Consider the following 284522-nt stretch of genomic DNA (forward strand, 5'->3'; position numbering starts at 1 on the left):
TTACTGAGAAACTTCTCCGCCCTACATCCAATGACATCTTTGAGGAAATCAGAAAGAGGAAGTGACTCAGAAGTGGAAAGTAAGAAAAAGAGAAGATGACATGGTGACAAGCATTCGCCAGCCACTGGTTTTCTGCTGCCCTCTCAATCCTGAGGAGGTAGCACAGCATTTCCTTGCCCTGCCCTTGACACGCCAGGCCTGTTTTCAACTAGACTCAGGGACTGTGAAAGAAAACCTAAGGAAGCCCCCTGCTAGAGCCTCGAGGAAAAGCTGACCGGATTCCCTCTTTACCCTCGGCCGAACCTTCCACAAGTATCCTTGTCTGCTCTGCTCTCCGGGGCCATCACAGAGGGCATGGCTGGCTGACAGCCTCAAACCCCAGGCAAGGCAGAACCGAGCAACTGTTCATAACCGATTTCCGCGCACAGCCAGTGACCTGAATGGGACCTGACCATGGGGAAAAATGATACAGAACTAGATCGCTTTTTTTTCCCCTCAATTTTATTTTTAGTTTATGTAGCCCTGTGAAAGTGAAATTTTATCTTTGCACTGGGAACATTAAAAAGCACTGACAGGGAGCCCCTTTGGCCTGGCCCATTTTTCTGAAAGCACGTTGCAGCTGTGGCTTGTGCCCAGCAGGCAGACTGATGTTCGATCCTGTACCCAGGTGCTGTTGACAGCGTTGACAGGACGCGGCCTTTCCAGAATGGTCTGCGCGAGGATCTGGGCTCCTCGAGGTGCTTTTAAAGGCAAAATCCTGGAAATAGGGTTGAACGCAAATGGTCAGCGGATTGTTTACTTCACGTTCCAACGGGAAAATGATCGTGGACAGAGGTCTGTGGCACACTCGGCCCCCCTGTCTCGATTATAGACCGGCTTGTGATTATGCTGTTTGATTCCAGTGGCCTGCTTTTGGAGGCTTGTTGGCCGAGAAGAGAGCATGTGGGGTGGGGACCTCTTTTTCTTTTATGTATCTCTTAAGCGGTGAGTGGCCATTCAAGCCAGCTCTGGAGATAGCTGGGAGGAGGAAGGGCCCAGCTTCCAGCATGGGGCATAGGGGGGGTGTTGTGTGGTCAGGAGGAATGTGAAACGCCAGAGCACAGCTAAGAACCGTCGGAGAAGACTGTGAATAGATCAGCATAAGTTGGCCTGGAATAGATGCCCATTCCCTTTGATTTAGGATTGCCAGATAAAATACAGGATGCCTGGTTAAATTTGAAGTTCAGATCAACAGTGAATCATTTTTTTATGTATTATATCTTATATATGGGAAATCCTGATATATTAAAAATTATTGGGGGGCACCTGGGTGGCTCAGTCGGTTGAGCATCTGACTTCAGCTCAGGTTCGTGGGTTCAAACCACACATCAGGCTCTGCGATGACAGCTTGAAGCCTGGAGCTTGCTTCAGGCTCTGTCTCTCTTTCTCTCTGCCCCTCCCCCTGCTTGTGCTCTCACTCTCTCTCTCTCAAAAATAAATAAACATTAAAAAAATCATTTGTTGCTTATCCCAAATTCAAATTTAACTGAGCATCCTGTATTTTTATTTGCTAAAACTAGTAATCCTACCTTGATTGGACTCAGATGTAGATTCTGAGGCCTCGTAACAGAGAGAAGATAGAAAAGGCTTTGGTCAACTATTAGAAAAACTATGAGCATAAACTATGTGCTGAGTCTGAGCCACTTCGTGCAGAAAGATAAGAAATCATGCTCCCGGTACGGAATGCGTTTTGGTCTTCCCTGTTTATAGCCACTCTCCTCTAATGCGAACCGTTTTTTGGTTCTATAATTTTATCCGTAGCAATTTAAATAGCCATGTCAACCCAAACTCAGGCCAGCAGCCAGCCTGCTTTTTTAAAAACTCATTCATCTATCAACCCCACTGCTGTGTCTATCCAAAAGAGTTGAAAGGAGAACCTCAAGGAGATGTTTACACACCCACGTTCATTTCATCATTGTTCACAATATCCAGGAGATGAAAACAGCTCACATGTCTATCGGCAGGTAAATGGATAAAGAAAATACGGTATGGGAGTGCCTGGGTGGCTCAGTCGGTTGGGTGTCTGACTTCGGCTCAGGTCATGATCTCGCGGTTTGTGGGTTCGGGCCCCGCATCGGGCTCTCTGCTGACAGCTCGGAGCCTGGAGCCTGCTTTGGATTCTGTGTCTCCCTCTCTCTCTGCCCCTCCCCCTCCCCTACTCACACTCTGTCTCTGTCTCTCTCTCTCAAAAATAAACCTGAATTTTTTTTTAATTAATAAATAAAAATAAACTACAAATACCATGAGGCACCTGAGTGGCTCACTCAGTTAAACATCCAACTTTGGCTCAGGTCACAGTCTCATGGTTCGTAAATTTGAACCCCCACATCAGGCTCCTCTCTGGGGGGGAGCCTGTTGAGATTCTCTCTCTTCCTCTCTCTCTGTACCCCCAACTCACGCCTTCTTTCTCAAAAATAAATAGGCTTTAAAAAAATAAATAAATACAAATACCATTGCCTGCTGGGTTTTTTTCTTCCTTTGCTTTGTTGGTTATTCTAGTTTAATGACATTTTTTTCTGGCTATAAAGGTCATTACATGCCGTTTATGAAAGACTTGGAAAATCCAGAAACAAAGAGAAAACAAAAGACATCAATAATTGCCCCATACCTAAAAAGTCATTCTTAACATTGTCTCTTGTTAAAAGCACACATGCATTTATTCACCTTCAAACACATAAAAGTGTGTGGGGCATAAAAATAGCCCACAACCTCCCTACTCAGATAGTCCTTGCTGACACTTAAAGGTGATATACACGCACATCTTTAAAAATTAAAATTACCACCCCTAGTGCCTCGGGCATGGAGTGGCCTTCCGCAGTCTCCCCTGTCCCCGGGGGGCCTAGCGTCCCCGTCCCCACCACCCGGAATCACGTGCTGTGACCCGTGAGTGGTCCCCGCCAAGGTTTCCACCAGCCCACAAGGGACAGCATGGCAGCCATGCTCCAGCTGCTCGCTCATGCTCACCCGCGACTATCACTGGCACCCCCGGGGTTCCGCCTCCAGTAACAGCTCCGAACAAGGGCAGAGCGTCCCTGGGAAGCCATCACTGGTGGGCAAGCTTCTCTTTTCGGGAAGTCCACCCTCCTGTCCGTGGCCACCGTGTTGGAGTCCCCAGAACGGCGGGCCCACCTTCCCGGGGGCCAGCGTGGGAGATGGGGGTGGGGAGGACAGCCTCTCCAGCTGCACGATCGCCTGTGACTTGGCTGTGGAAAGCCATGAGGAAGCAGCCCGGTGGCCAGCCTGGCCAAGCCAACAGCAGGCCCCAGACCTGCGTGGCCACCGCCAGCCAGCAAGCGAACTCTGGAGGTTGGGAGGGGAGGCTGGAAGGGGGAGCCACCACTCAGCGTCAATCACAGGAACAACCGTCGGTTACAGACCCAAGATTAGAACCCTCCACAGAGAGAACCACCAGGCACAGACCCCACCAGGGGAAGATGTGCCCTGCGGCCCCTACAGGAAACCTACCGCCCCTGCAGCTTGGCCATTGAGACACCTCCTCGCCCTGAACCCCTGCTTTCCTGCAGACTTTCCTTCAAAACCACCCTCCCAACTTCCTCTTCTCCAGGCTTCAGGAGGCTCTAGACGCATCAGAGCCCCTCCGCTTACCGCGGACTACAGGCTGCAGCAAGCAGAAGCCGCGGGGTTCTTTTCTACCAAAACTGCAGAACCTCAAAAAGGAAGTTGAGAGAACCCCACTCTTTACCGTCCAAACTGCGTGTGAGGCTTCCTGACACCCTGTAACCGTGTACCTGGCCCCAAGTGGCCAATAAACTCTAGGCAGCCAGTAAATTAAAATGACCAAAATGTAGTAAATGAATGAAAACTAAACATCCCTGTCCCAGCAGTGTTTGTCCCCACGGGTAACCACTGGTCCATTTTTGTGAATTCTCCCACAGTGTTTTCCTGGGCACATAGCAGCTGACATGTCAGGTGCCCGCCCACAGGCACTCCTGCATTGTGGTTTTCATTTACATCTGGGAGTGTTTCTCATGCACGCACTTGTAGACCTACCTCGCTGTTTAAAAAAAAAAAGAAAAAAAATTTTTAACGTTTATTTATTTTGGGGGGAGAGAGGGAGACACAGAATCCGAGGCAGGATCCAGACTCTGAGCTGTCAGCACAGAGCCCAATGCAGGGCTCGAACCAACAAACTGTGAGATCGTGACCTGAGCCGAAGTCAGACGCTTAACCAACTGAGTCACCCAGGAGCCCCTGTACCTCGCTGTTTAAATAACCACCGGGCTGGATGGCACAGCTGTGGATGCCTTCAGCTTCCGATTTCCAGCTACCAGTAACGTGGCGTCACCTGCCTCCATGTTGTCAAGAGAACAAAGAGCGATCACTTCACAGAAGTGAATTTGCAGCACTTACCAAAAGGAAAAGACCACACAGATCCTTAACCCTGGGTTCTCAGCAGTCTCTCCAAGCATAATTTCTACTGTCTACATGTAGTAAGTTCTTTGAACAAGGATTGACATGCAGTTTCTGGTACCTTCCTAAAAACTGAAAGCTCTGTTAGAGGCAGCTGGTTGGCTGAGTCAGTTAAGTGTCTGACTCTTGATTTGGGCTCAGGTCATGATCTCACAGTCTGTGGGATCGAGCCCCGTGTCGGGCTTTGTGCTGACAATGTGGAGCCTGCTTCAGATTCTTTCTCTTCCTCTCTCTCAAAAAGAAAAAAAATAAATAAATAAAAATAAATAAAAGCTATCTTACATTTAATTCAAAGAACTTTCTCAGGGGTGCCTGGCGGGCTCAATTGGTGAAGCCTGTGACTCTTGATCTTGGGGTTGTGAGTTTGAGCCCCACGCTGGGTGTAGAGATTTCTTAAAAATAAAATCCTAGGGGGACACCTGGCTGGCTCATTGGGCTAAGGGGCCGACTTTGGCTCAGGTCATGATCTGACAGTTTGTGAGTTTGAGCCCCAAATCAGGCTCTGTGCTGGTGGTACTGAACCTGCTTGGGATTCTCTCTCCCTCTCTCTCTGCCCCTCCTCCACTCACGCATGCATGCTCTCTCTCTCTCTCTCTCACTCTGTCTCAAAATAAATAAACTTTTAAAAAATCTTAAAAAATAGCAATAACCTTCTCACATTTCAAGTCTACAGATTTAGGCCAAATCCTGGTAAGATAAAGGCCAATAAACACACATTCCTGATGTGTCTGATCAAAGCACAGTTACTACTTGCACAGAAATAAGATTTCCTCATCAACGAAGGAGACAGACCCACGGCTCCAGCCCTTCTGGGCACACTGTGCAAGGTATTCTCTGTTTCTGGGCAGCACACTTAGGAGACACGAGGGCAGGTTGGGGGTGCCCAGAAGGCAGCGGTGGGACAGGGAGGACAGGGAGGAGCACTTGAATTCGAAGGATCTGGAGCCTGAGGAAGAGAAGACTTGCCTGGGGTCGCTCCCAAGGTGTTCATGTACTTAAAGGACTGTCCTAGGGAGAGGACACCAGTGCGGAGAGATTGGAGGGAGGCCGAACTTGGTTACAGCTTAAGTTTTCAGGTAAAGAATCTGTTGCTGGGGGCGCCTGGGTGGCTCAGTCGGTTAAGTGTCTGACTTTGGCTCAGGTCACGATCTCATGATTTGTGAGTTCGAGCCCCGCGTTGGACTCTCTGCTGACAGCTCAGAGCCTGGAGCCTGCTTCAGATTCTGTGTCTCCCTCCCTCTCTGCCCCTCGTCCACTTGCTCTCTCTCTCTCTCTCTCTCAAAAATAGATAAACATTTTTTAAAAAGAATCTGTTAGTTTTTGAAGTGTTCCATGTGAATTCCAGTTCAGGAATCTATACAGGCCAAATTGGGGGTCTGGCAGGAGGAGGCGGTTGGGACGTTGGACAGATACTTTCTTGGGTCCGTGGTCTCCAGATTCTGCAATTCTATCTGAATAAGCAGGATTTCGGTCTCCATCCCCTTTGCGATAACACTGGTTATTAGATTTTTTTTTTCCTCACATCTTTCTTCTTTCCCCTTAAGCTCCTGGAGATGCTGGGCAAGTATTTTAGCAAATAAGCACTATAAACCTTTGACATTTATGAAAGACTCGGAAAGGGGAAAAATGCAGAAAAGTCCTTCGAAGGGAGCGATTGGTCCTTGTGTCGGGCGGCAGACTTGTCCCTCAAGGCTCCGCTGCCCCCACTCTGGGCCGCAGGGATGGCACAGGGTGTCATTCGTCCTTACCAACAAGGACGTGTTGAGTGTTCCTGTGCAGAGGCTCTGGGGAAGACATGAGGAGAGTCCTGGGTGGCAGAAAAGAGGACCTTTCCATAAAAGCAACAGTGTCAGATGAATTTTCTAGAAACATAGTGAATTCAAGGGGGTGTGTCCGCTAAGGCTGGGTTTCCTTATCTGTGAAGTGGGGCTGGTGACGGCGCTGCCCTATTTGGTGAGTGACGGTCGCGGGAGATGCTGTGCCCATGGGGGGCCCTCGGCTGGGGCTCTGACTTCGAAGGTTCGTAGGAGGGCGGGGGGGGGGGGCCTGGTGCTGGAAGCAGGCTGTTTCTGACGATCCATCTAGAGAAACTAAGAGGGAAGCTGGGTGGGGACAGGAAGGATTTGCAAACAGACTCTTCTAATTCTCTTTTAAAAGCAGCAAGTCAGTTCTTCTTTCTATTGTGCATTGGGAAAGAAATTTCTGCCATGACCACATGCCATGGGGTATGTCTCAAGTGAAACCGTTTTGCTCCCACATCCCAAAGGTCGCTCAAATTCCAGCTTAAACTCCAGTTAAACAAGCACAGTGGTGAGCCAGCCTGGATTTTCAGGTCCAATTTTATGTTTCTCCTCTTTCTCCTAGCCCAACACACAACCAGCCAGCCTGCTGTGGTCTGTGGATGGTCCTCCTTTTTTTCATTCAACAAACATCTGTTGAGCGCCAGGAATGTTGCGTGTGACTGTGAAAGGCAGACCCGGCCCCCCCTTCATGGAGCTGATGTGGGGGACCACTCAGGCCAGCAGGCTGAATGTGGATTGAGGACGTAGACCTAGGGAGGGCTTGAGACCCTGCAGGGGAGACATGCAACCCAGGCTGGCCTTCTGGAACAAGCCACGTAAATTAAGAGCTAAAGGTTGAATAGGAATTAGCCAGATAGGGGCACCTGGCTGGTTCAGTCGGAAGAACATTCGACTATTGATCTCAGGGCTGTGAGTTTGAGCCCCATGTTGGGTGTAGAGATGACTTAAAAAAAATTTTTTTTTAATTAAAAAAAAAAAGGAATTAGATAAAGTGGGTGATGAAGTCGTAAATGGGGAAAAGGTCCAAGGGCAAAAATTTTCAAGCAACCAAAAGCCATTGGAGCCGAGAGGGGAAGGTGACCCTGAAATGAGCTGTAGAGGCAAGGAGGGGGCAAACGCATGATCCAGAGCTCCAGGGGTGAGGCAGAACTGGAGAGGGCAGGGCCGGAGAAGTGGAGGTGGCCGTTGCCGGGATCCAGATGTTGAGGTGGAGAAACAGATGCATTTGGAGTTGGCAACCTCCGCCGTTTGCTCGAAGATCTGGATGGACGGTGAGGAAGCAGGGCAGTGGGAGCAGGGGTTTCTATCAACAAGTGTGGTTGTGAAGATGTGAGGCCCGTGGCGGGGGCCGGTTTTGGTGGCCGTGGTTTTGTTTTTAAGGACAGAAAGTTGTTGGGTTATGGGAAGGAGGAGTAGAAGTTATCAGAAGAGAGGATTGGTGAATGGTGGAATGATGTCCTAAGAAGATTGGAGGGGAGGGGGCTCACAGAGGAGTTGATGCTTTCGGGGAAGGACCCAAGAACAACAGTAACAATGCGAGTGGCAGGCAGTGGGGAGGGGAGCGGCGCAGCTGGGTGGCTCAGGTGGTTGCCTCCAACTCTTGGTTTCAGCTCAGGTCATGATCTTGTAGTTTCGTGAGTTCAAGCCCCTCATCCGGCTCTGTGTGGACACTGCAGAGCCTGCTTGGGATTCTCTCTCCTCTCTCCGCCCCTCCCCAACTCACGCCGCCTCTCTCTCTAAATAAAAAAAGAACGCAAGGGGGGTGCTGGCAAGACCTTAAGAGTGGTGTTCAGATTAAGTGTGAAGTAGGAGGAGGATGCGGGGCAGGGGAGCATTTTGTGATGAGCAAAGGAGGAAAAATGGTGGGGAGAGGGAGAGGCAGCCACCAGGTGAGGGCAGGTGCACCTGCGCCATTGCCGTGAGCGCCCAGTTGAGGCTGGAGACCACGGTTTTGCACTGGTGCCAGTCTGAACAATCTGGGGGCTCGCTCTCCCCATAAGATCAGTCCTGCTCACAGCACCCCACACCTGTGCTTCAATCCTCAGTATGACCTTCAGACCGGAGAAGTGACAGGTGACAAAACGGAGTTTCCTAGGACGAGCTTTGTAGGGTCTGTCCTCAGCGGAAACGCTAGAGCGTGTTCCCTGAGGTGGTGAGGTGGTGGCCCCATATTTGCAGAGGCAGCCAGGATCAGGCTCAACCCAGAGGCAGCTCCTGGGTCAGGCAAGCAGACAGTGAGTTTATTTTTAAACCCAAGTGGGCACTACAGCTGCCAGGGAGAAGCAGACAGCTCTTGGGGAGAATAGAGATTGGCATCTGGTCAGACACTCGTCAGGACGCCTGCAGGCTGCCAAGCGGGCAGGGGTTCAAACTGTCTGAAGGCCGGGACTATGATGAGGGGCCAGGGTGGGGGTGAGGGGAGCAGCAGTTAATGCTTCGGAGCCCAACGAAGCATCGCCCAAGAAGGCAGAGGGGGCTCAAGGCCTGAGCCCCGAGGCCCGGGCTGCCCCGCAAGGCAGTTTGGGGCCAGTGAATATAGAGAATACAGCTGTCATCCCTGAACTTGGGGGCTGAGTCAGACTTGGTCTCAATTCTTAATTCATGGTCAGATGGACCACGTGAATGGGGAGAGCAGAGGGCAGGCGAGCATCAGGGGCATTGTGTCAGCCGTCTGGAGGACCAGGTGGTACCTTGTCCCCTTACAGCTGACCTGGAGGGCTGTGTGTGACCGAGTGGAAGGCTCTCGTGGGGCTCTGCGTGGACGATGTTATCTGTGGCTTCACAGCCTCGTCAATCTCGTAGAGCAGGGAGACACTTCTCTCCCGAAGGGTCAGGTGACGACGGGCCCCTGCTGACTCCCACGTCATTGCAAGGGCTTCCCGGGCGCGCTCTGGGACTTGTCACCAGGGATGGTCTTTAGGCTGTAAGACCTTAGACCTCTTACACAATAGCCATAGCTGAGGCCCAGCCCCGACAACGCTTGTTTCCTGCCTTTTCTTTCAACACCAGAAGGCCTGAAGGGCCCCCATGGAGGCTGGAGCCCGGCCAGCGGTGCAGAGGGTTTCAGGGGCTGGTGGGAGGGCCTCGGGGATCTGTGTGCGGGTGGGGTGCAGCTCTTACTCCCTTACTACCTCTGTGGGTTCTCAAGAAATGAGAATGGAACTCCAGCTTCAAAGCCCAGAAGTTGACGCTCAGCCGCTGCTGGACAGCCCTTTGCCTGAGAAGCGCTTTGGGCCAGAGGAAGCTTCCTGGGCATTGAGCCTCCGGGCCGGGGCTGCCCCTGACTTCCGCTGTGCTTCTGAAAGGGCGATAGAAATCCCACACTCCCTGCGGCACGTTCCCCAGGGCCGGAACCGCTTCCAGGGCCGGAAGCATCTAGCTCTCTCACTCTAGATGAAGTTAAAATTCCCCAAGCCTTCCAAGGTCATCCTGCCCTCGTTCATTTCCCCTCTTCTGGCCTTGCCTTCTTTCAGTTTCCTGGGTTTAGAGAGTGATACTTAGTAATTCTCGTCTAGACCTGTGCCATCCAGCATGGTAGCCGCCGGCCGCAGGTGGCTTTGGGGCACTTGCAGTGTGGCTAGTGTGGCCTTAGGTCCAAAATACACTCCTGATTTCAAAGACTTAGTACAAACAACAACAACAACAGAACAATGTAACATCTCAATGATCATTTTATGTCGATTACATGTTGAAATGAGAATATTTTGGACATACTTGATTTGCTTAGTAGTATTAATATTCATTTTACCTACTTCTTTTTTTAATGAGGTTACTAAAAAATTTAAAGACACATACATAGCTAGCCTTCCTGGGCCACCCATTTTATTCTATTGGACATCACTGGTCTAGACACTGGGATGAGCTATAATCAATTTATAGTCATTCCTTCGACTCAACGAACACACTCTGAGCACCTCCAAAGTGCAGGGTGGGCTTAGTGACCCCGGCTGTCCATCGTGGCCACCTTCAACTCAGGAGGGCACCAAGGAGGCCCACACACAGAACTGGGAACTGAAATCTGAACCCATGATCCATCCAGAAATTCTGAACAGGTGAGTGCCGGGTTCGGGAGGGTGACTCAGAGACAGTCCGGGGTGGTAATCCTATCAAAGGATTTTTGACTTTTGAAAAAACACATACCTGGGAATTCTCACAATAGTGGCCTTTACAGCAAAGTTTGAACTTCTGGTCCCCCTCCACAGTCTTTACGAAACACTCTGCCAGAACTGCCTGTGACATGTTCTGAAACCAAAGTAAGTACTTTTCCAGACTGTTTCCAGATCTGATATTCCATTCCAGCCCATGGAGCCTTCCACCACGGCAGATAGGAGGTATGCAGGCAGCAGAGGGCAGCAGAGGGCTGGGGCTCCCTCCCTAGAGTTCCCATGGCCAGCCATCCTCGTGCACCTCTGGGCACTCACACAGGTGACTTCTCAAGCTCCGGGGTTCGGCCTGAGGCTGAGAAGCAGATGTCAAGAGTGACTGAGTGCTGACCTTCACGAGTCACCAGTAACAAGCCTCACTCATGCCCTCTTCCAGAAGCCGCATCTTTCACTACCTGAAGGGTCAGCCGTGTGACGCCTCAGAGTCTGAAGGTCAGGACAGACCGAGAAACAAGAAGGGAGTGGACATGAGGAAGGAGAGTGGAGAGGCAGCAGCAGGAATGAAGAAAAGTTAAAATGAAGGTTTCGCACCCACAGCAGACAGGGCAAGTCTAGAGGCAGGCAGTGACTGGTGGGTTTGAGAGGGATTCCAGCTGGGCTGCCTGGTCAGCTAAGGTGAAGAGATGGGGGGTAGAGTGTTCCCGAAATCCTGGGGGGACTCAGATGTCACCACAGGGTGGGGACCAGGAACCGGGGCTGGTGCTGCCCTGAATCCTACTCTCTCTGCTTGTGAGCTGCCGTGGTCCTGGGACACCTGCCCTTTCGGCAGTGGGGGGCTAGGCTTCTGGGGCTGCTCATTGTCTCCAAGCCCATGACCGCTGCTGCTATTTCCTGCTCCCATGACCTCTACAGTATCTTGGTATCTTACGTTGCCTTCATTCCCTGCCCCCGCCTCGCATCTTATCTTTCCCCCGAATAAGCAGGACCTCCAGAGCCAGACACCTCCAGGCCCAAAGCCTCTAAAGGGGAAGATGGGAAGATAGTTCCTGTGGGGTGGGAGGGGCTCGAAGCCTTGGCCTTGCTCAGTCCCTCTCTGGCATGGTGGGAGAGTGGCAGGGGTGAGAGACCGCAAACTCTGCAGGCTGAAGAGCAGGTGCCCCAGGACCAGATTAGCGGTTTTATCCACCTTTCTGGAATCTCTTCGGAGGCAAGAGAGGCTTCTCTGACCTTAACCATAAAAGGGAAGCTGGGTCTCCTGCCTTTGGGTAAGAGGCTTCCTATTCACCTCCGCTTCTGCTTTGCCAAAGCCAGAGGAAGGCAGTTATCTTTGCTGGGAGAGCCGAGGAAGCGGAAGGGCTGGCCCTCCACCCAGTCTGCGCCTATTTCCTGGCCGGGAATGGAAAACTACACCCCCTCGCCCGGGTCTCCCAGCGCCTGGTCCTGGGTGCTCACTTCCTCCCCTCAGTGGCCCAGTCATCATGTTCCCTCTGGGGCCAGGGAAGGGTCCCGAGTCACAGTGAGGTCATTTACAGAAAAAGAGACACAGGTTGGTGTGAGCTCCATGGAAGCCCCAGGACATGATCTTTAATTGATGTTCCTGTCCCTGCCTCCCCACCCCGAGCCCCAGATGACATATTTACAGGATGCTGTATGGAGCCAGTTCCAGGCCCAGGCCAGGGCAGCCTCCACTCCTCCCTGGGTGCTGCCGGGGTGGGCCCGGCCCGGGTGGGGCGGGAGGATGCAGACGGCTGGGAGCCAGGTGGACTGGTCGCAGAAGGTCTTGAGTCCTCCACATCCCCACGCCCACTCCCGTGTGTGTGCACACACAGGCATGTCTGCGTGTGTAGAGGTATTCACACTTGTGCAGAGATGTGGATCCAAATGCTTGTGCCAGATGCATCGCCGGCTGTGTGCACACGCGTACCACCAGAGTGTCTTCCGGTACCGGCACGGCAGCAGCGGTGCAAACCCCAGCCCTTCCCCTCCTGCTTGTGGGGCTGGTGGAGCAGGACTGGCCAGAGGGTGCCCCGCCCCCCCTTCTCTTGGGCAGTGCCAGCTGGACCGCAGTATTGAGGACCCCACCGTAGCCACATCCGGCCACCCAAAAGGGTGTCAATGGGTCTCAGTCCCGTTTGCCCTGAGGGGTGGTGCAGATAAACAGGGAGCCACTTCCTCCTCACAGATGCCCCAGAAACAGAGGGACTATAACAGCTCAAAGGCCCTGGGGTGTTCAGAAACCCCTGCTGAGTCTGGGTGGGGTATTCCTGGGGAGAGGGGCTCTGCTCATTTGTGGCTTTCATCCCATAAGGTAGCTTGATCCCCATCTTGCCCTTGCCAGCTGGTTTTTAGCAGTCGAGCCAAGGCTTCACTGTCCCATGGGTCTTGAGGAAGGCCATGCATGGGCAGGACTGAGTTCATGGGAGGGCTGAGGAATCCCGCCCAGCCTCGGCCTATCTCTCAGGCTCGGCTGCAGTGGGAATCGGAGGACGTAATGGGGAGAACAACTGTAAACTTACTACTCAGCCCTGGAATGGGGGTAAGGAGCAGAATGAGTTTGACAGGGCCTTGAGGACTTTTCTAGAAGCTGAGGATCATATAGGAGACCTGCCTTTTCTTACCTCCTCTTGTACATTGCAGGCAAAAGCCCTCACCCTCCAGTCACAGGGCCACCCCTGGCTTTTCCTGCTTGGGAGAATCCTCCCTGGGAAGATGGCCCAGCCTGGGACCTCTAGGCCACAAGGGGGGGTGGGGGGGGGCACCTAAACCCTGAGTCAGCCCCGGAATCACCCTTCTTGAAAGGGGGAAGGTGCCTTTTTAGTTCAGGGACTGTATTTTCTAGACCCCCAAATACATGCGTCCTGGCAGGGACAGCAGGATGGTCACTTTGAAATTGTAGACAATCTGGGACATGTGGTCGTCGCACCCATGACTTAGGCCTTGGGCACAGAACAGGCAGCTTTGGTTTGAATCAGCGCTCATTCTGCTCTCCAAGCTCACAGGGCTGGGCCAAGGGGCAAGCAAGGACGCCCCACCCCTGCATGGCTTGGGGACAGCTATGTTCAATGAGAGGATTCCAGGTGTGATCATCCAGGGAAAGGGCCCCAGGGAAGGGCCAGGCCTCAGTTCCTCTGGTCCCTCCTGGAAATGTCAAAATATCCCAATTTCCCTCGCCCCAGCACCCCCAAAGTTACATTCATCAGTTAAGATTCAGTTAAAAAAAAGTGTAGATGTCAGCCCCCTCCCCCTAAGTCCCAGAGAGCTAAAACCCTGGTCCCAGCTGCCTGGTTTTGAGGAAGGGCCTTCCCAGGCCATGCCCACTGGGGGGAGGGCATCCCTCTAGCCCCCCCTCCCACCTTGAGCTGCGGCAGTCCGTGATGATGGAAGCTACATTCACACAGGGAGAGTTGGTGTACAAGGCCAAAGCCGCATGAGGTGGGGTGAGGGACCATGAGGGAAAGGCCCCAGGCCTGGTCCACCCTGGTGATGTGAAGGGCGAGGCCACACACCCCCCCCCCCCCCCCCCACCCAAACCCCCATGGGACCAGGAGTTGAAGGGCTTGGGCCCGGAAGACATTTGCATGGTGCCTCCCTCCATGGCTGGGCGGGGGCAGCCTCGTGGTTCAGGGCGGAGACGGTGGGCGCCAGGCTCGGAGGGAGGGGGTGGCACTTAGGCCCCTCCGGACCTGGAACGGAGAGGGGGCATCAGGGGAGGATGTGAGGCACGGCCCAGAGGGAGAGCCCCTGAGCCAGGCCCTAGGAGGTCAGTGCTGAGCCCTAGAGGCGGCAAGTCACAGGCTGGCCAGGGAGGGGATCTGGTGGGAAGTTCAGACAGCGGTGACATGGAAGACAAAACAGATGGGACGCAGAGGTAGCTCCTCTCCCCGGGGATGGGGACTACAGGGGACACAGCTCCAGGGCCCACCTGGGCAGGGGTGATGTGGCCATTGGAAGGGCAGGAGTAAATGGACCAAGGCCTGGGAGGGCAGGTGGGCAGGAGGAAGGGGCAAGGGCAGGCTGAGGGCTTTCTTTCCGGAGCGGGGCTCTCCCACCCCTGTAGTGACAGCAGTGACAGCAGGGGTGGGGAATCAGCCCCTGGCTCCCCCATCGACAGAATGTGAGGTGACGAATGAGATGGAGGAGACAGGCACAGCGGGAGGGATGACGTGACCGGCGTCACACTGCCCCCTGCTGGGTCGGGTCGTACCTTCCCCGGCGGATGTTTCTTCAGGAGCCAAGGAGAGGACAGGCAGAGAGGGAAAGAAAAGGAGCCATCTGTGACCTTGCCCTTCTCTCAGAGAGGGCCTTTCTGGCTCCCATGAGACCCCTTGCCCCAGAGATTAGCCAGGGTCCCTAGGACCTGGTCACTAAAGATAGGCCTAGAGAGAGATACCTGGGTTTGAGTCCTGATTCTGCAACTAACGCACCACATGACCCTGGGCCTCAGGTCCCTCCTCTGCACCTTGAAGAGGTGAGACCAGCTCGAGGGCCCCAGACTCAGATGCTCACAGAACACTGAAGGCTAGGTGGGGACTAGGGGCCTAGGGACAGAGGACACAGCCCTGTTTTAGGCAGCCCCTGCTCAGCTCCACTCCATGGCCGTGCTGAGACGTACTGAGGGCCAGTCTTCTTTTGCAAGAGAAGCTAGAAATCAGGATTGTTAATGTAAACCTCTTGGTTTTTTTTAAATGTGAGCAAAACAAGACCCTGTGGCTGGCTCAGACTCTGGCTTATTAGCTAACTTCTCAGAAAGGCCCCCTCAGCTCCAACACTCTGGGGTTCCAATACCCACCCTCCACACACAAAGAACACCTAGTGGTGTGGGGGGCGCATGTGTGTCTCTTACTTAAATCCCCAGCCCGTGCCGCCCAGGACGATGGCTGCAACCAGGACAGCCCCCGCGATGGAGCCGATGATGATGTTGGTACCGCTGGGACCTGGGGAGGAGGGCAGGGCTCGGTTGGCAGGGACAGGCATGGAGAAGGGGAGAGACAGAGCCCCATCCCGGCCAGCTGCAGTCTCACCCTTATATCTCTCCGTCTCCCCCGTGGGTGGAGACGTGGGCAGGGGGTTGTGAATGCTGCAGTCTTTTCCTGTCCAGTCGGGCTGACAGATGCACTTCCCTTCGTTGCTGCAGACCTAGAGGTGGGGTGGGGCCAGCAGACATGAGAGGGGCTCTGTCCCGCCCGTCGCGAGCTCCTCCCACCATCCCCAGCCCCCAGGCACGCACTCCGTGGTGGGAGCAGATCCGGCGTTCCCCGCTGCCGGGGCAAGTGCTGAAGTTGAAGGCAGAGGCAGGCAGGCAGCGATGATCCAGGCACAGCATGTTGGGCCCACAGGCTGTGCCATCCTCCACGTAACTCAGGTCGGAGCCGTCAGCCAGCTGGACGTGGCCACCCCTGGAGGAGCCGGCATGGCCAGCCTCAGCCCTTGTCCCCCACCCCCATCGCGGCTGCAGTCTGCCCCTCCCCAAACCGGGTCCCAGCCCAAACCTGCAGTCCAGCTCCTTGCCCTGGTGGTAGAAGGTGACACTGTTGATGTCCCCCCCTAGATCTCCCAGTCGAGGAGCTCCAGAGATGTTCACACAGAGGAGGAAGCCACAGAGCACGTCCCTGTTGGGGCAGCATGGAGACAGTGAGCCCCAAGTCTGACCTTCAACCCAACTACTAACTACTATTACTTCTGAACTCGAATCTGCCTTCTCCCCACCGCCTAATTTTTCACATATTCTCTGTTGGGACTCATAGGCTCATCCTAGAACCTTCTGTCCCAACTCTGACAAAAACCCTCCCCAGCCCCAGAGCTGGGGAGGCCAACCAGGAGCCTTGGCAACTCACTGTTTATTGCACTGGACCCAGCCTGACCCCTTGCGTCCACAGTTCCCACGCTCTGTCCCCTCCACGTTCAGCTTCTCATAGCAGAAGCGATCAGCAGCCGCTGTAAGGAGATGATGCCAAGCGTCACCCACTCACCCCAGCACCCACCCGGGGACCTCAGGCCTGCATCTCCAACACTCTGGCCTGATCCCCAGTCCAGCTGGGTTCCTGAGATCCTGGAGAGCCACGCACTCGTAAGAGGGTATTTTTAGCGAGAACTTGCCCCTCCTCAGCCTCTTGATTCTGGGTCCTCCAGAGACCCTCTCCCACTCCCAGCCAAAGACTCACCGTGGCCCCAAAGGGCTTGGCACTGCCGGTCCCGGGTTTTGCAGCGACCTCCATAGCAGCGGCCCTAAGGAAAAACAAGAGACAAGGGACTGAGACACGGAGTGGTCAGAATGGATACAAGACAAGAGACTGTACTGAGTCAGAGGCCCTGAGGAGGAGGAGCCCCCACCCCATCATACCTGTTCGTGATCGCAGTAGTAACCATCCAGCTTGTGCAGGTTAGGGGGACACTGTGGAGAGAGGTGCTGGACTGAGAGCCGAGGGATGAAGGGGTGCCAAATGCGCCCCTCGTGGGGCTCATAGTTCAGTGCTCTTTCATGTCAAGGACAAGAGGTCTGGCTCAGAACTCAGGCTACGACGACGCAGACTGGCAAATCCCATAGCCTCTCCCTGTATCCTGTACCTACTTCACAGAGCTGGGAGAACTAAATGGAACTAAGTACGTGGCACGTAATAAGGGCTTAAGAGATGTTAACTAATATTATTACACACTTTGATCCCGAGTACACACCAGGCACCGTGCCAGGCCCTGGGAACCCCAGCCAGACTATACTGAAATAATGACTGAAGAAACGAAACCAGGAGGCATGAAGAACCGGTTTCTCAGTCGAGGAAACTGAGGCTGACCAGCGGTGGCGACACCAGCAGCGGAGGGAAGGGCCTCAGAGACACGTAGCTCCGCGGAGCCAAAGCGATAGAGATAGGGGTTGCCTCGCCCAGGGTCCCTCAGGGCGGTTGGGCCGGACGGACCTGGCTCGAGTCCCCGGTGCAGGTCTCCGCGATGTCGCACTCGTTCACCGCCTCTCGACAGGAGACACCCCGCGGCTCGTACTGGGAAAGGGATCGTGGCTCAGTCCAGAACCGCCGACTCCCCGCCCGCCTTTCTCGAGGCCCCTCACTCATCTCGGCAACTCCTCGCCCGCCCCTCGATCCCTCCCGGCCCACTCAGCACCGCCCCCAGGCCCGCTCACGGTTCCGCCCCTCCCACCACCTCGGGATAGGTGCCTCGCCCCGCTCCTCGTAGCCCCGCCTTTAACAGGACCTTTGGGGGGGGGGGGGGGCGCACGCCCCGCCCCTCTCCCGCTCCATTGGCGCTTTCTTTGCGTCAAGTCCCGCCCCACATTTACTCCGCCTCCGGCGGCTCCTCCTCCCTAAGCACCACCCCTTATCGGGAAGCCCGCAGCCCCCATCCCTCCTAGGTGTGCTTCCGTCCCGCCCTGACAGTAGATGACCCTTACCTTGCAGCGGCGACAGCAGAGCCCGTCGCTGCACATGGCGTCGTGAGTCAGGGTGCATTTCTTGCAGCAATTTCCGCCCGCACGGCTGCACTCCTGAGGGACGCGGGGACAAGGGCAGGGAGGTGGGCAAGTCCTGAACCTCCCCACCCAGACGTTCAATGGCGCGCGCCCCTGTCACCCACCTGGAGCCCTCACTAGTCTCTCACCTGCACCGAGCCACAGTCGCACTCCTCTCCCGCCTCCACGAAGCCGTTTCCACACTCAGGCGGGTCCAGGAGCTGGACGGGGGAGGGGTGTCGGGAGTCTGGCCGGGACCCTGTCCAAACCTCGTTCCCACGTCCCCCCCCCCCCACACCCCCCCCAGGGGCTAGTACCTTGAGAGGCTTGTTGAAGAGACAGCTCCCGCCTCCTTCCTGCAGAAACTGGTTGTATTCGTCGATGCTGCAGCGCGAGAACTTGCGGGGCAGGTAGAATCTGGGCAGGGGTAAGGGACGGAGCCGCTGAGTCCAGGCCCACTCTCTCGCCCCTTCTCAAGATTGGGGATGGGGTGCATAGGGGTAGTAGGTCACCATCTCGAGGAGCCTGAGGATCTGTGTGTCCGGAGACTGCATAATAATCCTCCTGCCACCAAGCAGAAGTGGGCAGGGGACGTTGCTCCTGTCTCCCACCCCCCTCCAAACCTCAGGACTCAGCAGTTGGGAGGTTGGAGCGCTAAGGCGGAAAGGTGCCTCCAAACGAGGCTTTGGCGGCACCCAGTGGCGACAGCGCGCACTACAGCCTAGCAGTTTTTGTGTCCAGCTAGGGAATGTGGGTCTCCTGGTGCAGGGTCCTCAGAAAACTGAAAACTGAGCTTATTGAAATCCTAAGTGGTCCCAATAGATGGGCCTCCCGAGGCCACTGGGTCCAGACTACCACCCACTGGGTCCAGATTCTCCGTCGCCCAAGACCCTCCCCTAGTTTGTCCCTAAGAACTCACCCAGTGTCCTCCATGATGCAGCCCAGCCAGTTGTCCGGGCATTTGCAGTCCCCTGTGGAGTGAGCCAAGTGGATATAAGGGAGGGTGGAGGACTGCCCCCCTCCCATTGACACTCTCTTCACTTCTAGAGCTGCTGGGAGTGGGTCTAGGCTGGTTGTGGGGCCACATGGGTCTTCATTGATACCTGCTGAGCTCCGGTGTTTATTCCACATCATGCCCAGGTTCTGTCCCAGCGTTTGGGCCAGGGTCACTGCCATGGCCCCCATGTTGTCGTACTTGAGGTGAGGAAGATGGAACACAAAGATGTCTACATCCGTCCAAAGGCACAGGGCTCATGCCCTTCACAGTCCCTCTGTCTTCAACCCCCACCCCCAGCCATACCCCACACTGCTTACCTCATTCACACCCCCACCCCTGGATAGCGAGCAGATGCCCCCCACGTAGGCGGCCCCACTACTGGTGCTCTGGAAAGTTCTGCCCCTGGAAGGGAGAGGATTGTCAGGAGAACCCCCTGCCTTGCCTATGGTGCCTTCCCTAGGCTGTGAAGGGGAGGCTGGGGAGCCTCCTACACTAGAGCCCTTCTTTGGGGAGGTGAGCACTGCCTTTCCTGTCAGCCTGTGTGACCTCAGGCAAGCCCCTTCCTCTCTCTGTCTGTCCATAAGTCAAATGAGAGGCTCCTATAAGATCATCTCTAATCATAAGGAGTTTTATCAGATTTTTTTCTTCTTTCGGGCATTGGGTCCTTGAGGAAGGAATGCTGGGACAGTTTGAAAAGAGAAGAGGGGACAAAAGGAAGATGATAGGCAGAGGAAGATCACTGGGGTCAGGGAAAACGGGCATCAGCCTAAGATGTAAGGGACATTGTCCAGCCTGTGACAAGTGGCTGGGGGCTGGTGCAAGGCGAGCCCAGTGCCCGGGCCCTGCAAGGGCACCTGACGCAGAGCAGGTGTTCAGCAACCCCGTGCACTGCAGCAACCATGAGAGGCTGACAGGATGTGGGGGCTGCGGGACTCACGAGAAGAGATGGGTGGCATCACTGGGCTCAGGCAGGCCCTCCCGCCGATAGACCATGAGCCGAGCTAAGGTCTCCAGGAGGTCATCCTGCACCTGGATCTTGTCCCCATCGGCCCATGTTTCCATGGCAACCAGCACGATGCGGGTATTGAGCTGCTCCTTGTACATCTGGGCTCAGAGGGGAGTAGATGAGGGTGGGGCTGGAGGGCAGGAGAGTAGGGGGGGGACAGGGCTGGGGGAGGGCCTCAGTCTGTCTCTCTCTATCCGAGGCTGACAGGGCCCCCACCCCCCAAGCTCACCCGAAGCCTGTGTGTGGCGGGGCATTGGGGCAGGGGCGACAGAGGAGTGGGAAGGGAAGAGAGGCAGCTCACCACATCCGCCAGGTTCACAACGGACTTGGCAAAGTTGCTGGTGAGGACCACCGACTGGCGCATCTGCTCAAACTGGGAGGAAAGAGAGTGGGCGGAGGCCCAGGCTGCTTCGTGCCCCCCTCCCAGAGTTGCCCCCAGGCTGGGGATCTTACCAGCTGGTGGTCGTTGACCACGATCAGCTCCACGTACTTGGTCTCACTGTGCACAGTAGGGTGGCCCCGGCGGACCTGGGGGGTGGGTGGGCACTTGGAATCAGTCCCCTCCATGCCCAGCGTCAGGGCCAAGCCATGGACAGGCTCAAGGGTGCTGAACTCCAGTCAGGGACAATGCCAGTCCCCCACTGGTGGGGATCCCCTCTCTCCCCAGCCTTGGTATGAGGACAGGCAGTCTCAGTTTGTCCATAGTGTGGACAGGTGTAGACACGGGTGTTAGGAGATGGGGTGGGGGCTTCCTCCCGGGCATGGTTCCCTGGCCCCCAGCCACATCAGTCTGAGCCCTCCTTTGCCCCAGTCCTGGATGGGGTGTCCTGCTCTGGACCACAGCCTGAGGTCTCTGCAGCCCGAGGTCTGCGCGGGCCCCCGTACCTGCCTTTTCCTTCTCAGCCTCGGCCGGTTCACAGGAGCAGAATGAGCAGGGGCAGCAAATAGGCAGCCTGGGGGGAGGGGTCAGGTGAGGGGGGCACAGCCGGCCCCCTCCCCAGCCCCGCTTTCCCTCCCTTACCTGGTTCCCTGCATCCGAGGGGGGCTGGGAGGAGAGGGGTCCGGTAAATGAGGTGGGGAAGGGGTCCCTGCAATGAGGGGGAATTAGTTCTTGGGGGGCTGACCAGGTCTGCTCTGAGTCCAGATGGGGAGGGACAGCTCCAGCCCTTCCCCCCACCCCACCCCAGGGTGACCCAGAACTGGCCAGAGCTCCCATGTCGGATCTGATCTCCCAGATGCTCAGATTCCGGGGTCAAGACCTGGGGTCGCCCTGAGAGATAGGGGCAAAGGACACTGGAGCCCAAAGGGAGGTTACTTGAGGGACAGAGGGGACATTGGAGCTGAGGGCACAGGGGGATGGAACCAGAGCTGGGGTGACTGAGGAGGGCAGGAAGGCTGAGGTTACCAAGGGAGGAGGCAGCGACAGCCATTGGGACAAGCCATCGGGATGTGCGTAGGAGGGCTGTCAGAGGACTGTGAGGGGCTCACCTGGGGGGGTTCCTGAGGCCTGGCCATCTCGCGGGGCTCCACGATGTAGGTGAAGTTCCCGTCTGAGAAGACCCCACTGCGGAGAGAGAGGTGCAGCTCCCCACTATGCATCCCCAGGCCGGCGCTGGAGGCTCTTCCCGCCGCCCAGCCCCTCCCCATACTCACTGCAGGCCCTGGCAGGTGGAGAGGGCGGCAAAGGAGTGGGGGTTCCCGCGGAGCTTCCCCTGGTAGTAGCAGTGGTCTCCGGCCCCCTGGAGGAGCAGGAGGTGAGCAGACATGCCCCCTGCCCTGGCAGGAGAGGTCAGGGCCACCAAAGCTGCTCGGTGTGCAGGTGGCTGCGCTTCCTGGGGGTCCTGCTTCCCCTCCGGGCGTGCTCCTAATTGGCTGTTTCGCCTGGACAAGTTCCTAGCCCTCTCCTTTCCCAGTTCCTAGCCTCCTTCACCTCACCTACAAGATGAGGAAGCTGGACTACATCAGTGGCTCTCAACCATCTGGTGCACGGTTCACAGATTCCTCCAAGAAGAGCTAGTGCTCGTGTGCCAGGCACTGTTCGGAGCGCTTCCCACAGATGAGCTCGCTTAATCAGATGAAAGCTGTGGACCCCCCCACCCCGCCCCCCAGCGCACACACATGCAACTGCGCACACAGTGCGTTCACGGACACCACTGCCTCCGTGGACCCCCTCTGGACACGGTCTGTGGCTGAGGAACCGTGAGCAGCCTGTGTCCACTTGGCCGGGGCTCTCGGGTCAGAGGGGCCAGCACCCCCTCCCTGCTCCTGCAGAATTACTTGTGCTCCAGTTACTGAACTGGCTGGTTGAGGGGTGCGGGGGTGGGGGTGGGGAGGAAGGAGGCTATTTATAGACACTCATTCATCTTTGCTCAGGCCCCTGGGCTTCCGGGGCTGGGACCCTGGTGTCCCAGGCAGCCAGGAATTCCCAAGGCCTTGGTGCTGAGCAAGAAGGGCATTTCCCCAACTGTCCCCTCCTAGAAGAGTCTGGGGGGCATGGAGCAGGAAGGGTCCCTGAAAGCCTTGATGTCAGGTAGAGAGGCTGGCTGGGAGTCAGACCTTGGGAGCTGGGTGAAGGGAGTTCGGGCTCCACACCATTCGCCATGGTGACTCAGACTCTGGGAGCCTCCGTGGTGGGACAGATGGAGGACCCCAAAGGGGCTGGGCCCACCCGAGTATAGGTGTACCTCGGATCCCATCTCCAGGGACCACCCGTCTCTTCGTCCCACCTCCCTTGTCCCCTTCCCAAGGCACTCACGGTGCTGTGCTGGGTTGTCCCCTCCCGGCTAAAATGGCGCTCCACATACTGTGAGGAGAGGAGGTGACTGGAACAGACAGAAGGGGCGGGAGAAAGGAGGGGGATCACCGCTGGCGTTGGGTCAGGCTTGGGTCCTGCCCCAGCTCAGATTCAGGCCGCAGGACCCGGCCCTGCCCCCATCCCCCCCCCCCCCCCCACCCAAGCCGCATCTAGGCTGTGCTTTTGCCCACCCGCCTGCTGCCCTTTCTCCCAGGCTCCCGTCCACACTCACTGGTTCAGCTCCAGGTCCAGAGTGAAGTTTGAGTTGAAGGCTGGGATGACGAAACTCACCTGGGCCAGGTGGACAGGCTGGGGGTGGGGAGAGGGCAGAGGGGAGTCAACCTGAGGAATCCCAGAATAGGGAGTAGCACTGGGGAGGAAGGGATGGCCCAGCCCAGCAGCTGACGGGACCATTGATTTGGGTGGGAGATGCTTTGTACAAGCTCATCTTCCTCCAAGACCCTGTTCCTTTCCTGGGAGCAGGGACAGGAGAACGCACCCCTGGGTACAGCCCAACCCACCCTCTGGGCCCGGGGTACTGTGAGCAGCACGGGGGGCAGGGGTCAGCCCATCCACCTGGTGTAGGTGCCTCCTGGGGCCAGTCTACCCAAGCAGCGGGGATGGAAGGGAGCTCAGCCCGCCCACTGCTTCACACCACCCTCCCCCCGTTGGCAGCCCCCCCCCTCACGTGGACTAAAGGGAAGCCCCCAGAAGTACCATGGGAAAGGGGCAAGCCGGAGATGGGGTGCAGTGTGATCCTTGGGCCCTGTAAAGCAGGCCCCTCCCTTCCTGTATCCTGGCCCCAGCCTCAATTTACAGAGGAGGCCTCGGACTCTGCAGACAGGGTGGCGTGGGTGAGAATTGGAAGCTGGGGTGATGGGAAGATGCCATCCTGTCAGGAGGGAAGAACTTGGCTCCTCTACCCCCAAGTCCATTGCCCTCTGCCTTGCCCAAAGCAGCTCATCTTTAATATTTCAATCCCGTGGTTAATTTTTAAACACGGAAGTTTTCCTGATAAATTTTTCAGAGGGGCCTTTGCAGTGGGAGGCTCCAGGTTGTCATGGCAACATACCAGGCCTGAGCAAGATGGCTGCCCTTCCAGGTCTGGGCGCCCAGCTCCTGTGGGGAGTGGGGACTCCAGGCCTGAAGCTAGTGTGCCTGGAGGAACAGTGACCTCAAGAGAAGAGGGGGCACGAGAGTCTGGACTCAGGGGATGAGGGGGGGTGAAGGCGCAGAGCCTAGGTAGACAGCCCTCTGAGCACCAAGGACACTGACTTGCCCCATTCCAGGCCGACTGGAGCTCCAAGCTCCATCCCAAGCCCTTAGAGCGTCGATCAGAATTGAAATAGAAGTCAAGGACAAGGAGTCACTGTTTTCCGCTTCCTGCCCTAGCCTGGCCCAGCCCATCTCTGCTTCCTCCGTGCCCCTGGGCCTCTACCCTTCCCACCCACCCCCTCGGCCCTCCTTCTCCCTTCCTGGGCTAGGTCTATCTCTGCCTTTCCCACCTGTCCCTGCCTAGACTACCTCTGCCCTTCCCTGCCCTTAAGCCTGTACCTCCTTGTTCTTTCTGCCCCTGACAGAAAGCCCCTGTTGGCCACCCAGAGGTGCAGCCTGTTCAGGCTCCTTGCCCTGAGTTTACTCTCTCAGGCTGTGCAGCTTCAGGGATAATCCAGCAGCCTCTCTGAGCCTCAGATCTCCCCAATGAAAATGGTAAGATGAGCCCAGATGCAAGCTGTGAGGTTGGCTTTGGGTGGTGGAGGTCGTCCTGGGCCTGGAGAATTCTGGCAGGGTCGGCCCTGGTGCTAGCAGGATCTCCCCCATGCAGGAAGTCAGCAAGCTAACCATCTGGCCTCCCCCATCTCTGTGCAAACCAAGCTGACCCCCACTCTGGGGAAAGCCCAGACTGTTGGAAGAGCAGACACTAGGTCCCTTTTGTCCCCACCATTTCCTGCAGCCTCTTCTTTCCCCACCCGGTAAGGCCCAACCTGGGCTGGACTGCCCCTGCCCCAGCAGGGCACAGGGCACAGGGGCCAATGACAGCCAGAGCAGCTCTTGGGGCTGTGGGCTGGGCCCAGGAAGGGCTGGGGGAGACATCAAGGGTGGTAGAGGAAGAGGAGGGAAACCAGATAGCTGCGCAGGGGGTTCATGGGGACACTCCCTGTCTTCAGGAAGAGAAAGAACAGGCAAACCCACCTCGGTCCCCAGGACCCCTGTTCTCCAGTCACCTGGGGTGGGGGATGCTGTTGGCACCAGAGTCCTAACACCCCCTCTCCCCCAGCCAAGCTTTAGGCCCGAGTTCTATCAAAGCCAAACTGCTCCTTGCATGGTCTGCCTCCTGCCCCTGACCTGCCCCCGACCTCGCGCATCATCCCTCAGTCCCTCCTTCGGGAGCCCCTTCTGTCCCCCTCCACCCACCCCCACCTACCCGCCCTCCTCTGTGCCCAGCTCAGCGCTGCTGGTGACTGGCCGGCTGGGCCTCGACCCCGTGCCCTGCTCTTGCCTCCGGTTCTCACGTGCCCTGGCTCATTTGATCTCAACTCGCCCGGGTCGTCTGGTGCTCATTTTACAAATGGCAGGCCAAGGCTCAGGGAGAGACACTTGGAGGTGACTGGCCCAGGGCCATGCTGGGGAGGTGCGGGGTCAGATCTCACCCTGGGGCTGCAGTTCATGTCTGCCATGGCAGCTGGGGCCACCTGGTTTCAGTGACTGTGCCCTCCCTAAAGCTCCCTTGTCACCAGCCCGTTCACCCCCCTAGGCATTGTCTTATGCTCCGTGTCAGGCTCACCTAGATGTGGGGTGCAGAAAGAAGGAGGCAAAAATCCCCCTGAAGTCCCAGAATCACAAATACAGATGCCAGGCCCCCATCTTAGACCTACAGAATCACTGGCTCGGGAAGGGGGAGACTGAGGATCTGGAGGATTCTCGGATGCTCCAGAAAATTCGAGTGTCCAAGCACTGCCCCTCAGACTGTCACCCCAAATATCTCCTCCCAAACTTCCATCTCCTCCCATGACTTTCTCCTCCTCACTATGTCTACAAAGCCAGCACTGCCCAACCCACAGAGGGCTGTGGCCCCCACTACTCCTGGACCTTTAAGCACACAGTTCTGGACGTCTGTTTCTCTGATCACTGATTCAACTTCTTGCACGGTGACTTTTAGTCCCCAGAAGCACAGGCTGTGCCTACCTTTTTCCCTGCCCAGTGGGCTCAACAGTCACGTTGAATGGAAAGGCATCCGAAGGCCTGAGCCTCAGTTTCTCCATTGGTAAAATGAGTTTGTCATGGAGATCAGATGGAAGCCCTTTTTAATATGTTATTATCACAACGATTAGTAATAATAATGATAATAATTGAAGAATGGAGTGTACATGTTCCAGCTAAACAGGGCTTTGAGGACTAGATGAACCACATGGGCTGGGTGGTGGCAGATGGCAAGGAGCCAGAGAGGCAGGGAGAAATCCCCTCCCCACAATAGTACCCCCCCCCCCCCCCGCGATGTGCTGAGTCTCTATTGATCCACAGAACAGCGGGAATCCCAGACCGTGAGAACGGTTGAACATTTTCTGATAATGGGATTTGACCTAAATTTTTGATGACAGTCACTTCCTTAGAGGGTCATTAGTCCCTCTGGGGACAGACTCTGGGCAACTGGGTCCCTGTAGGCAGCCAGGAGGGGTAATCAGGCAAGGCCAAGCCCACAGGCCAGTCTGGCCGGGGAGAACTCAAGACTCCTGCCACATTGTCCCCACCCTCCACCAGCACCACCTGGAGCCTGACAGGTAACCCCCAAATGCCCTGGCTTCTGTCTCAGACACCAGCCTTCAAGCTGGTGCCAGCTGCCCAGCACCCTGCCCCTGACACGCAGGAGCGAGGGCAGGCCTTACAGATGTTAAACACCTGCTCTCGCCAAATCCCAGGCAGGACATCTGACAAACATCACCTCCTTGAATCCTCCACGCAGCCTGGCAAAGCAGAGACGACTATTAGCCTCATCTTATGGATGAGGAGGGTGGGATTCAGAAGGCAGCAGTGGCTGACCCCGGTCACTCAGTCAAAAGCAGTGGAGCCAGGAGCCACCAAGGCTGTCCTCCCCAGAGCCTTTCAGACCCAAGCTTAACCTCCTGCGTGAATGATCTCTCTTCGCAGCCCTCACCCTTCCAGAGCAAGCTGGGCTCAGCTCAAGTCCCAGAGGCAGCTTCCGGCCACCAGCCCCCTCCCAGGAACCGTCTCCTGCCTCCAATCCCAGGACAGAGCTGTGACCTTGGCTGCGTGGCCATAACCCCAGTGGGGTACTAGGGCTCCAGGCACAGACCCGGTGGCTCCCTGCAATGACTGCCATCTAGCAAGGGCAGGGGACTGAGCCTTGCTGAATTGACCCCCTCCAGCAAGAAAACACAAACACTGAAACACACACCCTCAGCAGAGGGCTTCCGGGGTAGCATTTCCAGTAAATGCTGGTCTGGACAGCTTTCACAGGAGCTCAGCCCAGTGACTAGGATCCCCCCTCCTCCAGCTGGCTCTGATAAGTCTATCTCCTAGGCCTGGAGGCTGGAACTTCTCCACCCCCATCCTGTTTGCTTCCCCCACATCCTGCCCTTTTCTTGGTTCTGAAGGAGTCTGGGTTTCCCCAGGGGGCAGGCATGACCCACACAGCAGCTCTGTGTGGTTTAGAAGAAGAGTCCCTTTGGAACACATGTAGCCTCATGAGCCCACAGATTTCATTCAGTCTACTTGTTGGGGCACCCTTGTGCAGTGAACAACCAGCCCAACTGTACACGGTGGCCCTGCTTATTCTTTTGCCTCATCCTTCAGCTTCAGGCTCCCTGTGACCACAGGTTTCTGCACTTCCAGAAGCTCCCCCACCTCTCTGGGCCTCAGGCCCAGCTTTCTTCCAAACTGGACAGAAGTGAGGTGTTGAGATCAGTGGCAAAGAGGGCAAAGGGACCCCTGTGGCCCTCTTCACTATACCCCTGAGAGAGAGGCAGGCCGGCCCAAGTGTATCAATCTTGACTCTGCTACTTAAGTGCTGTGTGACTTGGGCTTGTTATTTCACCTCTCTGTGCCTGTCTCCCCCCACCTGTAAAATGGGAAGAGCGACAGCCCCATCTCCTAGGGCAGTGATGAGCATTACATAAAATCAATATATGTAAAGGCATAACAGTGTCTGCCCCAGTAAGGGCCCAGCAATTGTAATTTCTCTAGCTTCTAAATTCCTTCCTGGCTACCTTCTCTCTCCCCCACAATCCCCCACAAAACCAGGAGCCCTCAGCACACAAAACCCTTTCCTATCGCCACCTTCTGGAGGTGAGTGATGCTGAGATTGATGTTATCATAAATCATCCCGGTTTTAGGGCTCAGGAAGCTCGGCCTCAGACAGGTGATATGACCGGCCCGAGGCCAGAGCAGGTGAGCACACAAAGCCCCATCATCCTCACCCCGCTGGCCAGCGTGTGCCCCCAGACTCGCCACATGACCTGCAGCAAATAGAGATCTTGCTGCTGGCTCAACACCTTGCTCAGCCTGAGTTTCCAAACCAACGCAATAATTTCGGACTCAGCCCAGCAGCGCCAGGGTGTGGCACTTCCTGCTGGGACATGGGCTCAGTACTACACGGGCTCCATCATCAGCCCCGTACGTGCTGAGGCCAGAAGTGCTTCAGGGAGAAATGTCAGGTGGGAGGTAGAGGGCTGCAAAGTGTCCTTCCCGTCAGGGGGAAATATTTTGGACACGTGGGATTGCCCCTGTGCTGAACTTGAGAGTCCTTGTGGCGGGAAGTACCGGGTCTGGGAGAGAATTACTCCACTGCTTAGAGATCTGGTTGATTTTGAGGGGCGCCTGGGTGGCTCAGTCGGTTAAGTGTCCAACTCTTTTTTTTTTTTTTTTTTAACTTTTTAAATGTTTATTTATTTTTGAAGGAGACAGACAGAGCATGAGCGGGGAAGGGGCAGAGAGAGAGGGAGACACAGAATCCAAAGCGGGCTCCAGGCTCTGGGCCGTCAGCACAGAGCCCGACGTGGGGCTCGAACCCACGAGCTGTGACATCATGACCTGAGCTGAAGTCGGACGCCCAACCGACTGAGCCACCCAGGCGCCCCAAGTGTCCAACTCTTAATTTTAGCTCAGGTCATGACCCCAGCATCATGGGATCAAGTCCTGCATCATGCTCTGTGCTGAACACGGAGCCTGCTTGGGATTCTTTCCCTCTCCATCTCTCTCTGCCCATTCTCCGCTTGTGCTACCTTGCTCTCTCTCTCTCTCTCTCTCTCTCTCTCTCTCTCTCTTTCAAAATAAATAAATAAACATAAAAAAAAAAAAAAAAGATCTGGGGTACCCGGGTGGCTCAGTCTGTTGGGCATCCGACTTCGGCTCAGGTCATGATCTCACAGCTTGTGAGTTCGAGCCCCGCATCGGGCTCTGTGCTGATGGCTCAGAGCCTGGAGCCCGCTTCGGATTCTGTGTCTCCCTCTCTCTCTGCCCCTCCCCCGCTCGTGCTCTGTCTCTCTCTCTCTCTCTCAAAAATAAACAAACATTAAAAGAATTAAAAAAAAAAGATCTGATTGACTTTGAGCAAGTTACTCAACTTCTCTGAGCCTCACTTTGCTCATCTGTAAAATGGGCAGGCAAAAGTTACCTGCCTTATAAGAGTTGTGAGAATTCCACCCCAGGAGAGACTGAGGTACAGATAAGGCAGGGCTATGACTACATCCCCTGGGGAGGCTGCAGGGAGGTCCCTGGGAAGGCTCAATGCTAGAGAGACCCCCACTGGAGGTGACCACTGCCCCATAGATCCACAGAACCCTCCACTCCTAACCTCACCCCCTCAGACACCCTGTTGGGCATATTCACACTTGGTCACTCACACACATATCACAAATGCACACATGCCACCCACTCAGCCAGCAGAACGACACCCAAAGAGACCCCCCTGTCACCTGCATACCCAGTAGTCAGGCTGAGCAGTCAACTTCTAGCCAACACAGGCTTGGGTGCACAGTTCTCAGATGGGGGTGACATCAAGGATGAAAGCTGGACCAGGGACAAAACCCAGCCAGGATACCCCATCCCTGGCCTTGGAACCATCCCTGCGGCCCACCCCCAGGGAGCCTGGGCAGACACTGAAGGCAGCCTCCAACTCCTTCTCTTTCACCCCTGCTCCACCCCCAATCCACCCCACCCCCACCCAAGCCTGCCTGCTCAGGACCATTAACCACACTCTTCCTCACTGCCTTGAGTGATGGTCCATCTATTATGCATGCTGCCTTCCTGCTCTATTCCATTTCCCGAGTATCCCCCCACCCCCCCACAAACCCCTCCACCTCCCCTAAGGGCTTTTAACCAAGTACATTAGGCAGGGCCAGATGCCAGTCTGACAGATGTCTGTAATGCTAGCCTCCGTTTCCCTCCTTCCTCCCTCTGCCCAGCCCAGTTTACCTCCCACCACTCCCAGCTGCCAAACTTCCCAGACTGCGGTTGTACCCCTCCTCCGAATCTCTCCTCTACACCTCCTGATTCCGCCAGGCCTTTGCCATCCTGCCCTCCGCCGCCCCCAGTTGGCCTGGCTAACTTTCCGCTTCCAGCTCCTGGAGAGCCAAGCCGTGCTGAATGAATATTCCATCTGGGTAATTATTATTCACATGATATTAATTAATTATTAATTGCAATTAATCTCCTTCATTCCTAACTTTCCTCTGGGAGGCAGGAGGGGCCTGGCAGCTGAAAGGGACAGAGGGCGGGTGGAGCTGGCATTTGTGGGTGAGCTTGGGACCTCCAAGCCTTTTCCTAAGGCCCCACCCTCGGGCGAGGACAGGAAGGAGAATGACAAGCCTATCAGTGCACAGAGGGGAAACTGAGGCAGGATCAAGCACTCAGCTGTTCCAAGAAAGCCCACTGAGGGTGGCTGTGATGAGAAACAGGAGCCCTAATCCTTGATGGAGCTCTTAGCTGCTTCTCCCTGCCCCCTACTGCCTTGCCCAAGCCCAATTTGGTGTAGAACCACTTGCTTTGGCAGGAGAGGAGTGGGGGCTGGTGGAACCCTGACCCAAGGCTGGACTGTACCCTGGGCATTCCAGGGTCCACGGAGGACAGGGGATCCCCATGATGATTGGAGGGGGCCTGGAGTGAGGCAGGTGGGTGCTCCCCACTAGTGGGCTCCAGCACCCATTATACAGAAGGAGAAGCTGCAGGAGCCGGCTTCTTGGGGAGGCGCCCAAACCCTGGCTGCCTGGTGGCCTTCCTTGGGTTCCAGGCCTGCTCCAGACCCCTGGCCTCACACCCAGGGCCACTCACCGGGCCCCCTGGTGGCTCCTGGCGGACCCTGGTGTCCAACTGCTGCTTTCGGACCTCTCCTCCGGAGCTCTCCCCCACCAGACGACTGGGCTCTGTGACCTCAGGGGCTTCCGGACTCCCCAACTGGGGTGAGACCCGCCAGTGCAGAGCTCCGACAGGACCCCGGGTCCCAAGACCTGAGGAGACAAGGCCATAGCTGCAGGAGGATGCCCACTGAGGGGCAGGAGACTTGGGATTGGGGTGAGCACACTTCATCCCCCACTCTGGTGTGCCCCTTGGAGCTGGGCGGATCTGGTCCCCTGCAGAGGAAGAGCCCGATGGGGAGGGGGCCAGGAGCTTTCCTCCCGCCCGCCTGTCACGACTGCCCCCCCCCTCACCCGCAGAGACCTGCAGAGTCCGCTGGCCGGCGGCAGGGGGCTGGCCGCGGTGGGGCGGGCCAGATGGGGACAGGTGGGTGCACGCGCCCTCCGTCCCCCCCTCCCGTCCCCCCCGCTCTTCCCCCCCCCCCCCCCCCCCCCCCGCTATCGGACAGGCTGTCACCCCGAGCACTGCAGGAAAATGTGGCTGCAGCAGAAAGCGCCGCAAAACCCGGGGCGGGGGCAGGGAGGGCGCGGGGGCCGGGGCCGGGGGCACTCACCGGGCGGGGGGAGCAGCGGCAGCAGCAGCAGCAGCGCCGCGAACGCCCAGCGCCGCAGCCGCCTCATGGCTCGCTCATAATCCTCCGGCTCCGGGGGCTGCGGCTGCGAGCGGCGCGGCGAGGGCGGGAGGAGGCGCGGGCGGGAGGCGCGGCTGCGGGAGCCGCGGGCGGGGGGGCCGGCCGGGCGGGGGGCGAGGCTGGCGGCGGCGGCGGCGGCGGCGGCGGCGGCGGCGGCTGCGGGGCGGGCGCCCGGCTCAGCTCGCTCCGGCCGCGGCCATCCCGGCTGGGCGGCGGGCCGGGTTAAGAGCCGAGCGGCGAGCACGTGAGCCCAGGGCCCGCCCCCGCCCCCCCCCTCACCCCAGCCGGCCAGGGCCGGGGCCGCCGCGACGGGAGGACAAAAGAGGCGCCGCCCGGAGACCGGCCCTCCCGCGGCTCCTCGGGGCCCTCGGCAGGTGCACGGCGGGGCGCGCCCGTCCCGAATCTCGCGGCCCCTGCCTTGGCCATCCCTCGCTCCGCGGACCTCTGGGTTTGTAGGGGGGAAGGAGGGAAACAGAGGGACGCCGGGCTCTGACCCCGAGGCGGCCAGTCTGGGGGACCGCACGGTCGGGGGTCGGGGGCGTGTCTTTCCGGCTCAGGTTCGCGCCTCCGGCGTGGTACCCAGGAAGGGGTTTCCCTGGACCCAGACACGAGGTCCCCGGTCGAAGGCTGTTAGAGCTGGGAAGTTTAGAGGACCAGCGACGGGACCGAAGGGATCTCTCACCCACCCACAGGAGAGCAGGTCACTGCAGAGTCGTCCCACACCCTGGGTCCAGACCCCTTTCCATCCTGCTGACTCCTTTTCCAGGCCAAAGATGCTCCTGCCTCCAGGAGGGCTTTGGGGATTGCAGTCACCAGAGCCACCAGCAAGGGCTGGTCTACTAACTCTGGGCTCCTGAATCCCTCACACAGGATACCCCAATTCTATCCCCTAAATATATACAATAGCCAGGTCATTTACATGCTGTTAGCATACCTCATTCCTGCCCCTCCCTTGCCAACCCAAATCTTTGAGGAAAAGACACCTCTGGAAACACCCACCCTCTGTCTTCCACTCTTTGGCCAGACAAGGTTACCCTGTCTGCAAACCTACCTGACCTTCCAACCTTTTCTCCCACTGAGCCCCCTAGTGCTCCTGGGCTGCTGGGTAAGATGGACCCCCACCCATACTGGGGGGCTGGGATCTCTGATTTCAGCTAGGGATCTCAAGAGCCTGAGACCTGAGATGGATGGGGGTGTGGTAGGGCTTGGGCACTGCTGGTGAGGTCCCACCATGACCTTGTGCTCAAGACCAGAGCATCCTCAAACCTACACTGGGAGGCCACAGGTAACTGCAGAGTGGAGTGAAAGCAAGGAATCCCTTCCTGGGTCCTCTGCTTCCCTAGGGACCCAGGGCCTCCGCCTGGGATGGGGGAGCTGTTTCTGGCTCGTGACTGCACACCCCCCCCCCCCCCCCCAGCTCTATTTTAGGCCCAGGAGAGGTGAGAAGGCAATTTCCTGGGAGGTGCTGACATCAATGCTGGGAACGGGGTGACTACCCCCAACAACCACCTGCCACTCCAGACCCAGATACTTGGCAAGGCTGAGCTGATTGGTCCTTCACTCTGGAGACATCTTGGAAACCTCTTTCAGGGTGTAGGGGCTCCCAGGAATGAGGACCTACTATGTGATATTCCTTAGGAACTCAGTCAGGAAGGAGAGAGTGTTTTCATTTCACAGATGGGGAACCCGAGACTCCAAGAAAGAGGTACCCATGTGAGCTTCCAAGAGCTGGCAGTGAGTGGCCATTTATCCCACCTTCCACTCTCTGACTCCTCCAGACACCAGTGTTTGTCTTGTCCCACCAGTTCCAGGGCCACAGCAGTGAGCCCCAATCTTGTGTGCCTCCCAGAAGAATAGGTGGGGTTTGTCATTGCACAGTGGAGGGCACTGGGCCTGGGGGAGTCTGGATCCCCTCCCCCAGCATGACCAAGACCACACAGCATGCTCAGTCTGTGGCCTGGGCCTGGTCGAGGCACATTGCTACCATTTTCTGTGGCTCTGGTTCCTTGAGGTTCCTGTTGAGAGTTCTTCCTGGCCCCCAAACTGGCTCTTCTCTGGTGGCATTCTGAGCCAGCTCCCATGGTAGCTCAATTATATGGCCCCATGACCCCCAACAGCCCCCTTTTCTCCCTTGGGTGGGCCGCTTCAAGCAGGCTCAGCTGGTATCTTGACCGTCCCTTGAGCGCACCTCACTCTCGAGGCTGAGGTCCCGCCTTCCCACTCCTGTGACTCCTGTGTCGCTTCTGCTACAAGCTTCACACCTCTCCCACACAGGAGCCTGCCTGTTTCTCTCACCCACCTTCTCTCCTGAGGTCAAGAGCTGTGGAGGTAGCATCTCTTCACACCAGGGGCTCCCTGGGAGAATCCTTACCCCAGTACACAGCTATGGAGGGCTACTTTGGTCCCTTCTGCCCATTGCTTGTTTGCTCCAGGAGGAGGACGGGACTCTGGAAATCAGAGACTGGTGGCCACTATTCTGTCTTGATGGCCACCCTCTGGTTCACTCTTGCTGAGGGAGCTGTTAGGCTCTGGTCCCCACCCCCAGCCCTCCTTCAGGAGCCCTTACCACCGAGAGGCCTGGGGCCTCCTTCCCTGAAGTCCTGCCCTCCAGCCAGTTCTTCCCTCAAATTTTCCTGCACAGGGGCCAAGCTGGGCTGATGTGGGGCCAAGATGTAGTCCCAGCAGCTGCAGGTAAGGGAGGGGTGTCTGCTGCCCTTGGCCCCTCTCCTTCCCTCTGCCCAAAAACTCTATCCTGGAAGACATGGTGGGTGGGAATTCCTGCCAACGGAGTCTATCCAGGCCCCATGCCCAGGCTTCAAGGCCTGCCGCAGAGGCCACGCCAGGCGAGGGCAGGGTGGGGGCACGTGAAGAGCAGGACTTAGGGCTTCAGGCAACCAGCTGATGTCCCAGTCCTGGTTAAGGGCTGTGTGACCTTGAGCAGGTCTCCCGGCCTCCCCAAGCCGGTTTCCTCATCTGTGAAATGGGGGTTAGAATGCCCCTTCGCGACAGGGTTGCAGGGGGTAAATGAGTGGCTGGCTTCAAATCCTCAGAGCAGCACCTGGTGTACAGAAATGCTCCCTCGATCTGGGCTCACACCATCCATGTGGCCCTGAAGGTGCCATGGAGAAAAACAGCTTCCTGGCCCTTGTCCTAGACCCAAGGGACTCCTTTGTGGCTTGGGGTCTTGGGGCCCTCTACCCTGCACATGGAGAGACTGCCTGTTGACAGGATGCTGAGGGGTGGGGAGCAGAGAAAACGCCCAGACCATCAGGACCAGAAAGTCCTTCTGCTTCCTCCCAGATCCCAGCCCAGTGCCCTGTCCTTCCCACTGGGAAAGAACCACTCTCCTCACCTGATGAGATCTTTCCCGAGGGAAGTCTAGTGCTCCTTCCCCCCTCTCAGTTGTCCTTGAGAACCCTTCCTGCAATCTCAAGCTCAGGGAGGAATTGGAGGAGCCTGGGGTCCCAGGGGCATCCATCCTTTGAGAGGTTTGTAGTGCGCAAATGTTGTCATGCTCCCGAGGGCCCAAATGCCGGGGTTGGGGCATGCGGCATACACCCCACTCCCCTTTCTCCCCCTCACATGCGATTTCTCGGGTTGTAGAGAACCAGTTGTTGGAAAAGTGGGGGCCTGGGGACAGGGCATCTCATAGAACCCCTTAGCAGCTTCACCCACAAGTACACACAGGAGATAGGGCCATAGGTCATGAGGTGGGAGATTAGTGAAAATGAGCTCTGTTGAAAGGTCCAAAAGAGAGGCCTCACAGGTACACGTTGCAGAGGGGAGGGGAGGATAAAAAGTTAGTTTGTTGAATGTTTATAACATCCTAACCAGATTTAATTCTTGTGACTTCCTAGTAAGGCAGAAACTACCATTATCTCTTTTTCAGCTTAAGAAAACAGCATCTCAGAAGCCTTGCCCCAGGTCAGAGTTAAGGGAAGGACTGGGAAGTGAACTCAGGCCTGTGTGACTCACACTATAGGATTCTCAGAGTATGGAATCTGGACCTCGAATCATAGGGCATCCTTGCTGTTGTCGAGGGGGATTCCAGGTCAGTGTCAGAGAGCAGCCTCAGGGCCAGAGTGCCCACGGTGGCCAGACAAGGGACCAGCCTGGCTGGACAGGGTCTGGGGACAGGAGGTGTCAGAGACCAGGGAGATAGGGTGGCTGTAAGGAGAGGATGGGCATCAGGGAGAGTGGCCAGGAGGACCTCAGCCTGATGGGAGAAGCTGAGGTAGAGGGCGCCAGGAGAGGCGCAGGACAAAGTGGGAAGGGGAGCCGGTCTCGGAAGGAGGAACAAGTTTTTGGGTAAGTAGGTCTGTGGTGGTGGCAAGGACAGAGGGATCTAAGGGAGCCGGTGGCCATCAGGGCATTTTATTATTGGAAAGGACTTTTGAAGGTCATGTCATCTAAGCCCCTCACTGAAAGATGAGGAAACGGAGGCCCAGATTAGTAAAGGGACCCCCCAAAGACACAGCGAGTCAGGGTGTGGCTAGATTCCCTGCCTTCCCACCTTGCACAGGTGGAGAGTAGAATTCAGAAAAGGAGCCTGGGTGGAGCTTTCTCCACCCAGGTCACATCTGTGAAGGTGTGCAGAGGTGAGGACAAAGGTCCCCCAGGCCCAGGTTGGGGAAGCAGGGGTGTTAGAGGGCTAGTTAGGGCTCTAGGAACTGACTCGGCAGACATTTGAGGTCTGTGCTGAATGAGGCTGGTACAAGAGGGCAGAGGCTGGGGGAGGGGAGCACCAGGCTAGAGTGGGGTCAAGCAGGGGAGCCAGGTTTCAAGGTGGAAAAGGAGAAAGTGAATCTGCCTTTGAGAACTATCAGGTTATGCGGTGACCTTGGAAGGGACAAGCCCAGTGGAGCGCTTCAGGCAGAGCCTCCGCGGGTTTGGAAGGGCAAGAAGGTGCAGACATGGAGGCAGTGGCTGTAGACCGCAGGAAGGAGCTGGAGAACAGTGGGGGGAGCCTGCTGAATCAATGCAAGTGTTTTCCAGGATGGAGTTTTAGGGCAGAGGGAAGAGATGGCAAACCCAAGAAAAGGAATTTGACGAGGCTGGCTGGGTGGACTGGAGAGCAGGGACAGTGACAGGAAGGAAGGACACCGCTTCCTTTGTAGGAGTTGGATGTGGAAAGGGGATCAGGAGCAAGGAGAAGCAATGCCTGTGGAGTCTGAGTCAAGGTCGTCTGCGGAGGAGTGGAAGGGGTTTGAATAGTCCCCGTGCCAAGGAGCCACTGAGGGCAGCACCCATCTGTCCGGCCTCAGGTCTCCTGAGGCCCCCTTTAGCAGCAGAGCCAAATGAGTGACCAGAGACTGGACAGATGCCGCCTGACCTCCCCTCGGCCCTCAGGGGCTGTGACATACACTCTCCCACTTGCAGGGGGCTCCTATCTGGCCATCCACTTACTCTGTCCATATCTGCTGGGCTTGAGTCCTGCTTTGGGTCACTGGAGGGCACATCAAGGCCTGACACACTGCATTCCAGCCCTATCCCTTTGCTATTTGTTATTAACAAATTTATTTACAGTTCCTGAACCAAGATTAATTGTGAAATTTAACAGGAATGGCATAAAAAGGCCAAACATGACCTCTATGAGGGTTGTACACACAGTTGCTCTATTTCCAAACTAACAACTCAGGTCCTCACCCACAGCGAGGCCCCCCTTTCTTCCTCCAAAATGAGACACAGAATAGCACCAGGCTTCTTGTAGCTTCAACATTTAAAGAAACAAACACACAGACGCAGAGAAGGGTGAGAAGAACCACAGCACAAAATGTAAAAAAAAAAAAAAAAAAAAAAAAAAAAGTGGCCAAAGAATCAATAGCAAACCCATCTCGTCTCCAGATTAATGGCTTGGCTGAAAGAAATGGGGGGAGGTCCTTGGGGAAGGAGGGAGAGAAGAGGGTGATGCAGAAGTTGGCAGGTGAATCCCGACCCTGGAAGAGCAGAAATGGCAGAGGGCAGCCAGGGAAGAGCAGAGGGGTCCCCAGAGGGGGCTCTGGCCATATCCTGGGCTCAGGAGAAAGGTCATTTCAGCACCAGGCTCCCACCAAATGCAGGGGGGCGAGGGAGCTCTGGAGGTGCTGCAGCCCAGCCCCTCCTCTGCTTCGTATGTTCCTGAGGATCCGTGTGCACGAGCGTGGGGGGCTGGGGGAGGGGACAAACAGGCATTTCAGAAAGCAGGAGAGCCACATGCTCCTGGGAAAGGAGGCTGGGATGGGGGTGGGGAACACCAAAACTCGGCTCTGCAAGAGGCAAGTGCCTTCAGAGGGACAGGAAGCCAGGCCAGGGCTCCTGCCGTTCTAGATCCTTTGTGGTCCCTCCCTATGCCAACCTTGCCTCTGCCTCCTGGTGTGGGCAGCTGGCAGGGATGATGAGCAAGACCATCAGATTGCTGCCTGGTCAGGGAGCTGGCTGGAGGAAGGGGTAGAGGGCAGCCCCCAGCCCAGACTCTCTTGGTCCTAACCTAAGACCCAGTGAGTGGGAGGACTGGCTCTGTCGAGCCTACAGAGCTTGGCCATGACAACTGCTGTTCTCTTGGACTTCAAAGGCCAGGCCAGCGGCTCTTCTGGCTCTGGTGGGGAGGCCCTGAGGTGCTGTCCTCCCTGTGCTTGGTCTGGCCCCTGCTGGCTGTGCAGCACTCAGCAGAGTATAACTTCTGTGTATCTGGCCCTCAAGTAGAGAGCTACTGCGTGCCCCAGGAGACTCATGGTATCAGTTCTCTGCTGGCACTGGGCTAGGGCTGAGACAGGGAGGCTGGGAGGCCCAGAACCATTGGGAGCAGCTGGCTCCCCCACTGGCTGAGAGCAGGGGACAGAGGTAGACAGACTCTCTGCGGGTCTTCCTGCAGGCTGCACGTCAGCTGCTGAGTGCAGGTGGGCTGACAGCTGGCCTGGAGCCACAGGGCAGCTAGGGAGCTGATCAGCCAGGGCCAGGGGCGGCACACTCAGAATCCTCAGATCCCAGCGGGCTGTCCTCCCCTGGCCAAGGGGGCTGTGTGGCCCAGCACTCTGCTGGCCCATCTGTGGGGAGGGGGAGGCAGGTCTGTGGGTGGCACCAGGGGAGGAGAGGGGCCAGAGGCCTGTGCTCACAATCAGGAGGGGGAAGGAAGAGGGGGTGCCCGCCACTGGCTGTCCTGGCGCCACAAGGGCTGGTGGTTCTTGGAACAAAGAATGAGGCCTGTGGCCGGGAGACCCCTGACCTCTTTTCAGGATTGCCACTGGGGAGCCGAATCTTCCGCTTGTGGCCGAAAAGCGCGACATCCGAGCCAGAGAGTTCTGTAGAACCAGAGCTTGTCAAGAGGCTCTGGTGTGCAGGGCTCTTGGACACTGGTGTCTCTGGGGGGTCTGCAATGACATGAACTGACCCTCCCAGCTCCTGGCAGCTTGCTACTAGTCCCAGCATCTCACCAGCCCCCACAGGTTCATCGGTTGCCTTCATGCTGCCCACCGTCCCATCCTGCTCTGGAGTGCCTGGGGCCTGATGCTCGTCTTCCTCTTTCATCCTGGGAGATGCTGCCCTGGGATGGCAGGGCTGGGTAGGAGGCGGAGTCTCAGGACACAGCAGGTCACGATCTGAACACGGGGAGCCTGGCTGCCTGCGGGACAGAAACATTGGGCCTCAGGGCTCAACTCCAGAGCAGGTGGCAAGTCGGGATCTTTCTGGGTCAGGGCTGAGGGCAGGGTGTGGGTGGGGCATGCATGGCACTACCCTTCTCAGTTTTGGCATGAAGAGAGCGGCCCGCTCTGGGGCTCTGTGAGAGGCTTGCTCTCGGGCTGCCCCTGCAATAGCGGCCAGTGCTGTCTGCGTCTCTTTTGGCTCTGTGGCCTGTGGTCAGGGCTGGCCAGAGGAACAGGTTAGAGGCTGTTCCATTTAATAATTCCACAGCAGAGGCTGTGCCCTTTGGCGGCTGGAGAATGCAGCACTGAGCCTGGCTCTCCAAGCTGAGCCCAGGGAGGTGAAGACTTGGGTCAAGAGGAAAGAAGCCACAGCGAGCTGGTGGCAGCAGAGAAAGCCGGGCTGGAGATCCCCCTGCAATCCTTTCTGGGGGTAACTTACAGAGAGGCTGAAAGATACTGCATCTTACCTGTCTGGGAGGAACTCAGGAATCCCCCTCGCTACTTTTAGAAGGCCACACAGGGACATCAGCAGGCACATGCCAGGAGCAGCCACTGCTGAGCTGCCCTCCCTACCCACACAACCATGGCGATGGCTATGCATCAGGATGGGAGCCATGTGCTGATCTGGCCCAGTCCCCATCAGCTGAAGCCACAAATGGAGGGCTTCCAACCGCCACCAATCCCTGGTCCTGTTTGGCTCCTTCCCCTCTGGAGTGGGCAGCAGCAGGACGGTGAGGACACGGCGGCGCCCACCATGCCAGCAGGGCCGCTCAGGGTGCTCACCTGGGGAGGCTGGCCTGCGAGGGGGTGTCAGCAAAGCTGTGGCCGAGCTGGGCAATGACCCGATCGACTTCTGCATACGGGTGGGCTTCTAGGGCAAAGCCCCGGTGCTGGGCGCTCTGGAGATGCTGCCCGGGGTGAGAGGGGCACAGGGCATTAGTCAAGGCCAGGGTGAGGTGCGAGTGGGGTGGAGGCGGGTAGGAAAAGCGCGGTCAGAGCAGCCTGGGAGCAGCTGCTTGGCAGGGAAGGCTCACCGCGTGGAGCTCTTCAAAGGCCTCTTGACAGCACTCACAGAAGCCCTTCCTTCTCCTGGGTGGGGTGCGGGTGGCCAATCGCCGGCTTGGCTCTCGGTCCTTGGGTTCTCTGGGGGAAAGCATTGGGTGGGGGTGGGGGAAAGCAGTCACTGTTGGGGCCCTCGGAGGGAAGGACCAGAACAGTCAGGCAGACCTGCCTACACTTTGCACCTCCCATCCAGGCAACGAGGAAGGCGAGACCTCTCAGAGGGGACCCTGTCCGGTCCCTGCCCACGCATCTCAAACCATAGGTGAGGGCATGTGCCAGGGGCAGCAAAAAGGCCTCCTAGGGCAGTTCCAGCCTGACACTCAAACCCAGGCTCATCTGACCTGTAGAATCAAAGGGCCTCAGTGGTAGTGAGGGCACCATACTGCCCCCAACCTCCTCTACCCCGAATGTCCCCTTCCCCTGCTTCAGGTGGCTTCCTCCCTCACGCTGGCTTGTTCCTTGCATGGATGCCACCTTCGTTGAGGACTTTCCAATCTCTTTCTCAAACGTGTCTTCTCGTCTGAATTTCAGGCCCATCTTTCTAGTGGCTGCTTGGCTGTATGAGCAAGCTCAACCAAGTCCAAAACAGCCCTCTCTGAGGACTTTCTAAGCATGATGCAAAATGTAGAAAACATGGGAAAAAGCTGATAAATTCAACTACATGCAATCTAAAAAAATGTATGCATGGCAGAAAATGTAAATAAAAGATAAATCACAAACTGGGGGAGGGGGAGGTGTATTTATAACTAATAGGGCTCATTTCCCTAATACATGAAGGGCTCTTTACAAATCAATAAGAAAAGTGATCAATAACCGAAAAGAAAAATGGGCAAAAGATATAAAGAAGGTTCATATGAAAAGAGTCAAACGATCAAACATATGAACCTACTTAACCTCATTCATAATGAGAAAAACGAAAATGAAAATTACACTAAGATACAGTTTTTAAACTATCAGACTGGCAGAGGTCAGGACATCGGACAGCTCACTGTACCAGCCAAGGCAAGAGGGGAGATGGGCTCAGGGCCAGGGCGTGAGAGCACACACTGGCATCACCCCCACGAAGAGCAATTTGGCTGCATTTATCAACATTATAAATGCAGGTACCCTTTGACCCAGCACCTCCGCTTTTAGGAATTTATTCTACAAATTTACTCTGCGTAAGACTATTCACTATAGCATTATTTATAATAGCAAAAGCCTGGAAATAATCTAAGCATCCATCAGTAAGAGACTGGTTAAATAAAATACTGTAAGACCACACAATGGAAGACACTGAAGCCACAGAAGAGAATGAGGATGCTTTCTAGGGACCAATAGGAAATTAATCTAGAGTACATCTGTGGGGGGGGCGCCTGGGTGGCTCAGTTGGTTGAGCCTCCGATTTCAGCTCAGGTCATGATCTCACGGTTCTTGAAGTTCAAGTCCCACATTGGGCTCACTGCTATCAGCGCAGCAGAGTTGGTTTCAGATCCTCTGTCCCCCCGACTCTCTCAAAAATAAATAAATCAGTGGGGTGCCTGGGTGGTTCAGTCGGTTAAGCGTCAGACTTCAGGTTAGGTCATGATCTTGTGCTCCGTGAGTTCGAGCCCTGCATCGGGCTCCGTGCTGACAGCTCAGGGCCTGAGGCCTGCTACAGATTGTCTCCCTCTCTCTCTGTCCCTCCCCCACTCATGCTCTGTCTCTGTCTTGAAAATGAATAAATGTTACAAAATATATATTAAAAAAAATAAATCATTAAAAAATGAGGATGCTTTCTAGGGACCGATAGGAAATCAATCTAGAGTACATCAGTGGGGGGCGCCTGGGTGGCTCAGTTGGTTAAGCATCCGACTTTGGCTCAGGTCATGATCTCATGGTTTGTGAGTTCGAGCTCCATGTCGGGCTCTGTGCTGACAACTCAGAGCATGGAGACTGTTTCAGATTCTGTGTCTCCCTCTCTCTCTGCCCTTTCCCCACTCACGATCTGTCTCTGTCTCAAAAATAAATAAACATTAAAAAAAAAAAAAAAAGAATACATCAAGTGGAAAAAGCTAGAAACAGCCCATTGTTATGCTACTCTTTATATAAGAGAAAAGGATACATAAACTACGTCTGGACACAGACCCACACTCTGGAGATTAGAGGGCAGGTGTGGAATACAGACTTTTCATTTTAAACCCTCTGTAACTTCTGAATTTGGAACTAAAATACAGTAATTTAAAAATGAAAAATATTAAACATTTCCTCCCACAGATTTTCTCCAGCTCGCCCCTTCTGCCCCCGCCCCTGGGCCACTCTCTCCCTGTAGTCCTCCCTGCTGCACTCTGCTCAGTGAAGGTTCACATTCTCACACATCTGCGGAGGAAGAACACCCACAGCCTATGAACCACTCTGGGCCACACAATGCGGTAGGTCCCCAGATTCCTTGCCCCTTAGTTATTCCTGATGTTTAGCCCCAAAGGCCTCCAGCTCTGATGTGCATAAAAATCACCTGGGAGCTCACAGGAATGCAGTTTTGGGGGATTCATCATCAGAGACTGTGATTCTGTAGGTGTGGAGTATGAGAACCTGCCTTTTTAATGGGACCCCAGGGGACTCTGATAAAGATGGTCTGTAGACCTTTTAGAAGCCAGTCTACTGCTCTCTGGACACAAGTCAAATTCTTCAGTAGGGACGGAAAGCACCAAGTAAAACGGATGAAGACTCCTAGGGTCTGGGCTAAGTTCCCAGAATAGACTTTGCCTAAGGAGCGAACACATGGCCATTCCCAAATCAGACCAGCAGGCTCTGGAGGGGAAGGACCTTGCCTGCAACCAGCCCTTGGTACTCAGACCAGAAAGACCCACCTGGTATGATGCGAGCTGCCCAGGGTCATCGGGGCCTCAAAAGGGCTTGCATCTTTGGGTCCCAGAAAAGAAATTTCAGGAAAGGATTTAAACTGATGGTGGAAAGGACGAAACTTCCTGAAACACAGAAAACTTCCATTTTGACTACAGTGGGGCAAGGATAGGATGAGGAAAGGGGCCAGTCCCAACCCCCTAGAATTCCAATCCTGATAAAACGGCCACTCCCCTGCACATCTTTTCGGTTCTAGAACCAAACCCTCACCAGCCTTCCTGGTTAGATGAATATTTATGCTCTCCCGGTCTACTCATCAAAGCCCAGTTTACCTCGCTGCCTCATCTGAGCTGATGGGAACAAGTGGTTCTTAGCCCATTTTTACAGAAGAGGAAATGGAGCCCAAAAGGTTCTGTGACTTGCCCAAGGGCTCACGACTGGTGAGTGGTCAAGACTAGGCAACAGGGCATGTCTCCCAACTAGTGATCTATCTCTCTACTTTGCTTCCTGACCCTGAACCACCTTTAAGGGGGTGCCTGGCTCAGTCAGTGGCGCATGCGACTCTTGATCTTGGGGTTGGGAGTTTGAGCCCCACATTGGGTGTGGAGATTATTTAAAAATAAAGTATTTAAAAAATAAATAAAACAAACCATGTTTGAGGACTCTAGCCTGACAGACCTAAATGGAGGAAGGTTTAAACCAGAACAGTGATTTTCCTATTCCAAGAAGAGGAACGTTTTTGCTCTGGGCTGCTCCTTTGTACCACCTGAGTGGAGGTATTCTGAATGGGAAAGAGAAGCACAGTGAAGGTTCTGGGTAGTCAGATCTATACTGAGTTGTTTTGGTGGTTTGCCTAAAGTTGCTCATGTTCAAGAAACTTTCAGAACCAGATCTGGGGATCTGTGGATACTCAGCAAAGCCTGCTCATAGAACTGCCAGGCTTGGAAACCATGTTTGGTTGAAACAGTGGGCACTCCAGGAGAGAATGCAGGCCATGGGTTCCCCGGGCGGGGCATGGTGGGAGCCCTGTGGCCCACAGGGTCTTCTTGGATCCTTAAGAAGAAGGAGGTGCACTTCACCACCCCAGTACCCTTCTTTCTTCCTCCTCAATGTTTTGTTTCTGCTTAGAAGGTTGCAAAGTTGAGGTGGGTGAAGCTACAAGGCTTCAGAAGAGCGCATAAACAGAACCACAAGAAACCTCATCTCCACTCCTGCCTGTGATGCCAGGGGCACACAAACACGTGGACACCACTCCAGTAAGTGACGTCGCCTGTGCCACGTGCAGCGAGACGCTGAGGCACTGGTGGCGTCTCTTATGCTGCTGTGTATGAGTCATCGCTACTTGTATTTAACTGGTAGTGAAGGGGCTGAGTTTGGGAAGTACCCCCCCGCCACTGGAACTGAAGGAGAGAGCACCTCATTACCTTTCTGTGTTCCCTCCGCTAATTTTTGGGTCCCCAAAGCCAATTCTGTACTGTGGTCAGGTACTGAGAAGGAAATCTAGGTCCAGCTGGAGGGTAGGCAGGCATGCCAGGCTCCCAGCACCGGGTCTTTTAGCTGCCCTGCCTGAGGCTTAGGGACCCAGAAAGCTCTGGTCCTGGGAGTCTCTGCTAGGTTCACATGAGCTTTTTCTTTAAAAATCAAAAAACAAAAAATCTTTAGGGGCACCTGGGTGGCTCAGTTGGGTTAAGTGTCCGACTTCGACTCAGGTCATGATCCTATGGTTCGTGGGTTCGAGGCTCAAATTGGGTTTTGTGCTGACAGCTCAGAGCTTGGAGCTTGCTTTGGATTCTGTGTCTCCCTCTCCCTAAGAAAAACCTCTGAGATAATTAAAGATTCGCAGGTTTTTGATCTAGTGCTTATCAAAGAGTCAGTAATAACCAAGGTGACTAACAGCTCATAGATTATAACCAATGTGACCCTCCTGCTCTAGGTAAGAAGGGGTCATACTGGTGGACATTTAGGGCTGAGTGAAAAGGACACCAGGCAGGACATCTGGATTCTGGCCTTGGGCTAAGATTCATTGGCAAAATGGCCGTATACAAGTCCCTTAATTTCTCTGACCTTGATTTCCCCACTAGGAAAAGGGTAGAGTCTCCTCATGCCAGTCTTTCTCCTCATGAGAGAGCAGGTGTCAGAAAAGGGTTTTGCACAGCCAACCAGAAAGGCTTCCAGTACAGGGTGGTTTGACAAGGGAGTCTCCAACACCACCCCAAGAGCCCTGGCTTTGGCCACGAGGACCATACTGGCACTGTCCTGGGCCAGCAACAATTCGGTATTAAGCATCAGTGTATGCCCACAGGGAAACGAGGAGCAGTAATGAGCCTGGATGGGACATCATGTGCTCATAAAAGCAGAGCATTAGAAAGAGGTAATTCACACACAGGGTCACTAACCTCTGACTCATGACCAAGAGGAGTGCCACCTGTGCAATGCCACCTTCAGAGGCTCCTCCTGGTCTTTGGGAGACTTCTCCATGACAGGGGGAGAAAGCGGTTTCTGGGGAAGACGAAGGTGCAGGGCTGAGGGGCTCCATGACCCCCACGTCAGCTTGGGGCCCCTGAGCACCTCTCTTCTGTGCGGGCCTGGTGGGTCTGAGGGGAGGGAAAGGGGAGAGGCCCCCCCACCCCCCCGCCAACCACCACCACTTGCCTGCTCTCATCTTCAATTTTGAGGAATGGTGCCTTCAGTCTGGCCACTGGAAAGAAAAAGCGCACACGTCAGCCATCTGTGGGCTCCGATGCAGGGCCCACACCACACACACACAGGAAACGCCAGAGAGGTAAGGCTCTGCCAAGGTTTAAGAGTTGCTCAGAGCGGGAGCCTACGCCACCCCGAGGCACACCTTTCCATTTGGCTGAGGCAGGACACCCATTCCCATCTCCTCCGGCCTCTACCCTGGGAGAGAGAATTCCCCCACTAGGGAGAGGCCGCAGGGTGCCCCGAACCCCAAAGCAGGGTACGGGACCCTCCCGTGTGTGGATTCTGGAGGCTGTGAGCCGCAGGCCAGAAACCTGGCTGCGGGGCAGAACCCAGCCCCAGCTGGTTTCTGCTTAAAGTCCTGGGTCCTTCCCTGACCTTTCCTCTTGGGAGTCTCAGAATCCTGAGGGGCCCGAGAACACTCCCCCAGGCAGAACACTCCAGGAGGATCCTGGGTTTTCTGGGGGAAAGCAGGGAGGAAGAGAGCTAAAGAGTGTTTAGGGATCACAGCAGAGGGCAGTAAAAAAAAAAAATGTATCAAGGGTGAAATCTCGTTCCTGAATGAACAGGGCAAAGGGGTGCTGGGAAGACAAATTTGCTCAGTTAATCAGGAGATTCATCCTCTACTAGCTAATTATTCAGTTTCTAAAACCTCTTAGGTATTAAGAACCACCTCTACTTCCCACAGTGACCAAAGCCCTGTCAGAGATAACAGCCCCAGACCCCATCCAGAGGCTGGCGCCTCCCAGCTCGCAGACCCACTCCAGGCTCCACCAGCGCCCAAGCAAAAAGCAGCCTCACTCCTCACATGGCAGCAGCTCCCATTAATTACTTTTTGGGGGCGATTTCTTGTCTTTCTAATTAACTCAGACAGTGATTAAAATCAATTCCCCCACAGATTTCCTTGAATTTTGAACATGAGAGGTGCCAAGTGACTTTTCTTAGCTCCTGCTTGTGCACGAATAAATGCCACTTAAAGAGCATCTTTGGGAGAAACATCCAGGGGGAGAAACTCTCTTGCGGTCCAAGAGGGGCTGGGAGCCGGGCTGTCAATCTGCCTGTTTGTCAATTTCAGGGAGTTTGGCATTTGGGAAAGTGGTAGGCAGCTGTCAAACTGCCCACCCCAAACTGCTCTTGAATCAGAAGGAAAAGGAAGCCGAACTTCAGTTAATGCCCAGAGCAGGCAGGGGATGTAGGAGCCAGAGCGGCCGCGTGGGGTCTTGGCGCCAAGGAAAAGCCCCGGCTGGGCAGCCCTGGACTTGCTCATGGATACCCCTCTCTTGCCCTCCTGTCTGCAAAGCTCAGGCCCTGGAAACACAAAAGGGCAACACAACCTGGACTCGCTTCCTGCCGCAGAAAAGTGAGCAGATGCTGCCACAGAGGGAGCCGTGGGGAAGCGTTTAGGAGGGAGGGACTGCAATTAGATGAGGAAAGCTACCACACTGACCTTTCCGCGTTCTTGATTCTGCTGGACGCGTTCCCTAAATGGAAAGGGAAAATAGGTTAAGGATGCGAGGGAGCTAGAGGGTCGAGGAAGAGGGCCCGGTGAGCCGAGTCGCTGTGAGTCTGCCCCACTTTGCTTCCTGCTATGGGCTGGGCCCTGAGCGGAGCCAACTTTGACAGGACGGCTCCCTCTGCCTCCCCAGGGACATGAGGAGCGGTGAGTGCGGTGTGTGCATCTCAGTGGCAGCTGACTTTGTGGAGGAAATGCAGGACAGTGAAGAGCAAGAGCCACAGAAGCCCCAGGCCTGGGCACCAAGTGGAGCTGTGCCACCCGGGGTGTGACAAGCACCTCCCTACCTGGCCGATGTGGCACAAATGCAAAGAAAGTAGGTAATAGACTGATGCAGAGCAGGTGCTCACTAAATGGCAGCTTGCATTTCCTAGGCACTGCTGGCATCCCAGATCAGCTTACAGGACAAGTGTAAAGAGACTGCCTCTTGCCTTCCTGTGCCCTGTCTTGTGTATTAGGACTCTCTTGGTCAAGACCAACGTTTAGGCCAAGGTCAAACTAATATTACAAACTATATGGAAAAATGTAAGAAATCAGGTAGAATTGGGGTGGGGGCGGGCAGGAGAGATCTAGTGGGTCCATGACTGTCTGTGCCTCTGGGCCCAGTGAGATTAGGATTCTCTAGGCCACACCTCCGGGGCAAACATGACCCAAAGCAGCTTCCGTATTTCCTCAAACATCAGCAGACTGCACCCAGAACTCACTCTGGAAGATCCCTAAGTATCTACAAAATAGATTATTAACTGAACAAAGCAAAGTAAAAATACTGTGCATTTGCATAAAGGGTGGGGGGGACTTTGACATATCTGTTTGTACATGCACGGATCCTGGAAGGAAACCTGAAAAACTGTTTGCACTGTTTATCTCAGGGAGGGAGCTTGGTGGCTGGGGAAGAGAAGTCGCAGGGGAGAGAGACTCATTGCATAACCTTTTGAATTGTGAACAATGAAAATCTATTTAATAGCAGCAGCAAAACCCCAAAGACTCCCAGACCAGAGGGTGTGGAGCGAGGGGAGCTGAGGCAGAGGTTCCATCTGGTATGGCTGTGGTCTATTACCACTGTTGGTCCTATTCCTGGGTGCCAGGCCCTGGGTGAACCTGCAAGGCTTAATCCTTTCTCAGATTTAGGCTGGATGAAGACACCGTGACTTTAAAAATCAGCCTGGGTTTTGGTGTGTGGTACACACAGTTCCAACTCCAGCAAAGGAAGGAAAAGCCAAATAAGAATTTGGAAGGTGACAGCTATTTCAAACCACAACATCCCCTGCCCCCACCCATGCAATCTGCAGGCTCATCCCTGGCCAAGAGCTGTCCCCGGAACAGCAGCCTGGCCAGCAGGCCATGATCATTTATGTTTTATCTAGGCCAGGACTACCCACAGGCAGTCCCCGGCCTAGGCCACGGTGAATGCCTCAGTATACCACGGGAGATCTGCAGGTAACACAGGGAAGAGGGAACAGGGCAATGGGGGGCTGTGGACATCAGGGGTGTGCTGAGAGGCTGCACTTCTTGTACATGATCCGGGATGGCCAAGAACACACGGCTGCACGGGGCACTGATTTGCCAAAGTTGTCACAGACTCACTGTTTACAAACCATCTATTTCCTTTCAGTTCAGCAGGACGACTTACCTCTGGCTTCTTCTTTGGCCCCTGTTTCGTCACACGCAAGGCGTCAAGAGACAGCTGTTGCACGTGCATCATCATTTCTGTGGAAGAAACAGAGGGCTGTGGCCAGACTGCCACTCCTCATCTCCCCAGCGTGGCCCCTTCCTGGGGCCAGGGGCTATACTTTTCACTGGCCTGGCCCACTGGATCACACCAGCCTTGCCTGCCACCTTCTGGCGATGTGTCACCTCTGCACCTGCCGATAATAAAAGAAAGGGCTGGGTCCTCTATCCTGGGAAAAGTACCTAAGCTGGCCCCACTCTGTTTTGTAGTACTGAACACAACTCTTGAACAGGAGGTGCCTTATGGCTCACAAGGGCTTTAATGTACCACTGAAGAGCTGCTTCCATTGGGGGGAGACCAGTCATGTGACTTGCTCAGATGTAGCTGTATATGGCAGACCCAGCAGGAGCTTCCCTAACACACTGGAAGGCAGGAAATTAGACGTCAGAAATGGCTGATTTTCTAGTGACAGTGGAGCCCCCCACATCCCAGACCAGGACCTTCCTGAGCAGTTTTCTATTGCCCTGGCAGATCTTGGGCTGGATCAGGTTCAGCCCCCTACAACGGATTAGAGAAAACCCTAGACTCAAGGTGGAGCTGCGTGTGAGGGAGGGAGAGGGATAGAGAGGGTGAGAGAGAGAGAGAGAGAGAGAGAGTGAGTGAGAGAGAAGGAGAGAGAGGAAGAAACAGAGAGAGAGAGAGAGAGAGAGAGAGTGAGAGAGAGAGAGAGTGAGTGTGATATGATCCCAAGCAGGCTCTGTGCTGTCAGCACAGAGCCCAACGTGCAGTGCTCGATCTCAGGAACCATGAGATGATGACCTGGGACGAACTGCTTAACCAACTCAAGTTGCCCCTAGGATAGCTATTCTAATGTAAATTTATTACAGCCTACAAAAAGGTGGTTACAGCGAGGAAACCCTACATAAATACGAAAAAAGTTTCCTTTTTTTTTTTTTTTAATTTTTTTTTAATGTTTATTTATTTTTGAGACAGAGAGAGACAGAGCATGAACAGGGGAGGGTCAGAGAGAGGGAGACACAGAATCTGAAACAGGCTCCAGGCTCTGAGCTGTCAGCACAGAGCCCGACGCGGGGCTCGAACTCACGGACCGCGAAATCATGACCTGAGCCGAAGTCGGCCGCTTAACCGACTGAGCCACCCAGGCGCCCCACGAAAAAAGTTTAAGATTTTATTTAAAAAAAAATGTCTTTAGTTAAAATTTTGTATAAAAATAATTTTAAGAAATTAGAGGTTACACCAAATGTGGGCCTCGAACTCACACCCCCAAGATCAAAGAGTTGCATGCCCTACCCACCGAGCCAGAGAGGCTCCCCGAAAGCACATGAAATTTAGTCAGGTCAAACTAGGTTGGAATGTGGGCCACACCCCTCACTTCTTTTTATATAACTTTTTTTTTTTTTTAACGTTTATTTATTTTTTTGAAACAGAGAGAGACAGAGCATGAACGGGGGAGGGACAGAGAGAGAGGGAGACACAGAATCCGAAATAGGCTCCAGGCTCCGAGCTGTTGGCACAGAGCCTGACGCAGGGCTCGAACTCGCAGACCGTGAGATCATGACCTGAGCCGAAGTTGGACACTCAACCGACTGAGCCACCCAGGCGCCCCACACACCCCTCACTTCTGATGAAACTATGGGTAATTTACTTAACATCTAAGGCTCAATTACCTCATCTGTACAATGGACAAACGACTGCAGTGGGGACTGACTTGAGCTCATTCCTAGCACAGAGGTACAGCTGGTAAGTGGCTGTGGCTACCAGGAGGGTTTCCGGTTTGTGAAAAGGGTCATCACACCAGTTTGAGGAGAGCTGTAGGGCGTTCCACAAAGCAGCACCGTCCTAGGTGCTAGGACCGAGCACCTGCCAGGGCTACTGCTGGTCTCCACACCCCCCACCGCTGTGGGGCCACATGATGAGTGGGTACATTCGGCTTTCAGCTAGCTCATACTGGCTGACATCCCTCTAAAAGCGGATGTTCCCAGTCAGTCACCAACACCCCTCTCCAGAAGGCCTGGGCAGAAACGGTACCGTCCACATGCAGGATCCTCACTCCCCAGGAGCGGGCACTGGTCAGGAGACTGTTGCTGCTCCCGCCACCTCCTCCGCTGCTGCTCCCCTGGGAAGACAAAGCAGTCAGGCAGGAGCAAGAGACTCCCCAAGGCCTGAGCGGCTCTGAGGCACCCCGTGAAGAGACGTTATGGGAGAGTCTACCCCAGTCCCCTGAAAGACCCTCTCCTCCACAAGCGCTGGCCACAGCGGGAGGCGGGGGCTGCTGCTCCAGGCACTTGTGACCAGGAAGCAGCACAGGCTTCCCAGAGAGCTGTCAGGAGGGCCTCTGGGAGGAAAGCTCTCACAATAAATACCGGCGACCGACCGACCGTCACCATCATCAAGCAGGAAGCTGTGCTGGCCTCAGCCCGTTCCTGCCCTGCTGCCCCAGGACGGCACACGGCCTTCCCCCGCCACAGCCTGCGCCCCCTTCTCGATGCCACTTTACCCACTGTGCTCCCGAGATCACCTGAACTCCTCCCCCCGCTGCTTCACTTTCACGGCTCTGGGTCCCACAAAAGGGATAAACTGCTAAAAGATGCACAAAGTCCGGCTTATGTGCAGCGCGGCATCCCCTCCAAGGTGCTCGTGCTAGGCTCTGGTGTTGGAAGGATTAGGGAGTCAAATCTGGGCTCTACCACCGCCACCCTGGGCGACCCTGGACAAATCACTGAACTTCTCTGAGCTCTACTTCCTCATTTGGAAGAAGAAAAGAAGGACGGTACGTCTCACAGGTTGTGCGTTCTGTGTCAGTACTTCAGAAGCCCCTCCTAAGAAAGGTTAGATCCTCCCCTGTGCCAGAGACGGCCACCTGCAGCCCGCCCCCCTCCGCTCACCTGGTTTCTGATGGCTTTCTGCAGTAGCTCCTTCCCTCTGCTCAAAGGCACCTGACAGGAAGAGAAGGGCAATGAGGTACGCTGTGCAGCCCACCTGTGCACAAACAGATGTTCACACAGGTGCTGGTGAGGGCTTGGGAGTCATGTGTCTTGGAAAGCTGGGAGCATTGACAGCTGAGGAGCAGCAGAAACAGAAGCCTAGAGAACCTTTTGGAGGTAAAGGTAAAGCCACACACAGTCCCGGGTCACCCACAGGTAGCCGCAGCTTGGACCCAGGTGGAGAAGCGCATTCTGAATTTACCCAAGGCCAAAGTGTCACCAGTACTCTCAGACCTCTCTTTACGAGTCTCCATACCCCCAGCAGACAGGTCTGGGCCAATTTCAACACACCCTCTCTGGTTTACAGAGGACCTTCCTATTGTTTTTGACCCTCTGACTCTGAAGTCCCTTAAAAAGTGAAATGTATCACAGAAGGGACAGCGTGGGAATAACCAGTTGAGAAGGTTTTTCGATCTAGAGCTATGATAAAATATTTTCAGTCTCTGAATTCAAATGAGAGGTTAAATTAATCCAGATGGAACTAAAGCCAGAGACCGCCCACAACGGCTCACCGAGGCCTATTTCCGTTGCTCAGAAAACACACCTTTCCTACCTGACGAGGTTCTTACCGAGTCTGTGGGTTTCTGTGGAGGCCGGGGGTGGCCGCACTTCGGATGGGCCGTGGACGGTGTCTGCACCCTGACCTCGCTGGGACTGGGGCAGCCTCTGTGGCCTGTCGCACTGCTCTCTGCCTTCACTTCCCTGCGGCTGGACACGATGTAACTTACTTCTTTGCTCAGAAAACCCTCAATTACCTGAAACCAGATCACAGAGGTGGCTGAAAACCAGAAGGCAGATGTAGAATTATCGATTCTGAGAGGTTGGGGAAGGAAATCTTGGCTGCCAGAAGTTTCAGAATCAATGTCCTTAAATAGACCAAGTGCAGTTTTGTACCGAGCCCTCAAGAAGACATCATCCTGAAACATAATAGGGTTTATATATATAATACAGGTTTTGTCTCCAGAACTGCTGCTCCTGACCCAGCAGCAGAAGGCCACAGGCTCTGTGGTTTGACCAGATTGAGTCTGCACAGAGAAAGAGCACACTGGCGGGGCCCAACAGGATTAAAAGTAGCCGGTTAAGCCATGGCATTCCTGTGAAGATACTCGGGGGCATCCAGACACCGCGCCTGTGATCCTGACCACACTACCAAAAATAGGAACAAAAACATGAAACAAGACAAGAGTTTGGCTGCTACTGAGCTGCACAGGTATCTGCTCATCCTACCTGTAAGCTCCTCGTTGGCACTGAGAGGGTCTGACTCATCTTTGTATCCCAAGGGCCCAACACAGTGCCTGAAGCACAAGGACACTTAACTCATATTTGTGGGGAGAAGAAAAGATGGAAATAAGCAGTGGCGAGGTGGCTAATGCTTAGTGACCCACTCGCCAGGGAAAAAATCCCTGCAACGAAGCATGTGCTGATTTCTGGGGGGTAAGAACTCCCACTATGGCTGATTGCAAGCTACTGACATGATGTTACTGAACGTGGAACTGGAAAGAGATGCTAACAATTGGCTCCACCTCCAGCACACCACTAAAAGTCAGGATGAATGATGGCCCTCTCTGAAGGGTGGACTGGATGAGAAACTTAGCACTGAGCTTAAAACAAAACAAAACAAAACAAAACAAAAACAAAACAAAAAAACCAACAACTGTTTAAGTCCCTCAAAAAGCTAAACACGGTCTACCAACGTCTACCACAGCAATTCTGCTTCTAGGAACGCCCCCCAAAGAACTGGAAACAAGGACTTGAACAGATACTTGTACATCCTTGCTCACCGCAGCATTATTTACAATAGCTAAAAAATGCAAATAACTCAAGTGACCAACAGGTGATAGACAAAATGTGATGTGTACATACAACAAAATATTGCTCAGTCATGACATGAAGTGAAGATACACACTACAACATGGATGAGCCTGGAAAAGATTACGCTAAGTGAAAGGCGGCAGACACAAAAGAACGACTATCTGTGAGTCCACGGACAGGTCTCTAGAATAGGCAAATTCACAGAGACAGACGGTGGATTGGACAGGGGTTGCAGAAAAGGGAAGTGGGAAGTTCTTGCTTACTGGTTACAGAGTGTCTGTCTGGGGTGATAAAAGTTGTGGAAACAGTGGTTACGGTGGCCCAGCTGCGTGAATGTAATTAATGCTGAAAACTGTACATTTACAAAGGCTTAAAATGGCACATCTTATGTTGTGTACGTTTTATCACAAAAAGAATCTTTAAAGTTATGGCTTGAATGAGAGTACCTATATTCTGTAATATGGCAAAAACAAATGGTGGGTGGGGGGGAGGAGGACAATGACTGTCCTATATAAATGCGGCCGATGGTTCGATGGCTGCATGTGGCTCCCACTCCAGTCTGCCTACTCTTCTGCAATGTGATGGCTATTCCTATCAGGAGGCAGAGCCCCCCCTTCCATCTCCTTCAATAAGACTCCTCTGGAACAATACAATGTAGTGAAACGTGTTCCAGAGCCTATGTCTCAAGAGGTCGTGTAGCTTCTCCCTCCACCTTCTTAGAAAGCTACCATGAGACTGCCGTGTCAACAGGCTGGTCTAGCTTACTGTATACACGTATGATGTTACGCGTATATACAACGTATGTAAGAAGCCTCTCAAACGACACCTGAGAAGCCATAGAGAGGCAGCCAGCACCAACTCCCAGATGTGTGAGGTCAACTCCATCCTTCCAGCCAAGCTGACCCTCCACCCAAATGCAGCTGTAGGCGGGAGCCTTGATGAAACCAGCAGAGAAACCACCCAGCTGCTCCACAGAGTAGTAAGAAATAACTTGTTTTAAGCCCCAGTTCTGGGGTGGTTTTTTCACACAGCACAGGCTAAATGATAGAAGAGACTAAAAGTTCAAAAGGTAATTTGGGGCCAGTTTGGGTGTTTAATCAACACTTGGTATGTTCCCCATTGCCAAACCTCTATATTCCTGAGCTTCTGTTCATTTGACAGAAAAGAGCCTCTGCATTCCAAGCTTATTCAAGTCATTTCCCTAGTTGCCCGCCTCTTTGGAGCCGAGCACTATCATCCCATTTTCGAAATTCGAGAGTTCCCCATGTCAACCCCTTACTAAAAGTGCCACGCGGCACACACATGGCTTAAAAATATTTTAAAGGACTCAAATACGGCAAATGCTTCTTACGGGAAGTTTTTCACCAGTGTGATGTAAAAGAGTTAAAATTTAGAAATAATCTCAATGTCCACAGAGTAACCATGAGGTAAATTAATAATCCACTCAAAGAAATATATTCTCATTACAAATAACATGAGGGACAATAACGATAGCAAAGTGCTAATGCTTTAAGGTTATGGGCAAAACGTTGGTAATCAAAAATGTATTCATGATCATATAGCTACACAGAAAATAAACATAAAAAAAAAAAAGAATAGAGACAGAAGTAGAGGAGTGGTTACCCAGGTTGGGTGTACTGAGGAGAAATGGGGAGTGACCGACAATGGGTATGGGTTTCTTTTTTGGGGTGATGAAAAGGTTCTAAAATTGTGTATTCACACAGCTTGCATATCTCTGTGAATACACCAAAAACCATTGAGTTGTACATTTTAAATGGGTGAACTGTATGGTATATGGATTACATCTCAAGAAAGCGGTGAAAAAAGGGGCACCTGGGTGCTAAGCCTTCAACTCTTGATTTCAGCTCAAGACATGACCTCACAGTTTGTGAGTTCGAGCCCTGCATTGGGCTCCATGCTGACAGTGGGGAGCCTACTTGGGATTCTCTGTCTCCCTCTCTCTCCACCCTTCCACTGCTCGCTCTCTACCTCTCTCTCTCAAAATAAATAAATAGATAATAAGAAATAAAAATAATAATAAAATGAAGCTGTGAAAACTAAGAGTCCAGAAGCAAAGATATCAAATACCTAGAAGTCACAGATACAATCCCTCTCCAGCTCCTGCCCGATAACCCACAGAGGCACATGATATCACAAGTCACAAGCAGGTTACATACCCCACCCAGCTGCTGGATGGCCCCCGTCAAAAACTGGAGACTCTTGCCAGCAGGCAGATCCAGATAAAAGGACTTTCCAGAGAAGGGCTGCCTCCCAGCATCCGCAGAGCTCATCCGGCATTTTTCCAGACAACTGGAAACTTCCAGTTGAGCCCCTAGGAAAGAACAAAAGGGAACAAAGTGAGAAGCATGGGCTGAGAGTCACGCAAGCCGAACAACGCTCAACGACAGCCTCTGTGGTGTGCCCCCGCCAGACCCTGGGCACATAAAGATGAACCTGGGACTGGCGTTCGTTCCTACCTTCATGAAGCCCAGATGTGAAGGGATCAGAACCCTGGTACGTGGATGGCAGGAACCTAAAATGGTGCAGCCACTTGAGGAAATAGTTTGGCAGTTTCTCCAAATGCTAACCATAAAGTTAACATGCGACCCTGCAATCCCACTCTTGGGCATAAACCCAGGAGAAACAAAACTGTATGTCCAGATAAAAACATGTATAAGAATGTTCATAGTAGCATTATTCATTCAGCCAATAGGAAATAATTCAAGTGTAAATAAAATAATAAGCAAAATGTGGTGTATCCATTCAATGGAATATTATTGGGCCAATAAAGAAACAAACAAAAAAACAAACAAAAAAACCCGAGCCACTGACAAATGCTACAACCAGGATGAATCTCATACACATGCTAAGTCAGAAAAGCCAGATACAAAGACCACATATTATATGATTGCATTTATATGAAATGTTCAGAAAAGGAAAAGATACAGAAATAGAAATTGGACTAGTGGTTGCTTAAGACCGAGGGTGGGAATAAGAAGTGACTGAAAATGGGCATGAGGTTCTTTTTGGGGTAATGAAAATATTCTAAAATTAAATTGTATTAGATGTACAACTCTGTAAAGTAACTAAAAATCACTGAAAGCATACAACAAATGAATTTTATAGTGGGTAAGTTACACCTCAATAAAGCTAAAAAAAAAAAAAAAAAAATCCAAAAAACAAAAAACCCAACCCTTCGGTGAATATAATCTTGAGATTTGTGCATCTCTTTGCATATAAAAGAGAAAAAACTATAAATACATATGGAATTCTGATCAATGAAATGCATGCTATATTATTTAGAGAGAAAGGTACTGTCTACAAATCACTTGAAATGTATCAAAAATATAATGGATAGAAATCCATCATGATAGGGGCGCCTGGGTGGCTCAGTCGGTTGAGCATCGGGTTCAGCTCAGGTCATGATCCCATGATCTCATGATCTTGAGACCCACAACAGGTTCGATGCTGTCAGTGCAGAGCCTGCTTTGGATCATCTGTTCCCCTCTCTCTCAAAAATAAACATTAAAAGAAATCCATCATGATAAAATAAATATATTAAAATGTCAATGATAAAATCTAAATGGTGTGTATATGAATGCTCAACGTAAAAGTCTTTAGACTTTGTTGCAGGATTGAAAACTTTCATAAAAAAACCTTAACGCTTGAAGAGATAGGGGTGCCTGGGTGGCTCAGTCAGTTAAGCATCTGACTCTTGATCTCTGCTCAGGTCAAGATTTCATAGTTTGTGAGTTTGAGCCCCCATTGGGCTCTATGCTGATAGTGTGGAGCCTGCCTGGGATTCTCTCTCTCCCTCTCTCTCAAGGTATATAAATAAACTTTGAAAAAACTGGGTCATTGACTTGGCCGTTTAGAAAGTAAAAAATAGGGGCGCCTGGGCGGCTCAGTCGGTTAAGCATCTGACTTCAGCTCAGGTCATGATCTCGCGGTTTGCGATTTCGAGCCCGCATTGGGGTCTGTGCTGAGAGCTTGGAGCCTGGAGCCTACTTCTGATTCTGTGTCTCCCTCTCTCTCTGCCCCTCCCCTGCTTATGCTTTGTCTCTCAAAAATGAACAAATGTAAAAAAAAAAAAAAAAAAAAAAAAAAAAAATTAGAAAGTAAAAAATAAATAAATGAGGGGTTTGGAACAGATATTTTTATAAATCTCCTAAAACTCCTTGATTCCATAAATTCCTGCATCGCTCCTTGCTACTGCCCAGTCAGACTCATTTGCACCTCCTCAGTGTCTTTCTTCTTCTGAGTTCCACATTACTTATTATCTTTCCTCTTAGTATTTTTCAGCTTCATATTCTTGTTTACTCCTTCAGGATGAACCCCTGGACTCCCCATCAGACTGGGAACTATTTAGGGAAGAGATGTTGACTTACATTATCAGCCTTATTCCCCCAAAACCAGAGCCTGCTCTCCCATCCTCAGCGGGCACCTGACCTTCAGGCACTTACCTTCTGGCCCCCTAAATCCCTCTCTTCCTGAAAGCCCTAGTTCAGAGACAGAAAATACTGGAAAGTCACCTTGACATTTCACAGAAGAGACCTTGTTGTGAGTCCCTGTTCTGCTTCTTACTAGCTGTGTAACTCTAGGCAAATCACAATCTCACTTAGTGTCTCTGAATCTCTATTTCTTCACTTCTGAAAGAGTGATAATAATTAGTACCCACCCCCTTTGGACAGTCCATATGCAGTAAATCAAATATTGTAAATTGTGTCACATAATCGTATTGAGGGGATATTTAAATACTTAACAACATGGATGAATTATATAGAATATGAATCATACCTCAATAAAAAACTATCGTTAAACAATTTTTAGGGGTGCCTGGGTGTCTCAGTCAGTTAAGTGTCTGACTTCGGCTCTGGTCATGATTTTGCGATCTGTGGGTTCGAGCCCCTGTGTCAGGCTCTATGCTGACAGCTTAGAGCCTGGAGCCTGCTTCGGATTCTGTGTCTCCCTCTGTCTCTCCCCCTTCCTTGCTCACTCTCTATCTTTCAAAAATAAATAAATGTTAAAAAAAATTTTTTTTTTTAATTTGATATTTGTGGGGCACCTGTGTGGCTTTGTTGGTTAAGTGTCCAACTTTGGCTCAGGTCATGATCTCACGGCTCGGGAGTTTGGAGCCCCACCTCAAGCTCTCTGTTGTCATCTTAGAGCCCACTTCGGATCCTCTGCCTCCTTCTCTCTCTGCACCCCTCCTAAACTAGCACACACTCTCTCTCTGTAAAATAAACATTAAAAAAAATAATAGAGGGGTGCCTGGGTGGCTCAGTCTGTTAAGCATCCGGCTTTGCCTCGGGTCATGATCTCACAGTTCGTGGGTTCAAGCCCAATGTCAGACTCTGTGCTGACAGTGAGGAGCTTGGAGCCTGTTTCAGACTCTGTGTCTCCCTCTCTCTTTGCCCTTTCCCAGCTCGCACTCACTCGCTCGCTCTCAAAAATAAATACTAAAAAAAAAAAAAAAAAAAGTCTTCCAGACTAATTTATTGCATTCAGTTGATCATACACAGTGTAAACACAACACTGCATTTTACAGATCACCTTGACTGCTTTGCGTAGATGCCCTTTTTTTCTGAAGTTAATGTGAACTTTCTATTGTTAATTCAATAGTTCATGATTTTTTGGTAAAAGAATCAGAAAGGCTTTTACTTATTCAACTTTTGTGCTATAATCTGTTGGTCAATATTTACTATTAAACATTTCTGTGATACGCAATTTTAATTCTGACAGTGAGTTTGGAAAGTTAAATTCTTACTGCCTGTGTTTTCTAAAATGACAAATATCTTCTAAATGTCTACTTGTTAATATAATTTTATTTATGAAAAAAATTTGTAATGTTTTTTAATTTATTTTCGTGACAGAGAGAGACAGGGAAGGGGCAGAGAGAGACAGAAGCACAGAATCTGAAGCAGGCTCCAGGCTCTGAGCCTGACACGGGGCTGGAACGCGTGAACTGCGAGATCATGACCTGAGCCAAAGTCGGCTGCTGAACCTACTGAGCCACCCAGGTGCCCCTATAATAATTTTATTTTATTTTTTTATTATTTTTTTCCCAAAAATAATTTTAAATAAAACACTCATGTCAATTTTTATTAGGTATATCATTCTTTTAAAATATTTGTTTTGAGCTACAAGAATAGGCATGCTTCAGTAAAGATCATTTATGATCAGAGTAAAAAAATAAATACATAAATAAACCTCAGTACTTGTATAGTTTCAAGATACTTACTATTATAAAGGTAAAATGGTAACTTATGTTTGAAGAAACCTTCCAGACACCACTTTAATCAAATGATCAAGTTAACGTGACCAGTGATGAGCCTTAGCCACTCATGTGCCTTCTGACACCACATCCTACAAAGGGCACAACATCACTTCTTTGTCAAAAATGCACAACCTAGATCCAACCACAGGGACATAGTGAACAAACTCAAATTGAGGGGTATTCTGTCCTTCTGAAGTACCAAGGTCATGAACAACAAATAAAGAAGACCTCCTCCCAAATAGAAGGGAGGCTAAGAAGATATGACAACTAAAAGCAGGGCGTGATTCTGGATTGGATCATAAACCAGAAAAAAAGATGCCGGGAAACAACTAGTAGAATCTGAATAAGATTTGTAGATTAACTAATATTTTATCAATATTATAATTTCCTGAGTTTTCAAATTGTACTATGGTTACATAAGATGTAAGTATTTGGGAGAAGCTGAGCTAGGAGTATACAGGAACCCCCTGTTTTTGAAATTTCTGTCTAAGTCTGAACTTTCTTCAAAGTGACGAATGAACAGGGAAAAAACCAAACTCTAAATAGATGGGAGTTAATTCTTGTAACACAGTGTGACCTACTAGCTCAGGTGGAGGGACCCTTCCAGAAAGTATCGAGAGGAGATAAAGAAATGGACAACTGAAAAATTAAGAAATGGAGAGGACAGAAATAGAAGTGTAAGCCACATCACAGAGGGGCTGCAAAGGGAAAGAAAAAAAGAATGGAGAGAAGAAAATATTTGAAGAAGCAACGGTCTAGGCTTTTGAATAAATATGGAGGAGGAATATGAGAACTTTTGTTCTCTCCCTAAATCCTACTAAAAATGACAAAAAAAAAAAAGGAATAAAAATGGACAAAGACACTGGCAAGAAGATGACAAGAGACAAGAGATGCCATTAAACTGTGGAAGCTGGAAAGCAGATGGATGAGTGGAAAACAGGCAGGAGACCAGAGAAAGTGGCATCTAAGGCCAACGAGAAGCAAGCTGGAGCTGAAAGGCCCTGAAACTGGAGGGACCAGAAGAGAATGCTGGAGTGAAATGGGGGGCTGAAAAGAGGTTATCTGGAAGCTTTTCAAAGGAACAGCTAGATACCCAGAACCTTCCCCTACCCTGGCAGAAGACTACAGCAATGGTGGGGCGCCTAGATGGCTGTCAGTAGAGCTTGTGACTCTTGATCTCAGAGTCGTGAGTTCAAGCCTCACGTTGAACAAGGAATCCACTTATAAATAAATAAATAAATAGATAGATAAATAAATAAATAAATCTACAGCAGTGGTTCTTCACTGAAGGAGATTTTGCCCCCAGGGGAAATTTGACAATGTCTGGAAATATTTTTGGTTGTTAGGGGGTATGCTTCTAGCGGATAGAAGCCAGGAATGCTGCTTAACATTGTATAAGGCACAGGACAACCCCCTGCAAACAGAATTATCTCATCCTAAACGTCAATAATGCTGAGAATGAAAAATCCCTGGACTAGAGGCAACTGAGCACAGGTGAGAGCAGGGATAAAGTCCCAGTGAAAACACAGAAGATTAAGAGGATGTCCACATAATGAACGGTGAGACCTGTAGACCTCATCCCCTAATGAACTCCCAGAATGCGGACAACCACACTTATAACCCGCAGTGTGATAGTAGTAGGAAGTGACCCCCTTGGAAGGTAGTTAGGTTTAGGTGAGATCGTGAGGTGTAGCTCCCCTAAGGGGACTGGTGTCCTTACAAGAAGAGAGACCAGAGCACGCGCTCTCTCTCTCCATCCATGAGGGCACAAAGAAGAGGTCATGTGAACCACATAGTGAGATGGTAGTCATGTGCAAGGCTAGAAGCAAGCCCTTACCAAGAACACAAATCTACTGGTATCTTGATCTTGGGACTACCAGCCTCTGGCAATATGAGAAATAAATGTGTTGAAGCCACTCAGTCTACCATGTTTTGTTATAGCAGCCTGAAATACAGGGTATCCCCCAAGGGGTGTCTGGGTGGCTCAGTCGGTTAAGCATCTGGGCTCAGGTCATGATCTCATGGTTTGTGAGACTGAGCCCTGAAGTTGGGTTCTCCGCTGACAGTGCGGAGCTTGCTTGGGATCCTCTCTCTGCCCCTCCCCATGCTGGCACACTCTCTCTCTCTCAAAATAAATAAGTAAACATTTAAAAAAAAAAAAAAAAAAGGACAGGGGCACGTGGCTGGCTCAGTTAGTTACATGTCTGACTTCGCTCAGGTCATGATCTCATGGTTTGTGAGTTTGAGCTCCCCCCACATGGGGCTCTGTGCTGACAGCTCAGAGCCTGGAGCCTACTTCGGATTCTGTGTCCCCCCTCTTTCTCTCTGCGTCTCCTCTGCTTGTGTACTCTCTCACGCTCTCAAAAATAAACTTAAAAAAAAAAAAAAAAAAAGACACCACCCCCCCCCTCCTAAAATTGCCAGGTTCCAGCATGATTACCTACAATGAAATCAACCAACTGATAACCCCCTTCCAATTGGCATTTCATTGCCTCACTTTTAAATATGAATGGGTAATCAAAGATCAGATATTTAAAGAAAGCTTCTAACAAGAAATCTAACTACCAAACAGAAAAAAGGCTTAGAGGAAATAGAGACAATACAGGAAAGCAGAAGAAACCTAAAAACAATACCCTATATATCCTCAGAGAGATAAAGGAATACATTGCGTTCCATAAACACATAGACAAGTATAAAAAAGGAAACACAAGAAAAACTTTTGGGGCGCCTGGGTGGCTCAGTTGGTTGAGCATCCAACTCCGGCTCAGGTCATGATCTCGTGGTCTGTGAGTTCGAGTCCCGCATCGGGGCTCTGTGATGACAGCTCAGAGCCTGGAGCCTGCTTCAGATTCTGTGTCTCCCTCTCTCTCTGCCCCTCCCCCACTCATGCTCTGTCTCTCTCTCTGTCAAAAATAAATAAACGTTTAAAAAAAAGAAAAGAGGGGCGCCTGGGTGGCGCAGTCGGTTAAGCGTCCGACTTCAGCCAGGTCATGATCTCGCGGTCCGTGAGTTCGAGCCCCGCGTCAGGCTCTGGGCTGATGGCTCGGAGCCTGGAGCCTGTTTCCGATTCTGTGTCTCCCTCTCTCTCTGCCCCTCCCCCGTTCATGCTCTGTCTCTCTCTGTCCCAAAAATAAAAAAAAAAAAAAAAAAAAAAAAAATGTTGAAAAAAAAAAAAAGAAAAGAAAAACTTTTTAGAAATGTATAATATGAAAAAAAAAAAAAAAAAAGAAAGAAATGTTGCAGAACGAAAAGGAGTTTCCAGAATGAAAGTTTCCACCGAGTACCAGCTCCACGAATGAAAAAAGTCTCCCATCAGGGCACACTGTCAAGAAATTTCAGGACATTAAGGAGAAAGAGGAAAAAAACAAAACAAAACAAAACAAAACCCCACAAAACACAGGATTTTGGCTTCATTTCAGGTAATACTGGAGACCAGTAATTTAAAAGCCTTCCTAATACAGGGGTTCAGTGGGTTAAGTGTGACTTGATTTCCACTTAGGTTATGATCTCACAGTTCCTGAGATTGAGCCCCGAGTTTGGCTCTGTATTGACAGTGAGTGTGCAGCCTGCTTGGGATTTTCTTTCTGCCCCTCCTCGCCACATGCTCTCTTTCTCTCTGTTAAAATAGATAAACATTAAAAACAAAACAAAAAAAGCCTTTCTAATACAAAATATCTAAAAATACCAGTTAAAATATAAATACAAATCCCACCTAACTGCTAAGTTCACAAAATCAATAAGTAAGATTCCACAAATGCCCCCAAATAATGAGAAAACTGAAAACCACAGTGGGGAAAGCCAATGCTGACTGCCCTGAGGGAGTTTGTGGGCTTAAAAGCAAAGGGTTTGGGACTGATGAGCCTGACACGCCCAGGAGATCAGGAGATAAGGTCTTGCACCTGCCTAGAGTGAGGAGTTAGAATTGAGAAATTCCACATGAATCTAGGAGAAAAGGTAAATCAGAAAATAATCCATCCACCAAGAGACCTTTTAAAAGGAATACTTTCTTAGCCTGGCTCTGCAAGAAAAATGTCTTCTCTGAGAATTCATAACCATAGGCCTCCCAAGAATTTGGAATTCAAATTCACATTACTTAGGTGGTCTAAGAATCCACTACCATCACCATCAAACAGAGAAATTAACATAAAAAGTAATCCCAGCTCCTAACACCTTTGGCATACTTTCAAGTAACTAAATGCAAATCAATTCTAGAGGCACAGCTTAGCTCAGGGTTCCCAAAATTTCCTCATATAAAGCATCATCAAACATTAACTCACCCTCCAACATTATAAAACACATGAAGGAAACAAACCACTGTGGGTAAGAATCAGCAGAAATAAAGAGCAAAATTAGATCCCCAACAGCTTCGAATAGAAGCTTTTAGGGTCACTGTAGACCATAAAATAATTAAATTATTAAATGTTTTATTTCACTAAAATAAGTATTTAAAATGCTGGGAGAAAATAAATGTCAACTTAGAATTTATATCTGACTGGGCAATTATTCAAGAATGAGGGTGAAATAAAGACATTTTTCAAACAAAGAAAATCCATTTATTCCCCAACCACTTCTTACTGAAGGATTTCGCAGAGGTGTACTTTGGGATGAAGGAAGCTAGACCCACAAGGAAGGACTGAAATGCCAAAAATTTGCCAAAAATATGTATAACTCTAAACAATCACTGTATAAAACAATAATGATAATAATGACTACTTTGGAAGTAAAAAAGACACACAATAATCATATTGCTGCTAGATGGCAATAATGCTATTGATGGGGACAGGGATGGTTCAGAGACAGACCAGTCTAGGCCTTTGTTGTGTCAGGAGGAAGGTAGAAATATTCACAGAATCAGACTTCGCCCCACACTACAAACTACAAGTGGAACGTGGCTGAATCACTATATTGTACATATGAAACAGAATACTGCATGTAAATTATATTGGAATTAAAAATTACAACAGGGCACCTGGGTGGCTCAGTCAGTGAAGCGTCTGACTCTGATTTTGGATGAGGTCATGATCTCATGGTCATGAGACTGAGCCTCGAGTTGGGCTCCAAGCTGGGTGTGGAGCCTGCTTAAGATTCCCTCCACGGGGCGCCTAGGTGGCTCAGTCAGTTAAACGTCCACATCCGACATCGGCTCAGGTCATGATCTCACAGTTTGTGAGTTCAAACCCCACTTGGGCTCTGTGCTGACAGCTCAGAGCCTGGAGCTGCTCCCGATTCTGTGTCTCCTTCTCTCTGCCCATCCCCTGCTCACACTCTGTCTCTCTCTCTCTCAAAAATAAATAAAAAACGTTAAAAAAAAAAAAAAAAAAAAAAAAGATTCTCTCTCTCCCTCTTCCTCTGCCCCTCCCCCTCCAAAATAAAAAATTAAACAAAACAAAAAGATTGTACACTTAAAAGAAAAAAGTGGAATATGTCTTCAAAATTCTGGGGCGCCTGGGTGGCGCAGTCGGTTAAGCGTCCGACTTCAGCCAGGTCACGATCTCGCGGTCCGTGAGTTCGAGCCCCGCGTCAGGCTCTGGGCTGATGGCTCGGAGCCTGGAGCCTGTTTCCGATTCTGCGTCTCCCTCTCTCTCTGCCCCTCCCCCGTTCATGCTCTGTCTCTCTCTGTCCCAAAAATAAAAATTAAAAAAAAAAAAAAAACGTTGGGAAAAAACAAAATTCTGGGGAAAAAATTATTTGCAGCCTAGAACTATTTAACCAGCTGAACTATCATTCAAATATAAGTTAACATAAAGAACTGTAAGACTTGCAGGTCTTGAAAAATTTGTCTAGTACCCTTTCTCAGGAAGCTATACTAGAAGGGGTACTCTATCAAGATGAGGAAGTAAATGTAGAGAGAAAAACATAGGAATTTATGATAGAGGGGATCCTACACAGGAAAAACAAAGGGAAATCCCCAGAACAATGAAGGGAGTTTCTAGAATGAAATCAGTGCAACAAGCCTAGCGCTCAGCTGGACCAGACTAGAGTACTAAGATAAATGGTTTCAGAAGGTATGTTCTCCAGACAAAGAAGAAACTGATGGATTCTCAGATGAGCGTGAAAATACTGAGGGAAGGCTTATACTTCTGGTAAGAGTCTGAACATGAATTAGGGATCATACATAGAAAATGAAGCATATTGGGGTGCCTGGGTGGCTCAGTCGGTTAAGCGTCCGACTTCAGCTCAGGTCACAATCTCGCGGTCCGTGAGTTCGAGCCCCTCGTCGGGCCCTGGGCTGATGGCTCAGAGCCTGGAGCATGTTTCCGATTCTGTGTCTCCCTCTCTCTCTGCCCCGCCCCCGTTCATGCTCTGTCTCTCTCTGTCTCAAAAATAAATAAACGTTAAAAAAATTAAAAAAAAAAAAAAAGAAAATGAAGCATATTGGGGCTCAGTCAGTTAAGCGTCCAACTTTGGCTCAGGTCATAATCTCACGGTTCGTGGGTTCGAGGCCCCACGTCAGGCTCTGTGCTGACTGCTCAGAGCCTGGAACCAGCCTGCTCTGGATTCTGTGTCTCTCTCCTCTCTCTGTCTCTCTCTCAAAAATAAACATACATTAAAAAAAAACAAACAAACAAACAGAAAATGAAGCATATTTCCTAGTTTACTACATGGGTCATCTGTGAACAACCATAATCACGATACTGCAAATAAATAAATGACCAATCAAAGATGACTACATATGCACTAGGAGGAGGAAAGGAGGAAAATGTGTGTGTTTGTGTGTGCTAAGTGGGGAGACAGAAAAAAAATCTTTATTTTCCATACTAGGAAGTCAACAGATATAATTTAAGTTAAAAACAACAAAAGCAGGGGCACCTGGCTGGTTGGGTTGGAAGAGCATTCAACTCTTGATTTTGGGGTTGTGAGTTCAAGCCCCATGTTGTGTGTAGAGATTACTTAAAATCTTAAAGGGCGCGTGGATGGCGTCGGTTAAGCGTCTGACTTCGGCTCAGGTCATGCTCTTACAGTTCGTGGGTTCGAGCCCCGCATCAGGCTCTGTGCTGACAGCTTGGAGCCTGGAGCCTGCTTTGGATTCCGTGTCTCCCTCTCTCTCTGTTTCTCCCCTGCTCACGTTCTGTCTCTCTCTCAAAAATAAATAAAGATTAAGAAAAAAAAATTTTTAAATATTAAAAAAGAAAACAAAGGCAGTATGGGCATGCTATTTAGAAATAAGTAGGTAAATATTAGAAGAAATAGCTGTAAGAGCTGTAAACAATGGCACTCTAGAGAGTAGGAAACAGGAGGCGGGGGCGGGTGTGTGAGAGGCAGAGACATAGACATAGACCTAGCCTCTTAAAATTATGAAACCATAAAACTATAATAAAAATTTTTTAAAACCCTTCAAATTTCATAGTCATATTACAGTGAATTTTAAGAACAAATATGAAGATAATCATCTAAAATCTTCTAATGAAAAAAAGTAGGCCAAGGGGGCACCTGGGTGGCTCAGCTGGTTAAGCATCTGACTCTTGATTTTGGCTTAGGTCATGATCTCGGGTTCATGAGTTCAAGCCCCACGTTGGGCTCTGTGCTGACAATGCAGAGCCTGCTTGGGATTCTCTCTCTCAAAAATAAAAAATAAACATTAAAAAGAAAAAGAAAAAAGCAGATCACTTACAAAGAAACAAGAATCAGACCTACATCAATTATCGACAACACCTTTTTTTTTTGAGAGAGAGAGAGAGAGAATGCGTGCAAGTGGGGCAGAGAGAGAGAGAGAGAGAGAGAGAGAGAGAGAGAGAAAAGATCTGAAAGAGGCTGTGCGCTGACAGCAGACAGCCCCATGTGGGGCTGGAACTCACAAACGGTGAGATCATGACATGAGCTGAAGTAGGGTGCTTAACCTGCTGAGCCACCCGGGCACCCCAACAACATCTACTTTTTGCAGGAAGAAAATACTGAAGGAAAAAAACTTTGACTCAAGAATTTAACACAAAGAAGAAATCAAGATATTCTCAGGCATACAAGCTTCAGAAAGTTTATCACATAAAGCCCCCTTTTGAAAACACTCTTGGAGAAAGTCCTCCAGCAAACAAAGAGTAAATAACTTAGTAAAGTGTATTGCTGTTTCAAAGGCAACCAAAGCTTGTATCTCTAACAATCCAGAACTAAAACTAGAAGAAACTAGGGGAGGGGAGGGAAGTGACGGAAGTGAGTATGGCTGCAATACTTGTCTATTTCGGTGGGTTTATGGTAAAAATAACCATGAATATGAGCTTAATAAGGTACTCTATCCTGACTCTCCATCTGCTAATCTTGTTAGTAATATCAGACTGAAAGCTCTTATTTGACCTTTACCATGAATTCCTAAGTGATTCATGCCATCCCTCCAAATACACACACTCAAAGCCACTAAGTAATCAGGAAACCTCAATAGCGCTAACAATTCTCGACCATGATTTTCATCCCAAAAGACTTGGTGCAGGAGTACCAACTTCGACCTCGCATCCCTAGTTCTGACCTGTTACCTACCTACGATAGGAGCCCGGAGCCTACTCTCAGCCATAGAGCTCTGCAGCTCTGAGAATTTGCCGTCACCTGAGAAAGGACAAAACAGCATCAGAACCACCTTCATTAGCCTTCGACCTTCTACTACCCTCTCCCCCAACCCCCACCCCCGGCCTCCCAATTCCTGCAAACCCCCCAGCGCGGCTCCCGGGGTGGGGGTGGGGGGTGGGGGGGAGGAAGACTGAACTCCATCACAATCCATATCTCATCTCACCTCCCGTGCCTCTTGTCCTTCAATCCCGCCGCCCCCTCTAGAACTCTGCGCCTTCACTCCCATGGCCTCTTGGCCACCCCTTTTGTATTTCAATCCCCGTGCTTCCCTCCAGGCTCTTGTCCCCTCAGTCCCTTGCCACCTTTAGACCTCTACCTCCTCAACGCCAGTAAGCCCTTCTTCTCGGCCCCTCTACGCTCCTCAGCTTCTGCCCCTATCAGCTCCCCAATTCCTGTGCACCTTCCCGATCTCTTATCCTCTCTACACTCGTTTAACCCCTTCCTTCCACCTTCCTTCTTACCCCATCTTCCCCTTCCCGGCATCCGTACCCTTTCCTGGCTCCCTCCTCAAGGTCTCCGTAGTGTATTCGCGGGCTCCATGAGCTTTTTCAAACGACCGAGTGGCCGTGGCCTCTCCGCAAGTACGCGACCAGTCTCCAGGCGCCCTGGGCCGCGGCTCGGGTTTAAATTTCCTGTCGGCCCCGCCCCTAATACAGCGTAATAGCTGCGAGGGTCTGCCCTACGGTGGCCCTGCGAGGTCAACGTTAACCTCAGCAAAACCTCCCTTCTCCCTTCCTATTCCGGCCGGCGTTCTCCATCCGTCCCTTCATTTCTTGGCTTTTCATTGGCTGGAGATACTCTGCGCCTTAACAGACAGGAAGTTGAGGACTAGTGGTAGCCTAGTTTTCATGATTCTTCACACTGAGCTGGTTTGAAATTCCTAGGAGTTCGATAATAACAAAATAGGCCTATCACGGAGCATGTACAAAAAAATTTCACATACACATCATTTCATCTTCACATCTTTCTTTCCCTCCCTTTTCTCCACTTACCCACCCAACAAAAAAAATTCTCAAAAGAGGTGTCTCCTCATTTGTTCAACTCATGTAATTAGTGTGATCCTCACCTCTCCACTAAAACTGTACTTGTCTAGGGGCGCCTGGATGGCGCAGTCGGTTAAGCGTCCGACTTCAGCCAGGTCACGATCTCGCAGTCCGTGAGTTCGAGCCCCGCGTCAGGCTCTGGGCTGATGGCTCGGAGCCTGGAGCCTGTTTCCGATTCTGTGTCTCCCTCTCTCTCTGCCCCTCCCCCGTTCATGCTCTGTCTCTCTCTGTCCCAAAAATAAATAAAAAACGTTGAAAACTGTACTTGTCTAGGGGCGCCTGGGTGGCTCAGTCGGTTGGGCGTCCGACTTCGGCTCAGGTCACGATCTCGCGGTCCGTGAGTTCGAGCCCCGCGTCGGGCTCTGGGCTGATGGCTCAGAGCCTGGAGCCTGCTTCCAATTTTGTGCCTCCCTCTCTCTCTGCCCCTCCCCCGTTCATGCTGTGTCTCTGTCTCAAAAATAAACAAAACGTTAAAAAAAAAAATTAAAACTGTACTTGTCTAGGTCAACTGTAACTTCCACGTTCCCAAATCCTATGCTCACTTTGCTGTACTCAACTGATCCAACTTCTAGAACATTAAAGGAGACTATTCCCTCCTTCCTGAGCCAGTTTCTTCATTTTGCTCCTATTTCTACCAGCCTGCACCTTCCCTTAATGGCTCCACAATCTCCTTTGCTGAATCTGAAGCCATTGTTCCACCTACAATGTTGCAGCATGCCAAGGCTTTAGCTCTTAGTCCTGTTCTCTTCCATATTAGCACTTTCTTCCCAGGAGACCTCATTCAACTCCGTGGCTTTACAATCAGTTCTGTGCTAATGCCTGCAGAACTTCTACATCTAGTTCGGATCTCTCCCTTGATCTCCAGACTTCTATATTCAAGTGGATACTGGACATTTCTGCTTGTATGTCTCATGGACACCTCCGGCTCAACACATTCAAAACAGAACATTTCTTTCACTGTCCCACCCTTCAAAAAACCCCAGGTACTCTTCTCCGTCTCAGTAAATGTCACATAATCCACTCAGTTGTTCAAGACAAAAACCTGGAGGTTATCCTACTTCAGCTTATCCCCACTCCCACTCTAGAAACAAATTCTACCAACTCCAAAGTACATCTTGCACCAGACCACCTCTACCATTTTAGTTCAAGCCACCATACCTTCTTGCCCAAAGCACGGTGTCAATTTTTAACACAACTTCTACTTCTTCTTTTTTTTTTTTTTAAGTAAACTCTATCCCCAATGTGGGGCTCAAACTCATGATTCTGGATCAAGAGTTGCATGCTCTACTAAGCCAGCCAGGCACCCCAACACTACTTTTACTCGAGTAGCTTCCAACATCCACCCCAAATTATCCATTCTCTAAGCACTATATTATTTATATATACGTGTGTATATACATATATACACATATATATATATATACATATATATATACATATATATATATATATACATATATATATACATATATATACACACTTTTATCCCTTCCAGTGGGGCCCCTCCCTACACTAGACTATACATAACAGCTCTGATGAACTAAAGCTTGGCCATGTGACTCGCTTTGGCTGATGAAAAAAGAAAAAAAATGACATCACTTTCAAGCATAAGTTTTACAATTTTTTTTTAAATGTTTTTATTTATTTTTGAGACAGGGAGAGACAGAGCATGAACAGGGGAGGGTCAGAGAGAGGGAGACACAGAATCTGAAACGGGCTCCAGGCTCTGAGCTGTCAGCACAGGGCCCGACGCGGGGCTTGAACTCACGGACCGTGAGATCATGACCTGAGCCGAAGTCGGCCGCTTAACCGACTGAGCCACCCAGGCGCCCCTCAAGCACAAGTTTTAAGAGACAGGATCATTTACCAAGTTCTTTTATCCCATCACAATGTCAGGCAATGTCCTAGCTAGAAGCTGACCTGTCAGCTTGAGTTCTTGAGTAAAGATGACAGGGAACAGAAGCAGGGGCAACCCCAAATAGATTTGTAGCATAAGCAAGAAATAAACCTTTATTATTTTAAGCTACTGAGATTTTGGTATCATTTGTTGCTATATCATAATCAAGTCCAAGGTTCCCAAAGTGTAGCACAGTCCTTTCAGAAGTTCCATGAAGTCAAAACTATTTTGGTAATAACACAGAAACATTATTTTCCATTTTCATTCTCTCATGAATGTTTAGTGGAGTATGCAGAAGCAAAAGTAAGAATCTAACACTCTTCTGTTTAAACTATTAGAAACAATGCCATTCTTCTAATTATTTTTGTTTTGGAAAATATTTTTTCATTAAGAGTGCATTATTTAAGTTAACACATAATGGACTTATTCTTAAATGAACAATATATTTTTAAAGTTTTTCCTTACTGAGAGAAAGAGAGAGAACGTGAGGAGTGGAGAGGAGGAGACAGGGAGGGAGGGAGGCAGAGACAGAGAGAGAGAGAATGAATTCCAAGCAGGCTCCACACTGCCAGCATAAGCCCAACGCAGAGCTCGAACTCCCAAACCATGAGATCATGACCTGAGCTGAAACCTAGAGTTGGACACTTAACTGACTGAGCCACCCAGATGCCCCTAAATGAACAGTATTTTTATTTTCTTAATTTTAATTTTTTAAATTTTTTTTGAGAGAGAACTAGAGCGTGAGTGGGGGAGGGTCAGAGATAAGGTCAGATCCACACAATCTGAAACAGAATCCAGGCCCTGAGCTGTTAGCACAGAGCCCAACGCGGAGCTTGAACTGGGGAACCGTGAGATCATGACCTGAGCTGAAGTTGAACCCGCTGAGCCACCCAGGTGCCCCAATCAACGATATTTTTAAACTTTAATTTCTAATGTGGTAAATATCACAGATTTTATTTTCTAAATATATATTCAAACATATAAAATCTATGTATAAATTAAAATTTTTAATGTTTATTTATTTATTTATTTATTTTTATTTAAAAAAAAAATTTTTTTTTTTTAATTTTTTTATTTTTGGGACAGAGAGAGGCAGAGCATGAACGGGAGAGGGGCAGAGAGAGAGGGAGACACAGAATCGGAAACAGGCTCCAGGCTCCGAGCCATCAGCCCAGAGCCTGACGCGGGGCTCGAACTCACGGACCGCGAGATCGTGACCTGGCTGAAGTCGGACGCTTAACCGACTGCGCCACCCAGGCGCCCCAATGTTTATTTATTTTTGAGAGAGAGAGACAGAGACAGAGACAGAGAGACAGTGAGAGAGCACAGGCTGGGAAGGGCAAAGAGTGAGGGAGACAGGGATCCAAAGCGGGCTCTGAGCTGATAGTGGAGAGGCTGACAGGACACGGGGCTCGCAACTGACAAACTACGAGATCATGAACTGAGTTGAAGTGGGACACTTAGCTGACTGAACTACCCCAATTTATAAATTTAAATTGAAAAATACCCCCATTTGTGGTGTCTCTCTCAATTGGATAGGGGCCCCCAAATGTGGGGCATTCTGATAGGGTGAGGGCCAGGGGCACAGGCAGTGGAAGGATTCACCCTAGGCAGAACAAAGGAGACAATTTATTAAATACACTACAAGGGAGCGGTGGGCAAGACAGCAGAGGAGAGGCTGTTGGTAACGAGGCAGTGGCTGGAGGCGGTTTTTAAAGAGAGAAGGCGAAGAGGTATGAAGACCTGTGGAATTTTCCCTTTTTTGGTAACTGTGCCTGCTTGTAAATAGCCCATTGGTTAGTTAGGGCCTATGGATATTTTGAGGTGGGTAGCCTGCTGGGCCTCTCTGTATTCAGCCAGAGCGCTGGGGTCACCCTGGGCTCTTCTACCTTACTCAGGTTTCCATCCTTCAAGCCTGTTGCCTAAAAACGGCCTCTACAACATTGTGGTGGCCAGTCTCCCCAGATGGCCTGTAAGGATATTCAATTCCTGGTAGTCGTGACCACATCAAACAGGGTGAGTTACCATTAGAGGAAATAATGATGTGCAACTTCTGAGACGGGGTCATAAAAAGTATTTCAGCATCCACATTGCTGTTTCTTAGATCACCTGCTGTGAGGGAAGCCAGCAATCATGGCTTGAGAACACTCAAGTATGCTGTGGAGAGGCTCTTGTGGAGACAGAGGAATGGAGGCTTCCTGCGAACAGCAGCACCCCCTACTGTGATGGAGCCATCTCGCAAGATGGATTCTTCAGCCTTAGCTAAGCTTTCGATGACTGCAACCCCACAAGAGATCCCAAGTCAGAAAAGCCCAACCAAGCTGCTCCCAGGTTCCAGGCCCACAGACAACCCAGAGAAAATCAGTGCCTGGTGTTGTTTTAAGTCATATTTTGGGGTGACACAGCAACAGACAACTGATAAATGCATAAAAAAAGCTATTTGGAATCCTCAATTTTTAAAAAAGAAAATAGGGGGCTGAAACCAAATCGAACCAATTTCAGAATTGCGAACCTAGCTTATCCTGACTGACAAATAACACCAGTCAAACTACCCTCCCTTTCAAACCCACCCAGCGGCTTTCCCTCTTTGCTCCCCTGACCAGACTTACCCGTGTCTTTTAAAAAAATTTTTTCTTAATGTTTATTTTTGTGAGAGACAGAGAGAGACTAAGCGTGAGCAGGGGAGGGGCAGAGAGAGAGGGAGACACAGAATTCCCAGCAGGCTCCAGGCTCCGAGCTGTCAGCACAGAGCCCGACGCAGGGCTCGAACCTGTGAATCGGGAGATCGTGACCTGAGCCAAGGTCAGCTGCTTAACCCACTGAGCCACCCAGGCCCCCCCAAACTTCCCAGTGTCTTGAATGAGCCAAACTTGTTGCTGCCTTAGGGCCTTTGCACTAACAGCTCCATTTCCCATTTCTTCTTTTTCCTTCTAGGCATCAGATTGAATCTCACTTTTTCATATGGGACTGCGGAGACCATCCAACGTAACAGCAGCTCCCCCATTCCTTGCCGGGTGTGCCACTTTGGCTTATTTTGTTCACAGCACTTAACACTCTCAGAAAGTATCTTCTCTGTTTACCGGTTTGTTGTCTATATTTCCCCAGCCAGAATGCAAGACAATAAAGTGAAGGGCCTTTCCTGTTTCCCTCACTGCTCTTTGCCCAAAATGAAGAACCTGGTGGGTGCTTACTAAATATTTGTTGCACGAATTGAATGACTGAATCTCTCTGATCTTTAGCTTTTTCATTTCTAAAAGGAAGATAACATTATCTAACAGAAAATGAGGTTTTAATTTTTTTTAAGTTTATTATTTTGAGACAGAGAGAGAGAGAAAGTGTACACACGTGAGCAGAGGAGGGACAGAGAGAGGGAGATTGAAAATCCCAAGCAGGCTCCATGCTGTCAGCACAGAGCCTGACATGGGGCTCAATCTCCCAAATTGTGGGATCATGACCTGAGCCCAAATCAAGAGTCCCACTGAGCCACCCAGCCACCCCCGGAGTGAGGTTTTGAATATTAAACATGCATTTAGTGCAAACTCAGTGACCAGAAAAAGGTACCTTTTACTATCTGGCAGAAAATATTTTGAGATGGTACTTCAAAATCTTCTTTCTCAGCATTTTTCTTGATTCCTGAAGGAAAGTGCTTAAAGTGAAAAAAAAAATTCAGCTCATCATAGAACAAGGACCTCCCAATATCTAAAACACTTGCATAAATAGATCTAGAAAAGAACAACCACCCAATTGAAAATGGGGAAGGGAACATTCATAGGAAAATAAATACAAAGAGCATTCCAATATGCTCAATCTCACTTCAAATAAGGGAAATGCAAATGAAATCTACACTGAAATGCCATTTTTCATTTAACAGACTGGCAAAGATCAATTTTGCTAGATAGTGCCAAACTTCCTTGCATTGGGGCTGTACCAGCCTCCCATGTAAGGCAATTTGGCCCTCCCTAGCACAATTACAGATGTACATCTTTCCACCTGGCAATCTCATTTTTAGGAGTTACTCTACAGACACACATACTCACACATATGTACTAGGACTTACGTAATATCTACTGCAGCACTGCAGTATCTACCAGTTATATATGGTGTTTATCAGAGGAATGCCTATAAAATGATGACACAGAAAAGGAATGCAGATATATTTAATTACTCTATTTTATAAATACATAGGTAGCTCTTCTACCATGATATTCGAGTGCTTTAAAATTTATTTATTTATTTTGAGAGAGAGAGAGAGAGAGAGAGAGTGCACAAGCACGGGCAGGGGAGAGGCAGAGAGAGAAGGGGAGAGACAGAATCTCAAGCAGGCTCATACTGTCTGCGCAGAGCCTGACTGTGTGATGGGGCCACTCCTGTGAACTGTGAGATCGTGAACTAAGCGGAAGCCAAGAGTCTGACCCTCAACCCAGGGGCCCCCAAAGTGCCTTAAAAATAGTAATTACTTTAATCCTCCTAAATTAAGGTGAGGTGAGTAGTTAACAATGCCCGTTTTGTACATGGGAACACTGAGGTTATAACTTGCTTGAGGTCACACAGCCAGAAAGTGTTAGGGCTGGGATTTGAACCCAGGCAGTTTGACTAGAGAGGCCATGCTCTTTTTTTGTTTTTTTTTTTTAATTTTTTTTAACGTTTATTTATTTTTGAGACAGAGAGAGACAGAGCATGAACAGGGGAGGGTCAGAGAGAGAGGGAGACACAGAATTGGAAGCAGGCTCCAGGCTCTGAGCCATCAGCCCAGAGCCCGACTCTGGGCTCGAACTCATGGAGGGCGAGATCGTGACCTGAGCTGAAGTCGGACGCTTAACCAACTGAGCCACCCAGGCGCCCCAGAGGCCATGCTCTTAACACGGCTCTGTGCTGCCTCTCAATGTCCGGCAACATGAAGAAAGAAAACTGACACAGCAATATTAAAATCTGTTAACACACACACACACACACACACACACACACACACACACACACACATTTAATGTTTATTTTTGTGAGAGACAGAGAGAGACAGAGAGAGAGAGAGAGAGAGTGGGGTACGGGGTAGGGTTAGAGAGACAAGGAGACACAGAATCTAAAGCAGGTTCCAGGTTCTGAGCTGTTTAGCACAGAGCTCCATGTGGGGCTCCAATCGATAAATTCCAAGATCATGACCTGAGCCGAAGTTGGACGCTTAACTGACTGAGCCACCCAGGCACACAAAACAGATCTTAAGAGATAAAAGAATTATTAGGAATATAGGTATCATTGCTTGATGATAAACAATTCACTAGGAACTAGGTAAAACCTAGCATTCACATGAATCTAACAAACAGAGCCTCAAAATACTTAAGGCAGAAATACAAGGGAAGACTGAAATCTACATATATCGTAGGGCATTTTAACAGATTTTTACCCCGAAAAGACAGATGAAACAAAAATAAAATAAAATTTGTAACATATAAAAGATTAAATGATATGACAAACTTTCATATACAAATATTAGAAAATAAATATGATTTTCAAGTACACATGGAGGAGTATAAGAATAGACTTACATTATGCCACTAATGTATCAACGAATACCAAAAAAATCAACATCATATAGAACATCTCCTATGACCATATTATAATTAAGTTAGAAATCAATAAAAAGGGGCACCTGGGTGGCTGAGACAGGTAAGCAGTCAACTTCAGCTCAGGTCATGGTCTCATGGTTCCTGAGTTTGAGCCCCACTCTGGCTGCCCTCACAGAGCCCCCTTCAGATCCTCTGTCCCCTTTTCTCTCTACCCCTCCCCCACTCATGCTCCGTCTCTCTGTCTCTCAAAAATAAACAGTAAAAAAAATCAATAAAGAAAAAAATTTTAAGGGAGTAAAACCAAATGCATACCCCTGGAAATTAAAACCATACTTCCAAATAATTCATGATAGGAGACTAAAACAATGAGGAAATGCAATATATTGAGAACTGCCAACAGTGAAAAACTATGTATCAGGAAAACTTGTTTCAGTCAGTAGAGTGTGAGGCTCCTGATCTCAGCCCCATGTTGGGTGTAGAGCTTACCTAAAAACAAAACAAAAACCAAAGGAACGAACAAAAACAAAAACACTACATATCAAAAGCTGTTTAAGAAGCTGTAAAATTCAGCTAAAGTAACTAGAGGAAAATGTATGACCGTAAATGGATATGCTGTTAGAAAATAAGACAGAATGAAAATGAATCAGCTAACTGTTCACCTTGAGAAGTCAGAACATGAAGAACGAGCACACTCAAAATTTGCAGGTGGTCAGAAAGAATAAAGAATAGAAAATGATGAAATAGAAAAAAAAAAAAGAAAAATAGACTCTTACAAATCAGTATGGAAAAGACAATCCAACAGAAAAGCCTACAAGAGATATAAATAGGCAATTCAAAAATGAGGAAAATTTAATGGATAATAAACATATAAAAAATGCTCAAACTCACTAGTAATTAGGAAAATGCAAATTGAACAGATGCCATTTCACACCCTTTTGACTGGAAAAATTATGACAAAACCAAGTTTTAACAAAAATATGAGGAGGAGGGGGGCATGGGCACTCAGTTGGTTAAGCATCTGGCTCTTGATTTTGGCTCAGGTGGTGATCTTGTGGTTTGGGAGTTCAAGCCCCGCGTCGGGCTCTGTGCTGACAGCTCAGAGCCTGCTTGGGATTCTGTCTCTCTTTCTGCCCCATCCCCTGTACTTTCTCTGTCCCTCTCAAAAATAAATAAATACACATTAAAAAAAAATTTTTTTTTAAAACCTACTGTGTCAAACACTATACTAAATTCTTTTTTTAAAAAAGTGAGGAAAAGAGTGGGAATATAACCTGGAACAAAACCTTAGGAGAGCAATTTCAAGACACCCAGTATGGTATGTGCCGTTCGACCCAGCAATTGTTTCTAGGTATATCCTAGTCTCCAGAGAGAGGTGTGTACTCCCCCAGCACAAGATAATCACAGAGCTGCTGGAAGGAAACATTAGAATTAAATTTACTTAAAAAGTTTTTGTAATGTTTGTTTTTAAGAGAGAGAGAGAGAGAGAGAGAGAGAGAGAGAGCGCATGAGTGGGGAGAAGCAGAGACAAAGACACAGAATCCATAGCAGGCTCCAGGCTCCGAGCGTTCAGCACAGAGCCCGATGCGGGGCTCGACCCCACAAACAGCGAGATCATGACCTGAGCCGAAGTCAGACGCTTAACCGAATGAGCCACCCAGGTGCCCCTAAATTTATTTTTTAGCTAAAAGAATAAACATAAGTAAGCTTTGCTAATCTGTCGTAAATCGATTGACACTGGTGCCCTCCCTGGGGCCTCTCTTGTCACACACTTTGGTTATGTAGTAAGTCAGGTGAGTTACCTGGGGAAGGGGAAGTGGAAGCTTCATATCTGGAGGGGTATTGTGTGTTTTCTTTCAGCTCTGTGGTGTGTTTGTATGTTCATATTCTATGTAGTTTACATATGACCAGATAGATGGATTAAACATTAAAACATAATCCAGATTATGCTATCTGGATTTGATTTTCCTAACCCTCCAAAGTGGACACAGGATTTAATAAAATTGGTTCAAAGAAGCAAGATTTAGGTTACTCATAAGTGAATGCTCCAAGTACAAACACTCAGGTTCAATGAAAATCCAACCAGCATTGAGAGGGAGGCAGCTGGCCAACAAGTGAAAAAAATCACTGAAGTTCAAGAGAAATTCTTGCCAGTAATGAATCCTTAGCACTACTGAACTGTACACTTAAAAACGGTTAAGGTGGTGGGGCACCTGGGCGTCCGACTTCAGCTCAGGTCATGATCTCATGGTTCGTGGGTTCAAGCCCCACGTCAGGCTCTGTGCTGACAGCTCAAGCCTGGAGCCTGCTTCCGATTCTGTGTCTCCCTCTCTCTCTGCCCCTGCCCTGCTCGCACTCTCTCTCTATCTCTCTCTCTCAAAAATAAATAAACATTAAAAAAAAAAGAAAAGAAAAGAAAAAAAGAAGTGGGCAAAGTAATGAAGCATATGCAACCTTATTTTGACTACAGATTTTTGCAATATGTAGGATATTTGTAATATGTTATTTAGTTCACTTTTTTTTTTTTTAAGTAATCTCTATTCCCAATGTGGGGCTCAAACTCACGACTCTGAGATCAAGAGTGGCATGCTCTATGGACTGAGCCAGTCAGGAGCCCCTTCCTTCACTTTTCAATCCCCCCTTTTATATGTTTTATGTCTTATCATGGACACACTAATTTGTTATAGTGGTTCACATACATAATTCATAAATAAATACACATTCATACATTAGAAATGCATGGTGAATTATTTTTACTTCTAAGAGTATGTGGCAAAATATGTTTGATGCTTACTGGCCTACTGAAACTTTCCCACAAACATACAAAGAGACATTTATAAGATGTGAATTGGAGCACTATTTGGAAAACTGGGAAATAATCTAAATGCCTGTCAACAAAGGAATGGATCAACTAGATATATTCAAGCAGCGGAATACTATACAGTGGCTTAAATGAATGGATAAGAGTTGTATGTATCAACATGGGTAAATATTTTAAAGATTTTAGTTTTAAGTAATCTCTACACCCTGAGACCAAGAGTCACATGTTCCACCGACTGAGCCAGCCAGGCACCCAACATGCATAAATATTTTAAACAGTTTTATGTGAAAAAAAGCACACTGTAGAATGAAAAGTCCAACATGCAAAACAATGCAAAACAATGTGACATTCTGTTTATGGATACATATATATGTATGGATACATACATACACACACATACACATACATACATACACAGTATATCATACTGTGTAAGATATACTATGTTTCAAAACATTCAAGAGGAAGATAAACACCAAATTCAGGAATAGTGGTTACCTCTGGGGAGGAAGGGAAGAAAATGAGATTGGAGGAAGTATTCAAGTAGGGTTTCTTTTTTTTTTTTCTTTGTTAAATGTTTGTTTATTTTGAGAGAGAGAGGGCACTGGCATGCCCAGTTGGGGGGGGGGGGGAGAGAGAGAGAGAGAGAGAGAGAGAGAGAGAGAGAGAGAGAGAGAGAGAGAGAATCCCAAGAGAAAGAGGGAGAGAATCCCAAACAGGTTCCAAGCTCAGTCTGGAGCCGACAGTGTGGAACCTGATGCAGGGCTGGATCCCACAACAGTGAGACCATGACCCGAGGCGACATCAAGAGTGGGACACTCAACCGACTGAGCCACCCAGGCACCCCTATTTCTTTAAAAACAAATGCAAGGTAAATAAATATAACAAAGAGCTCATAATTTTAAAACAAGATGTTTTGAAACTAGTCTCCCAGTGTTCTCTTCCTCAGTGACAACCACCCTCCCACCCCTTGTGTATATTTCCAGAGCTATTTTATGCACGTGCACGGATACGTATGTGTATGTATTCTCTGTACCCCACCTTCTTTCAAACACAAATGGAAGCAAACATCACATACTGTTCTGAGCCTCACTTTTGTCTTTAACAATCTATCTTGAGTTTTGTTACCTGTCAGGACACAAAGAGCTTCCTCCATTTTTACAACTGTCCAGTACTCCTTTCTGTAGCTTGAGCCAGTCTCCTGGTAACAGAATGGAGACTATTTCTGTCCTTTCACTGCAGTAAGTATCACTGTAATGAATATCCCTGAAAATATGTCATTGTGCACACATGTACATATTATAATAAGTTCCCAGAAGGAGGATGCTGGATCTTTTCAAATTGCCCTCCAACAAGATTGTACTGATTTACTTCCAGCTTCAACGTTTTCCAGTGCCTGCTACCCAATCACGGATCAACACAGCGTATTATCAGACTTTCTGTAAAGATTTTTTTTTTTAACGTTTATTCATTTTTGAGACAGAGAGAGATAGAGCATGAACGGGGGAGGGGCAGAGAGAGAGGGAGACACAGAATTGGAAGCAGGCTCCAGGCTCTGAGCCGTCAGCCCAGAGCCCGATGCGGGGCTCGAACTCACGGACCGCGAGATCGTGACCTGAGCTGAAGTCGGACGCTTAACCGACTGAGCCACCCAGGCGCCCTTTTTTTTTTTTTTTTTTTTTTGACAGCGAGGGCCAGAGGGGGAAGGGTGGAGGGAGAGAGAATCTCAGGCAGGCTCCACACTCACAGAGAACAACGTGGGATGGTCCCACCACCTTGGGATTGTAACCTGAGTAGAAATCAAGAGTCAGACACTTCACAGAGGACTGAGCCACCCAGGCGCCCGGCCCCAAGACTTTTTGATCTGAGAGGCAAACATGGTAACTCATCGCCAAATTTAATTTGCATATTTTAAAAATTATGCATCAGCATCTTTTTATAGTGAAAAACGTTGTATTGATTTTTCCTATAAATTGTCATTTGTCCTTTTGTAAATTTTTTTTTAACTATGAGCAAGAACTTTTGTAATAACATGGCCAATAAGGATTTTTTAAAAATTTTATTTTAATGTCTATTTACTTTTAAGAGAGAGAGAGATAGAGACAAAGGCGTTAGTGGGGGAGGGGCAGAGAGGGAGGGAGACACAGAATCCGAAGCAGGCTTCAGGCTCTGAGCTGTCAGCACAGGGCCCGACATGGGGCTGGAACTCACGGACTGTGAGATCATGACCTGAGCCGAAAGTCGGATGCTCAACCGACTGAGACACCCAGGCACCCCAGGATTTTTTTTAGAATGGAGGGTCTGAGCAGCCTTCACTCAGTTTTGTGATAAGCTCGTGATGCCTTCAAAAACTTTTGTGCGTAGTACCGATATCAATTTCCTGATTTCGATACTGTACTATAATTATATAGTACTACCGGGGGAAAGCGGAAGAAGGGGCACAGGTCTCTTTGTACTATTTTTGCAACTTCTCATGATGTCTGTAAGTATTTTGAAATAAAAAGTTAAAAAAAAAAAAAAGCTAACAAAACCTCATGGTACTTTTCTGGTTGGGGGCTCTGTACTGACCTCACGCTATGATCCTTGAGTCACGATGGCTCCCAAGTTGGCCAACTGACAAGCACTACCTGCAAGTTAGCCACTGGGTTAGAAGGTGTATGAGGGGACACGTGACTGGCTTGATTGGTGGAGCATGCGACTCTTGATCTTGGGGTTGTAAGTTTGAGCCCCATGTTGGATATAGAGAGTACTTAAAAATAAAATCTTTAAAAAAAAAGGTGTATTTGAGGACTGAAACAGGGGCAAGTCTTTGGGGGAGGACTTTGGCTTTTGACTGCATTACCGTCACATTCTAAGCACACAGCAGTCATGGAGATAATATTCACACTATCTTATATTTCCTAGCTTTACAGTGTTCCATGCCCATCCATTTACATTATCTCAATAATATGGGGAACTCTCTCAAGAGATCCTTTGCAAAGTATAGAAGCTCACCTTTGTGCTGTCACTCCCTGAGAATCTTCTATCTGAACTGTGTTGCTCAAGCTATACATAAATCTCTGGAGGTCCCTAACAAACTTTTGCACACAGTTCCCTTCATCGGGGTCTGCTCTCTTTCTCTTCTAGTCTTTTTGCCTAAAGAACGTTTATTCATGGGATATCTGGATGGCTCAGGCGGTTAAGCATCCGACTTCGGCTCAGGTCATGATCTCATGATCCATGGGTTTGAGCCCCGCGTGGGGCTCTGTGCTGACAGCTCAGAGCCTGGAGCCTGCTTCAGATTCTGTGTCTCCCTCTCTATCTGCCCCTCCCCTGCTCGCGTGCTGTCTCCCTCTGTCTCTCAAAAATAAGTAAAATGTTAAAAAAAAAATCTATAAAAAATAAAAATTAAAAAATTATAAAAAAGAACTTTGATTCATTCTCTAAAAAAGTACAAGTACCATCTCCACTAGGCAGCCCCCATCTCCACAGCTCTAACCCCACTGCAACAGGACTTAATCTTCTGTGCACCTTACTACAACCTCCATTGGACAAGGCTCCATTAAAACGTTTATCTTGCTATATTGTCATTAAACATGCCTGTTCCCACCAGACTGAAGATCCTTTGAGAGCAGAGATTTTGTGATGTTTATCTTTGCATTTTCGGTGCTAGCAGCAATGCATGCTGTAGATAATAAATATTTAGTGAATGCAGGAGTCAGGCCAGTGACCTACCAGCCTCTCTGCAGTTTAGGAAAAGCCAACCCGGGTTCTTGGGTAATTCCTTTCAGCCCAGAGCCAGGTGTTTTGCAGAGTCAGCTGAAGCTCTGGTTGCTATGTATGAGCCCTTGCCTCTAGTTAGGCTTCCCGTAGTTGTGGGCCTCTCTGCCTCCGTTTCCTTACCTTTAATACAGGGACATTAAAACCACCTCTTCACAGATACTTAGCTCTTAGCACAGTGCCTGGAAAAGAGTAAAGAAGTCTCTTCAAAGATATGCATTTAAGTGTTGAATGAACGAGTAAAAAATGACTTGAGGTTGCCCGGTCATTTATTGAGCACCTACTGCATCCGGTACTACGTTAAGTGCAGCATGCTAAGTACAGAGAAGCAACTGCAGCACACTACAGTGGTCTTAACACAGACTGCAGGGAACCACGGAAGGTTTCCCGGAGCTTGAGTTTTGATACCGGAGGCGCCTGGAAAGGCAAAGGTGGTGCCAGTCGATGGTGACGACAGGTATTGTTGTTACAGAACCAGGCTGGAATGATGGCGGAAAAACCAAGCAGCACTCAGGAGATCTTGGCAGATTGGAGATTTATTTAACACCGGCAGGCTCAGAGGAGACCGTTTCTCCAAAGGTCTGAGCCCTGAATGCAGATGGGAAGGGTAATTTATAGCGTCATCTTCTGCACTGGTGGCGGCTTTCGCATGCGTGGCAAACAGGGCAGAAGTACCCAGAAGAGAAGTTTCTAAGCTAGGAACTAGAGCTTGTTTTAGTCCCGTTGGCCATCTTATGGTGCAGAACTTTACTTATTTTCCCAACATTCCCCCCTTTGATGCCTTAAAAAAAAATTTTTTTTTCAACGTTTTTTATTTATTTTTGGGACAGAGAGAGACAGAGCATGAACGGGGGAGGGGCAGAGAGAGAGGGAGACACAGAATCGGAAACAGGCTCCAGGCTCCGAGCCATCAGCCCAGAGCCTGACGCGGGGCTCGAACTCACGGAGCGCGAGATCGTGACCTGGCTGAAGTCGGATGCTTAACCGACTGCGCCACCCAGGCGCCCCCAAAATTTTTTTTTTTAAAACGTTCATTCATTATTAAGAGACAGAGTCAGACAGAGCATGAGCAGGGGAGGGGCAGAGAGGAGGAGACACAGAATCCGAAGCAGGCTCCAGGCTCGGAGCTGTTAGCATAGAGCCCGACGTGGGGCTCGAACTCACAAACCGCGAGATCATGACCTAAGCCAAAGTCAGATGCGTAACCAACGGAGCCACCCAGGCGCCCCCCTCCCCCCTCCTTTGATTCCTTTTTAAAAATCTTTCATTAAGCATCACCTTTTAGCTCTAGGGGTTGGTACCCTGGAGGGCTAAGATACGTGCTGCAGTTTGGCAACAGTGTTTTCAATAAAACTACCAAGGTACTTAGTATACAGGAGCTGTTAGTCACAAGTAAAATTATGGAAAGGCGGGGCCCTGCCACGGCAGGGAGCCAGGATGCCCAGTCTGTGAGATCCCATCCTCTCCAGTGACTGATATTGTCCTGTTGTCTACGTTGAATTCTTTCCTTGAGTTCCTTAATCTTAGTCGTGACTATTCCTGACTGGTTTATAAAATAGCAACATTCCTCCCCCAGAAAGATACAAGTCCCTCCTTTTTCCGAAATGAGGAGGTCGAGGGCTCACCTATTTCGGAGGGACACTGCTGCCAGTGAGTTTATTTGGCTTTGTAAGGTTACCAGGGAGTCTGCCACCCGTTCCGTGTCTTCATTTAGTTCTCAATAGTTTGTGGTATAGCCTTACGGATGAACCTATGCCTCCTATTCCAGTTCCTATTCCCTTGCAATTCCTGCTCCTATCAGGACGGGTAGGAGGACTGCCCGTTTAGCCCGGGACTTGGGGCTAAAGGCTGTTAGGAACTGATCTTCAGTGTATACAGTTATCTCCGGAATTAGGAAGATGGAATAGCACATCTGAGTCCAGTTGGCCTTCAAGCATCAGTAGGCCAAATTGCAGCACAGATAGAATACCCCAGGGGTTGACCATAGGACTGTACACTTTTTTAAGGTTATATTTCTCCCACATAGGGAAGTGCCGTTCATAGCTTCAGGGACCGTACAAGTTAGATTATCAGCATTCGTGAGAAGGACCCCAGTGGCCAAGGGTCCAATCAAGACAAGTGGTGTTGGTTGTGAGATTGTCAGGAGCTTCCCAGGCCAAGGGGATAGGAGTGGCTAAGTAAGTCCTCCGGCTGAGAGGCAAGCACATCCAGCAGGCTTGGGTGTGGTTATTCACTTTGTGAAGGACTTATAGTGTTGGCCCAGCGTTGGGAGCTGGGAATTGGTAAGCACTTAATTAAGGGCTTAAAGGTTTAAACCCTGGTAGGATGCTGGGGAGTGGTTGCCTTTACAGCTTGTATTAGCCTGGTCCAGGTATCCTTTATGACCTTTTGAAGGGCCCTATCTTGCACTCCTCCCCCGTCCGATGTCCCTAGTTGGGGAAGATATGTACAGCAGACTCGCTTTCCTTTCTGGAGACTCTGTTTGTTACATGGGCTTCTGCTATTTTGGGTTATTTCTACGGTCCAAAACTTACGTGCTTGGGCATCCGGCGACTGGCAGAGGGTGGGTGTCTTTCCCTTATAACAATCTTTGTGGAGGGAGGTGAGGGAGCTGAATGCCCTTGCATTCCTGATACCATGGAATACTGTCCTTATTGTCTTATAACAATCCTGGGGGCAAGGTGGGTATGTGGCAGTCGTGAGGGTGAGAGAGGTTAACATAATATACAGGCAATACTTAACAGTCCTCCCATTCAAAGGAGGTATGTGAGACCCAACATTCATCTTTTGTCCAGTTTGCTGATGCAGTCTCTATTAGCCCAACAGCAAGAAGCAAGATCAGGGCTATGACACCAGTAAGGGGTAAGGGCTGGGAGAGTTGCATCCAAACCCCTAGGCTCGGTCCACACGTTGATTCCTCAAGCTTCTGCCGTGCGCAGGCCAGCCAGCTTCCGGGTGTGGCTGGAGCAGGGCTGGAGACCTCAGGGGACAGTGTCTTTTTGAGGGTCAGTTTAAGCAGGTTGATTTGATCTGGATCACTGTACCAGGTTGAGGGCTCCTCTGAGTTGGCCTTCTTAGCCCTGGAGTGATGGACCCATGGGGTGATACCTGAAATTTAAGGGCTGTAGGAGTTGTTAGAATAACTGTATGAGGCCCAGTCCACGGTGGTTTAAGAGGTTCCCTCTTCCAATCTGTGACCCGTACAGAGTCCCCTGGCAGAAAGGGATGAACGGGGGTCCCTAAAGAAATTGGAGCCCTCTCTATGGTGTATCTTTGTAACTTATTTAGGACTGCCCCCAAGGCCTGAAGCTGTTCCCTTATTTCCTTATCTCCAATCTGGTGTTGGTCTCCTGGGAGTTTTCCTAAATGTGGGGGAGGCCGCCCATATAGTAACTTGAAGGGGGGAGAATTCCAGTGCCCCAGACATGCATCGGGCACGCAAGAGGGCCAGTGGCAGTAAATATGGCCATGGGAGATTAGTTTCCTGGTGGAACTTCGCCAGGGTTTCCTTGAGGGTGCGACTCATCCCCTCTACCTTTCCTGAGCACTGGGGTTGGTAAGCAGTGTATAGTTTCCAGGTAATGTTGAGGGACCTGATCAAGGTTTGTATAATGTCTGCCACAAATGCAGGTCCGTTGTCACCACTGCCCTGTGGTGAAGGGCAGACCAAACCGAGGCACAACTTCCCATAGGAGAGCTTTGGCCACCTCACGACTTCGTTCCGTCCTGGTCAGGAAGGCTTTGACCCATCCTGAATATGTGCAGATTATTACAAGATACCTGAATCCTCTATTTGGTTGTCTATCTGTGAAGTCCACCTCCAAGTCTTCGAAAGGGGCGGCCCCCATCCTTTGTATGCCAGGTGGGGGCCATGGGGCAGACCAGGCATTGTTTTTGGCACACGTTACACATCATTCACTGATAGCTCGGCATAATGCCAGCAGCTGGCTGACACAGTAGTTCTTTTTGAGGAGGGCCTCTAGTGCAGTTTTTCCCAGGTGAGTGAGTTGGTGATATTCCTTGACTAGGTGTTTTCCCACAGATGACAGGACAAAGATGCGCCCGTTTGGCATGACCCACCATCCCTTTTTGCTTAGTGTGCCCCCTTCTGTCGAGGCCCAACTTCTTTCCTCTTGTGTAAAGGAGCAGGAAGGCCTCCCTTGGGAGTACGAGAGTCATAGTGTAGATGGGAGCTTCGCCTGGGTCATCACAGGCAACCACTATGGGTGCTTTGTCGGCCAGGCAATTTCCTTGAGTTATGGCGTTGTTTTCTTTCTGGTGTCCCTTGCAGTGCAGGATAGCTACCTTGTCTGGCAGCCATACAGCCTTGAGAAGGTTAGTATTTCTTCCTCATTTTTTATAGTTCTTCCTGCAGCAGTAAGGAGGCCTCTTTCCTTACATATGGCCCTGTGTACATGCACAGGAGCAAAGGCATACCGAGAGTCAGTATAGATGTTGACTCGTTTGTCTTCGCTAAAGATGAGGGTTCAGGTCAGGGCGTACATTTCAGCTTGTTGTGCCCACCATCCTTCTGGCGATGCCTTGGCTTCTGAAACTACGGTAGTTGTGGTTACTGCATATCCTGCTTTTTGCGTGCCCTCTTGTAAATAGCTGCTCCCGTCGCTAAACAGTGTGATATATGGGCTTGTTATAGCCTGGTCTCAGAGGTCCAGGTGGCTGGCATAGACATCATCTATTAGTTCGGAACAGTCATCGTCAGGTTCCCCTTCTTCCATGGGGAGGAAAGTGGCTGGATTCAGTGTCCTCACTATTTCGAGAGTGACCCTTGGGTTTTCAGAGAGATGCCCTTGATATTGTGTCAGCCGAGAGTTGGAGAGGAAACGATATCCTTGGTGTTCATGAGGGACGTGACCACGTGCAGGACCTTAACATTAAGTGTTTGTCCCAGGGTGAGTTTGTCCGCTTCCTTGATGAGCAGGACTGTGGCTGCTAGTGCCCTAAGACACGGTGGCCATCCTGTGGCCACAGAATCAAGCTTTTTCGACAAGTAGGCTACTGGCCGTTGCCAGGGCCCTATGTTCTGAGTGAGAACTCCAAGGGCTATTTTGTCTTTTTCACATACAAAGAGGTTAAAAGGTCTTCCTGGGGCGCCTGGGTGGCTCAGTCGGTTAAGCGGCCGGCTTCACCCAGGTCATGATCTCGCGGTCCGTGAGTTCGAGCCCCGCGTCGGGCTCTGTGCTGACAGCTCAGAGCCTGGAGCCTGTTTCAGATTCTGTGTCTCCCTCTCTCTGACCCTCCCCCGTTCATGCTTTGTCTCTCTCTGTCTCAAAAATAAATAAATGCTAAAAAAAAAAAAAAAAAAAAAAAAAAAAAGGTCTTCCTATGTCAGGTAAACCCAGGGCTGGAGCTCGTCCCAGAGCCGACTTTACTTCTGCAAAAGCGGCCCTTGCTTCCTCAGTCCAGGTGGGGAGCTCCCGCTATGGCTCTCCCAATTGGTCAAAGGGGCCTCACTATGGCTGAGAATTCGGGAATCCAAATGCGACAGAACCCTGCAGCTCCTAAGAATTCACACAAGCCTCATTTTGTTTGCGGCTGTGGTAACGTAATGATAACCTTTTTCCTTTCCTGTTCTAGTTCTCTTTTTCCTTTTGTGAGGAGGAAGCCTAAGTATCGGAACTGCTGTTGACAAATCTGTGCCTTTTTCCAAGAGGCCCAGTGCCCCGAGTTGGACAGGAGCTGCAGGAGAGCCTTTGTGCCTCTTGCACGGTTCTCTTGGGTGTCATTGGCAAGAAGGAGATCATCTACATATTAGAGGAGGACACATCCTGTGGTTTCCCTCGGAAAGCTGGCGAGGTCTGCAGTCAGTGCGTCTCCAAAAAGAGTGGGCGAGTTCTTGAAGCCTTGGGGAAGTTGTTTCCAGGTCAGCTGCAGGTCAGCTGGTGGCCTGTAACGGGTTCAGTCCATTCAAAGGCAAACAGTGGTTGACTTTGAGGAGCCAGGCGGAGGCAGAAGAAAGCATCCTTTAGGTCGAGGCATGTAAACCATCTGGCTGACCCTGGAACTTGGCTGAGGCTGTACGGGTTCAGGGCCACTGGGTGTAAGGAAAGTCACTTCGTTAATGGCCCTCAAATCCTGTACTGGCTGGTATCCTTCTCCTGGCTTCTTGACTGGCAAGAGTGGGGTATTCCAAGCCAATTGGTGTTCAATTAGAATACCTGTTTCTTTGAGCTTGATCAGGTGCTCCTGTATGCCCATTCTAGCCTCAAGTGGAAGGGGATATTGCCTTTGTCTTTGGGGTTGGGCTCCAGGGATCAGATCAACGATGGGGGCCCAATTCCGGGCTAGTCCAGGCGGGTTATCTTTGGCCCATACAGAGGGGAATGCAAGCCTGAATTCTGATGGACTACAGGGTTGGGCCTGGGCACAGACGTCTCCACTCCTCCTCCCTTGGCATGGTAATTGCCAGGACCAGGGTTTCCCTCTGCCTCAGGTTTAATTGGAGGCTTAGTGTGTCCAGTGGGTTCAAAAGTTATTTGGGCCCCAAGTGTGGAGAGCAGATCTCGGCCCAGGAGGGGAATCAGGAAGTCAGGCAAGTAGAGGAACTCGTGCCAGACCTTGTGGCCCACGTTCACATTGTCGAGTCTGACAGAAAGTTGTATTGCCCGCATCCCAGTAGCCCCAAGTATGGTTGCTGTCTTTTGGCTGAAAGGGGCTACCGGGCAAGTGATAACCGAATGTTCAGCCCCAGTGTCAGCCATGAAAGTTATTGTTTGGCCCCCTACTTTCATTTTGACCATGGGCTCATGGGGGCCAAGACAGAAAGAGCCTGGTCTCCTTCAGTCTGATTCTATCTCAGCCAGACCAATGAGGTTCCCATCTCGGGGTTGCTCTCGATATTGGCTGGGTTTTGGGAGCCCCTTCTGATTCGGGCATTCATTCTTCCAGTGTCCCTTTTCCTTGCACATTGGTCTCTTGCTAAGGGGGCTCTGGCCTTTCCCCCTTTTGGTGGTTTCCGTTTCTTTCAGTGCTGCTGCGAGAAGGGTGGCCCTCTTCTTTAGTCTTTTTTCAGCTTCTCTCTCAGCTGTGACTTCCCTGTTCATGAAACTTTATTGGCGACCTCAAGTGAGTGATATTCATACTGGCAAAGCCCTCTAACTTTTGGAATTTTCTCTTGATGTCTAGGGCAGCCTGTGCCACAAAGGAGGTATTTACCATTTGTTGACTTTCTGGTGCCTCGGGATCAAACGGGGTGTATACACGGTATGCCTCACACAGTCTTTCATGGTAGTCTCCGGGAGACTCCCCAGGCTGTTGTGTGACCGATGTTATTTTAGTCATGTTCATGGGCTTTTTGGCTCCAGCTCAAATTCCCTGAAGGAGAGCCTCTTGGTACCAATGGATGTGAGCCTGTCCTTCTTCTGTGGTGAAGTCCCATGTCAGGCACAGCAGCTCAAGCCCAGGCAGCAGGGTCATTGATCCCTGGCAGTGCATGGTCTTCTAGGTACTGTCGTGTTTCCCTCATCCTCCTCCTTCTTTCTTCTGTATTAAACAGGGTACGGAGTAACTGTTGGCAATTTTCCCAAGTCGGTCGGTGGGTCTGGAAGAGGGACTCCATCAAGTCGACCACTGCTTGTGGCTTTTCAGAGTATGATGCAGTGCTGTGCTTCCAATTAAGAAAGTCGGTTATAGAGAAGGACTGATAATACACCATGGAACGGCTGGGCTGGACTGTTCCGTCCTCATTCTGTCTTTCAGGTTCTCTCATCTCCCTTACTGGCATTTGGAGGGTGTCAGGTCTGGTCTGGGTTGCAATCTGGCTGCTGGCCCTGGTGAGAGAGGGTTCTCCAGGTCTGGGGGTAAGGACAGATGGATGGCAGATCTGGGCTGGAGGAGAGATAGACGGAGGAGGAGTTTTAAGCCCCCGGGCAAGGTGGGGGGCAGGGGGCGGAGAGTCATAAGGTGGCAGAAAGACAAGGCCTTTCTCTGGGTCCCCCGCAAATACCGGGGGAGCGGTGGGCTGCTTCTTTGGTTCTCCAGGTGAGTCTCCGGGTGAGGCAGCTAAAACCCTTTGCCTGACTCTGCTTGTTATAGATGAATCGCACCCAAGGTGGGGGATTTCAGGCAATTTCAAGCCAGGAGTTGATATATGGAAATTGGTCAGGGTGACCTGGGTTCCCAGTGACTATTAGCCAAACCCGCTGCACCTGGGCATCTAATGTCCCTTCTGGGGGCCATCCTACATTGAACGTGGGCCATTCTAGTTCACCAAAGGTTCTTAGCTTCCTGGGTATCATTTTCATCCCATAGTCGCCTGAGAATCCCTTTTAAAGAATCCCTTAAAGTTTTTAAGCAGGACCTCAAGAATCTTGGGCTTACTGTTTTGACCCCATTACTAATCCCTTTCTTGTGTTCGGTGTCGCAGAGACAGACAAAAAAAGGGTTATCCCCTCAGATGAGAGGACCAAACAGATGCTCCACTGGTTACGGTCTGGAGGGAAACTTTAGGTAAGGCTTGGCCGCGGTGGGCTCAGCTTTGTGACTTACAATGGGAGTCTAATTCGATGCTGCCCTGGACTGATGCCTTTCACCAAGACACCACTCAGTCTCCGTAGACTTTTGGGGACCTTAAGGGTGCCCATCTGTGGAGCCACAAATTCGAACCGACTGGCAAGCCTGGCTGAGCTGCACATTCACACACACATATACCAGAGGCTATTACATTCTCTCCCACAGAATTTTTTTACCTGTGAGACCACTGAGGTCTCCGGGGAGTGATCAGGTCCCCCTTCCAGCCTTTTGGATGGCCCTGACTGGGTTGGGGCCCCAGCCTTACTGGTTCCGACATCGGGTCCAGGTCCTCACCTACCAGGTCTCTCTGAGTACCGCAGGAACGACGGAACAGGGCCAGCCTGGGCGACTGAGGGTACTGTCGAAAATCAGGCAGGGCTCCCCTTCTCCTCTGCGATTCCTCGCTCCGTCACCGCCTCGCCCATCTCCCAAACCAGTGGCAACAGTGGGCCAGCGCAGTTGGGTTTCCTGGTCAGGGAACCAACCAAATATGTTACGGAACCAGGCTGGAACGCTGGCGGAAAAACCAAGCGGCACTCGGCGATCCTGGTGGATTGGAGATTTATTTAACACCTGCAGGCTCAAAGGAGACAGTTTCTCCAAAGATCTGAGCCCCAAATGCAGGTGGGAAGGGTAATTTATAGCGTCATTTTTCCACGTTGGTGGTGGCTTTCCCGCGCTGCAAACAGGGCAGGAAGAGCCTAGGAAAAGGAGTCTCCAAGCTAGGAACTAGAGCTTGTTTTAGTCCCGTCGCCATCTTATGGTGCAGAACTTATTTTCCCAACACTCTGTACAGAGTCAGCAGTTTCCCTATTGAAAGCTGTGTGGGAATGCGCGGCGTAGTATCTACCAAGGCGCGCGGAAGGGCAGCTCGGTGAGATGCACCGAAGCGCTGGAATCGAAATTGAATCCCAGCCCTCTTCCTAGCCGCGTGACTTTAGCCAAGTTACCGAACCTCTCAGAACTTCCCCAACTGTAAAAAAAATCTGTTAAGAATACTCACCTGCCAGGGTTTCCGAGCGATGACGTAACCATGCGGTCGCCAACTGGCGCTGTATTTAGAAGGTGCAAAATGCCCAAGCCGGTCACTACTGGTCGATTGGCTCTACGCCAGACGGGCCGGGGAGTGTGTTACCTCTAGGAGCATGCGCAGTACGCCCGCGGCGCGGCCCGTCAGGCACTGCGGTAGGCGCCCTGGAGGCTGGCAGGACCCTGACCCCAAGATGGCGGCGCCCAGCGAAGTGGCCGCGGCTGCCTCCGGCGAGAATGATGGCGGGGGCAGCGGCTTTGGGTCGTGGCTGGACGGACGGCTGGAGGCGCTGGGAGTGGACCGAGCCGTTTACGGCGCCTACATCCTGGGTGTCCTGCAGGAGGAGGAGGAAGAGGAGAGGCTGGATGCTCTGCAGGGGATCCTCTCTGCTTTCTTGGTGAGAAGCCGGGACACGTTCCTTTAGCTTCCTGGCGGCCCCTGTCAGTACTTCGTACCCCCTTTCCCATACCTTGTGTCCCAGAGGATTAGTGGTATCCCATGGGAGAGGAATATTCTGAGCTCTGGGACGCGGGGGAAGGGGGTTGCTCACCAACCAGGGTTTTGGGAAGCCAGAAGGTTGCAGGTGCATAGAGAAGTGTGGCTTTCCGTTTTTCCTGGGGACACGGCCCTCTTGGATCCCTGTGGGTGAGCTGAGTGAGTCTTCTTCCGAAGGCACTGAAATGCCTAAATGAGAATTTTATCATAGACGCCTAACGACCAATTTCATTCCCATGCGTTGACAGTGTTCAGAGAGAGGAGTAAAGTGCTCTGGGATGTCTGTGGTCTTTAAGAGACAGTGCCCAGTGCCATCCCATGACAAAAGCCTGCAGGAAGTACCTTCTCGGTTCCTATTTTGGAGGTAGGAGTTCAAAAAAGATAAGCTGGAGGTGGAAGTCTGGGTATAGGTGTAGGCCTAGGCCAAACTGAAGCAAATATTGTGCTTGATCTTTTACAGTATTTAGAAATGCAGTGACCATCCATGTTTGCTGGGGGAGGTGGGAAATAAGGTCAGAGTTTTATCATTCCAGCTTTTAGTATATGTGTTGCCAAAGCGACCATTAAGGTCAGAGTTTTAAGGGAGAGAGAGAAGCTTGGTATTCTTCTTTTTCTGCTGCTTCTGCTTTTTTTTTTTTTTTTGTTTGTTTGTTTTTGGTACCCAGCTTCTTAAAAGCATATTGAGAAATGTGTACTTTAATCTGTGTTTAAGTAGTAAATCACCAGATTGTCCACTTTTCCAACCTGACCATTCTGCTGCCTTCATCTCCATTTACACTTACTTGGTGGAAACACAGTTTGATGATTGGGCATAGGGTTGAAATATAACACTAGTGCAGCTGTCTCAGGTTCTCCTGGCAAGGTGCCCCATTTAGTCCCGAAGTCTGCTCTGGTGAGATTGACCTATGAATGGGAAAGCTTTAACACAGCTTGTGATGCATCTTACAAGTTTGGTGGGGATAGAGCGCCGTAGTAAATTCTTTTCCTGGACCCTGACGACGTAGCAGGTTGGTGGGAGGAAGAGTGTAAGGCAAGCAATTTAAGTTAGTTTTTATTTCCAGTTGGGAAGTTTCTAAAGACTCCGTGAAAAAGAGGTTGAAGTAACTTGGATACTCATTGGTACTAGCTCCTTGACCTCTTCTTTTCATGGTGTCATTATTTGGAACTGCACATCTGCTGATGAAGGCAAGCATGAGTTTGCCTTAGACTATTAGCAGTCTCTTGGTAGAAGTGAGAAGAGTTATCTAGAACCATATTTTCTCTATATTTGCTTCTTGTTTACATGAACTACAGAAGACAGACATCTTTAAGGGTGGCTTCTCGCTCTCTCTGCCTGATTCACACACCATTCTTAATTTTCTCTTGATTTTCGCAAGCCCTTCTATATAGGAAATTGCTTTGGGAAGAACTGGCCAGGAAGTATATGGTGAGGCAGGGGTCCTGTACACGAAACACCTGAGAAGGAACTTGAAAGAGCAGCAAGGCCAATGAACATGGTATACATCAAATGTATAATTCACGGTGTTGCTTGCTTTTTGTCAGGCTGTATCTAAAAGACCCTGACTGTTGTACCAAATCCCTTTCTAGGAAAAACAAAAGGCATAGCTAAATCAGCTACCAGATTGGGCTCGGATTCAATATTAGGAATTAAGAAGTTTGTCAGCAGCAACTTGAGTTAAGATTCAAGGACAGTGTATATTGTCAGGAACAAATAGCAGTTAATAATAAAAGCTTTCTATTATCATTTTTAAAATTCCTTCCAGTAGCATTTATATTGATTGATTGATTGATTCATCAAGTTTTTATTGATGGATTACTGTCTACCAGGCATTGCCCTAAGTGCTTGGGGTACCTTAGGGAACAAAAGAGAAATCCCTGTCACCCCTTATGGGGTGACATTCTAGCAGGGAAAAAAAAAAATCAGTAAATTATATAGTATGCTAGAAAATAGTAAGTACTGGGAAAAAAGGAACATTATAAGAGAATCAGAAGTGGAATGGAGGGGTGAGTTGTAATTTTAAGTAGGATTATTACGTTAATGGGGGTAGTGACACTTTAGGGCAGCTATTTATATACTAGCCTTCTAAATTGTCAGTGTCTTGAGACCAGGGACTGTTTCTCACTCATTTCTTATCACTTATCTTAGTGCCTTCAACATGGCAGGCAGTATCTGGATAAATAAATGAACAAATGGATGAATGAACTACTTTGGTCTGGGTGAACCCTGGGAGAGTGAACCACCTCATCCTCCAAAAGCATCTTTTCTCTTATGCTTCGCCACTCCTTTTCCTTCTTTTTCTTCTTCTTCCTTTACTTTTCCTGCTGGGGTTCCTTGAATTAAAGAAAGAAACTGTGGACCAAAGAAGTTTTGTATGTTTGGCATGAGTGCCAAAAAGGACACAGGGTAGAGGATGTAATCCTTTGTTGGGTGGAAAGTAAGGAAATCCAAAATAGGGTTGTTATTCGGTAGAGCGTGTGTCTCATGATCTCAGGGTTGTGAGTTCGAGCCCCACGTTGGGTATAGAGATTACTTTTATTTTATTATTTTTTTTTAATTTTTTTTTAACGTTTATTTATTTTTGAGACAGAGAGAGACAGAGCACGAACAGGGGAGGGGCAGAGAGAGAGGGAGACACAGAATCTGAAACAGGCTGCAGGCTCTGAGCTGTCAGCACAGAGCCCGACGCGGGGCTCGAACTCACGGACCGTGAGATCATGACCTGAGCCGAAGTCGGACACTTAACCGACCAAGCCACCCAGGCGCCCCTAGAGATTACTTTTAAAAAACCAGTAAAATCTTAAAAAAAGTCTGTGTTCTGTCTCTCCTCGCTTTCTTTGAGAGATGGTATAATATAATGGTTGAGAACATGGGCTCAGAGCTAGACTGCTGGGTTCAAATCCTTTTTAATCCACTTATTACTTAATGACCTTGGGCAAGTTACTTAACCTCTAGGCCTTGGTTTCCACATCCATAAACTGAGAATGGTACTTATATCTTGGGATTGTTTTAAGAATTAAGGGTTCTTATGTGAAGTATTTAGAACAGTGCCTGGCACATGCTAAGCACTTAGTAAATGTGAACTCTGACAGCTCATTTTGAAGAGTGGAGCATGAAGATTGTGAAGCAGCCATAATGAAAATGGAAGGAAATACCTATATCTGTTGAAATGCCTATTCTTTGCCAAGCAGGGTAGGGACTTCGTACACATTCTCTTTCATCTTTCCTAAAATCCTGGGAAGACGTGAAGCTCAGAAAGTTAAGAATCTTGTTCATAGATCTGGGTTTGAATTTAAGTATGTCTGACAGCAAAGCCAACATCCTTTTTCTTATATCATGGTAAGGAAGATTGATCGGCATGTGTGTGGACGATATGTGTGCTTGTGTACAGTGAACAAAAGGATGGTTGGATAGGAGACCATCTACTCATTTATCACCTAAAGAGGTGGGGTCAGCTCAGCAAGGTCACAGATACGTTCCAGCTCGAAAGTGGATGAACCTTGGAGAATGTACTGAGTTGAGTGTAGCAGCCAAGAAAGATTTCACGGCTTTGATTCAGGCAACAGGTTTTTGCTCCAAAAGTATGAGGAAGACTGTCCTGAATTATTGAGAATCCTTTCCCCTGGTGCTTGGCAGGATGGAGTGGGTGCTTTTGACCTAGCAGGTGTGGATTCTGGGCCTCAGACACAGGATTACTTCTGTTTCCAGAGCCTCAAAACAGAAACATGTTTTTTGTTCTGTGGCCCCCAGATCCTCCCCGTGACTTCTCATCACCAGCAGGCAAGCTGTACCCTGTGCATGGGCTTTGTTCAGGCTGAGGGCCTCGGGACATTAATTGGTCTATTTCTCCAACTAGGAGGAAGATTCTCTTCTTCACATCTGCAAGGAGATTGTGGAACGATGGTCGGAAAGTCAGAATGTTGTCACCAAAGTGAAAAAAGAAGGTAGAGTTGGGAGTTTGTCTAAACTGCAGTGCCTTTTCCAACGACCTTTACTGTGCAGCTGTTAGAGAATTTTGAGTTTTCGCTATTTTCTACGCATTTTGCCTAAGATAATTTAAGCTGGCAAACACCCAGCAGCTTACTGGAACTTTTTAGCTGGATGTTGGTTTCCTTTTCTTTTTTTACAGTTTTCCATTCCACCTGACCATAGTCCCCTCCATTGTGGCTTTTGCTTTCTTCCTTTTCATCCTCTTTCTACTGTCCCTTGTAGATTTTCATGGCAGGTATGGGGCCAACTATATTTTCCCACCTCCTACCTTTTCCGTATTCTCATTTCATAACAGTTGTGGCTGATGTTTTGCTTTATTCAGCTAAATTTGTCACCCCTGGAAATGAAAGAGAAGTGGGTTAATATACTCACCATTAGTATGACAGATTAACTGCAGAAAACTGAAATCCTAGAAGCCAAACTTGAATCTATTCTAAACTACACATTGGTTCCCAGTCTTGGCTGTACATTAGAATCAGTTGATATACTTTAAAACGTGCCAGTGCTAGGGCCATACCATGGACTAGTTGTAGAAACGTCTTTGGGGTTGGGGCTCAGGTATTGGCATTTTTTAAAAAGCTGCACCAGATGATTCTAGTGTGAGTCCAGGCATAAAAACCACTTCTGCACACCACTGCCCCCTTTCTTTGAGAATGGATAACTTAGTTGACTTTATTTTAAAATAATCTATGGCGTTGCCTGGGTGGCTCAGTCGGTTGAGTGTCCAACTTCAGCTCAGGTCATGATCTCGTGGTTCGAGAGTTCCAGCCCTGCCTTGGGCTCGCTGCTGTTAGCGCAGAGCCTGCTTCATATCCTCTGTCCCTCTTTCTGCCCCTGCCCTGCTCATGCATGCTGTCTCTCTCAAAAATAAACATTAAAAAAAATTACATATTTCACCTGGCATCATCATCATTATGAAAGGGACCGGCATAAGTTGATTCTAGATTCCTTCTTATGTTTCTGGTTTGAGAGGAGAGAAAGTTGCATGCTTGAAGCCAAATTTTCTATGGTTCTAATGCAGTGCTTTTCAACTTTTTTTTTTTTTTTAATGTGTATTTATTTTTGAGAGAGAGAGCTCGCAAGCAAGGGGAGGGGCAGAGAGAGACAGAGGATCCAAAGCAGGCTCTGCACAGTCAGCGCAGAGTCCGATGTGGGGCTTGAACTCCCCAACCATGAGATCATGACCTGAGCCAAAGTCAGATGCTTAACCGACTGAGCCACCCAGGCGCCCTTTTTTTTCTTTTCTTTTTTTTTTTTTGGGGGGGTAAAGCAGCAAAACTTCAATTTATAAAACAGGTTAAAGCAGGGCTGCTCTGATTGAAGATAGATACGAGACCTAAAGCCTAGCCTGCAGGGCCTTTTCTTTCCTTTCTCATTGGCCCCTGAGGCACCTCCTTTGAACCCCAGGGCCCTAAGGAATCAGCAGATGCCATTGCCTTGCCTGCAGGCACTGCCTGGGTGGACTGGTGGTTCGGTGAGCTTGTTTTCTCTTACATACAACCTTGTTGTCTCTCCCTTCCCTTCCCCTCCCAGATGAGGTACAGGCCATTGCCACCCTAATTGAGAAGCAGGCACAGATTGTGGTGAAGCCCAGGATGGTGTCAGAAGAAGAGAAACAGAGAAAAGCTGCCCTCCTGGCCCAGTATGCTGATGTGACAGATGAAGAAGAATATCCTTTTTGGAATCTTGGGTCCATCCCCTGAGGCTCAAGTCAGACATGTTTGCTGGTTTGCAGTGAGCTTTGGGAAGTTGCCAATCTCTCCGTGTAGTTTAATTTTTCTCTCTGAAATGGCATTGATCTCTGGCCCTTCGTGGGTGTGAGAATTGATATTCGGATAGTTGGAAACTTCAGTGTGAAAGAAATAATGCCTTAATAATGGACTGTTTATATTGTATTTCCAGAAACTAAGATGCAGCTGTATGTTTATATTTGTATAATACCTTTCTGCCTAGTACAGTGTCATACGTATAACCAGTCTTTATATTCGTTTCCCAGTTGATGAGGGAACGGAGACAGTGAGAGTGGAATGTGTAATCAGAGATATGCATAGATTTAGTGGCAAAACCAGGACTAGAATACAGATCATTTTGGATGAAGGATTCCCAAATTTGGGGCGGTTTCATTTGAATCTCATTATTTTTTTTAATACTCCAGCGACCACATAATTGAAAGATCACATCCCCAAATCTGGAATATGGGCACCGTGCCAAAGGCAGTTGCCCTTGACCAGAGACAGGCTTGGTTCCCTTTGAGTTTGAAATTGTTTAGGAGATGCTTAGCTTCCAGAGCCTGCTTGACTGGAGTATGTGGTGCCTTATGTGGTGGACATGATGCCAGAAATGTTAGTTGTCTCGTCACGAGCTTAGGAAATAATTGTTAGGCGCTTTTGGGCCAACTTGTTCTTCTCCTGATGTTTTTATTGCCAGGGTCAGCAGAGCTAGGGTCCCAATGACACAGTCTCATTTCCTGGCCTAGAAAAGAACAATGTTTTAAGCAGTGGTTCCCCTGGAGAACTTGTTAAAATCCAGATTGCTGGGCCCCACTCCCCAGTTTCTGATTTAGTAGGTCCAGTGTGGGGCCCAAGAATGTGCTTTCCTAACAAGTTGCCAGGAAGATCTGGGAACCATGCTTTGAGAAGCACTGTTTTGTTTTGTTTTTTTTTAAGTTTATTTTTTTTATTTTGAGAGAGAGAGGGAGAGGAAAAGAGAGAATCCCAAGCAGGCTCTGTGTGTGTGGACAGCCCAATGAGGGGGCTCAAACCCACAAACCATGAGTTCATGACCTGAGCCAAAATTAAGAGTTGGACGCCTGACTGAGCCACCCAGGTGCCCCTGAGAAGCACTGTTTTAGAAGTCATCTCGCCATCCCCTGGCTTCCAAGTCCTGGGCCAGTCTACCCAGACCAGGCTAAGTTTCTTTTCAGCTGCCAGGAGATAAGGATCTTACAGTAGCTCTGAATAATTTTCCCCACGTTGAGATTTTTAAAGATGACTCTCCTGGGGTTACCACCACATCCCTGACAGTTTTTCTTCAGCATGCTTTTCCTACCCATCACTTCGTCGAATGTTTTCTGATGTTGGGTTGGGATGTGCTAGCCTTTGTTTTCTATCGGACTTTCCTTGACATCACTCACCGAAGCAGATGAGAAGGATGATTCAGGCGCCACCACAATGAACATTGGTTCTGATAAATGTATCCTTCTCTGTGTCCATCCCCAAGTGTTTCTCCATCAAATACTCTTGAGGAACAGTTTTTATTTTGCTGTCATTGCTGGGGCCTCCCTTTTACCAATAGGAACTCATGTCAGGCCAGCATGTGAGCCCCATTCCTAGGACAACCATAAATGGTCACTCTTAACAAGAACTTTTCCCGAAGAAAACATGTTCACCTGTATTGTGAAGGGAGGAAGGATTTCTTAAGAATTTCTAAGGGAAAATAAGAATCAATACACCCTGTGTATAGCACTGGGATCCCCAGTGATGGAAGCAAACTAAAATAAGATTAAAATGTGACTTTGTCCTCAAAGACTTTATAATTTTTCAGAAAGAGAGCACAAACACAATACTTTTGAGCTAAAATTACGGACAGGTGGAAACATGTGCTGAGGAACGTCCCAAAAGAATCACTTATGAGAAGTTTCTACATTTAGAATCCACTGTTTTTTGTTTGTTTGTTTGTTTTTTTAAGAACCCACCTTCTTAAAGACAAGTATGGTGGATTATCACAGAAGAGGAAGACTGACTTATTTTAAAGCACTAAAGCAATAAAAGTTATGTTTTAAGAGTAGGAAGGAGCTTGTTTGGTAGTAACGGGTTTTGTTCTTTTTTTAAGGTTTTTGTTTTTTGTTTGTTTGTTTTAGCAATCTCTACACTCAGCATGGGTTTTGAACCCACAATCCTGAGATCGAGAGTCAAATGCTCTTCCGACTGAGCCAGCCAGCCACCCCAGGTTGTATTTTTAAAGTCTTAAGAAATGAGGGGTAAAGTTTTTGGCTAGGTATTTTCTAACTGGTTAAACTTATTTTGTATCTTCTATAAATTCAGAGTTTGTGGTTATTAGGACATAGTTTTTGCTTAAGCTTCAGTGGTGTAGGGAAAAAAGCAAATTGATAAAGTTTAGTAAGGTTAAACAACTTATTTACCTCTTTTCAAGCACTTTTTTTCAATGTTTATTAATTTTAGAAAGAGAGAGAGACAGAGACAGAGCATGAGTGGGGGAGGGGGAGAGAGAGAGGGAGACACAGAATCCGAAGCAGGCTCCCGGCTCCGAGCTGTCAGCACAGAGCCTGATGTGGGGCTCAAACCACAAACCACGAGATCATGACCTGAGCCGAAGTCAGATGCTTAACTGACTGAGCCAGCCATTTTTAATAGTGCCAAGTACATAAAAATTTTGCCAGTTGCATTGATATTCTTGTTGACTGAAAGTAGCCTACATACTTCAACAATAGTCTGCCATGATCTAAGTGCTTATTCTGGAATGAAATTTCATTTTCATAAAATATTTTAACATTTAAATTTAGATAAGTCTGAGGTTTTTATTCTGAGGATTAATTTTAAACGTTTGTAATGGTAGTTTCAGGATTTCCCATTAGACCAAAGAGAAATTATCCTAAGGAATTTTCTTGTAGAGATTAGGAACATGTAGAGGGAGGACAGCAAGAATAAGGAAAGAGCAGTCGTTGAGACCTGTGTGACCTGTACCCTAATCCCTTAACTCATCTGTAGCTCTGTTCCGAAACACCAATGTGGAAGATGTCCTCAATGCCCGAAAACTGGAACGAGACTCACTTCGGGATGAGTCCCAAAGGAAGAAGGAACAGGACAAGCTGCAGAGGGAGAGGGACAAACTAGCCAAGCAGGAGCGCAAGGAAAAAGAAAAGAAAAGGACACAAAGAGGGGAGCGGAAGCGATAACCTTGGTCCACTCTGTTCTTTCTCCTCATGGACTTGATCAAAGGGAGAGCTGATTGTGCACATGTGTATTTAAGAGAAATGAGAGAACATTGCAGAGTGGTTTCCCAAGGCATGTCCCTTTTGTTTACATGGTCAAAAGGAAAATCACAAACACTTCTAATTACAAAATGTGCCATGTCTGTGTGGTATGGGTAATCAGATTATTGTAGTTGATGTCTGTACCAAAGATCTGGAATGGCGGCAACTTTTATATTTTAATCTTGAAGTTCTGGCTCCTTTTGGCTACTTAAAAAGTCTTCCCTTACCTAGGATCGATAACAGAAATATTCAGAAAGCTGACAGTTACAGTTTTCATCCTAAAGGAGCAGAATCATGACCACTCCTTTCCCGAGATGAAATGTGGGAGCATAAAGTACTTTGAAAGTACTATTTACCCCTAAATGTATTGTTTTATGGATGAAATAGAAAACTAATGAAGAGCCCTACCTGGGTCTAGATATTATGTTAACATGGCAATGACCTATGAAAATGGAAGAAATTATGTGGTGGATGTTCTAGATTTGAGGGGAAAACAATTATTTTTAAGTTTCAGCTTATGGGAGGAAAAGAAGTATCTTTTTAAGTGTAGATAGTCACATATTTTTTTCCTCATCAAGGCTGCAGTTTTGAAGAAGGATGTGTATTGGGTGGAAGGAGATCATTGTTAGCTAGATTCATTTTTTATAATCATGTGTCCTCTTGAGCACTAGTAGAGATTTTAATCCTGATGTGCCCTAAAACATGAGTATAAAGACCTGATAATTACAGGTTGAGAGAAACTGCAGGAACCATGCGTTTAAGGAACAAACACTGGAAATCTCTGCGAACACAAAGATATTTAGGAGTGCACGTTGTGGGTGCTCAACAAATTTATTGAATGAATGGAGAAACCAGGAGAGTCAAAAGTGAGCGGGAACTCTGTTTCTACTTTGGTCACAAGCCACATTCAGTTGTAAATACGGCCTTTCTCTACTTCAGGCAGTGGACTGTCAAGAAGCCTGAAGGGAGGCATCTCCCTGACAAGACAGAAAGTAGGTATTTTATACCTGAGGTTGGCAAACTACTGCAGACAAGCAAATTTGGCCCAGTCTGTTTTTATATAATGCGGGTCAACAGTGAATATTGCATTCTTAAAGTGTTGTAAAAGAAGAAACATGTGATAAAACTTTAGGCCTGTGAAGCCTAAAATATTTACTGTCTGGTCCTTCAGAGAAAATGTTTGCTGACCTCTGTTTTGTACTATTAACTATGAGGTTAACAAAAATTTTTACCTTTGTGCAGCAGGTAAAAAGAAGCATGGTTAAGGAAAAGATATGTCACCTCTATACACTCCTCTAAGCGTGGCATTGCATTTTAAAAAAGTAACCACCTTTTAAAAAAATAAACTATTTAAATCACTGTTTTCTGATTTATCCTGATTCCTTCCAGCTATCCATGGAAATGAATTGTGTGAATAGTCACTTAGGAATGTGGTGAATTTTGCTCTGTATTTTATTTTGTTTAGTCCAGTATGCTCTTTTAATAGTAGAACCTTTTCCTAGAATCAAATTCTCTGCCTCCGTTTTCTTTTCTGTGAGGCTAGGTATTAGGAGATCAGAAAGATTACTGTGTTTTTTTGTAAGTCAGTAAATTGACTTTGAAAGCCTTGGAAGTACTTTGGGAGTCTTAGTCCTCTGTGGCAGCAGCAATAGGCTGTGGCTACAGATAGGGCATGAGGGAGCCACCTTTATTAACCCTTATTTTGGATTTTTGGTTTATTCTCACTTTGATCTTGGTCTCTGCAGCAGAGTCAGGTTATATCCATGAATCCCTGAAGAGTACTTGCAATTATGTAGTTTCTATTACGTATTCTACAGTTAGGTATATCCTGAGCTAATGTTTAAGTAAGAAAAAAGGATCAGCTCCTTAGACTTGGAGTAAGGTTATCCACTTAATTCAGGTGCTGAGAAATCCTTTATGTCTAAAATGTTCAATATTGCAAAGGGCAAATTTTAAACAACTGTATCTTTTATAGTGTGATTGACATTTTAAGCCAAAATCAGAATTTCAGTCATAACATTAATTCCCAACCCTGTAAAACTTTATAAAGTAGGGGATGGTTCAAGTGGAAGGACACTGATACAATTCAAGGTAATTTTCAACCACTTTTATATAAATTGCTTTGTCTATTAAAAGAAATGGAGTACATCAAATTCTTTTGGATGAGAAATAATGGGAACATCAGTTTCATTACAGATTATGTGTGATGTTAATTTTTTGTTCTTATAGATTGTTATTCAGAAGTACAGTATATAAGAACCATCCATTAGAGAGTATACCTATAGAAGGGGATAACCAACTAATTTGAGAATTATCTGCAGGGTGATGTGATTAACAAAATTTCAAATAATTTTTGTTTGGTTTTTATGAATAGACTAGTGTTTCATTTCTGACAACGGTCGGTCATGTAAAAACTTATCCAGAATTTTTATTTTGGTTTGCCTGGATTAGTATAAAGGCAAAGCAAAAATTTCATCTTTGAAGGAGGGGAGGTTCAATGCAAGGGTATCTGAATGGCATTGCTTTGTCTACCAATATTCTTGTTGATGAAATATAAAACTCGGCTCCAGTTCTTATCAGTGAAATGAAATTTGACTGGTTTTATGACCTTTGTGATACTTAAGGTTAGAAACTAATACAGAGATGTAAAAAAATGAAACCAAATATTTTCAACAAAGTAATTTATTAGTTTTTTCCTGAGAGACTAAATTCAGTACAGTATTTGTTTTCATAACATCCAACATGTCTTATGTCAAACTTAACCACTTTCCATGCAGTGACTGTGGTGGGGTGATCTATTTTATTTGACTACCCTCAATGTAATTCATTTGGGTAGTTCTAAAGCATATCAGTGATCAAAATGTTTCTCCCTACAGTTACTCCTGCATTCTCAATCAGTTTCTTCCGCACATCATCTAAAGAAAATTTATGTGGTGTGATTACACTCTTTAATACCAGGATTTCTAAAACTAGGAAAAACACCATTTAAAACATCAGTGTTTCCAGTCAAGGATATTTCAATTAAATTTCATCAGTACATTATATTATAGTTTAACTCATGCTAGAAATGTTAAAACCCAAGATCTTCTGAGTCACATAATACCAACATTTCATATTAATGAATAAATTACTTGGGTTTCATACAAAGATATTAAGTGATGAGAAACAGAAAAAGTCAAGCTTTCAAGAGCTCTTTTAAAAAAATACAGAAGCTAACTAATGAACACAACTACACAAAATATACACTAACCAATTGCAAACTAAAGATTAACCTTAAAAAAGTATATTTTAGAACTTCGTGATACCCTCATAAAATGCTCATAAGGGTATTATTACCTCATAGGGGTATTAAAACAATAGTCATTATTTTAGTTACTGTGCATCAAGTCTAAAAGATCCAGATAAAGGAAATGTTTTGTTTTTGATTCAATTTAAATACTTTAAAACTGGAAATATTTAATAATTGATAGTATAATTAAATTTTAAAGAATATACACAAATGATTTGAACAGGTTTTATATTCAGTAACTTGCATGGTTTTTACACTGGCACTTTTATCACTAATTTAGGAGAATCAGATGCATTTCCCTCCATATACGCAGGCACTAAGATTTCAAATTTATAAATATGGTAGTATTTTTAAATACTAAATTTTTACATGAATATTGGGTTCATCCTTGTTTTCCTTGGTTTCCTAGGTATTATCCAGTTTTGTAAGGAAAACACAGTTATATCACAATCAAAACTTGTCTTGGTTACTAGACTGTAGCCATAATTGGGTTACAGTCACTTAGATTCATTATTTGGAATTATACTTACTAAGGCAGACCTAAATGAAACTTATCTTCTAGAACAATTTCACATTTGCATTTACCTGCACTGCAAATGGGCTTAAGCAATAGTTTAGCTGTTAGGAAATATTTAATTAACTTAAACTTGTTATCTGTGACTACTCAGAACTCCCTAGAGTAGTCAACTTTCTGAGTTCACCTTAAACTATGGTATCTGATCCATTCCAAATAGAAGATTTTTGAATAGAAGTTAAACTTCATTAAGGTACTAACTTTAAATCTGGAAGAAAATTAATGTACTGAAGTTTTCAAGTGTGACAAGTTCATTAAAATTTTTTAGCATGTCTTGATACATTTACTTATCAGCTTTTTACTCTTCTGCTGGCATTTCCTTAATGTTTGTTTGCTTCACCTCTCTGGTTCATTGGATTGCTATTATTTATGTTTTCATGGACTTTATCTTCACAGTTTACTGTATCTTGTAAAGCCTTTTCCACATCTGTTTGGCCAGCTGTACTGGCTGTTTTTGGCAAGGTCATCTGAAGTGCACACCACAGGGTAGTGCGTGCTTTCCGAGTAGCCACACACATCTCTTTAATTGCTGAAGCAAGGGCAAAAACATCTGTAAAGAAAACACTCAGTGTCAGTTCATATTAGATACCTTTTATGTATCCTTTAACTCTTAAAAAGCCCAATGCTGTGCTATTAAATGATCAAACATTATTATTTTCATAAGAGATAGGTGGCTATTGACTGAGTTAACTATTTGACTTAATATCAAAAAGTGTTGATACTGTTTCTGACTTGTGTGACAATGACTATGCTTTGGGGAGAACACAGACTTTGAGAGTTGTAATTAAATGGGTAAAATTAACAAAACTGACCGAAGTACTTATGGAGTAAATTATGTGGGCATGATTTACCAATTTACCTTTAGCTAAGTGTAAATTTTGGAAATCCAACCTTTAAACTCAGAATCTGATTTTAACAACATTCAAATTATCTCACTGCCTTATCAACAGAATATGCATTAACACTTATACCTCTGTCATCTTGGCATCTAGGAACTCCTTGCCTTTGCCGATTTGAAGCATTAACAATTTCATCCTTTCTACGTGACTGTACAATGTGAATGGACTCCAAGTGTCTATCAAGAGCAGTAGAGATATTGGCATGAAGGGGAGAGCTTCGAAGACGTTCCATTTTGCCTAGTAGAGTCACAACCTAAGGGAAACATTTTAAATTTTGATAAGGCATGTAACCACATTGCTCTGTCTTTAAGAACAAATTTTCAATGAAGTAGAATAGAGATGAGAGCAGTAATATTCGTCAAATAAATACTTGAATGCCTACTGTGTACTGACACCATGCTGGGGAAAATAAAGATGTTAAGGCAGTCTTTTGTACCTACTTGTTTCGGTAATCAGTTACTGGGAATAAACAGTTAAAAAATCAAACATTTAAACATTTCCATGTCACTGACAGGGTGTGTAAATTTAAGATCTAATATTGTTTTTGGCAAATAAGAGAACAGCCTGCAAATAAAACATTTTTAGGAGGTAGTGTAATCTAAAGGGAAAAACATTGAGCTAAAAAGGGAGAAGTCCTAGACTGATTAATCCTGACTTTGGCAAGTCCTTTCTGGGCTTTCAATATCCTCCTTTTGAAAATCAGAAATATTCAGATCATACTAGTGGTAGTTTTAAGGAATCCCTAATCCAGTAGGATCAGTAAGGGGAGTACAATTCATAGCTGCATATACCTATATCTCAAATTCTAAACTTGAAAGGTGTATGGAAAGAGAACTTTTTCAATAATTAGGATTTGAACATCAAATAAATATAGTCATTGCCTTTGGGAACTAAATGATTTAAAATTCACAGAAGACCTTCTGTGTTCAGTGACTGGTGTTCAGTGACTGGGGAGAGGAGAAAAATATCTCTCAATGAAGAAACTAATGGCACCTGAATGATTGCCTCTAACCTCACGCTCATTTCAAGTTTCTGTGGAGTAATGCCACTTTGGGTCTATGGAGAAAACATAAGTACACAGTTATTAAATATTTTCCTCCCAATTACAGAACCCACCAGGATCTTTGAGGAGGAAACAAAACAACAAAAGAAAAAAAAGGAAAAATCGCATAGAAAAACTCCAGTGAGCTACTAATTACACGTTTTTTTCTAACTATGTATTTTTAAAATAAGAATCATTTAAATAAATGGTAAGTGTAAAGAAATTTGCACAGGTGATTTTTAATAAAAAAGGTGGTTCTTTTCAGAATTGTATAAAACCTGCAAACCAGAAAATAGTACATGTAAAAATATTTTTGCCCTTTGTGATCATCGGTCTAATGTTGCTAAATATAAAAAAATTTTTTTTTAATGTTTACTTATTTTTGAGGGAGAGAGAGCATGAGCAGGGGAGGGGAGGGGCAGAGAAAGAGGAAGACCCAGGATCCAAAGCAGGTTCCAAGTTCTGAGCTTTCAGCACAGAGCCCGACACGGGGCTCGAACTCACGGACTATGAGATCATGACCTGAACCAAAGTCGGATGCTTAACCGAATGAGCCATGCAGGTGCCCCTAATGTTGCTAAATACAGATAAATTATTACAACAGCTATAAACATAACCTAAATTAATGTGAAGCATAAGCAAAGCTGAAAAAGTTTATTTAAAGTTTGCAATTCTTTGATTAATTGCCTAGAAATGCGTTGCTGAGAAAAAGGACTTTTAACTTGGAATGGTTTTTTTTTATTTAAAAAAATTTTTTTTTTTAACGTTTATCTATTTTTGAGACAGAGACAGAGCATGAAGAGGGGAGGGGCAGAGAGGGAGGGAGACACAGAATCTGAAACAGGCTCCAGGCTCTGAGCTGTCAGCACAGAGACCGACACAGGGCTCGAACTCACGGACCGTGAGATCATGACCTGAGCCAAAGTCAGAAGTTTAACCGACCAAGCCACCCAGGCACCCCTAACTTGGAATGGTTTTAAGAAAAAGTAATAAAAGATTGAAGTTTTTATTAACATCTGGCTGTAACCCATGTTGGTATCTGACTATAATACTGATAAATCCATTGTAAGAATTTACAAATTTGATAAAAGAATTTCAACCGACCAACTGAAAGCTAGGTAAAAATCACTCTTTTCCATGAAGTAATTCATATCTATATTTTAAAGACAGCAAAGTAGATGAAACTGATGTTCAATAAAACAGACTCTGCTATGTTGATTTTTCTGGTTCCTAAAATGGCTTTTATTCAATCATAGAAGCAAGCTGTCTTCACTGTGTGCTTTTTCCCAGGAATTTGTTTTTGTTTTTGTTTTTTTTTAAGTAATGTCTATGCTCAGTGTGGGGCTCAAACCTATGACTTTCAGATCAAGAGTCAAATGCTCCTCCAACTAAGCCAGCCAGGCGCCCCTCCCAGGAATCTTTTATCATATTTGAAAAACAGTGTAAGTTTTTAAAAGAGGAAGGTCAAAAAAGAAAAACTTTACCCTACTGTATTAAATTCTAGAAAATTCTGAAATTTCAAAGGAGGTAATAGAAATAATCATTTGTTAAATTAGAAAATGACCTAACGTCAGGATTCTTTACATTTGAAGTGATATACTACTTTTCTAAAACAAAGCTATTTTATAAATTTATGCATACCTACATTCTTCAGTATTTTTTCAGTTTATCAGTATTTAATACATTGTTGGATACACTTAATGTTTGTTGAATAACTCAAGTGTGCAGGGTTAAGAAAACAGTAATTCCCTGTTAATGTCCCATTTTGTATAATGCAAATACAGCTTGCTCATCTAGCTAGAAAACAAATGGGGTTTTTTTTTGGTTTTGTTTTGTTAGAGAAATGGGACTTTATAAATAATATTCAAAATTATTTTTGCTTTAAAATTCTGTTCAGAGTTAGCTGTATTGCTGATATAGATTTCTTAAAGAGAAACCATTTAAATTCCTAAACCTACTTTTTTTAATGTTCATTTTTTTATTTTGAGAGAGAGAGAGAGAGAGAGAGCAGAGAAAGGAGCAGAGAGAGAATCCCAAGCAGGCTCCATGCTGTCAGTGCAGAGCCTGATGCGTGGCTTGATCCCATGAACCGTGAGATCATGACCTAAGGGGAAATCAAGAGTTGAACCCTTAATCAACTGAGCCACCCAGGTGCACCTACTAAACCTACTTTTAAAAGGATTGAGGGGTGCCTGGGTGGCTCAGTTGATTAAGTGTCCAACTTCTGCTCAGGTCATGATCTCGCACTCCGTGAGTTCGAGCCCCGTGTGGGGCTCTGTGCTGACAGCTCAGAGCCTGGAGCCTGTTTCAGATTCTGTGTCTCCCTCTCTCTCTCTGACTTTCCCCCATTCATGCTATGTCTCTCTGTCTCAAAAATAAATAAACGTTAAAAAAAATTTTTAAAGGATTGAGGGGGTGCTATTTCTCCTTTCCTATTAATCATAGTTGTAGGACCAAGCATGGAAAAGATAATTATTTCAGAGAATTATGCATAAATGTGATTTAAAAATCATTCAGAACTCTGACTTGCTGAAATGTTTTAAAATTTTATCAAGCAATGAAATAATCCATCATTGGATGTTTTTACAGCTTACTCTGGCTTGTTCTCGAAGTTCGTCCACAATTAAGCGATCAACTCGAGATGGGTTGGAGGTCAGCCTTGGAATTGGAGTGTTGTTAGTACTGGATACTTTTTTTCCTGGGTAATTCTTGGCCAGGGCCAATTCAGTCTGTAAAAAATTATATAATTTTTAGATGCTGAGTTTTCTAAATATGATTCAGTTATGAGTGACATTTCTCATAGGTCTAATAAATAAATTGAAAATGACTACTTTAAAATTGTTTCAGTATCAAACAGAACAAATGCAAACCACAACACCACTGTATTTTCTATATTTAATGCATATAAAATACCTGCAAGTCTCCCTGCACCTCATGTGGGACTTGAACTTATAAAACTCTGATATCAAGAGTCACATGCTCTTCCAACAAAGCCAGCCAGGAGCCCCAAAAGTAGTAAACTTTTGGCTCATTAAGGAAAAAGTCTACTTCACAGGCAAAAAACCCCCAACTTTATATAAATAACAATTTTTTAAGCCTCACATTTTTTTAGTTATGTCAGCTAATTCCTTATAGTCATGGACTTAAATACTGTACATTATGGAAGAATTCAGCTTAGAAATAAGGCCAAGTACTCTTGAACTACACTAACAAAATGAAGATAGGCAGAGAGAACATCCCAAGTTACTCCTAAATGGATAGATTTGTATTACCTTTTTTCTCTCCTTTTCTAATGCTCTCCATTGTTCATAGCACTCTTCTAGTCGAATATGAAGTTCACTGGCTGGTCCACTACGGGTTTTAATTGGTCTTTGAAATCCAAAAGTTGGCACGAAACCAGAAAACGAATTATCACCATACATCGTATCATTAAAATAAGGGTACACATGGCTTAAGTCATCGTAAGAAAACATATAAGAATCCAACAGTGGAACAACTGAATGGCCAAATGGGTGAGTGGATCTTAGGGGAAACCCATTTGAACCAACTTGTTGAAAACTCTGATTATGCCTTAAATCTCCCATCATATAATTATTAGAAAAGCATGATGCCTGTGTGCGATTCACACGGCTATTAATATTGTTGTCTCCACTTCCCTGTCTGTGGCTATTAAAATGACCCTGTGACTCCAACAGATCTTGATACGTATTTTGAGATAAGCCATCTAAGTGCTTTGGACCTTCCTCAGCATCATAATGTCCACTCTGAGACTTAGCTTGAAAATTATGTTTGTTTACATTTTCAATGATCCCATACTGCTGAGTTGCATAGTTATCACAAAATCCATTTGGCTGCTTTATTTTTTTATCAGTAACTGATTCAAAGAGATTTTCTTCTCCAGTCTTTGTCAGTCCTTCCATGTGATTGACAGATTGAATTCTTTCTGCACCATTGTAACTGAAATCAAAACTAGAAAATGCTGAAGGATTTTCTTGGCAATACTTCTGAAATAAACTGCTATTTGGGGTTAAATTTGTGGATGATAGTTGGGGGAAATCTGAAGAATGGTTAGAACCTTTAGAAGCTACACTTAAGTGACTATTTAATTTCATCAAGTTACCTTGATTTCGATAAGGAATAGGAGTGTTATTTTTTGTTTGGACATTCATCCAGGTTGGTCTGTTTAAGCTGATACCTCCTGAAGGTGTTGCTGAGTTTGATAATAAATTCACAGATTTAAAATACTCAGAATTTGAGGGGTCAGGTTTAGTAAACTGTTGTTTTTCTGCGACATTAGCAAAATCATTATTAGCTGGACAACCCGCATGAGGTTTTAGTCCATATTCTGATTTTAAGCCAAAATCAGCAGTGAATGCTGCCTCATTTGCCAACTGTTTTTCTGTCAGATGTGGTGTGGTTTTTGGAAATGTGAAATTCTGCTGGTCAGCTATTGTCTCTTCCATTTTTTTCTGATTTGCTGGTTTAACCTGAAATAACTTTGTGTATGTGTCTGCTTCTACAGTTGGTATTTCAGGTGTGCCATTGGCTAATTTTTTACTATCCTGGACATTAAAATTTGAACACTTATTAAGCTTAACCTTATTAGGATGAACATATTCTGGGTATCTACAATAATCTGTGTTTTCGCTGTATCTATTAAATTGAGAAAGAAACATCTCTGCCCTTTTTTGCTGTAATGGTGCTTCAAGACCTTTAGCACATATTTTCTCTCTTCCATAAGAGTAAGTATCAATTCCTGATTCTTTCATGATGTCAGACAGACCAGTCTGTGATGTAAAACAGTTTTTGATAAATGGAAAATCTTGGAATGTTGTCTTAGCTGTATCATTTGTCTGGATATTGTAACAATTAGAATGATCACTTCGTGAGGGGTACATCCATTGTTCTTCAAGGTCTAACCCAGTAAATCCATGATAAAGTTCATCTATTTTTTGCTGTGGTGTTAGATTACTATTATGCAGGTATTGCTTTTCCACTGCTGACACAGATTCACCACTATAAAAAGCTTGCTGAGAGATGGCTGTATCTATTGGCCTTTTGGTTTCTGTTAAGAGGTCATGGTGATCTGCAAATCTGCTTGTGTTCACTGGCCAAACTGACTTTAAATTGGAGGAGCAGGTCCTAGAACAAGTAAATATATTTAATTACAACTCAGATTTTAAATGACTTTATTTTCTCAGTGGAGAAGGTAGAACAGGTTCTCAAAACATTTATATTGCCTCACTTCCCCATTATCTAATCCTTTCTAACCTTGCCTTATAAATTACCATTACATCCAAATAATTTTCTATCACTTGAAATGTGCCACATACTACATTAATATGCATTTTTATCTTGATATGTCTTCAGTATACTTTCCCCCAAGAGGCATCAACTGAGGCCTGAGGCTGGGGACTACATGGTCTTGCATGAATTGTTTATCTACAGTAAGCAGAAAACAAAATAAGTTTTTCCTTTAATTAGGTTATTATAGAATACAAAAATGTTGTTGACCACATTTTTTTAAATGAAAAAGATGTACTTTGATAAAACTATTACTAAAATTAAAATATTTTAATTGGTTACATGTGTGCTGCATATTTCCCTATTTATGAAGTACCACATTTGGGTAATATGGCCTCCATCCCCGAAAAATCAATCAAAGTGTATTTAAAAAATTTTTACCATAAGAACAAAGTCCATACGTATTTCTGCATACCAGCAATGATAGTTTTATTCTTTAGGATAGATGTATAAAAGCTCTTTGGAATTTGTACTCTTTAAGCCAAACTTTAGAACTCAAAGGAAATAGCTCTGAATTATGCAAGAATAACTTTCCATAGGAAAGTTCTTAATAGCAAATTAAAGTCTGAAACTTCCAATTGTATGGCAAGTACCTCAGCAAAGTCAAGGCTGCTAGAAACAAATATTTGAATTAAGATGTCTATTGTCAGATGATCCCCTATTAAGTAAAAATAAAAGCTAATAAATACAGTAATCTAGTATGTGTGAATTTAAAAGCTTACTATATACCATGTAGCTTATATAATATACTAACCCCTCAGCAAAATATGGCTGTGACTTGTCTTGTTCTTCCAAAATGTTAGACACAAGTCCATGTAAGTCTGTTTCACTGCCATAGTCATTTCTTTCCGTTTGAATCCTAAAAATAAATGAATATCACATGTAAATTATTTTCCTCATACTGAAATTCAATATATTGATTTCTATTTCCAGACTTCTTATACTATTATTTTTCTATAAAATATCTGGATTGAATTTATCCCATCATGTCAAATAAAGAGGCAACAATATTTTCCACTTTAGGGGAGCCTAGGTGGCTCAGTCAGTTGAGCGTCTGACTCTTGATTTCTGCTTGGGTTATGATCTTACAGTGGGTTTGGGCCCCGTGTTGGACTATGTGCTGGTGGTATGGAGCATGCTTGTGATTCTCTCTCTCTCCTTTCTCTCTCTGCACCTCCCACTCTTTTTTTTTTTTTAAAGAATATTTTCCACTTTAGCATAGTGCCTATGGTACATGTTTCTCCATTTCAAATCCTATGTCTAGTTTGCAATGTATGCTTAACTCTTGTTTCTCCCAAACACATGCTATTCATTTTAAGTTCCAAGATATAAATCTCTGACTTACGATGTTTTAGACACACTTGGCACCACGGCTGCTTCTAAAAGCATATCTGGTCCCATTATACGTTATTCCGTCAACACTTGCTCAGTTTTTTCATTTGTGATTTGGAAACCACACGAATCTGCTACTCTATTTTTGTGACTCTTTAGACCAAATGTTGGATTTAAAAAGTGAAATGTGATATGGTCATCCTAGATACCACAGCAATATTACAGTTGTCACTTAAATCTAACAGATTTGTTGGCTATCCCTAAATCCTTACTACAGTAACTGGAGCTCTATGTATCTGAAATCCCACCTTGTGACTAATGCTGTCTAAATAATACAAAATGTAAAAACCACAAGGAGATGGAAAATTGGTGCCTATCTATTAATGTCCCGTCTATTTAATGTCCTATCTATTTCAACTAATCGGTTCCTAGAAGTAATATGTTGCTTTAAGTTATAGCTTCTTATTTTCTCGTACTTTATTTCTAACATTTCATAGTGTTAGGACATCTTAGAAATAAAAATAACTTTATATTTGCATAATACTCAAATAGTTCATTGATCTTCATAACATAAGATGGGCAGGTATTAGTAATCATTCAGCTATTGAAGAACGATCATTTGAGATCTTAAGAAACTTGTAGTTTATAAGTGTATGTGATTTGTTATACTGTACACCTGCTGAACAAATGGTCTGCCTACAAGTCTAATGCTTTTTCTGCTATATTGTGTTATTTCAAAAAGATTGGATAAGTTTTTTGATATAATAATATATTAGTATATCTCTAAAATAATTCAATGTAATATATACTAAACTACTAATACTTGTTATTGGGAACTGTTAAGGGTTAAGGTGAATTTCCACTTTCTTTTATGATTTCTGTAAAGTCTGAATTTTTTCAATGAACATATATCAACTGAAAAAATATTTTTGTAGAATTATATATTATATAGTCTTTCTAATAAGATCACTATAATACAGAACTCACCAAAATTTTCAAAATTTTAACTTTTTTGAAGGTAATCTCTATACCCAACATGAGGCTCAAACTCATGACCCCAAGATCAAGAGTCACATGCTCTACTGACTGAGCAAGCCAGACACCCCAATTTTTAACATTTTAAAAACATTTTTTAATTAATAAGATTTTTAAGGAGGGTGCCCGGCAGGCTCAGTTGGTACAGCATATGACTCTTGATCTCGGGGTCATGAGTTTGAGCCCCATGTTGGGTATAGAGTTTAAAAAGAAGCTTAAAAAAAAAAAAGAACATATAAGATTTTAAAAATAATTATTGTCCAATTAAACTAAAGCTGCATCAGCCTCTATCAACTGCTCCCTTATACATAATTAAAATAAAGGTAGATGTTACTCCTTTAGACTTCTCTTTCCAACAGGCTCCCATAATATACTATACTTCTTTTTAAACCTCACTATACTTGTGCCCAGCAAGTCGTCACTGTCGTCGTTGTCATCATCATCATCATCATCTTTATTGTAAGAGCTATAAAGTTGGAGATAATATTTGCCGTGTTAATTGTAATATCCCTAGTATGAGAGATCTGGCAGAGTTAGGCCTCTAATATTAATGGAATTAAAAAATAACTAGAGGGGCGCCTGGGTGGCTCAGTCGGTTAAGCGGCGGACTTCGGCTCAGGTCATGATCTCGTGGTCTGTGGGTTCGAGCCCCGCCTCGGGCTCTGTGCTGACAGCTCAGAGCCTAGAGCCTGTTTCAGATTCTGTGTCTCCCTCTCTCTGCCCCTCCCCTGTTCATGCTCTGTCTCTCCCTGTTTCAAAAATAAATAAAACATTAAAAAAATTTTTTTTAAATAACTAGAAGGGTCTGGGTGGCACAGTCGGTTGGGCGTCATGCTCTTGATTTCATCTCAGGTTATGATGTTGCAGTTTGTGAGATCAAGGCCCTCACTGGGCTCCATGCTGACAACATGGAGCCTGCTTGGGATTCTCTCTCCCTCTCTCTCTGCCCCTTCCCTGCTCGCTCCTTCTCTCTCTCTCTCAAAAATCAATCAATCAATCAATCAATCTTACGTTTGATAAAATCCTGCTTGCTCTACACTTGTGAAGGAAATAATTACTGCAAATTTAGATTAAATTGGATGAAAAATAGATCTAAAAATTACCCATGTATATAAGTCATCTTTAGAAAGAGGAACTTAAGATTTACTCACTAAGGGTTGCCTCTAATGAATAAACAAAAAGTAATGAGCTAAAAATTACAACACAGAACTGCCCAGTGTAGGGTTTCTAAAAGTTTGATAAACATAATATTGTAATGCCATAACATTAAAATGCTGATGTAAGGAATAAAGAGCTAATACAACTGGGTTCCCATGTAATCAAACTTTAAAAGTTTTCATTTAGCCTGAAAAATATGATTTATTAATTTACCTGTTCTTTACATTGATCTGAGAATTAGAAGGCTGTTTAGTATCATCTCCATAAGTAGACCATGGTGCATAGAAAAGTGAAGAATCTATAGAACTGGAATATTCTGCTGATGAAGAAAGTGGAGTATAGGTCTGCCTTAGGTCAACACTGTCTTCACTCTGAAAATTTAAAGACATGTTTGCACATCAAACACATCAAAATTACACAGAATATTAGTGAAATAATGAGATACGAGAGGAAATAACACATGCGTAGGAGTTGGGAGACTTAAAATCTAGACTAAGCCACTTAAACTTACTTTCTACTAGGGGTTCATGAATGTTATCTGTAAATGGCCACAATAAATATTTTAGGGTTTGCTGGCTGGTGAGGTCTCTGTCAAAACTTCTCAACTCTGCTGTTCTAGCACCAAAGCAAACCATAGACATTATGTAAAAGGCATAGGTATGTTCCAATAAAATTTTGTTTACAAAATAGGCACTCAGCAGATTTGATCAGTATTTGTTGCTTATCCCTGGTATGAAATACCCACAATTACTGCACTTATAATTTTTTTTAACAGATGAGTGTTATGTAGACACTAGCAGTGTTATTTTCAAGAAATCATTTACAAAATTCAGTCTTAATGCCCCTAATCTGTGGGGGAAAAAAAGGTGAATGTACATTTATTCATATGGAATTTGCAAAGAAATTCTACATAACATTATATTCAGTCAACCTTGTGACAAGAGTACTGTGCTATAAAAACAAGGAAACTGAGGCTACAAGTTATTGAGCTGATAGGTGACAAAACTAAACCCAAACTCAAGGCCTTCTTACTCCTACTGTAGGAACTTTTAAAGAATATCTTTTAATTTTCAGCCTAGTTTCTATTTCTAAGAGATATTATAAAAATGATGATATATAGGGGCGCCTGGGTGGCGCAGTCGGTTAAGCGTCCGACTTCAGCCAGGTCAGGATCTCGCGGTCCGTGAGTTCGAGCCCCGCATCAGGCTCTGGGCTGATGGCTCAGAGCCTGGAGCCTGTTTCAGATTCTGTGTCTCCCTCTCTCTCTGCCCCTCCCCCGTTCATGCTCTGTCTCTCTCTGTCCCAAAAATAAATAAAAAACGTTGAAAAAAAAATTAAAAAAAAAATGATGATATATAAAATTTTATGTCTTCAGAAATTTAAAAGCTATTACTACAATTAGAAGAAAAACACAAGCTCATTTTTCTTTTTCTTCTTTCTTCACTCAGATCGAAGTATCAACACTCACTAGGTGTCATTTTTCTTTTTTTGTGAATGGTTCTATAATTCGAGTAAGTAAGGTAAAAGTTTGAGTTTTAAGATTTTATTCACTTAAAATACTGCCTCTTAGGGCATCTGAGTGGCTCAGCTGGTTAAACGTCTGACTCTGGATTTTGGCTCAGGTCATGATCTCACAATTGTGGGATCAAGGCCCATGATGGGCTCTGCCCTGAGCTTGGAGCCTAGTTAAGATTCTCTCTCTTTCCCTCTGCCCCTCTCCCTTGCTCACATGAATGCTCTCTCTCTCTCTCTCAAAAATAAGCAAATAAACAAATAAAATACTGCCTCTTTTCAAGAGGGATTGATATGCAGTGAAAATAATTTTAAATACTTAAAATAGAATGAATTTAAATAATAAAGATTAAACTTATTTAGATGTATTTTATTCTGAAAATGCTTCTTTAAAGAGGTCTGAAAGTATACATTCACATATTTTAACTCTCCAAATGAAATCTGAGATGTAATAACTATAAATATCTAGACACAGTAGAAATAGTATTTTCTTATAAATACAGAGGAAATATAATCCTAGATAAAAATATTTTCTAATTGCTTTTACAAAATTTACATAGAGAAGACATATTAGATCAAAGTATTCTTAAATTTTTGTTCTTCATAGACATAATTGAAATACAACTCTTTTTTTTTTTTTTAATTTTTTTTTCAACGTTTTTTATTTATTTTTGGGACAGAGAGAGACAGAGCATGAACGGGGGAGGGGCAGAGAGAGAGGGAGACACAGAATCGGAAACAGGCTCCAGGCTCCGAGCCATCAGCCCAGAGCCTGACGCGGGGCTCGAACTCACGGACCGCGAGATCGTGACCTGGCTGAAGTCGGACGCTTAACTGACTGCGCCACCCAGGCGCCCCGAAATACAACTCTTTAAACACTAAGTTTCTGGGGCACCTGGGTGGCTCAGCTGGTTAAGCGTCCGACTTTGGCTCGGGTCATGATCTCACGGTTAGTGAGTTCGGGCCCCACGTTGGGCTCTGTGCTGACAGCTTGGAGCCTCGAACCTGCTTTGGATTCTGTGTCTCCCTCTCTCTCTCTGCCCCTCCCCTGCTCACGCTGTTGCTGTCTCTCCCTGTCTCTCTCTCTCTCAAAAATAAATAAACATTAAAAAAAAATTTAAACACTATACCAACAAAATATTTACTATACCAATAAAATATGAAAATTAATATCTTCCAATCACCAATCTTTAAAAATGTCAAATACTTTACAACCATTTGTTTAAATTGCGGTTATGACTGCTATTTGAAAACTACATGTTATAACTGTCTTGTATATACATATATATACATATAATGCTGACTATTCTGAAGCTGGGGAAACTGAGGAACCGAAATAATTTTGCTGTGTCACTAAAAACTACTTTCCAGAATTTCTTAGCTAGCAATAACTTTTGCAAAGGCTTTTATCTTTGGAATCATTCATAATTTTATTCCTTTAGTTCTGAAATTTTTATCATAGACCCACTTTAACTCTCTTTTAGGTGTGAAACATCCAAAGTGACATAAGTAATTGTTCATCTTTTTGAGATAGTGACTTAAAAGAAGTATTTTCAGATTATGTAATATCAAAAATATCAAAGATACACAGTATTTGAAACTAAATGCATTTTAGGAGTATTCTTTCAAGTTTGTTTCACATTTTAAAGTAAGATTTGAGTATTAGCAATAAATCCGTTTATAAGATTGATTTCAATTTCGTATTCTAGGATAAAACAAACAGCTAAAATAAAACAATTATATTTTAACTATCTGGGAATTAAATTAAAACATTTATGGGAATGTTTTAAACATTTATGGGAATTAAATTCCCAAATGCTTGGGTTTGGCATAATAATCAGTTTAGATAACTGCAAAATGTATCACTTATATACCCTGAATATACTTGATTGAAATTAAATTCACGTAAATTTTAGTAGCTGTGAAAACAATATGGAGAGCAGTGGAATGCTGGTCTTGGCAGGAAAAAGACCTAGGGTCCACTTAGGCTTTGTCACTTAAGACATGAATCAAGCTGAGCCTCAGCTTCTCAGTCTGTATAGCAGGTGTAATATACAAAGTTGTAGGATTAAATAAAATTACTTATTTTGGGCTATTGTTATAATTCAAAGTATAACAATATCAACACTGATGTCCTGGATAAATAATTTCAAATGAAAATGACTTACACTACCCAAAGCCTGGTTTAATATGATTAATAAAACTAAATGTTTTAGATGCAGTAAAAGGTAGCATGTAATCCAAGACCCTGTTAAAGCCAGAAAGCGAAGCAGTAAAGAAAAACTTCACCTTCAAATTAACAAAGGCATGTTTGTGCCGACTTGCACTAAATGTTGCAGCAACAACTATTTTACGGTCTTACTAAGTATGGATTTTCTTACATTTCTGAGGACAAAATGAAAGCAAGAATAATGTAAGATCTTGTTTTCAAAGCAAAGTATGGAACTGCGCAGACTCTGTACTGAAATTATTACCGGCTTTTAAACAGAAAGAATGTTCTTGGCTTTCTGGTCCTAAACTTGGGAGCAATTTCAACACCTTATATGAATGGGCTCCGGGAAACGAGTTTGATTTAGGGAAGAAAAAAAAAAATCCTCTAACAAAGGATGGACCTGCGATTTGTAGCAATCATAGAAGGACGTGGAGCCGGTCAGCATCACGCTGTTGAACACGTCCGTTAGCCTGCTGCTGGGGTCGGCACCGAGGTTCCAGCAGCGATTCGCGCTTCCACGGAACGCTACCTTGGGCTGCACGAAACGGACAGGGAGGAAGCGGGAGAGGCATCACGCAGTGCAAAGGCAGGACCGAAACGACGGACCGCTGGGGCACCGCCGTTGTTCTCGCCACTCCACTCGGAATCCGCTCTGAGGACACCGATCCCGATCCCGGGGCCGGCGCCTCTGTCCCCGGGCTTCCCTCTCTGCCTTCGGGCCGCCTGCGGGCCGACCGCAAAGGCGCGGCCCCCGACGGCCGTGACAGGCCCACGCCGCCGGCCATCGCCTCAGCGCCGCCGCCGCCCGACGCGGAGGAGATGGCCGTAGCCCCGGCGTCGCGGCCACCGCGGCCCGGCCCGCCCGTCCTATCAGCCCGCGTCGCGCCCCCCAACCCGAGCCCGGCCCCGACCGAAGCGCCCCTCGCCCGCACCGGCGCCTCGACCGGCCGGGGCGTCCCGTCGGGGATCCTCCCCGACGACCTGCACTCTCCAGCGCGGCCGCGGACTCCTCAGAGAACCGCGTCTGGGAACGCTCCCGCTCTCCGCCTCTCCTCACCGTAGCCATCCTCCAAGCTCGACCGCCCCCGGACCCTGACGGTCCCCACCGTTTACCTCAAGTCCCTCCCTCAGGCCTGGGGGGCTAGAGGGCGGGCAGGTGACTCCGCCTCCCACCTCCATGGAGCCCCCCAGCCCCTCCTGGACTAGGTACAGCTCCTGGGGTACGGGGGTGAGGGGGGGCGTCGAAGCCCGGCTCCCTCAGCCCGCACCCCGCCGCTGCCGCCGCTGTCGCCGCCGCCCCGGGCGCTGCCTGGAGCCAGTCTGTGGGTGAGGGGACCGGAGTGGGGAGGGAGGGGCGGGGGGAGAGGCCGTTACATTGCCTACCCCTGCTCGAGACCCGGCACTCGACCCTGCAAAGGGCCCGCCCCGCCCCCCTCCCTCCTAGGAGGCCCGCCCCTCGCTTCGCACCCCCTCATTGGCCCGCTGCCCAGCCAATAGGCAACCGCCTCCAGGGCCTGTTACCCCCTCCGCCCCGCCCCCAGACAAAGCCTAGAAGGGGCCGTTAACTGACCTCGCTCTCCCGCAGCTTCTGAATCTTTCCCGCTCAAAGTAAACCTGTTCGGGATTGGCTCTGATTGGCAAGCAACAGCTCTATGATTGGCTAATAGGGCAGCGGAGGGGCGGGGCGTGGAAGGTAAGGAAAGAGAGCAGGCCTACCCCGTGGGAGAAGCGGTGGAGGTGGTCGGAAGATTTGAGAAGTCGCCCAGCAACTGGCTGATAATCTAAACCTATCGCTGCGCACCTTGTGCCAACATTTCGTTTTTGGCCCTTGGGCCCTTCCCTAACTCCCAGAGTCCTTTGGAACAGCCAAGAGAATAATAGACGTGCCCGTTTACAGAAGGTGAGGAACCCGTATGGAGTTGGGTGTTGTTGGGACACCCCCTTCCCGAGGCAGAGCTGCCCTCTGTTCTAGGACCCAGGCTACAATCGGGGTGAAGGCGTTTTGGTCTTAACGTAACTCCTGAACATATTTCACTCTGACCTGCGCCAGACAGGCCATTTACGTGGGCAGTCTCATTTGGAGATATGATAGTCTCAGAGAAATGCTGAATGTTGTGTGCGTTGCAATATGGAAGATGAGAAACCTAGAGGCTGCGAACACCTTTAAGGTGTTTATATTTAAAATCAAAACCTGAGAAGCGCTCAATAAGGTGAAAGATATTCTTTTAATTCAGGAACAAACGGAAATAGTACAGGGGGATAAGTTTTATTGGCGCATATTGTCCCAATAGTTATTTTGGATCTCTACCCAACTTTGATTTAAGAAAGTAGACCAGGAGAGCTGTCTGGGTGTCCATTGAGAGTCGGACTCCATTTCGGCTCAGGTCATGATCCCAGGGTGGCCCTGGGATCCAGCCCCCAAGAGGGTTCTGTGCTGAGCATGGAGCCTGCTTAAGAATCTCTCTCTCCCTCTGCCCCTCTCCCCCATTTGTGCATTCTCTCTCTCTCCCTAAAATATAATAAAAATTGTATGTGTGTGTGTGTGTATTCTTGTTTTACTTATTTTGTTTTACTTATTAGAGTGTGTGAGTTGGGAGGGGCAGAGAGAGGAGGAGGGAGAGAGAATCCTGCACTATTAGTGCAGAGCTGGATGTGAGGCTTGAGCCCACAAACCGTGACATCATGACTTTTTTTTTTTTTAACGTTTATTTATTTTTGAGACAGAGAGAGACAGAGCATGAACAGGGGAGGGGCAGAGAGAGGGAGACACAGAATCTGAAACAGGCTCCAGGCTCTGAGCTGTCAGCTCAGAGCCGGACGCGGGGCTCGAACCCACAGACCGCGAGATCATGACCTGAGCCGAAGTCGGACGCTTAACTGACCGAGCCACCCAGGTGCCCCATCGTGACATCATGACTTGAGCTGAAGTCCACCGCTTCATCAACTGAGCCACCTAGGCATCCCTAATAAAAAAAATAAGAAAGAAAGAAAGAAAGAAAGAAAGAAAGAAAGAAAGAAAGAAAGAAAGAAAAGAAAGAGAAAGAGAGAAAGAAAAAGAAAAGCAAGCAAGCTGATCAGGCTGTACCAATTAAATTTCTTTCCGTACTTCACCCTTAAAGTGGCTGATGTGCAGCTCATTCTCCCCTTTCCTTGACAGCATTCTGTACCCCTCTCCCTCCCCCATTGTATCCAAAAGAATTTTGAACAAGTATGAAACCTCTTATGTATCTTCATTATTGTAGTAAGATATACATAAAATTTACCATTGTAATCATTTTCTAGTGGACAATTCAGTGGCGTTAAGTACATTCCTAGTGTGCAGCCATCACTGCTATCCATTTCCAGATAATTCTCACTATCTCAAACAGAAACTCTGCACTCGGTAAACAATAACTCCCCATTTCCTCTCCCGTCAACCCCTGATAACCTCAATTCTAATTTCTGTCACTTGGATTTTGCCTCTTCTAGGTACCTCACCTAGGTGGAATCATACAATATTTGTCCCTTTGTGACTCTTATTCATTAGCAAATGTCAAGGTTCATCAGTGTTGTTGCATGTGTGAGAACTTCATTCCTTCTTATAGCTGAGTAATATTCCACTGTACATGTATACCACATGTTGTTCATCCATTTATTAGTTAATGGATACTTGGGATTTTTCTCTTTTTCACTATTGTGAATAATGCCGCTATGAACATTAGTGTATAAGTATCTGATTTCTTGTTTTTTTAATTCTTTTGGGTATTAGGGTGCCTGGGTGGCTCAGTCCATTGAGCATGTGACTCTTGATTTCGGCTCAAGTCATGATCCCCAGTTAGTGAGATCGAGCCCACGTTGGGCTCTGTGCTGCCAGCTCGGAGCGCGCTTGGGGTCCTCTCTCTCCCTCTCTCTCTGCCCCTCTGCCACTCATGCTCACTCTCTCTGTCTCTCTCAAAAATAAATATTAAAAAAAAACCCCAAAGATTATAGGAAAATTTAACATTCCGTTGAACACAAGTGAATACATTATTAAAAGAACACTTTGGTTATGAAACAGGGCAAGTATTTAGTATGTAAGTAGTTCTTTATTTCAGCTCTTGTATTTCTTTTTTAGAAGGTCTCATTCTGTCTTAAAAATTTTTTTTCAATGTTTATTTTTGAGAGAGAGAGAGAGACAGGGCATGAGTGGGGGAGGAGCAGAGAGAGAGGGAGACGCAGAATCTGAAACAGGCTCCAGGCTCTGAGCTGTCAGCACAGAGCTGGATAAGGGGCTCGAACTCACCAGCCAGAAGATCATGACCTCAGCCAAATTTGGACACTTAACCGACTAAGCCACACAGGCACCTCTAGAAGGTCTCATTCTTCATGTATGTGTTGGGGGGGATGGATTTCACAATCATACCCAAAGATATATACAAACCTCAATTAAAATGAGGAGTTAGAAATACCTACATAATTGTTTTATGTATTCTCTGCCTTCATCTGAATTTAGTTTTGGGGGGGAATGGTGACCTTCTTTCTCCATTTATTGAATGTTCCTATATAGGAGCAACCATAAAAGAATTTTATGTCATAAAATTGATGACATTTTGATAACCTTGGTCCATCTCAGAATGATGGTGCCCTCAAGTAAACTCCTTTTTTTCCTTGTTATTTTGGGATATTTAAGTGAATCTGAACTTATGATTGGATTTTTAAAAGATATTTAAGAACGTTCTTTGATACAACTGGAAACGTTTTAAACCTATTCCATCCTTAAAAATTAGTGCAGAATGCACACTTCATCAAAATATACAAGGTTGGTTGTTTTTGTTTTATAACTGGAAGACAATGTACAATGTGGTACTCTTCAGTTACATTAGTGAAGCCCTTTTTATACTTTTACACATACTTAAACATTTTGTTTTGTAACAAAAATAATCAGTTTCATTGAAAAAAGTCAGTCTGCCCCCTAGAAATGTTTTGAGTGATAAAATAAATAGGATTTCATTATTCTCCCAACTAAAACTTCAAGTTCAAATAAAATACATATTTTTGAAAGTTCAAGGTGTATCAGGGGCACAGTCTCAATGCCAAAGAGAGAACTCTGAATTAATTCTTCATAGAAAGCAATCATATAATTCCAAGTCAGTATATAATTAATTATCTATCACTGCAGGATTATTGTTTATGCTCACATCTGTATTAAATGAATTGCTTTTCCAGTTTCCTAGTGGACTAGTGGTCCAATGACTTAAATGGACTGCAAATCTACCTCAGTTCAAACCATGCAATTCTTTATAGGCTTCTCTGACTTGAGGGGTTAAATTATCTTAATTATACCTTTGAAAATTAACTGGGCTTCCATATGTGGTTTCTCAACCTCAACAGGTTGTGGGAAGAGTGAAAATGTATTAAGGAAACTTCACTCAAAACTAGAGTTGGGAAAACATGAAGGGCAAGCTTTCACACATGTATAACCATTCCTCCCAGCTTGCCTAGTCCAGCAGGAAGGAAGATTTTCTCTCAGCCCAACAACAGGAAGCTACCCTCACCTGCAGCCAATGAGAGGCTGTCACCACTTCCAGCTCTCATTTTCCTCCAATGAACTTTTGTTCAAAGCATCCCTCCCAACTTCCTCCTTAGCTCTATGAAGGACCCCTCTCACTTTGTTCTCAGGACTTGCTTGTGGTTTGCCAGAGTTTGCTGGTCCTGAATTGCAGTTTTCCTGCTATTCCTGAAAAAATTCTTTTGTTGGCTGAATGGCTTACCTTTTTCTTTTAAAAAGGATGACAGAAGCCTTACAAAAGGCTTCTTATCAGAGCTATTTGAAACTACTCCCTTTTTTAATTACTCAAATTAGTGTTTTTCTGTTTCTCTAGCATTATATTTATAACTTCCTCATATATATATATATATATATATATATATACACCCATATATATATATATATATACATATATATATATATATATACACCCATATATATATATATATATATACATATATATATATATACACCCATATATATATATATACATATATATATATATACATATATATATATGTATATATATATATATATATATATAAACTTAGAGTTTTCACTATAAAATGAAAGTTCTGAATATCTGTCTCACTGCCCTCCAGAACTGAGTTTCTATTTCTCAGTGTTTGATTGGAATCAGACATTAGAAGAGGTTCATAGAAGAGTGCCACCAGAAAAAGACATCTTTTAAAGCTGTCTTTATAAATTTCCTTTAGGCCTTTAAATTTCTCCTGAATTTGAGGGATCCCCAGACCATATAAGGGTCTTCTGACACAATGAACCAGAAAACAGCTCCTTAAAAAAAATTAAGATCCAGAGTTTTAATTTAGGCTACAGAGTTCAAGAAGTTATGAAGGGGTCTATTTTTAAAGTTCTAGCAAAGCTTTGTGTGTTGTGATGTACCACGGCAAGTAAGCTTGCTTCCCAATGGTAATTAAGTTAAAAGAACATTTATGGAAAAGAAAAAAAAGGGGGAACCTGGGTGGCTCAGTCAGTTAAGCGTTCGGCTTCGGCTCAGGTCATGATCTCATGGTCTGTGAGTTCGAGCCCCTCATTCAGCCCTGTGCTGACAGCTCAGAGCCTGAAGTCTGCTTTGGATTCTGTGTTTCCCTCTCTCTCTGCCCCTCCCCTGTTCACGCTCTGTCTCTCTCTGTCTCAAAAATTAAAAAAAAAAAAAAAGAATATTCATGAAAACTGTGGTTTCCAAATTGGATGATTATATACCCTTAAGGTGGGAAAAAATTCTGTATTTATAGAATCTTTCTGAAAACTCACAGCTCACCTTATTGTTGCAATTTTTAAGCAGCACAAATTTCTATATATTATTTCATCTATCTTATATTCTATTTGAGCAGCCTTAAGATACTGTGAGAGCACCTACCTATAGGTTCAGTCTGAAAACTGGGTTGTTTTAGAAATCATTGTGTTAAATAATGAGACTCTGCATCTTTTTCAAGTTGTCAGAGCCTGGAGATAGCTGTTCCATTGCAAGAGATTTTAAAACCTGGCTTAGGTTCTGAGCTGGCCCCTGATCAGGCAGGGTTCTCCAGGCTGTCCATCCCTAGGGTACCCACAAAGTTGAAACCTGGAAAAGCTACTTCCTTGACTCTTGGAGACCAGAGTATGGGAGGTTTACCCAAGGTCATTACCTCTGATCTGGAGTCCTACTGCTTGTCTGGCCTGATGATCTGGTGCTTGCTCCCTCCTGCTCTTTTTTTTTTTTTTTTTTTTTTTTATAATAGACTTAATTTTTAGATGAGTTTTAGGCTCACAACAACACTGAATGGAAAGTACAGAGAGTTGTCATATACTCCCTGCCCCACACATGCACAACCTTCCCCATTATCAGTATTCAGCACCAGAGGGGTACATTTGTTACAGTTGATGAATTGACACATCACTATCAGTCAAAATCCATAGTTTACATAAGGGTTCATTTTTAGCGTTGTACATTCTGTGGGTTTTGACAAATGTATAATAATGTGTATCTACCATAATAGTATCATACAGAAAAATTTCACTGCCCTAAAAATCCTCTGTGCTCCACTTACTCATCCATCCCTTCCTCCTAACCCCTCGTGACCACTGATGTTTTTCCTGTCTTCATATTTTGCCTTTTTCAGAATGTCATATACTTAGAATTATTCAATATGTAGCCTTTTTAGATTGGCTTCTTTCTCTTAGTAATATGCATGTAAGTTTCCTCCATGTCTTTTCATGGCTTGATAGCTCATTTCTTTTTAGCCCTGCATAAATATTTCATGTCTGGATGTAGCACAATTTATACATTCACCTACTTAAGGACATTTTAGTTGCTTCTAAGTTCTGGCAATTGCGAATAAAGCTGCTATAAACACCCATGTGCTGTTTTTCGTGTACACATGTCTTCAACGCATTTGCATAAATATCAAGGAGCATGATTGCTGGATTATACAGCAAAAGTATGTTTTGTTTTGTAAGAAACAACCAAACTGTCTTCCAAAGTGGCTGTGCCATTTTGCATTCCCACCAGCAATGAACAGGAGTTCCTGTTGCTCCATTATCCTCACCAGCATTTGGTGTTTGTTAGTGTTTTTAGTTTTGGCCATTCTAATAGGTATGTAATGGTATCTCATTGTTTTACATTTGTTTACCTCTTGCTTGTACATATTCCTGGATCCTCATTGTTACTCTTCTTTTTCTTACTGCTCAGCTTCTAGACAAGTAGTTCTCAGATCTGGTCCCCAGATCAACACCACCACCACCTAGGAACTTGTTAAAAATGGAGTTTGGGGGCCTTGCTCAAACCTACTGAATGAAAACTCTATTTTAACAGCCCTCCAAGTGATTCTGATGCAAGCTAAAATTTGAAGACACTGTTCTAGACCTGTACTGTTCAACATGATAACCTCCAAAAATGTAGTTATTGAGCTCTTGGGATATGGCTAGAATGAATTATGATGTCCTCTAAGTGTATAATGCACCCCAGATTTTGAAAACTTAGTATGAAAAAAGAAAAAGCAAGATACCTTGTTGGTAATTTTTATATCAACAACATTGAAATTAAAATACTTTGGATATATTGGGTGAAATAAAATACATTATTAAAATTAATTTCCCCTGCTTTTTTTGTTTTGTTTTGTTTTGTCATAGGGTTACTAGAAAATTTTGAATTACATTTGTAGCTCTCATTGTATTTCTGTTAGCATTACTCTAGACTGTGAGTCAGTGAACTACAACCTGTGGGCTACTCTGGCCTACTGCCTGTTTTTATATGGCCCATGAGTTAAGAGTGGTTTTAAATTTTTAAACAATTGAAAGTAAATTTTCAAGAATTATCACAAAAGAATGATATTCCATGACATGTGAAAATTATATGAAATTTAAGTTTTATTGTCCATAAATAAAGTTTTATTGGACTGTGGGCACCCTCATTTATTTTTGTATTTCTATGGTTGCTGTTCCTCTATAGTGGCAGAAAACTAGCTGTGGCAAGAGCCCTATGGCCTACAAGTCTAAAGTATTTACTAACTGGTGCTTTGTAGAAAATATTTGCTAAGCCCTGTTCTAGACTGTCAGCTTCCACATGCTGTGTAGGAGAGGACCCTGCTTTTAACTTGCCCCTATTCTTTGTTCCCAACCTTTGCTTACCTTTTAGGCCCAACTCCTTGACCCTTACAACCCGAATCTCAGTGGTATTTTGGGGCTGCAAGATTTGATCTATGCATTTTTCAGGCTACAAACAGGTAGACCAATAATGTTCTTGCCTTCCAGAACTGCACAAGGAACTATGGACCCAGCAAAAGGAACAGAGAGATGCTCAGTAGCTTCTTTCTCCAAATGCGGGGCCTTCCTTCTTAAGGACGAGAGAACGTCGGATTGATAGCTCCACCAAACTGAGAGGTAAGCCTATGATTTAGGGCTGGCCCCTTTCTTTAATAACTCAGCAACACCTCTCGAATTAAAACTCTCACTCTCTCTGTGCAGCTTATGCCTACTCTCAGCCAGTGTATTTGGCTTCTGCAGCACCTTGTTCTGCCAGATATATTGTGGAAATTATTATGATGGTTTTTTCCACTCCAGTGAAGCAGACGTCTGGATCCCTTTGTGAGCCTCTTGATCCTTATTCCTTACCACCCCCACCAATATGCAACCAAAGTCTTGTTGGCTCAATGAATCTATATGGTCTCATTTTATAGAATCCCCAAAGAAGAGAAATATGGCTGTGTTTTCCAGAATGTTAATTGATAACAGTTCTTGGCAACAGTACTCTTCCTGGCTTTCCCTCTTTAACCTACTCCTTCCACCCATAATAATAGCATCATTCCTGAGTAGATTGGCACAAGTCTGGAGTTTCTCTCTCTCTCTCTGTCTCTCTCTCTCTCTCTCTCTGTCTCTCTCTCTCTCTTTCTCACCTCTCTCTCTCCCTCTCTCTTTCTGTCTCTCCTCTCTTTCCCCAGCCCCACCCATAGGCCCTTCATTCCTTTTTTCCTTGCTCTACTGATTATACCTGGACTATTTAACTTTCTAATATGAGCTGGTTTGTTGCACACTCCCTGAACATTGTAATGATGTGAATATTAATAATTAGAAGAGGCCTCACTGAGAGATGTTATTCCCGATTTCAACCATACTTCATTGTCAAAGTTAAGGAGAGGTCTTGCATCTCTGTTCACTTAAGAACTGTCTCCTCTAGTCAGTTATCTTTAGATTCTGTAGTTGAGTTGAATTTAGACTCTGGGCTTCGAGTGGGAAGAGGCAGGAACTGTTTCACATAGGTAAACCCTACACAAATCTGGCTTTTCCTGTCTAGCTTAAATATGGGGCATCAAGAGGGAAATCTATCAGGGGGTTTCTGTTGGAAAGTAAGGTGGGGGATCAAGTGGCCTAGTGTTTTATTCCAGCTTTTCTCCAGATGATCTCCAGATTTCTGGCGTTTACCTTCTCTGGGCTTCACTTTTCCTCATCTGTAAAATAAAGGGTGTGATAAATCACCCTGTAACATTCCTTCCAACTCTAAATTGTTCTGGTTCAAAATGTTGAAAATTTCAAGTTAGTATAACCATAGAATTAAAGTTTTTTTTTTAATCTAGAAGTGCTCTTGGGGATCATTTGACCCAATCCTTAGGCGTCCCGATAAGGCTCAGAGAAGCACAAATCACAGAGCTGGTGGTGCCAGAGCTGACTCTAGAACTCCCCTTTCCTTCAGAGGATTGCCTCTTGGAGAAAGGGACATTAACAAGATCACAGTCACTTTGTTTTCAACTCTTGGTCTGTAGTAAGGCATCATCTTATAATTATCTACTCATGTAATCATCATCATCATCGTTGATCACTGAGAGAATTTGCTACTACCCAGGATAGTGCTGTTGTCTTTTGGAAATAATCAGTAAAATGTGGGGCAGGTGGGACCACCTTAGTACTGTTTTTTTAAAGAGATAAAATTTAAGTTTTTTGAAACCAAAGTTGGTGAATATTTTATTTGCAGAAACTTTCGTATTTTACCTAGATGTTTTGGCATCATGTAGATCAGATTCCCTGACTAGTAAGGTATTTCCTCATAAATTTAGAAGCAACCGTCCTGGGGTAGCCCCAGTTTCTTTGGTAGGAAGGAGAATATAATATACAATAATGTTTTTTTCCCTGTATATATATATATATATATATATATATATATATATATATATACACATATATATATACATATATACATATATATATGTATATATGTATATATATATAAATATATATTTATAAAGTATATATATACGTATATATATATACATATATATATATACGTATATATATATATTCTTTATAAATAGCATATTCTCCAGGAAAATAAAAAGTGGCTTCTTAACATACAAATTCCAGGGACCTTTGGAATAAGACACCAGTTTTGCATGTGTGGCAATAGCCATACAAATTTTGGTAATCAAACAAATTTTGGGAACTATGTTCTGGGCCGATGATCCTGTTCTGATCTACCACTATGATTCTTTTTGTGTCATAAGCAACCTGACTGGCTCCAAACATCGGCTGAATAGTTTTGTTTTGTTTTGTTTTTAATCTCTGCCAGTGGCTCTCACACTTTAGCCTACCTCAGAATTTCCTAGAGGACATACTAAGAAACAAAATGGTGCAACCCCCAGCGTCTCTGATTAAATAGATCTGGGGTGTGGTCCCATAATTTGCATTTTTAAACAAGTCCAGGGGTGATGCTGATGCCTCTGGTCTCAGGACTATACTTTGAGAACTACTGTTCTACCTATGCCTTTTGGCCAAGAGCTTGCAGGTGAATACTGATTGGTGAATTCAGTGCACAATGCAGGTGATGGTGAGTTTGGCTGGTGTTATTTTTGGTCCCTGTAAGCCAGACCAAGAACAACTTTACTATCCTGTTATCACATTAAATGCTACCTCAGCTGAGATCAGGGGTTCCAAGAGCTTTTGACAGGGAAACTTGAGCTTACCTGGGCCATCCCCTGTCTTTGTGCAGAAAATATATTATTTCCCTCCTACTCCAAGACTCAGAGAGGTGATTTACCTTGTCCATGATTACATAGCTGTTAACTGCAGTACCAACACCAGAACCTTGACCTCCAGCCTCCCCAAGCTTTTCATGACAATGAAATTAACATTGATAGCGACTGTTTCCCTTTTGCTTTCAGAACAATCTTCTCAGCAAATGTCTACCTGATTTCAAATGGACATTTTCCAGTGGTCATTTGGCCGAAAGGATTAGAACTTTCCATTAATGTCATTGCTCTTCAACCACAAGTGTCCTCATAATGCCAGCCAGCTATTTTTCAGTATGTTCAAAGTGTAAGATGAGGGAGCGTGGACATAGCCATGCAAATTTATCTATACTTTTAGAAAACAGGCATATGTTTCACTAAATATTATCATCATATTGAAAAGACAAACTGTTAGGTAATTTACTCCCTCTGGTCTGAATGTGAAAAGCTAGGGAATATCCTGATGGAACTTGCTCATCTGGTAGTATAGGCAATAAAGATTTTGATCCTATAGATTCCAACTTCAATTATGCAGCAACATTGTTGGCTGGAAATGAAAGACCAGACTTCTTAGCCTCCTGTCTATCCCTAGCATTTCTTCTACCTTCTACATCTTAAAGAGTGAGACGCCTGGCTTCCTGCAGCCCTTCCTATTAAGAGGGATAGATCATGAAATATTCTCTCCTCACAGCAGGTCAGTCATGGTAACTACATAACCAGAAATGAACGATTTCGTAACTGTGATGTTGATAAATTTTTAAGCAGCTCTCTCTGCAACTCTCCACTCCTGAGAAGAGATGGCATAGCTTTGAGTCTGAACAGAGTTGGGGGGAAGAGGGATGGAAAGCAGAACTAAAGACTTCATATGTGGGGACAGTATGGTTAAGAGTGGAATCTCTTACCCATTTTTTTGTCTTTGTTTTTAGATTTTGGAGATCATACTTTTTTATTTTATTTTATTTTATTTTATTTTATTTTATTTTATTATTTCTTTTAATGTTTATTTATTATTGAGACACAGAGCGTGAGCAGGGGAGGGGTAGAGAGGGGGGAGACGCAGAATCTGAAGTAGGCTCTAGGCTCTGAGCTGTCAGCACAGAGCCTGACACTGGGCTTGAACTCAAAACTGCAAGGTCATGACCTGAGCCAAAGTCAGTTGCCTAACCAACTGAGCCACCCAGGTGCCCCATACTTTTTATTTTATTATTTTTTTCCAGGCAAGTTCTCAAAAAATCAGTGAAGGACTCAGAATTGTTTCTCTCCATGGAAATCTTCAGTAAAAAGTGAAAGATTTTATGCAATCTGAAGAGAAACCAGAGTATGGAGATCATACTTTTTAAAAAAATCTTTTATGTTTATTTATATTTTTGAGAGAGAGAGAGAGAGACAAAGTGCAAGCAGGGGATGGGGAGAGAGAGAAGGAGACACAGAATCTGAAGCAGGCTCCAGGCTCTGAGCTGTCAGCACAGAGCCCAACATGGGGCTTGAACTCACAAGCCATAAGATCATGACCTGAGCTAAAGTCAGCCACTCAGCTGAGCCACCCAGGCGCCCTTGGAGGGCCTACTTTCTAACGCAGTATGAACCAGTGGTGAGAACCTTACGCTAATGCTCACGAGAGCCATTGGAAAGCGCTAAGTCCTGAGTATGACTCTGAAACAATTTTTCCTATAAACCATTGGGGCTTCTCCCCCCTCCCCCCATTAAATGTATGTGCATATAATATGAAAAAAAAAACCTATTTGACTTCAGAAACCTAGTTAGATTTACTAGAATACAAATCACAATCTCTTGAACTGAAAATCAAAGTCAGTTATTTGGTATTATGTGGACTAGACTGGTATTGAAATTTTCCACTTTTTTTTTTTTTCTTTTTAAGGAGAACATTCTCTTTTCTCTTCCCCATGGTTTTTACTCTCCTTCATTGTCCCTGAAAGTTTTCCACTTTTTAACGGGTTGTGTTGATATTTTATTGACGTACCTACCTAGGTTTATTTTTGTGAGTGCAGTAAATTCTGCCAATCATGGAGCTGTTTCGGTGATTGTACAGATAAAATCCCTGAATAAACAGTACTTGGAGGGAACTTGTGTGACCTGGTTTTGTCTGGTCATCTGTATGGTTATTGCATTTTTGTGATTTAGGAGAAAGGAGGATTCCATCTGATAAACTCTGCTGGGGAACTCTGATCTGTACTAGTCAGAGATGCTACATGATCTTCCAGGGCTAAGGGGATTGTGGTGATGTGGTTTACAGGTCACCTCACGGGATATTAAGATTAAACCCTGCCTGGCGAGTTCAGCTGTTTCTGTTTACCCAGTACTCCCAGCCTCACACACAAACCGCCCCCATCTTGGTTATTTATTTCTTGTTGTTTGAGCTTTCTTTTTGGCTTTAGGGAAATGTCATACGTTGAGGGAAGGGGTGTTGCATGGGTCATGACTTTGACATATTCTTTGGCCAGTGCACTATCAGAAAACACTTTCAGGAATTCCTCATGCTGGGAGCAGTTACTAAAAAAACTCAACTAAAAAAAATACATACATTTTATGTTAATTTTCACTTCTTCCGTAAATATTTTTTTTCACTTTGCAAGGATAACAACTGCTTGTGGAGAGGTTAAACAACATAGAGTAGGTTAAAGAAAAAAAGAAAAAGCCCCTAGGAATCGCATCACACTCTCAAAGCCTTCAGTCTCTCTCTTCCATGTATATGTGTATACTCATGCATGAGCATAATGGAAAGCACATGTCATACTAATTTTCCTCCCCACAGCACAAATAGAAACAATGGGGCATAATTTAATATGGTAGTGGTAAATATTACCTCCATGAAACGGTGCTTTAGTCTGAGCAAGATCTTTAGTTTTAGGTTCTGTCCTGACAGTTGTGAAATTATAGTTACATAGGTAAGTTCATGCACTACCGCATTCATGTGCATCTTTGTGTGTGTGTTTTATCACATTTAAGATGGTTATAAAAAATCCCCCCCCCTTTGGGCTTCTGGTTATTACGTTGTTTTTTTTGGAAAATATTATAAAAGAGATGGGGATACATTGTGATGTGCATCTGCCATTTTCACCAGACAATATTTGATGGAGATCTTTCTATCTGTAGACTTAGAAGAAGATTTTATATATATATATACATACATATGTATATAATATACACATACGTATGTGTATATATATATATATATATATACATACAGTATATATTATATATACGTCATATAATAGTACATATGATATATATTCCTTTGAAATATTCTCTTATGCAAATTTTCTATAATTTATAATTGATTCTCAAATTTGTTTTATTTGATTATAAAAGTAATATACACTTGCTTTAAAACATTTGAAAACACTACAGAAATGTGCAAAATAAAATGTAAGTTTCTTCCCCCTAGTTTCTTCACTCCCTTCTAAGAGTATCTACTATTAATAGTTTGGTATGTATCCTTCCAGACTTTTTTTTTTTTTTTTTTTTTTTTTTTTGAGAGAGAGAGAAGTCACGTGTGTGAGCTGGGGAGAGGCAGAGGGAAAAGGAAAGAGAAAATCCTAAGTAGGCTCCACGCCCAGCACAGAACCCAACTTAAGGCTTGATCCCACAACCATGAGATCATGACCTGAGCCAAAATCAAGAGTTAGACGCTTAACCAACTGAGCCACCCAGGCACCCTATTCCAGACTTTTTTACTTTTGATACAAACAAAAGTAAATAATATGTTTTTTTTTTCAAAAAATGAGGTGATACTATAGTATAATGTGATTCTGCAACTTACTATTTTCTTTTTTTTTTTTTTTTCAATCTACACCTTTATTTATTTACTTTTCAGTTAGTTTAAATCCTTGAGGGGTACAGCATCACACGGATTCTGTGGCCAATGGCTTTAGCAGGAAGGTTGCTTCGGAATTTGGCACGAACCATGCCACTGTTTCCATGAGCACGAGTTACTTTTCCCCAGATTACTCTAGTTTTATTCGGTTTGCCACCAGGAGTCACTGTGTTGTTCTTTGCTTTGTACACATAAGCACATCTCTTGCCTAGATAGAATTCAGTTTCATCTCGAGCATAAACACCTTCAATTTTAAGAAGAGCTGTGTGCTCCCTCTGGTTCCGGAGACCCCGCTTATAGCCAGCAAAAATGGCTTTGGACCACAGCCTTCCAGACATATTTGTCGTTTCAGGAGTCCTGTTCCCAGCAGGCCTCCACGGGTCCCAAGATGGCGGAAAGAGAGAGGCGAGCTGCAACTTACTATTTTCAACCAACAATATATCATGAGACATTATCAAAGTATTTTCTTTCTTTCTTTCTTTCTTTCTTTCTTTCTTTCTTTCTTTCATTTATTTATTTTGAGAGAGAATGAGCATGAGCCGGGGATGGGCAGAGAGAGAGGGAGAGAGAGAATTCCAAACAGGCTTCATGCTGTCAGCGTGAGCTTTGAACCCACAGACTGTGAGATCATGACCTGAGACAAAATCCAGAGTCGGATGCTTAACCAGCTAAGCCAGCCAGGCACCCCAAAGTGTGTATTTTTTTTAATGACTGCAGAATAATCCAGTAGTATGGATCTATCTTCTATTGATTAACATTCTGGATTCCACCCCCCCCCCCAATTTTTACCTATTATTTTTGTTCACTTGTCTTATAAAGATTATGTTCATTTAATTTTTTTTTAACATTTATTTATTTTTGAGAGACAGAGAGAGACAGAGCATGAGCAGGGGAGGGGCAGAGAGAGAGGGAGACACAGAATCCAAAGCATACTCCAGGCTCCGAGCCATCAGCACAGAGCCCGACATGGGGCTCAAACTCACGAACGGCAAGATTATGACCTGAGCCGAAGTCAGACACTTAACCGACTGAGCCACCCAGGCGCTTTGAAGATTAAGTTCACTTAATATGTTGATACATAAGACAAAATGCCCTCCAGGAAAGTTACACCATTTTATATCTTTACCAAAAGTGCAGAGAGGATCTATTATCTGGGTATCATATATTTCTTCTTTTATTAATTTGGTAAAGAATAAATGTAATCTCCTTGTTCATTTTATTTGTATTTCTTTAATTACTAATTAAGTTAAATATCTTCTTATATGTCTATTGACCATTCAGCTTTTCTTTCTTTTTACAAGTATTTTTTTTAAGTTTATATATTTTGAGAGAGAGTTTGTGTGTGTGTGAGCAGGGGAGGGGCAGAGAGAGAGAGAGAGAGAGAGAGAGAGAGAGAGAATACCAAGCAGCACAGAACCTGATGGAGGGCTCCATCTCATGAACTGTGAGATTATGACCTGAGCCAAAACCAAGAGTCAGATGCTTAACCAACTAAGCCACCCATATACCCTTCAGCTTTTCTTTTATATACTATCCATTCTTATGCTCATTTTCAATAGAAGTAATTGACTTTCTCTTTTTAACTTGTAAAAGTACTTCGTGTATTGGAGAAATTAGTTATCTGTCATAAGAGTTGCCAATATTTTCCCAACTTATTTGTCATTCAACCTTGTTTATAGTAACTTTTGCCATACAGAATATACAGAAGTTGCTTCTGTTTGTATGTTTTATGTGTGGAGTCAAATTTATCAATCTTTTCCTTTTTGGTTCAAGGGCTTCATGTCAAGCCTGTAAAAATCCCTCATCACCCCAGGATTATACAAAGTACTACCATATTTTCTTTCTCGTACTCTCCTGCTTCCATTCTTCTACATTTAATTCTTTAATCCATCTGGAATCCATTTTGGTATGAACTGTGAGGTATGGGTCCAACTTAATTTTTTTCCCAAAATAGTCAGCCACTCGTTCCAACAGCCTTTATTAAACAGTCCATCTTGCCCCCACTGATTTTAACTAATTTTTTTAAACATGTATTTATTGTTGAGAGACAGAGAGCAAGCAAGGGTAGGGCAGAGAGAGAGGGAGACACAGAATCTGAAGCAGGCTTCAAGCTCTGAGCTGTCAGCACAGAGCCCAACGCGGGCCTTGAACTCACCAGCTGTGAGATCATGACCTAAGCCAAAGTTGGACGCTTAACCGACTGAGCCACCCAGGTGCCCCTTAACTGGCTAATTTAGTGTACACTAATTTTCCAAACACACTTGAGTCTACTTTTGGACTCCATTGTGTTCCCTCGATCTGTCATCTGTTCCTGTGCCAATAACACAATGTTTTAATTTCTGTAGCTTAAAGATATTTTCTTATATCTGGTAGGACTACTCCTTTAAAAAATATTTTTATTTCCACAAGTTTTTTTATTTTTATTTTTTGTTTTAGACAGAGAGAGCAAGCGGGAGAGAGGGGCAAAGAGAGAGAGAGAGAGCCCCAATGCGGGGCTTGATCCCATGACCCCGGGATCATGACCCAAGCTGAAATCAAGAGTTGGACACTCAAATGACTGAGCCACCCAGGCACCCCTCCACAAGTTTTTAAATTGAGGTGAAATTCATGTAATATAAAGTTAACCTTTTTTTTTTTAATTTAAAGTAGGATTAACACTTAGCATGGACCCCAACACGAGGCTTCATCTCAAGACCCTGAGCTGAAATCAAGAGTTGGATGCTTAACCAACTGAACCACCTAGGTGCCCCAAGTTAACCATTTTAAAGTGGACAATTCAGGGGCATTTAGTACATTCACATTGTTGTGCAACCATCACTTCTATTTGGTTCCAAAACATTTTAATTACCCTAAGAGGGAAACTTCATACCCACGAAACAGTTTTTCCCCACCCCACCCCCACCACACACACAAATTTTTAACACAAAAAATTAAACTTATATTATAAAATCCCAGGCTTCAAGTCACTAGATTCTACTCCTGAAATCATTATTGCACTATATGCTAAATAACTTGGATGTAAATGAAAAAAAAAAAAAAAAATCCCAGGCTTTAGATCCACCATGTGTTAAGGAAGCGTAAAAATCCCAGTCCAAGTTCAGAATTATAGAGAAGACTTTCCTTTCCTTTCATTTATTTTATTTTATTTTATTTTATTTTATTTTATTTTATTTTATTTATTTTTTGAGAGAGAGGGGGCACAAGGGAGTGAGGGGCAGAGAGAGAGAGAGAGAGAGAGGGAGGGAGGGAGAGAGAGAGAGAGAGAGAGAGAGAGAGAGAGAAGCAGGGCTCACCCAAAGTGGGGCTCATGTTTTTTTACCCAAAGTTGGGCTTGTGCTCACCCAATGTGGGACTCAAACTCACAAACTGCGAGATCATGACCTGAGCTGAAGTCAGATGCTTAATGACTTAGCCACCCAGGTGCCTGAGAAGCCTTTCGTGATTAAGGAATGCCTCTGTATCCCCCAAGCTTACTTCTATGTCCCCAGTAGCCCAAGACTCAGCTCGGATTCTTTTAATCTACTGCTAAATTGCTTTGTGATTTTTCTTAAGCATCTGTGACTTGTGTTATGTCTCCTCAACCACCTTGTAAACCTGCTACTTTTTTTTCCTCCAGTCCACCCTCATAGCACCTGGCACTAGCTTTACACAGTCACGGTCTCATTAAAATATTGTTGATTGATTGTTATCAAAACTTCCATATTGGGTTTAGTGGGGTGTCAGGAGACTGCATGGTGCATGATTTAAGTGGGAATTAAGAGGGAATTCAACATACAGCATTTTACTTTCAGATAATATACTACTAGCTGCCATTTATTAAGTGCCTATTATTATTATTTTTTTTAATTTTTTTTTCAACGTTTATTTATTTTTGGGACAGAGAGAGACAGAGCATGAACAGGGGAGGGACAGAGAGAGAGGGAGACACAGAATCGGAAACAGGCTCCAGGCTCTGAGCCATCAGCCCAGAGCCTGACGCGGGGCTTGAACTCACGGACGGTGAGATCGTGACCTGGCTGAAGTCGGACGCTTAACCGACTGCGCCACCCACCCGCCCCTATTAAGTGCCTATTAATTGTCCTGTCATACACATTAACTCACTGAAAAATTCTTACAACAATCTTCTGGGGTGGAGGTTTTCTGATGATATTCACTGAGATGAAATAATTTGCTTAAAGTCCCTGGGTTTAATGTCGGATCCATACTTTGAACCCAGGTTAGGGTTCTACCCTGCACCTTCTACCATGCTTCATTGTGTCCATATAGTCTCTCCATCAAGGGCTACCCATCACATTATCCCAATGAATGTTTTTACATTCACTGTTTTTTTTTTTTTAATGTTTATTTATTTCTGAGAGAGAGACAGAGACAGAGACAGAACATGAGCAAGGAAGGGGCAGAGACAGATGGAGACACAGAACCCAAGACAGGCTCCAGGCTCTGAGCTGTCAGCACAAAGCCTGATGTGGGGCTTGAACTCACGAGCCATGAGATCATGACCTGAGCTGAAGTCGGAGGCTTAACCGACTGAGCCACCCAGGCGCCCCTACATTCATTGTTATAGTCAGGTTTGTCTTGAAGGAATGTGCTTGTCTCACAATCTTACTTCATGCCCTGGCCAAGCTATCAAGGATCAAGTTCATTTCTTGCTTTATTATGTTCTGTGTTCTGGATGGAGTCCCATGCTGGCTGGCCCAGGTGTTAAAACTGTCACCTTGGCTGGAGCTGGAGCTGGTATGTGGAGTCAAAGCCAGGCACAGCAACCACCATAGGGATGGGAGACATCATTTTCCTAAAGGGAGGAATCCTGGGAGCTTCATCTCTTCTCAATCATCCCACATGTAGTATCTCCCTCTTTTCTTCTAGAAAAATGTATGAAGCTTGGGGATGTCAGAGAGCACTTTGGAGAAATTTAGTGTAAACGAATCAGAAATACATGGATTGGCTTTCCCGCAGAGGAGACTCACATTTTAAAGTAGAAAGGAAAATATATGGGACAAAGACTAGGTGGGCTTCTGAGCATGGCAGGGTGGGGTTGGGGTATTTCAGCAAATTCCAAGAAGTGGGCCATACCAGCCCAACCTGCCCCTCACAGTTGCAGAAAGACAGCCAGCTCTGGGACGTGTAGTCCTGGATGTGTGTTCTCAGAGGACAGAGGCCCTGCATATGGAAGTGAGAGGCATGGATTCAGGATGCAGTAATGCCACTTGGCAGCTCTTGCGACCTTTGTGACTGGACAATATCATCACTTGGTCCTGGTAAATTTCTTCATCTGTTTAAAAGAAGCAGGGGGTTATTTAATGATAGCATCTTTCCCACCTGCTTGTGTGGTTTTGTGACATGTTTCCAATTTGCTATAAACTAGTAAGCCATTATCATCATTTAGATGCATACTAAAGAATTTAGAGAGATAATAAGTGATGATAATGAACAAATTAGGTCAAGTGGACTGACAATTTTTAAAATGGCTATGAGACTTCTTCAGGGCGCCTGGGTGGCTCAGTCGTTTAAGCGTCTGGCTCTTGATCTCAGCTCAGGGCATGAGCTCACGATTTGTGAGATCGAGCCCCACACTGGGCTCTGTGCTGACAGTGCAGAGCTTGCTTAGGATTCTCTCTCTCTCCCTCTCTCAAAATAAGGTAATAAACGTTAAAGATTAAAAAAAAAAAAAAAAAAGACTTCTCCTTCAAGGGATGTTAGATGAGAACTAACATGAATAACTGTTTATACAGATGACCCCTTTTCAGCCTGGATTTCTGACATACATTCATTTAGTAGTAACAGGATCCAGTTCCCCGTGCTGAGTATAAGTGTGCTCTGGGGGATGGGGGGATGGGTGGAGCACGGGGACTAAAAACCCTTAATGCTGGAAGGAAACTTAGGGATCATTAATTCCTATTTCCTCATTTTCCAGATAAGCAAAATGAGGCCCAGAGAAACAAGGTAATTTGCCTGAGACCACTCAACTAAGGCTGAGCTGGGGTTCAACCTCAGCTTTTGGTTCTTGCATTCTAGTGATTTGATAAAATAGTAAATGACAGTGAACTAATTGAAGAACGCTTTGAAAACATTGTCAAATAGGTCACTTTGCACCCGTTTTTCTTCTGTCCTCAGGGAATGCAGAGATGGCTGATGCCTGATTGGTAAGGTAGGGAAGAATTGGCTCCCACAAAATCCACATCAGACCTCTTTAAAACTTCCAGGTGTCTTGCTTGCATGGAGAGGTTTCTCAGATCTCAAGCTCATCTGCAGTGAGCCACAGACCTGGGAGCTCCAAATGTCTCTTCCCTATCCTCCTCCTAGCCTTCTCACCCCAGGAGACAAGCAGGCTGATTTCATTCCCAAAGGAATGACTAAGTGATCATTGGACTCAGACCAGCATAGGGAGAAATAGTAGGAATATGTTCATGGTTGTTTCTGTAAGCCTCAGAAACATCCTTGGCCAGGCAAAAGATAGGACGATAATGGAACAACCATCATCAAGCTATAAGAAACACACATCCTGAAATGGGTCTGGTTCTAGTTGGGAAACGGAGACCCCTTGACTTGTAATGGTTTTGGCTGCATTTTTGCTCCTCTTTTCTGACCCTTAAGGTTCAGCCCTGTGCCTGGTGCCTCACTGGTTGCTTTCCAGTTTCCCAGCCTCGATTCCTGCTCCCTGACACTTGATTTCTCAGACTATATTTGCTTTGTCTATCTACCCACACTATGCTACCTGCTTTTTCCTTTCTGCCCTAGGACCCCTAGATTTGACCTCTTGCTTGTTTAACCCATGGTTCGTTCCTTCCATCCTTTACTCTCTACTCAGGATTTGAGTTTTTGTCCCCACAACTTACTCAGCTGCCTTCCCTGCCTGCCCCTAACTCTGACCCCTTCTACTATGGAAACTTGTTACTACTCCATTTCTGGGGTGACTCTTCCCTGCCACATCCTCATCTTACATTCCCCATGCCCAAACCCCAAACTGACAAGAACGTGGGACAGCTATTTGCCAGGTACTTTGCCGTCATTATCATCCCCCCACAGCCATGTGGTGTCCTTACTCGGATGTGGCTACAGGACATTGCCCATCTCCCCTGGCCTGTGTGCCCTCCACAATAGCAAATCATCAACAGCAGACTTGGAGACCAGTTGCCTTGAGTGCAGCAAAGCTCCGCAGTCCTCCCAACTCTCTGAGAGCCAGTGCTTGGCATGGGGGAAAACAGAACCAGGTTGATTCTTCTCCCTAGCCATCCACAGTGGCACCAAAAGGAGAAAAGGCATATCAAGCCATGTTGTACATTTGGATCAATTAATTAAACGTCCCCCACCATGACCCTCTTTGCCTTGCAGAAGCGGAATGTTTCAATGTCAAGATGTCTCAGCGACGCCTGGGTGGCTCAGTCGGTTAAGTGTCCAACTCTTGGTCTCAGCTCAGTTCTTGATCTCAGGGTTTTGAGTTCCGCCTCTGCATTGGGCTCCGTGTTGGGCGTGGAGCCTTCTTTTTTAAAAAAAAATATTTTTAGCATTTATTCATTTTGGAGAGTGAGAGAGACAGAGCATGAGCGGGGGAGGGGCAGAGAGAGAGGAAAACACAGAATCTGAAGCAGGCTCCAGGCTCCGAGCTGTCGGCACAGAGCCCGACGCGGGGCTTGAACTCACGGACGGCAAGATCATGACCAGAGCCGAAGTCGGATGCTCAACCGACTGAGCCACCCAGGCGCCCCGGAGCCTCCTTTTTTAACAAGTTGAAAAAGATGTGTGTGAGAGGGCACCAGCTAGAGGGTTATTGTCAGAATCTGAGATGTAAGGACCAGAACCTGAACTGGAGACATGGCCCTAGTGTAAACATGACGAGAAAGCAAGAGACAGATATGAGACATTTTCATGAAAAAGAGCAACAGAACTTGGAGACTACATGGATGTAAGGGATAGAGAGAAGGATCAGTCAATGCCAAGGCCATTGTTGGAATTAACCAGGTTAAGGTATCTCTAGCTGCATCGCCCCCTGAGCACCTGCAACCAACTGGTCTAAAATCTAACAGTTTTCTGGGGCGCCTGGATGGCGCAGTCGGTTGAGCGTCCGACTTCAGCCAGGTCACGATCTCGCGGTCCGTGGGTTCGAGCCCCGCGTCAGGCTCTGGGCTGATGGCTCGGAGCCTGGAGCCTGTTTCCGATTCTGTGTCTCCCTCTCTCTCTGCCCCTCCCCCGTTCATGCTCTGTCTCTCTCTGTCCCAAAAATAAATAAAAAAAAAAAAAACGTTGAAAAAAAAAAAATTTAAAATCTAACAGTTTTCATCTCCAAGCCAGTTCTTCCCGTTTCTCCCCATTCAATTCAGTGGATCTAGCACTCCCTTAGCTCTCCACATTTGAAATTCTGAAAGGTCTTTGACTCCGTCCACAAGGTCTTCCTGAAATCCAGTATATCACAAATCCTGCTGATGTTCCCCTTATAATGTTTCTTAAAGTCCACCCCATCTTTTTATTCTGAGTGCTCCCACCCTGAGTTAGGGTCTCAGAGTTTCCAGCCAGGACTATTGCCTCAGTTCTACCTTCAGTCTCCCTGCTTCAATCCATGCCACACTCAGCTGCCACATCATCTTTCCAAAACACCACTTGAAACATGCTACCTTCACTGCAAAAAATATGCCCGTGACTTCTGTTGTGTGGGAAATCAGCTTACTGCAATGGTAGCTTCCCAAGTTCATGACCAAGTGAGCTATCTCTAAGGTCGCAAAATAGAAAGGATGCATAGATTGAGTTGAAATGCTCAAATCGTATGGTTTATTAAGTCAAATTAAAACACATAGCAAGAAACAAGGGGAAGGAGAGGGATGGGACTACTTTATCAACTTAGGGTAGTGTACAAGCAGGGTGGAAGGAACACACTACCTGAATTTTGGGGTATGCAGTGTCTATATATTCTGTATCTCTCTGTGCTGCATCAGGCTTCTCTGTTGAAATTATAAGGACCAGAGTCCTTATTATTCAAGCTAGGGGACCCACAGAATGAAAGTGCACTGGGGGCCAGTGGCAAACATATGAATAAGCACGCGGGGCCATAGCTGTAACTTGCTATTTAGCCTCCTGAGCAGCCATGAGTATATTTGTATATCTCGGCAGAGTAGACAGGGAACATACCAGAGTAGATGTCACCAAAGTGTCATATTAAAACCTCATGTGGGGCGCCTGGGGGGCTCAGTCAGTTAAGCATCCGACTCGATCTCAGCTCAGGTCTTGATCTCAGGGCCATGAGTTCAAGCCCCATGTTGGGCTCCATGCTGGGCCTGAAGCCTACTTAAAAACAAAAACAAAAAAACACCTTATGAACATCGAGTCCTCATGTACATATAGTCTATCCTGAATATTATTGCCTTTGGTATATTTAGTGCCTTATGTATCTTATGCATGTTTAGGATGTCATAACTATTTAGTAACTTTTATGCATTTAGTGTCCCGTGACTATTTAATATGCAGGCGTCTTGTGAATATTAGTCATCTCTTAGTCCTACCACACATGCTCTACTTGACCTCGGCCTAGGTCTAACAAACATGTTGCTTACTAGCTACTCACCTATACTTAAAACATCTTAAAATGTTTCGCTCATGTTTTACAAACTACCTACTTATTTCTCTTCTATAACAGGATTGAATATTCTCAAATCGTATCCCCACCTTCCCTTTGCCCACAGTGCTGTAAACTCCTGGTCCACCCCCGCTGCCCCAAATCTGCTCCTCCTTCAGACTTTCCCATCTCCAAAATGGCACTTCCAGACCTCAGGGTGAACCTTGACAAAAACTCTCCTTACCCTCTTCATAAGCAGTTTGTCCTCAAGACCTCACCTCTCCACTCCTGAGACACACTTCCATCCCCATCCAAGCTGTCACCGATTCCTCATTGCCCTGAGGGTCAAGTCCGAAGTTCTTAATGTGGTGTCTGTGGACCTGTGAGATGTGGCTTGTGCCACTCCCCAGCCTCACCTCGGCACCCTCTCCCTTCCCAAGGCTCCTCCACATGATCTCTAGTTTCTTCTTTGGGCCTTCATATTTTCTATTACTTTTACCGGGAACGCCCCTCTTGCTCAGGATTCTGTCTCCCTCACACACACACAAACCAGTGCTACTCATTTTTCAGGCTTCAGCTTAAACGTGACTTACTCAGAGAGGCTGACCCCCCCCAGCCTATTGAGGGCCTGCATTGTTCTGTCTCATAACACCTTCTCGTTTTGTTTCCTTCATAGCATTTATTCGACTGTGGATTTATTTAAAAGCTGCCTGGCTTCCAAGCCATAAAGTCTCATTAGGGCAGGGATCTGTTCTGTTCACAGTAGCCCAGCCAGTGCTTAGCACAATACCTCACACACAGTAAACACTCACTAAATAGTAGTTGAATGAGTGAAGGAATGTAAGTAAAACGTGGATTTCCTTGGCCTCATGTCGCCAACTTTAGTCCCTTTCCGTGGATTTTGTGGCCAGAGTTCTGGGTTTGAATTTTGACTTTCCATTTATGAAGCATGACTGTTAGTGAGTTATTTAACCTCCTTGATTCTCAACATTTCTCATGTATAGAATAGGGAGAGAGATGCGCACCTCACAAGCTGCAGTGAGGATCCAGTAAGATGAGGTCGGGGAGAGCCTTGGCGTGGCGACTGACCCCAGTGCGGGCGCTCAGTCAACACCTGTGCCGTCACTCCTTTCTCGTCCTGCACCCCTGCACCGTTACCCTGCTCTCCATCAGGCCGCATTTCCTTCTTCTCAACTTTATTAGGTCCCAGAAGGTCTCACATGTCTTCGGGGAGCCTCCTTCAGCAGTTCAGCCCTTGGTGGGTGCTCATTCCTCAAACCGTTCACCTGCTCATTTCCAGTCCTTGGAACGTATAGTGGTGACCTTTGTTGGTTTTGTTTTTAAATCTTCCATGTGTCCTGTTTCTCCAACTAAACTCCAAGCCCTTTGGCCACAGGATTCCCATCTCAGGCTTCTTGTCTCCCTCACAGTACCTGACTCAGTGCCTTCAAAGAGATGTTCAACTCCATGTTTGTGAGTGCCCTCAGGGTATCAGGCACTGTGGTAGTTTTCACATTCATTGTCGCCTAACTTCATCTTCATGAGAACCCACCAGGTAAGTATTACTATGTCTGTTGGGAAAACAGAGGCTCAAAGTATAGTAATCTGCCTTAGGGCACCCAGTGAGCAGAGAGCAGTCTGTTAACTCTGTGTGTTTGCTTGATAGCCTGGCACATCACAGACGATCGATAAATAGTTGTTAGTACACTTCCCACCACACCATATTGCCTGTCTCAGGAAGTATTTATTCACGCTGAGGATGGTCATTATCATGTTCTCACTTCCTCCCTACCAAGAACTTGGCTGAAAATCCCCTGTCCTTGAGCCTCTCCACTAAAGCCCTCCCAGTGTCCTGTACCCCAAGTTCACACTCAGTTTCCTATTTGTGCTATATCTCGTTGCTAAATTCTCATAGACCCTGACCCGGCCCGCCTCTTGTTTCCCCACAAGCCCTGTTCTCCATATCTTTCCCCCAAGAAAGCTTTTCTTCCTCATGGCCCTCCCTTCTCCCATCCCCCTTCCAGTCCAATTTTACTTCTGGTTGCAGGGATTAAGAAACACACCCCCACCTGGAAATGCCCTCTGAACTAGAGCACTTATGTCCAGAAGATGTCTAAGGTTCTTTAGAGGGAGAATTATTACTACACATTAGTTGGGTAGTTGGGCACATCTCCTCTCATAGCCTCAATTTCTTCACATATAAAATAGTAAGACACTCACATTTATCAAGCACCTACAAAAGGGACATAAACATTGGATATATTAGAAGTCAATAATAGCAGATGCTTACTCAGCACTTTTTGTGTGCAAATGCCTCACATGTATTTACTCACTTAATCCTCACAACAACCCTACAAGAATGTTGTTTTTTTTAAATGTTTATTTATTTTTGAGAGAGAGAGCGGGGGAGGAACACAGAGAGAGGGAAACAGAAGATCCGAAGTGGGTGCCATGTTGACAGCAGAGAGCCCAAAGCAGGGATCGAACTCACTGTGGGATCACTGCCTGAGTCCGAGTTACATGCTTAACCGGCTGAGCCACCCAGGCACCCTGAGAATGTTATTATTAACACTATTTGACAGACGAAAAATGGAGGTCTCCAATTTAAGTAATTTTCCCTAGATCACCCAAGCCAGGGGGTGGTAAAACGGGGCTTCCAAGTGCAGCAGTTCTGGCTGCGGAGTCCTTGTCTTAACCACTGCCCTATACTACCTCTTATTTCCTCATAAACAAGAGGGGCTAGTTAAAAAATAATCCCCTAGATTTTTATAGCTCTTTTCCAATCCTAAAGCACTGTTCATACTCCATACCCTATTTGATCTTCAAAACAACCCTAGAGGTAGATATTATCAGAGCAGTTTATGGGGTAAGAGCTGAGACTTACTAAGAGGGTCATGTGTCCAAGGGCACACAGGAGGTGAGGGCAGAGTCAGGACTCGAACCCAGGACCGCTCATTCCCAGCGCCTCTCCTGCTACATCTCTGATGCCACTGTCCTTTCTGAGTCTCCTCCGGCTCCAATATTGTACACTATCCTTTCCTCTCTCTTTTTTTTTAACAAGAAACCCCAGTGTTCCTGAAAGAATCCCCTGCCCTGTCACCCCCACACCTTCTCTGCGCAGTGCGTGCTCACAGACAGCACCAGGGGGTGCTATAGACTAGCACACAGGGACGTGCTGCCCTGGGAGCCCCTGCTGGAGGAAACAACCAGAAGCTTCCCTGACTGTTCTTTTCTTTTTAATTTGTTTATATTAAAAAAAAAAAAAAAGTTTTTCGTAAGTACTACTTGTACATAGTACAAAATTTTAAAGGTAAAAATGAGTATACAAGGTACCTGCTCCCCAGTTACCCAGCTCATCATCCTGGGGGGCAAACCCAAGAAGTTTTCTAGTGTTTCTTTCTAGAGATATTCTGTGCTTATGTAAGCAAATATGTATTCTTCTTCCCACACAAATGATAGCATACAAACATGCACGCGTTGTTTTTTACTGTTCGTGCAAATGGTACCATACTATGCACACTATTTTTCCTGTAGCTTCTGGGGGTAATTTATGTAGCAGATCAGTCCTCGTCATAATTCATAATACCTGTATTGAATTGAATGGATAAACCATAATCAATTTAACCAGATCCCTATTATTTTCTATCTTGTACCATTACAAGCAAAACTGCAGATAAATACACTGTACGTAGGTCACTTTGCACATGTGCGTATCTGCAGGATAGGTTCGCAGAAATGAGATTGCTTGCCTCAATACAAATTACACACATTTGTAATGCTGATCAATACTGCTCAATTGCCTTGCACAGAAGCTGCCTGTTTATGGCTGCATCAGCAGGGCATTGGAGGGTATGTTTCCTACACCCTCACTAACACAGAATCTTATCAAGACTTCTGATCTTTGCCTTCCCCATAGGTGAAAGATGGTTTCTCACCACGGTTATAATTACATTTCTCTTGAAATGAGGATCCCCTGACCTCTGGGATTCATTCATGCAATCTGTAGTTAATTAGCAGGTGTCTCCCATGTGCCAGGCACCATGTTGGGGCATCTTCTCCTCCCGCTGTCCCTGGTCTGATTTTCAGTCTTTTCTGCCTGTCCCATGCTGGCCTGCCTTATCATGTCTCCCAAGCAGCCATTTTCCTTGCTTGGCCATCCTCACCAGGTCAAGCAGGGGCGACCTCACTTGACCTCTTCTTTAGAGGCTTAAGAGTGAGGAGAATGTGGTTTCTTGCCTTTTCTCTGTTCTCAAGACTAATTCCTGTAACCCAATTAAGCAAAGCTGAGAGGTGGGGACATGTCTTAAGGTCAGAATTAGCCCTGAGACCTGGGGCTTCACAAACCATCCAGTCCAATGGGTCAGTCACTGCTTCAGTTTTCCCATCCGTCCCCCTCTAGGTGTGAGGAAGATGAACAAAGAGCAGGTACCTGGACACTTGTCTGAGTTCAGGGGTGTTATTTGCTCAACGAGTGGCCGGTTGAAACTTCCTCAGATTAGATGTCAGCTAAACATAAATGCATCTATGAGCAGTACTATTTAGATGAAAGTGGGGAAGAAAAAGATGTTAGGATCGGTGTTCTTTTCTACATGGGAAACCTCTGAACCGTTTCTCAACTCCCCCTTTTTTTGCAGTCCCAGAGCACTTGACCCTGTGATGCACTTAACCCTGTTACAGTTTAGCTGCTCCTTTACTTGCTTTCTCCGTAAGGCTATATATGAATCAGCTTAGGGCTGGCGTCTTTGTTCATCTTTGTATCTGTCCTCTGAATAAAGATGGAATCAAGACATGGGACTTTTGAATGAATATCTTCCTGCCCTCCAATACCCAAGCATGGCGTCTGTATGAAGGCCCGCATCATTCTCTAGTAGCTGAGCTGAGGGATGACCTCTACCTCTAGTTCATCCCACGCACGACTGCTGGAGTTTCTCTCCTAAAGCACACTGGTAATCCAGTCACTTGTGGAGGTTCCCTGTGGCCTACTAAATGAAGTGCAAATTCCTTAGCTTGGAATTTAGGGGCCCCCGTGGTGATATGGCTCTGGTCTACCTTTCCAGTCCTTTCCACTACCTCATGCTCCAATCAAACTGAATTACTCAATGCTTCTCAAGTGCGCCTACATTCCATCCCTGTGCTTCTGCCCCTGCAGGGCCTCCTGTGCCTAGAACACGTTCCTCTTTGCTCCCCTTCCATCACTTATGCCTGCTTCAATCTCTCTCTCTCTCTCTCTCTCTCTCTCTCTCTGTCTCTCTCCCCACCCCACCCTTTGTTTAAAAAGTAAGGGTAATAAGTTTCTAGAAAGAAGATAAATTTACATATCCTTCTGGGTCCTTTCCAAATGTAATTGGCCCCAAAGACTCCTGTTCAGATCCCCCAGATTTCCAGCTCAGCTCCTCAGTTGGGCTTTGTTGTTTATATTTCTCTCAACTCATGTCTGCTGACATCCTCATTCCTGCCGCACCTCAAACTGAAGACCGGAAAGCAGAGACTGTGTGACCCATCTTTGGGTCACCTACAGTTGGTCAATGTTTGTTAGAGAGCAGGCTTTCCTTGACGTGTGGCCTGTTTTCTTTCCTACTTTGAGTTTGAGAAATGAGAAGAGTTTGGGACCCATTTCCACAACCGCTGCGGCCATCCCTGTAGACCCTCTTCTGAAAGGGATCTTAAAGCAGAGCCACCCCAGTAAAGTGAGGAAATCCTATCAGCCCTACAGAAAACAGCAGGACCCTGTGCCTAGGGCTTGGGAGAATGGCGTCCTGTTCACCCTTTTTCGGAGTGAAGGGAGCGTGGTGAATATGTCTGATGGAAGGAGGAGCATTTGTTCACTTTAAGTTCTTGGAAGGAGAAATGGAAAGCCATCTCTCTCCTTCCCCTGAGGCAAACAGGCACAGATGCTTCTCTGTTAAAAGGCCTGTCAGCAATGTTGGGTGGTGATGTGTGCACTGGCAAGGCCACAAGAAGTCAACCTGGTCCTTCTCCAGGGCTTTCTTATGGTGCCTTCTTCAGAGGACAGAGTGGTACCTCAGAGTTTGAACACGAGTTTTGGGTTGTACTCCACCATTCAATGGCTTGACCAGGTCCCTCAGTCTCTCTCGGCCTAAAAATAGCAATAGCTTTACCTTTACCTTCCACATGGACTGTTCTGAGCACCAAAAGAAAAAATGTACATGAGAGCGTTTTGCAAATTATACGTATTTTTAAGTTTATTTATTTTTGAGAGACAGCATGCACGTGCACAAGTGGGGGAGGGGCAGGGAGAGAAGGGGACAGAGGATCCAAAGCAGGCTGATAGCAGAGAGCCCGATGCGGGGCGCAAACTCACGAACTGCGAGAGCATGACCTGAGCCAAAGTTGGATGCTTAACCAACTGAGCCACCCAGGCGCTCCTGTAAATTTTATTTTCAAAATGTTATTTATATCCTGCCTTGCTGTGCGATGGGTTTACAGAGGCTTACAAGACACAGAAGATGCAAAGTAGCATAAATTAAAGATGAGAGTTAAAAGCAGAAGAAAAAAAGAGTGAAGATGTAATAATAAGCCCTAAAGGAGGTTAAATGCATACCTAGTTTGCTCTGGGTGGGTCTCAACGTTGTTGGGAAACTGTACGGTGTTCTCTGAATCAGTGGAAGGGGTCACTTGGATGGTGGTGTTCCAGGGTGTCCAATATGGAGGTTGAAGGCTTGTAGTAGGGCTGACAAATTCTGGACGGGCCTTGGATCTCCATGAGTGGGGACTTGTCCCAAGCTCACCCTCTGCATAGGTTCCACCGCTTTAGTCCCAGATCCACTCAAACCTGGAGGCAGCCAGGTCCTTCTAAACATCTTATCCTAATCCCCATTCACCCCACACGGCCAGCATTACCTCCCTGTGGGGACAGAGTTACCTACTGCCGACTCAGACACTCATTTAAAAAAAACCCACAAACCAGTTTTATTGATATATATAATGTACATATCACAGAGTTCACACTTTTAAAGTGTACAGTTTAGGGCACCTGGGTAGCTCAGTTGGTTGGTTGTTTGACTCTTGATTTCAGCTCAGGTCATGATCTCACGGTTCATGAGTTCAAGCCCTGCGTTGGGCTCCCAGGCTGATGGTGTGCAATCTGCTTGGGGTTCGTCTCCCCCTCTCTCTGCCCCTCCTCTGCTCGCTCTCTATCTCTCCCTCTCATAATAAGGAAATAAACATTAAAAAAAAAAAGTATACTGTTCAATGGTTTTTACTATACAGACACTCTTAACCTCTTGTAGTAAATGCCATGCCCGTCTGGTCTACTTTGCCACACTAGACCTCAGTTTCTTTTCCTGCTCTCCCTCTGCCCTAATTCTTAACTCTCTGAGTCAGGACTCAAATTCTGGAAAAGGTGCCCCATAATTCCAGCATTTCCCACCTCGGGCCCATCTCTTTGGCTGGGTGCCCTTATTAGGTCTGCTGTACCAAAAGTAAACTGGCTCTGGGGATGGTGGGGAGTACACAGAAAAGCCGCCAGCATGATCTCCACGTTTTGCAAGATTGAGGAACGCCCAGGAAGAATCCAGGCGGCAAGAGGTTGTGGGCAAGACCAGCCCAGGGAGCTGCAGCACTTGACAGATCACATTGTTAGACCGTGACTCACTCCCGCCGCAGTCTGGAAAACTGAACCTCTCAGCCTGGCCTTCAAAGGAGGGCCGCTCGGACTGAGGGCTGCTCTGAGCAGTCCTCTGAGGGCCAGGTTGGACAAGCAGAGTTGGGACCTGTTAATTCCAGAACTGGACTGTTTCACACTCGTTGCCCCCACATTGGGAATACCATGTTAAAAATCCTATGTTAAAAAATCAAATGTTGAGGGGCGCCTGGGTGGCTCAGTCAGTTAAGCATCCAACTCTTGATTTCGGCTCAGGTCATGATCTCACCGTTCCTGAGTTTGAGCCCCACGTTGGGCTCTGTTCTGACAGCGCTGAGCCTGCTTGGGATTCTCTCTCCACCCCTCACCCCCTCTCGTGTGTGTGTGTGTGTGTGTGTGTGTGGTCTCTCTCTCTCTCAAAATAAAGAAATAAGAACTTAAAAAGAAAAAGAGTAAACTTGTTCCTTTCCACAGGCTGAGGAGGGGGTACCCAATGAAGACCCTCTGCCCTTCTAGCACAGCACACAGTCCCGCTCTCCTCACATGCCAGGGCTAGGACCTGACTGGAATGTTGAGAGCATGACCCGGAACTCCCTGTCTGATGGGGGAGACAGAGTTTGGTCTCTAGGAACCCATGTCCCGTAGAGGAACTTTTGACTAAAACAGTTAAGCATTATTTCATAGAGAGTGTGTTCCCAGCTGCAAATCCTACAGAGTGCTGAAGCCACAGAGAGGGGACTGGGTCGTGTCAAGTGTCTTTCTGAAGCTCCTTCCTTAAAGCCCTTGTGGGAACCATCACATATATGTGGGCATGATTTCTTTCTTTGTTTTTTTTTTTTTTAAGGTTTTATTTTTAAGTAATCTCTACACCCAACATGGGGCCCGAACCCACCACCCCAAGATCAAGAGTCTCAGGCTCTTCCCACTGAGCCAGCCAGGTGCCCCTGTGGTCACAATTTCTAACACTCCTCCATACAAAGCTATGTGGAGATAGTGTCCATTGCCCAAGGAAGTTAAGGCTGGGCTGAATTAGGGGAAACTGTCTTTGGCTTAGGAAACAGGAAAGACCCCCAATTCAGTGGCCTTTCCACCGCTCCAAGCCACTGTCTTTGACATGAGGAGCACAGGGACTGGACGTGTTGGAGAGTGGGCTATGCAGTCAAGTGAGACAGCTACAAGATGGTGAGAGCCGCTCCATCTAATCAGGGAATGGGGATGAAGGAGTAGAACCAGGTTTCTCAAAACAGTATTTTCTCTTCTATGGGAATAGCCAGTGCATCTGGAGAAGACAAGGAGAGCTTCCTATTTTAGGGGGAGGTCGGATGGTTGGGAGACCATCCCATAGCCAGTAAGAACACCTGCGTGGTCACTTTCCCCAGCTACACAAGTTCTTGGCCCCACTCACATTCTATAAGGTGGTCACTGGTACTACGTCCATTTTCTAAGTGAGGCTCTGAGAAGTGAGATCACTGGCAGCCGGCTCACTGCAGATTTGGGACTGGAGCCCAGGTCTGATCACAAGTCTGGTGGTTGTTCCACTATGCTGCGTTGTCCACCTTATGAGGCTGGTGTCTAGGGTCATTATTGATTCCAAGGTCGCCACTGTAGGCCCCTATTCTTGACCCAAGCCAGTGCTCTATTCATTATTTTGGGCAAAGTTGGAAAGGCTCATACTCAGGGCGTATAAACCCCTGGCCCCTTTCCCAGGCTCGCCAAGCTGTTCTTAGTCAAGATGTTCTTAGGCTTAGTTTTGCACCCCCTCCAGCCCCCACCCACACCCTTCTAGCCCCAGCTGACTTGGAAGCAGGGAGAAAGACACAAGGCCAGAAGTCTTTTGTTATCCAACGATGAAGAAATGGCTGAAATCCCGGCATCTCCCCCAGAAGACAGAGGCAGCTCTGGATTTCCTGTTGCTCCCAACACGGGCCAGATAATTGGAGACAGATTTTTGGGCTTGGGTTGGGAGGTGAAGCTTAAAGTATAGTCATTGGGCCTCCTGTGAGTCCATGTGCGCGAGCTACTTTGTTGGGGTTTCTTTGTTGGTACTGTGTGTGTGTGTGTGTGTGTATACGCTTGTGTTTGAGACAGTATGTGTGTATATCTAAATGTGTACATATGTGTTTGTGTGATCTGCCTGTTTCCCTTGTACTTCTTTGTTAGTGTACTGGACCTTGCATGTGTGTATCTGTGTAAGAAAGTGTGTAAGTGTGTGTCTGGGTCTCTGTGAGTGGCTGCCTTGTTTTATTTTCCTTTGTGAGAGTCACCCTAGCCTGGGGAGACCTCAGTAGTTCTTTTTGGATCTTATTACTCAAGACTTAGCGATTAAATGTAAAACAGTAATTAAGATTAAAAAAAAAAAAAGGCAGGAAGGCAGATGGCCTTCAGCAAGAGGCTGTGAGGGATAGAAACAGCCGGAGGACAGTCAGAGGAAAGAGCAAAGGGGAATCTTCTTACAGGGCAGAGGGTCTCTTTTCAGGGGTACAGATAAGCCCCAGTTCCCCCCATCTGTCTAATGGAGAAAGGCATCACATACCAGAACAGCTCTGCTTTCTCTGCACTTGCAAGGTTGGGCAAGGGAGGGAGCTGCTATTGCCTTCCTGCCTGAATCAAGCCCCTTTCGTCTAAGCCTCTCTATGCACATTCACAAATGTAGGTTCTTTTTGCTACAAATGAGATACAGACCAGTTGGGACGCAGCCTAAATCATAACAGCAGTTATGGCCGGTCATGATATACCTGCTGCAGGCTTCACTCCTGGGCTGGGCACTTCACACACACAACTGTTGGTATCAACAGTTTAATGTATGTATGTATGTATGTATATAACACCAGTTATGAGCTGAGAATTGTTTTTTTGCAGAGGAAATGACCTTATGATAGAGCAAGGACTTTAACCCCCCCTGTGAGTCCCCCAAGTGGTAATTTATTTGCTCACTCACCAAACGTACTTCCTAGCTACCTTCATTAGACACTATGCCAGATATCAGAGGGGACGCAGAGATGGACAAGTCACAGTTCCTGCCCTCACAGAGGCCACCCTCTAAGGAGGAAATCAATGATGCTCCGAGCAGTGCCAATGTCAGTGCCAGAGCAAGGTGGCTGTTGCAGGGCTGAGGACTTTTCAGACAGGGGCAGGATTCATTCCCAGAATGAGCTGTTCCTTATAGAGACATTGGAAATAAGGACTAGCTGGGGAGAAGACATGCTGGAAATGAAGGGCCGTGGATGTGTGCTCTGGGGGCTTGTGTGGGAAGAGATGAGGAGGACAAGGCCTGACTGTGCTCTTCATAGCCCCGCATTCGCTGGGTGGACTTGGTGTCCTTAGATGGTCCAGCCCCTCTGGCGGGAGGAAGGAGGGAACTGGGGAAGATGCACACAGCTATGCCTCTCTGGACTGGTTTCTGAGGTTCCCAGGTGGCTGGTTGGGGGGGCGGGGAGGGAGCACACAGGGAGGGTAGAGTCCCCTACTAGCTCCTGGTGGCCTGATCAATTCCCTAGTCCAGCCGCCTCAGCAGGCCGCCAGCGTTCCCGGCCTAAATCGCTTCCAGTTTGTTTAGTCAAAACCCTTGGCCCCGACATCAAAGTCATTTGGAGTTTCTGGGGGTTGTTGTTCTTAGAGGGTGTTTATTTCGGAGATGGTTCTCTGTCACCGACTGTGCCTTGGGGGGGGGGGGGGGCGGGGATGGGAGGGGCTGCTAGGGCCTTTGGGTCTCAGAGACATCAGGTTGCCTGGGGGAGAGTGACAGGACAGTTTCCATAGCAGTTGCCCCCAGGACACTATCTCTCCTATGCCTGCCTCTACCTGGTGCAGAAAGAGAGGCTGCTTCTTCCCTGCCCAGGGCCCCACAGAGGAGCCTCCATTCCCGTCAAATTTGTGCCAGACGTTTTAGTCTGGGCTTCCAGGGGTCAAGTCTAGGCCACATCCCCCCTCCGCCCATACCAGCCCTCATCTTAGAACCCATGGGCTCACTCCAAGCACACAACTCTCCACTGTCCACCTCACCATCCTCTCCTCAGAAGAGCCTTCCCCGCCTTGCTTTTCTTTCTTTCTTTTTTAAGTTTATTTATTTATTTATTTAGAGACAAAGACAGCATGAGCGGGGGAGGGGCAGAGAGAGAGACAGAGGGACAATCCCAAGCAGGCTTTGCACTGTCAGCACAGAGCCCAACGTGGGGCTCGAACCCACAAAACCATGAGATCATGACCTGAGCCGAAACTAAGAGTTGGATGCTTAACCAACTGAGCCACCCAGGTGCCCCTGCTTTTCTTTTTTAAGGTTTGTTTTTGTTTTTGTTTTGTTTTGTTTTGTTTTGAGATGGGGAGGGGAGCAGCATGAGCAGGGGAGAGGCAGAGAGAGAGAGAGGGAGAAAGAAAATTGCAAGCAGGTTTGCTCTGTCAGCACACAGAGCCTGGAGGCCGACACAGGACTCGATCTCACAAACCAAGAGATCATGCCCTGAGCCAAAATCAAGAGTCACTCAACCAACTGAGCCACCCAGGCACCTCACCCCCTTTTCTTTTAATCTGATTGGCTGAATGTGCACCCAGCTATTTGAACTTATACTGGGCTCCATTTGGCTCTGGAATTTGCACCTTTCTTACTTCTGAATTCCTGCAAGTTCTAGTTGGTCCCCTTTTTCTGTGACTTGTTCCTCAGTGCCTAGCACAGGTGTGCACCCAGAGAAGAGGAGATACTCTCTATCCAGGCGAGCTTGCTCCATAGGGGCTCTTAGCAAGCGCGCAGAGCCCATGGCCTGGGTGGCGGCAGAGCTCCCAGCAGTCTCCCAAGGAAAAAAAAAATCTGCACTGGGTGAAGTGGAAACCAACTCCAGGGCTTAGCCATTGGCTAGGGCAGGAACAAAGGAAGCAAAGAAACACAGGGAAGGGGAGAGAGAGAGCTGGGGAGAGAGGCGTGAGAACAGGTAACAGGCCCAAGTCTTCAGTAACCAGTTGTTAAACACAAAAGTTTCCAAGCATGATCTATAAGGACAAGTCTACTCTGAGTCGACTACCTTCTTTCCTAGTTCCTAGGGGCCAGAGGGGTCTCTAGACTCTCCCCAGTTTCTGTTCTCCCTCCACCACCTCAGCTGCCTCTATTTTCTCCTCCTATCATTTTCTTGGGCTGTGCCCTTCCTGCTTTCTTAACTTCCCATCTGCTCTCTCAATGCTCCCAGACAAAGGGAACCTGAGTGCGCCAGTGGCCAGTTTTCTCCCATTGGCTAATAATTTACAGTTGCTTGCTAAAAAACAGAACAGTAGCCTGGCTGGGAGAGAGGGAGGTAAGACTAGGAGTGGACTTAGCAATCACCTCTGCTGTGGGATGATGGGAAGGGCTGAGTCTGAATCTCCTGCACTTTTGCACACACTGGTGAGCCAAGAGCAAGGTCTTTACAGGGAACCCCCTTCTAGAAACTTGGCCAAGCATAGATAGGTGAGCTCCCTGCTCCGTGACATTCCCACAGGAGCCTAATTGAGGGTAATCCAGAATGCCTGGACACAGGCTTCCTATCCTCAAACCAATGTCTTCAGTCCCCTAAGGAGCTTGTCTCCTAATTATGGGCGGGGGGGGGGGGGGGGGGAGGGTGCAGTTTTGAACCACTCTCCCAGGGTGGCCCCTTGGCTCAGTCATACAGCAGGTGCCTCCCTTTTCACCCCAACCCCTCACTCTGTACCCACCCCCAACTTAGCAGGCTGTTCATTAGTTAATAATGTTAATGTGGCTGCAGCTAGTGATTAAAACCATTGGTTTGACTGAGACTTAGCGATCAACATCCCTGGCATAGTTGCTAATCCCTCGGAAATATGTGTTTAATAATCATAGGGGAGGAGGTCAGGGTGGGTGGTCCTGGGAGCTGGGATCCAGTGTCTCCTATTCCCCCAGCCCTCCGTTCCCATGGTTTCTCGCAGGCAGGCACTCGGGGATGTGTCCTAGCAGGGGAGCCACTTGGGAAGACTGGCCAACTCTGCAGCAGATGGAGGCGGTGCCTGGTGCGCAGCTGCCTCTGTGAGCGGGGCAGAGATGGGCTTGTGCCAAGGGTGTGGCTGGCATGGCTCAATGAAGTGCCCAGGGTCAAGAGGCTTTAGCCACGTGGAAGGATTAAATCTGAGCCCTGTACTGCTCACTCCTATGCCAAATGCCCAGGGAGGAACCACGGGTTCCAGGAATCACCTCCCCAAAGCAGCTCAGGCGGAGGCTTCCTCGGTCTCTCCCAGTCAGAAAAGCCTTGAGTCAGGATTCCATGTCCATTGCCTTAGGCTTCTCAGGCCTCCTGATCATCCCATTCAATTGTTTAATTTATGTAAGGCCTTTAATAATACATAATTATAATTGTTATATTAACAATATAATAGGCACATAAAAATGTAAACTATTAATATATTATGTGCAAGAATATAATTATTATGGTTAACATTTTATTGACTGCCTACTTTGTCAGGCCCTTTATGTATATTACCTCTTATGTTCATAACACCCTGCCAAGCAGGCCTTATTATCCTGTTTTATATATGAGAAATCTGAGACTCAGAGTGGTTAACTTGCTCAAGGTCATATAGCTAATAAGGGGCAGGGCCAGCATCAACCCTAAGTCTTTGGCTAACTTCACACCCATTCTTTCCCAAGCCTAACACTATAAGGAACTGGAAAAATAAAATAATACACTGACAGTGCTATTGAAACACTTACAGGGGGAACCTGGATGGCTCAGCCAGTTAAGTGTCCGACTCCTTATTTTGGCTCAGGTCATGATCTCACGGTTCATGAGATCAAGCCCTGCTTCTGGTTCTTCACTAAGCATGGAGCCTGCCTGGGATTCTCTCTCCCTCTCTCTCCACCCCTCTCCCCTGCTCTGCATGGTCTCTCTCTCTCTCACGCGTGTGAAATTAAATAAATAAACAAACAACAAAAAAGGAAAACACTGATGGCGCACACCTGGGTGGCTCAGTCAGTTAAGCGTCCGACTTCGGCTCAGGTCATGATCTCACAGTCTGTGAGTTGGAGCCCCATGTTGGGCTCTGTGCTGACAGCTCAGAGCCTGGAGCCTGCTTCAGATTCTGTGTCTTCTTCTCTTTCTGCCCCTCCCCTGCTCACACTCTGTGTGTGTGTGAGAGTGTGTGTGTGTGTGTGTGTGTGTCTCAAAAACAAATAAATATTTTTTAAAAAGAAAAGAAGAGAAAAACACTGATAACACAGCTCCCAGGACATGGTACATGAGCGCGTGTGCACACACACTAAAAGTTAGATGATGGCACAAAATAGCTTTTGGAGGGCTGATGCAGGCAGTGTGGGTGAGGGCCCACAGACTGGTACTGGCAGTAAAAGTCACAGTTTGGATGAGGGAGAGGCCACCAAGGGCAGTAGGGATCACTGAAGACTATGGAGAGAGGAGAGGCATTTAATGGATGGGCAGGTGTCCGTGGTGGGAGGAGCAGGAGAAAGGTACACAGGGTGGAAATTCAGTGGCAGCAAATAGATCAGACTGGTTTACACGGTGCTGGTAACTTCTATCCTTCCATTCACCATCCCTGTAAGCAGGCCTGCCCCTAACATTTGCGGGGCATGGGACAAGAGTACAAATAAAAGCCCACAAACAAAATTTCTAAATATTTAAGAGGTACAAATCAAGTGAACAAATGTAAATAAGATAGATCCTATCCTCTTACCTTGACAAATCCACTTTCATAATGACTTTGGAGTTTTGCACTGGAACAGGGTGGGGCCGCCCCACCTCTCACCTACCCACCTTCTTTCCACCAGCAATTCCTTTCTGCTCTGCTCTGGCAGGGACACCTCCGTGGCCCATGTGTGCAAGCCCTACTCACACCCACAAACAGCCAACCCTTGACAACCCCTCAGGTCTGAGGGTACGCGCACTTGAGCTCCGCCTGCCCAAGGTTGAGGGGGCAGGAAGTCTAGGGTCACTTAGATGGGGAATTTGGGGGGCGCCTGGGTGGCTCAGTCGGTTGAGCGGCCGACTTCGGCTCAGGTCATGATCTTGCGGTCCATGAGTTCAAGCCCCGCGTCGGGCTCTGTGCTGACAGCTCGGAGCCTGGAGCCTGTTTCGGATTCTGTGTCTCCCTCTCTCTGACCCTCCCCTGTTCATGCTCTGTCTCTCCCTGTCTCAAAAAAAGTAAATAAACGTTAAAAAAAAATTAAAAAAAAAGATGGGGAATTTGGGAAATCAGTGAAGCCCTCAGTTCAGGTGCAAAATTTAAGGAACACCAAAAAATTCAGTAATAAATAATATTTTAACACAATATTTTAAAAATCAAATTAAATGCAAAATATTCATAGTAAAATACCAAATTTTAAATAAAGACAGGGTCAGTATTACTGTTTTTGTTGTTACTACTGTTTGGGCTTTTGGTTTTTGTCTTTCCCTTCCTTCCTGCCTGCCTTCCTTCCTCCCTTCCTCCCTTCCCCCTCCCCCCTTCCCTCCTTCCTTTCATTCTTTCTCTTTCTCTCTCTCTCTCTCCCTTTCCTCCTTCTTTGCCTCCTTCCTCCCTTCCTTCCCTCCTTCCCTCCCTCTTTCTCTTTCTTTCTTTCTTTCTTTCTTTCTTTCTTTCTTTCTTTCTTTCTTTCTTTCTCTCCATTCCTCCCTTCCTCTCTCTCTTTCTTTCTTTCTTTCTTTCTTTCTTTCTTTCTTTCTTTTCTTTCTTTCTTTCTTTCTTTCTTCTGCCTCAGATATCTGTATGGTTTCACACAGCACTGGGCCAGGAACCCAGGGCATGGTCTAGAAGGAGTGTGGAGGGGACCATGCAGGTTCAGGGGAGACGCATCCCATGGACTTTGTGCCGTGGAGGCTCAGCACTGGGTACCCTCTTGCCTAGAGCCTAAGGGTGATATGTACTGTGAGTTCTGACCAGCAGCTAGCAGAGGATCTGACATTTAGTAGGCCCTCAGTAAATGCTTCTTGAATAAGCTTGAATAACTTCTTAAATAACTTTTCTGAATTGTCACAGTTATATTCATTACAAGGTTACTTAGTGAGCTGGGTTATAGTCACTCTCAACACAGTATCCCTGTTATCGGGCATGTTGGCTGGGTCAGGGACATGAGTGAGGGAACAGAGGCAAGAAACCTGTCAAGACTCAGAGAAGACTGACCTAGGATCCTAGAACAGTTTTGGGCAGCAGGAGGCAAGGCTGTGGTTGAAGAGAGTGAGCTCCAAAAAGAGGAGATCCAGGGGAGACGGTGGCCAGGAGTCTCAGAGGCTCAGCTGGAGCAGAGTTCTGAAGATGGTGAGGTGGGGTGGTGGTGGAATAGAGACTTCGGTGGGGGAAGTGGGGTGAGGGAAGAGTGGACTCCGGGAGAACCAAGGAGCAGGCCAGGGAGTGAGCAGGAGTGGGATGCAGGGAAGGTAACTATGGAGCCTGGCAGGAAGAACACAGGGTCTGGAAGGAGTGGCCGGTGTTGTGTGTTTCTGCACAGTGAATAGGGGCCTGAGAAGGGGGGAGTAGAAGCCCCAGAGTGGGGATCCCAGAAGCCAAGAACAGGTCAGTTCCTCAAGAAAGGTTCTGGGCAGCCCCCTCCTCCCTTCCCGGACTCGGGTTACACACTGGTGTTTCCTATTTCAGGCCCTAAGCCCTCCACCACGTCCTCCCTCCCCCTTGCCACTCCCCCCTCCCATTCCCCAGGGAGGGACAAACACACTTGATATATGAAGTGTTTCCACCTCGACTCTTGGGAATCCCACAAAGGCTTCAGTGTGTGGCGGCCCCTCCTCCCTTTCCACTCCCAGCCCCTCCCCTCCCTCTGTCTGGGAGTCTGGGAATGCCTCTTTTTGGGGTGGGGGGAGGCAGCAGAGAGCAGGAGGACAAGCAATGGGTGTGGAGGATTCTCGTCCTCTCCAGCCATGCCCCCCATAGCAGGCGGGCGTGGGTGAGTGTTGGGGGTACCCGCTGATGATCCCTGGTTTCTTCGACTTCTCACCAGGGCCAGGCTCCAGAGGTGAAAGTGGTGGGGGTGGTAAGGGGTGGGGGGCTTGGCTTCTACATTTGCCTCTTTGCCCACCTTGCCTGCCTCACTCACTTGCTGCCGAAGCCCCCTCCCACTGGTCAGGGGAGTGTTGCATACCCCGCTCTCCTCCACACAGGAACCCAAAGGAGAAAGAAGGCACATTCAAATGCACTCCAGGTGCCAGGCATTGTGCCAGGCCATTGTACCATAGTCATCTCAGTTCCTTCCGGGCAGCTTCTGAGGGAAGACAAGTGACGTTGGAGGCAGTACATCAGTCACGGTGTTCAAGACCATGGACTTGGGCAGCAGGCAGACCTGGGACCAAATCCCAACTCTTGGCCTCATGAGTGGGGCACGTTTCTATACCCCCCAAAGTTTCAGTTCCCCATCCCTAAAGGAAGAGTAGAAGGCTTTCACAAGCTAGTTACAAGCGTTAAATAGCAGGGGCTCCTGGCTGGCTCGGTCAGTGGAGCATGCAACTCTTGATCTCTGGGTCGGGAGTTCAAGCCCCACACTGGGGGTGAAGTTTACTTGGAAAAAAAAAAAAAAAGAAATATTAACTAAGATATCGTGCATGAAGTACCTGGCCAGTGGAATGTAGTAGATGCTGACTGGTAGGGGGCGGAGCAGCCCCTGAGCTTTCCACTCCCCAGCAAGTCTCCTCTTGGAGGGCAGGAGCCCTGGGCCCTATGGAGTGGGCTTGGACCCCGCAGAACGAGGCCAGGCAGGGGATATGGTGTGCAGGAGAGAACTCCCTTCCAGTTCCTGTGAGCACCCTTTGGAAGTACAGATGGCACTCTTGACTCCAAAAGAGCCTGAAGTTGGGGCGCCTGGGTGGCTCAGTCGGTTGAGCGTCCGACTTCAGCTCAGGTCACGATCTCTAGGTCCATGAGTTCGAGCCCCACGTCGGGCTCTGTGCTGACAGCTCGGAGCCTAGAGCCTGCTTCGGATTCTGTGTCTCCTTCACTCTCTGCCCTCCTCTGCTCACGCTCTGTCTCTTTCTGTCAAAAATAAATAAACATTAAAAAGAAAAAAAAAAGCCCGAAGTCAGGGACCTTGAGGACACAGACGTCCCACCTCCCATCCCCAGGCAGTGTGTGTGGGGGAACCCCCCCAACACAGTGGGTGGTCTCTCTGGCACTCCTCCTCTGACTCCCGGAGAAGCTGCTGCTGGCCCTGGGCCACACCAGCCACTCACAAGGCCCAGTCACACCACATGTGTCCAACACTCGCGTCTTCCCCACACAGCGTCACAACAAAGAGTGGAAATGGGCACACGTGGGGGTTTGGAATAATGTTTCACACGTGAATGAGTGAGATTATGTGCCGAGCACAGGTACGAGACACCCATGTGGGGCGGGGGCGGGGGGGGGGGGCGGTAAGCTTTGGGTACCTGTACATTGCATCTTATCTACACGTGAGGGGGTGCCTGTGTACATACACATTTGTGCTCACACAACTCCTAGCCTCACCCTGGGTTCCCCGGGGGCATGTGTGCGCCATGTGCCAGGTTGTGTGTGCGTGTGTGTGTGTGTGTGTGTGTGTGTGTCCACGTGTGTGACTGCATGTCAGACAAACTCCCTGGAGCTGGGGCTCTGCGGGAAGGGTCAGACGGCAGTCTGAGACACTTTTCATGTGTCAGGCAAATCAGGCTCCCCTTTCAGGAAGCCTTCCCAAGGAAAATAAACTAGCCCAGCTCCTGGGGCAGACGGGGAGGGAGCTGGGGATCGGGAAAGAGAGAAGGGATGGCTGAGCGTGGAGGAGGAGGTCACAAAGCAAGGCAGTACATCAGTCACGGTGTTCAAGACCATGGACTTGGGCAGCAGGCAGACCTGGGACCAAATCCCAACTCTTGGCCTCATGAGTGGGGCACGTTTCTATACCCCCCAAAGTTTCAGTTCCCCATCCCTAAAGGAAGAGTAGAAGGCTTGTGCTTGATGGGTGGAGGGGCAGGCAGGCGGGCAGAGGATGGGAGAAGGATGAGACAGCTGAGGAAGAAAGAGAGAATGACACCCCTCTGGCTCCACCCTATGACCCTATTCTGATCTCTGGAAATTGTCTTCTTTTCACTTTGTCCTGGGAGAGGTTTGTCCTCTTTCTCCTCTTCACATCCTTTTTTTCTCTTCTCTGTCTCTCCTGCCCTCCTTTCTTTTCTCTATAAGTTTATTTATTTACTTTGAGAGAGCGAGCAAGTGAGCACGTGAGTGTGCATGCACACGCATGCACAGCGAGGAAGGGGCAGAGAGAGAGAGAGAGAGAGAGAGAGACGGAGAGGGAGAGAGAATCCCAAGCAGGCTCCATGCAGCCAGTGCAGAGCCCTTCAAGGGACTCCATCCCAGGAACCAAACCCCAAACTGTGAGATCATGACCTGAGCCAAAATCAAGTCTGAGGCTTAGCCGGTTGAGCCACCCAGGTGCCCCTCCCCCTGTTTTCTTCTCTCCCTTCTCTTTCATTTGCTCTTCTCCAATTTCTCCCTCTTCCTCCCATCTCCTACTACTCTGGCTGCCAGCCAGTCACCTCTGCTTCTCTCCCACCTCCACAGAAGGGGCCAAAACTATGGTGTACCAATGAGAACAAGTGGTCAGAAAATCCCCATCAGGAGCAGTACAGGTGTAGCAGTCGTTGGAGGGTTTTTTGTTGTTTTGTTTTGTTTTGTTTTGTTTATATGGATTGTTTCCCACTTTTGTCTTTGGGTGCCAGATTGGCTGCAAAGTTCTCTGGCTGTTGCCTTCAGCTATGGAGGGGATCTTTTATTTGTCAACTGACTAATTGACTGCATCATTAACCATATGTTTATTAAGTACCCTGTTAGTGCCAGGCACTGTTTTCAGCTCTAGAGCTACAACAGTGGGCAATAAGCAGAAGAAGCAAGGGGACTCTGCCTCACAGAAATTTCACACTGATAACGGAAGTCAGAAATTAAAGTGACACACATAACGTAAAATTAAAACAACCTTGAGGGTTACAGACAGAGGAATACGCATATATATACGTGTTGTGACAACCTCTAAAGGGGGAAATGACATGATCAGAAAGATGGGAAGGATTTGCTAAGGAAGTGATTAGCCTAGATTTGCAGAAAAAGTAAAAGTTAACCAGGCTAAGGAGTGGAAGGGATTGTGAAGTGAGACAGATTATTGGATTGTAGTAGGCAAAGGGAACTGCATGTGCAAAGGCCCTGAGGCCAGAGGGAGGAGAGGGAGTTAGGTCAATTTGTGCAATTGAACTAAGGCCTGTGTGGTGAGGAGGGGGAACTTGAATGGAGCTGGGGCAACAGCCTGTACAAATCATGCACACTCTCGTAGGCTATGTTGAGGATCATTCATCTTGACAAAATGCCAAAATGCTTTGTAAGTATCATGTATTTTGTAACTTTTTAAAGAAAGTATAAATTCATTAAGACTTTTAAATGAGTATATATTTTTTCATACAACAGCATCCATACATATTTGAAAAACATTAACACACAGACCTGGTGGGAAAATTCTACTCTACAGGTGATGCTTGGTCCACATATGGAATCCTCAGGGACCCCCAGGTTGAAGGTCACTGTGCTGGGGAAGAGAAGCAAGGAAGGGATAGAGACTCACCCCAGTACGTTGCCAGGCCTAGGTTCAATAGAAGAAGGCAGGCTGAGCCCAGCTCTACTCCTGGAGAGTCTGACCTTGGCCTCTGCCACCCCCACCATGTGCTTCGCCACTAACAGCTGAGCTGGCTTGTGCTTGATGGGTGGAGGGGCAGGCAGGCGGGCAGGGGATGGGAGAAGGATGAGACAGCTGAGGAAGAAAGAGAGAAAGAAGGAGTAGTATCCTACTCGAAGCGTGGCCTTGGACCCGGAGCGTCAGCACCACCTGGGAACTTGCAGGAACTTCAAATTCTCAGCCCCCACTCTAGATCTACTGAATCAAAATCTCTGAAGTGAGGTGGACTTCATGGCATTATATTTTAACAAGTAACTCCTAGACACTGTTAAAGTTTAAGAACCAGTGATGCAGAGGGCATCACTGGTGGGGGGTACTCGGCTGAATCAGTGAAAACAGGACTTGAGTCTTCCATTCAGCCATCCAGCCACCGTCTATTGCTGGGTACTCCATGTGACCCAGGCGCTTTTCCCGTAAGTCTTTCTGATGGAAAGGTGCTGAGACGGAAATAACACAGCTCCCTCAGGCCTAGTCCCGGCTCTCAGCTCTCCCGGGTCACTGTCTGACCTCTTGTTCTGGGGTGGAGAGTACCGCCCCCCCCCCCCCCCCATCATGGCCCACATGTGTAGGGTGAGGGAGGGGAAGTGTCTCAGGAGGGATGTCAGGCCAGGCTTCCTGGCAGACCCAGCTGTCCTTTCCAATCCACACTGCCCCCCACCTCCCAGCTCCTTCCCAAGGAGCACGCCCAGCAGCTGCAGGAACCACCCAGCCTGGCCCAACTCTAGCCCCAGTGTCCCCCAGCTCAGGGGAAGTAGAGTTCAACCTGTTCTTCCCTGATGGGCCCTCCCAGACCTCCACAAAGGGACCCAGACCCACCACAGCTGGAATCTAGGACATCCCTGGAACCCTTCTCTCCTTCCCCACAAATCTCCCCTACTTGAGGGTATTGGGAAAAGCTGCCACAAGCCATGTCCTCACCCCTGTGCCCCTGCCTGAGCCCCAAACCCAGCTGTCAGCTCCTCAGGTCACAGCCCACCCCCACTGAACGCCATCCCACACTGTGGGTGGGATCTCATCTCCACACAGGCCAAGCAGCTGGCTGGACCACCTGCCTCAGGAGAGACCAAATGGAAGGCGGAGAGGAAGGGCAGGGGTGGGGGAGGCTCTGAGGGAGAGGAAGCAGGGGTGAGAGGGCTGGGGCCAGGAAGTCTAGTATGTTAAAGCTGAAAGGGATATTAGGGATCAGCTAGTGCAGCCTGGACATTTCACACCCCTCCCCAGGACGGGAGAGATAGTTGGGGCATCCCTACAGAGGAACGTGCTCTCCCCCAACTGACTGTAGTCTACTTTATTGTTTACCCTCTTCCTCCAGGAGCTTCCTATAGCGAACTCCATATTTCTTCTCCCCTATCATTCATTCTACTACTCCTGACTGCCCATAACTGGTACTTGGTTCATTAGCTTGTCTCATAGTCGCCCCATGTCCATAATTTTTTGCATCTTAGATGGAGATCCATCAGCAGACTGGAGGTTTCCTAAGGACAAAGGCTATATCTCTGTCTAGATGTTCCTGGAGAACAAATGATGTCTCCCTTTCACTAGAACACAAGTTTCCTGAGAGCAGGGGCTGTATCCCGTCTTAGACTAGGGTTCCCCAAAGGCAGGAACTGAGCCTCCAGAATTTTGTGGGCCTCCTACTCACCTCTCTGATTCTGTTCCACAGAGATAGCCCTTGTTTAGTTCCTTAGACATGTGGCCTGGAACCTAAAAGCAGTGAGCCCCTTGGACAGGAGTACTCACTTCAGAGGCTATCTATGCCTGAAATGGCTGGTGCCATTTGGAGCCGTTGGGGCCAACACTTTGCAGGCATGACCTGGGAATTCTCAGACAACTGTTCCCATTCCTTGCCCATCCCAAGATCCTAAATTTTTGTCAGAGTAATTATAAGGCTTGGTGTTCTATGGTTCCTGTCCCAGCAGCCCTCCTGGGAAGTTCTCTGACGTTTTGAAGGGAGCTCTACCTGAGCTGGAGACCCTGTGAACTCAGGGACTGTTGTGGGGTTGGGGGTGAGAGGAGAGGCCTTCCTTCCTCCTGTTTGCAGAGGCTTCTGGGGATGGCTGAGGCAGATGACCCCTCTCCAAAGCTCCCAAGGCCCCAGCCCTTTATTGACTTTCTCTCTCCCATTTGCCCCATTCCCTCCTCACCATCTCCCAGGATGAAATTCAGCAAAGGCACCAAACTAACCCTCTCTCTCAAAAAAAAAAAAAAAAAGGGGGGGGGGTTACCCTGAGTGGCTCAGCCTGTTAAGTGTCAGACTTTGGCTCAGATCATGATCTCATGATTTGAGCCCCGCATCAGGCTCTCTGCTATCGGCATGAGCCTGCTTGGGATCCTCTGTCTCTCTGTCTCTCTCAAATGAATAAACGTTAAAAAAAAAAAGCTTCCCCCCAAAATAAAGCTAACCTTCTCTATGGAATTGGTCCTAGAGCCTTCCTCCCTGGCCCTCAAAGGGGTTTCTGGGATTTCTGTCACAGCTCCCAACCTACCAAAGTCCTAGTTCATTCTGGAACTTTCTGGTATTATCACCCTGAGCATCCAGCAGCCCCAGCCCCAGCTGGAGATGTGCCAGTAAGTACAATGAGACCTCAGTTCTGTCTCAGAGGATCCTGCCACGGCCTCTTTCCACACTGTGCTGGGCCATATAGTGTACAGGGCACCTTCATACATGTTATCCTAAGAACACACCTGTGATGGGCTGGCTAGCACTGCTTCCTCTTCCAGTCTCCATGACACAGGGTTAGAGCTTGCCACATTACACTCTATTTGTGTATGTGATAACCCCACACCACCCCATACTATTAAGGATGAGCTTCTAACGGTCAATGTCCTTATTCACTTTTAAGACCCTGGTCACTAGCAGAATATGTGGCATATAGTAGCCGTCAAGTTTGTGGGATGGATGGATGGAGACAGAGACAAAGGAACATGATCTGTACAACAACCCTATAAGACACATAGGACAGACCCTATCCCAATAAAGGAAGCAAGGCTCCGAGGAGCTAAGAAATGTATCCCAGGCCCCACAGCTAGTCCGTAGAACTGGGACCCCAGGCCAGGCCCTTTGTTTCAGTTTCAGTGCACCACCCTATCCGCAGTGCTAGCTTGGAACTAAACCCAGGCCCCCAGACTCCCTACACCCGGAGCACTGTGTGTGGCTGCACAGGTCACACACTGCACCACTCCCGGAGGTGCTCTTCACGTTACTAAATGGCCACTCCTGGAGCTGCTGCAGGATGTGGCCCCCGTGGCTGCCTCCCCACTCACTGCTCAGCCCTCTTTGTGCACACACTCAAATACTTAAGCCAACAGGAATTCATGACCTCCTTCTCTTCTCCTGCTGTAAGAGTGCCTGCCAGCAAGGAGCTTCTGAGGGGCAGGTGAGGATCCCTGAGGAGTACACAGCACCCCCTCCCAGCACCACCGTGTGCCTCCCGCCTCCCCAGGTAGGAGCACTTCTGTGGAACCTCACCGTGTCCCCCCCCCGCCCCCCCCCCCCGACAGGCCCCTTACCTGTGCCCACACCCACCCCTCCACACTCGCCTCCCCACACACATGTGCACCATGCAAGCCAGGCACAGGGCCCCAGATCTCCAAGCTCCTGATGGAGTCTCAACCAAGCAGGGGGCTGAGGGCTGGGGGCCGCCTCCTGCAGCAGAGCCCCGTCCCCCTCCACTCGTGTGCAGGGCCCTGGCCCCTCCCGGGGAACAAGGCTGGGATTAATAAGCGGCGCGGCTCCCTCCCCTAATGGGCTCCAGCTGCACAAACATTCCCAGAATTCAGAGCCTGCTCTGTCTGGGGCGGCCCAGGCCTCAGCTCCAGCATTCCTGGCCCCCTCCCCCTCCCAAGCCTGGGACAGCTGCTCCGGAACTCCGGCAACTGGCTGGGGATCGAATCCCAATCTGGCTTTTCCAGAGGTGGGGGGTATTGGAATGACTGGGGGTGGGGTGGAGTGGGGAGCTGAGGAGGAGGGAAGAGGTGAACGAACTCTGAAGGGACGTCTCAGTTCCCGCCCTACCCGCCCCTCCCCCTGGGCTCTGTGGCCCGCCCCTCCCCCAGCACTGCTTACCCTCTTAGCAGTAGGTACCAGGGGCCCAGCTCAGACTTACCTAATTTGTCTCACCAGGCGGTGCCCTTGGCTGGCAATGCCCAGGAGGAGGTGACAGGACAGAGCTGGGAGGAAAGATAAACATCTCCCCTTGTGTTTTAAGAGATCCAGCTGTGTCTCAGATGGAATCTATGGCCTGGCAGGAGCTTCATTCAAACAGATTCTTATCAAGACGGGAAGAGGGGGGTAGCAAAGGGAGCAGAAAGAAGAAGGAAAGTGGGGTCCTCACCCTCCCGTTATCCTCTCAGGGAGGGACATTTAGGGACCCAGAGGCAGGAGTTCTAAGTACATAAAGATGTGCCACGTTGATGACAGCTCTGAACCTGTCTTCTCTTTCCCATCTCTGGATCAAGGGCCAGAACAGGTCATTCGGCTGTCCTTACCCAGGTGCCACCAGTTTAGCTAGTTTGTGGGACACCAAGGGCTGAGGCCAGGTGAGGAGTCTTGTGACTTGACTTTGTGCCAGGGTCCATCTGACTGGGGGGACTGGTGGAAAGCATAGGTGACCCTAAAGGAGGTGTGTGACTGTCCATGTGTGCATGTGTATCGATGCCCAAGCCTGAGCAGCTGTGTTAAGTGGCACTGCTTGACATGTTCAGAGTGCACACACCTCATCTGCCTTCTGTATGTCCCACATCCATTAGGACAGGCTGCCTGCTAGCCACCCCCTCCCCTGTTGGAAGTGTCCCTACGTGGGGCATGTGCTGGAGAGAGGCTGAGAAGAGAAAGAATAGTAAAAAGGAAAGGGAGGTCAGAGAGGGTAGAGCCCTGCGGGAGGCCGTGTAAGCAACAGAGGGCACCAGTTTGGGAGTTGAGAAATGTGGGTGCTGGCCTCACCTCTGCCATGAACCAGCTGGGGCGTTTGGACAAGTCACTTCCCTGACCTGGGCCTTAGTTTCCTTATCTTGAATATGGGAAAGTTAGACTAGAGTGTCTTCTGAGTTCCTTCTTAGATTCCACTGTCACTAGAACTGGGTTTGGGGCTACAGGGAAGATGCCCATCTCCTCAGACCTGTGGAGAAATGGGCTCTGGGCAGGCCACCAAGAGCAGTCAACAGGGACTGCATGGAGGGTACCCAAGTCTCCCTGGAGAGGCAATCCAGAGGAGGGGAGTGATGGCAGGTTCTCCCAACTGGCAGCTCTTGGGGGCAGTCCCGTGTGAGGGCAGAGGAAGGCCACTGAGACAGGGAGCATGGGGTCAGTCACCCTCTCGCCCTCATGCAGCAAATATACACATCCCCTCTCCTGCTGAGGAACATAGACCTCTCTGGGTCTTTGTCCCCACACCCGCTTGTGTCACATCACCTGCTTCCTCCTGGGCCCAGCCATTTCTCCATGGAGGCACAGACGGATGGCTCTCTGACAACGTTGAAGCCCCTTAATTCATTACTGTACATGAGTCGGAAGGAGTGCGGTGAGACCTTCTTGCATAAATGGAGAAACTGAAGGCCTCCGGTTAGAACAGGAAGTTAGGAATTGAACCTCATTTAGGATTCTCTCCAAGTGAGCCTCATTAGTCATTCGTCTGGCATTTAGTGAACAACTATCCTTCACAGTTAGCCCTGCATTAGAAAATGAGGAATACAGAGAAATAACATTTCTCCCTGGGGGTATGATGTTAGAAAAAACAAATTCCTCCTCTCCACCCCCCCCCCCCTGCCGAAACAAAGGTAGAATTGGAACCAACCCTAGGTTGACCCAAGGAAACAGTAATCAACATGCAGTTGGGTTTCAGAGCTGTTGATGTGGGCACTGGAGAAACAGTAGACCAAGACACCTGAACCTTCTAGGTGGAAGATTATAAAGCTGAATTATAAAGCTGCAGGTATTTCGCAGGGACACTGAGGATCTTAAGAATGAAAAGAAGGAAAGACCGTGGATGCAGAACTTATACCCTCTCTCCCCTATCCCTCCCTACTTCTTTCAGTTATCTATTGGGTGACAATCCACCCCAAACTGAGTGGCTTAAAACAACAGCAATCTTTTATGTGCTCACGATTCTGCAGTTTGGCAGGGTTTGGTGTGGACGGCTTGCCTCCGCTCCCTGCAGTGTTGGCCGGGGAGGGGGGGGGGGAAGTTCAGCTGGGCCTGGAGCATCTGAGGTGGCCTTACTAATGTGTCTGGTGCCTCTGCTAACGTGGCAGGGAGAGATGGGGGTGCTTCTCTTTCCTGCCTAGTCTCTCATCCTCCAGAGTGTCTCTCTCCCTCTCTGAGTAGCCTCTTTCTCTCCTGCAGCGTGCTTACGCTTCACATGGTGGCTGGCTTCCGAGACGCCAAAGTGGAAGCTGTGGCGGGCCTCCTAAAACCTACACCTGAACCGTCAGGACATCAGTTTTACTGCATCCTATTGATCAAGGCAAGTCAAAGGCCACCCAGATTCAAGGAGAGTGAAAACTAGATGAAAGGCTCCGAATGGAGAAGGCATTTCTTTGCAGACCGTCCACCACATTCCCCTCCCTGTGCTCCCCTTTGTTCCCCCTGGCTCACTGAAAGGCACTGTCCTCCTCCCTGGGCTGTCATCCTTCACCCCTGCTTCTAATCTGTGCCCAAGTGCTGTTGTTTCTGCTTCCTAAGCATCTTTCAAATCATTCCCACCACCGCTACTGTCCTCCCTTACCTAGAATGTGCAATAGCTTCCTAGAAGTTCTCCGTTTTCCACTCTTGCTTCGTTACCATGTTGCTTTCCACCCTGCAGACGGAGAGATCACCTATGGGGGGCTGGTAAAGTGGGAGACGGACGAGCCAGGGAGACCTGTGCTTCGTGATACACCTTTTGGTACCATGTGCGTACCTTTCCAAAAACTAAAATGCCTTTAAAAAGAAAAATTTTTTTAATGTTTATTTATTTTGAGAGAGAGAGAGAGAGAGAGAGAGAGAGAGAGAGAAAGCATGAGCTGGGGATGGGCAGAGAGAGAGGGAGACGCAGAATCCCAAGTAGGCTCCAGGCTCTGAGCTGTTAACACAGACCCCGATGCGGGGCTTGAACTCACGAACCATAAGATCTTGACCTGAGCCAAAGCTGGACGCTCAACCCACTGAGCCACCCAGGTGCCCCTAAAATGCCTTTTAAAAATGGATTCAGGGGGCGCCTGGCTGGCTCAGCCAATAGAGCGTGGAATTCTTAATCTCAAGGTCATGGGTTCGAGCCCCACATGGGTATAGAGATTACTTAAATAAATAAAACTGAAAAACAAACAAACTTTAAAAAAAAGAACTGGATGGGGGGTGCATGCGTGGCTCAGTCGGTTAAGCGTCCAGCTTCGGCTCAGGTCATGATCTCACAGTTTATGAGTTTGAGCCCCTCATGAGGTTCCACACTGACAATGTGGAGCCTGCTTGCGATTGTCTCTCTCCTTCTCTCTCTCTGCCCCTCCCCTGCTGGTGCACTCTCTCCCTCTCTCTCAAATAAATAAAAAAAAAAATTTTAATAAATAAAAATTAAAAGAACTGAAAGACTTTAAAAAAATTGGTTCAAAGTCAAATTTATTAATAGACCAAAGAAACCAAATCCTCACTGTGTCATTTTTCTCCTGAAAACCCCTCGGTGACGGCCCACAACACCTTCAAGTTTAGATTCCTTAGCAGAGCTCACAAAGCCCTTCAGCATCTGCCCCACCTAGCCCCCACAGCCTCACCCCTTCCCACTTTGCACTCTGCGCTCCAGCTGAGCGGAACGTCTCTGACCTTCCTGCAGTTCCTTGAAAGCACCATTTCCTCTTTTGCCTTGCAGGTTTTACACAGGCGGCTGCTCACAACACTCTATTCATCATTCAGGTCTCCGCTTAGATATTGTTTCCTCCAGGAAGTCTTCCGTGGTCCATAAAGTTGGGGTTTGACGCCTCTTCTGTGAATTCCCATAGCACCCTAGACTTGACTAGCACTGTGCTCATCATGCTGTGTTGTGATTACCTGGGGTTTCCCCTCGCCCTCCCACTAGAACATACCCTTCCAAAGGAACAGGAACCAAATCTGCATTGCTCACTGCTGCTTCCCTAGCACCTTTGCAAAGGTACTTTCTACATACTGATGGAAGAAAGGAAGGGAAGAAGGGAAGAAGAAAGAAGAGGAGAGGGAAAGAGAAGGATAGGAAGTTGGTTTAAAAGCTGGAACAGCTCAGGATAAGACCAGGATTCAACTATGTGGATGGACCTCATAGCCATTAGATACAAACAAGGGAATATTCTATTATTTCATTTCTAGAAGTTCTTGAACAGACACAAGTAATTGATTGTGATAGAAGTCAGAATAGTGGTTGCCTCTAGAGCAGAACTCACTGGAAGAAAGTGTCCTATATCTTAAATAGTGTTTATGTGAGTGTTGACACATGTAAAAATTCATTAATCTATACTTAACATGCACTTTGTGCATTTCACTCTAGGTTATATCTCAGTAAAAATAGAAAGGGAAGGAAGGGAGGGAGGGAGGAAAAAAGGGAGGAAGGAATAATGTGGGCAGATAGTCACATAAATTGCCTACTTGGTAACAGTGATAAAGGAGTTATCATCTAGGATTATGATACAGAAGTGGGACCTGGGATCTGGGCAGAAAAAGGGGTGTGTGTGTGTGTGTGTGTACGCATTATGTGCTTGCAAGTGAGGAGCCTGGTTTCCACTGAAGGGAGGAAAGTAATCCAAAAAATGTTCCCATCTCTTCTTCACACATCTATCTGTCCCCTCTCTCTCCAAAGCCTCCAGTGGTTTTTTATAACTACAGCATAAAGTCTGGGCTCCTTGACCTGGCATTAAAACGTTCCACTATCTGCCCCCTGCCTACCTCCGCTTCTAGACTTCTCTCTTTTGCCTGGTGCCTCTCTCCCCAAATCTGCCATACTTTGCTGCTCTCGTGCACTCCTTACCTGTGTCGGTTCACCAATCCATTGAGAGGTCGGCTATCATTGCCCTTTGCTTGTGACACTCCTACTCACTGTCATGGGATTCACTGCTCCTCCAATCTTTCCTTTCATGGCACTTTGCTTGTAGCCAAATAGCATGTAACTTGACCTCTTGCAGATCACAGCTATTTATATATATGTTTCTCTTCTTGTCCAGAATGTCTCACATGGGTGTAGGCAGGCCGCCATCCCTCAGATTGATTGACTGATAAACCCTCCAGAAGGCAGGGACAAGATCAGTGCTCAAACCTACAGCTCAAGCTCTCAACTCCTGTCTGAATGTCAGGACCACATCTCCAAATGCTTACCGGATATCTTCTGCTTGAAGTAAATGCGTTCAAAACTGAGTTTATTACCTTCTTGTAATAAACAGAGAAAATCATGCTCACCGAGTATTCTATGTGCTCCCCTCTACTTTCCAAACTTCTGTAGTTAGGAGAGGCCATAAGACTGGTTCTGGCCGATGAAATGTGCATGGAAGCAACGTACATCATGTCTGGGCTGGGGTAATAAAAAGCCCTGTACACAATTCTCTAGTGTCTCTCTCTCCTCCTGTCATGTAACTGAGGATGTGACTAAAGGAGCCATGTGTTGTAGGTGGTGTGGCTACAAGATGGTGGAGCTTGGATCCCCGAGTGACTGTATGGAGTCGAGACCCCTGTGGACCACACAGGACCTATAGTAGGATTGAGGAAACAAAACAAATCTTTGTTTTGTTAAGCCAATGAGATTTCGAAGTTATTAATTACTGCAGGATAATCTACATGATCCTCACAGATTCTCTACTCTCAGATCTGCATCTTATCTTTATTCCTTCCATTGGTGAATGATGGCTCACCCATCCAATTATCCCAGCTGGTAACCTCAAGCTGCTTCCTCCTTCACTTTCCTTTCGATTTGACAGACAGTGCTTGGGCTAGGCCTCATCAGACCCCTCTCTTGGATCAGAATCAGCATCCTGCCTGATTTCTCTGACTTTAGACTCCTCTTTCCAGCCATCCTCCTTATTGCCTCCAGAGTTCTCTTTCTAAAACACAAATCTGATCACAGTACTCACTGAGCTTAAACACCTCTACCTGTTATTTCCTGTAGGATAAAAACGAAAAATCTGAGGCTGGCACCAAGTACCTTGATTAGTCAACCTACCTTGCCAGTCTCCCCTGCCACCTAGTACTCTTGAGATCTAGCCACATTGGGAGCATCTGGGTGGCTAAGTCAGTTGAGTGTCCGACTTTGGCTCAGGTCATGATCTCATGGTTCATGAGTTTGAGCCCCACATAGGGCTCACTGGTGTTAGTACAGAGCCCACTGCGGATCTTCTGTCCCCCTCTCTCTGCCTCTCTCTCTCTCTCTCTCTCAAAAAAAAAAAAAAATCCAGCCACATGGGATGACCAGTGAGTCCCCAAACATACTAGGCTTTCTCGGCCTCTCAGTACAGGTAAATGTAGATCCTACTACCCGGAAAGCTCTTCCTTCCCTTGTCTTCCTGGAAAACTCCCACCCCTTTTTCAAAAACCCAAATTAAATGTACTCTCAATGAAGCTTTATTCATAAAGCCAGGCAGAATTATTTTTATCCCTCTTTTGTGTTGCTCAGAAACTCCGGACCTTCCTCTATTTGCATTTATCACTACATTTTAAGAATCCATTTACAAGTTCGCCTCTCCCACTAGGCTGGAAGCTCTTCTGTGGTAGAAATGGTATCATTCATCTTTGTATTCCTAGGGGCAAAGCAGGTAGAAGTGTATTGAAAGAATGAGTGAATAAGTAGATTGATCAAGGAAAGAATTCTTTTATATCTGTCTCTTACTGTTTACATCATCTGTACCCTAGAATTTCCTCAATGTGCAGTACATTGGTTATCTATTGCTGTGTAAAAAAAAAAAAATTTTACCCAAAACTAAGTATTTTTATTTAAAAAATTTTTTAAAGATGATTTTAATGTTTATTTTTGAGAGACAGAGACAGAGTGTGAGTGGGGAAGGGTCAGAGAGAGAGAGGGAGACACAGAACCTGAAGCAAGCTTCAGGCTCTGAGCTATCAGCACAGAGTCTGACGTGGGGCTCAAACTCACCGACTGCAAGATCATGACCTGAACCAAAGTCGGACACTTAACCGACTGAGCCACCCAGGCGCCCCAATTTAAAAAAAATTTTTTTAACGTTTATTTATTTCGAGAGAGAGAGAAAGCACACACACATGCTCATGTGCAAGTGGAGGAGGGGCAGAGAGAGAGTGAGAGAGAATCCCAAGCAGGCACCACACTGTCAGATGGAGCCTGACACAGGGCTCAATCCCACAAACGGTGAGATCAAGACCTGAGCCAAAATGAAGAGGGGGACGCTTAACCGACTGAGCCACACAGGCGCCTCTAAAACTAAGTTTTTAAAAAGATTCTTGGGGGTGCCTGGGTGGCTCAGTCTTAATTAAGCATCTGACTTCGGCTCAGGTCATGATCTCGCGGTTGGTGGGTTCAAGCCCTGCATCGGGCTCTGTGCTGATAGCTCAGAGCCTGGAGCCTGCTTCAGATTCTGTGTCTCCCTCTCTCTCTACCCCTCCCCCGCTCATGCTCCGTCTCTCTTTCTCTCTCAAAAATAACATTAAAAAAAATAAAGGTTTTTACAAAATGTTTATTTATATTGAGAGAGAGAGGGAGGGGCACAGAGAGAGGGAAGGAGAGAGAATATCCCAAGCAGGCTCCATACAGTCAGCCCAGAGCCCGACGCAGGCGGGGCTTGATCTCTTCAACCGTGAGATCATGATCTGAGCTGAAATCAAAAGTCAGATGCTTAACCGACTAAGCCACCCAGGGGCCCCTAGAACTAAGTATTTTGAAACAACAGGCATTTATTATCTTGCAGTTTCTGTGGGTCATAACGGCGAGCACAGCTTAGGTGGGTGCTTTTGGCTCAACAAATCTCGCGAGGCTGCAGTCAACTGCCAGCTGGGGTTGGGGTCTCATCCAAAGACTTGACTAGAACAGAGTGGGGGGAAGGGAATCCGCTTCCAAGCCCACTGACATGGGTGTTGGCAGGCCTCAATCCCTTACCACGCAGGCAGGAGATTACATAAAGACGTGAACACCAGGAAGCAGGGATCACTGGGGGCCAACCCAGAAGCTGCCTACCACATGCAGTCATGCAGTTTTTCCACTTTAAACGACATGAGGAAAAGAGAAGGACCAGAGAAATTCCTAGTGCAGGATCTTGAGCCAGCCTAATACCTTTGAAAGCAAAAATCCTAACCCCTGAGATGGAGTCAACAAAAATTTTACCTAGCTCTGATGAAAACGGATGTATATGTGTGTATGCACACACCCATGCATTTGTGTACCCAGAAGTCCTGAGAGGAAGCTAGTCATTTTTACACATGTACGGTAAATGGCAGAGATTGAAATCAAGGACTTTGTATGGTGACCCTGAGACAGAAGGCAGGTATGGTGGTCCAGAAGGAAGGGCATGTTGAGATAGAAGAATGTCCCATTCTGCTTTTCCCCCTAGACTGAGAGTCAGCAAACGTAGGATCTGGACTTGACGTGGTGCAAAGAGACTGTGGGATCCCAGGGCTATTTGTTTAACCCTCCTGTTCGGTCATATGATTTTTTTAAAGATTCTTTTGTATTTTTTTTTTAGTGATCTCTAACACTCAACATGGGGCTTGAACTTACAACCCCAAGATCAAGAGTCACATACTCCTCCAACTGAGCCAGGTGCCCCTAAATATTTTTATTTTATTTATTTATTTTTAAGATTTTATTTTTAAGTCATCTCTACACCCAGTGTAGGGCTCAAACTTACAACAGTGACATCAAGAGTTGTGTGCTCCACTGACTGAGCCAGCAAGGCACCCCCGGTCATGTGATCTTGAAGAGCCTTTTAATCTCTATTATTCTACAGTATAAGGTAGAGGTTAATAGCATGAGCTCTGGTGTCAGAGTACCTGAGTTCAGGTCTAAGTGATCACACTTACAAGCTGTTACCTTGAAAAAATTACTTAACTGCTCTGGTTTCCAGCCCATTCTTGGGAATAAATGAATTAATGCATGTCAAATACTTAGAATAATGCCAGATACATAGCAAGTACTTAATTAACTGAATTATTACTATCCATTTGTTTCAGTTCTCTAGTGCTGCATAACAAAGTACCCCAAAACTGAGTAGCTTAAAAGAACACCCATTTTATTATATCCCATAATTTTATGGGTCAAGAATTTGGATAAGGCTTGGTTGGGTGATTCTCCTGTTCCACAGGCATCGTTGAGGCTATTTAGTGATATTCAGCTGCTAGGTGGGCTGGTCTGGACGATTTAAGATGGTTTCCCTCACCTGTCTAGTGTGTCAGTAGGGATGGCTGAAAGGCTGGGCTCAGCTAGACATATTAACCAGAGCACCTCCATGTGGCCTCTCTAGCATGGTGGTCTCTGGAAAGCCTGACTTCTTAGACGGCAGCTCAGGAATCCTGAGGGTGAGGGTTCCCATGAACAGGGTGAAGCTACGCGGGTCTTCGTGACCCAGCCTGGGATGTCATGTAGCATCGCTTCCACCATACTCAACTGGTCAAAGCAGCCCATATTCAAGGTGAGGAGACACAGACTCCACCTCTCAATAGGAGAGCCAAATAATCTGAAGTTATGTATTATAGCCACCTCACTTTCTGACCCCCAAGGAAGTTTCTCATATGAATCCTACAGGGATGTCAATGGACCAACCTATCCCTCTTTCTCTGTCAAGGAATTCGGATTATCTCTCCCTTCAAGGCAACAGTTCACACTCCTCCCTAGAGATATGCATGTATACACTCACACATGTATAGCCATACACACACACACACACACACACACACACACAGTCACACAGGTCTGGTACATACATGTAGCCAAGGCTGCCTCCATTTGTAGCCATGTCTTAGGTCAGGGAGACCCCAAGTCCTGCCCCACAGTTCTTTACCAGGAAATTCACTGATTATTCCTACTCCTATTGGTGTGAAAGAGGGCATTAGTAGGGATGGAATCCAGTCATTGATTAAAAAGAGACCATGTGTGTGTATCTGTGAGTGTGTGTGTGTGTGTGTGTGTGTGTGTGTACATGGCTCTTGCTTCTGATTGGCTCAAGTCAGTAAAGAAATGAGATCTGCTGTTGAGAACGGGCAGGGGTGGCTCAGATGTGTGTTTCAGGGCCAAGCTAGCGTGAGATTGAAATTTTGCTGGGGCTCAACCCAAATCCTCACTTAGATCAGCCCTGCCACTCTCCTCTACACTCATCCTATGTTCCAGGCACGCTTTACTTCTCACTGTTCCCTGACTACGCCATGTTCTTCCATGGCTTTGGCCATGGGGTTCCTTTTGCACAGAAAGCCCTTGTCTTTTTCCCAACAACCACAGTGTCTGTCTTTTGTATCACATGGTATTGTGATCATCTGCTTATATGGCCACTTTCTTCAAGAGCAGAGACCATGCTCTATTCTTCACTGTACCCCCATGCCTGGCAAAGAATAGTTTTCAACACTGGTTGAACCAATGGCTGAATACCCAGCTATTGCTCCCAGATTCAGCAACTATTCCTCCTCCACATCTGTGTGCTGCCTGATTCCACCCCAACTCCCTGAGCCCCTATGAGAAGGGGCGAAGGTCTCAAAAGCTAGGGTGGAAAGTTGGGGCTGGATTCTTGAGGCCCTAGAGAGACTCTGCAAAGTCTCAGAAAACAGGAAACGACATGGCGCTGAGCTGTAGAGGTGTGGCCAGCAGACCCAGAGGCACTCACATTCCTAGTGGGAAAAGCCAGAGAATCCTGCAAGGTTTTTCCAGTGTGGAAGAGGATGTCTTAAAGTTTTCAAGCCTCAGTTGAAATAGTCCGTAAACACACCTGGTTCTGCTGGGTTAAGTGTTAGGGTCTGTAGGGAATACTCAGACCTGGACCTGAGCCAGCACCTTCCTGGAAGATGATTCTGGCTGCTGAGGTGGGGGCAGGTGCAGCTGAGAAAAGAGGTCCCCTGGACCAGTGCTCCTTACACTTGAATGTGCAAACAAATCCCCAGGGAATCTTGTTAAAATGCAGCTTCTGATTCGGTAAGTATGAGGTCAGATCCAAGACTCTGCTTTTCTAACAAGCTCCCAGGTGTTGGCACTGCTAGGGGGCAGGGGGGTGGGTAGAAAGCAGATGGAATCACACTTTGAGTAACAAAGACCTAGAAAACTGGCATTAAGATCCAGACATTGAGGGCTCAGGGCTCGGGCCTTAGAAGGAGAGGCCACCACCAGCAATGTTACAAAAATGTTCAGGAGATGATGCAGGAGATGATATAGTATAAAGTCAGCCTGACCTTTATCTGGTATAGGTGCCAACCTTTACATTCTTTGAGTCTCTGACCATGACAGACATCACTAGTGGATTCCAGCACTATCTCCCATTAAACCAAGAGGAAGACTCGGAATCCATCATAACACAGTGCTCCTGGGTAGCCACTACCAAGCATTACAGCTGGCATGAGAAATGACCCCATTTGCTATTTCTGGTATTGTGGTTAAAAGTCTGACTGCCTGTACTCTTCTTGGGCTGGCTAGATGCCCTCTGAACAGCTGTTTCCACGAAATTCAGTTGCTCTAATATGCTGTAATTTGAGGTAAAGACAGCACTCATTTCGTAGTTCTTTTGAACATTAAATGCTATTATGAATGTATAGTGCTTAGCACAGTGTCTAGCACATAGAATGTCCCCTGTAAATGATGGCTACCACAAGGAGGCTGAAAGGATTGGCTGCATAATTGGGGGAGATGCGAGTGGTGAGGCGGGAGAGGAAAGCAAGGGAGAGAAGCCAGAGAGCTAAGAGTGGAGAAGGTTAGGTGGACAAAGGCTGTGCCAACCCTGGGAGGGCCGGGAGATTTCTAGCTCTCTCTGGATGGAAATGGGCCCCCTCCTGGCACAAAAGCTGTTTGATCAGAAGGGTTGCATGGCTCAGGTCATCTTGAGGTATCTGAGTTCAGAACTTCTTGTCAAGGAAAATTGTGAAAGACTTTGAAATGGTGAAAAAGATTACTCGGGGCGGGGGGGTGGGGGTGGCGGCGAAGACTACTGCGTGTCCTTGCAGGTTATCTTTGAGTTTTATTGTCTTTCAGTTATTTTACAACTCCGGCAACTGTAATCATGGACACTATTTTTGTCCATAAAATGTAAACCGTGTCTGGTGAAGGTGTAACTGATATTACCCAGTGAATATTGCCCAGTTTTACATTAAGCAAATTTATTCCAACATTCTTTTTAAGTTTGCTTGTTGTTTGTTTAGAGCGGGCACAAACAGGGGAGGGGCAGAGAGGAGAGACAGAACCCCAAGCAGGCTTTGCGCCATCAACACAGAGCCTGATGCAGGGCTCGAACTCAGGAACGGCGAGATCATGTGAGATCATGACCTGAGCCAGATGTTTAACCAACTGAGCCCCCCCAGGTGCCCCAACACTGTCTTTTTTAACACTTTTATTTTTAAGTACTCTCTACACCCACCATGGGGCTTGAACTCATGTCCCCGAGATCAAGAGTCACACACTCTTCTTGACTGAGCCAGCCAGGCGCCCCTGTTTCAATGTTCTTGATGGCCTAGATATCTTTCGGTTCTTTGGATTCTCCTGAACATCTTGCTGATTACTTCATTAATTGATGAGTCAAATGGAAATTTTGATGTATTTATTGTATCTTTGTATAAGAGTAATGATTCTGTCTGGTAGAAAAAAAAATTTTTTTTTAGCATTCTCAGCAGTGAAGATTGAGCAAGAAAGAGGCTTCCAGGACCCTCTGTCCTAGACAAGTTTTCTCATGTGCTCCGAACAACACATTACACATGTTAAGTTTATAAGGGATTATGTCCAATTTCATTACTTGTTTTATACTATCCAAATAGATACATCATGATTTGATATTTGAACACGGACACATTCTCAAACGCTTATTTAGAGAGCTTGTTTAACAAAACATTAAAAACTCAGAAGCACCACAAAAGTACCATCTATCCATTCATTCGCTTAAACTAGATGGTTGTCTCCATGTGGGCAGGGACTGAATTTGTGCCTCTCTAGAGCTTACCAAGTTCCTGACTTGTGGTAAGCACTGAACACACAAAATACTAACTACTGAGCCAACGCAATGAACGAATAAGCTTAACTAGCATTTATTAAGCACTTGCTATGTGCCAGGCACTGCTTTAAACATTGTACTTGAATTAGTTTATTGAATTCTCCAACCAGTCTTGCAATGTAAGTATTATTACTATTCCCATTTACAGATAATGTACAGAGAGGTCAACACCTAGCAAGGGGCTAAGCCAGATTCAGGCCCAAGGAGACTGGCTCGGAGCCTGATGTTGGACACCCGCTATGTGCCAGGCGTATTGCTAGGCTCAGGGAGAGAGAGAAAAGACTAAACACAGGCTCTCCTTCAAAGAGGTCGTAGTCAAGAAAGGAATGACAAACAATACTGTGATGTGCTGTGACCATTGAGAACACAGTGTGGGGACAGGACTGGCCAGGGGTATGGCTGTCTGCAGAGGGGCCACCTGACCTCAGGGACATTCTGAGTCAACAGTAGTTAATATGTAAAGCCAGGAAAAGGGAAAGGCATTCAGGCCACAGGAACAGTACATGCAAAATCACGGGGCATGGTTGGTCTGAAAACACAAGAGTTCCAGAGGATGGCACATAGGAGTGTAGGGGACGACAGTGGAAAGTGAGACTGGAGAGCTAAGAGCCAGATCCAGACCTTGGAAAGCCTTCTGAGCTGAGTTGCTGAGGGAGGGAGGGAGTTGGGACACTCTTTGGAGGCCTTGTAGGATTTTAACCAAAAGACATTAAACCCAGTACACAGAATTCCCTTCAAGCCACATCCCACCCCAGAGAGTTCCCTAGGAGACCTAGACCAGTTGGGAAATGCAATAGGACTGTGGGTCACACCCAGCGCCACCTGGGAGCAGTGGCTGGGAGTACTCCCTCCCTCACACCCACAACTCCTGCTGCTGTGCTCACCCCCACACACAGCATGGCCACTTCAGGCCCACTCCCTGTCACATTCCCCCTAGAGGGTGAGGCCAGAGAGATGAGAATTAAGCACCCTCCCTTCTTACATCCCTTCCTTGCCCACCCTCTGACTCCACTATCCTAAGCAGCTGCAGAGCCTGGCACACCGTAGGCCCCAGTCAGAGGAAGAACGGGAGACTGGCGCTTCCTGGGGGGGCCAGGGCTCTGGGCTGTACCCTCCCCTCCCAGCGGGCTGAGGCTGGTGATTAGCTGGGTTAATTATATCCAAGCCATTTCCGATTGGCACAAGCCCACCCACCCACAGAGCCTGCCCAGAAGGCGTGCAGGCCCCGGCCGAGGGTCGCAATGCCAGGGCGCCAGCGACCCTGGGAGGGGGTCCTGACCCTTGCAATGGCCAAAAGGAGGGTGGTTGTCTTCCCAGCTCCAGGACCTCCTGCCCTCCCCTCACCCCAGGCCTCCTTCTCAACACTTCCTACCCCATCCTCCCTTTTGCGTGTCCCCACACAAATCCCTTTCCTGCCCCTCCTCCTCCAGGTTTGGAATGAAATCATGGGGCTCTGAGTTCCGCACGAGGCCCCTACATAAACACTCTGATTGGGGCTAATTATAAGGGCCAGGTTGGGAGGCTGGAGCCTTCAGAAAGCTTGGCTCTCAAACAAAGGGCCCAGGGCTCAGCCCTCAGCCCAGGCCGGCCCCTCCCCAGGCTTCATTAGGAATAAGGAGGGTCCTGGGCCACAGGCAGTCCTCTCTGAACTCAATCAATAGTTTCTGGGCTTGTTCCATGTCCCAAGTCCCATCTTGTCCTTTCTCCAGGCATCAAATCCGGGCCCTGCCCAGATGGTTTGGAAAGGCTGCAAGCCTGCAGTGGAAGGCAAGGCAGCTGGGGAGGGGCTCTCAGGCAGTGAGGCTGGGGATGGGGCAGAGCAGGGAGGTGGGGGGGGGGGAGGGGGAGGCGCAGGGGAAGCCAACTGTGACAGCCCTAGCCCTAATTAGCCGGCTTCAAAGCTGGCTGGAGAGAGAGCCCGCCTGCGTGTGTGCCCTGCTCACTCAGGCGGGTAAGACATTTCTGTCCTAATCAGAGGCGAGGCCGGGAGAAAAACACTGCCCACCACCCCCAGGAGCCTCTAGACTGTGAGCTCGAACCCAGAGTCAGGTGCAAAACCTGGGAGCACAGGAAATCATTCTGTTTTGTTAAAGTTATCAGCAACAATAGAGTAAAAAGCCCTGAAGAAATGCACATCCTTTGATCTAACGATTCTTTTAGGAATTAGCCTAAGTATCAGGGAGATGCTACAACTTATTGAACTTTTATGTGCTGGCTTTGTGTATACCATCTGATATAATCTTCATGGCAAGTTGCCAGACAGGTACAGCCACCTTTTTGCAGATGAGGACAGGGGCTCAGAGGTTAGGAGACTTCCACAGGGCTCATAGCTGGCAATGTCTCATGCCAAAGCCTGTACTCTCTATCATGATCTGCCTGTGTGTCTCTTTTTTGCCTGCTTTTCTCCCTCTACAACAAAGGTATTTACACACTCATTCCACTCTGCTGCACTTGATAATCTGTTACCTTCCAGAGAGGCAGCAATGAGGGAATAATCTGGTTTGGGGGTGTTTCTGGTTTTGTAGACCTGATGGTTTTCCCTCCTGAACTCCCCCCCCCCCAACCTTTCCATAACATAAGTGATTAGACACTTGAGGGAATACCAGAGTTCCCCCAAGAAGGTGAAGGATGCCCACTGAAAAAGTGGAGATACCCAGTCATCAGGACTAGAAAATTTCTAAACCAGGAATTGGAAAACTAGCTTGGGGATGGGGCCATGGAGGGGGGCACAGAGAGTTCACCAGCCCCCTAAAGTTACATGCAAAATTGTTTGTTCACCAGAGTCTGCCCATTTTCTCCCAGGAAAAGCTCCAAAGATTTTTTAGGTTCTCAGATGGGTCAGTGGCCCCAGTTTAGAATTCGTTTTGAGGAAAGGAAGGGGAGTCCAGAGAAAGAAGGGACCATCTACAGTGAGCAGGTAGATGATCAAAGGCACGATGCCTCCGATATAGCAGAATCTGGGCTCAGCTTCCCCAGACATGGGCCCCATGGCACCCTGGGACGGCATCTCCCCACTTCTGGAATCCAGCCCAGATCTAGGGCCCCAACACCCTATAATACAGAAGTCATCAGCCCCAGATCCTAGTGATCTTCATTCTCTGGGGATGTTCAGAAGAATTTTGTCTTAGAAAACTTTACTGTCCTCTTCTGCGGCTAGTTCTTAAAGGACAACGGGTTTGTAACTAATAGAACCATCTTTAGGAGGGGAGGCTGGGAGCAGGTGTGGAAAAGCCAAAGTCTGATCCATGATCGAGGAGTCTGGAGGAGAAATGCCCTGAACTTAGAGAGCCTGTTGCTCCTTTGTGGGATGGGGTGAGGGTGGGAGAGCAGGTAGAAAGCAGCTGCGTCTGTGATGTGACTGGCCTCAGGTGAAAGGTCTTCCTTTGGGCCCTTGACCCTCCACCAGACAAAGCCTCTCTCTTCCAGAGGGAGGCCTCAGCCCACTTACAACTACTCATAGGGTGGCCCAGAACTCTGCAAAAGCAGGCCTCCGAGCCCATGTGTTTAACTGTGTTTTCCAATCAAGGCAGTGGAGACCCCTCTCCAGATATGGCAGTGAGCTCAGGTAATCTGCCTTTGGGTCTCTGCTCCAGGCACGGTCTCTCCTAAATTCCCTGCACTTTGGGGTAACACTTCCCTTCCTCCGAGAGCTGATTCATTAAAGCAAGGAGAGCAGCCAGGTGGGACATTCCCCACTACTTTCCATAAGGTAATTAGCCCTTGCCCCCCTCCCCGGCCTTTGGGGAAGGGGAGGGCATCTAGAACTGTCCTGTCCAAAGGAGGCCATTATCATCTACCCTGTCCCCCCCCCCACCATAAAACCTATTTTTTCCACTTTCTTGGGCCCTCTTCTGCGTTGGCAGGAGACTTTCAGGGAAGGGGGTTAAGAACAGTCTTTACCAAAATTCCCTCTCTCTCACCCCCACTCAGGGAAGGAAAAGAGATCATTGCTGTTAGGCCACCAAGTGCTCCTGCTATCAGCATGAGGGTCCACTGACAAATGTACCCAAAGCACTAAGAGCTGGGCTCCTGGGCCTTGGGGGGTGGGGGGGATGCAGGATGGGCTCTTACCCAAATCTTCAAGAGACCAGTTCTCCTCTTTCCACTGGGTTCCTTCTCAGCCACTGCAACCCCCCCCCCCCGCCCCCCTTCACCATTCTTTCCAGGAGAGGCACTCACAATTTGTAATCTAACTCTTTCCTGCAGCCCTTGCGGGGTTCCTTTAGAATTTTGCAGCAAACGGAGCTCCGGGAGTGACTCCCCTGCCTGCTTCTTTGATAGTTGAGAGAATCTCATGTTGGGCCTTCACACACATCATCATTTGAGAAAGAGTTAGTTTTAACATATAAGGTTGACCACCCGCGCAAACCATTTGGGGGAAGGTTATATATTTTGGGAAGGGGGCTCTGCTGAAATCCCCAGGCTTCATACAATTCCAAACAAAGCCCAACATACGACTTCAATTACCACCAAACATTTCCAGATCCCCTCCCCCAACATAAACTAACACACACAAACACATGGAAGTAGGGGTTCTAACTTACTTTCTCCCTTGTCCCAAAGACTGCCAACAAAGGGTGGTAAGGCACCATTTCCCCCATCATCATTTAGCTAAAAAAACAAGGTCTGGGGGCAGGGAATCTCTTCTCCACCCCACCCCCAACCAAGTAGGCCAAGGGGAGAGGGAAAGAGGGGGTGTGGTTTGGTTAAACTAATAAAATGTTACAACCCTGTTAAATACAATTAAAGGGCTAGATCTCTAGAAGATAATTAAATGCGCTTTATTATGATTATTAGCTTTTAATTTGCACTATTATCAAGAAACAGGCGATGGTGAAAAACTGAGTTATGTGGCATACTTGTTCCACCCTACCCTTTGGTCTTCAATCCTTTGGAATTAAAATTCTAAAATATTCCAAATAGTTGAGGGAAATGATGTGTATTGGATACGGCAATTCTCTTACCAGCGTCAAAAATACTTTAAGAAAAGTGTTGCCTTTTATTTGGGGGGGGTTTAGGGGGAAGATAAGAAACATCTGTTATAAACATTCTATCAATCTTGTGATATAGAATGTCATGTAAACACTCAACCCCACCCCCACAGCACAAAGAGCCTGCCCAGAGCCTCCTTCCAAAGCAAAGATACCCACCTTTCCCTACCCGGCCTTTCTGGACAAGTTTGAAAAGAAACGTCTTTTGTTAAAGGAAAACTAAAAATCCCACCAGTCCATCAGTCCCCTCCCTCCAACCCAACCCATTTTTATTGCTTTTGGGGAGGAAAACTGAGGCAAAACAAAAAAACAAACAAAAAAACCCAAACCCCACACAGAACACACAAACCAACCCGCAAACTTCTAATCTGAATGCGAGAGAAGATATTCGGTTTGGGGGAGTTGAGGGGGTGCCGCGGAAGGAGCCGACGACAGGGGAGACGGGGGAGAGACGCAAGGGCATCTCCAAACGGTTGACTTTTGCGAACTAATGCTCCCCCTGAAAATGGAGGCAGTCAGGATTGATACTCAAGGTAGCAGCGGGGTGGGGTGGGGTGGGGTGGGGTGGGGGTGAGGGGTCGGGAGTGGTTTTGTTTCAAAACACTTTTCACAAAGCACTACAAAGCACTTTCTGCCCACTCCAAGCGCCTGGGGGCAGCCAGCTGAAAAGAAGTAAAGTCAAAGAGGAGAAAGATCTTCCGGCTTGCAGGGGAGCAGGCCACAGGGGTGAGGGTCATTCCACACCCCATCTCGCCCTATCCATCCCCACCGTCCCACTGGCGGCTTTGGGTTCCCCCCACCCCGCACGTCTTCATCTCTTTTAGGAGTGCTCCAAAGATGGAGTGAAGGAGACAGGGCACGTGGGGAGAGAAAGGGAAGAAAACAAGAAGAATCCGAGTCTTGTTCAAAAATACCCAACAGCTTCCACAGGCCCAGCGTCAGCGAGAAGGCTCACGTATTTGGCTTTGGGAGTTGAATGTAACCAACTTCCAACTCCTCGCGGCAAACACCTCTTCCAGCAGGCCCAGCCCTGCCAAAACACCACAACACTAACCCAAGTAGGAGATGGTGTTTGCAAGGGCACTGAAGAAAGGCGAGGGCCCCCTTAAACGCCCCCTCCCCTCATTCCTCAGCCCTGGCGCCCCTTGCTGCTCCTTCTCCGCGCCCCCCCCTCCGTTTTTCTTTTAAATAGAAAATATATAATTAAATTTACAGACTATTTACAGTTTTAATTACAAACCTGATGGGGGTGTTGAACAGAGAATTCTCTTTAAAAAGCAACCTAAAAAAGAAATGGTTTCGATTGTTCTTTATTTAAAAAAATAAAATAAGGAGTCTGTAGGAGGCCCCCCCCAGGGCAGAAGCAAGCGCGGTGCGGGTGGCCTGGGGACGCGCGGCGGCGTAGGGACACCCCCTCACACGGTGGTCTCGCCGTGCCGGCTGTTGGTGAGACGGGTGTAGAACTTCCTCCACGAGTGCAGCGTCTTGCCGGACCAGATCCAGAAGCCCGACGTGATGCCCACGATGAGCGTCATGAGGTATTTGATCATGTAGACGGTGAAGTCGGGTGACATGCGCGGCGTGTAGTGCGCCGGGCACGGGATGGCCAGGCTCTTGCAGTGCTGGCTCACCCACGAGCGCTCCCAGTGCTCTCGAAAGGCCTGCTCGTAGAAGTAGCAGGCGATGACGATGGTGGCAGGCACGGTGTAGAGCACTGAGAAGACGCCGATGCGCACCATGAGCCGCTCCAGCTTCTCCGTCTTGGTGCCGTCGTGCTTCATGATGGTACGGATGCGGAAGAGTGACACGAAACCAGCCAGGAGAAAGGACGTGCCTATGAACAGGTACACGAAGAGCGGCGCCAGCACGAAGCCCCGCAGCGGGTCCAGGCTGTTGAGGCCCACGAAGCACACGCCGCTCAGCAGGTCGCCGTCAATCTGGCCCATGGCCAGGATAGTGATGGTCTTGACCGCCGGCACGGCCCACGCGGCCAGGTGGAAGTACTGGGAGTTGGCCTCGATGGCCTCGTGGCCCCACTTCATGCCCGCCGCCAGGAACCAGGTGAGAGACAGGATGACCCACCAGATGGAACTGGCCATACTGAAGAAGTACAGCATCATAAAGAGGATGGTGCAGCCCTCCTTCTTGGTGCCCTGCACCACTGTGCGGTAGCCGTCCTCGGAAAAGCGCTCGTTACACACGACGCGCTCCTGGAGCACGAAGCCCGCGATGTAGGCCACCGAAACCATAGTGTAGCAGCCGGACAGAAAGATGATGGGTCGCTCCGGGTAGCGGAAGCGCTGCATGTCTACCAGGTAGGTAGTGACGGTGAAGAAGGTGGAGGCGCAGCACAGCACCGACCAGGTGAGGATCCAGAGGCGCGCGAAGCGCGTCTCCTCCTGAGAGAAGAACATGGAGCCGTCGGGCCGCGCCGGCTCACAGGGCGCCGCGCAGTCGCGCTCGCCCAGAAACTTGTAGCTGAGATAGGATGGCACCTTGAGGACGCGCGGGCAGTGGAAAGGGTGCTCCAGCGTGGCGTAGCGCGGGGGCGAGCCGCCGCCGCCCGGGCCGCCCGGGGTGCCCCCGGCGCCCGGCTGCAGGCCGGGCGGAGGCGCGGTAGTGAGCAGCGCGGGCGTGCCGTCTTCGGAGTGGTTTTGGCCCACGCAGATCTGCTCCGCGCCGTGGCGCGGAAAGTGCTCGCAGCGCAGGCGCTCGGGCCACTGGAAACCGAACTTGTTCATGAGCGCCTCGCAGCCCTGGCGCGCGCGCTCGCAGATGGAGCGGCACGGCGGGATGGCCTGCTCCAGCACGGTGCACACGGGTGCGTACATGGAGCACAAGAAGAAGCGCAGTTCGGGGGAGCACTGCACCTTCACCAACGGGTAGAATTGGTGCACCTCCAGGCCCGCGTCCTCCTGGTTCGTATGGCCCAGAAGGTTGGGCATGATGGTCTGGTTGTAGGCGATGTCCGTGCACAGCGGGATGGAGATGGGCTGGCAGAAGCCGTGGTCTGGGATGGAGATGCCCTTCTCCCCGTGGAACTGGGCCGGCCCGGCGGCGGGCAGCAGCAGCAGCGGCAGCAGCAGGCGGGGCAGGGCGCTGCGGGGCCGCATGCTGGCCGCCGCCCCCCACTCGGCTCCCGGGCGCCCCCCCGCCCCCGCCCCCAGGCCCGAGACCGCGCGCCTTCCCAGCCGCCGCCGCCGCCTCGCTGCCGCCTCCCGCGCCTCTTTGCAAAGTTTGCTGGCGGCTGCAGAGTTGGGGAGGCCGGGCGGGGGAGGGGGGCGGCGCGCCTGCCGGCTCGCTCGCCGCGGTCCGACTGAGCCGCCGGAGACACCGCGCGCTGCTTGCCCTCTCTCCTCTTCTTCCTCCTCCTCTCGCCTCTCCCCTCCCTTCTCCGCCCAGCGACTCCTTTGTGCCTTCCTCCAGCCCTCACCTCGGCCTCTCCGATCCCAATTAGTCGGTTTCAAGGGGGCCCCCGCCAGCGGCCCCGCCCTCCTCTCAGCCCCCCAAAAAAGGGATCCTTGAAACCGCCCCGTCGAGCGCTAAGCACCATCCCAAAATGTGCTCTCGGCCAATCAGATTTAAACTCCAGGACCAGCCCCGAGGGCTGGATTGGTCGACCACAACATAATGAGATCAGAAACCAGATGCCAACAAAACTTTCCCCCCCCCTTTTTGCTTTTTAAAGAGACAAGCTATTATTATATTAAGGGCTGTTTGCCCAGCACGGGATTTCTCCGGAGTCGCGGCGGCGAGATCCGGAGACACACACTCTCCAGAACTGCGGCAGACTCAAGCCACTCAGCCCTGGATCATTCTTCTTCTGGGGGGCCAAGGCGGTCTCCGGCGTAGGGCCACTTTAAAATCCTTACCTCCGCCCCTGCTCCTACAACCCCACCTATTCCAGTCCAATTTTTCAAATCAACTGAAAAATCTCAAGTTTAAAGTGTTTAAAAAGAGAGAGAAAAACTTAAGAAACTAGCAGTTCACAAAGACTTTTCTCTCAACCCCGTCTCAAGGAATCCAGACAAAAGTTTCACTTCACGCCTTACGTAGACCCCAAGGAGTTTGCCTTGCCCCTCCCCCCCTTAAACACACCCTTCAATAACCCTCTGAAAAATGAGAGCCTGTCTCTTTAAGAGGCTCTTAAAGGGGCCTGGACTCCGGGGCGTAATTGCCCCGTAGCGAGCACAAAGGAGCCCATTATGGTTCTTTGTGTTCGGTGGCACCTCAAAGTGAGAAAACTCAGGAACTTAGAGGCCCAGAGCTGGAGGATTGGGGCGGGGGTTGAAGGGGGCGAGGTGAAGGAGAATGGCCCAGAGCTACGGCTTCTCCCTCCTCCTTCTTCCGAGGCAAATCTTAATTATGCAAAGTAAAGTTTAGTTGCCATAACGAGGAGGTCTTAATCGAAAGTTAATGGTGGGGGGTGGGGGGTGACGGGAAGTTTTGAGTGAGGAGATGACTCTCTTAGACCGTTTGGGGGAATTTTCCTCCTTTCTCCCTATCTCTGCCTCCGCCCCCTAAAAGCTTCCAGATACAGTCTCCTGGGAGAGAGGGAGCTTTACCCAAGCCTTAAGTGATTCCACACTAGAAAGAGGTGGCGTGTGTGGCGAGAGAGAGGCTGGGGGCGGAGGGGGGGTGGCGTTGTGGCGGATTACCCACCCCTCCCCCCATCTCTCACCTGGTTGGGGATGTGTAGTAGGCTAGAAGGGTTCCTACTAGTTTAGCAAGGTCTTTTTTTTCTCCTTCTAGGATGTTAAATTTGGGAAGAGGTTTGGGGGAGGATAGGGGGGATTTGCATGTAAATCTCCAGGGTCTGATGCTGGATGATGGATCAATTATTTCTGTGGTCTCTCCGGAGGGAAAGGCGGGGCGGGGGGCGGGGGGGGGGTGGCATTTAAAAAGAAGAAAGAAAATCGAGTTTTGGAAACCCTTTTTGCTTCTCAGTACAAACCAAATCCTCCCAGCCTGGTGAGCTGTTTCCTGCTCCGTTCTAGAAAAGGATTGCTTTAAAAACAACAAAAGAAATTTGAGAGACGGAAAGAAGAAAGGAATAGGTGGGTAGAAGAAAAAAAAAATTCTAAGTAGATACATACAACACATCCAGGTCTGACAGGATTCTTTTTTTTTCTTTTTTTTTTTTTTTTTTCTGGATTGAATGATAAACAGATTTTCAAGTTATTTACAACATAAAAGTGTTCCTTATCGGACCCTGGAGAAGTTGCCTTTTCGCTACTTTAGGAAGAATATTTTCCTTCAGAATCAGAGGCATGCACCCTCACTCTCCATTCCATTTCCAGTCCCCCCCCCCACCCCCCACCCCAAGACCACTTGGTCGCAGAGCTGGCTGGGGATGGGACAGTTGTACTCTAGGAGGCCGGAACCACGCCTGAGGCGCTGCTCCTTCGGATCTCCCCTCCTAGTGTACATCCCAGCACATCTCCAGAGCTGGGACCAAGCCTGTGAGCAGAGCAGTGAAAACAAAAATGAGTTAAGACAGGTTCCTAGTCTCCACTCAGGAAGCTCACCGTCTGATAGGAAATTGAGAGTAAATCTCCAATAGAAACGCGGCATCTTCAATTTCCTTCCACGACAAACTTGTTTTCCTGCCCTAGGGCCAGTTTTGAGTGACAGTTATCCCTTCGCCAGCCGCCCCCACAAAGGGGGAAATGGAGGTGGAAAAGAGAAATAATAGACATTCTTTCATTTACCCAGAAAACCAGTCATCCCTTCAACACACTTTTATCAAATCTTCTAATTTCAAACCAGTGTGGGAGGTGTTGTAGGCAACACAGGAGAAAATGGCAGCAGCCCTTTGCCCTTCAAGAGTTTATGGCGTCTCGAAGGAAGAGTGATTCTGCTAAGACCTTACATGTAGCTAGCATTTTTCCATGAAATAAGAAATCGCGACAACTCATGATTACTCTTGCCTTTCACGTGAAGGTCTGGAGTGTGAACAGGACCAGAACCTGTATCTTCAGGTTTCAGGTGTATCCACAGCACTCTCCCGTCTACCCGCGGGTCTATCCGTACAGCACTTACTATACACAAACGTTTACACAAAGCTACCTTTCAACTACAGGAGATTTGTAACTAAAAGAAATTAGTAGATTCTCTCAGTTTAAACACTATATGATGTCATTTGATAGATACAGCACTTAGTTCTGATTGCTTTTTAATTAGCTTGAGCGTTGGCCTGGACCTGATCCCTAACTCAGACAGTCATTTTACTTTTTTGAACCTTAGTTTCCCCATCTGCAAAGTGGGAATGAGTCAACAGATTTTTAAAACATGAGACTACACATCCAAAGCAATTTCAGAATGACAAGAATACATTTTGTAATCATTAAGAACCTTTCAAAACAAGAAGTTACACGAATTAAATATTTATTCAGCAAACATCCTTGGAGACGCAGGGTAACTGCGACCATTTATTGAGCTCCTACTGAGCACTGCACATACATTATGTGTATCCCTACAAAGGTATTGCATTCTTTTTATGGATGAAGAATCTACAATTAAAAGTAAAATAATTGGGGCACCTGGGTGGCTCAGTCGGTTAAGGGTGGTTAAGGGTCAGACTTCAGTTCAGGTCATGATTTCATGGTTGATGGGTTCAAGCCCTGCTTTGGGGTCGGTGCTGACAGCTCGGAGCCTGGAGCCTGCTTTGGATTCTGTCTGTCTGTCTGTCTCTCTCTCTCTGCCCCTCCCCGGCTTGTGCTTTGTCTCTCTCTCAAAAATAAGTATTAAAAATTTTTTTTAATTATTAAAAAATAAAATAAAATAATTAACTAATTAAAGATGAAGAATCTGACCTTAGGTGAGATTTGACAACTTTCTCAAGGTCCCACAGTAAGTGTCAGAGCTGAGATTTAAATCCAGGCCTTCTTGGCTCTTAAAGCTGGCTACTGTCTCCTACACCACACAGCCCCTAGCGTGTATAAGAATTGTGTGCTTTTATGCACTTAACAACTATGTATGAAAAACAACAACTCTGTATTGGTCACCAGGCCCAACCCCTGTTCCTGTGGAGCTTCCATTCTAGTGGTCAGCACTCACATTTACCACATAGTCTCTTACATGGATGCAAAATTGCCACAGGATTCACTGCTATGGAGGGAAAGTCTATGCTGGGACGGCACAATGGAGGAGGGAATCTGAGTTGGGGAGGGCAGCGGAGGACTGTGTAATTGTGGGGACGATTAAATAGGACGAGGTAAAGACAGCCCAGATCTGCAGGGCCTTGCAGACCATACGTAAGGTGCTAGGTGCAGAAATGTGAACCCACCATCTCCAGGCAGGGATAGGCATTGCAAACAGAGGGAATGGCGTGTCCAAGAGCGTGGTGGAGGACATGACAGGAGCACAAGTATGCACATATTTTGGCCCTGTTAGAGCCCTGTGTACATCTGTGTGCATCACACCTGGGAGGGTGATGGCAAAGGAGATAAGCAGGGACCTTAGATATTGTGCACCCAATCTGGACTCCTGCCGATGGAGACGCTCTGAAGTGTGGGGAAGGGAGACAGTCACGCTGAAGCATTTGGGCAGCCCTGGGCAACATGACTTGGCTGAGTCAGGGATACCAGTTAGGAATAGATTGCCAAGTCCAGGCAAGAGATGGTGAGGGCATCATTTGGACCGAAGCGGTGTCGTTGGAGAGAAGTAAGGGAGGAGGCCCATCAAGGTTTCTGACCTAGATGCCCTGATGTCATTAAGGAGGCTAGGAAATGCAGGGACAGGATGGATAATGAGCATAGTCGAGCCAGTCCAAGCTGATGGTCCAAGGGAAGGTGTCCAGAACGCAGGTGGATATTCTAAGTCAGGGCCCAGGAGGGAGCTCTGGGCTAGATTTAGATCTGGTGGCTGTAGCCTATGATTGTGGCTGTGAGAGTAGTTGAGATCACCTAGGGGAGGCAGATTGGATGGGAAGACCGAAATTTCGGAGATGCCAACGTTGAGGACCATGGGCTGAGGAGGAGGGAGACTGAGGAGTGGTGGGGCCAGAAGAGAGATTCCAGCCAACATGTGAATGTCACAGATTTGTTTCTTCTGAGCCTGAGAGCCTCAAGTCAGAATTTTTGTTTACCTTGTTTCAGTTGTGACAATGAAGTGAGGTAGAGCATGGCACTAACTTGACCTGATTGTAGGCTACAAGCTTGAAACATAATAGCGATTGTTTTTAATTCAACAAATTATTGAGCACCTACTATATGTAAAGCAACCGACGTCTGTAGAGACCTATGCTCCAGCTTCAGGAAACTTCGAATCTAGGGGGCAACAGTCTGCCATCTGCTGCTGAGCGGGACTGCTGTTCAGCCCTGAGGAACATTCTGGTTGGTCTTGGGCTCCTCCTGTAGGCCGGGAGCCTAAGTGTCCCCAGTGCACAGTGCCAGTGCCACTTCTCCAAATCTTGAGGCACTGCTGTGCCTCAATCGTCTCTCTCCACCTACAAATCTGATATCTGGAATGACTGTTGAGTGCCCCCGCTGCAATGACACCGTGCACCCCGTTTCGCGGGATGGTCTGCTAGAGCAGAAATCTCAGCCTGATGGGAGAATAGAGCACATGGCCAGTGGCAAGGAAAGAAACCTGGTCTGGGGCTCAGAATGTCTGGGCTCCAGCCCACATCTGCTGAGTGACCTTGGGTAGGTCACCTTTCCTTCCTTAGCTTCAGCTCCCTCATCTGTATAAAGGGATCATAAAAACACTTCTTGATTTTACCTTTGGGCCAGATATGGGGAGCTGTGGGAATAGTATGTTCGGATCATGGAAACCGCCCTCGCTCGAAAGGCTTGTGCGTTACAGATAAGTGAAAGGCAGCCAGTCGGCAATATCCAACACACTGCAGGCCTGCTCAGAGCACAGGGATCTTCTCTCAGCTAAGGAAACCTTAGCTCATCGGCCCTGGTAAGGTTAGGCATCTTTTCCTTGTTTCCTCAATCCTGTTTAGGAGGGAAGGGCTGAGGAAGAGAACACAATTTTAGATACTTTGAATCCTCAACGGTTTTATTCTCTAAGCAAAAATACTCCCGATGGGGAAAACAGGTTTGAGCTATCAGAGTCTACTTGGCCACCCCTCCCCCAACCCACAAAGTATTTGTCTCTGCTGTGCAAGAATCTTCCTTTTCTTCCTTTCTCCCAGAGTCTGGCCACCAAGACCTGGAATCCACCTTCAGGTGAGACGCCAGATTTCCTCTTCCAGAACTTTGTTCTCCATTTAGCTCTCAGGGAACCAGCCCTTAGAAATGGGCCTCAGAGGGGCGCCTGGGTGGCGCAGTCGGTTAAGCGTCCGACTTCAGCCAGGTCACGATCTCGCGGTCCGTGAGTTCGAGCCCCGCGTCAGGCTCTGAGCTGATGGCTCAGAGCCTGGAGCCTGTTTCCGATTCTGTGTCTCCCTCTCTCTCTCTGCCCCTCCCCCGTTCATGCTCTGTCTCTCTCTGTCCCAAAAATAAATAAAAAACGTTGAAAAAAAAAAATTTAAAAAAAAAAAAAAAAGAAATGGGCCTCAGAAAAAATCAGGCCTAGGACTCCCAGAGCCCCCATTCCCTGCCCACTTGGAGGTCCCCTTTTGGGGTACTTCACCCCACCCCCTGCCGATTTCCAAGGCTGCTCCGGGCTCTGGGGACAGAGGAGGAGGGCCACGTGGCAGAGTATAGCTGTTATGCCCTTTATCTCTCTAGCACCCTTCCCCAAGGTCTCTGGATGGCAACATGGGCCATAAAGGATTAAACAGATATAACAGATGATCTATTAATTAAGGACTTTAATTCGCCCAGGCCTAGGCCAAGCAAGAGTAAGGTGCCGGCGGCTGCTCGGAGCAGATTGGGGAAAATGAAGCTGAAAAACCGGTGCTGAGTTCGGTTGGTGCGGTTCTTGGGGGAGACTCTGCCTTCTCAGTCCAGGAAATAAGTGTCTCTGGGAATGAATGGGTCAGATATTTTGTCTCCTGGAACCTTCTAGAACCTAATGCCAAAAGGAGAGGAATGGGAGTGGCTGAATCATAGACTTGTGGATGTGGAGGAGTCAGTCATCAGGGGTGATGGGGGTGGGGGATGCTCACGTGGGGAAGGATGACCAAGATAGGTTTGCTTCCCAGGTGGCGTTCCCTCTTGTTCCCATTGGGCACGCGTTTCTGTTACTGGCTGCACCCCATCTCCTAACTTCCTCTATCATTTCTCTCTCATTCTTCCTTTCTTTTCACTCTCCCTTGCCCCCTTCACTTCTCCCAGAATTTCTCTCATTTTCCTCCAGGCTGGGCCACCTCACCCCCTCCCCCTTCTCTTTCCTGTAACTTAAGCTGTAGTTGGGAGTTGGAGGAGCTGGGCTGGTTTGAAAGGAGGCCCCACTGCTTTTCAGGGAGGAATTGAAACCGTGGAGCTGGGGGTGAGGGGGTGAGGGGAGGCAGAGGGGGAGGGGGCGGCTTGAGAAATCAAAGCGGCTGCAGCTCCATCTGGGAAACCAACTTTGATTTACTAGCAAGGACCTGGCTCTATAACCCCCCCCCCCCCCCCCCGCGTTCCCTGGACTTTGCTTTGTGGTGATAACTGGGGGCTGGGAAGTCTGACTCCTTCCCCCAGCCTGAAAGCCTGTTCTTCTCCTGGGAGAACCAGCGCAAGGAGGAAGGCCCAGGGGACCCTGGCTAAATAGGGCTGCTGAAGCTTCTAAAGGGGGCCCTGTGTGTCAGGAGCTGGGTGTGGAAGGGTACCCCTGGGGAGGAAGGAGGAAATGTCCTCAGTGCAGGCTGTGAGCCCCACAGACTTGGCTCCGCTCTGGCTCGAGGTGACACTCTCCCCAGAGATGGGGCGCTGGGCTGGGGGCGCTGCCAGGAGAAGGCCAGGTCTTCTTCATGTCTGTGGCCTTGCCCTCTGAACTGGCTGGGGGTGGGGGTGGGGGGGGAGGCTGGGGCCTGGGAGTGGCGAGTAAGAACCAGGAAAAGAAAATGAGAAAGAAAAGGAAAATCTATTTTAATAGATTGTTTTGTGTTGAAATTCAGTGTGGGTTATGGACAACACTGGCTTCGAGTGGGGACTCCAGGCCACTCTGGATGGCAGGGCCAGCCAGCTCTCTCCTCCCTCTCCTGTCCCGTTTCTGTTTCAGCTTGCTCCTTTTCTGTCAAATCCTTGAACCCCCCAGGGTTTAAGGCACTGTCTGACCTCTGCTATCAAAATAGGGTCCCAAAGGTCTTGAACACCAGTGCCGGGGGCTGCAGGGAGAACACAGTGAGCCACAGCTCCAAGAAACGCTTGTGCTTGCCACTGACTGACCACCTAGTTCTTCCTGGGTGGTTTTTTTCGGGGGTGGGGGATGCGTTAAATCCCTAGACTCCTGGGTTCCAGCAGAGCCCCCTGCCCCTGCACTCCCACTATCACTGGTATTTTTCAGGGTTCAAGCATCCAGTCTTTAGAACTAGCTCTCAGGAAGGAGAAGGCGGCGCTAACTGGGCTAACTGTGCCCCAGACAAATGGAACCTTTTCAGAGCTCACTGTACTATGTGGAATTGCCCATCAGAGCTCCTGTCCCAGGACAATGTTCCTGAAAGCCTAGGGTCCACATGCATCAGAATCACAGAAGAAGGGGCACTGGGGCAGGATTTGCCTATTAGAAATACAGATTCCTGGGTCCTGCCGATGATGATCAGAATTGATAATCCCCAAGTGATTCTTATGCACACGCCAGAGCTTTCTGCTTTCCAGAGCCCTCAATTAGCTTTCAGAGCCTTGCTTCATCTTGGCAGCTGCCCAGTCTTGCCCCGTCCCCCACTCCAAACTCATTCAACAACCTTTCAAACTCTAACCCCAACGTAGCTTTCCAGCATTAACTTCTACCCCCACTGCCCCAGTGTGTGGACAAGATGGACCGGCCCCCAGCATCCATTCCCACCTCCTTCTAGTACCTTCCAGCACTTGCAGAGGTTGGAAAGCCAAGAAACTCATCTCTTAGCTTTCCTCGCAGCTAAAGGTCTGGATGCAAAGTGCATTGTTCGGGACTTGAAAGTTGGGAGGGTGATGAGACCGCATTTTTGTTGCTCTGCTATTTCTGCTGGCAGGCCAGCCCCCGGACATGGGGTGTTCCTGCGGCAGCACCCACAGTGTTCAGTGTCTGGGACGGTGGTGGAAGCCTGGCACCGATTCCTGTGGAGCTTTGGGGTTGCATCCATGATGTTAGTTCCAGCCGTAGCCTCTTCATTCTCCCCCCCCCCCCCCCCCCCCCGCCTCCAACTGCAGCAGAGGTAGGGGCTCCTACTGGACCATCGTTTCTGGGGCTTCATTATAAGGTCCCGCTTTTCCAGTCCATCTAACAATTTGGCAGGCACCTATTTCTCCGTGGTCTTCGTCTGCTTGGACCGCCAAAACCAAATGCCATAGACCAAATGGCTTAAACAACAGAAATTTATTGTCTTTGTTCTGAAGGTCCCAGATCAGGTTGCCACATGGTTGCGTTCTGATGAGGTCTCTCCTCTGGCTTGCAGGTGGCTGTTTTCTCCCTGTGTTCACAGGGCCTTTCTCTGTCGAGAGAGAAAATTTAAACTTAATTACCTCCTGAAAGCTCTGTCTCTAAATATATTCACACTGAGGGTTAGGGCATCAACATACGAATGAGGGGACACAGGTCGGTTCATAGCACCTTCTACATAAAGCACCTAGGGGCGCCAGGGTTGCTCAGTAGGTTGAGCATCTTTTCTTTTTAATTTTTTTTTTTTTAATTTTTTTTTCAACGTTTTTTATTTTTATTTTTGGGACAGAGAGAGACATAGCATGAACGGGGGAGGGCCAGAGAGAGGGAGACACAGAATCGGAAACAGGCTCCAGGCTCTGAGCCATCAGCCCAGAGCCTGATGCGGGGCTCGAACTCACGGACCGCGAGATCGTGACCTGGCTGAAGTCGGACGCTTAACCGACTGCGCCACCCAGGCGCCCCTTTTTAATTTTTTTTAATGTTTATTTACTTTTGACAGAGAGAGAGAGACAGAGCATGAGCAGGGGAGGGGCAGAGAGAGAGGGAGACACAGAATCCGAAGCAGGCTCCAGGCTCTGAGCTGTCAGCACAGAGCCCGACGCGGGGATCAAACTCACAGACCGTGAGATCATGACCTGAACCGAAGTCGGATGTTCAACCGACTGAGCCACCCAGGCGCCCCTAGGTTGAGCATCTTGATGAGGTTTTGGGGTGATGACGGGGGGCGTCCGGAGCCGAAGGCCAAGAAACAATTCTTGAAGACGTCTTTGGTGCAAAAAGGTGATTTTATTAAAGCTCGGGGACAGGACCCATGGGCAGAAAGAGCTGTGCTGGTGTTGTGAGGGGTAACTTGTTGTATACCCTCAGGTTGTTAGGTTGGGTCCCTCAAGGTTAGAGACACCGTAAGTCTCTAAGGAATTTTGGAAGCAAGGTTTCTAGGACCTTGAGGGGCTAGCTGTTGTAAGGAAGATGCCATTTATTACCGTTCAGTAAAACCTCAGTCATGAGACCCTTCAGACGTATACCAGAGCACCATAAGCTTGGAGTATGATTGCCAGCATATATCTTGGGGGAGTTGAGATAAAGGAAGTTTCCAGAGGAATTTTTATATGTTGATGTAGACCTACAGGATCCTGGGGGAGGGGGTTCAGGATAATGTTAAGCCAAAATTCCCTTTTGCCCTTGCCCGTAGCGAAGTGTCATCATTGAGGCAGCTGAACTCCTAGAGGGAGGTCTCTCTGCCTGTTTCAAGGACTCGTCAGGGGCTGTAGGCAGTAAGGGAATTTAGTTTTTCCATTACCTTCGTTTCCCACATCACCATGGCAAGCACTCCCACCCCCTTCCGTCTTGAGGAGGGTGATATTGGGGCTCTAGAAAACAGAGTCTATAGGTTTCTGGAGATTAGGCTATGCATAAGGTTGCCTTTTTCTTACTGTTTACTAAGTGATCTGTAAACTGAAGGAGACTCCTGTCCTGCATGACCGTGATCTCTATCAGTCAACCATTTGCTATCTGTCCTTGCTCCCGTTCTTGGGCAGCCAGGGGTGTCCCACATATGACACACATCCCACGGGGCAGGGGTGGGGGTGGAGGTGCTGTAAGCCTGTGCTTTGCCCTCCGCTTGCTCCAGACTCCCTCATCAGTCTGACTCTTGATTTCGCTCAGGTCATGATCTCATGGTTCATGAGTTCCAGTCCCACCTTGGGCTTTGCACTGACTGGGCAGAGCCTGCTTCGGATTCTCGGATTCTCGGTCCCTCTCTTTCTCTGCCCCTCCCCCACTCATTCTCCCTCTCCCTCTCTCTCAAAAATAAATAAACATTAAAAAAAAAAACCAAAACCCTCCTAAAATGGTCTTTGTTTCTTGCACCAAATCCTGCCTTCACCTATGAACTAGACAGAACAGCTGGTACTTTCACACTCTAAGTACTTGCTCCACTGGTTCCACCCTTGTAAATCCTTTAAGATTCCTTCCTGTAGCACTTCCCTGGGTGACTGTTTATCTTGTGGCATTTGGCACTTGGTATGTCTGACTACCCCCAACTCACAATAAGACAGTCTCTTGAGGGCAGAGACTGTATCTTAGTTTTTGTGCATACCCTAGTGCTTATGAGAGGTGGCATATAGTAGGTGCTCAGTAAACATCTGTTAAGTGAATCGATGCCCTCTATAAATAGGACAGGGACTGAAGAACTCCCTAAGGTGGGCAGTTGAGAGATCCAAGCATCCTGCCTGGACACCAGTCCAATGCCCATAACCCTGACTGCTTTGCCCATCCCTGGAATCCACATTTAGGGAGGCAAGAAGCTAAGCTCTGAGGAGAAGTAAGCAAGCCAGGTTTCTAGGTCCAGGTTTCCATCCTCCAGTTTTGGCAAGATTATCCAATTTCTTGAAGCCATACTGAATTGTAAATATGTTCTGGTCCCCGATCTGAGAAGTGAAGGTAAAAAACAAATTTGATATAATGGTGGGAACCCATGAAGCGGCCCCGGGGAGACCAAAGTGCTCAGGTCCTGGCCTTGGTACTTACTACCTCTCTGACCTTCAGTGAGTCATTTTGCTTCTCTGAGTGTCAGTTTCTCTATCTGCAGAACGGGTACAATAAATCTGCACTGTTCCCTTGAGGCGAGGATTGAACAAGAAAATGGATCTGTATTGACAGCTGCTTTGGGAAAGGAAGTTTAGGGTGGCACGTGCTATTTTGTAACCTGGAAGCAGATGTCAAACATAGATCACCCAGAGAGGCCTGAACACGGGCACATGAGACAGACTTACTCATGGGGCAGCATGCTTGGGGCCGAGCACTGGACTCCACAGGCGGAGAGAGGAGGTTTGAATCTCAGCTCTCTACTTCATTACTACCTTCCCTGGACAGGCCACTTGAGCTTTCTGGAGCTCAGACTCTTCATCGGAAAGAGAGGGGTGTGAATCTGCTCTCTCAAAGGGTTGGGAGGACCAGTCATAAGTGAGCAGTAACTTCACTCAATGGACACTCAATACAAGTCTTTAGTATTTGTTTTCCTCCTCTCCCTAGATGAGGTAGAGGCGGCCAGGAGGAGAAAAATTGGGGCAGGTGTCAGACTCCTAAGACCCGACGGGTTTGGGAGGCTTCCTCCATGGCTGGGTCACCTCCGAGTAACCCGTGAGGAACTCTGTGGCCTAAGATCTGGCAGTAGGGACACATACACTAATGCTGGATTCGGCAAAAAACCTACAGCAGATTTCAGTTTGGGGGACACAGTAGCAAGTCTTCTTTGAGGCTGGTTCTGACTCAGTCACTCTCCGGGCATCCCTCTTTTGATACTCTCCCCAGCTCTTCCGGAGGGTGAGCACCCCAAAAGGCAAGAAACTCATTAGGAAGCGAAGAAAGAGATCAGACCTCAGCTGAGCTCTCCTCTGAATGTCTCCTTTTGTTGGGAGGGGCACTAATGTGGAGGCAGCTTGAGGGAGGGGGGACCCTAAGGATGGAATTGGGAGGGGCAGGTCCTACCTTGTGGATGGGGGTCATTGGGAGGAGAAACAAACACTTCCCTCCTCTCTCCAGGAAGCTTCCCTTCCCCGCAGCTGGTGCCCCAAGGATTCCCCCCGCTCCACCCCAGGCCCTTCCCTTAGAGAGAGCCTGCTGAGCCTGGAATGAGAAGAATCTGAACTACAAACAGACCTCCCAGAGGCACCCCCAACTCTCCCCTAACCACTTCAAGCCAGCGAAAGCCTGGCTTCCTAGAGTGGGAGGCTGACTGAGAAGCAGGGCTGGGGTTTGGGCTACAGGGAGGGGCTGAGGTGGTGGTGGTGTGGGGGGGGGGTGGGTGGGCAGGGGGACTCTTCCTGGAGAGGGAGAGGAGGGAAGGGTTGAGGGCAGGGGAGGGGCTAGGCTATATAAGGACTATATTTTCCAAACCAAAAATCAGAATTGGTAAGAGTATACTTGCAAGGGCCATGGGATTGGGGGGGGGGGGGGCGGGTAGGGATTGAAGTCAAGCCTGTCCCAGAATAATGCAAATTCTGAGGCCCCCACTCCAGTCATCCAAATATAACCCTGGAGGAGAGGAAAAAAACCCAGTCTGTCCCCTCCCCCCAATGCTCTCTTCCCCTCGCTTGGCCTCTGTCTCTGCTTATCCGATACAGTAGGTTATGGTGAGCCAGGGAGGGTCTTTAGGCTCTCCAGGGGCGAGGTTCTCCCAATCCTTAGTCTGGGCTGCAAACTGAGTCCGCGGAGGCTGTAAATGAACTTGGAGAAGTGGAGGGCAGAGGCTAGAATCAGAGGAAAGATGGAGGGACCAGCCAAAAGGACCAAAGGCAGAGGGGCCTCTCCTGTCTGCCACACTTCCCCAGACCCTGGCCTCCTGCCCACTGTCCCCCTAGCATTCCTACCCTCACCTGGACCCAGCCTGGGGCTTTGACGTGAGTTAGCAGGGGCTGTCCGTGTCCATGGATGCCCAGCCAGTGTATCAGATGGGGCGAAACCCCTAGGAGGTGACCAGGGAGGAGAGGCTGCTGGAGCTGGAAGCTGCCTTAGGCACGATGACCTCTTTGCAGGGGCGCTCTCTCCAGCTTGTATAACACAGCTCCTGCCAAGGTTGGTATAGAAAGGCACAGAGCCCACAGCAGGCTGGGGAAGGCCGCTGAAAAGGCAGCTTAAGGGCTTCCTGCTGGGTGAGAGGGATTAGGGGCCTGTGGGGAGGGAGCCAGGCAGCAAGAAAGGCACTGGCCCAAAGCCAGAGCCCCTTGGCCGTAGGCCCTCTGGGATGAGGATCCCCAGGGTGTCTAGCGGGCTGGGGTCAGCGCTCTCCACCTGGATGAGGTGCTGGGAGAATAGGGATTCAGCCAGGACAACATACTGGGATGAGGAGATTCCATGGAGCCCCCAAAAGGAAGGGAGGAAGGAAGGTTAGCCAACACTCCTGGATGAACTAGCACACTTTTAGTCAGAAGGGGGAAGGAGGGACCGAATGGACTACCCAGCTATTTTGTCCCTTGTCCCCTCCTGGGCTGCCTCTCACATGCAAGGTTTCATCTCAGAGGCTCCCAAGCTAGGAGGGGACAGCTCTCTGCTTCTCAGGACCTCCAACGTGGAAGAGAATGAAGGGGCCCCACATGGTCCGAAGTTCCCACAGGAGCATGGATTTAGGGGAAGAGCCCAGGAGGGGCTCTTGTCACCTAGAGACCCTGGGCAGAGGCCTGGATGGGGACAGCCAGGGCTGGTCTCACCCTGGCCCTGGGCTCCACTGTCTAATGTGTGAGTTGGGATCTTGGAGGCCACACTGTGTGGGGGAAAAGACCTGTTCCACTTGTGCTTCTTGTCCGAGAGCTGACACATGCATTCTGGAAACTGTAAAGTGCTATATAAATGTGAAGTACCCAGACCCCATCATCCCTGGAGTGTGTGTGTGTGTAAAAGGATGGATGATCCCAGGAAGGGGTGGGAACACATCGAGAACTGGGGACTGCCAAGCCAGGTGCTTTGCATGTCTATAACCTCAAAAGAACTTTAAGAACATTGTATTATTGTTGCCCCCATTTTATAGATGAGAATACTGAGGCTTATAAGGTAATGCAATTTCACATCCAAGTTTATAGAAGTTTATAAAAATAGTGCATCCAAATTAGAAGGCAAGATTCTCTGGTCTTTAAAAGGTTACCTGGCCCCAGGGTTCTTACATTTAGAGGATTTCTTCAGATGTTTGGATCCTTCTCCTCCCTGGTTGGGCTCAGGCTTAGATCCCCAAGACCTTTCCCACTCCCACTCCAGAACAAGACCTTGAGAAGGCTGGAAAAGGGGATGAAGTCTGAAACAGGGCCCAGCTGACCAGATAAGGTACACGTGGCTACCAGGGCTATTTTCTGGGAAGGGGCTCCAGCAATGGGTACTTCAAGCTCAGAGCATCCCTGGATCAGAGCTGCCCTGTCTCCCAGCTCAGCTGGGCCAGCCCCCTTCTTTGTGCTCGGTTTTTTCCCACAGCCCCGCAAGGGGGGTGCTGGGATCCCAGGCCCACCCCCTCCTGCTGGGCAGCACCCCATCAAGCCCCACCATAAAAAGCTCGGCCGTGGAGGAGGAGGGGGTGTCCTTACTCGGAGAAGCCATCGGTGCCCTTCTCCCTTTCTGGGGAACAAGAAGCTTGCTAATGGCTTGGGCCCCTTCCCCAGCCCCTGGCCCCAGCCCTGGCTCCCCCAGACAAAAAGCTGCTTTACATGAGAAGAGCAGGCTGGCCTGGCCTTCCCCGGGCACTCAAAGAGGCGGTAGCCCCTGACAGCCGAGAGACTGCCCCTTCCCCCACTCCGAGGCCTCGTTTAGTTGCAATTAGCAATTCTTTGCAACCCACGGGGCTGAGGGGGAACGAGCCCCTCACCTCCCAAACCCGGCCTCCACGCCTGGGCTCCCTTCCCCTCCTCCCTCCCCACCAGTCTCCTCCTCGCTGCCCCACCCCCAGCTCACGGCTTGTCTGTCGGCTTCCTTAGAGTTCTCCAAGGAACCCAGCAACCAGAGGGGCGCCTCGGGGCGGGACAGGGTTTGCGAGGGCTGGAGGACCCCTTCCTCAACCCACACGGCCCCTTGCCTCCTCTCTTCCCACTTGCCACCCCTCTCCGAGTCAGGCTTAACTCTTGGATCAGTAGGAGGGATGAGAGATGGAAAGAAGAGATTTTAGGACCGGGAGAGGGTGAGCTGGTGGCGTAGGGCACAGGGTACTGAGGGAGGGGAGGAGGCCCTGGCTCCGGGAAAGTCTTCCCTGGTTGACCTGACCCTTGACATTGCAGCGGGCTCTCCCTTTCACTCAGGGCACCGCCGTGTAGGGCTGGGAGCCCAGAGCCTGGACTCACCTCCAGCCAGGCAGTAGGAAGATGATGCCATCTGGAAAATGAAAGGGGAGAAAAAGAATTTCAGGGCCCTTTGCTAGGCTCACACAAATCCACTCCTTGGTGTCTGGTCCCTGTGAAGGGTGGGGTTGGGGTACGAGTGAGAGAATGGGGGGGAGAGAGGTCTGCAAGCCTTTTAGCCCCATTAGTAGTTTCTTCGAGGGTAACTACTTTCTGCCAAGTCTCTGGTAGTCTCTTCCTGACGCCACCAGGGGGAGCCCTAGGCACAGTGGGCGCTCCAGACTGGGGAGAGGTGGTGATGTTGTCCTGCTGGGTCTGCACTATAAGGCCTGTCCTTCCCTGAACCTACAGGACCTTTCCTCCTCCTTGGATGGAGAGTGAGAATCCCTGGAAGAGAAGACTGATCCTCTACGGGAATTCTGCTTCCGGCTTTAAAGAGTATGTGGAGGGTGGGACAAGATACCAATATTGTGGTTCAGATGGTGATCAAGGGACAAGGCCAGGTAAAGGGACTGAGGCTCCCCTGGGGTTCTCAGCTCTCAGTGCAGCTGCTTTGGAGGAGTCCAGGATTTCTGGCTGGTGTGGTCTTTTAGAGGTCTCCAGGATTTAAGAAAGCAATAGGACAGGGGTGACTTAGACACAGAGCCCAAGGTTTGCAGCAGAGATGAGCTGGGTTGTTTTGGGGCTCATCCATTTTAAGTACTGATATTACACCACCCACACAAATGTGTGGGGAGGGCATGGTTTAGGCTCGGGAAATAAGAAAGAAAAATCTGGCCCCTTTTGCCAACCTTCAGTGGACTCTCAAAACTCCTATCCTTGGAGCCTGGTTTCACATCACAACCAGGGAGGAAACTGTAGACAGAGGCGCCAGGTGGTTCTAGGGAAGGAATCACTTAGGATTATTTCCTGTGGAATTTGCACATAGGCCCCTTTCCCATTCGAATCCCCCAACTTCTGTTTGCGGCAGAGGGTGGGGGGGTGGGGGAGAGTGCCCCATAAATGAAGAAGAGATGTGAGTTCCCACTCAGAGCTGAAGGGCCCAAAGGAGTAAACAGACCAAAAGATAGGAAAGCTGGGTCCTTGCCCCCAGGGGAGGAAGGCAGGGTCAGCGTCTCCAGAATCTGTCCAGGAGATTCACTGGGAGGCCTGAAATCCAGATTCCTCAGAAGGGCTGGGGGAGGTGAAACGTCCGGACACCTGGGATCTTGCCTCTTCTTGCTGCTGAGGTGCTTGGGTCTCTGGACCTGAGACCTGTGAGGTCCTCCTGGCCACCCACTGCCCCTGGGAGGAGGAAAAAATTTAAGGGAGGTCAAGTGTTGGGATCTCTGGGCAGGAAGCCTTTGCGAGCCAAGCCGGAGGCAGGAAATGCTCCCCAAGAGTTATCCTCCCACAGCGACCTCCTCTGAGGAGTCGGGTCACTGCACTCCCCTCGGGGAGCAGCAAGGCGGAGGGTGGCAGACCTGCCATTCGCTGCCCCGCCCCCTTCCTCCCCCACCCTGCCAGAGCCTCCCTGCTGGCCATTTCCCCAGTCCCCACAGGCCCTCCTCAGCTTTCAGTTTTTGGAGCTCCGTGCTGCCAAGAATCTTGGCCCCACAGTCAAAGCCCCTCCCCACCCCCACCCCCAAGTCGGAGGTCCACTGGCCTTGGCTCCCCCAGGAGCACTAGATGTCCCAGCCTCCCTGGTGGACTTGGGGTTCCCTCTGCTTTGCTGCTTTGGCACTTGCTGTCCCCACTGCTTCCCTCTGCGGGGTGGAATCCTGCACACCTCTGGAATTGTCACTCTGTGCTGGAAGCCTCCCTGGGCTCCTATACCACCTTGATCTCACTTCTCAGAACACACACCGCGTTTTCGCTTGGTTTTGAATTGAGATCTTGTCTGTCTGTCTGTCTTTCCACTGGGCTGAGAGATCTTATAACTCTGCCCTACAGAAACAGAAAGTGAGCTGGCTATACCATTTGAAGTGTTCTTGTAACTGTGTTAAAAAGTAAAAAAAGGACGCTTGTTAAGTCAGTTAAGTCTCCGACTGACCCAGGTTATGATCTCACAGTTCGTGGGTTTGAGCCCCAAGTTGGGCTCTGTGTGGACAGCTCAGAGCCTGGAGCCTGCTTCAGATTCTGTGTCTCCTGTTCTCTCAGTCCCTCCCTGGCTCTTGCTCTCTCTTTCTCTCTCAAAAATAAATAAACATAAAAAAAAAAAAAAGTAAAAGAAACAGGTGATGTTAATTTTGATATATTTTATTTAGCTCAATATATAAAAAAAATCACTTCTATATGTAATCCATTAATAATTTTTTAAAAATATTTATTTATTTATTTATTTATTTATTTATTTATTTATTTAGAGACAGAGACAGAGAGCACATGAGCAGGGAAAGCACAGAGAGAGAGAGGGAGAGAGAGAATCCCAAGCAGGCTTCATACTGTCAGCTCAGAGCCCAACACGGGACTCAAACTCATGAACCGTGAGATCATGATCTGAGCCCAAATCAAGAGTCAGATGCTTAACTGACCGAGCCACCCAAGCACCCCTCGATATAATTATTAATGCTATATTGTATATATGTATTTTTTTTTCAAAGTAAGTCTTTGGAATTCAGTGTGTATTTTACACTTACAGCACATCTCAATTTAGATGGGTCGTGTGCTCAGTAGTCATGCGGTTAGTGTTACCATATTGGACAGTGAAGCTCTAATCAGAGATGGAGCCCCATGTCTGTACTAAAAGTAGAGATAGCATGTTGTTTAAGAAGCCCAGCTGTTTGAACCAGACTTCTTGGTTGAATATTGGCTCAGCCACTAGCTGTGTGACCTTAGACCAGTCCCTTAACCGTTCTGTGCCTTAATTGTCTCATCTGTAAAATGGGCCTAACAAGCCTTATAGGTTATTGTTTAGAGTATGTAAGTGCTTAGGACAACATGTGGCACATAGTAGTATTTGCTCAGTCAAGGCTGGCTGTCTGGATCTCTGCATGATGAGAACCTTGGCTCCAAACAATTGTTAGCTGAGACTGAATGAAAGAAATAGTCCTTTGCCCTGCAGCAGAATGAAGCAGAAGAAGCTGGTTGGGGTGAGTGAGTTTTGTCTGGAGAAATTGGAACAGGACTGGAGAAGAGAAGGCTGTGGGTGGCTGGCAGAAGGCCCTTCAGAGGGCCAGACGGAGGTTTATAGCTGTGCTGCCATGGAATTTGGAAACAGTAACAGAACAGCATAAGGCCGATATGATTCATTGCTGAAATGAAGCTTCTGGGGTTCTAAGCAGGGAGGTCTAGAGCTCTGAAGCCTTCAAAGAGCAGGGTGAGGTTTAGAAAACCAGCCAGCAGCGGGTGATGGGGAGTTTGCTGAGTGCTTGGAGAAAGGGACTAGTTAGGGCAACTAGTCAGGCCCACCCCTCCTGCCCGTACTCTCCCTCCCTGGCGTCTGGCCTCTAGAAGGCAGCAGTTAACGGCTGCGGGCTGCATTTTGAGGCCACAGCGCCCTCTGCTGGATTTGGGGGACCTGGGGCAGCAGCAAGAGTAAATGGTACTGGAATTTAGGGGAAGGGGTGACAAAACGCTGTGCGCGCCAAGTTCTGTACCAGATAGAGTCTTTCCTGATCCCCAGATGCCCCCGAGGAGATCACACAATCGGAATCCCTTGACGAGGATGGAGGAAGTTTATGGAAAATGATCAACTTCTGGGACACCTGAGGGGGCTCAGTCGGTTGAGCGTCCCACTTTGGCTCAGGTCATGATCTCGAGGTTTGTGAGTTCAAGCCCCACATCCGGCTGCTGTCAGCCTGTAGCCCGGAGCCCGCTTCCCATCCTCTGTCCCCCTCTCTCTGCCCCTCCCCGCTTGCGCTCTTTCAAAAATAAATAAACATTAAAAGAGAGAGAGAGAGAGAGAGAGAGAGAGAGAGAGCAACTTCTGAACCTCTGAATTGTAAGTGTCCGTCCTTTATTTGTTTAGTTGGTATAAATGTGTACTATATTAATTTCTAGGGCTGGGAGTTAGAGGCAAGTAATAGTAATAATAGTATAATAATAATAATAATAATAATAATAATAATATTGCTTTTGCAGCTAATGCTTATATAGCCCTACTGTGTGCCAGGTGCTATTCTTTGACACAGCTGACAGACAGCGGAGCCAGACGGAACTGAGCAGCATAAGGCTCACCATAAGTCTGACACCAGTGTGTTTACTGAAACTTCGTGAGATCTACTGCTTCTCAGAAATAATCAAGACTAGTTTTCTCCTTTACGCGAGATATAGTGAGGCCAAGCGCTTCAGGTATCTGGACGTTTCTCTTTTGGTTTCTGATTCTTTGATGACTGCTAAATAATTTTGGAGAAATTTGAGTTAACATTTATTGATTTGTTGTGCACTAAATGTATGCCAACCACTGTGCTAAGCCCACTGTTGGATTATCTCACTGAAGCCCCACAATAGCCCTATGAGGTGACTGCTGTTATTTCCCCCCTTTTACAGATGGGGAAGTGTATTAGTTTTCTACTGCTATAAAACAAATCGCGTCAGGGGTGCCTGGCTGGCTTAGTCAGTAGAGCACCTGACTCTTGATCTCGGGGTTGTGAGTTCAAGCCCCACATTGGGTGTGGAGATTTCTTAAAAATAAAATCTTACCATTTTAACAACAACAACAACAACAACAAAAAAAACCCCTGCAAACCTCATGCCTTAAAACAACACACATTTAGGGGCGCCTGTGTGGCTCAGTTGGTTGAGCATCTGACTTCGGCTCAAGTCATGATCTCGCAGTTGACGAGTTTGAGCCCTGCACCAGGCTCTGTGCTGACAGCTCAGAGCCTGGAGCCTGCTTCAGATTCTGTGTCTCTCTGTGCCTCTCTCTCTGCCCCTTCCCCACTCATGCTCTGTCTCTCGCTGTCTCAAAAATAAACATTAAACAACAACAACAACAACAACACACATTTATTATCTTATAGTTCCTATGGGTTAGAAGTCCAGACATGGTTTATTGGGCCAAGGTCTCACAAGACAGCAGTCAAGATGTCTGCTGAATTGTTTTCTCATCTGGAGGTTTCACTGGAGAAGAGCCTGTTTCCAAATTCGATCAGATTGTTGGCAAAATTCATTTCCTCCAGGGTACAGTATCGAGGGGCCCGCTTCTTGCTGGCTGCTGGCTGCAAGCCACATGGGCTTTTCCCAATGTATCAGTCAGTGTCTTCCAGAGAAATAGCACCAGTAGGATGTGTGTGTGTATGTATGTGCGTGTGTGTGTATAAAGACATTTATTCCAAGAAATTGGCTTACATAATTGTGGGGGCTGGCAAGTCTGAAATCCATAGGACAGACTGGCAAACTAGAAACTCTCAGACGGGAGCTGATGCTGTAGTCTTGATGCAGAATTTCTTCTTTATTCCTCAGGAAAACTAGTTTCATTTTTAAGGATTTTCAACTGATTGGATGAAGCCCACCCAAATTACCGAGCTTAATCTTTACTTAAAGTCAACTGCTTGTTGGTATTCACCGCACCTACAATTTACCTCCATAGCAACACCTAGATACGCATGTGATTGAGTAACTGGGGACTATGGAGCCTAACCAAGCTGACACATAACACTCAGCGTCACACCTAACGTGACTGCTTGCTTCACCAAGCCAGCAAAGAGCATGGGTTGGCTAACAAGAAGTCATTCTGTATGATGTAATCAACCATGGGAGTGACATCTCATCCCCTTTGCCATATTCTATAAAGTAAGAAGCAAGTCTTGGGTTCTGTCCACGATTAAGGGAAGAGGATCACACAAGGGTGTGAACACGAGGAGGTGATCTTAGAATCTGTCCACCATGGAAGCTAAGGCTCACCGAGGTTAGGGGAAAGGCCCAGCATAAGGCAGTGGTAAAGCTGGTGGCCTGTAAACCAGAAGCTACCCTGCTCTGCTCTTTGCTGGTTCCGTTTCCATGTTGCTGGCCCAGACGTTGTGCCCAGGTTCCTAGCTTTGCCTCATACTCTTTCCACAAAGAACTTGGCCTCTCGTATGTTTAACCATCGCATACAGGCTGAGGATGCCAAATCTGGGCCTCCCGGCTCCAGACTGTCTGATTCTCATCTGCCTGTATTTCCACTTGGGTGTCGGCATGTCTCAAACAGTGTGGTGGAAAGACCCTGGTCTGGTCTCAGCCTTGGCTCAGCCCCCAGCTCTTTGAGGACGCTGGCAAATCCCTGGACCTCTGCCTCTCAGTTTCCTGGACTCCTCCCTTCTCACACCCCCAATTACTCTCTCTCCATTTACTGTCTCTTTCACATCTGGCCACCATGCTCCAGCCTCACTGCCTTTCGGTGAAAACCCTGGAGAGGCTCTCTGCTTCCACCATCTCCTTCCAATCCATTATGCTCAGTGGCTGGCATGATCATGTCCCGTCCTGAAAACTTTTCAATGACTTTCCCCCGCTCTTGGCATCAACAGTGAGCTCCTCAGTCTGACCTGCCAGTCCCTGGGTGGTAGGCTCTGGTTCGTATCTCCACCCCCTTTCCTGGCCACGCAGTTCCATGAAAGCAGAGACTATGCACCCCTGCGGCCCCAGCACCTAGCTAATCACATCCCTGATAAATTACAGAAATTATGTATGAAAGAGTAGGGTGAATCAGGCAACCCTTAAGGTTCTGTTTGTGATTCTTTTCTTCTTTTTTTTTTATGTTTATTTATTTTGAGAGAGAGAATGAGAGAGAGAGAGAGAGAGAGAGAGAGAGAGAGAGAGAGAGAGAGAAAGCGAGGGAGGGGCAGAGAAAGAGGGGGACAGAGGATTCAAAGCGGGCTCTGTGCTTACAGTAGAGAGGCTGATGCGGGGCTCAAACTCATGAATCGAACCATGAGATCATGACCTGAGCTGAAACCAAGAGTCAGACACTTAACTGACTGAGCCACCCAGGGACCCCTGTTTGTGATTCTTCTAATCTGTCTGCTTCATCGAATAACACTAATCTCAAGTAGCCAGGTGTTACTGTAAATAGATTTTACTGGATCCCCAAAGGGGCCACACTAGGCCTTATTGCCATTTCTGTGACTTTGTTTCTATTCTTTTAGTGATGACACTACAAATTACATCTTATATTTACATATAGGGCATGTCGTTTGGGCCCGTCTCCTGAAAGTTTCAGTGTGCATCAAAGTCTGAAGTTAATCAATACCTTAAAAAAAATTTTTTTTTTAATGTTTATTCATTTTTGAGGGACAGAGAGAGACAGAGCATGAGCGGGGAAGGGGCAGAGAGAGGGAGACACAGAATCCGAAGCAGGCTCCAGGCTCCGAGCTGTCAGCACAGAGCTCGATGCGGGGCTCAAACTCACGCACTGTGAGATCATGACCTGAGCTGAAGTCGGATGCTCAACAGACTGAGCCACCCAGGCATCCCTAATCAATACCGTTACTTACCTTTCTCCTGGACCGTGGAATACTTTAATTTTATTTATCATTTATGTTGCACATATATATATTTTTAAATTTACATCCAAGTTAGTTAGCATATAGTGCAACAACGATTTCAGGAGTAGATTCCTTAAGCTCCTTACCCATTTAGCCCATCCCCCCTCCCACAACCCCTCCAGAACCCTCTGTTTGTTCTCTATATTTCAGAGTCTCTTCTGTTTGTCCCCCTCCCTGTTTTTATATTATTTTTGCTTCCCTTCCCTTATGTTCATCTGTTTTGTATCTTAAATTCCTCATAGGAGTGAAGTCATATGATATTGGTCTTTCTCTGACTAATTTCACTTAGCATGATACCCTCCAGTTCCATCCATGTAGCTGCAAACAGCAAGATTTCATTCTTTTTGACTGCCGAGTAATACTCCATTGTATATATATACCACATCTTCTTTATCCATTCACCCGTCGATGGACATCTGGGCTCTTTCCATACTTTGGCTATTGTCGACAGTGCTGCTATAAACATTGGGGTGCATGTGCCCCTTCGAAACAGCACACCTGTGTCCCTTGGGTAAATACCCAGTAGTGCAATGGCTGGGTAGTAGGATAGTTCTATTTTTAATTTTTTGAGGACCCTCCATACTCTTTTTTCCAGAGTGGCTGCACCAGTTTGCATTCCCACCAGCAGCACAAAAGAGATCCTCTTTCTCCACATCCTTGCCAACATCTGTTGTTGCCTGAGTTGTTAATTTTAGCCATTCTGACTGGTGGAAGGTGGTATCTCATTTGTACTTCCCTGTATTTAATTTGTATTTCCCTGATGATTAATTTTTTTATTTTTTAAAAGATTTTATTTTTAAGTAATCTCTACACCCAACGTGGCGCTCAAACTTATAACCCCAAGATCAAGAGTGGCATGCTCTACCGACTGAGCCAGCCAGGCCCCCTATGTTGTACATTTTAAATTCTCCTTTTTAACCTCACTGGGCATTAGTATTATTGTTTACCCCGTCAATGCTTTTTTAGATTTATGTACATATCTTTTCACTTTTTTAAGATTTTTATTTTTTTATTGAGATATCATTCACCCCTTAATTAATTAATTTTTTGAGAGACCGCACACAAGTGGGGGAGGGTCAGAGAGAGAGGGAGACACAGAACCCGAAGCAGGCTCCAGGCTCTGAGCTGTCAGCACAGAGCCCAACGCGGGGCTCGGACCCAAGAACCTGGAGATCATGACTTGAGCTGAAGTCAGACGCTTAACCGACTGACACACTGAGAAGCCCCTCATTCACCATTTTAAATGTGCAACTCAGTGGTTTTTAGCATATTCACACAATTGTACAACCATCACTGCTATCTAATTCCATAATATTTTTGTCGCCCCAAAATGAAATCCTGTACTCCTTAGCAGTCATTCCCCACTCTTTTCTTCCTGTAGACCCTGGCAACCACTAACCTACCTTCTGTCTGTCTCTGGATTTGCCGGAATCACACAATATGTGGCCTTTTGTGTTTGGCTTCTTTCATTGAATATAATGTTGTCAAGATTCATCCACGTCATAACATGTATCAATACTTAATTCTCTTTGTGACCGATTCCATTGTATGGACAGACCACAATTTGGTTACGAATTCATCAGCTTATGGACATTTGGGTTTTCACTTTTTGGTTATTATGAAAAATGCCGCGATGAACGTTCATGTGCAAGTCTTCACTCCTTGCGTCTCGGACCTTCCATGTTTGATCACTTCTGTCTGAATTGCATCCTTTAGAATTTCCTTCTGTGAAGCTCTGCTAATGGCAAATTTTCTTAGTTTTTGCTTGTTTGAAAATTTACTCTTGACCTCTCGGTCAGAAGTTACTTACTATTTTTTTTAAGTAATCTCTATGCCCAATGTGGGGCTCGAACTCAGGACCCCAAGATCAAAAGTCACGTGCTCCAACTGAGCCGGCCAGGTGCCCTAGAAATTATTTTCTTTCAGCATGTTCAAGATATCATTCCATTGTCTTTTAGTTTCCATTACTGCTGGTGAGAAGGCTGCTCTTAAGATTTTCTTTCTTTCTTTGTCATTCTAAAGTTTCACTGTGATATATCTACATGTGCATTCTATTTTATTTGCTCTGCTTGGGATTCTCTGGGCTTTCAGGACTTGTGGATTGATGCCTCATCAGTATTGGAAAATTCTTTGGCATTATCTTTCAAATCTCGCCCTTGCCACATTCTCTTGTCATTTCCTTCTAGAACTCAGATCAAGTTTTGTTAAACATTTTCAATGTATCCTCCAAGTCTCTCAACATCTTTTCTCATTTCGCCCCTCTTTTCTGCATTCTGGGTCACTTCTGCTCCATATTCTAATGCCTTTCTGGGATCCCACTCTCTCTTAGGCTTTGCCATGGAAATTTATAACTCTCTTGTCATATATTTGTACTCTTGTTAAGGAGATTTAAAAAATATTTTATAAAGCATTTGCAGTTGCTTTCAGTGGGAAGGTTGGTCTGAATAACTTAGCCCATCATTACTAGAAATGGAAGTCCCACTGGCCTCTTTATTCCCTCCACTTGGTATACGTTCTCCCTTCCCTGCTGACTCAAACTGGAGCCATTCCCCAAAGACGGCCTCCAATTCCATGTCTTCCAGCAGCCCCGTTCTTTCCTGCCCCCTTAGAGCCTTCTTACCCCACAGCCAGAAGTGACTGTCTCCCATTCAGTGGCAGCACCTTGGGGCTTCTCCTGAATTGTTTACTTATCAGATAAATTTATGGATTGATTTATGTCTCCTACACTAGATGACTGGCTCAGGAAATGCAGGAATTGCCCCACCACAGGCTCCAGATCCTGGCAAATCAGGGTGTGTGGTGGGGATGGGAGAAATTCAGGTTCAGAAGGTTTGAGGTAGTTTCTGATTCTGACCAGGCATCTGGGGGTGCATTCTAAGACTCCTCCCTCCATGGAGCACGTGGGTGGCTCACTTGGTTAAGCCTCCAACTCTTGGTTTCAGATCAAGTCACCATCTCACAGTTCCTGAGTTCGAGCCACTTGCTTCGGGCTCTGCGCTGCCTGTGGAGAGTCTGCTTGGGACTCTCTCTCTCTCTCTCCAAATAAATAAATAAACTTAAAAAAAAAAAAAAAAGGACTCCTCCTACTAACTGCTTCATTAAACCCCTGTTGGCCCTTACACATCTCCTCCTCAGAGTTGGAGATTGATTGGAGAGGGAGCCTGGGGTCTGGAAACCAGGATCTGAGATCAACTTGGGGTGGGCCAGGAAACTCGAAGGTGACTGCATTCTCTCAGCACGTCAGTAGGTGGCAGCACACACATACCCATTTGCAGCCCTAGTAGCTGCTTACACACTTCCGGGTCCACCGGGACCTAACTGGGCACTAGGAGTGTGACTGCCCTAAGTTGGACATAACTTAAGTGCCAAAACAGGATACGGTAAAGAACCTCCCCTCCAACCCTCTCCCTGTTCCCTCTCCCCTTGGGTCCCCAGCTACAGCGATACCCACCACACTCCAGTCGAGTGTTTCCTGCCTGCTTAGTCTTTGCCCTTGCTGTACCTTCTGAAAGGCTCTCCCTTTCAATCAGCTCTTCCCAGCTCAAAAAAGTTTTCTGAATTGGTTATAATGATCTTAAACTTTATGTATGATAACGAGAGCCAAGGAATGTATGAGAAAGAACAGAGTGAGGAAGGACTTGTGTGTGACTACCACAGTAGTGGTAGTCTTGGTAGGAAGGACTACCAAGTGTGAGAAGAGACCATGAAGGCTCTGTAATTAAATCGATACTGCATTGATATGGGAGTAGACAAATCGATCAGAATATCAGAACGGAATAAAGAATCCAAAAGTAAGTCCCACAATATATGAAATTCTAATATATAACATAGGGGGTGGTTTAGTTGATTGGGAAAAATATAAAAATGATTTTCCAATAGCATGCTTTCCAAATGGAAGAAAATAAAATAAGAGTTTCATCTTATATACAACAATGAGGCTTAGGTGGATTAAAATTTTAAATGTAAACAATAAATTCATCTCACAACTAGTAGATAAATTCTGGGGATCTAATGCACAATATAGTTATTATAGTAAGTGGTACTGTATTATAAACTTCAAAGTTGCTAAAAGAATAAATCTTAACTGTTCTCAACTCAAAGAAATGATAAGTATGTGATACGATAAGGTGTTAGCTAACATTGCTGTAGTAATCATATTGCATACATAAATGTATCAAACCAACACATTGAATGCCTTAAATAGCATGTCTGTTATATCTCAGAAACTTCATAAAATCTTGTATGAAAATCTAGGAGTCTGCATGCATGATGTAGAGTGAGAAAATATTGGGGCCCCTGGGTGGCTCAGTCAGTTAAGCATCTGACTTCATCTCAGGTCACAATCTCACAGTTCATAGGTTCGAGCTTCACATCAAGCTCTGTGCTGACAGCTCAGAGCCTGGAGCCTGCTTCAGATTCTGTCTCCCTCTCTCTCTGCCCCTCCCCAGCCCACTTGCTCTCTCTCTCTCTCTCTCTCTCTCTAAAATAAATGAACATTTAAATTTTTTTTTAAAAAAGAGTGAGAAAATATTAACCAAGATTGAAAAAACTGGAAGCTGTAATAGAAAAAAAACAAATAAGGGTGCCTGGGTGGCTCAGTCGGTTAAGCGCCAACTCTTGATATCAGCTCAGGTCATGATCTCACAGTCTGTGGGTTCGAGTCCCACATCATTGGGCTCTGCGCTGATGGCACAGAGCCTGCTTGGGATTCTGTCTCTTCTCTCTGCTCCTATCCCACTTGTGCACATGTGTGCATGCTCTCTCTCTCTCTCTCAAGATAAATGAATAAACTTAACAAAGAAAAAAGAAAAAAAATGAATTGACTATGTAAAAGTTAAAAAGCAATCGTTTTGCAATTATATGTATAGCAAATCACCATGTCATATACCTTAAAATTATGCAATGTTATATGTCAATGATATCTCAATAAAGCTGGAAAAAAGTTAAAATGGTTTGGGGATGGGAAAATAGAACATAAGCACAGTTGTTAGGTAAACGGTAGATTTACTTATTTTTTTCTTTTTTAATAAATATTTTTATTTGTCATTACTTTTGAGAGAGAGGGAGAGCACGTGCAAGTGGGGGAGGAGCAGAGAGAGAGACACACAAAATCCGAAGCAGGCTCTAGGCTCTGAGCTGTGGGCACAGAGCCTGATGCAGGACTTGAACTCAATAACTATGAGATCATGACCTGAGCCGAAGTCGGATGCTTAACCAACTGAGCCACCCAGGCGCCCCGGTAAATGGTAGATTTAGAAAAAAAATTGTAACACAAATGGCAAATCATGGGTTAATAGTTCCGCTATGCAAAAAGATTTTACAAATCGACAAGAAAAAGACAAACAACCCCATAGAAAAATGGCAAGGCCAAGAATAGGTAATTCATGGAAAAACAGTAATTTTTAAAAGACTCAGATTCACAAGTACACAGGGAAATGAAACATTAAGTACCAGTAAGTTGTCACTTTGTACCCACCACACCGACCAAAATTAAAGGGAGCAAAGACACTTCCTGGCAGGAATATGGAGAAAGGTGCACTCTTGGGTATTATTGGACACTATTGAATGAAGGAGGTGGTGCAGCCTCCCTGGAAAATAACCCAGCAACATTTATTAAAATTAAAAAAAAAAAAACCCTCCTTTAACTGAGCAATCCCAGCCTTGGGAATTTGCCCCATGGAAACAGGACCACCCATACATAGGAAGGAGAATACAAAGATGATCAATGTAGCATTAGTTGCAAAGACACTGGAAACAATGAATGCCCATCAGTGAATGGTTGAATAAATGTCCATCAGCAAATGGTTGAGCAAATGGTGACATGGCCATACAATGGCATATTATGCAGTCTTTAAAACAAAAAAAATGAGAGCCCTTCCAATAGTCTTGGAGAGCTTTTCACAAGGTATTGTTGAGTAAGATAAGCAAGGTGCAGGTGTGAATAATAAGATACTGTTTCTTTAAAACTAACAACAACAAGGGGTACCTGGGTGGCTGAATCAGGGTTGAGCATCTGACTCTTGATTTCAGCTCAGGTCATGATCCCAAGGTTGTGAGATTGACCCTCATGTCGAGCCCCATATCGGCCCCACTTCCGGCTCCATGCTTAGCATGGAGCCTGCTTACGATTCTCTTTCCCAGTTCCTGAGTGGCTCAGTCGGTTAAGTGTTCGACTTCAGCTCATGTCAGGATCTCACATTTCCTGAGTTTCAGCCCCGAATTGGGCTCTCTGCTGTTAGTGTGGAGCACACTTCAGATCTTCTGTCCCCCTCTCTCCCTGCCCCTCCCCTCCACTCTCTCTCTCTCAAAACTAAATAAATATTTAAAAAAATGATTCTTCTCCCTCTCCCCCACTTGTGCACGTGCTTTCACTCTAAAATACAATTTTTAGATTTTGGAGACTGTGGGGGTGTTATTGCCATGTTCCTGTCTGTGGTCACCTAATCTTAGCGGATCCCTACAAGTAGTTACTTGAGTGACAACCCATGGCATACTTCATGACTTACGTATTTATTACAGAGATTTATATGAACTTTGCATAAGAAAGATAATAAATTGATACTTTCTTTTCTCTTTCAACCTTTCCTCTCTGAGAAAAAGTTGCCAAGAGCAAGTCACAAACCATTCTGGTGGAAATGCTGAGCCAAGCTGGGACGGGTTACTCCCTCAATACTAAGAGAAGCCGACTCTGACTCCGGGAGAAACTGACTCTCCTACGTTATGACCTGATTGTGAAAACAAAAGTCCTCTTTGTGGAACAGAAAAACATACACTCCCTCTAAACAATGGATTGAAAATGAATTTGATTTATAAGTGAGAAGACTGAGGGCGGGATACTGATTCAGAAATTCTGCAGCGTGTAATAGAAGAAATGGCAGGGAACCACTGCCTCCTGTGATTTGAAGGCCACTGTGAAGGAAAACAATGTACTGAAAGTTTTTCATATTAGGACATATATCATTGCATCACATTCATTTATCTTTCTGGATATTTTCATAGCCCTTAATAAAAAATGTTAAAATAAAAAAAGGAAATAAAACACAATTTTTAAAAATTGTTTTAAGGGACCCCGGGTGGCTCAGTCAGTTAAGCCTCCGACTCTTGGTTTCGGTTGGGTCATGATCTCGGGGTTTTGTGCGTTCGAGGCTTGCATGGGGCTCCGTGCTGACAGCTCAGAGCCTGCTTGGGATTCTCTTTCCCTCTCTCTCTGCCTCTTTCCTGCTCCGGGGCATGCAGGCTCTCTCTGTGTCTATCTCTCAAAATAAATAAGTAAACTTAAAAAAATAAAACCACACCAAACTTGTGTGCATTAAAAAATTGTTTATGCTGGGGCGCCTGGGTGGCGCAGTCGGTTAAGCGTCCGACTTCAGCCAGGTCACGATCTCGCGGTCCGTGAGTTCGAGCCCCGCGTCAGGCTCTGGGCTGATGGCTCGGAGCCTGGAGCCTGTTTCCGATTCTGTGTCTCCCTCTCTCTCTGCCCCTCCCCCGTTCATGCTCTGTCTCTCTCTGTCCCAAAAATAAATAAAAAATGTTAAAAAAAAAATTAAAAAAAAAAAAATTGTTTATGCTGATACGTGGAAAAAATAAGCAAAAATAAAGAGAAAAAAGAGGAAAAAATCTAGTTCAGATCTTCCATGTTCTTTCACATCATCCCCTGTAAAGGAGAGTTGGCCTCTTCAGAGTTGCACCCTGAACCCACACTGTGCCCCTTACAGGCTCCTTCCTATCCCTATACCTGACTGGTGGACATTGACAATTACATCTACTAACTGTCTCCTTCAACGTCTGGTTGGTCCTGGGGGTCACAGATCATTCTTATTAAATGTCCTAGCATGGTAATCCCCAGGTTAAATATTCAAGAAGTCTCACTAAGTGATTGTTTCGTCACTCAGCCTGAAGAATCTGCAGAAGGAAAGAGGATGCCTTGGCCCCTTTCCTTGAAGAAATTCTTAGAACAGTTGGCCTCAAATATTCATGAGCATCAGAATCATGTTTTGGCAGGTGGGTGTGGTATTTTGATTTGGCAGAACTTGGGTGGGGCACTGTAATCTGCATTTTTAACAAGCACTCCCGTGTTATTCTGACCCCATTTTGAGAATGTCCTCTAAAGTCAAGATCTGCATAGACAATTGACTTCATTTCCATTTAAATTCTCAGAGACATCTCAGACTTAGCAGGTCTTTTTTTTTTTTTTTTTTTTAACATTTTTATTTATTTTTGAGACAGGGAGAGACAGAGCATGAACAGGGGAGGGTCAGAGAGAGGGAGACACAGAATCTGAAACAGGCTCCAGGCTCTGAGCTGTCAGCACAGAGCCCAACGCGGGGCTCGAACTCACGGACCACGAGATCATGACCTGAGCCGAAGTCGGACGCTTAACCAACTGAGCCACCCAGGCGCCCCTTAGACTTAGCAGGTCTAAAGTGCACTCTTGGCCTGCTTAGTTGGTGGAGTGTGTGACTCTTGATCTTGAGGTTGTGGGTTTGAGCCCCACATGGGTGTAGCGATTACTTAAAAATAAAAGTCTTAAAAAAAAAAAAAAGTGAAGTGAAACTCTTGATACCCTCCCAAATTTTTCCACCACCCACACAACCTTCCCAATCTCAGCAAATGATTCCACATTCCACCTAGTTACTCACACCAGGAATCTTGAAGTCATTTGTTTTTTATTTTATTTTATTTTATTTTATTTTATTTTATTTTATTTTAGGGAGAGAAAGAGCACGCAACCAAGGGAAGGAGCAAAGGGAGAGAGAGACAATCTCTTTTTTTTAAATATTTGTTTCATTTTGAGAGAGAGAGAGAGAGCCCGTGCACATGAGCACAGGGAAGGAGCAGAAAGAGACGGAGAGAGAAAATCCCAGTCTTTGCACTGACACAGCGTGGAACCTGACCCAGGGCTCAAACTCAGGACCATGAGATCATGACCTGAGCTGAAGTCAAGAATAAGACGCTTAACTGACTGATTCACCCAGGCATCCCATCACTCTCTCTTTTTAAAAGTTTATTTATTTATTTTGAGAGAGAGAGAGAGAGCACACTCTCATGCATGCTCGAATGAGTGGGGGAGGGGCAGAGAGAGAAGGAGAGAGAGAGTATCCTAAGCAGGTTCCACACCATCAGCGCGGAGCCTGATTTGGGGCTCAAACTCACCAACTGTGAGATCATGATCTGAGCCCAACTCAAGAGCTGGACGCTTAACTGACTGATTCACCCAGGTGCCTCCCCACCTCGCCCCGCCACCCTCTCCCTTTTAAAGTAAGCTCTATATCCAGTGTGGGGCTTGAACTCATGACCCCTGAGATCAGAGTCAAATGAGTCACATGCCCTACCAACTGAGCCAGCCAGGCACCCCTGAGGGATCTCTTGGAAATGTAAACAGGGTCACGTTGCTCCTCTTCTTCAAATCTATCAAAGCTTTCCCTCTGTGCAGAGTCCAGCTCCTCGCTGTGACTTCACGGCCCTCCTTGGTGAGTGGTTCCTGCCTCTCTTTCCACTTCACTTCTAAATCCTTTTCCCTACCCCTTGTGGTCCCTCTGACCTGGACTGGCTACAGAACATGCAGGGCCCAGTGCAAAGTGAAAATGCAGAGCACTTGCTCAAAAGTTATTAAGAATTTCAAGATGTAACAGTTACACCAAGAATGGAGCATCAACCCGAGGGTGGAGCCTTTCCGAGTACAGAGCTTTGTGCTACAGGCCCTGCCTCTGCCTGGAACTGTCTGCCCCAGTTTATAATACCCAGCTCTCAGCTCAAATGTCACCTCTTCAGAATTGTCTGCTGAATTTAAAGTAACCTCACCCAGTTCCTCTCAATCATATCACATCACTGGAGAAGTGATCTCTGCACGTGGCCCTAACTGAAATGATCTCATTTGTTTACTTGTATATTTTCTGTGTCTCCCTGCTTCCCTCCGCGACCCCCCCCACCACCAAAAAAAAGAAACTCAATGAAGGACTTTTCCCGCCATGTCACTTCTGTATCTCCAACACCCAGAGCAGGGCTGCTTCAAGACTAGGCACATGATAAATGTTCGGTGAATAAAACAAATGACTATGCTGAAGAATGCACTCCAGGAAGCTGGTGAAGCATACTGGCCATCTACCACAGGGGCATCCTACAGCCAGCAGCGTTTTTGCTTTTGTTTTTTATTATTTTTTTTAAAGATTAAAAAAAATGTTCATTAAGTAAACTTTATTCCCACCGTGGGGCTCAAACTCACAATCCCAAGACCAAGAGTCGCATGCTTCACTGACTGAGCCAGCCAGGTGCCCCTATTTTTTTTTTTTTTTTTTTATTTGAGTCGCATTTGAATTCCTTCAGGCATCCTTCCCACTGTCTTTTTTTTTTTTTTTTTTTAATGTTTATTTTTTGAGACAGAGAGAGAAAGAGCACAAGGGAGGGAGGGGCAGAGAGAGAGGGAGACACAGAATCTGAAGAGGCTCCAGGCTCTGAGCTGTCAGCATGGAGCCTGAAGCTGGGCTTGAATTCACGAACCATCAGTTCATGACCTGAGCTCAAGTGGGATGCTTAACCGACTGAGCCACCCAGGTGCCCCTTCCCACTGTCTTAAATTCTATCCCAATTTACACACTTCAGTTCCTGTCTTTTCTGTGGTTGAGCAGGGATGAACACATCACTTTCGAATCTTTCTATTTATGTGACCAAGAACAAATTACTTGATGTCTCTGAACATTTCCTCTTCATCTGCCCAATGAGGACAATTCTGCTATCAGCTATTTGAATTGAGATTAAAGGAAATAACACCCATACATTGCATGTAAACACTAAAATGTGTATAAGTGCTGCTGTTACGAGTTTAAGAGAGGCAGTGGTGAAATGGGAAGGACACGGCATTCTGGTTCTAGCTCTTCACCTACTACATGTATGACTTTGGCCATGTGACACTACCTGCCTTAGCCTCCGTGTCGTCTCCCACAAAATGGTTGTGTTAGCAGTGACAGCTATGTTACAGTATTGTTGGGATTATCAGAGAAGGTTCGAGAAGAAAGTAGGAGTTACTCTTACCTTTCCCTGAAAGAGCAGTGGGAAGGAGCCATTGGAAGAGCCCCGGGACAGTCCCTCGTGTAGCCAGCAGGGGTCTGCTCTCCCTCACATTGTACCCAGGACTCCTTGGGAGACACGGCTGGGTCCACAGGGCCCAAACACAGGCAGCTCTTGGTTTCACCATCCCAAATGCCTGTCTCCATAATGAGAAAGGAACAGAAATCTGATTTCACATATAATCAAGGCACCTCCCCCAACCATGCAAAAACAAACAGATAAATAAATAAAATAGCTACGCTTTGTGCCTTCCAAAATGTGCGGGTTCCAGCTGATGGAGTTCAGGACATGCTACCCCCAAATATGGCACTGTGACACGTTGAATGTTTCAAGCTGAAGGAATTTAAGGAATCATAGATGCAGAAAGGGCTTTCTAACTCCCTGAAGCATGTCAGAAAACTGTCATGTGAGAAGTGCTCTCTCTGTATCTGGAGAGAAGAAGCACCCTTATCTCTGAAGTCTGAGGGATACAGGGAGGAATCTGAATGAACAGGCCTTGCTACATTTCTCCCAGTTTACTATATTGTTCTATCCTATCTTTCTACAGTTGGGTCCTCATTTCCTTATGAAGGCTCCCGTGTCACTTAAAACTTATACTAAATAAATCTGTATGCTTTTCTCTTATTAGTCTGTCTTTGGTTACAGGAGTTCCAGTGGAGAACCTAAAAAGGTAGAGAAAAAGGTATTCTCCCTGTCCTACACAGCCCTCTATCATTACTTACTGACCCTACGCTCTTGCAGGCTGGGGCTTCATAGATCAGTCCCACTTTTGCCGCTTGGCTACCAGGAGTCTGACCTTGGGTGAGGGTGGGATTGGGGAGGTCTGGAGGAAAGGAGGGCCTTCTAAGATTGTCCCAGCTCCTTGCTCCTTTGCCTTCAGTGCCCCGCCCTTTTCCTGTTCCCATCAGCTTCAGCCTTCACAGTGCCGGTCTTTCCCTATGCGGGTTCCCACTGGACAAATGTCTAGTTTGGCATCTGGGAGTAGAGGTTTAGAGGTGGGGCTCTTGACCCAGGCAGACCCAATTTGAATCCAGACTCTACCTCTTACTAGGAGTTTGACCTTGGGTAAATTCATAGAAGCCTCAGTTTCCTTACTTGGGAAATAGGAAAAAACCTAATCATAGTACCTACTTCATAGGGTGGCTGTGAGCACCAAATGAGATAATGCATGTGGAGGTTATTAGCTTGCTGCAAGCACGGCACATAGTAAGCCCCACCCCAAAGGCTGCTAAATAGGGATAAACTTTCAAAATATCTAACAACTGTTCTCCTTGGCCAAGTATAGAAAAATCCGAGGGGCTGCTGGGTGGCTCAGTCGGTTAAGTGTCTGACTCTTGATTTCGGCTCAGGTCATGATCTCACAGTTCATGGGATTGAGCCCCGAGCAGCGCTCTGTACTGACAGCATGGAGCCTGCTTGGGATTCTCTCTCTCCCTCTCTAACCTCTCCCCTGCCCACACACATCCTCTCTCTCAAAATAAATAAATAAACATTAAAAAAAATCTGAGTTATGTGATACTCTTTTCTATGTTGTCTTATCCCTGCAAGAAGTGAAAGAATAGAGAACTGGCTGGTATGGACCTTTTTTTCAATCACTAAATTGAATTTGTGGTTTTAATTGAAGTAATATTATTTCCATAGGCTAAAAAGTCAAACTATTCTGCATGGCTTTTTATGAAAAAAGTCATCTCACCACTAATTATTATTTGGAGGCAGCTGCTTTCAACTCTTTTAGCTCTTTCTTCCTTATTTTTAATCATGCCTCTGTCCAATATTTCTTCATTCTAAATAATATGCTCATACTAATATTCCTTGATTTTTTTTCAAATGTAGACATTACCTATTGAGTTCCCATTATGGAAGAAGACTTATATCTCCCAAACTAGCCCCCTTTCCTTTCCTATACCCTCACTATATACTTTTGTTAAACATTTTTATTAGATCAATATTCAGGTTTTGTTTTTTGTTTTTTGTTTAGAGAAAGAGAGGGTGCAAGTGAGCAAGGGGCAGAAAGAGAGAGAAAAGTGGGGCTCAAGCTCACTTGAAGTGGGGCTCCTGCTCACCAGAAGCAGGGTGCAAGCTCACCCAAGCAGGGCTCGAGCTCATCAGATGTGGAACTTGAACTCATGAACTGGGAGATCATGACCTGAGCTGAAGTCAGAGGCTTAACAACTGAGCCAGCAGGCGCCCAATATTCAGTTTTTATATTACTGTGATTGTAGGTATTTTTCACAGTTAAGCCATGTTACAGAGTAGAATTACTATCTTTAAATTTTTTCCTTATAGGGGGTGCCTGACTGGCTCAGTCGGTGGAGTGTGTGACTCTTGATCTTGAGGTTGTGAGTTCAAGCCTCATGTTGGTGTGAAGATTGCTTAAAAAAATAAAACCTTAAAAAATTCTTTTTCCTTATAATATTTTCCCTTGAAGTTTTTTGTCTGTCTTTCTTTCTTTTTCTTTCTTTTTTTTTTCTTTCCATGGTTTTCTATATTCTTGTCACTGACTTCCCCTGTATACACTTTGTAGAAATGAAAACGTCCCTTTCAGATCCACTAGTATCCCAGCAATATTCTTTCTGGCTTGCCCCTTCTTGGGGCCTCTGTCCTCCTGTGTCCTCTTATTTTCAACTGGATTGTGTGTTTTTAGGCCTGCTGCACACTAGTCATCCTGGAGTGTCTCCACACGGTTACCCTGGGAATCCTTTTCGCTTCTTCCTCAGGCTGGATTTGATTTCTGGACCTCAAGTCTCCCTCTTTATTGTTTTACTCCTTTGTTTTGCTGTAGAACTTCCCTTAGTGTCTTCCAGAGAAAGAGTCCGTGGAAAATAGATTTTTTTTTTTTGAGAGCTTGCAGGTTGAAAAATGTCATTTTCCCCTTTTACAGTTGAGTAATGATTTGGGTGGATAAAGACTTTTTTCTTTCCGTCTTTTTTGGGGGTAGGTGGGTGGGTGGATATAGATCTCTAGGTTCAAACTCTCCTCTCAGAATTTCTAGGGAATTACTCCTTAGTCTGGTGTTTTGGAGAGATCCAAGATCATTCCAATTCCCAATCCTTCATTTGTGACCTATTTTTCTTCTTTGGAAAGCTGTAAGACCTTCTCTTTATCCCATGTGTCCTGAAATTTCACAACGCTGTACCAGGCAGCAAGCTATTTTTCCATCCATTGTGCTGGGCCCTCTCAACTTGGACATTCAGGCTCTTAGAACCAGAAAATGTTATTTCTTCAATATGCTCTTCCTTCCTTTTTTCCCCCATTCTTTCTGGAAATTCTGCTATTCAGATGCTGGACTGACACTTACATTTTCTTCTCTGTTCTTTCCTATTTTTCTTCTCACCTATTCAAAAAATCTTTCTTTAGTGCCTATTATGTGTCATTCATTATTCTAGGTGCTAGGGATACAGAAGGGAATAGAACTGGGAAAAAAAACACCTCTGCTCTAATGGAGTTTACATTAAATATTAGAAAGTGTAACTACTATGGAGAAAAATAAAATTAGGGAAAGAGACCAGGATGTTCAGAATACTAAGCTCCGTGATTTTAAATAGGGTTATCAGGGAAGATCTTACTGAGAAACTAACATTTGAATAAAGCCCAGAGGATGAGGAGACAAGCCACATTGATAAGTTATCTTGGGAGGAATGAGGCAAAAAGAACAACATATACATTAGCCCCTAAGTAGGGCAGACTGAGGCAGGAACAGGTCTGGAGGATCAAGGTATAGCCAAGAAGCCAGTGTGCCCAGAGAGGAGGGGCAGAGAGGAATGATGTCTGAGAGGTGAGGTGATAGTGGTGAATGACAGGGAAAGCCACTGAAAGGTTTCAGCAGAGGACTAATGTGCTCTAATTGACCTCGTAACCTTATCACTATGCTCCTTGGAAGACGGTAGGGGGTCAGGTGGAGTCAGACGCTTAGTTGCTATTGCAATGATGAGGGAGAAAGTGAAGATGGCTTGGACCAGGGTGTCTTTTTATTGTTTTCTGGGAGATTTCTGCAATTATTTCTTAACTCTTCTATTGAATTTTTCATTTCTGCTTAAAACATTTTAACTTTCAAAAGTTATTTCTTAATCTCTGAATATTCCTTTTTTCTCTTTTTGGCATCTGATGCTTCCTGATGTGGTCCCTTATTTCCTGAGGTAATATTATATTTCTGTGGCTATTGATTGCCATTCTTTTTTTTTTTTTTTAATTTTTTTTTCAACGTTTTTAATTTATTTTTGGGACAGAGAGAGACAGAGCATGAACGGGGGAGGGGCAGAGAGAGAGGGAGACACAGAATCGGAAACAGGCTCCAGGCTCCGAGCCATCAGCCCAGAGCCTGACGCGGGGCTCGAACTCACGGACCGCGAGATCGTGACCTGGCTGAAATCGGACGCTTAACCGACTGCGCCACCCAGGCGCCCCTGATTGCCATTCTTTTGATGGTTTCTTTTATTATTTCCATTATCTCTGGTCCCTCTGAATTCCCCTTCCTGTTTTTTGTTTTGCTTTGGGGTGGGGGTGTCTCTGTCTTACAGGTTCCCTTCAATGTCTGGTTATCTTTGGCTATCCATTCATACATAAGAGCTAAGTGGAAGCTCTGTGTGGATGGGGCTTCTGGAATGATGGACTTCTCTGCAGGATATCTGGGCTGGAACATGACCTTTATATGTTGGGGAGACCCCACCCCTACTCCATTTTTTCCACCAAGTCTGACCACAATGTTAGCTTCCACCAACTCTTCTCACTTTCGGCATGGTACTTCTTTCCTTATCTGTGCCAGATATGTTAAAGTCTCTTTGTTCAGTCTTTCCGGAGGACAAAGGAATTTATAGAGTCCGTTTCCTAAACTGCCTTGTAACCAGTCCTGTTTTCAACTCTCTCATCTTGGTACCTGGTGATTCCAATTCCTGAACCTTTCTGGTACACCTTAGCATTAGTCAACTAGTTTCCTTGGCTTCTCCACTCCAGTAATTTGTTTCTTCTATTCTACTAAAGGCATTTCCATTTAAATTTGTTTCTTCTATTCTGCTAAAGCTATTTCCATTTAGCTATGCTTTCCGGCTTCCAAAATCTTTTCTTTTCTTTTTTTTTAATCTTTTCTTTTTTAAAAGATTTTATTTTTAAGTAACCTCTATACCCAATGGGGGCTCAAACTTACAACCCCGTGATCAAGAGTTGCATACTCTACATACTGAGCCTGTCAGGAACCCCTCCAGCTTCCAAACTGTTGTTTACATCTCTTGCCTGCTGTTGTTCCTTCTTCAGGCCTCCTTGTCCATGTGAGTTTACTGCCCTTCTCATCCTTTTATTGTCATTTTAGTGGGGTTGGGAGAGAGAGAAGGGGTGTATCTGACTCAACCTGCAACATTTTAACCCTCTAGTCTCTCTACAATATTTACATTCTGTGTTCTGCCTCTCCTTAGATAGAGAGTTCTTTTCACAGCTTAAAATTGTAATTTGCTTGGACTGGGGTTGGGTGAGGCACAGGGTAACAAAGGAATGGAAGATACACATCCTTCTTCCAAAAACTTATATTTCACTTGACTCTCTCAGGGTCGGGAAGGGCTATTTTCCATTTTATGATTTCTGTCAACTACTCTTTTCAAAAGCAGGGAAGTTTTCATGTCTCTCCTACATTTTGTGTATTTTGGCTAAGGGAGCTGGAGGGCTGGGTGGGGTCCTCAGGAAAGCCATAGGATGGAAAAACCTGATTCATAACCCACACAAAGTCATTGCCGGTCATGGGCAGTAGAGATTACCAAATTTAATTTCCTTATTTTATAAAAAGGAAACTGAAACCCAGAGAGCTTTAGTTGATTTTAATCAACTTTGGTCTCCTTAAAAATATTTAATCTCTTAAAAATGCTAACTCTTGGGGCACCTGGGCGGCTCACTTGGTTGAGCATCCAACTCTTGGTTTCAGCTCAGGTCATGATCTCACAGTGTCATGATCTCACAGTTCATGGGATTGAGCCTCAAATCTGGCTCCAAGATAACCGCACAGAGCCTGCTTGGGGTTCTCTCTCTGCCCCTCTCCTGCTAGCCTGCACTTTCTTTCTCTCGTTCTCTCAATATAAACAAATAAACATTAAGAAAAACAAGTCAACTCTTAACAGTTAAGGGGCCTTTAGGTCTAACTTTCCCTTCCCTTTGCTCCAAGCCTGCAGGCGCCTTGCTGTTCCTAAAGGTCAAAGGTCACTTTCGAGGTCTCTGAAATGCACTGTACCTTGTTTTATTTTTTATAGCACTCGTTAATATTTAAAATTATGTAAATATCTTACTATTTATCTGATTTTCTCCACTGGAACTTAAGTCCTATGAGAGAAGGGCTCATTCCTGTCTCGTTAGCCGCTTAATCCTCAGAGCAAACCAGGATTTGAAAGGAGCTAGTCTGCTTCCAGATCTGCGCTTTCAACCACGATATTACGTTGCTATTCAGTGAATAAAGCTGAGGATAAGCTTCTACACACACATGGAAACAAGAGGGTAAGAAAATAGATCTCACTCGTAGAAGCGAGCAGGTGGAAAACAACCGGACCCAAGCGCATTGTGCCCCCGTGACCTTTCTCTCCGGAAGCGCTTGCTGCTCTCGGGCGCGAACGCGCACGCGCGGCCGCCGGGGTCGCTCTGGGCCGCGAGAGTGGAGGGGATTTAAGGGAAGGTTCCGCCTCCAGGACCGAAAGGCGCCTGCGCTGGAGGGGCTCCCTTTTGGACGCGACTTCTCGTTTCCTCCCTCCCTGCCTGCGCGCGCCGGGTGGGCGTGGGAGGAGGCGGGGAACTGGGGAGGCGAGCGAGGGGGCGGGTGTCGCGGGAGGGAAGGAGCGAACCCGAGAGCTTCGTCCTGAGAGGAGCGAAGGCGGCAAAATGGCGGACCGCTTCTCCCGCTTCAACGAGGACCGAGACTTTCAGGTAAACACGGGCGTCGCCGAGCATCCGGGAAGGCGCTGGCCGAGCCGGGACTTCCTCACCCCCCGCTCCCAGCTCTTTTCCTTCAGGCTCTGCTCCGGATTACGAACCGGCTCGCTCTGCTCCCGCCTCCCAATTCTTCAGGGGGCCTCCCAGCTTGAGGCGAGGCCGCGTCTGCTCTCACTTCTTATTCTCTTACCTGTTCAACTTAGGCCGCGGGTTTGCGGCTTCGGCCTGCTTGGGCGGGTTTCGGAAGCCCGACCGCCCACTGGGGTCTGTGCTCCCCTCGGGTCCGCCCGGCCTGCGGAGGCGACGGGCGGGCTCCCGGGGGGAAAAGAGGGGTGGGTTGGGAGGGCTTCGGGCGGGTGTTGCTGAGACTACCGCTTCCGAACCCCGGGGTTTTGCTCGCTCGGCTCTTCTTGGGGTCGTCCTTCGTCCATCCTCACGAGGGTGAATCCCTTTCATTGTCTGTCTTTTCATTTCTTCCCATGGAAAAGGGTGCTTTAGTTACCAGACGCCTTCTTGGTTGGTCAAACATTGAGATTCCTCCGGGCGTGAGCGTTGTTGTTGTTATTAGGCCGTTAGTTTTGCTTGGCAAACCGTAAGTTGTAGGACTGTGGTCGACGTAAGGTTGGCCCCCACCTACCTCGAAAGATTTTTAAGAAGCGTAATGATCATGGACTTCCTAAGCGTTTGATAACTAGCGCCACAAGCTGCCTTTTTCTTTCTTTAGTTGCAAGTGTTGTAAGGAAAAATGTCCTCGTGATAGCAGACATTATTGAGCGAAAAATAAAGGCCAAATTAGAAGAACTCGTCTTTCGGGTGTTTAAAATACCTTCCACTTGAGCATTGTTACCGCAGAAATCTCGGCCACTAAAAGGAATTTACTAGAGATTGCCTATTTCTAGGGTAAAGTACATCCTTGGAGTCTCAAAGAAACCACTGCATTACTACCGCATATCCTGGCAACAGCAATTTGGGTCAGGGGATGAACATCAGAACTCAAGTTTTTATCCCGCTGCAGATCTTTCTCTGAATATCAACATGGGATACTCTAGATACGTTTCAGAAGGCGATTTGGAGGGTTTGAATGCCCCGAAATGATTGGGTTGGTTAATAAACAGGTAAAGCAGTTAAACCAGCACTGTTAACAGTCTAGTGCACAGAACGCTTGTGAGAAGTTTTGCAGCAGTAAGGGATCTGGGGGCTGTTAAAAAGCCTTGTAATCATGCGCCTGCTGTGTAGCTGCAGCACAGGACTGGATCTCAAGGTGTTTAAGAATATAATGCAGGGCCAGGGAAGTTGAAGCAGTTCCTGTATAACCATTTGATTCCTGAGAAAGATTGTTTTTTAGTGAGAACTATAAAACGCGTGTAGGCTGAAAGATGCGTGGGCTTTATTGGTAATTTTTAAAGAGACATGTCGTTAAACTAAAATCCTCAAGTGCTTTTTCAGAGGAGAGAATTTCAAGGTGACCTAATAAAATTGAAAATAGATAATATGGACAATTAAGTTTTGAGGGAAAATGGCTGTCAACCCCAGAAGTTCAGCAGGCTTAAACAAAGAGCATTTGCAGAGCCCTGAAAGAAGAATTTGAAAACTGGATAGCAGATTATGAGTGCTGTCACTTGAAAAAAATGAGAAAGCCTCTACCTTTCAAGTAAGAGTTCTTTCTCTTAGGCTTTGGTTGGGTTTATGTAAAACCTGGTTGCTAGTCCTTTGAGGATAGTACGTTTATTTGAAGTTTGTTTCCTGCTTGTATGTTGGAATAACCAACTCCCGCAGTATTGGGTCAGCCAGGAAAATGTTGGTTTTTAAAAATTCGGATGTCCTAATATTAAGGGTAAAATAGGGTATTGGGAATGAAAACCTTTTAGACAATTATAAGATGTTACAACTTTTGTAAATTATTGTACTACATTTCTAAAAAGCATCCATTTAAAAATACTTAAATGTGGCACCTGGGTGGCTCAGTCTGTTGTGTCTGACTGCTGATTTCTACTCAGGTCATGGTCCCAAAGTAATGGGTCCAAGCCCAGCGTCAGGCTCCATGCTGAGCGTGGAGTCTGCTTAAGATTCTTTTCTCTCCCTCTGCGCCTCTTTGCTGCTCTCTTCTTTCTCTAAAATAGAAAAAAATACATAATAAAAATACTTAAAGTAGTAATTTTCTGGATATTATGGTAAAAGGAAAAATAAAAATTGATTTTCATTAATATGGTCTTTCAATTAAAGTTACTGAGAGGAAGTGTAATAGCATGCTTCTGAATATAGTATATCTGAAACAAATTTCAGGGTTGGGTTCTTCAAAATTAAATGTGGCCTCCTTTTAAGGTTTTAAGTGATAAATGAGGTGAAGGCATTGAATACAGTTGAAAACAAATCCCAAGTAGGTTTCCAAACAAAGTGCATAGATCCTGTTGCTTTAAACAGATCTTCTTACAGCACTTGAAAATTTTCTGTGCTGTCTTCTCTGGTAAGTTCTAGATGAGTATCATTTTCTTTGCCTTTAATTTGGCAAGATAATTTAGAAGTATAAAATTACACTCTTTGCCAATTTATCATCAAGTGCAAATTTTGAAGAGTTTGTGGTATCTTGAACTGAGTATTGAGTCAGAAGTGGGTTCACTTATTTGTAAACACCTGAAGTTTAAAGGTGTTTTGTATAATACGGTGAGGAGCTTAATTAACTGTGGTATGCCACCTGGAGCACTTATGACTAGAAGGGGTAATCATTATCAGGGACATACATTTAAACATTTTCAGTAAGTTCACTTTATTTATTTTTGTTTTTTAAAAGCTTATTTATTTTGAGAGAGTCAGAGAGAGTGTGCACGAGTAAGCAGGTGAGGGGCAGAGAGAGAGGGAGAGAGAGAATCCCAAGCAGGCTCTACGCTGATGGGGGCAGGCAGGGGGAGGCTTGAACCCACGAACTGTGAGATCATGACCTGAGCTAAAATCCAGAGTCTGGTGCTTAACTGACTGAGCCACCCAGGTGCCCCTCGATAACTTCATTTTAATAATAAACAGGTATTACTGTTTACAGGCTTTATGTGTATTATTAGCTAATAATCTTCACAATAACCCTATGAGGTAGGTACTATTAACACCCATTTTCAAATGAAGCAGTTAAGGCATAGAGAATTAAATAGCTGGCCAACCACATACAGTGGATAAATGCCAGAGCCTAGATTCACACTCTGGCTCTTAGACTCTTGAACCTGTGCTCATAATCATTGTGTTTACTGGTGATTACGTATTTTCTGTATCTGTAATTGAGTCATCAAATATGGAGGATAAACTTCTAGGTCACAAAGAGTAAGTGAGCTTTTAGAGAGATTACACAAGTACTTTTTACTGTGTTCTCTTTTGTCCCGATCTGTTTCTTGGTCTCTCAAGGACTTCTAAGGAGACTTCTGACAGTGATGAGTTATACTCTCCTAGAGGATATATTAACTTAGTTTAGGCATTCTTTTGTGTAGTTTTTTTAAGTGATATTTTTTAATCTTTGGAAATCTTTGTGATTTAGGCTGATGTATTTATTTTTTTTAATGTTAAGTTTTGACTACTGCTTTAAGAATCTGACCTCAATTTCTGAATGAGACATGACTTCTGCCTACACTTACCAGGTTAAGGCATATTTGTTCACAGTTTGAAATGTTAACACAAACTAATGGAAAATATATAGTATAATTTAAGATATAGATGTATTTAGTACTTTGAATTACAGGTTCTCTAAAGAAAGTTTTGTTTGTACAGTGATGTGCAACCATAAGGTGTTAAGATCTGCTCAACATTTAGTGGTTGTGCAGCTATTAATGGTGACACTGCTGAATGCTATGAGGAAATACGTTCTTTAGTTTGTGTTCTTGCAGAGGACTGGTGATTTAAAGTAGCCTCTTGTTACTTTTTGTTCTAAATATATTCTGCGTTAGATTTCTTTTTTTTTTTTTTAAATCATTTAATGTTTATTATTGAGAGACAGAGACAGAGCATGAGCAAGGGAGGGGGGGAGAGAGAGAGAGAGAGAGAGAAAGAGAAAGAGAAAGAGAGAATCTGAAGCAGGCTCCAGGCTCTGAGCTGTCAGCACAGAGCCTGACATGGGGCTCGAACTCACAAACTGCGAGATCATGACCTGAGCCGAAGTTGGACACTTAACCGACTGCACCACCCAGGTGTCCCTCTGTATTAGGTTTCTAGTGAAAAGGAGCTATGATAATAGATAGTTGAGTAATAAAAGAATGAGAGAAATATCTTAAAGTTCATAGTAGAAATAAAATTACCCAAGGATTTTCTATAATCTATGTAAGTAATCATAGTGGTAAATAGCAATAAATCATGTATTACTTTTATGTAGCATGTTTGTAGGATTCTTCTAGGTGTTTCACATGATACCAGGATGTGGCCTTCACTTAATTCTGAAGTTTACCATTAAGTGAGGAGGTTAAAGTTTTAAAGTACTTAGGGCACAGAAGCATGTAAGTATATTTTCTGTGGTGGTGTCTTGTAAAAAAGTTTGCATTCTAATGCAGATATGACAGAGACATGGGCAAGTGTTCTAATCTCTGTTTTCTAGGTCTCCCATCATCTGGAAGAGATGCCACTAGCTTTGAGAATGAGTGTCTGCTTTGCTTGGGATACTGAAACTTATGCAAAATTTTTACTGTTCCCTCTCTCAACATATTATGATAGGTGGAAAGGATTGGAACCAAGGCTGTACCAGTTTCAGAATACTGATGATAAATTGGCATGGTTATTAGCAAATGCAAAATTATTGGTTAGTATATTCTCAGGGGATCAAGAATTACCATGTCAGGTCAGCTTAAGGAAAAGCTCTCTGGTGGTGATTTGAAGGATACAGGGTATATATTCAAGATAAAATGTATTTGAAAAGGGATATTTTAAGGAAAAAAAAATCACAGAAAGACATTTATGAGTTTCATTGAAGGGAGAATGGGTTTGACAAGAATTGTGATCACAGGGTTTTGTGTGATGGTATGCTTATTTGTTTTAAAAGTAGGCATGGGAGATGAAGAAACAGATCTAGAGGAATATAGTATCAGGCTGATGATTCACAGGGCTCTTCTAGTACCATGAACATAGAAAAACAGGTGTGTTGTGTTCTTTTATCCTATACATATCACACAGTTCTCATTAGCGTACTACAGAGGGATTCTTTTATCATGTTTTATCAAGTCTTTATGATAAATTATATAACCAGGGTGCTTGGTGGCTCAATCAGTTAAGCATCTGACTCTTGATTTCAGCTCAGGTCGTGATCTCAAGGTTCCTAGGTTCCAGCCCACTGACGGTGCAGAGCCTGTTTGGAATTCTCTCTCTGCTCCTCCCCTGCTCGTGTGTGCATGCTCACTCTCTCCCAAAATAAATAAACTTAAAAAAATACTATGAATTACATAACCAGAACTAAAAACTGTGACTTAAAAATTTTTAAAGATCTATATCACTAATTATCCTGATTCTGCTGCTTTGTAGCTAAGACACATTTCTATGTCCTTTCCATCTGTTTGGGTACATGATAAAATGAAAAAAAGGACAGTGTTTTCCTGGCAAGATTTCCATTTTCTGGGGCACCTGGCTGACTCATTTGGTGGAGCGTGCAACTCTTGATCTCGGTGGTGACTTCAAGCCCCACGTTGAGCGTGGAGTCTGGTTAAAAAAAGAAAAGGAATAGAAATTCATGAGATCTTGAATTATGTATTTGAAACCCATGTAGAGATTTCATCTTTTTTCTTATGACTTGATAAATTTCTAATATTTTATTAGTGAAAATGGGTTCCAACTTGAGGTTGACATCCTGTTCTTGAATTCTATTAAAATTCCTTCCCTGAAAACTGCTTGGTACTTTTGCTTGTGTGTCTGGCATTATATCTCTTTTTCATATTAGCATTGCCATTTAGCATTAAGCGAAAGCTGACTCATGTTTAATTACCAGAGGAATTACAAATGAGCACCACAAATACTGAAAGAAGTCATTGATTTGATATTGCAGCAAATACCAGAAGATGTTGTAATGATTTTCCAGTTATAAAAAGTGAATTGTCTGTTTAACTGTAGAAGTCTAACCGAATGTGCTTAATGCATTGTATTAGTCAATGCAAAAGTTTAAATATATCCAGCTGAAAGAATGTATTGTATTGTCATGCTTATACTAAATGATTTCTTTGGGATTTAACAGATGCATTTGGTATCTTACACTTAATATAGGAATTTATGGAAGGAAAAGCAGCTAAAGTTGCTTTGGCATTGTACATAGGTTATAGCATGTATTATTTTATTTATTTTTTTATTAAAAAATTTTTTTTAGTTATGTATTTTGAGAGAGCACAAGAGCTTGATCCGGGGAGAGGCAGAGAGAAGGGGAGAAGAAGAACCCCAAGCAGTCACCACAGAGCCTCATGCGGGGCTTGAACTCATGAACTGTGAGATCATGACCTGAGCCAGTTAAGAGTCTTGACGCTTAACTGACTGAGCCACCCAGGTGCCCCTAGCACTTAATATTTTAGTAAGTGCCATAGATAGTAATTTAAAACTAGGGCCAAAATAGTAGTTTTCTGTTATTTGCCTTAATTTTTTTAAATATTTATTTATTTTGACGGGGCGCCTGGGTGGCGCAGTCGGTTAAGCGTCCGACTTCAGCCGGGTCACGATCTCGTGGTCCGTGGGTTCGAGCCCCGCGTCGGGCTCTGGGCTGACGGCTCGGAGCCTGGAGCCTGTTTCCGATTCTGTGTCTCCCTCTCTCTCTGCCCCTCCCCCGTTCATGCTCTGTCTCTCTCTGTCCCAAAAATAAATAAAAAACGTTAAAAAAAAATTTTTTTAATAAATATTTATTTATTTTGAGAGAAAGAGGTAGAGAGAGAGAGGAAGAGAATCTCAAGCAGGCTTGACAGTCAGTGCAGGGCTGATGCAGGGCTGGATCTCATGAGCCAGGAGATCATGACTTTAGCCAAAATTAAGCAGCCATCCAGGCATCCCTGCTTAATTTTTATTTTTACCAACAGTGTTGAGGTAAGACATAGGAGGTAAGACATATCTTGAGTTGTGTGTCTTCGTAATATTAATTTGGTCTCATCTCAGGGTGCGTGGGTGGCTCAGTTGGTTGAGAGTCCCACTTTGGCTCATGTCATGATCTCACGGTCTGTGAGTTTGAGCCCCGCGTCGGGCTCTGTGCTGACAGCTCAGGGCCTGGAGCCTGCTTCAGATTCTGTGTCTCCCTCTCTCTCTGCCCCTCCCCCACTCATGCTCTGTCTCTCTCTGTCTCAAAAATAAATAAACGTTAAAAAAAATAAAAAAAAATAATTTGGTCTCATCTCATGAAATTCCAATTGTTTATCATCCTTCTCTGACAATTACATTGATTTCAAAGAGGAATTTGAATTTTCTGTCTGTTTTATGGAATTGAAATACAAAATAGCTCTTCAGATTTAAAGTTGTAATAGAGGGGCGCCTGGGTGGCTCAGTCGGTTAAGCATCTGACTTCAGCTCAGGTCACGATCTCGTGGTCCGTGAGTTTGAGCCCCACATTGGGTTCTGGGCTGATGGCTCGGAGCCTGCTTTGGATTCTGTGTCCCCCTCTCTCTCTGCCCCTCCCCTATTCATGCTCTGTCTCTCTCTCTCTCTCTCTCAAAAATAAATAAACGTTAAAAAAATTAAAAAAAAAAAGTAATAGAAAACATCATTGATCATGTTTTGTGACTATTTTATTTTTTTTAATGTTTATGTACTCTTGAGAGAGAGAGACAGCATGAGGGGTGGGCAGACACACACACACACACACACACACACACACACACACACACAGAATCTGAAGCAGGTTCTAGACTCTGAACTGTCAGCACAGAGCCTGAAGGCACTTCAACTCTGGAACAGCAAGATCATGACCTGGGCAGAAGTCGGATGATTAACTGACTGAGCCACCCAGGCGCCCCTTGTGACTGCTATTTTAAATAATGATCATTGGAGAAATCAGTACTCCTGTGTTTTGTTTTGGGTAACCTTTTTCCAGTGTTGATTAGGGAGGAGAGGCTTACTTTTTCACCCATTTTGTAGGTAGTACTGATCAAAAATCAAGAAATTAATTTGATGTTTTAGATCTGGACTATACAAGAAGCTAAAGTTGATGCTTACGGGGACAACTGGATGGCTCAGTCGGTTAAGTGACTGACTTCGGTTCAGGTCATGATCTCACGGTTCGTGGGTTCGAGCCCCATATCAGTCTCTGTGCTGACAGCTCAGAGCCTGGAGCCTGCTTCGGATTCTGTGTCTCCCTCTCTCTCTCTCAAAAATAAACATTAAAAAAATTTAAAGCTTATGCTTGTGGATTATATGCTGTAGTGTCGGTAATTTCCCTTGTTATGAGTAAACCTAGAAGTAAAATTATGAGATATCTTAAAAGGAGCAAGAGTGGTTGAAAATTTAATTGGTTTAATAACTACTTTAGGGTATCATCTACACAAGAGATACCGAGGGGTATGTTTACCTTCAGAATATTTTCTAGTATATACTTATTTTTAAGAAGGTTGTTAATAAAATAATATTTGAATAGTGGCTGTGCTAAAGAGTATGTGTATATTTGTGGAAGAAGCTTTGTTAATAAGTGGTGGTTTTCAAGGAACTTTTGTTCCAGATTGAGAGATAATAAAGAAAATAATATTTACTACTCATAAGACGAGCATGATTATCAGATGAATAGTGTACTAAATAAATACAAAACTCAAAGTAAATGACAGAACCCTTAAAGTGGGATAGTTGGGCATGCCTTTATGAAGAAATTAGCATTTAAGCTATATCTTGAAAAATAGGATTGCATCTTTGCAACGAAAAGAATGGGAGGGATTCAGTTGGAGAAAACAGCCAGGGCAAAAGTTTGGAAGTGGAATAAGCAGAATTGGGGTGTGTGTGTGTGTGTGTGTGTGTGTGTGTGTGTGTGTGTCTGTGGTTTTTTGTTTTTGTTTTTGTTTTCACAATGATTAAACTATTGAGCATAGGGAAAAAAGTAAAAGCTAAGGCTACAACAGCAAGTTTTATTTTAATGTTCTATGCTGGAATATTCTACCTATTTAAGATGTTTAAATGGGGGCTAGACATCGAAACAGTTTTTCTTATTTGAAGATTAATTCAGTTACAATGGTGTTAGATGTGCTATACATACAGTTAAAGCTGTGATAACCAGTCTCCATTAACCAGAGTTAATGTGGGGGGGGGGCAAGAGAGGGGTTATAATGACTGTGATTTTAAGCTTAGTAGGGGGATAAGTAAGGACTTTTGGGGTGGAGGGAAAAGTTGGATCAATGGATTATAAACTGATGGGATTTAAAAATTGTTGGAGAGATGGGAGGTGGGTGGAGGATGGGGAAAATATAAAAAGCATTAAGAATATACTTACCCTGATGAGCACTGAGTAATGTATAGACTTGATGAATCCTTGTACACCTGAAACGAATATAACATATGTTAATTACACTTTAACAAAACAAAAAAGAATTTTTGGAGTAGAGGTACTGGAGTGAATGAGTGGGAAAGACAGAACTTTGTGGTTGGGAGAGCACAGTGTTTGAAATAGAGATTATGGAAGGGTTGAGATTATTGGTAATGACTGGGAGAATGAAATGGCTAAAGTAGTTTGGAGGACAAGATCATAGGAAACGAAGTTAGAGAAGTAAGACACCAGAGTTTTGTAAAATCATCTAACCTGGATGTTAGAATGGTAATATTGTGTAGTTATATACTGCATGGTTTAATAAGTGCCCTCATACACACTCTTATGTAATTCTTTTGGCAACTCAGGTAGGTTAGGTAGAAATTCTGTTTTGGAGATGATGAAACAGAGGCCCAGATATTTTAAGTATTTTGCCTAATACAGAGCTGGATTTTGAACTTTAATCTTCTGATTCTTTTGGTAGTATTCTTTCTGCTGTGTTATATAGATTGGCCACTTTTTGAGATGAGTGTTGGTATTGTCTACGGTACACAAAGCATTGTTTTGTTTTTTTTTTAACTATCTTTTTAATGTTTATTTTTGAGAGAGACTGAGACAGAATGTGAGTGGGTTAGGTAGGGGCAGAGAGAAAGGGAGATACAGAATCAGAAGCAGGCTCCAGGCTCCTAGCTGTCGGCACAGAGCCCGACGTGGGGCTCAAATTCACGAGGTGTGAGATCATGACCTGAGCCAAAGTTGGATGCTCAACTGACAGAGCCACCCAGGTGCACCAGCATTGTTTCTTTTTAATACAAGGTAGCATTTTCTACCAGTTAACTGGTAGGAAATAGTTGGTATGTTTATCATTAAATATTATATTTTTTTTCTGGAAACATCTTGGTGTTATAAATTTAATTTGGTTATTTATGACTTCTTGCTGGCCTATTCACTGTGTATATAGGTCTACCAGACAATTCCATTTCCCAAACATTTATTGAGTGACCATGTGTTAGCATCATAAAGAATAAGAAACGAGATTAAGAAGAATAGATGGGGAAAGAGAATGGTACTTTTACTGGATACTGTCAAATTAGGGTACTATAAACTTATCCTTGACCACTACACCATCAAAAGTTGACTGCTGTGATATCTAGTGATGGTACTATCAGCTGCTATTTGTTGGGTACTTATTACATTCCAGGCCCTGGGCCAAGGCATTTTAGAGATATTTATGTAATCTTAAGTAACCTTTTAAACCAGGTGGTGGTATCTCTATCTTTTTACAGGTGAGAGAACTGAGGATCAGAGAAATCGAGACCATATAGTTAGAAAACTCAAATTTGAACCTTGAATGCTCCTAAGCTACAGTTTTTTTCTCTTGTTTCTGATTTCTCAAGTATCTGATTCAAACTCACTAACTTATGTTTTAAGACTCTTTTTTTTTTTTTAATTTTAACATTTAAAAAAAGTTTTTGTTTATTTTGAGAGAGAGAGAGGGAGAGAGAGAATCCCAAACAGTGTAGAGCCAGATGTGGGGCTTGAATTTAGAAACCTTGAGGTTATGACCTGAGCCAAAATCAAGAGTTGGACACTTGGGGCATCTGGGTGACAAGGTTGGTTAAGTGTCCGACTCTTTTTTTTTTTTTTTTTTTTTAAATTTATTTATTTATTTTTGGGACAGAGAGAGACAGAGCATGAACGGGGGAGGGGCAGAGAGAGAGGGAGACACAGAATCGGAAACAGGCTCCAGGCTCCGAGCCATTGGCCCAGAGCCCGACGCGGGGCTCGAACTCACGGACCGCGAGATCGTGACCTGGCTGAAGTCGGACGCTTAACCGACTGCGCCACCCAGGCGCCCCAAGTGTCCGACTCTTGATATCAGTTCAGGTCATGATCTCACGGTACTGAGGATTTAGCCCCATGTCGGGCTCTGTGCTGACAGTACAGAGCCTGGAGCCACCCAGGTGCCCCAGGTGTATATCTTCTTTTCCCTTCTTTGTCCTGCCATCCTACAGTTTCTGTTGTTATCTGGACATGCTAGGCTCTTTTATTATTCTTGTTTTTGCATATACTCTAACCTGCCTGGAATTCCTACTGCTGTACTCAATTTTGTACTCAATTTTGGTGTCACCTCTGACATATTCCTTAGGCAGAGTTAGTTACTCCATTTTCTGTGCTCCCACAACACTTTTGTAATATTTCAGTATTACATTTACTTGTAATAGTAGCAGCTAACAGTATACAGTGCTTCCTCTGTTGTGTGCACCATTATCTCATGTAATCTCCCACTAATGCAGGTCCTATTACCCCCATTTTATAATGAAAAACTTAGCCAGATCTCATGGCTGGCAAGTTGAAGAGGTAGCTTTCGAACCAGTCGCAGCCTTTAATCACTGTGCTTTTATCTCTCCTGCTGTATACTTCTTATAATTTATCTTATCATACCAGACTTAGAATTCCTTGGGGCGCCTGGGTGGCTCAGTCGGTTGGGCATCGGACTTGGGCTCAGGTCATGATCTCGTGGTCCGTGAGTTCGAGCCCCATGTCAGGTTCTGTGCTGACAGCTCAGAGCCTGGAGCCTGCTTCAGATTCTGTGTCTCCCTCTCTCTCGGCCCCTCCCCCACTCATGCTCTATCTCTCTCTGTCTCTCAAAAATAAACGTTAAAAAAGAATTTCTTGAATGCAAAGTCTTTGTTTTATTCATTTTTCTAGCATTGAGCCAGGGTATGGCACCTAAAAGTTGCTCAGATATTTGAATTAATGGTTAAGTAAAGTCAGGTATGTTAAGGAGAGTCTTAGTCTGAGAAGAATGTAGACTTGGGGACTCAGCTTCCTGCTGTGCTGTGGATTATCTAGGTTGAACTGTTATTTTCTGTGATATCTTATAGAGCCAGTTGAGGGATATTTCAGGTATGGAGGCTGTATTATGGTCATTTATAGTTTCACTTTATTACATATTGTATATAACCACACCAATCATCTTTTAATTGTGAGTTTCCTTTTCTGTGACACATCGTACATATACTTGTTTTTCTGTGGACTAGGGCAGAAATTCTTTCAAACTTCTGAAAAGAGCTATCATACCAGCCAGTGGTAAAAGAAATAATATATGTTACTGCGGGTCCCAGATGAATTGTTTAACTATTGTCTCCCTATCTTTTTGAATGCCTCAAGAATTGTTTGTTGTATTTTCATGCATTTCTGAAAAACCCCTATGGGTTTTTTTTTTTTTTTAAGTTGGTAATTTTTCTGTGTTGTGCTTTTTTTTTTTTTTGGAAACCATTTCTTTCTCGTTCTAGTTGAATTATCCAGAAAATTTGATATGTCAAACAGGTGTGCATGTATTTTTAGACTAGTATGTGATATGCTCATACCCTTGACCCAGTGTAATATGTTTTCAAGTTCTTAGTTGTTTGCTGAGATTGCTAGCCAATTAGCTTTCCTACCAATTTATGTAGAATTAAGTTTAATAAATGAATTTTTCTCTGGGTATTGACTGGTCTCAAGAGTGCTTTAAAATAATTATAATTTTGTTCCTCTTTAAACCTCACAATCTATGTAGTAATGCTATAGTGTAATAATGTGGATTTTACAGCTGAGGAAACCAGCCTAGGCCTGGACAGAGGTTTAGTAATATGTCCAAGGTGATACAGCTAGCAGATGGTTGTGATTTGATTTCTGGTGTCTCTGATATCAGACAGAGATCTTTGGTTTTATAATTGCATACTGGAAGCCATTGTACATTAGACAGTATGATTATGAAAACAATACTAAAGAATTGGGGGTTTTGAGGAGTTGACCACAATGATGTTTCTGTCGACTAAGGGGAAATAAACTTTAAGTATACTAATAAAATGATACAGTAATTCCCTAGAATGTTCATTTCCTTTTGGATAGGGTTTTTCCTCCTAAGACATTTTTATTCTGAATTGTTTAGGATAATATTAGAGTTAGTTTTTTTGGAATGAATAGAGAGGGGGACGGGGATGGTGTCTCTTATTTATTTGGTGACAGAGGAGGACTGGTTGTGTTCATAGATGGAATATGAAGCTATCCTGTATGGCTCTGTCTGCTAAACATACCATTTTTTGTCCATGGTAGGTAAAATCAGCATCATTATGTGTTTTGAAATTAGAAGGTCCAAATTATGAACAAGTATGTTGCTTGAGTTGTAAGGTCGGGCTATGATTAATATTTCCTCTTAGTGACATTAGATTATCTCTAAGAGAATAATAAGTACAGTACAACAGATAAGTTTTGCTTGGGGATATTTGAAGCAGAGAGAGACAGGAATGTCTATAATATGCAGCCTAATAACCAGAGCCAGGTGCTAAAAGATAGGGCTAGCATTGAGTGGTAGAATATACTGCCAAAGATAAAACTACTTTAAACTTGGCTCATACCTAGTTTAGGGAAAAGTCAGACAGGATTTAAAACTTTAGTTTGCATAATCCTTGTGTTAAATAATTGATTCATCAGAGATCTTGGATCCAGTGACTTTGACTATGAGTAATATTTTTTCATTAGTTTTTTTTTGGAAATTGTGTTAAATTTTAATAGTCATTGTCAGATGGAAGAGAATATCACCTCTTTATGTCTGAAATGTTGTGTTTTGTTATTTGAGATTGTGATGTTTATTGTGATGTAAACAATTTTTTTATGTTTATTTTTTGAGAGAGACAGCAAGCGTGAGCACGCATGAGTGGGGGAAGGGCAGAGAGAGAGGGAGAGAGAGGGTCCAAAGCAGACTCCATGCTGACAGCAGAGAGCCTGATGTGGAGCTCGAACCCATAGAACCATGGGATCATGACCTGAGCCGAAGTTGGATACTTAACCAACTGAGCCACCCAGGTGCCCCTGTTTGTTGTGATTTTTAAAGAATTGTCCTGATAATTTCCTCTTCTCTAGTTTTAATTTTCCCTATGGGATTGTATAAATTCCAAAATAGCACTGGTTAGCAAATAACAAGTTTCCACTTATATGGATAAATTTAGGGCAGTCCCTGTCTCTATTTATATTTGAATGATCATCACAGCTAAATTTGTAATAGAGAAGTTTCCACATTTGTCCTGTGCTTGGAAGCAGAATCCTTGACCTGTAAGGAACTAGAGCTACTGTGTATTTTAATGATCTGCAAGTCAGCCAGGTTCTATTCATTTATTATTAGATCTACCACAAGTTGAACCTTTTTTTTTTTAATTTTTTTTTTTTAACATTTATTTATTTTTGGGACAGAGAGAGACAGAGCATGAATGGGGGAGGGGCAGAGAGAGAGGGAGACACAGATTCAGAAGTAGGCTCCAAGCTCCCAGCCATCAGCCCAGAGCCCGACGTGGGGCTCGAACTCATGAACCGTGAGATCATGACCTGAGCTGAAGTCGGACGCTTAACCGACTGAGCCACCCAGGCGCCCCTGAAGCTTTTTTTTGAGAGAGAGGCAGTTGAAGGAAAGTCTGTTGGGTATATGTATACATCTGTGTACATTTTAACATCTTTTTTTTCTTTAAAGTGAAATTGCTTCTGAGGTGCCGGGGTGGCCTGTGTCTCCCTCTCTTTCTCTGCACCTATCCCTCTTGCACTGTCTCTCTGAAAAATAAATAAACATTAAATTTTTTTAAATTTTTTAAATTTATTTTTTTTAATGTTTATTTTTGAGACAGGGAGAGACAGAACATGAGTGGTGGAGGGTCAGAGAGAGAGAGGGAGACACAGAATCTGAAGCAGGCTCCAGGCTCTGAGCTGTCAGCACAGAGCCCAACGCGGGGCTCGAACTCACAAACTGCGAGATCATGACCTGAGCCGAAGTCCGGCACTCAACCGACTGAGCCCCAGGCGCCCCTAAAAATTTTTTTAAAAAGTGAAATTGCTTCTAGTCTGATCCTTTTGAACTTAAATTTCTTTTATTTATTTAAGATTTTATTTTTAAGTAATCTCTACACTCAACGTGGGGCTTGAACTCACAACCCTGAGACCAAAAGTCGCATGCTCTACTGACTGAGCCAGCCAGGCACCCCTGAACTTAAATTTCTGATCACCATAAATGAAAAACTATATCTCAACTACGAAAGCACATAATACGTAGAAAGGAAGAGTTGATTTAGGCATTGGAGTAAGTGTTTCAAGCAGTCATTAAAAGTAAATTTTAGGGGGCGCCTGGGTGGCTCAGTTGGTTGAGCATCTGACTTCGGCTCAGGTCACGCTCTCATGGTTTATGAGTTCGAGCCCCCACATGAGGCTCTCTGTTGTCAGCACAGAGCCCACTTTGGATCCTTTGTCCCCCTCTCTCTGCACCTCCCCTGCTCATGCTCTCTCTTGAAAAAGCAAACATTAAAAAAAAAAAAAAAAAAAAGAAAGTAAATTTTAGGAATACCGTAACATAGTGATCTGTGATTTTTCACTAGGATAGATATGTTGTGGTTTATGTCTTTTGTCCTGGCATATTTAGTCTCAACACTCCTTTTTACTCTCAAAGTGCCCTGGTTTGCCTGATAACATTTTGTGATCATCTTAATTCTGATGGGGTTTGAGAAGTCTAAAGGAGATTTTTGAAAGTAGGGTAAAGCAGAAGAAATACTTCTCTTAAAATCCCTGTTGAGGCCTTCACATAATCAAAGTCCATATTGACTATTTTTGGAAAGAATGATTTTTTTTTTTAAGTTTATTTTTGAGAGAGAGAGCATGAGCACAAGTGGGGGAAGGGCAGAAGGAGAGGGAGGAGGAGAGAGAATCCCAAGCAGGCTCTGCACTGTCAGCACAGAGGCCATTGCGGGCCTCAAATTCACAAACTGTGAGATCATGACCTGAGCTGATGTCAGAGTTGGGTGCCTGGTGGCTCAGTTGGTTAAGCCCCAACTTCAGTTCAGGTCATTATCTTGGGGTTCGTTTGAGCCACATGTTGGGCTCTCTGCTGACAGCTTAGAGCCTGGAGCCTACATCAGAATTTGTGTGTGTGTGTGTGTGTGTGTGTGTGTCTGTCTCTCTCTCTCTCTCTCTCTCTCTGCCCTTCCCCTGCTTGAACCCTCTCTCTCTGTCTCAAAAATAAATAGAAACATTAAAAAAAAACGTTAAAAAGTCGGATGGTTAACCAACTGAGTCACCCAGGTGCCCCTCTTTTTCTTTTTCTTTTTTGCTTTTGCTTTTCTTTGCTTTTTTTTTTAAAACGTAAACTCTACCCCTAACATGGGGCTTGAACTCAAGACCCTGAGAACAAGAGTTGCATGCTGATGGGGTGCCTGGGTGGCTCAGTTGATTAAGCCTCTGACTTTTTTTTTTTTAATATTTATTTATTTTGAGAGAAAGAGATAGAGTACAAGCTGGGGGAGGGGCAGACAGAGAGGAAGAGAATATCCCAGCAGGCTCTGCACTGCCAGCCCAGAGCCCGGTGTGGGGCTCATGAACCATGAGATATGTGACCTGAGCCGAAATCAAGAGTCATACTCTTAACTGACTGAGCCACCCAGGTGCCCCAAGCCTCCATCAACTCTTCATCTCATCTCTGGTCTTAATCTCAAGGTTGTGAATTAAAGCTCTGTGTTGGGCTCCGTGCTGGAGTGAAGCCTACTTAAAAAAAAAAAGTCTAAGTCTTAAGTTCATCAAGATGACTTGAAAAAAAATTGAGGGGGTGGGGGGTGGGAGGGAGGGGAGGGTGGGTGATGGGTATTGAGGAGGGCACCTTTTGGGATGAACACTGGGTGTTGTATGGGAACCAATTTGACAATAAACTTCATATATTGAAAAAAAAAATTGGGCACGAACAGGGAAAGAAGCAGGAAATAAAATATTTATTACTGTTATCATAATCATCACCACCACCGTTACTATTATTACTATATATTTAAACCCTTGGGGGGGGTTTAAAGTCAATTTTATATTCCTTCCTCCCCCCCCCTTTTTTTTGCTTTTCTAGTGCAACATTTAAAAGGGACAAATGGATTCAAAGTGAAAAGTAAACCACTTAATTTTCTCAAAGACAACCACTATTTCCAATTACACGTGGGTTCTTTTAGACATACATAATACGTATACATACAGGCATTCTCCACTCTTCTCCTTCCCCAAAGGGTAGCATGTAAACACATCTTTCGGCACTTTGATGTTTTTTTTCTCTTAATGCTAATATGCTGAGATTATTGCATAACTAAAAGGTTTTTGTTTTTTAAGCAAGGGTTTTTTTTTTATGTTTATTTTTGAGAGAAAGTGAGAGCAAGGGGGAGGGGCAGAGAGAGAGAGGGAGACAGAATCCAAAGTGGACTCTGTGCCAACAGCAGAGAGCCTGATGTGGGGCTAGAACTTATGAACCGCGAGATCATAAAATCTGAGCCGAAGTTGGATGCTTAACCGAGTGAGCCACCCAGGTGCCCCTATTTTGAGCATTAAGTTTTATTTATTTTTAAAAAATGTTTATTTTTGAGAGCGAGAGGGAGAAAGAGCGCATGCGTGAGTGAGGGGCATAGAGTGGGACAAAGGATCCTAAGCAGGCTCTGTGCTGACGGTAGTGAGCCTGATATGGGGCTGGAACTCTCAAACCAGAGATCATGATCTGAGCTGAAGTTCGATGCTTAACCTGACTGAGCCATCCAGGCATCCCAAGCATTAAGTTTTAAATTTATGGAATAGTTGTAAATATAGAGTTTTGGATTACTACTCACCCAGCTTCCCCTACTACAATAGTTGTACAGTAACCATAATATAATTATCAAAACTAGAAAATTAACATTGGTACAGTAATATTAACTAAACCACAGTCCTTATTTGAATTTTACCACTTTTATCCACTAATGTTCTTTTTCTGTTGCAGGATCCCACCCAGGAATTTGAATTGATTGCATTTAGTTTTTCTTCATCTCCTCTAATCTGTAACATTTCCTCAGTCTTTTCCATGTCTTTTGTGATAGGAAGCAGGTTTTGACTAACTGTTCTCTTTATGGAATATTGTTTCAGAATTATGAAGTCAAGGTTGTTTATTTTTAATCTTTTGAGTTTTGTATAGTATAATACATTGGCAGAAACATGGGACTAAGAAGATGCATATCACTAGGTTGCACACCTGAAACTAATGTAACATTGTGTTTCAACTATACTCAAATAAAAATAAAACAAAATTACATTTATGCCTACCATCTACTCCCCCACCCCCAAAGAATCAGAAGCCTTTAAGAATTAAGGACAATCTGGGCGCCTGGGTGGCGCAGTCGGTTAAGCGTCCGACTTCAGCCAGGTCACGATCTCGCGGTCTGTGAGTTCGAGCCCCGCGTCAGGCTCTGGGCTGATGGCTCGGAGCCTGGAGCCTGTTTCCGATTCTGTGTCTCCCTCTCTCTCTGCCCCTCCCCCGTTCATGCTCTGTCTCTCTCTGTCCCAAAAATAAATAAAAAAAAAAAAAAAAACAAAAAAAAAAACGTTGAAGAATTAAGGACAATCTGTGTGTCAGTTTTCTTATTTGTGAGATAGGGATGATTAAAAAAAAAAATCACCTAGGGTTGCTTGGGTGGCTCAGTCCGTAGAGCTTACAACTGTCTTCTTTGTTTTTGTTTTTTTATTTTTTTATTTAGTAGGCTTCATGGCTAAGCGTCTGACTCTTGATTTTGGCTCAGGTCATGATTTCATGGTTCACGAGATGAAGCCTCTCCCCCACTTGTGCACATACTCGCATGTTCTTTATCTGTCTCTCTGTCAAAATAAATAAACATTTTTTTAATCCCCTAAATTCAACTGATTGCCAAATCCTGTGCTATCTAATAAGTTTGTTGCGATAAGGTTTCTGAAGATATTTTATAAAACTAAAAGAACCTACACATGTCTATGTATATGGGGTGGTATTAACCATTCTCAAAACTTTGTTTTAAATAAACCTTTTAGGACAGTTTTAGCTTAAAGAAAGATCACTAAGATAGTACAGAATTCCCATAGATATGCACCCAGTTTCCCTTGTTATTAACATCTTACATTAGTGTGGCACATTTGTCACCATACTAATGGACTCATTGATACCTTATTATTAACTCAAGTCCATAACCTATATCCTTAGTATTCCCCTCATGTCCTTTTCTGTTCCAGGGTCCTATGTAGGATACCACATTACATTTAGTTGTCATGTCTCTTTAGACTCTTCTTGGCCGTGACAATTTCTAAAAACTTTTAAAGGGTAAAACTTTAATGTTGTAATTGCTATTAATTTGGGGTCTAATTTACTATTTCAGTTTATTGTAAGAACTTATATATGTTCTATAGCACAGAAGGATCCTATGTCTAATTTTTATTATATATTTGTTTTTTAAAAATTTATTTGAGAGAGCGTGTGAACATGAGCTAGGGAGGGGCAGAGAGAGCTACCTAAGCAGACTCCATGCTGTCAGCGCAGTCGTGCTTGATCCCACGAACTGTGGGACTATGACTTGAGATGAAATCAAGAGTCGGATGCTCAATGGACCAAGCCACCCAGGCACCCCAACTCTTCTTTCTTTAAGGAAGGAGCTATTTAGTCTTTAAGGCAATTTCCTCCAAATGTCTATTATCTTTGATCTTTTCCAATAGTTCTCCCTTTGTTTTTTTTTTTTTTTTTTTTTTTTTTTTTTAATTTTTTTTTTTCAACGTTTTTTATTTATTTTTGGGACAGAGAGAGACAGAGCATGAACGGGGGAGGGGCAGAGAGAGAGGGAGACACAGAATCGGAAACAGGCTCCAGGCTCCGAGCCATCAGCCCAGAGCCTGACGCGGGGCTCGAACTCACGGACCGCGAGATCGTGACCTGGCTGAAGTCGGACGCTTAACCGACTGCGCCACCCAGGCGCCCCCTCCCTTTGTTTTTTGTATATTTGCCCCCCTTTATATCCTAATATTTATTATTTTTATTATTTTTTAAATTTACTTTTGAGATTGAGAGAGGGAGCACGTGTGGGGGCGGTGGGGGGGGGTGGGATAGGGGAAGAGAGAGAGGGAGACACAGAATCTGAAGCAGGCTCCAGACTCTGAGGTGTCAGTGCAGAGCCAGACACGGGGCAAACTTGTGAACTGAGATCATGACCTGAACCAAAGTCAGACGCTTAACCAACTGAGCCATCCAGGTGCCCCTATAAGCAGTTTTTATACTTTTCACACGTTGCTACTAATTGATTTGTTTATTGTGGCAAATCAAGCACTCGTAAATGTTAAGAAGTAATCTCTGTTCTGGATGCCTGGGTGGCCTAGTCGGTTAAGTGTCTGACTTCGGCTTGGGTCATGATCTCACGGTTTATGAATTCGAGCATAGAGCCTGCTTGGGATCTTCTGTCCCCTTCTTTCTTTGCCCTTTCCCCACTGGCACGCATGCTCGCTCTCTCGCTTTCTCTCTCGCTCTCTCTCACGCTGTCTCTCACGCTGTCTCTCGCGCTCTCTCTCTCTCTCTCTCTCTCTCTGTCACACACACACACACACACACACACACACACACACACAATCAATAAATAAATAAATAAATAAATAAATAGAAAAAGTAATCTCAGTTCACTAATTTAGTTATGGTTGTGGAATATTTCTAGGCTGTTTAAAGTCAACTTCTATCACAAATAATATTTAAATTAAAACAACTAACTTTAGATGTTCGTTAGATGCTTCTTCAGATGTTTATCAGTTCCTGTCACATTTTCAGAACACCATTCAGTTCTTGTCCACATAGTCTTACACAGTTGTAATTAGTGAACTGCCTTTTTGATTTGTTCCTCCTTCCATTTAAACTTAACCTGTTTCTGTATAGTTTTAAAACTTTTATTGTAACTCCCTAATTGTTGTGTTAATAAAATAGAATTAAATTAAACTCTTCCTCTATTGGACATTTGCTTTAATTTTTTAAAAATATATTAGAGAAGTGCTACAGTGAATGTTATCTGCATTTAAAATTCGCAGAAGCTATGGAAAATGTGGTATCTGGAACCCTGTCTCCCAGTGTTCTTCCTCCTGCCTCTTCCTCCTGGAAAAAAAAAATCACAAAGTAGCATACCAGAAAGAACATGGACTTTGAAGTTAATAATGACTTTGGGTTTAGAATTTGGGCTTCTTTACTTACTATTTAAGTGAGTAGATTTTGTACTTACACCCCTGAATTCTTCATCTGAAAATGGAAATAATGATACCTACCTTGTTGGATAATTCAGAGGATTGAGATCATGCCTGTGAAGCACACAGTTCCTGATACTTATTAATAGGTACTCAAAAGATAGCTGGTACAAATGTACTGTTTAGCAAGACCATGGGAGTAAACTGTTAAAAATGAGTTCCTGAGTTCTTCTAAACAGTATCTAATTTAGGCGGTGAATTAGTTATACCAGCAGAGTATTTGTATTTTTTAATGTACATATTTGTTGGTTTCATTGAAAAGATCATTTGGTTATCATTTTTAAATTTCTGAGTTCAAGATGGGAGCAAGGGGAGAGTGGGTGATGGGCATTGAAGAGGACACTTGTTGGGATGAGCACAGGGTGTTGTATGGAAACCAATTTTTGAATAAATTATATTAAAAATTTCTGAGTTCACATAGTTTGGTGTCTTTCATGATTATTAATTTTTTTCTATTTAAACTAATTAGTTTTTTAAAATTGAAATGTATTATAGTTGGGATTACATTGTGGATGATTAGTCGATGTCTTTTTTTTTTTTTTTTTTTTTTTTTAGTCAACCTCTCAGCAGCAGAAGAGCAACTCTGGTGTCAATAACTGAGAAGACTGGCAAAAAAAAACAAAAAAAAAAAAGGAGCTTATAGCCTGTTATGTCTGATGTATAAGCTTTTTTTTTCTTTCTCTTTTTCAAGCTTATTTATTTGTGGGGAGGGAGGGAGAGAGGGGCAGAGAGAGAGAATCCCAGGCTCTGTCAGTGCAGAGCCTGACTTGGGGCTCAAACCCACGAACTGTGAGATTATGACCTGAGCTGAGACCAAGAGTCAGCTGCTTAACTGACTTGAGTCACCCAAGTGCCCCTGATGTATAAGCTTTTTAAAAAAAGTTTCAAATATTCAATTGGAAATCATGATTTCATTTTATGTTTATGCTTAAACATTTAAAATTAAAGTTAATATTTTTGAATCAACACCACTTTAAAATGTGTTAAACATTTTAAAATAAATTCATCAGAAATTTATTTTGAATGGCATTGATTAAGCATTCAAAGATAAATACAAAATGGTTGTGATTTCTATTAAATACAAAATATTTATGATTTCTATTAGAGTATTTGAGTATTAGGGAATTTAAGTATAAAATTCAAAAGGAAAAAACACGCAGTTAAAAACAGAGCCTCCCAGGGGCACTTGGGTGGCTCAGTGGTCGAGTGTCTGACTTCAGCTCAGGTCATGATCTCATGGTTCCTGAGTTCGAGCCCCACACATGGGGCTCTCTGCTGACAGCTCAGAGCCTGGAGCCTGCTTCAGATTCCGTGTCTCCCTCTCTCTCTGCCCCTCTTTATTTGTGCTCTTTCTCTCTCTCTCTCTCTCTCTCTCTCTCTCAAAAATAAACATTTAAAACAACAAAAGAGCCTTCTTCTCATCTCTTGTCTCTTAAGCACCCGGTTTTCTCAGAGTTCACCGCTAGTGTCAGCTTCTTATGTATTCTAGAGCTGTCTATGCATATTTTTTAGTTTATTTTTATTTAATAAGTCATACAGTAATATTGACTTCTATTTTGGTGTTTAGTTCTATAATTTTTAAAACATGTATAGATTCCTGTAACCATCACCGTGTGTTTACACAATAGGATTTAAACTTTCTTAATGCTTAAAAAAGTATTTTTAAGGGGGGAGATGTAGAAATATTGGCTTTTTCCTTTTTTATTAAAAAAAAGTATGATTAAGATACAGGGTAATTCATTTTAGTGTACAGTTCTTCGAATTTTAACAAAATATAGTGTAGTCACCAGTGCAATCAGTATATAGCTCCAGGCAACCGCTGATCAGTTTCCTTTTCTCTGGTTTTGCCTATTCCAGAATGCCATATAAATGGAATTATACAATGACTTTTGAGTATGGCTTCTTTCACTTAGCGTAATGCATTCGAAATGTTACTGCTTATATGAGTAGTTTCTTTTTATTGGTGAAGAATGGTTCATTGAATGGGTGTATCATAGTATTTTAATCTATTTCTCAGTTGAGGGACATTTGATTGGTTTCCATACATTCACAAGACAGGATTTTCTGTGAACACAGGTTTTCCTTCTATGTGGACAAATACCCGGGGACGGAATTGATGGATTGTTTGTTCAATGTGTGTTTAATTTTATAAGAACCTGCCAAACTGTTTTCTGAAGTGTCTGTACCATTTTACACCCCACCAACAACCTATGAGAGTTTCCATGCAATTTCTGCAGCACTTGTTGTTTTGTTTTTGTTGTTGTTGTTGTTGTTATTGTTTTAAGCTGTTTTAATAGAGGGGCAACTGCATGGTGCAGTTGCTTAAGTGTCTTATTCTTGATCTCAGCTCAGGTCATGATCTCACAGTTTGTGAGTCTGAGCCCCATGTCGGGCTCTGCACTGATGGCGCGGAGCCTGCTTGGGATTCTGTCTCTCCTCTCTGTCCCTCCCCAGCTTGTGTTCTTTCTTTCTCTCAAAATAAATAAACTTAAAAAAAAAAAGCTATTTTAATAGATGTGTAGTGGTATTATCTTGTGGTTTTAGTTTGTATTTCCCTAGTAATGATGTTGAGTGTTTACTTGCCATCTATGTATCATCTTTGGTGAAGTCTGCTAAATCTTTGCCCACTTGAAAAATTGGGTTTTCTTATTACTGTGTTTAGAAAGTTTATTGTATATTTTAGAAATACAAATCCTTTATGAGATATGAGAGTTGTGAATACTTTCTCCCAGCCCAGGTTTGTTTGTTTGTTTGTTTGTTTGTTTGTTTGTTTGTTTTAATAAGTGTAGGCTGTGTGCCCAGTGTGGAGCCCACTTGGGGGGCTTGAACTCACAACCTTGAGGTCAAGACCTGAGCTGAGATCAAAAGTTGGACACTTAACTGACTGAACCACCCAGGCACCTTGCAGCCCAGTTCTTCAATTTTTTTCTTTTATAGATTGTGCTTTTGTCAGTGTAGCTTAAGAAAGCTTTGTCTAGCCCAAGGTTACAAAGATTTTCTTCTATGTATTTCCTTCTAGAAAAGCTTGTAATTTTAGGTTTTATATTTAGGTCTGCGATACATTTTTTAAAAAATTTTTATTGTGTGCAGTATGGATTGAGGCTCATTTCTTTTCTTTCTTTTTTTTTTTTTTTTTTTGCATATGGATACCGAATTCTATGCCATTTATTGAAAATGCTATTATTTCTCTATTGAATTGTCTTTGCATCTTTGTTGAAGATCAGTTATTCATAAATATATGGGTCTTTTTCTGGACTCAAACTATATTATTAATCCTGTTTTGTATTGTGTGTGATAGATCCAGAATGATTTGACAACTTAGGTGGCTAGTTTTAGCAATTTGTAAAGCATGGGGCACCTGGGTGGCTTAGTCACTTGAGCGTCTGACTCTTGATCTTGGCTCAGGTCTTGATTTCAGAGTTTTGAGTTTGAGCCCCGTGTCGGGTTCTGCAATGACAGCGTAGAGCTTGCTTGGGATCCTCTCTTTTTCTCTCTCTGCCCCTTCGTGCCCTCTCAAAAATAAGTAAATCAAGCAGACAAACAAACATGGTTGTTCTAAGTTTAATACTCTAAAGATTTACTTTCAAAATAGTATCCAGTTATTGTTGGTATTAACACCAATAGTGGTAGTGGTAGAAACAATTAAGTGATTGTTTCTAAACTTTTAAATGTTAGAAGTTAAAATAAGAGGCAAGTGTTAAAGAGATTGTTGGACAAAATATTGGAGATTAAGAGAGACTTTCAGAGATTGTACCTATTTTTCATTTTTAGTATTTGTTGATGATTGCTTTTCCTCATTTTTTAAAAAAGTTTTATTTATTTTTTGACAGAGATAGAGACAGTGCCAATGTGGGAGGGGCAGAGAGGTGGGGGAGAGAGAGAATCCCAAGGAGGTTCTGTGCTATTAGTGCAGGCCCCAATGTGGGGCTTGAACCCACAAAACTGTGAGGTCATGACCTGAGCCAAAACCAAGTCAGATGCTTAACTGACTGAGCCACCCTGGCACCTCTGCTTTTCCTCATTCTTGGAATGCCTGCTCCTCCATTTTTAAGATTTGCTTTTTGTCTTTGGAAAACCTATTCCTGTCCTGTTACTCCTTTCTTCTTTTGGATATACTCTACTACACAATTTTATTTTTATCATTTTGATTGTGCTAAGATACATACAACGTACAAGTTACCATTTTAATTATTTTAAAGTATACAATTCAATGGCATTAAGTATATTAACAGTGTTGTACAACCATTATCACCACCACTGTCTAATTCCAGAACTTTTTCATCACTACCACACAATTTTAGCACCTAATTGTTCTCTAATGTTTAGCCACCGAGTTAAGTTTTAGGGTTGTAAGAGGTAAACAATATTTAGTTCTTGTTCTTAAGGACTTTACAGTCTGATGAAGGAAATGAGTAACCTAGTAGTTTTGATACAGTGTGGCAAATTATATGTTTAGGATCTCTATGGTTAAGATTTATTCAAGTAAAATTTTACCTTGAAAAAGTAAAATAACTTTTTGTTAACATTCAAGTTGTCCTACCACTCCACACATTGGATTAACATAGGCTAGACTGAAGTCTTTCCTCTTTTGATTTAGGTCAGTTCAGGACTTACAAATCATCACGCCCTCTATTTTGTAACATAAAGGGAACCAGAAAGTTGGTATTCTGTTTTAAAGCCAAATTATGAGCTATTATTTGCTAATAGAGTAGGGAGATCAGAGAAAACCATGATTAGAGAGAACTTCCTAGTTGTCTCCTCCTATCCTCAGTTGAACTATTTTGACTTACTCTAGTTGCAGTGACTGCTTACTTATGGTCAAATATGGCATTATACAGACATGTTTATCTCTCTTGGCAGATCATTTGAGGAATAGCTGTATTTAGAATACTGTGTCAAGAGATTGTGTTTTTAGATTCTTTGAAACTTGGGAGTTAGCAACTTGATTTAAAGTCCAAGGTTTTGGCAGTTTTAATTTAAAAGCAATGTTACCACCATTGAATAGTATTATAACAGATTTTTATTTGCATTCTTCTATTATTATGATTTATCTTCTTCAGTGCAAGATTGTTTATGAAAAGCTAAAAAACATGGCTTTTTTTTGTTTGTTTATATATTTATTTTGAGAGAGAGAGCATGCACAGGAGGGGCAGAGACAGAGAATCGCAAGCAAGCTCTGCACTGTCAGTACAGAGCCCGACGTGGGGCTCAACTCACGAACAGTGAGATCATGACCTGAGCCAAAACCAAGAGTGACACTCAACCCACTGAGCCACCCAGGCATTTTTAAGATTCTGGAGTCTCCATGATATCATCAGTCAGATAAGGAGTTGATAATCCCAAATAGTTGATAGTATTTTAGTTAGCAATTTCAATATTTATCAAAGGGAGAATTCCTATTACTAGGCCTAGACTTCTAATAAATTGGGTTTTTTTATAGATTTAGAAAAGTCGGAAATTGTGGCACAGTTTTGATTGTCTACTGAAAAAGAATGAAAAGTTAAAAATAACCCCTAGCTGGATTAGATTATTCATATTTTGGCATTTATTACTTTTGAAAAATAACTGTAGTCTTGTTTTTTCAGGGTAATCACTTTGATCAGTATGAAGAAGGACATTTGGAAATTGAACAAGCATCACTTGACAAGCCTATAGAATCGGTAAGCCTATAGATCAGTGCTTAATTTTGGGTCATAGTTAGTTAGGTAGTGTTCGTGTGACACTTGATGTGAATGAATTTAAACTTATTAATAAGTTATAGTACAGTTTAGAGCTGTTTTCTTGCATGCCCTACAGTAATCAAATAGAATTTGGGATGTTATCTAATATTTAATATTTTGGGAAATCAGTCTGAAAGGTCTAGAAACCACTTAGAATTTGATGGAAAATTTCATTTTGGCCCATACTGATATTCTGTTAAAGATAGCGAGTTAAAGTTTAGTGTTTTTGTAAATTGAATAAAGGAGTAAAATGTATTTTGATCCTTTAAAAGCTACACCTTTCCTTGGCAGCACAATTACGTGTGAAATGTTCCATTAGGAATAGTTAAAGACTAATATATTTACCAGACACTTATGAAACATGATAAATTTGGTAGCTTAAGAGATGTCTGGTTTTTGTGAAAAGCTGATTCTTTCTATCCCTTTACATGACTTAGTTTTGGATATTGATATAAATCAATAGAACAAGGAGATTTATTTTCCTGGCTTTTAATTTTTTAAAAAAATCTTAATTTTTGAACATCATTTTCATTTTGAAAAGCTCTTTATTTTTAAATTACACAGTGCATTGTTAAAATGTCTAAACTTGTCAGTATTGTCAGTATTTAATATTTGTGTTTAAGTATACATATTTAATTAGGGTCTCAGTGAGTTATTGGTAAACTTGAGTGAAAATGATCGAAGAGGAAGTCTTAATCTTAATAGCAGTGAGGACATCTCCCTTCTTCTTTAAGAAACACTAGCTTCTTCTCCTCCCTCAGGAAAATAAGACAGTTTAGAGAGCACAGACATTTTAACTTCAGCTTTTATTTTCAAAACTATAACATAGTAAAGGATCAACATATATTTATGTTCCTAATTAGGTTGGTGTTGTGTGTGTGTTTGTGTGTGTGTTTAGATGTTTACAGAAATTTACACAACTTGGGGTGTTCGACATTTTTCTTCCACAGCAGTTGGCCCATATTAGCTAAGCAGCCATGATCTGGTTTGTATTGCACGGTCTGCCTTTTTTTAATTTCTTCTCTAGGGTTTCTTTCTCCCCCACCTCCCCTTCTTATTTCTGTTCTTCTGGTCCAGTGAACACTGCATATAGTACCTTCTGTCTTAATGTGCTGGCATGATGCTAGACTTAGGCATGGCAGTAATTGATGACGCATGTGATAATGCTGCAGAGGGAGAATTCACATCTGATCTTGAGCTGAAAGCCCAATCTTGTATTTTGACTTGAGGATAAAATGCCAAGCCCACATTGCTAAGTTAAAAATCACTGAAGTTTGTGCCTTGTTCTGTGTCATCTTGGGAATTACCACAAGGCAGAATTTTATAATGAAGTCTGTAGGCTGGCTAAGCTAGCATTTTGTACTTGAAAAATAATTTAATTTTTTCATTTTATTTAAATGTCTCTTTGGGTCATAGTTTAAGAACAGATAGTTGTCAGAAGCAAGACCCAAGTACCATATCTACAAGGTACATGATTAATATTCTTAAATAAGCTATAAATCTGTGGGTACTCTGATTCAACAGTAGTAGGGAATTTAATTAGACTAAATTTGCAGCTTAGTATTCATTATTACTATACTCAAAAGATTTTTAAAAAGCTCTAAAGTAAATAATATTTAACATTTTTAAAGCACTTTAGGGCTGTATTTTAAGGTTTTTGGAAAATTCATTCCTTTAGCATGTGAGACTAATGCTATTTTTCCTCTCACACTGTCCAGGATTTTTTCTAGCATATGTCATAGAAAGAATGCTATCAGAAGACTGAGTGATCATTGTTGAGGAGTCTCAAAGAGTAGGAGTGGAATTGATAATATGCCTTATTTATTGAATCGTATTATCTTCTCCACTTAAAATAGTGAATGACATAGTGCTCAGACTGGATATTTAATTTTTTTTAATAAATAAGTGTATGTTCAGAGATGCATATTAATTATATCTCTAATGAAAATTTACTCCTGAAACATAAATAAATATTATTTGCGTTGTGGTAGTTTAGGTAATAGGAGGAGGAGCTTCATAGCCTACATTGCTTTAGGTAGAAGTGGAACACACAAGACAGGAAGGATTTTATTTCTCTTATGAATCACTTGGGAACAAATTGAAAGTTTTTAAAGGTTTTAAGGAAACTTTTGCTAAAACAATTGGCGTGAAAGTTGGTAGTGCGGTATCAATCTCCCCCTCCCCTCCAAAGGGAAGAACCCTATCATCTAAGGAATTCCCACCAAATAAATATATATTATATCACTGGCTGGCTATATTGAGCTCTCTTGTTCTTAGGGGGAAATGGCATTGCTTTTCACACATAGAGTCTCTGCTGAATTAAAATCTTTCTCTGCAGCAATATCTATTGAGAGGTGCTGACTGTTTTGCTACAGCATGCAACTCAAAAGTGGCTGGAAATATGCAGCTTTGGGAGTCTACAGATCACTGCAGGAGCTAAAGGTCTAGTCATTTTTTTTTTTTAAACAAAGGTAATCTGCAGCAGCTGGTAACCGTGGAAATCTCTGCACAGGTTTGTGCCAAGAAATATGCCTGTGTGAAGGGTTATTGTGAGTATAGGATTAAGGTCTTTTCCTTTGGTAATAGGGTAAATTTGTTGTAAACTGGCAAGATGGGGAATGAAATACAAAGACTCAAGTACAAAGATTCAATAATGCATTATGCTTTAGTAAACTTCTGAAGCCTAGACTTGTTGGTGAGATAGATGATCCACATTTCAGTTTCAGTCAGGAAGTGTTGAAAACACCTCAAAATCCAGCATTTGTAAAGTATTTCATAATCTTTGTTGCGAAGTTTTATTTCCCCTGCTTTATTTCAGTCAACCAAATATCTTTCAATGAAATTTTTGGTCAAAAATAAAACTGTTCTAAGAAAATTATGAAAGAATTGCCAGACAACTTGATTATCTGAATTACAGAGAAGATGGAAAGTATTAATGTTTTCCCTTATTACAAAAAGAAAAACAACTTTACAGAACGTGAATTTTAAGTTACTGTTTGATGATTTTTTTAGGTCGTAGCCATTATATCCTCTACATTTTTTAACGATAAAGTATTTAGAAAGCAAAACTTAAGTCTAAAGCCAAAGCTCACTTTAGAATTCCACCATAGTTCGAAGAACTGTTTGGTGTGATTTATGATATATGGTTTTTTATGACCTTTGTCATACAATATGAGAGGTGAGATGGGGGCATGATTACAGCTATACAGAAGGCAAAACACGTACATCATAGTAAAATATGTTGTCACTGTTGCAGTTGGAAGTAAAACTACCCATCAGCCATTAGTTGGTCTTTGTTCTACCTGAATAAAATCCTGTCTTTATAGTTGTTAGGTTGACTGAGAGGTTTTTAAAAATTAATGTAAGTTTTCAAACTCCAGTTGCTGATGTTTACTTTGCTTCTCTTGGGATTTAGAAGTATATGTATAATTGAGTTCATGTTGCATATCTGTTTAGATCTGTGGACTCCACTAGTTCCAAACTGTAATTATAAGACTGCTGATTTGACATTTAGCAGTGACCATATGTGGACTGCACTATAAATAATGTGCTTCTTGGAGCTGAATGGTGTAGCATTACTATATGGCTTTTCTCTCTAGTCTTCATTGTGTCATCTGTAGTGAGCTATAGATTTTTTGTTTCGGGAATTTTTACAACTTGTTGTTTGCATGGGTTCACCTAGTAGCATTTGGTTTTTGCTTATAGAGTCTTTAATACACAATCAGCAAAGCTTACAATCCACTCAAGAGACCTACCATTTTTGTCACTGTTGAAAATGGGCAAATGGTGTAAATTGAATGTGGCTGTCAACTAAAACAAAATTCATTGTGGAGTTAATATTCATCCAGTCACTGACATAATTGTAATACAGTTTTCTCTGGAGACAGAAGATTCTATTTCCTGCTATAAAAACTGGAATCAGCCTCATACAATAAAGTAAATTTTAATCTATGTTTTGGCAGGCTCCCATTGTACAGATTGGTGGTGCTATTGCCAAAATGATCATTGTTACTATGACAGAATACAGCTTTATAGAGCAGAGAAAACTTCTTGGGAAAATTTCTAGTTGATAGTTAATAAGTAAAAATGTTGAGGAATGGCTGAAACAATAATGAGGCTTTTTTTGTTGTTGTTTTTGTTTTTTCTGGTATTGTGTTTTAGCATGTTGATAGTTTATAATACTTACATTTCTTGCTTTCAAATATTTTCCCATTGAAAAATTATATTTTCCTTTCTTACACATGTAAAAGAAGGGAACAGAGGGTAAAAATGTAGCATTTTAATTATATATTTAAGTTTAGAAATAGGGGGAAAAAAAAGGCCAATTGAGGTAATCTAGGTGTAAAAAAGTTTGAGTTTTCAGCTCAGCTTTGTGGTTTGACCAGAATTAAAGAACTTCATGCCTAACCAAAGAAAATGCCACGCTGCCACCATTTTGGTCTTAAGAACATAGAGTAACAAATACCTTGTGGGAACTCTGTGAATCAAGTGGAAAACTAGTTTGTTTGCCTGTTTCCTTTGGGCAAAGTTTAGTTGCTTTATCAATTAATTTAAAATTAGTATTTGTCTTGGGGCACCTGGCTTGTTCATGCTCTGTTGGTAGAGCATGAGAATCTTGATCTTGGGGTCGTGAGTTCAAGCCCCACATTGGGAGTAGAGTTTACTTAAATAGGTAGGTAGGTAGGTAAGATGGGTAGAATTTCCCTGCAGTTCTTCCATGTGCATTTAATTTATAAACAGCCTGTCATTGTCATGCCCATTTATTAGTTATAAACCAGACAGTGTTAAAAAGTTTTTTTCAATTACTTACTTTTGGTTCTACGAAATTAAAATATAAAGTTTGAGGTTGAATTATATTTTAAAATAAAAAACAAAGGTTTTTTAGTTACGACTATAGTGACTGAAATAGTAAATTGTTAAATAGTAAATTTACTTCAGAGGTAAATTTAGTTCTTGTTACCCTCATAATGTCTAGATTACCTGTTTGGGCTTTAAATTACTCCAATTTACTGTTATAAATAACATCCATGGGAATAATTTGCAAAATCACAACTCCAAACAGAGTAGATTATTATTTTCACAGGCTTATGAGTGACTCCCTTGTTCTTTCACAGTGACTGTTCAGTGAATATTTTGATCATTTCAGGGATAGGCAAGTCTACTTTGTTGTACTTTGTTGTGAGGTATTTTGGTGTGCCTTCCCTTATGTTACCCATCATCCCTAAGCCTATTGAATTTTTGACAAGTGTTTATAAAACTTTTTTTCTTTTTTTGGTAGGAAAAGGGACCATACTGAATACTAGCCCTTTCTGCAGAGTCACAGAGCTGCCTTTTTTCCTACAAAAGCAGGTAGTCTGGAATGATAGGAAAGGTCCAGATTTTCTGTTATTAGTCATTCACTTAATCTCTGACGTTGGTGAGGGGAAGAGGTTCTGGGAGGTATGTCTGTTGTTTCTGTTGCCTTTGTTATAATCATAAGGACATAAAGTGGCATATTAATTTTAATACAGACCCTGACATTTCATTCCTTATCCATACTTAGGAAAGTAGAGTTAATTAAAGGACAGCTTTCATCTAAAGTTTGAAAAATGCCACTACCATTTTGTATCAGCTTGCTTTTTTTTTTTTTTTTTTTTTTTTTTTTTGAGAAGGTGACAGCTATCTTGAGTGGTTTTGTAAAAGTGGTGCTAATGTGTATAATCCTAAAGTTTTCTTTTTTCTTCCTCTCCCTTTAACATTTGCTTTTCCTTTCACTGTTGTCAGTCACAACATGCTGCTCTTGAATCTCTCAGCTGGTCTTGACTCGTGAATTTACTTATGCTTTCACTCTTCTTTAATAAATACATTAATTGCAAGCAGTGAATTGAAAACAAGACAAAAAAAAAAAAAAACGACCATTAGTGATTGGACAGTTTCTTACTTTGTGTTACATTTAACTGTTCTTTTGACAGCCCAGTTTTTAAAGCCAGGTTCGTATGGAAATGCTTTCACTCCACTTGCACTGCTTTTGGAAATAGCATACTGCTTCATCTGTCTGTTTATTTTAGTGCATTCATAATATAACACAGTCAGCATAATGTCTCATCTCCACTTAGCCAAAGATTGAATTTTCTTAAATAAAAAAAGGGAGCGACAATTTTTGTCAGCATGGTTTAATATCCTAAATCTTTGTGCCAAGTAGAGTTATAACATTAGCCTATTAAAAGATTAAATGATAATTTAGTCAACTATATAACCTTAGAGTCATTCTGCTATCCGTGTCCTATAGTTCTTCAGATGTAAGAGTTATGATATAAAGTAAGGATTTTATGTACAGGTAAGTTTATATTCATAATAGTATAATAAAGTCCTCTTTTTCATTTTCTGCTAACATTGCTTATAGTAAGACTTTATCATTTGTTTTTAAGTTTTTGTGATGTCTAGTAATAAGGAAGTTACTGCCTCAGATTATACATAACCATGGCATTTTCTAATTCAGTTCCTGGGAAAAAGTAATTTCTAGTGACCTTTTGTTTCATTTATTTATTTTAGAGAGAGAGGGAGAGAGAGAGAGAGAGCGTGCACAAGTGGGGGAGAGGGGCAGAGGGAAGAGAGGGAGAGAAAACCCCAAGCATGGAGCCCAATTCAGGGCTCTATCCCACGACCCTGGGATCATGATGACCTGAGCCAAAATCAAGAGTCACTCAACGGACTTTGCCACCTGGGCGCCCCTATATATGTTTAAAACAGTAGTATCTTTTGTTTTAGGAACAGATTATTTTCCTCCTCCTCCTCCTCTCCTTCTTCTTCCTCTTCTTTTTTAGAAACAAATTTTCCATTATTGTTTGCCTCATTTTTGTTTTTAAAAAGGTATCCTGATCTTTATTCTGCCCTGATCAGTGAATAATCAGTTGCTCAGCTGAGTTTTCCAGTTTGCCTGCTGTCATAAACTTGTGGAAGGAAATTGTCCCCCCACCATCTCAAAACAGAACGTTGGAAGGCTTAACCTTCCTCTTATAACTTATTGTCAGAAAAGATAACAGTAAAATTAATTGTTTTCTTCTATAATTCTAAAGAACATTTTATCATTGAATATGGAACTAGAAGATAAAAAGCAGTTTAATAGGAGATGTTTGGTTTTAAATAAGATTTATGGCTTTAGCTTTATAGATTGATTTCAGGAAATAATGAGATTATTTTCAAATGGTGATAACTAGGTTACTACTGTAAATTACATTTTAATGCATATAGAACACTTTGTGTTTATAATTTTAAAATGTTTCTCTTTGGAGGAGTATAGCAGCATTTTATCTGACGTAGTTAATGGTTATTTTAGTTTTGTCTTCATATTTCACAACGTTTGTAAAAAGCGAATGGGACAAAGATATGCAGAGACTTCTAAGACCTTGAACCCTTAAAAGCTGACATTAATTGTTGTTTCTGGTGTCTTTATGTACAGTTTTCATTGAAATGCCTTTTCTGGTGTGCTCCTAGGAAGATGAGACATTATGTATATTGGTTTTTCCCCCTACATGCACTAATGGTTCTTTACTGTTAACTTATTGCTAGGCCTGTTTCATTCTAACATTTTAGCATTTTTGTTAGATTACATGTTGAAATGCATCACTCAGTCTGTGCTTGAGCTCATTTTATTTTTCTGTTTAATCAATTTAATTTCTTGTTTTACTAACCTCACTGTTTTTTCAGTTTAATATTGGCTGCATGCTAGTTAAATATTTATATTATATATATATATATATACATATATATTAAAAAAACCAATCAAGTCTAGCCTGGATTTTGCTCTGATTGTGTTTTCATTTCTAGTGGTGGGGCAGTCTTACACTTACAACTTACTTTGTATCATGAAAGCCTGACACATAAGCAAAATAACTAAACACAATGTAGATTTTCTTTAAAACAAAAAAAACAAAAAACTTCAAGTGGTGCTGTCTAGGTGGTGGATATGATTGTATAAGTACCTTGACTTTATGCTTTTTAATGTTAGTTTTAAATTTCATAAATGTATTCTTCCCCCTTTTCCCCCTTCCCCTTTTTCTCCTTTTTAAAGTGTTATGTACAAAAGTTGCCCAGCACACCATCAGAAAGGACCCTCACCCCTATGTTCTTCCCATATAAAATACTGGCCAGCATTTCTTTTTACATTAATGCCCCCTTTATTGGGCACATTTACCCTATTATTAGCACTTTTTTGCATGCATATATGTAGAATTATCTCTTGCTCATCACCTGTTTAAATGTCACTAGGAAGGGAAGAATATATTATTGGAATATTTTTGGTTTGTCTCTCTGTTCTGTCTGTCAGGATAATATTGGACATCGCTTACTCCAGAAACATGGGTGGAAGCTGGGCCAGGGATTGGGAAAATCTCTTCAGGGTAAGTTTTTTAAATGTACAAAAAGAAAGAAAGAAAGAAAACAATGTTTCTGATTTGATCTTATACCTGAATATATTATCTTTTTAAGAAAAAAGTGTTTGGGCTTTCCCCCCCTGCCTTTTCTCCCCTAGAATAGTCTATATTTTTCCTGTAACTGTATTTTAAGTCACTATTAAGATCATAAGTTGCAAGAGTAAGCTGCTGTGTCATGAATACTTTCAGGTCAAACATATTGTGTGTGTATGGCTCAATTGGTTTTAATTTTTTTTGATGGGGGTATGTCATTTAGCAATATTGTATTGTGGCTTCAGTATTATAAAGGGAACCATTCAGTGGCAGAATTTAATTTTTGCCCTTCTGAATTCTCCCTGAAGCTGGTGATTGCCCTGGCTCTTTTCCTCTATGGTCAGAACCCATGTAGTAGGAGAGAGAAGAATTAACCCATATGAAATGTAAGATGAAAGCAGAGGATTGTTTCCTAGGGCTCTCTGAGCAGAGAGGTCATTTCTCAGGTTCATATTAGGCTCTGGAAAATATATGGCTTGAAGTTTCCATTGCATTCATTTTTCTTTTAACTATAGTAATCATTTGGGTAAAAACAAAATACTAATATTTCTGCTTTTGAGGCTCTGGAAAATATATGGTTTTGTTTCCATTGTGTTCATTTTTCTTAAATCATTCCGGTAAAAACAAAAATACTAATATTTCTGCTTTTGAGTTCTTGCTAGTTGGAAACCCAGCTTCATTTACCTTTTAGCTCCCTCATGTTCGAGAGCTACTTACTATTCTTGGTAGTGTTCTGTGAACACTGCCTCAGAAATGATGGAAATCATTGCACTTCTACTTCTGGTCACGGAGGGTCTCATATAAGAGGATCTTTGGGGGAGAGGTGTGCTTCTGTTGACTGATTCTTTGATTTTTGGAAATAGATTTCCACAATGGGAATGGGAATCTAGCCAATTCCAGTGTGCGTGTTAAAGGGGATAGGTCAGGGCGTTAAGCAGAATGTTCTAGTCTTTAAAGACGTTTGCTTTTTAAATGATAATTCTACAAGTTCTATTTAGTGGTGACACAAAGGAGATGCTTAATAAATATATTTCAAATTAGTATTTATTAATAAGCACTAACCTATTTTGGGGGGTAGGAAAAAGATTTGATTATCTTTAAACTTGTTTTCTGGTGGCACAGGAACTCATTGCAGTTGATTACAAAGAGCTGTCTATAATTAAGAGCCATTTATTTGTATGGTGTAACCCATGGATTTCTAAGAGTCCAGAAGAAGGGTACGGATAATCAGGACTGAAAGGATAAAATTTGCCCCAGTAGGTTATGTAGTTGTGAGTGTGGGGTTGAATTGAATGCAGGTGATTGCTCAGAGGATGGTCTCAAGACTGCATTTGATCTTTCTCTATTATATTTACCCTCCTATTCAGAGATTCCCAGGAGCATTGTTGATTCTTTTTTTTGTTCAGGCACACAAGGGAGTAGAATTTGGGGGCATTTCATAGGAGCTAGCAAATCTGTTTGAATCCCAGAATTTTTCATTTGTAAGCATCAGAGTATTAAAGTACACCTAGCAGAGGAAGAGTGAGAAAGAGTGGCTTTAAGAAAGGAGAAGTAATTGGATACTCACTTGTTTTAGGGTGATGGAAAAATTTAATTTTATTTTAAGAATATTTAGAATTTTGGTTCTGTTTTTATCTTTGAGCTCTTTGAAAAGAGGAATTAGGTTTTATCCATATTTTAACTCCATCTCCGTGGTTGCAGACATATAATAAGCATTCAATAACTCATAAGTCCTTTATTCATCTAAAATATAAGGGGAATTTGAAGCCCATCCCTTTTTTTCTTTTCAATGGTGATAGAAAACACATAACATAAAATTACCATCTTAACCATTTTTAAGTGAACAGTTTAGTAGTGTTAACTAAATCCACATTGTTGTGTAAGGCCCATCTGTTTTGAATGGCTGGTACAGTATCTTTACTCTTGAAAAGAATGGAACCTTATTCTGTTGCCAACATTAAAGGCCAAGTTTAATTGTCTTGTCAATGGCTCTTTATTTTTTTAGTGTTAGATTCATCAGTGTGCATGTTTCTCTTGCATAGTTCTTTCTGTAATACCCACATGATCTGACCTAGAATGTAGCTACATTTATGGCATGTTGAGGTCATTCATGACAGATTGTTTTCATTGTACCAAACCTTTGCTATAGATAACCACTGAAGAAAGTCCTCGTGATCTGATGAAAATGAAAATGCCTTTTTAGTATTTTATAGACTAGTCACTGCATGTAATTTCTGGACTCATAGCTTTGTAAATCCTTTCAGTTCTCCTTTTTATTTGCTTTTAGGGCTCTAACATCTTTAACATGCAACCATCCACTAAAATTTAAGCCTCATCTCTTTAGATTTTTTTAACGTTTATAAATGATTTCAACCCATCCAAGGTTTTTACAAAGAATGTCAGTCCTTGGAGGCTACAGTGCAACTATCTTGTTACTATATAGATTGGGGAATAGGGTATGCTGACTCTAGAATGAGATTATCTGTGGCAGGATAGAAAATTGTACTTTGTAAACTGGGTTTATTTTTGTACTTGAATTTTATTTATTATTACCATTTATTCTCCCTTAGTATTAAAATATTTCAAAAGTTAGAAAAGAACTCTAGAAAGGACTTTTATTGTGTATGGCAGATAAGTGATTGCTAGTGGTTTAGAAAAAAAAAAAAAAAGACTTAGGGTTGCCTGGGTGGCTCAGTCAGTTGAGCGTCCGACTTCAGGTCAGGTCATGGTCTCGTGGTTTGTGGGTTCGAGCGCCACGTCAGGCTCTGCGTGGACGGCTCAGAGCATGGAGCCTCCTTTGGATTCTGTGTCTACCTCTCTTTTTCTCTCTGCCCCTCTCTCTCCCAAAAATAAATTTAAGAAAACATTAAAAAAATTGTTAAAAACAAAAAAAAAAAATTAAGGTGGAAAAGATATGTTGATAAGGTGTCTGAAGGGAACAATACAAAGACCTGTTGATGAGAGATATTATGGAGCATTGCTTATTATAGAGGCAGAGGATGTATTTAAATTGGAATAAAGCAACAGTGAATGATAGTTGTATTTTGTGGAAGTTGGATTAGATTTGGTTCTTGAAATTGTTTTATAACCTTCTAGCAGCTTTTTTTTTTTTTTTTAGGTTTTATTTTATTTTGAGAGAGAGAGTAAGCACAAGTGGGGGAGGGGCAGAGAAAGAGGAAGAGAGAGAATCCCAAGCAGGCTCTGCTCTGTCAGTGTGTACCCTGACGCGGGCTTGATCCCGTGAACTGTGAGATCACGATCCCAGCCGAGATCAAGAGTTGGATGTGTAACCAACTGAGCCACCCAGGTTCCCTGTGGCAGCTTTGAAATGAAATGTTCAAAATCTTTATTTTGCCGTGAAATGTTTAGTCAGTAGGTGTAGCCTAGAAGTGGAGTACCTAAACTTTGTTACATTGTCTAGGTGCTTTTTGATGGTTTCGCTGCTTTTTTTTTTTTTTTTTTTTTTTTTAATCATAAACAAAAGTTCAGCCTGTGGGAAAAATGGATGGGGTCTGATACTCTTTCATATCTCACCCTGTCTAGAAGATTCAATCAATAACAGACATCCAACAAATATTTACTGAGCTATTGAGGCTGTAAATAAGCATAGCAAACCATGGACAAAGTAGGTAAGACATTGTCCTGTTCCCCAAGACTTGCAGGCTCTACACTGTCAGCATGGAGCCCAAGGTGGGGCTTGAACTCCCTAACCGTGAGATCATGACTTGAGCCAAAATCAAAAGTTGGGCGCTTAACTGACTGAGCTATCCAAGTATCCCAAGTCTTGCTTTTTTAAACTGCTGTAGACCTTTGAAGATTTCTTGAAGCAAGGGTCTACGTTTTATACTTTTATGTATTCTTTCCATACTTAGAATTAAGTATGTGATCAATCTGAATATATAATTGACAAATCACTCCAAGTTCCTCGAAGGTAGGGATTTTTGTCTAGTTTTTTTGTAAAAGTACTTGGTGTAGGATGTGAAGGAGGTGTGAGCAGCATTTAGAAATATAAGATACAGGGGCGCCTGGGTGACTCAGTCGGTTAAGCGTCCGACTTCAGCTCAGGTCACGATCTCGCGGTCCGTGGGTTCGGGCCCCGCGTCAGGCTCTGGGCTGATGGCTCAGAGCCTGGAGCCTGCTTTTGATTCTGTGTCTCCCTCTCTCTCTGCCCCTCCCCTGTTCATGCTCTGTCTCTCTCTGTCTCAAAAAATAAATAAACGTTAAAAAAAATAATAAATAAATGAAAAGAAATATAAGATACAGATAAGAGTTTGGCTCTGCCACTAACTTTAAGTAAAGGGACAAGTTACCATCACTGAATTTTTTTTTTTGGTCCAATAAATGGGAATTAAAATCTCTGCTCATTTTCTCACAGTTAATGGGGATGAAGTAAATTAAGTGAAGTCACTTTATAAAAACTATAAAATGCTGTATAAATGCTCATTGCTATTAATATCTCTTGTGTATATTTAGATATTTTAACTAAATTGGAGATAATCCATCTTTAGGTCTTTTTCCTTTTTTTTTTTAAGTTTATTATTTTTACTTTTTAACGTTTATTCATTTTTGAGAGACAGAGCGTCAGTGGGGGAGAGGCAGAGAGAGAGAGGCAGACACAGAATCTGAAGCAGGCTCTGGGCTCTGAGCTGTCAGCACAGAGCCTGGCGCGGGGCTCGAACTCACAGACCAGAGCTGAAGTTGGACACTTAACCAACTGAGCCACCCAGGCGCCCCTGTTAATTTTTGTAAAGATGATTTTTTTTAAGTTTATTTATTTTGGGGGGAGAGAGCACAGTGGGGGAGGGGCAAAGAGAGAAGGAGACAGAGAGAATCTCAAGCAGACTCTGAACTGCCAGCACAGAGCCCGCTGCAGAGCTTGAACCCATGAACTGTGAGGTCATGACCTGGGCCGAGTCAGACACTTAATCCATCCAGCAGACTTTATTTTTAAGTAATCTGTCTACCCAACGTGGGGCTCAAACTCACAACCCTGAGATCAAGAGTCACAAGCTCCATCGACTGAGTCAACCCGGCACCCACCTTTAGGTCTTAATAAACCTAAATGTCATAAAAACCATAAATTCAGAAGCCCTGTCTTGTTGCTATTTCCCAGAATTTACAATATGGTTCTTATATGTGCTCACTCTGTGCTAGATAACTGACTCCTAGATCTGTGTTTTTAATGCTGTGTGCATTTTAGGGTCCCTAAACCCCTAATTTTCGTGTATTTTTCAATGATTCTGAGGTCTTTAGTTTTTGCCACTTCTGAGCCTAATTTACAATACCTAACAGTCCCAATCACTAAACTGTGGCATTGGGAAAACTGGATAGCAACTCAGAAACAAGAGGTTGGATCCACACTGTCATTTCTTACCCCAACATATATTCCAGGTGAATAAAATATTTAAATGTTAAAAGAATCTTAAGATCACTAGGGTGAGCAATGAGATAATTATTATTTTAAAAATAATGTTGATGGGGCGCCTGGGTGGCTCACTCGGTTAAACGTCTGATTCTTGATCTCAGCTCACGTCTTGATCTCAGGGTCATGAGTTCAAGCTATGTGTTGGGCTCTGTGCTGGGCATGAAGCCTACTTAAAAATAATAATAATAGGGGTGCCTGGGTGGCTCAGTTGGTTAAGTGTTCAACTTTTGGTTTCGGCTCAGGTCATGATCTCATGGCTTTGTGGGTTCGAGCCCCACGTTGAGCTCTGTGCTGGCAGCAAAGAGCCTGCTTGGGATTCCCTCTCTCCCTCTCTAGCTGCCCTTCCTCCACTCATGCTGTCTCTGCCCCTCTCAAAATAAATAAATAAACTTAAAAAATTAAAAAAAGAAATAATGTTGGAATGAGAACATCTTTTCTAGATTTAACTGCAAGCCCAGAAGTCTTTAAAAAGGATACATTTTACTATTTCATTGCAAATAAAAAAGAAAAAACAAGTAACAAACTGGGGGAAATATTTGCAATATCTCCTTATAGACAAAGGAAAAATTTCCTTCATGTGTTTATTACCTAAAAGAACTTACTACCTAAAGAGAAAAGGGGACATATGAACACTGTTTATAGAAAAATAATGCAAATGACCTTTAAGCGTATGAAAATATTTTCAGTCCTTCTTATAATAGAAATATTCTTTATCTAATTATTCATCTATGTATTTTTAGAAATATGCATTTATAGGGGCGCCTGGGTGGCGCAGTCGGTTAAGCGTCCAACTTCAGCCAGGTCACGATCTCGCGGTCCGTGAGTTCGAGCCCCGCGTCAGGCTCTGGGCTGACGGCTCGGAGCCTGGAGCCTGTTTCCGAGTCTGTGTCTCCCTCTCTCTCTGCCCCTCCCCTGTTCATGCTCTGTCTCTCTCTGTCCCAAAAATAAATAAATAAATTAAAAAAAAAAAAAAAGAAATATGCATTTATAACCACAAATACAGTTTTTCACTTTTGCTTTGGAAAGGTTAAAAAAAATTAGCCTGGTCATATTTTGGGAAAACAGGTATTTGCATCATAGCCAATGACAATATAAATTGGTAAACCACTGCAGAGAACAATTTGAATTACTTTAAGATTAAAATGCATGTTTCCTTGGGGCCAGCAATTCTAATTTTCTGTTCTTCGTTACTCTTTGAAATGCACAAACTAATTTATGATTGAGATTATTATATTATTTCACGATAATTTAAGATTGGAAACGGTTGGCCATATTGTATTGATTCCAAGACATTTTTTGCATATTTTAATAAAGATAAAATTAGATGCATCTTCTTAATGGCATTATAGTTATAATTGGAAGCTTTTAAATTTTTTTGTGGCACATAAAATGTGTTTAATGGTTAATGACCATTTTGGATTTGAAGAAATAGACCACTGAAATTGTATAAAGGGAAACCATGCAGCTTTAAAATGATTGAAGTACATTAGTATGTATTCAGTATGTGTAGAACAATTTCCATGGTACCTTAAGTAGAAAAGGTACAGAACTGTGTGCTGTATGTTAAAACTATCATTTGTGTTATATACATAGATATATATAGATTATGTTATATACATACTTATACATATATACATATGTGTGTGTGTGTATATGTGTGTGCATATATAAACCAATAGATACATGCCTCCTGCTTAAAATCAGTATTTTGTTCCCCAAATCAGATGATCTGTTTGAAAGCTTTACTTGAGCACCTATTTACATTATTTAAAATGAGTTACACGTCAACCCCTAACCAATTTTCAAAAACACAGCTGCCTATCTGTGAATTAAAAGAAAGTTGTTGGGATATAAAATACTTACACATTTCTTTTTTATTACAAAATAATTAATATGGTTGTTAACAAACAGTTGCTTTCTGTGTAGGAACATGTCTGTCCCTTTTGTTGATATGTAAGAAGCTTCTCCAAAGTTCTAGTGTATATGGAATGTATTTCTAGATTTCTCATGTGTCTTTTTCTTAAAAATATTGAATTAGATTTTTGAGAATGAAATATAAACATATTACTGTGTAAAACCTTTGATTGAAAAATATTGTGTCAAGAGCCATCCATGAACTAAGGTATTCCACTGTGAAACTTTAAATGGGCACACTCTGGGATATGCCTATATATTTGTTCGTATTTGCTTGACTATGCAGAAAAAAATCCTTGTAAAGGTAGATTCTGAAGGGAAACTGAGTTACTTTTCACTGTATTCTCTCTTTTTTTTCAATGTTTATTTTTGAGAGAGAGAGAGAGAGAGAGAGAGAGAGAGAGAGACAGTGCAAGTGGGAGAGGGGCAGAGAAAGAGGGAGACACAGAATCCAGAGCAGAAGCAGGCTCCAGGCTCTGAGCTGTCAGCACAGAGCCTGACACGGGGCTCGAACCCACAAACCACGAGATCATGACCTGAGCTGAAGTCAGATGCTTAGCTGACTGAGCCACCCAGGTGCTTGGCTTTTTACTATATTCTTTTAAAATTTGATACAGTATACTTACATTGCTATTTAAAAATACAGAAAATTATTTTGAAAAAGAGTAGGCGGAATTAAAGCAGAGTAGAGCAGGGTGTGTTTCTTTGGTTTTATATATATGTGCCAGCCATCCCCTTTGGCTTGCAGTTTCGGTTAGCAAATAAATGATGAATATAGTTGGGTAGGGCCTATATTACCTAGTAATAACAGTGTTATTACTACTTTTATGACTGAAGGAAAACTAGACTTGGATTGAATACAACAGAAATATGTAGTGTTATCATTTAGACTTTATTGTTAAATTAGAATGTTGATCTTTATTTATTTTTTTTTTTTTTTTAGTGTTTATTTATTGTGGGGGCAGAGAGAGAGAATTCCAAACAGGCTCTGCACAATTTGCAAGGAGCTTGATGTGAGGCTTGATCCCATTAACAGTGAGATCATGATCTGAGCCAAAACCAGGAGTCAGATGCTTGACTGATGGAGCCACCGAGGTGCCCCAGAATGTTGACCTTTTAAAACTTCACTAACTTCCTAAGAAAAATCATTCTTTGATTGAGAAAAATGAGTTTTCCTTTATTTTATATTTTAAGTAAACCGTACCCCCAACGTGGGGCTCGAACTCATGACCCTGAGATCAAGAGTCATGTGCTCTTCTGACTGAGCCAGCCAGGCGCCTCCATAAATTTTCCTTTAATATTGTAATGATATAGGTAAATTTTATGGATAGGGTCTTTGTAAAATCTAAGTTGCTATCTTTCTACGTTAGTTTACTTTTGAAATTTATTTTCCTTTAGGAAAAGGAAATTACACTGAGTACACATTATATGCAGAACACTGATATAGAATCTAAATGTTTTGTATGTTGCACTTAATGATATAGGTATTAGTGTACTCATTTCATAAATGAAGAAACAGTTTTAGAAAGGGCATACAGCTACAGAGTTTCTGCCATTCAAGTATAAGCACAACTTTGAAATCAGTGGTTTTTTATGTATACCTTTGCCTTTCTCAGAAAAAGCTGATAACTGAAAATAAGAGTAGTTGGGGGAGGACAGACATGTAGCTCCCCCATATCACAAAGGTATGGATTGTCATACTTGAAGTGGGTCTAGCTGAAGGAGCCTGTAGCTGAATTACCTCTTTTTCCTGCTAATTAAATGATCTTCTCAATCTTTACACAGTTGCCAAAAGCAAGCATAATTTTTAGTAGTTCATGTATCACATTTAGTAAGATACAGATTCTATAGAACCTATGACCTTCTGAATGAAATTTCATTAATATAAACAAAAGAGGAAGCCCATTCAGTAAATAAAATTAGAATTGGCAGTCTGCAATAAGAGGTCTGGGTTTTAAGGCTAGACTAAAAAGGAAGAGGTAATCCCTCTCCCTAATCAGGAGAGAAGAGGAGATCATGAGCTCAGTTGCTGTATAGACTATTTGTCTCAATATATATTGTCAGGCTCTTCACTGACAGTGTGGAGTCTGCTTGGGATTCTCTTTCCCTCTGTCTCTGCCCCTTCCCCCCGCCCCACCCCTATATAAATAAACTTTGAAAGGATAAAAGGGAGGGGGGGGGTGACACAGTTGTTTTGGTTGAAGCAGAGTCCTGGGTCTCCAGAAGCAGTTTGGAAACCATAAGTAGAAGGCAGTGATAGGAAAGTGGTTTGAATAGGCACAAAGCAAATACTTATTGAGTGTTTACCATGTGCCAAGCACTTAAATAGTTAATTCTTACAAGTCCGTGAAATAATTATTGTTATTTTCAGTGTGCAGGAGGAGAAACTGAGGCTTAGAGAAGCTTAGTAAGTTGCCCAAGAATAAGCAACCAGTAAACAACAGTATCAGAATTCAAACCTTGGTTTTTCACACTCTAAAACCATGCTCTTAACTACCCACACTGAATGCGAGGCTTTAATACTATACCAATCTAGAACTTTATTTTGTAAACCAAAGGCAGTTTTTGATCAGAGGAGAGACTTTCATAGCAAAAAGAGATATTAAAGATAATTTTATCTAAAATTCATTTTACAGATGGAGGAATTTAGGCTTAGGGTTCTAAAATGTCTTTGTAATAGTGCTGAAACCCAGCCCCAATTCTGTGATTTATGATCTAATTTTCTTCCCAGTATACCAGCCAGGATATTTGTGGTGGAATTTAAGTACTAGAATGTTCATGATATGTCTGAAGATGAATGGAAGACCATTTAGAAAGTTGTCACGGTATAAGATGATGAGGACTTAGAGTGATAGCAATGAAGAAGATGTGGGTATGAAGGATGATAAAACATCAACCAAGAAGCACAGTGTACAGTTAGTTCATGCATGCATCTGACTAGCAAGCTCTTGTTCACTGGGTTTAGTGATACTCCTTTATAATAGCTACTAGCATTTTATTAAGTGTTCAATGAGTGCTTGCATATGGATTCTCTAATTTAAATGCTCTTTGAGGTAGATATTGTTCCTGTGTTTCAGATGAGAAAATTCACATTCTGAGCCATGCTTTACCCAAGACCTGGTAGTAAATAAGTGGTAGAATAATGGTGCCAAAAGTATGCTTTTAATCAGTATACTATAATGTACTTAAAGTCTATGTGGTGGCTCACTTCTCTGTTCTGGAAAGATACAATGGTGGTGAGAAATGCAAGTATTACAGAATTGAAACATGTAGTGGTTATTCTGGCCAAAAAAATTCACAGGTAGCTGTGAATGTGGTATTTTTTTCTTAGGGCACTTTAAGGGATGGTTGTTTATTGGTTTTTATAACTTCTGTCTTATTACTCTAATTTTCTCCCGTATTATTCATATTTCTCTCCTGTAGCACTTTTAATATTCTTATATAAATAGTGTTTTTGTGTCTCTTAGCCCTCATTAGACTATAAACTTTTGAATGATAATAATTGTGCATTTACATGTTCTCTGTTTTCTTTTTTAATTCTGCATAAATTTATTGAATCCTTAGAATATGCCAGATTTGTACTAAGTCTTAAGAGTTCGAAGATGGGGTGCCTGGGTGGCTCATTCAGTTAATCATCCAACTCTTGATTTTGGCTCAGGTCATGATCTCATGGTTGTGAGGTGGAGCCCCACATCAGGCTCTGTGCTAACAGCACAGAACCTGCTTGGGATTCCCTCCCTCCCTCCCTCCCTCCCTCTCTCTCTCTCTCTCTCTCTCTCTCTCTCTCTCTCTCTCTCTCTCTCTACCTCTTCCCCACTCATGTGTGTTCTCTCTCTCTCAAAAAAAAAAAAAGTGTATTAGTGATTTGGGGTCTGAATTCATATAATACTGTTTATTTTTCTTTGTAGTCTTTTTTTCTTTTGAGAGAGTGCACGTGAGTGGGGGAGGGGCAGAGAAAGGGGGAGACAGGATCCAAAGCAGTTTCCTCGCTGCCAGCAGTGGGCCTGATGCAGGGCTTGGACTCCTGAACTGCGAGATCTTGACCTGAGCTGAAGCTGGACACTCAACTGACTGAACCACCCAGGTGCCCCTATTTTTTCTTTATAGTCTTATTCTTAGCCTGATTTTATATTGTTTCCTACTGCATTACTTATGAACTTCTTTGACTAGGTTAATTTGAATGATTAAAATGAAACTGGTTTATGTAGAAATTGGGTTACTTACTTAGACAAGAAAGTGGAGTGTCCAAGAAACTTTTTAAATGAGCAATATACAGCATACAGTGATGATGCTATTTTTGTAAATAGACTAGTCCAACCAGGTAGAAATACTTGAAATTATAAACATTCACTAGTGAACCAGTATTTGATAAATAGGAACTAAGAGGAAACAAAATTGCTTTCAATGCTATATGGATTCTTAGAGTTTAGAACTGTAAAAAAAATTTTTTTTCCTAGGGATGCCCTAACATCTCTGGACTCTTAGCAGAGAGTCCAAAGGAAATAAGGGAGATTTTTGAGTAATTTCAATCTACTTGACATTCTGAATTCTTATATTCCATGCAGAGTTCATCTATTATAAATGGGACATACCATGGATTAATATCTTGCTATTCAGTACACATACATAGCCACTATTGTCTTCCTCCACATGCCAATAAATAGTAAAACATTTTGACAGTGTTTATTCAATTTTTCATAAGCTGAATAATTTATTAGATGATTTGAACTATATGTTTAATTTGGAGAAGTTCTTGCTAAAATTATGCTTCTTTAAATTTATACTTTTGGCTTGGATTTAATATTTGTGTAACATTCCTTTTCAAACTCAGTCTCATTTTGTTAACAGAATTATATGTGGGAAAGATTTTTGGGTAATACTTGGGTTATTGGTCCTGGATAATCACTTTGTCCCATCTGTAAATAGGATTGTTTCATTATCACCAATTTGTATGTAAAACATTACATTTTTGTCACAGCTTCTATTTTAGAGCATCGTTCATTTTATTTTGGAAGTGAAAGGAAAACAAATGATTTTAATTTTCTGAAGCCTTAAGGAGGTAAATGGTTTAGAGTCCAACAACATCCTACATGGTGATTTATGGTTTCCAAAGCTTCTTCTGTTTGTTTTATCTTGATCTGCATACCGATCCTGAGACCTTAGGGGAGGCTGTGGAGACTCAGGCTCTGGTTGTCAAAGGTGACACAAATGCTTAGAAATGATCTCTTATTGGAGAACTGAGATTTTGTAGCCCAGCTTTTTTGGGGACTACCTAGAAAAATATAGAAAGAAAAAAATTAAAGATGAACTGGGGAGAAGGTAATGTGGAAAGTAAAGGAGGAGAAGTTTAAATGAAGGTGGAAAGTCTTTTTTGGGTTATTGAGTGATCCTGGAATAGTAAAAAATTCTCAGTGTAGTTATGGAAAAATAACCAATGGTAAGAGAATATAACTCCAATAGGGTGTTGGATTGTTGGATTATTAGAGTGCCATAGGACTCGCTACTATCCACATAACTCTCCAAAGTATTTTCTACTCAGATATTTTCCACTCCTTATAGCTTAAGAATTGAAGTGAGCCGTGGTGCCTGGTGGGCTCCATCGGAAGAGCATGTGACTCTTGATCTTGGGGTCATGAGTTTGAGCCCCACATTGGGTGTAGAGATTAAGTACTTAAAGAAATAAACTTGAAGTGAGCCTTAGAGAATATTAAGTCTAACTCCTTAAACATGTAATGCCTGTTTCTCCCTGACTGCTAATGAGCGACAGTAGATAAAACAAATTGAACAAGCCTCTCATGAACAGTAATGCAAAATTCAAATATTTCTTTATAATAGCTTACATATCTTTTGAGATATGGAAACCTGTATAATATGGCCGTGTGTTCTATTTGATAAAATAATTACTTGATTACAAGACAGTAAATTATCAGTATTTTGTGCATTAAGCAGAAAGTACCATGATGACTAAATATATAGACCTGAACAAGTCCTAGACCCACTATGAACATGTTCATTCTTTTGAGTCAACAAATGCTTTTTAATTGAACACTGCTCTATCCCAGATCCTGTGTCAGTTATTCAGGATACAAACAAGTAAAACTCAGGGCACAGAAGTGTTACCTAATTTTTTTTTTTTTTAATGTTTGTTTATTTTTGAGAGCGAGAATGAGAGAGAGTGAGCGCAAGCAGGGGAGGAGCAGAGAGAGAGAGAGGGAGACACAGAATCTGAAACAGGCTCCAGGCTCTGAGCTGTCAGCACAGAGCCTATCCCGGGGCTCAAAAATTCACAAGCTGTGAGATCATGACCTGAGCTGAAGTTGGGCACTCAACCAACTGAGCCAATCAGGCACCCTTAACCTTTTTTTTTTTTTTTTTTTTTTTTTTAAACTAAGGACCTAATATTCTTTCTCCCTCTTCCCCCTGAGCCCCATGTTTTGGGTTATTTTAACCTGAAATTGTATTTATTAAATTGATTTTCCCATTTAAAAATTTTAAATTGATCATAATGGTTAGCATGAAACAACCTTCAGTGAGTCAAGAGATTTTTAGCCCAAACAGGGGTGCCTGGGTGGCTCAGTCTGTTGAGTGTCCAACTCTTGACTTTGGCTCAGGGTATGATCTCACAGTTCGTGAGTTTGAGCCCTGAGTCCAGCTCTGTGCTGACAGTGTAGAGCCTGTTCGGGATTCTCTTTTCTCCACCCTCTCTCTGCCCCTTCCCCACTCACACTCACAGGTGCATGCGCATGCTCTCTCTCCCTCTCCCTCTCTCTCTCTCTCTCTCTCTCTCAAAATAAGTAAACTTTATTTATTTTTTTTTTTCAACGTTTTTTTATTCATTTTTTGGGACAGAGAGAGACAGAGCATGAACGGGGGAGGGGCAGAGAGAGAGGGAGACACAGAATCGGAAACAGGCTCCAGGCTCCGAGCCATCAGCCCAGAGCCTGACGCGGG

The 284522-nt window shown here is 45.6% G+C and overlaps 7 protein-coding genes, 3 long non-coding RNA genes and 1 other non-coding gene across 35 annotated transcripts in view; 4 read left to right on the forward strand and 7 right to left on the reverse strand.

Moving 5' to 3' along the window:
• Window positions 1-11922: 11922 nt before the first annotated feature.
• ADAM11 (ADAM metallopeptidase domain 11) lies at window positions 11923-31769 on the reverse strand. 4 transcript variants are annotated; one of them, XM_058704842.1, is made up of 27 exons: window positions 31552-31764; window positions 30915-31090; window positions 22861-22937; window positions 22590-22656; window positions 21488-21573; window positions 21323-21398; window positions 20856-20922; window positions 20720-20787; window positions 20288-20362; window positions 20136-20207; window positions 19766-19932; window positions 19146-19230; window positions 18935-19025; window positions 18751-18802; window positions 18149-18248; window positions 17981-18052; window positions 17775-17867; window positions 17287-17367; window positions 16716-16766; window positions 16537-16600; window positions 16210-16309; window positions 15865-15984; window positions 15603-15771; window positions 15397-15511; window positions 15219-15309; window positions 14580-14597; window positions 13925-14058 (listed from the first exon to the last, which is right to left on the reverse strand). In XM_058704842.1, exons 1-27 carry the CDS (start codon window positions 31616-31618, stop codon window positions 14043-14045), a joined length of 2316 nt encoding a protein of 771 aa, XP_058560825.1. In that variant the 5' UTR covers window positions 31619-31764; the 3' UTR covers window positions 13925-14042. The 4 variants fall into 4 exon arrangements, with proteins under 4 accessions (XP_058560823.1, XP_058560825.1, XP_058560824.1 ...); XM_058704840.1 differs by lacking the exon at window positions 15603-15771 and having other exon boundaries at window positions 11923-14058; window positions 31552-31769; XM_058704841.1 differs by having other exon boundaries at window positions 13944-14597.
• A 1989-nt stretch (window positions 31770-33758) lies between these two features.
• Window positions 33759-93410, reverse strand: DBF4B (DBF4 zinc finger B). 8 transcript variants are annotated; one of them, XM_058704848.1, is made up of 15 exons: window positions 93270-93410; window positions 81107-81214; window positions 75657-78959; window positions 75161-75245; window positions 56007-56161; window positions 52587-52772; window positions 51919-51969; window positions 51062-51149; window positions 48974-49050; window positions 47278-47311; window positions 45783-45828; window positions 43139-43255; window positions 40283-40391; window positions 40032-40156; window positions 37123-39226 (listed from the first exon to the last, which is right to left on the reverse strand). In XM_058704848.1, exons 5-15 carry the CDS (start codon window positions 56118-56120, stop codon window positions 38551-38553), a joined length of 1623 nt encoding a protein of 540 aa, XP_058560831.1. In that variant the 5' UTR covers window positions 56121-56161; window positions 75161-75245; window positions 75657-78959; window positions 81107-81214; window positions 93270-93410; the 3' UTR covers window positions 37123-38550. The 8 variants fall into 8 exon arrangements, with proteins under 8 accessions (XP_058560835.1, XP_058560831.1, XP_058560833.1 ...); XM_058704852.1 differs by lacking the exons at window positions 75161-75245; window positions 75657-78959; window positions 81107-81214; window positions 93270-93410 and adding exons at window positions 33759-34076; window positions 68573-68638; window positions 69149-69619 and having other exon boundaries at window positions 39039-39226; XM_058704850.1 differs by lacking the exon at window positions 75657-78959.
• A 37-nt stretch (window positions 93411-93447) lies between these two features.
• Window positions 93448-104131, forward strand: CCDC43 (coiled-coil domain containing 43). Of its 2 annotated transcripts, XM_058704853.1 has the most exons (5): window positions 93451-93693; window positions 97646-97733; window positions 99313-99448; window positions 100913-100971; window positions 102507-104131. In XM_058704853.1, exons 1-5 carry the CDS (start codon window positions 93490-93492, stop codon window positions 102692-102694), a joined length of 675 nt encoding a protein of 224 aa, XP_058560836.1. In that variant the 5' UTR covers window positions 93451-93489; the 3' UTR covers window positions 102695-104131. The 2 variants fall into 2 exon arrangements, with proteins under 2 accessions (XP_058560837.1, XP_058560836.1); XM_058704854.1 differs by lacking the exon at window positions 100913-100971 and having other exon boundaries at window positions 93448-93693.
• Window positions 104132-105436: 1305 nt separating this feature from the next.
• Window positions 105437-122477, reverse strand: MEIOC (meiosis specific with coiled-coil domain). 2 transcript variants are annotated; one of them, XM_058704838.1, is made up of 8 exons: window positions 122243-122477; window positions 121530-121664; window positions 117619-117776; window positions 114635-114739; window positions 111849-113718; window positions 111171-111305; window positions 107607-107787; window positions 105437-107185 (listed from the first exon to the last, which is right to left on the reverse strand). In XM_058704838.1, the coding sequence occupies exons 1-8, from the start codon at window positions 122306-122308 to the stop codon at window positions 106956-106958; spliced, it is 2880 nt and encodes a 959-aa protein (XP_058560821.1). In that variant the 5' UTR covers window positions 122309-122477; the 3' UTR covers window positions 105437-106955. The 2 variants fall into 2 exon arrangements, with proteins under 2 accessions (XP_058560821.1, XP_058560822.1); XM_058704839.1 differs by having other exon boundaries at window positions 122303-122476.
• Window positions 122478-122698: 221 nt separating this feature from the next.
• Window positions 122699-174705, forward strand: LOC131497429 (uncharacterized). The gene is made up of 3 exons (XR_009254973.1): window positions 122699-123029; window positions 130389-130517; window positions 174115-174705. It is a non-coding gene; the product is annotated as an uncharacterized LOC131497429 (long non-coding RNA).
• LOC131498687 (U5 spliceosomal RNA) lies at window positions 134337-134454 on the reverse strand. Its single transcript, XR_009255557.1, has one exon. It is a non-coding gene; the product is annotated as a U5 spliceosomal RNA (small nuclear RNA).
• Window positions 136940-137378, reverse strand: LOC131497428 (large ribosomal subunit protein eL33). Its single transcript, XM_058703683.1, has one exon. It carries the CDS (start codon window positions 137303-137305, stop codon window positions 136973-136975), a length of 333 nt encoding a protein of 110 aa, XP_058559666.1. The 5' UTR covers window positions 137306-137378; the 3' UTR covers window positions 136940-136972.
• Window positions 174706-174746: 41 nt separating the features above from the next.
• On the forward strand, window positions 174747-178124 carry LOC131497431 (uncharacterized). Its single transcript, XR_009254974.1, has 2 exons — window positions 174747-175888; window positions 176928-178124. It is a non-coding gene; the product is annotated as an uncharacterized LOC131497431 (long non-coding RNA).
• Window positions 178125-189649: 11525 nt separating this feature from the next.
• FZD2 (frizzled class receptor 2) lies at window positions 189650-193494 on the reverse strand. The gene has a single exon (XM_058703682.1). It carries the CDS (start codon window positions 192991-192993, stop codon window positions 191296-191298), a length of 1698 nt encoding a protein of 565 aa, XP_058559665.1. The 5' UTR covers window positions 192994-193494; the 3' UTR covers window positions 189650-191295.
• An 8760-nt stretch (window positions 193495-202254) lies between these two features.
• Window positions 202255-205910, reverse strand: LOC131497432 (uncharacterized). Its single transcript, XR_009254975.1, has 2 exons — window positions 205829-205910; window positions 202255-202388 (listed from the first exon to the last, which is right to left on the reverse strand). It is a non-coding gene; the product is annotated as an uncharacterized LOC131497432 (long non-coding RNA).
• A 28523-nt stretch (window positions 205911-234433) lies between these two features.
• Window positions 234434-284522, forward strand: part of GPATCH8 (G-patch domain containing 8) — a 101232-nt gene continuing 51143 nt past the window's right edge. For 2 of the 13 annotated variants that reach the window (XM_058703670.1, XM_058703669.1), the window contains exons 1-4: window positions 234535-234551; window positions 261654-261728; window positions 267740-267757; window positions 270094-270166. Coding sequence is in view for 2 of the 13 variants with exons in the window: in XM_058703666.1 (XP_058559649.1) it covers window positions 234507-234551; window positions 261654-261728; window positions 270094-270166 (193 nt within the window). In the remaining 11 variants the exon portion in view is untranslated. Of the gene's footprint in view, window positions 234552-261647; window positions 261729-262738; window positions 262774-267073; window positions 267138-267739; window positions 267758-270093; window positions 270167-281458; window positions 281656-284522 lie in introns of those variants that run through there. The other 11 variants (XM_058703674.1, XM_058703671.1, XM_058703666.1 and 8 more) reach the window with 7 other exon arrangements.

This window comes from Neofelis nebulosa, chromosome 16, assembly GCF_028018385.1.
Source record: "Neofelis nebulosa isolate mNeoNeb1 chromosome 16, mNeoNeb1.pri, whole genome shotgun sequence".
NCBI lineage: Eukaryota > Metazoa > Chordata > Mammalia > Carnivora > Felidae > Neofelis > Neofelis nebulosa.

Coding starts and splice junctions, on each gene's coding strand:
- FZD2 (XM_058703682.1), bottom strand. CDS start 192,993: ATGCGGCCCCGCAGCGCCCTGCCCCGCCTGCTGCTGCCGCTGCTGCTG.
- CCDC43 (XM_058704853.1), top strand. CDS start 93,490: ATGGCGGCGCCCAGCGAAGTGGCCGCGGCTGCCTCCGGCGAGAATGAT. Junction 97,734..99,312: donor CACCAAAGTGAAAAAAGAAG/GTAGAGTTGGGA, acceptor TTCCCCTCCCAG/ATGAGGTACAGGCCATTGCC. Junction 100,972..102,506: donor GAACATTGGTTCTGATAAAT/GTATCCTTCTCT, acceptor ACTCATCTGTAG/CTCTGTTCCGAAACACCAAT.
- DBF4B (XM_058704844.1), bottom strand. CDS start 68,606: ATGGCTGAGAGTAGGCTCCGGGCTCCTATCGTAG. Junction 40,157..40,282: donor CCTTTGAAGAGCTCCACGCG/GTGAGCCTTCCC, acceptor CACCCCGGGCAG/CATCTCCAGAGCGCCCAGCA. Junction 39,227..40,031: donor TCGCAGGCCAGCCTCCCCAG/GTGAGCACCCTG, acceptor TCTGTCCCGCAG/GCAGCCAGGCTCCCCGTGTT.
- MEIOC (XM_058704838.1), bottom strand. CDS start 122,308: ATGGAGGTGGGAGGCGGAGTCACCTGCCCGCCCTCTAGCCCCCCAGGC. Junction 111,306..111,848: donor TAGAAAAGGAGAGAAAAAAG/GTAATACAAATC, acceptor AATTTTTTACAG/ACTGAATTGGCCCTGGCCAA. Junction 107,788..111,170: donor AACTTCGAGAACAAGCCAGA/GTAAGCTGTAAA, acceptor TGTTTCCCTTAG/GTTGTGACTCTACTAGGCAA.
- ADAM11 (XM_058704840.1), bottom strand. CDS start 31,618: ATGAGGCGGCTGCGGCGCTGGGCGTTCGCGGCGCTGCTGCTGCTGCTG. Junction 22,657..22,860: donor CTGGACCTGGAGCTGAACCA/GTGAGTGTGGAC, acceptor TGTCTGTTCCAG/TCACCTCCTCTCCTCACAGT. Junction 21,574..22,589: donor GGACAACCCAGCACAGCACC/GTGAGTGCCTTG, acceptor CTGCTCCTCCAG/GGGGCCGGAGACCACTGCTA.
- LOC131497428 (XM_058703683.1), bottom strand. CDS start 137,305: ATGTCTGGAAGGCTGTGGTCCAAAGCCATTTTTGCTGGCTATAAGCGG.